Here is a 243,232-nt window from a genome sequence, read left to right as displayed (position 1 = left end):
TCTTCTGGTTAGCTCAAGTATATTATTTTTTAGGGCTTTTTTTTTTTTTTTTTTAGAAAAGAATCAACAGAACCAAAAGACAAAGGCTCTGAATCTGGATTAAAAGTCTCAAAAACCTCAGTGGATTCTTTGTTCTGATTGGACGGTTTAGTACAGAAAGTGCTGCCCACCTCGGCCCCGATTCTTCCCTTCTGCGTCTAGCAAATAGTCCGTAGGATCTATATAAACACTGCTGCCACACCTGCTGTGCATGTAAGGCTATAAGTTCTCCCATCAGCATGTGACCTGACTCACTGTTTACTTCCAAACTTCATGCCAAACTTCTTATTCCCAGAAATACAGGACAGGAGGGTTCACACGGTCGAGTGGAAAGGCCAGCTGGAAACCAAAACCACCGGGGGAATCATTCGGACCAAGGGCGACCCCTGCTGGCTGCTTCAAACAAGGCTACTGAAGGTTGTAACTGTGGACTCCATACCTGACTGCGACCACTGTCAGGATGGTTGAGTAGTATATTCAGGTACAAGTTACCTCTCAGTTATACTTGAGTAAATGTACTTGGCTACCACACACCTCTGTTGATCGATTAATGCACATGATTAACAAATCCAGGGGCCCAACGGGTCAGGGGGCCCCCATGCCAGTCTCCTTATGAGCTAGAAAAACGCAATGGACTCAGCTGAAAGTAGGAGTGACACAATCTTGCATTCTTTCTACAGTTTTTCTGGAGAACAAGGACTTACTTATACAGGGTTTTTCCAGAAGGAGCTGGATGAGCTTCTGTCTATAATCTAGGCAGGTTTTTATTCTCCTTTACTTTACTTTATTCATCTCAAGGATCAAGGACTGACTTCATGGTGTAGCATTGTGTGCTTTATTTTTTGTCAGTGCTTGTGCCTTGACAGTCCCCCTTTGGAAAAGGTTAAAAAAAAATGCATTTAAAAAAAAAAATAAAGAGGACTTTATACACATTGAAACGATTAAAGCAGTATGTTTGACAGTGGCATAACCCTGATTTAAGAAAAATATAACTGACATCACAGGGTCCTATAGCTTTTTTTATAATATGTGAAACTGCTGTGATAGAAGGATTTAGAAAGGGGTTAAGACGGTTTCGGTAATTTGGCCATGTTGATAGTTATCGTTGTAAAATCCTCAGTAGGGGGGGAGGGCCTTTAATGCATCTGTACCCGGGACCCTCAGTCTCATTATCCATCCATGGACAGTGTCGTTTTAGAAACACAAAAAGCATTTCTGCTTTCTCTTTTGCTGTTACATGATAATAAGTCGACATCAGTATCTCCCTGTAATTCTGACACTCTTACACCCAATAGCTTTAAAACCACCAGGTTACTATGAAGTTAGTCAGCTTCACTAGTTCTGGAGCTTTCAATTGCATCACATGATCTTCTTGAGCAAGATACACACGTTTTAGTAAACACCAGGAACCACACACAGCTGAACAGGAGACATAGAAGGAATAAATACTCAACAACTATTCATCAGTTTGGATTTACTTTTCAAATTTATTTTTTCAAATCTTTAGTATCGTATTTTTTAGTGTGTTGGCGCAATTATACATTTGTTTGGTGCATACAGCAAGTCAGGATTGGTAACAAGAGTGCATCTGTAATTCAATAGATAAACTTAGGATTTGGTTTGAATAAAGCTTATACATGCAGAGAAAGCAAACCTTTAGGTGCTGGGAAACATTTAGAAAAAGTCAGACAACTATTGTCAGCCAACACTAGACTCTGTCAAGGAGGTATTTCTTTTATTTCCACACAAGTCGGTTGTATTGCTATCCAACAAGGCACGTGAACATGTTAACAAACAATACTAAAAGCTTCTTCTTCTCCAAATGTTTCACATCAAACCTCACTTGGCTTGAATCACTCATTTATAACACAGACACAAACTGTACAAATACATCTCCCTCCTGGAAAAAAAAAAACATAACATTCATAATAATATCATATCAATCATACACAGAATCAGTATAAATCAACAGGGTCTTTGGCTAGTATAGTTTAAGTGCGGTAGCACGGTCCTGCCTCGGCATACTGCACCCGCCTCGCCGCCCAGAGCCAGTCAGAGAAAAAGTTCCGTCATTGAGTGAGGTGTGGGGAAAAAAGAACAAAACAACAAAAAAAATCTTGGAAACATTTTGGAGCTCCTCTCAAAAGTTTTCAAGAACACAACTTTTTCACCGTCAGTCTTTGGTCTCTCCGGTAGGCTTGAAGAAGAATTGGGGGTCGAAGGTCAGAGTTAGGTTTAGACAGAGAGATGTTAATGGTAGAACTGGTGTATAGGAGGCTTTTAACTTGAACTGGTGTGATGTTTTGATAAGGATGCATAAATATTTAACTGTTGTCATGTGATTTAAGTAAGATTGCTGCATGGCAATTTAAGTTTTTCGACCCCAAAGGGCTCAGAATTCTGTGAACAACTCTGAATACTTATATTATGCAGCATTAAAGGAATAGTTTGGCATTGTGGGAGACGAACTTCTGAACTTTTTGGCCGAGAGTTGGAGGAGAAGACTGATACCACTCCCATGACTTTTTGTTCAATATGAAGCTACAGCCAGGTTGTGATTAGCTAGGCTTAGCATAAAGACTAAAAGTGGGGAAACAGCTGGCCTGGCTCTTTTCAAAGGTAATAAAATCTTCTTACCAGCACCCCTAAAGCTCACTAATGAATATCTTGTTATTAAACATTATGGCTCTTACTGACCAAAAAAATATATAGCTAGCAGTTTTCCTCTCTGTGTAATAGGCATGCAGTTGTAAAAATGGAGCGATATATTCCATACTAACATAAGAAATATTGGCTTCTGGTCAGAAGGAGCCAACACACCAGTTCAGTCATAGAGTGACGGAAGCTAATCTTCTCTAAGACAGAACCACAGGCAGGTCAGGAAGGTGGCTACAGACGCAGACGAGATAATGGGAAGAGTGGAGAAAATGTAGCCAACTACAGAGAGAGATGCTGGGGCTTTCTACCGAGTCAGAGCCAGTTCTATGGTTCTGAACAAGGGACTCTACTGTGCAGGCATTTGCTGCTGGTACAACCTTCAGTCAGAGGATGACGGGTTTCTATCTACACTTAACTCGACTCATTCTTGGGTTGAGTGTCATGGTTTTCGTACATTGACATACGGCTCTTGAACTGAGTCATTAAGAATAAATTAGTCAAGGAGAAAAGGCACAAGCACCTGGTGTCGAGGCAAATGACTGCTGCATACTTTCATCTTTCTTTTCCCCATTCTCTTGCCTTTTCCTCACACACGTCCTCACTTACTTTTTTCATTTTTGCAGTGTTTCCAGAACATGCTGATGATTTAATGTAGTGAATCCCCCATGATCGGCTTTCTTCTTATTAAAACACTATACAAATAGAGATTTTTGAAATATATTCAGTAGTATAGCCAACTATTTATTGTGATTTCGTGAGCCAGTCTGACACTACCAGCCTTTTTGTGCCAAAGCATCACCATTTGACTGATAAGTTGTTCTTCCTCATCCCCGAGCCTCTCAACAGCTATCCTACATACTGTCAGCCTTGTTCTACACAACTTCCTGCTTCAATAACAAGCCATTCGCCCCAGTTAGAAAAGTAGGGTCAGCAAGACAATCGAGTCTTTTAGTCAAGCAGAAAAAGTAAACGGGGAAAAAAGAGGCGACAAGCAACAACTGACCCTGATTTTCATCAACAACAATTTTCTTCTCATTGTTGTCTCCAATTCTGACTCTTCCCTTACCGTTTTCTTGGTCATGTTCTCTAATAAAGCACAATAAAAGGTGCAAGAAAAATGCACCTAAATATCTGTTATTTCTTGGCCTCATATATAAAATCAGAATATTCAAACAGAGAACATATTAATCCCAAAAATATAATATATAAACATAAATATATCAATTAGTTTTGCTGGAATTTTTTATTTATTTTATTTTTTGTAATTTTTTTTTTCTTTCTTTTTTAAATTGGAAGCACATGCCACCCTTGTGGTGATAGCTGGCATCTGATTGGCTTAGGCAGAGCGGGGTCTGCAGTCGTGTGATTGGAGGATGGGAGAAGTCAGGAGTACATAGGTCCTGGTGTGTGTGTTTGTCCGTGTGAGTGTTTGTGGTCCGAGTGGCCATCATCTTGAGTTCAGTCTGGGAGCCGTCTGGAAGAGATCCAGAGGAGAAAAAGGTCATGCCAGAGGTCAACAGAGTGACTTGACTCTTTGGAGAGATGCAGAGAGTAACCTCACTACAACAACAACTTCAGTAAAAAACGGCATGAATCTAATTTCTCCAGGCACGTCTCATTCCAAATAACATGACACTGATGTCTCCACTAATAAGGCCCTTCGATTAGAATTCAATATCAACCAGACAGCTCTAACATGTAGGTTCCACCCCCGCAAAGTCAGTGAATAAGTTACTTATCAGACGTCTGACTCAAGAAATAAAGCCTCTGTGGAGTGGGAGGATTTTACCGTCATATTGTTGAAATATTTTGGTCAACAAAACTGTCAAAAGATATCAAAGCTGCATTAACTGATTTTTTAGCTACCCACTTGGGTGCTGTGCAATAAGCTGTTAACATTGAAAGCCCTGAAAATGTTTTTTTTCAATCAGCTGAGGTTTTGAGTGTTAAAATAATAAATAATAACTAATAATGTAGTTTTCCTGAACTTGAACTTGAGTCTTTGCTCATTTCGTAATGAATATTTAAATGGTATAGAGAAAATATTTAACATTTTTCACTATATCCTCAGGGGCTTTAAGATACTGTATTATAAACAAGTTCTTATGGCGAACGTGTTGCCAAACAGTTGCCTTTGCACACCCAGCTGACACAGAGCAACATTACACTTCATTCAGAGTTGTGTTTCTATCCACCTGATGAATCTAAGTCCTATAATCACTCTCCTTTTAGCTTTTTTTGCTCTCCACCAACTCCTGAAGGAAATATCTGGCTCTTTAGCTGCTAAATGCTCCACTATGTTCACTAGCTAGTTGCTAACTTGGCCTGTCTGCCATTTGATACTCGGCAGATAGTGTACAGTGGGTTTATTGAAAACAGCTGCCTGCTGCATCTGGAAACAAGTTTGGTAAGAGCAGAGTTTACAGGCTGTGAAACCAAAGCAAAGAGGTAAAAAGGGTTCAAAGGCTCTGCAGAACTGAGGGGAACCACAGAGCCATGGGTGATAATTTCTTGTGGGTTTGCCACTATTAGCGACCTCTTTCACATTTTACATCGTGATTCGATCCATCGTTAATATATAAATATTGATTGGCGCAGTTTTGAATATTATTTCAATGTATCTATTGAATGATGCCAACAAACATCCTCATTTATGGGTGTTAAATCAGCATCAAGATTTCAGGATTTAATGCTGAAACTGATGTTCTATCAGTTAGGATTGAATAAAATTAAATAAAATTAAATTGTTGTAATTTGAATGAAACTGAAGAGGATTAAGTTCACTCACCACAGACAAGTGTCCATTCTTAGCCTTGGCCACCAGTAGTTCTGATCCAGGTGTGAAGTCTATGATCCCCTCTTTCCCCTGACCCACTGTAAACTTTATGCTGGAGAAGCAACAGAGAAAGAGTTAGAGCATTTTATTGGTGTTCCTGCCTTTAACCACTTTCTACCTTCACAGAGTACAGTGTGTAGGAGTGCAGCTATATTTTTAAGGAGTATTACACCACTGCAGTTATTAGCATTATGTAATAAAAAAAAAAAAAAAAAAACAGGAAAAAAGCGTTAAGGCTCTAGTTAAAGCCCATCGTGGTAATGTAATACTTGTCATCCACTTCTAAAGTTTGGGTTCTGCTTCTCACCTGCCCTGGTTGATGTTGATGCTGTTGATTTTGTCGGCGCAGATTGCGATCTTGGTTAAGGTCTCAATCACATGGTCACTCTGCAGCACTACGTCGCCCTGATAGGAAAACCACGGAGCAAACACACGGTGAAAAACTCGCACATTCGTGCTGAACAAACCTAAGATCTGCTGAGATTTTGTAGTAGCAACGTTTGTGGTGAATTTATAACAAGTCCTTGGCTTCACCTTCTGTTTGTTGTCGTCACTGGGTACGTGCAGAACAAACAAGCCGTCGCTGAGAGAGCTGACTGAGATCCCTGCAGGGGAAGGACAGTTTAAGCTTTAAAAGTTTTTGCTATCGCTACATGGCCAACGTTAGCAGTAACAGCTGTTTACTTACCAGTCTTGAAGAAACGTTGCAAATTCAGCATTGAAAGGTTATTTTTATATGTTTTTATATGTTATCTTACTATGAGATTAAAAGAAAGCAGCTTATGGTGCTTATTAAACTCAGGTGCTTGTATTAAACATCTTTCTGTAAAGAATGAACCCAAAGATATATGGTTGTCTATATGTGAAAAACAACCCCTTATATGGAAATGGCATGACAATTTGAAAAACTGTCCTTGGGTGCTGTGGAGTGTCTTGTCTTTTTCTACAGATAAGTTGTTAAATAGGGAGAGTCAATCATGTCCAGAGTGAAATGTCGAGGGAGGCACATACCTGAGGAGTGACGGAGGTCTCAGCCAATAAGAAGATGGCCGTGTTATTTACTTTGTTTAAACTTAATATCTGCTGGACCAGAATAGTCACTCAGACTTGGCGAACTAATGTGAATGCTGTATGCTTGTCAGGGATATATAGTCTGGTCCAGAGCTCCGTAAGCAACCTCAATCTTTAAGACACTGCTGTATTTTAATAAATAGATGTGAATTTAACTTTTTGCGTCCTGCATACTTCACTAAACGAATGCCTGAGTCCTGATGTTTTGAAGGATGGACTCAACAGCATCAAACCTCATTCCTTTATGCGCTACTCCTTCATCCCCCAAGGCTGAACTGAGGGCAGACTGAACGCCACAGTGACTCACTATCTCAAAATGGTATAACGAGTTGGGAGGGGCCGGGGCTAGCTGCTTAGCGTGCTAACGTCAGAAGAAGAAAAGAAGTGATAGAAATAGAAGCAAAACCAGAGTTAACATTGGCGTTGCTTTCCACCGATGGAGACAGCTCTCTGCAAGTAAAGGGAAGTTTGATGCTGAACTCGGAACGTTTCTTCTAGACTGGTAAGTAAACAGCTGTAAATGCAAATGTTGGCTATGTAGCAATAGCAAAACTTACACATAGCAACTTTAGTGTGCCCAACACAATCAACGTCCAAAAAAACAAAAAAACAAAAAAAAACCCATAGCAAATGATGATTCAGGCAGTTGACCTCTGACCTTTCAGAGCTCCGTAATCGATGCGCTGCTTGAATTTGGCCTCCTCTACTATAACGGCACTGTTGCCGGTGAGCAGCAGCTGGCGGGGCCGAGCTTTGTAGCCTTTCCTGTCATACTTGGTGACTGGCACAGCATACTGGGAACAGAAGGATGATGGTTAAAACACTGTTGATGAAGAAACTCATAGACAGCAGTTAAACTGCCCTTTGGTAAAGAGTTTGCTCTACTAACCTTCATCTTCTCACTGCCCAGAGCCTGCAGCACCTTGGGGTTGATGTCCTCACCATCTGAACAAGAGGAAACATGCTGTTAAAATCTTTTTCATAGTGTGCAGCATAAAGCCTGTGAAGTCGATCAGTTTTGGTAGAAAAACGTCTGAGTCTTACTGAGTCTTGTGCTGACAAACAGTTTGGGCACGCTCTGTGGGTAGTTGTCCTTCTTGTCCTTGAAGATCTCACTGGCGATCATCTTCTGTTCCATCTGTTCACACAGAATTGATGCCAGTGAAGGAAATGAAGGAAGCAGCAAACATGAAACCTGACATTTAGATTACAAATAGCATGTCTTGACTGGTGATGGGATGATATTCACCTGGTGTTTCCACTCAGGACTGATCTTCTTGCAGTAGCTCCACACCATGTTCTGCATGCACATCTTACGCAATTGCTCTGATGCCTAAAGACACAGAGTTTTCACTACAGGTCACTTTTCAGTAGTGCTATATATGAATGGGGTCATAATACATAATATTACATATGTGATTAGTCACTGTAGCAAGTGTAGGTGTCCACTTGTTGAAATATAAGATTTCACGTTAATATGCATTATTTAACTTTTTCTGATTTCATCTGCTTACCACTGTGGACTGCTGGAGCAAATTGTGTTTTTTTTTTGTTTTTTTTGCCATAAAAAGTATCACAATAGATCTTGGACTTTAAAGACTAGAAACTCAAATCCTAATGTGACTTTGTAGTTTATTTTTTGTCACCACGATCTGTGTGGTGGTCACTGTCACCTCAATGAGAGCAGCTGGAGGTGTAGGCCAGCTTTTGTCCAGGACGTTCTTGGGCAGGTTCCTGTGCAGCTTCATGAGGAAGGAGTAGCGAACATAATCCAGGAAATACTCGTTCTCTGGACAGCGCTCCTTGTGGCGGTAGATGAAGCCCTTGATGAACCTGAGGGTGAAACAAGGTAAGGTATGAATAAAAGATTTGAAAGAGGAATTTAAAAGTGTTCACACAATCTGTCCTGGTCATAGCAATGTAAACCTGTTCATCTTCTGAATAAATCATGAGGTCTGAACAACAAATTGATGGTGGCATCTATTGGATTAATGCACTTGCTTTTTGAGTAAGGTGTATTTATCACACAGTGGGTATATTTTGCCATCTCTTGGTTTGTTTCTGTATGGTCTGTACCTGCGAATAGTATCAGCGGCCTGACGCCTGCGCTGCGCCCTCCTCCTGGCCAGGATTCCCCTCCACCATGCCTGGATGGCAATAGCTGCAAGGTACATTATATACATTATAACTCACAAACAAATACTACAACTACCTGGATTCTCTGCAGACATACTATAGTTGTTAAATAAAGTCAAAGCAAAAGAAAATGCAGAATGATCCCAGTGAACATGTGAGCAAGTAGAAGTTTCCTCACCTGAGGTTCTGAGCTTTTGGTATTTGGACTTCTGGCTGTAGCCTCTCCATCCTGCCTGTAGCTTGGTGGCTGTGGGGTGAGAAAGAGGGACGGGGGGAAACAGTTCAAATCTATGACACAACAGCTGTCGGAAATAAAAAGGCACAGGTAATCAGCCATGTCATGACTCACTGACTCTTACCAAGACTGTGTTTCCTGGTCTCTAGTGCATCCTCTGTGGCAAACAAGGTCTTTGGGAAACGGATGAAGATTTTGGATCTATAAAGAAGAAAACATATTCCATCAAACCAATTTTACCCAATTTAACAACTCAGAATCCTTATCAAACTTGGCTAAGTGCAGGGGTAAAAATAAGTATAAGTAAAAAAAAAAAAAAAAAGAAAAAAAACGTTTGATTATGTGACTCATATGAACATATACATGTTGGTATCTTTAACTGTATGTGTGTGTGATGCTGACCTGCCCAGTTTGTACTCCTCCGGCTTGTATCCCAGGTGTTTGACCAGTGCGGCCACTCCATCGGCCAGTTTGCCCTGCCAGTTAGGCCACGTGTCTGGACACAGGGACTTGTACCTCCACAGACACAAGTCAAACAGACAAACACAAGTAAATACAAGTTACAGTAAGTAAATACTGTTTTTCTTAGTTTTAAATGAAAGCAAACAGAATATCTTTTGGACTTTGGGTTTTGGACGGTTGGTCGGACAAAACAAGGAGTTGATGGAGTCACCTTAAGCTTCAGGAAATTTCAATGGGCATACTGTTTTCTGACATTTAATAGACCAAACGTTTTATTAAAAGTAATTGGGAAATTACTGATAATGAATTAATGGATTGTTCTATGTAGGCAAGTGTGCTTCATTTACCACTGGTTCTAACTGGTACTCTAAACTTTCTCACTTCAGTTTTGTGTATTTTTTGTGTGCTATCAAAAATGACCACGACTCTGGCTTTCAGGAGCTATTTGACATTTTTGTCTAGTGATAAATGTATTGTCTTCACAGTTGAGGTACTTTGGTATTCAGTGGATCGCTTTTGTGTTGAATAAAACACTGTGTTATGTCTTCTTGTGTATCCTTTGGCTACATACTGTACAGCTAATCTAAACAATATGACTAAATTAGGAATTGCTATTGGTTGTGTACTAAAAACACAAGAAAGCGTGGATACTGTGCACGTCATTATGTTTTTGACTGTAAGCCGTGGTAAGCCATGGCACATGTGGTATAAATAATGTGGTAAAGTTAAAGAAGTGTTGACTTGTGATTGTACCTTAGGGGTAGAAAAAAGAAAAGTATCTGTTCACCTCTGTAGAAAGACCTCGTAGCGTCGCCTGTAAGCAAAGCCAGCTCTCCTCACCCTCAGATTCTCCATCAGTCCCAGATACTTGACCTGGTGACGGATCAGCACCTCATCAAATCGACCTGGGGACAGGGAGGAGAGGGAGAGCAGGGTCAGATCAGTCTGAGAAAAATGTCACGTCGGTTGGACAAAATGAGCCAGAGAAAACCAGTAAATGCTAAGCAGCAGGAGTAGGAGTGACAAAGGACAGAGAGACAGTGTGAAATAAACAAAAGGCCAACTGTGAAGAGAAACAAAGGCCGGCCCGATATACTGACGACTACACGGAGAGTTACACTGCCGCCACTGATACAGCTGAAAACAAAGTGTTTTGGATGGAATTAGTGAAAGTACACGATTAACGTGGTAATGCTAAACTGCTTCTACTCTGTTTACAAGAACTGTTAGATAAAGCTGGCATCAAACCTTTGAAAACTAATAGTGTATGGAAGCAAACAATAGGAATAATAATTTGAATCATTGAAAAGCTAGCTGGGAAACTTAACGACTACTGAATACTTAAAGTTGCAATTTAAAAACAAACCATTCAGGTAGGTGTTATCATGTTGGGCAATCTCAAAAACCAAAGCAAATTCAGACAGAGAATTTCCAACAGACCATTCAAAGTGAAAGACTCAAAAACCAGGCTTTCAAAGTAAAGCATTTAAGTGCTATAAACTCAGTGGTATTCAAATTTCAACTCTTCAGCAAGTATTTAGCAGTGATTAAATTTAAATTAGGATATCAGATGCTTATACGATCATATATTATTTCTTTTCACGTAGATCTTAGTCCTGTCAAATTGTCCTGTAAGTACTGTGTAATACAAAATGTAGACCTAGAAATGTGTGGAAAAGTCAAGTCTGCCAGTGTCAATTGGGGGTTCATTTCACTGAACAACACTAATGTTAGCCCATATATTTTTAATGTGTGAAAATAAATGTCTTGTGATAAACTACTCAATAACAAAATGCTACTGGAGAAGAAACTTGAATAATCTAGGATGTCCAAAAAGTATAGAATCATGAGGATAAGCATTTAAATACATTTTTGTGCGTCATGCAACATACACTAATCGTAACAATGATCGAATGCTCTTGGGATGACCATGTTTTTGGCTTCTGAATTAAAGTATTTTGAGTTTGAAGTCCACATATGAATGTATATACTCTGTCATTTGTCACACCACAATAATTGATGGTATCTAAGCATTTCTGCTTTCCTATCCTGCACCATACTAAGCAAAAAACAAAAAACAAAACAAGACTGGACCTCATACCTGCTTGCTTGGAGTCATTGGGCTTGATGCAGCGGACGTACGACGGCTCCTTGGACATGAGGATCTCCATGAGTTTCGCCAGACTGGCTTTAAACTGGGTGGCTGCCTGGAATGGCAGACACAAACAGACAAGACAACAGAAAAAAACTGGTTAGGAAGGGATGGAGATGAAGGTAAGCAGATGGGAAAGGATGCTAGTCAGTAACTGAGGGAGAGACTTAATGGGGCATAGAAACTGAAGAGGTGAGCCGTGAATGCAAATGGAAGCCCGCAGACAGAGATGATGACCTAAGAAGAGCTACGTAAACAGAGGAGTGGCTGATGTGACACTGGCAGTCCGGCAGAGACTGAACACTGGGCCCAGTGTGGAGGACTGGGACTCTAACTTGCCAGCCTGTGACAGTACCCTGTTCAAGTGTGTGTCTGTTTGATTGTGTGTGAAGGGCATACAAGTGTCAGGGCATTCCTCAGTGAGTGGGAGGCCGGAGAGAATCCCCATCAGACCACCCACTCAACACTGGAGAGGGGAAACACACCACTGTTTGTTTAGCTGTGGGAAAGTATGATGGGATGCACCGGAGTATGATTCATAAGAGTGTGGAAAACAGGCAGAGAAAACCTCAGGACACGAAGAGGGCGCACACACGCAAACGATTAGGTATCTCACTGTGTCTGGGCGTTTCTTGTCACTCAGCTCCTCCCTGTCAAAACACTGGGTCAGGATCTTGTTCTCTGACATACACATAACCTGCAGACACACACAAAGGACATTTTGAACTCTAAATCAGGTCCACAGCTTTCCATCACCAGCATCACGCTATTGAGGTAAAATACTGTCTGCGGTAAATGTTTTCTGATGCTGCTTCCAGTCATATCAATCCTGCCAATTTGTTTCTCTTCCCGCTCCTAAACTCAGTCTCACCTCTTTTAAATTCCTGAAGAGCAGGTCGTTGTTCTTGTCCAAAAATCCTGAGGACGAGAAGATGAAATTTAACTTTCTTTGCATATGCTGACTTCCACTAACAGTGCATCATGATAACTTTTTACTGGCTAAGTCAATTTAAGTCTAATCTCATACTGGATATTTTACAGTATTTTGTGATTGATTTGGCTCAGTTTACACCACAGAGTTTCAATGTGCAAAGCTCTTACTGCTAATAGCTAAAATGATTTGCCATATTTCTGACCTTTAAACACAAAATGCTGTCCTTACATACAAAGTGAAAAACCTTAAATCACGTCCTCAGAATACACACACCTCATATTAGCACAAGTTGAAATGTTTGTTACTCACTGATTCAGATCACTAAATTACTGCAAGACGTATTTGCAAGTATGTCTTTATTTTAACATCGTTACCCTGGTGAGCAGCAATGCAAAATGCTTGCAGAATGATTACTTCACCACCACTGCTATATGGCAGGAAAGGAGTAAGAAAAAGTTCTGCAGGCATGTCCTGAAGTAACAAGGACCATCAGACACTGTGTTTACAGAAGCATGCACGCACACACACACACCATTGACATTGTAGTTGACTTCTCCAGCGTAATGCAGCAGTCTGAATTCGTCACGGCTCATTACCTTCCGGGTCTTTCCATCAGCCAACTTGTGACTGGAGGGAAACAGACACACACAGCATGGATGTATCAGTAAACAGACCGGACACATATTCAACTGTTCACAGTCTGGTACCACAAGCAAACAGCTAAAGATTCCAGTACCGTGAGAACAAACTGGATGTATTTGTGATATTGTAGGAGTTACAGACGACAAGAGTATCAAATCAGTCACTGAAACTAACGTGACAAAGTGTGGGTGTCCTCCCACAGTGTCCTCCAACTTCTCTAGGAAGGTGATGTCACTGGCATCTCCAGGCCTGAGACACTCCTCATCCTGAGAGAAAGAGCAGCAATCAGTCACGATTTCACATGAGGAAAAAACACACACACACACACACACACACACACACACACACACACACACACACACACACACACACACACACACACACACACACACACATACATATAAACTCATTAACAACGAACAGGCTATATCTTGTTTGTTTAATTATTTGTAAAAACATAATGCTGTGGTTTTATGGAATTATGTTCTCTATTTTTTCTTGGCAAGGTAATGAGACATCCCATAAGTTCCCAAAATGTTCAACTATTACTTTATATGACACTTTATCTTGCCATAAATTCTTTGGGTATTTTAATTTTTGGCTTAAATCCCCTTCCAAAATGAATTTAATAATTGAACTCTGCTGTTGTTTGAAAGGAAATCTTGTTTTCAAATCCTCTTAAACTATGAAGCCTCTGTAGCAGAGACAGAGAGCAGAGCGTCTCCTCACCAGAATGGAGATGATGCCTTTGAACTTCTCCTCCACCAGGTCACAGATTATCTTGTTGTTGAAGTACTGCACCGGCTCCCACTAAAAAGACAAAACCACCATTTTGGTTGGAATCATGAGAAAATAAACTGAAATTTTTTTAAAGCCTCGGCCAGCTGTTTTTCTCTATGTCAAAACTTTGGTATCCAAAAAACATCAGTCAAAACCTGATACAATTACATCTGTTGTAAGCTATTTCTTGACTGTAAAGTCAATCATCTGCAGAATTACAGGAATCCTGGCATGCATACACACTGCTCACCCACTTGTATGTGAACACACACGAGCACAGAGCTCCACAGGCCGAATGCGGCACTATCAGGTTATGTGAGGAGTAACTGCCAAATAATTTGCACAGAGATGACAGAGTGTGGCCCACAGTCCCGATGATAATGGGCTCTTTGAGAGATGAATCCAAGTTTCTCCCACAACCTGTTTGCTCTCTGACCAGTGCATGTATATTAGACTGAACACAAATGTCCCTTGTTCCAAAGAGGCAAAACAAAACAATATAAATGCAGTGAATATAGAAGAAGGCAGAGGCAAAAGGGAGCAATTGGGGAAAAAAAATCAAGAAAGATATCTTGAATTAGATTTCATCTTTCAGTGCAGCCCCGTTCTGACATGTAATCTCCTTAAGGGGTATCATTTAGGACTTTAACTGTGAATAAATAAATAAATAAATTCCGGATAGGGTAGCATTTTCTAAAACTATGTGCACTTACTGTGAATTACTTTGAGTAAATGCATCAGCAGGATGAACCATTATTCCAATCCCATCCATAAATCAAAGTGTCAGTGCAAAAGAGATGCATGTGCACAAGCTAAAGAGTTGACCAAACTCAATTTTTCACATTTTTTATCTATCAATGGAGGGGGTTGAGGGAGTGAGAAAGGAGGCACTGAGGTAGACAGGAAGGTGAGGTCTGACCGTGATGCCTTCAGCCTCGTACTCCTCCTGCTCGGACTTAAGGGTGAGCTCAATGAAGAGCTGCTGCAGCTTCTCGTTACAGTAGTTGATGCAGAACTGCTCAAAGCTGCAACACACAACAACAAAGCACCTGAGATCAGGGAAGAAATTAACAAGGCACAGGCTCATTAACATGTTGAACTGATCCTGGTTCGTTACTTCACATTGTTTTGGGAGTGCATGACTCCGAGTGGCAGGTCCCTAATTTTATCTTGAGGGTTATGGCCGGGTTATACTAGACAAGAACTTTCTTAAATAACTTGTTGTCCAGCTCTATAGTTACAGTTTAAATCTGACATCAGAGAGGTGCAGGGGAAGCATACTGGCACCTTAGTTGTGGTGGTCTTACCAAGTCATTACCATACTTTTTATCTGAACAATGAGTAAATCACATTTCAGTGTTTTTTTTTGTTTTTGTTATTTTTAAATCACTTGAAGGTTTACATGAATTTTACGGTAATGACCAAACTAATAATAATACTAACTGTACCTGTTGTGCTGGAAGACCTCAAAGCCATAGATGTCCAGCAGGCCAATGACAGAGTAATTCTTGTAGGAATCATCCTGTTAAAGAAACAGAACAAAACTCATCTTTAGATCTCTATGAAAGGGAACACTCTAGAATACGCGGAGCCTTAAAATATGAATTCTAAGATATTGAAATATACATATTAATATATGGAGGATATGTTATTCCAAATTCTGAGAAACTAAATTGTAATTCAATTAAACTTCACTGCAAGCTTTACAGACTGATTTTCTCCATGTGTATTTTGCAGATTTATTTGGTTTATGCTGAGTATATTAGAATAACCCTGACATGTAATAAATATCACAGATATTAATTCCCTAGGAAGAATTCATTATTAGTATTATTATGATCATTATTATTATTATTATCATTACATGATATAATGTTGAGTTATATATATTGAGTTATGTTGTAAATGGCCACAAGGTGGAGCTGTGCTGTAACAGAATAAGCAAGGGACAACATGCTCTGCCCTACAGTGTTGCTTTCTGTTTGATATCACTTGGACAGATATTGTATGGAATGAATGATATGGCTTCAAAGAAGTGAAATGAAGTGGAAACTTATCAGAAGTGAAACTGTCATGGAAAATTCCAGTGTGCACTCACATCAAGTCAAATTCACAGTAGTAAGTGAGTGTGTGTGTGTGTGTGTGTGTGTGTGTGTGTGTGTGTGTGTGTGTGTGTGTGTGTGTGTGTGTGTGTGTGTGTGTGTGTACCATGTATGCCAGTGAAGCGTTGATCTTATTAACCAGCCAGGTGAAGGTGCGTCCATACACTGCCTTGGACAAAGCATCCCGAGCTGACGATGCCTGCTCTAGATTCAGCGGGCTCATCAGCTGATGAAGAAAAACACACGTACAAGCACACGTCAAAGACAGCCAATAACACAGTTAACAGCAGGGACAGTTAAACAAGTTACTATATAATTACACTGCACCAGACATTACACAGAAAGGAAGGCTTTGTATACAAAGGCTTAGCACACACTGGCTCGACAATGACTGTGTGTTTCCAAACCTACCTCCTCTCCCTTGGCAATTATTTTCTTGTGTGTGAGTGCCTCCGTCAGCACTGCTCCATTCACTCCTAACAACTGGAAAAGCACAACAACATCAGCACACACCATTGCTCAACAAGTGACAAATAAATTATCTCCAACCATGTAAACAGACAGGCGTCATGCCACTCAGCAGCAGTGACGTCCCATGCAGGGCATCTCCTGATTATGTCTGACATTAGGGTATAACTGAAAGACTGAAGCAAGAATGAACGGGGGCTTTTTCCAGGGCAAAAAGTCATCTATGAGTACATACATATACCTGTAAAGTATGATCTAGTTTTTCTGAAGTCGTGTGCTGTGACTGTCTAATCGGATTTCCTCAACAGCATTTGTATGTGTGTGTGGATGAGGCTGGCTTACTTGTAGTGCTGTGAATTTCAAACTCAAGTCCTGAGATCATATTGATCAAACATCTCGGATTAGGTAAATCAGTCCTAACTGGCCAAAGATTCTCAGTGTGACACATCTTTGGCCAGTGAAGCTATTTTAGCTGACATACAGGAGAGCTCCAGAGGTGTGCCAACTTTTTAACAGGTGTCACAAGATGGCCCTAACAGTGAGTGAGAGATGTTTTGGAAACGCTTTATGAAAATAAATTCATTTAAAGATTATTTTGACAAAAATTGAACAATAAAAAGAGATTTGGACAGTGTGAGAGAAGATCCATTGTTCTCCATGGAGGTCTTCCTCCGTTATCATTGTTAGATGTGCAAGAAACAGTACAAAGACATTATTACACAGTGTGATTGGATAGGATTAACTTGGAATTTACCTAACTGCATCAAAAATACTATTCCAATTATTTTGATTTGTGTATACATTAACTTTTAAGCCATATTGTTGAAGGCTTGTCAGTGTTAACTTACAGCCCACTGTGCGAATGGAAATATGAGATTTAAGCTATGTAATAATTTTGGCAGAATATTTTTGCATATACAAAATTAGTTAAATTAGTTACCTATGTCAGTGATTAAAAACCAGGGGTACGTGTGTAACACCTTAACAGTGGATATCACTATTGAGGGTGCATGAAAACTAGTTAGCAAGTGAACTGTTTAGAGTTCTGAACAGTTGTAAAAAGTAATTGTAAACACAGTTGAAATAGATACCTAAAGATAATGGATAAATGGTTAAAATCCAATTTTATTTTGTCAATAGTGTTCAATTAAAAGGTACTTGAGTTCATCTGACGGGGCTGTTCCGGTACATCAGACAAAAAAAGGTTGGGAACCACTGACTTAGTTATTTGTCTATAGACATAGAGCCTATGACGCTATTTTCTGTGTTTCCAGTTTTACTCGCTCTAATATGTCATACTGCAGCTGTTAGAAAAATCACATTATGTCATCATCACTCCTAGTTTGTGGCTTTGAGTGTGCTAAAATAGCAACGTCACACTCAATCCTAAAAGGTGGTCCTTCTCCTCGCTCAAAGTCAGTGTAGGAAGCTTCATATAAAACACTTACTACCTACTATGAGATAGGTATGTCTTTTATTCTTAGTTGAAGGGTCAGCGCAATTCCTAGGAGGCACTCTGAGATGCTTGATAAATATGGGCCCGGGCCTTTGTCCTTTGAATCCCATTCCCCCCTGGCCTGTTAGGAGCGTTTATGAACCTGCTTGGTGTGGCACCTTACCCTGGCCAGGTACTTTATCTGTGTGTCAGAAATGATGCAGGCATTGCCCTCCTCCCCGCCGTACTGCACATTGCCCAGGTGGAGCACGCTGGCAATTATGTTCAACAACTCCTGCACATAGAAAACACAGAGAACAAGGTAATGGGATTAAGAAAATGGAACGAGAGGGTGGTGTTAAAGACAGAAGAGTATGGAGAGAAAAAGGAAGGAGAGATAGTCACAAAGGTGAGGGAAACAACAAAGGTACAAAGATGAGAGGCTGCAGCACAGTAAGATTTAAAAGGAGCTAGCGCAGAGGCTATCTTTATGAGCAACTTGGAAGATAAGCATGGCTATGATTACACTTAGTTTGAAGAATTGAACATTTTTCATACTAGAGCCACACACACACACACACACACACACACACACACACACACACACACACACACACACACACACACACACACACACACACACACACACACACACACACACACACACACACACACACACACACCTCCTCTTCACTGTGTACGCAGTGTGAGACCTAAAAACCTTTGAAAGCAAGCCCAGACTCATGAACATGTAGGACGACTCCCACGCTGAGCACAAATAAGTTCTCACCATATAATAACATCCACGCATACTTTGTTGTGGCTCTCTCTCTCTCTCACACTGACACACAAACACACACACAGTTCCAACAAACACTTTTAAATACAAACATCCACACTGCAAGAAAGAAACAGAAACAGCCTCATCCCCCTCAAGCACAATGAATACTTTACTGTTCATTGTGAAACCTAGCCATTAATACACATAGTCGGGGTCAAAATGTTTATTAAAGATTGTATGGGGTAAACTTCAACTTTTTTGTTTCAAGAATTTATTAAAAGTGAATGTAAGAAACGAAAATTCAATGACTTCCTTGCAATATGTATAAGCTTTGTGCAGTTGAGGGGAAAGGGTCATAGTTTCCGCCTGCTCCGTCTACGTCATGGAAACAGACTGTTGCTAATATAGAGTTTACACCTCCCACACTACAAGTTGACTACACAAACATGACTGGCATATTTTACACAGCTTGGACTTGGACCTTACCTCCACCTCGTCCTCGCTGAAGCCAATCACACTCAAGGCTTTCCTCACCACCTTCCAATCACTGCGATCATTGATGGAACTCACTTTGGGACAGTTACCCTATGGAAAACATACACAAAAAACACTGGTAAACAAGCTAAAGCACTCTGAACATGCTCTTTATTCACCAACTAGTTTGACTTTTTATTCCCTTGCAAAGTTCTGTACCTATGTTCACAAAATCAACAAATAAAGTAAATTGATGCTTCCACTTAAAGTAAACACCCATTTATATGTAATGTAAACACCTACTTACACGCGCACACATGTGAGATATTTTTGCTCAGTAGCTGTTGGTGCGTGCGTGTTCATCACCCTGGGCCTTGAGGCAGACTTCCCCCCTGAGGAGAGCTCCTCTCGCTGCACTGAGCGTCCCTGACTGAGAGCCTATTAAGCAGAACTCCCAGTGGGACACACCCAGTACAGACCAATGGCTTCTGACAGGGTAGAGAGAGCCAGCAATATTGGATGGGAGAAAGACATCCTGCATCTTCCATGCAGTATATACATGTGATTTATATTCATCTACAGGTTATTCTCTAGGGCCAAAGGTATTGTTGCATAAAAAAATAGTTGAGACTTAACTATGAATTGGCACTGTTGCAAGTTCCAATGAATAAATATAGATATAGATAGTTGTACTGTATATACACACATTTAAAACAAAACACTTCAACCACAACATTTACCAGATACTGATACCAGTTCCTCCCCATGCAATTAAAATAGTTCTATCAAGTAAATCTTAAACTTAAAGCAGGAACTTCTTTTTTTCATTTCTTTTTTTGCTTTTATTGCTTTTATTTGACAGAGGACAGTGGAGAGCTGACAGGAAATGAAGGATGAGACAAAGAATGGGAATGAAATGCAACAAAGTGAGAAATGAGTTTTACAATTTCCTAGAGCCCTACGTAACACCTTCAGATGTCTTGCTTTGTCCCACCAACAGTCCATAACGCAAAAATATTCAGTTTGTTTTCATGAAACAAGGACAAGCAGAAAATCCTCACTGTGGAGAAGCGGAAGCCATCAAATGTCTGCACACCGATTATCGAAATAGTATATAGCTGATCCATTTTCTGTTGATCAACTAATGTATTAATCGGCTACTCACTGCATGACATTACAGGGCAGTTTTGTGATAACCATGATAATACCATGATAATGTGATTTAATAATATATATATATTTTTTTTTAAACCTAACAGCGGCTGTTACAGATTCTTCACTTGATTTCTGGCTCTCCTAGTGTTCAGCTGGTTGCTTCTCTTGGCGAATTAAGTTTGTTCTGTTTGTGTGTGTTTAACTGTTAAATTCTTCTTTCACTGGTTTGTTGTTTGTGTTCGACATTTTTCCACTTGATCTTTTAGTCTTGCTTATTGCTGCTGTACGAGGTCATGGCAAGACATTCCAAATATCATCGCTATTATGATATAACACATTTTTTTTCGCATATAAATAATACCAATATGATCATAAACAAATTAATTTGTTTATGACTGTTAGCACTATTATTGAAAAATTTCACACCACCCAGCCCTAGTGAAAGATACATCACAATCTCTCATCACAATGCAGCTGCTGCTTGTTCAGCAGCTCGGCAATTCAATTATCCTCTGTGGTTGATCCTGATACTGAGGCCTGTAATCAAATAAATGCAGCTAAGAAATACTGAATGCTCACACTAAATAGACACACTGGTCGAACACTTTTACTGTGTTTGACACCACCTCATAGACACAGAAATGAAAGTCCTAGATGCTTACTTTGACTAGGTACTGGTACTGCTGAGGGTTCCTCTCCAGGCCCAGGCGTCTCAGCAGGTCTTCTTCCCCTCCTTCGATCAGCTGATAGAAAATGTGAAAGTTTCTCTCTCCGTGGTTCTGGTGGACCACACGGGACTTCTCCAGCAGGTAGTTGATGATGTGACCTCCCACGGGGGCACCCTGTCGACGGGACAAAGGCCAGGGAGGGGGACGGGTGGTGGAAGAGGAGGAGTGGGTAAGGCAGGGGTACTGAGGAGGTGTTGCAGGGTTTATATAACATGCAGGTTGGACAGAGGTTTTGTAGTCCACAACAAATTTTGTGTACCCACAAAAGAGATTTGGGGGGGAGGAGTGATGGGATTAATTATACTAAAGAAAATCAAATTTTGGTTCGATATATTCGATACAAAGACACATAGTTGTGGCAGAAAAAGTATATTTGCATTGTTAATAATACCATGCAGAACAACGGAGCCTGGATTTCCTTTTTTAAGTTTGTTTTTCAACAGGTTGAGGTTATAATATTTTTGGTTCTTGCACAACCTGTTTCCCATCTAAAAGAAGATTTGTTGGACAATGTTCACTCATGCTTAATGTAGCTGCCGGTGCATATCAGCCCATCCTGCTCACCTTGAAGTCAAACTGAATATCCATGTACTTGCCAAAGCGGCTTGAGTTGTCGTTACGCAACGTCTTGGCATTGCCAAAGGCCTGAAGAGAGGATAGAGAGGGATAAGGAGAGGAATGATGATTGATAGATTAAGAGGTACAGAGATAACAAGGGAACAGAGAGAAAAAGTGTGATGAAAACAGAATGGCAGACAACAAGATAACAGTGAAGTCACAAGTGTTAGAATCCCTGCAGTGTTTGTCTAGGACAGTAGCACAGATTACAGGGCATAGTCTACACACGCATGTAAACACATCTGGAAAGCATCTGGCTGAGACATGCCAGACATCAAAACAAGCACAAATTCTAAAACACTGGCTGTCAAACAAACACAGAAACAATCACCACTCTATTCGTTACAGTTCACCATAACTTTCCCCAAACTATTTTCCAGCTCTGTTTGTGAGCAAGAATTGTTCACGATGCTGTCATATGCGCCTATCTATATATGTATGTTTGCATGTCAACTGTGTTCAACCAATGTTAATGAAAGTTCATACCCATGTGACATACTGGGCCAGATTACCAAAACCATACATAAACTCAGTTTAAGTCTGATCATGGTCCAGTAAACTCAGGATAATTAAATAAAGTCTGTAATATCCCTCACAGTGGAGGTGAACAATACTGACTGTAATCTCCAGTTTCCCCCAACAGAGTCCAAGATTGTAATAGATATTGTATTTGAAGATAAATCAATAATAGTCACTGAAAACACTGGTTATTAACTGGATTGCCCTTGTCTTTTCCTGTGTGTGTCACCATACTCTTATTCTGACTTTGGTCAAGTGAAATCTCATAGTATTAAACAGGGTATCGAGTAAAAGCTGTTTATGCTGCTCTCAAAAATGTGATGTCTCAAAAATCCTGGGCATTAGAATGATTCATTTCTGCTCTAAAAAAAAAAAAGATAAAACATTATTCGTGATGGTATGACGTTCTTAAAATAACATTCTTGGCTTATCAACTCATCATTTCAGACAGGTTGATATCTTTTTTTTTTTTTTTTTTACATAAAGCAAATCATTGACATGTTTATCAAGAAACCAATACATCTATCGTGCCACAGGCATCAACACTACATCAACTTTCTTCTTCATTGTAATTCATCACTTAGCATCATGATAAGTCTGGCTGGACAAGAAATCCAGCATGTCGAAAAGTTCTCACTAAGTGTGGTTAAGACACTGAATTTCTTCAGATGAATGAGGTGCCTTGGCGTCTCACCTCCAGCACAGGGTTGGACTGCAGCAGGCGGTCTTTGATGGTCTGCACCTGCTCGCTGGCTGGACAGGTGACAGCATAGTACTGCAGGATCTTCTTGGACGCCTCAGTCTTCCCGGCTCCACTCTCCCCAGAGATCAGGATGCACTGGTCCTTCCTCTCCGTCCTCATGGAACGGTACGAGTTGTCTGCCACTGCATAGCTGGAGGAATTAATGGAGATACATGGTCAGGCAGATAGTCAGCAGGATGTTCGCAAGAGTTACAGAAAAATGGACAACAAAAGTGTTACTGAAGCAGCCCTTGGCCTGCAAACAGGAAAACACATTAAGATATTGATATAAGAACATTTCACGCTCAAAGTCTTACAGAGGAAAGGAAAACGATCACCATCTCTCCAAAACTATAGATGAAAAATAGTCATTTTGCTAACTCTGGAACATTTATAGAAATGTTTATTAATGTGCACTATCCCTGTTAATAAACCAGTAATGCAAGATATGATTATGAGTTTCAGTATGATACCCAAAAGTGAAGGCAAAACATCTCCGTTCCACCCCGGTAGCTGGCTGCAGTATAGGTCATAAACCCCGGCCCTTTCATGTTAGCGGATGGGACATGGGCTAAACTAGAACGTGCATGTCAAATAAATTTTTCCCAAAGATGGTTTCTGTAATTTTAGGTAGTTTCTTATCACACTGATGTATGTGCAAGTGTTGATTTTCTTGGTAAGTTTGGAGTTTCAACTGGTTATTTGATGCTATAAAAAGGATGTTTGACGTCATGACTGACAGCTGTGTGTGTGCTCACAGTTGAGTCGGGCGGGTGAATGGGCGGGACCTCGATACAGCGGCTCAACCCACCAATCACTATTGCGCAGACTCAGGCTCCTAATGACATCACCAGCGCAAGATGGCAGCGGCAGTATCCAGGATATTTTGGCTTAATTTTTGTACAGTGGGAGGAAGTGGAGATGCGTCATCCATCTTTATATACAGTCACTGATTCAGACCCTTCACTCACTACTTAGTTGAAGCACCTTTGGCTGTGATTACAGCCTTGAGTATTCTTGGACATAATGCAACAAGCTTTGCACATCTGGACTGGATCTGGATTTTCTGCCGTTCTTCTCTGCAGATCCTTTCAAGCTCTATCAGTTTGGATGGGGACTGTCGGTGGAAAGCCATTTTCAGGTCGCTCCAGAAATGTTTGAGTGGGTTCAAGTCAGGGCTCTGGCTGGGCCACTCAAGGACATTCACAGAGTAGTCCTGAAGCCACTCCTGTGTTGTCTCCACTGTGTGTTTTGGGTCACTGTCCTGTTGGAAGGTATATCTATCTTCGGCCCAGTCTGAGGTCCTGAGTGCTCTGAAGCCAGTTTTCATTCAGAATATCTCTGTAGTTTGCTTCATTCACAGCTTTCCCTTAACCCTGACCAGTCTTCCTGTCCCTGCCGCTGGATAAAAAAAAAAAACCCACAGCATGATGCTGCCACCACCACGCTTCACTGTTGGCGTGGTACTGGGCGGCTGATGAGCAGTGCCTGGTTTCCTCCAGACATGACGCTTAGAGTTGAGGCAAAACAGTTCAATCTTGATTTTATCAGAGCAGGGAATCTTGTTTCTCACAGTGAGTCCTTCATCATCAGTCATGGTGATGATTTTGTTTACAAAAAATAGCACTTTGAAGCTCTTGGAAAACTTGTGTCTGGAATGTAACATACATTAGCATCTCATAGTGTGTGTACATGGAAAGATAATCGACTACCAGTATGAATCATAATGTCCAGAGTGGAATGCAGCCTGTTCTACTGTAGTTAAAGTATCATATGTCAACCTTGTGCTGCTATGTTGTTTCAGCCTCTTCAGACAAATTTCTGAAATCAGACTAATTGGTGGAAGATAAAAACAGCAACTTGGCCATTGCTGCATTGTTTTGTATGTGTGTGTAGTCTATTGGTGTCATATTGGGGAGGGCTCAGGCTGGGGGTCAGGTTCAGGTCAGAGGAATTCCCTCTCATGGGAGGAAATATCTTGCGTGGTTCCATCGTTTACTTACTTTTCTTTCCATTTCTCCCTCCCGTTTTCTCTCTCCAGCCCTGTACCTCTCTTTGCCAAAGCACATCTTTCTTTCCACTTAGAGGAAAAGAAAACATTGGCCCTATACTCAAGTGCTGAAGTAAAGAAAAAAAAAAAGAACTACCAGTGGCAAGAGCAAAGAGAGAAAGAGTTAGTGAGAGATTCTGAAATGTTTCAATGACACCACTCTGAGTCTCTATAATACACTCAGTTGTTTTGTAGCTGACCTTTGTGGTCTAGGAGGATTTAAGGGAATTCCCGGACCATTCTTGGGGGGGGGGTTCGCAAAACCTCAACAAACTCCTTCTTTTAGGGTGGAGGAACAAAAACATGGAAACACTGAACATGCTGTCAACTATGAATGTTTCTCCTGTGGCAAGTTCTCCAAGATGCTTGGAACAACATACCTGAACAACATACCTGCCAAGTACCTTGATAAACTCTTCACAAGTATACCTAAAGGTTGATTTGATTTAGTGTTCCTCTGTTTACTGAACTTTGTATGAAGTTAATTGATGATAAAAAAAAAACTATTCATGGCATTATTTTTGAAAGGATCCTCACTTTAATTTTAGTGCCTAAATCCTTTGCACAGTACTGTAAGTAATCATGCATTTATGGACAGGCAACAAAAACAAGGAACATGACATATTGTTTTTAAAGATTCTATGTTCTGACAAAGGATTATGTGATAAGAACAGGTTTTTTCCATTTGGTTGTTGTGTCTTTCATAACTGTTAAATAAGTCATTTGACTTTAAGTGCCAGTTAAATGCTGAAAATGTAAAGTTAATGCGTGGCTGAGCTGCATACTGTGAGGTGTGTTTATGTACTTACATATGTGGTGAGACCTCATAGAAGTTGACCCCACGGTATCGCTCCATGTGGTTCTTAGTGTAGATCTCCAGGTCTTTGTATGGGTTAACTGACACCAGCACTGAACCAATGTAAGTCTGATGGAAAGGGAACATAGTCACATTACATGTCAAGGACTCATTTTACTGTACTGTTACAAGACATCAGGACTGGGATGGTCAATATAGTATCAACATCAGTGATAACTGCACACTGTCTTAGTGTATCATCATTTTACTTGTCCATATTAGCTGTGTAGGTGTGGGTGTGTTCGCACCAAGCATGATGTGACTAATTCAAACATTTTGCAGTGAGAACTGCTGACCAAATAACCACCTTTGTACTCTTCAATGTGAAATATAATACTGTTTTTGCGGTAAAATACAGCACAATGCTAATCAAGACTACAATGCATCAGCAAGAAAGGCTAATTATTGGACATCCATTCCATAGTGCTGGATATGGAAACAAGAAAAACTGCAGTAGAGAAATACAAAGGATACATCAGTACATATCTTGGTCACAATACTTTAATAACCATTTATTTTTATTATTTTTAGTGTTCATTATAGAAAATTCATACTGGCCAATTTATTAATATCTGTTCTCTTTATTCTCATATTAATGTGGACCTCAAAAATCCACTATAGACCAAGCTCTAATACATACACATGCTGTAAAACCCTCCTGATTACAGTCACTCACATAGATAAGGTTCTCTTTGAAGCGCTTGCGCAGGTTCTCTATGAAGGAGGCCTCGCTGGTGTAGTTCTCCAGCAGGACAAAGTCCTGCACACCCACCCGGTCTCTGGCTGTCAGGGCCGACTCCATCATAGCCCGCACCCCGTCACTAGCCACCACCTAGAGGAGGACAAAGAGGGAGTAGGTGGGTTTAGTGACTGATATTAAACTCAATCCCAGTGTGGTGTGACACTTCAGTCATACTCTGCCTGTCCCACCCAAGGATAAACTGGAGAAAGGAAGAAGGGAGGGACCAAAAAACACCAGACAGTCAACATCACGCACACATTTTCCATCCTCATTAGGGAAGAAGGAATGAGGGGACTGAAAGAAAACAGCAGTCAAATAAATAATCAGTGCTGCACCAACTAGGGGACAAATTTCTAGAAGAAAAGCAGTTTAATACCCCAATATAAGCCACGGAGGGGCAGGTATAGATACATATAGGTAAGTATCAGGTCGGAGTGGAATTCAATCTGTGATGCAGGGATGCCAGCATGAACAACTCCACACTGAATTGTGATCCCACAACAGATGATGAAATAATTGAAAAGAGCAGGATCAATTATGATGGTAATAGATTCTATTCTATTTTACATGTTGTTAAAAATCAAACATCAGTCTGTTAGTGTTTTAAGAGTTGAAGCTTATTTGACTTAATACAACGTGAAAATACCAAACTGCATGTCTACTAGTAAACCTTAAAACCACAACATGTAATGTTTGAAAGAAGAAATAACATCTTTCTCTTACAAATGAAAAGTTGAACACATACGCAATAAAACACACTTTCTCAATTCAGTATGCTTCAGTTTTTTTCCATTACAGCCTTACTTGGTCTGGTATGACCAGTAGGTTATGGTAGTTAATGTTAGCAAACTGTAAATAGATATCACTGTATAACTGATGATTTACTACTACTGTTTGACTGCCTTTGCAACTCTTCTCTGCTTGTGCTGCTGTTACACCATGTGTCAGCATTTACCCTTATCCCATAATTGTCACCTCTCATCTCTTTAATGAGCCATGGTTAATATTCTGTTTGTTTTTGGCATAAATTCTAAAATTGAAAATTTCAAGGTAATGAATGCAAGCAGGGATGAAAGTAAAAAAAATATAGTTATTATTCATTAATTTAATTGTTTTCTTGATTGATCAATTTATTCTACAAAATCTCAAAAAATCTCATTAAAAAAAGGTGAAAGTATGCCCATCACAATTCCTGTGGACTTAAGGTGAGGTCTTCAAATGTCTTGTTTTGTCTGACCAACAGTAAAAAACCCCAAGATGAACTGGAATGAATCTTTTTGCTTGAAAAATGACTGAAACAACTATCATATCCTGTTGATCAACCACTTGATTAAGTGACAAATTGTTTCAGTCCTAAATGTAAGTCCAATTCATTAGCTGTCAGCAGCTTTAGTCCAATAAACGGTTGCATCCTGGAAACAACCTTTTTTTTTAACCATTTTTATGCACAAATGAATTTCTAAAGGTTCATAAAGTCCTTCCTGTCCCTTAAGCTCTCATCACATCTTTTAGGACTCAAAACTCCCCCTCACAGCTTTCAACCTACAAAACAGCACATTTATACCAATGCCAAGACATACCGTTTGAAGTCTAAAAGCCGTTAGAAGACCTCACATTATTCCAAACACATACAACAAAACAAAGCAAAAAGTTCCTGTTTGTACATCGTCCAAAGTTTTCTTTAAAAAAAAAAAAATTAAATTATTTTCCACCTCTAAAAACTGAGAGGATGCCAAGCCAAGATGTGGAGGGAAAAAAAGTTATCACTTCAACCAAAGTACAACAAACCACACCCAGGTTGTACACATTTAAAATTATACACACGATAGCACGAATGTTGTATAGGAAGTGAAGTTAACTTGCAACACTTACATGTTTAAGCTTATTGATGCGTTTGTCCAGGAAGCCATTTTCTAAAATAGAGGCTTGTGTTTTACGCATAATATTGCGAATGTCACCCACATCCATGTTTAAGATGAACTGAGCTGGACAGAACTATAACCAACACAACTTTTGCTGGAAGGTAAAGGCAGGAACAGCCAGCACAGGGACAGACAACACACACACACACACACACACACACACACACACACACACACACACACACACACACACACACACACACACACACACACACACACACACAAAGCAGGTGTTGTTGTTGTGTTATGCAGTACAGTAGTCTTTGTCCCTCAGAGACCACAAAGATGAGATGGAGAAAAAAAAGAGAACAGAAATCTTGAGGGAGGAGAGAACATTATTATTAGTGCTCTGTTAGACAAGAAGAACAAATACATGGGAGAGATGTAAGAAGTGACGAAGAGAGAGGAGATGATGGATACCAGGTTATGACTCTGGTCCTCCCCCATTGCTCTATTAAAACTGAACTGGAAAGTTAACAGTACTCCCTGAAATTCCACACAGCAGCTCCCTCAACAACACAAAACAGAGCCCATTAAATCACCGCATCACCTGTCTTTTCACTGCAGAACAGAAAAACGCGTGCACAACATCTTGATTGGATTTCACACAAGTATGCATGAATACGTTTGATCCTGTGTTTCAAAGGAGAGTTGCAGTGTCCCATGGTGCTTCACACATGGGGAGAAAGCATGGGACACTGGAGTCGACCTATGTCTTTAGGTCCACAATACAAGATCAGGGAAACAGGACTGACTTCATATTAATCTCTTTAGAGGCCAAGGCTTTTACTGTTAAATGTATAAGACCCTACAATATAAAACTCCCACATTAAAGCGATTTTAAATAGAATATTCAGTGATTATCAGCATTGTTTTTTATTACACACTGATTATATTCACTGTAGGCTTCTTCAGCACCAGTTATACCACCTGTTTTGACTTTACTGATGTCTCCGTCTCAGACTACAATATATGCAGCTTCAAGGCAAATCACACATCAAGAAGAGTGACAAGTAGAGGGGAAAGGAGGCTGACACACTGACAGAAGTTAAAGGTGTGGATAACAATACACTCCAAGGTGAATAATTGCATTTAAAAAGTCTTAATCTTTAAAATTTTCATGAAATCAAACCATAATGACCTCTCTACAAGGTAGTTTTCATTGTTAGTGGTGGAGTCCACAATTCAATTACTGGATTCATATCACCTTCACACACCCAAAGGATTTACAGGAAAAATGCATGTAATCCAGTGTTACTATTTGTAATTTCTATCTTGTTGCTGTTATCTTCATCATATCGTATCTTATCAGCGCTGTATAAAGTTACTGCTATTGCAAACATGTCCTACTGCTGCTTCTTCACATATAATTCATTCAATGGGCGAAACAAAAGAGGTGGATTTTAGTGTCGGGTAGTCACAATGTATTTCTCAATGATGTTGGCGCGTTTCGGCTTTGTTTGTTTATTTATTTATTTATTGGTGATCAGGATTAGCCACAGTGAGCTCTTAGATGAAGACCTGTAGGTGACAGGCTGCACACCTCCAACTTCTCCACGGCATAACCAACTCCTCTCACTGTTCCCTGCTGTTGTGTGGAAAACTACTCACACCATCATCAATTGATAGTAATCACCCTTTTTGTTAAAATAACCTGAGTTTGTTGCCTTTGCAGATACATCAGTTGCTCTTCTGCTGTAATTCTGACAAATAAACTGCTCAACAAGTAGTGGTTCGCTGTAGTAGTAAACCACACTTACTGCGGGAACCATGGGTGTTGCCAAATCAACTTGGACTGAAATCTTAAAGATTACACCTTTAAGGGAAGGGAAGAGAAGAGCAAGAAGCTTTGAAATACTCTGCATCAGTGTGGCAGTGATACGAGTACTAGAGTTCATATGTGTGGAAACTCTATCCCATACATCCCTGTTCCTCTCACAGCTGGACGTCATAATCTCTGGTGACCTATTGTTTCACACATCTCCTCAGAAAGCAAAGAAACTGCAGCTGTGTGTGTGTGTGTGTGTGTGTGTGTGTGTGTGTGTGTGTGTGTGTGTGTGTGTGTGTGTGTGTGTGTGTGTGTGTGTGTGTGGACGCTGAGAGCTGAGTGTGACTAATATTCTTTGTTATCAGTCATTGCTGTGACATTTTTGTGCTGCACTTCTCACCCATCAATCAAACAGTATGGGTGGTATTTTGATCTCTTTACTTTGGATTTTTCTGATAATGAATATTTTCTGCACCTTTCTAGGCATTTCAGCTATTGCAGCTCATGCTAACTATCCAGTTCTATTTCTTGATCCAAACATGCTGCTGTTACTGCAGCTGGAAACATGTGAAACATATGACTTCCTGTGTAGCAGAGATTTTTTCCTGGGAAAGAGTTACCAGACAGCAGGTGTTTATACCAAACGTTAAGGAATTCATCATCTGGGAGCAGGTTAAATCACTGTTGGGAGTCGCAAGACTGACATTTATTTACATTAAGGTGTCGTGGTTTATTACAAAACCCTCCTAATATTATGGTGCCTGGGAGGAAAGAAACCAGAGCCTTATTTCCTCACCTCTTCCCTCCTCTTCCTTCTCTATACATTCTATCTCATTCACTTTTCCTCCTTGCTTCAGCCAATTGCCTTCTTTCTCCATTACTTCATTGTTTTCAAATACTGCTTTCACTGTTTGGCTGCCGCAAACTGGACCTACAGCCGGTCTCAGGAACACACCAAGTACGTGCCTACCCGGCTCCTACATGTCGTCATGTTTTCCGAATCCTGTACAGCAAACAAGTCATCTTGGAGCCAGGTTAGCAGGAGGAGACCTCGAAAGGTAGAATTCTCTGCTAAAATGTCCACGCCTACTAGTATTTGACTCAAATGAGTTGTGAGAGCAGGTACCAATAAATATGTTTTAAAAATGAACTGCAGCAAATTATTCATATCAGAGGTTAACAAGAGTGAGTGTCTGATTATTTTTTTTCCAAAGGCAGCTATGAGCCCAGTATATCAGTGCTCTGACCCCTCTTCTCCATCTATCTACCTCTCTCATCATTCATCAGCTCCAGCCTCTCAGCCCCTCATAGTATTATCAACAATGAAACAACACAGCCCTAGAGGGTATTTATAGAACATAAGGACTTTCTTTATGTCACAAAAAGTCTGACTACGGGGAACAATTAGAGCTGTGTATCATTTGGCAATGTTGGCCTGTTGGTCCACCACTCTGGTACAGAATGACATATCTCCACAACTAGAGGACTGGATTGGATACATTGCCATGAAATCATTTGGTGATCCGCTGACTTTTCAGTAAGTGCCATCATGTCAAAGTTTTCAGTTTGTACAATACTTTGGTTTATGACCAAATACCTGCAAAACTACTGACATTCCCATCAGCCTCAGCTGTACTTTGTCCTTAGATATAATTAATAAATGTTAGCGTGCTAACACTAAAACTAAAATGGTAAATGCGGTCAGTCTTACACCTGCTAAACATCAGTAAGTTAATATTGTCTAAGTATTGCTGTGCCAAAGTGAAGCCTCACAGAGCGACTAGCATTGTTGTAGACTCCTTACCTGAACGCAACTAAATTTGTTCATTTATTTAGCAAAAGAAGCTACACTTTTCAAAAACTTAAGCCTGAATAAAATACAGTCTAAACTTTTCAAAATTCTAATTTAAATCAGAAACTGTTCAAAGACTACGAACCTGACCAGGGATTGAATGCCTGCTATTTGGTACTTGACGGTTTTTGAAACTGTGCTATGGAAATATTTTGGTCAGTACTGAAATAGTATTGAGGTACTGAAAAGTATCAAGGCTCAGATTTTGGTGTGTCTGAACACTGAGATTAGAAATGTACTCAAAGAACTTCACAACACTTTTTCAGAATATAGATTGATGCAAGCAATGATCCAAGTACTATGTGGTATTCAACTGTACCTCATTTTAAACCATTGTTATCCTGAATCTCACTTCCTCTCCCTATGTTTTTTTGGTACCAATTCTTCACATTTTTATGTTTCTCAATCCTATTTGCTTTCTCCTCCTTTAAGCCCCTCTGTCCTCTGTGAAACGGCAGACTGAACAAGCAACCACATCTGAGAGAAGCAGAGAAAGGGGGAGAGAGCATAGGGATTTGATCATCCAGCCAGCCTGTGAACAATAGCAGCTCTCTCCTTGACCTTTACATCGCTCCGGGCAAACTCACAGCGCTCAGATGTCACACTGTTTATGTAAACCTCATCTAACCTGCTGCTTTCAATGCACCATACAGTGCACATGATGGGAGCACAGATGGTTAATGATGAGAATTTGAAGACATAACAGTCATCTAATCTGCATAACCAGGCCTGATAATTTTGACAGTTTTTCCACTTAAGTGCCCCATTTGTGTTGTACCAGTGCTGCTTTATCATCGCTGATACTACTGAGCACTTACTATATATTGGTAAATATCAAGTATCAATCTTATCTATTAGCTTTACTGAACTGTATGCGTACCCATCAACAAAGAGCATTAGTTTTTGATTAATGTCAAAAAAATCCTTGTGCAACCAACTTTTCTACATTCTAATTTTACAGTGTTTCTCCATGGCAACTGTAATTAAAAAGACAGTTGTGGATCCTGCAGATGTGTCATTCAACTCCACTTGGTTACACATATTTTTTTAGTATGTTGAACTCATAGTTCGTTACCATAGTGCAGGCAAATCTTCCTATATGCATTAAGTTTAACCTATTAAACTATTAAAATTAAAGCATTCGCTTTACCTCTAACATTTACAATAATTTAGAACTTAAACAATTACTCGAATAAAAAACTAATCAAAAATTTTAAAAAAGAAGTCACAATTTTATTAATCAATGGATTGTTTACACCATTTTTCATGAAAAGAAGTGGCTAGTGTTGGACAGAAAAAAAATATATAAATTTGTAGATGTCAAACTTTGAAAAGTTTTTCCAGAGCCACAGAAGACATAATACAACTGTTTTCACTAGTATAGTATGAGTACTAGTAAACTTTTTGTGTAAAACTTATGGTGTGCCTCCTTCAAGAGCAGCAAAAATCCAGACACTAAAGACACTAAGAACCAATACAAAGTCTAATTTCTGACATCAGATGGATATCAGGGTTCATAAAAATATTTTAACACTGTAAAATGTGATTATTTTCCTCCTTGTATGACACACTGCCACATACAACAGGCCGACATGTAGTTGCTCTCTCTCAGACTGGATGGGATTCAAAGAGCAAATAAACAAATCATTCCCTTGAGCGCTTAAACCAGCTGGATTTATATATTTGTGCATGTAAAAGATCCAGGTTAAATATGCAAAGAGGAGAAGTATAGCAGCCAGCCTTGTTAGATAACAAAAAACCCAACTTCTTCTGACGTCTGTTTCACATGATTTGTGAAAGTTCTATACTGATAATCAAATGTGAGGCATGTGAAGAAACAGTTAGCTACTCACAGAATGTTTTGCTCTTTTTCTACATTTTTCCACTATGAATCAGATATCTGGCACTGATTTCTCCTCTTCTCTCATCCATTCTGTACTAGATGGTAGACAGAAAGGGGCATGAATTGAAGAAATACTGATTCATTTTTGAGACATGAATGTTGCCCTTGTGAAAATATAGCAAGGCCATGACGATGCCAAGTGTGACATCAGAGGCCATGGAAGAGCGGATGGTGCCCTGTTGGCTTAAATGGAACCGCAAGTCAACCACAGGCTTTAATAAAAAAAGGGAAGTGGTCAGCAAATCATAACAAATTATTCCATAGGTCGCAATCAAAACCTGACTTTCATTGAAATTTGAGGATAATAAAATAGCAACCCACACTAAAAATATATCTAGTAGATATAGAGGTGTAGTAGAGGTGAGCTATACTGTCCTTTGTGAGTGCAGGTGAGATTGAAAACAGATGACATATCAACGCAAGATGATTTTCCCATTCTATACCTTTTCAAGATCCAAGCTTATTGATGTTTTGACTGTGATCTCCATGGAAACACTCTTCCAGGCCCAGAAGTGAGCATGGTCATTTCCATGCCAAGAGACAGTGGAATTGCTCTGCAGAGCAGTCAGACAGGTGGGACAAGCTAGCTGAGACTCCTACCGGCTGCATTAAGGAACCTGCCTACCCACCCACCAGGGTTAGATCCTTAGCAAGTCACTACTTTTATGCATTCCAATCAGCTCCAGGTGTGCCACTCTATAGCTTACCCTGTATAGTATAACATTTTTCTTACAACTACTATTTTGTGTCACTGACCACAACCATTAAGAAATAAAAGTCACAAACATATCCTTTTCTAGGACTGTAAAGCCTCTGGTGGTTCAAACATCAACTTCACCGACAGTAAAAAGAAGCTGATTTAAAAACCCACATTTTTGCATTATCCTAAATATACTGTTCTAACATCTAGAAGTACTGGTACAAAACCTTCCATATTAGTATAGGCAAGCTCCAACTAGAACAATAAGAGAGATTTCATCCATATTGGACAGGCAGCTGAGTTTCACCTTGGTTCCACTAAGCCAAGTAGTTTTTGCAGCAGGCTGGTTAATACTGAAACTCTAGTTAGCTCAACTATAAACTGACACGAATCCTTTACACTGTCACCTTTACTTTTTAACCTTCAAATCATATATTAATCATTATTTATGAGACATTTATGAGTTTGTCAGTCAGTCCAAAATAATTCAGCAACTCTGTAACTTACTCGATCCCAACGATACTCCGTAGAGAAAAAGCTTTGAGGTTTTTAAGCCCTTAGGTTTGTATTCCAGGTACAATAAACTGGTTTACTGAGCCATTCAGAAGCTTTTCATTTGTCATACTTTATCGCAACTTAGTCCTGATGCACTCTAGAAAGTGAGTAGAATGGAATGCCTGAAGAGACTGAGGCGAGCCCAACACAAACTACCTATTGAACTGAAGTCAGCTGCCCGGCAGGCAGTAATGACAGCTGTGTCAGGAATCTGTCAGTAAATCGTACTATCCTGGTAAATCTGTCAGTCCTCCTTCTTTCACACACATTGTTGTAGAAGCAGAGGAAGCAGATAAAATTGATCAGATCCTTATGGATGCATATGCATGTACCAAAATGTGGGGGCAGATAGTTCTATACAAGTTTAACTGTAGTTCCACTGAAGAATGAGATCCAGCTTATCTTATTCATTATCGGTATGAGAAAATACATTCAGGACCAAAAAGGATACATCATCATCAATGATGCTTCAACATAAACCTTTTTCATTAGCATGCTCCCTCTTACTCTCAGTGAATGGCAAAGAATGCTGCCCAGCCACACAACACCACCATGTGATTGCCTCGCCCTGGGGCGGTGCAAACACACAGACACACAAACGGTAATGAGGACACACCTACTCAGATATCAAATAGATCTAGCATCAGTATGACAAATGCTGAGTTAAGGTAATGAAGGACGCAATGATCAAGGAGAAAATTGATTAAAAAACAGTTAAGGTACACATGAGTGAGACATTTCAGGTGAAGAACAAACCTACAACACCGCAGGCTGCTCTGGCTCTCCCTTTCACCTGTGTGTCTTACCTGTGTCCTTGAAGTTCAAGAGCACACTGTCAAAGTTGTTATGCAATTCAAATGCCACTGTAGGTACTCATTACTAATAAAGCAGCTCTTAAATATTTCCTCTTCCAGTCCAATAAACTACATCCCCCACTTCAATAGCCTGGCCAAAAGCAAATCCATCTCAAGCGTAACCCCTACCTTTTGCCAACCTGTATGTGCAGATAAGCAGTTTTTTGACTTTAAGTCAAGAAGAAGATATAAGAGTTGACTTAAAGTCAAGAACTGCTTAAACCACAAATGTGTCCTGATTTCCCCAAGTTCTGACTGACTTTTTCTGCAAGACAAATGTGTGGTTGGGTGTCTTACCAAAGGTCTGTACTTCATGGCTACTGCCCTGCTCTCGAGTGATTTGGACAGGGTTTTTCGTTTCCACTAAGCCGATAGTCCAGCTATAAGAATATGGCTTCCAGCGCCGCGTCACGACCACTATTTAGCTGAGAGTTTGTTTTTAGAAGCTCTCCCCTCCGTCCTGAAAGCCAGCTGCCATAGCTTCTCCTCTTACTGCTGCTCAAACACGCTTAACACACACCTCTCTCCCTCTGTCTGCTTGCCACTAGTTCACCCACTTTTTTTCTTCTCCCACCCTCCCTCCCTCCCTCCAGAGGAAATAGTCCCCATGTTGGGTGACATATAACCCCCCCTTCTTTCTCTCTCTCTGCTTTTTTCCCTGTCGCCCTCTCCTCAATCCAACAGGCACTTAGGCTAAAAAAACTTACCATAGTTCCTCTTTTCTTGCTTTCCCTCTGCCTTTATAAGAAGGGAGAGGATAAAAGAGTTAACACATCTATCACACTCACACACACATGCACGCACGCATGTGCACACACACACACACACACACACACACACACATCCAGCCTCAACCCCCCCTGCAGAGCAAAAAAGGATGAGAAAGGAAAAATGTGTCCTGATGCCAAAGGTGTAAAGAGTATGTTATATGTGCATCCAATTCTGATTATGTGAAAAAGGGAAACTCTTAAGTCGTAAATGCAGCATGAGCCAATAAATAATCATCTATCTAGGCCAAAACAGTTTCCCTTTCCTTCCCTCGTCCATCTTTTCTCTTCCTTCACTCCCTGCTCCCCCTCTCTGAAATTTACAAGCTGAAGCAGAAACCAGAAGACAGGCTGCCAACAGTCCCACTCTCATAAATATGGCTCTTTATGCTTACGGCATCTAGCTCATACACATATCATGCATCCACCCCACATGTATACAATGATGCACGCATGCATGCACAAGGACTTACCATCATTAGTCCAATATCATTACAGAGAGTGTAATTACTCCAGACCAGTGCTGCACACACACATACACAGCTTCTCACTGCAGATCAAAGGCCTCAGCAGTCTAATGCATCTGCTTGTTAACACTAATAACAACTGGCATCTTACAGGCAATGGGCGTGTGTCTGTGAACAAAGAGGAAGACATGTTTTCCCTACAGTTGCTGGATTAATACTCAGACATTAATGAGGGCTTGTGTGAAGTGTGTGTTTAAAGGCAGAGTCACCTGTTAGTAAACTTCTAGCTTTCTAACAGCTATAAGTTTACAGAGTGACTGCCTACTTCAGGTTTAGTTGAGGTGAGAATGTCATTTGAACCCCGGCAGCCCCAAATTAAAATGAACAGTTTAACATTTTGGGTAATACATTTATTTGCTTTCTTCACGAGAGTTAGATGAGAAGATCAATACCATTCATAGCTGTCTCAAGTATATGAAGCTGAAGCTGGATACAATTAGCTCATCTTAGCATAAAGAGTAGAAACACAGGGGAAGAGCTAGCCTTGTTCTGTCCATAGGTTTGTAAAAATCTGCCAACCACCCTACCTTGATTGTTTAATTCGTACAAAAACCGAAAAATAAAAATGACAAGTTGAAGTTTTACGGGGGTTATGTGCTGGTCTAATTCTTGGCTGGGTGCACCGACTTCCTAACCACAAAATTTGATTTGTTTTTTTTTTTTTTTTTTATGTCAACCTTAGGACAGAGCCAGGCTTGCTGTTTCCCCCTATTTCCAGTCTTTATGCTATGGTAAGTTAACCATCTCTGGTTGTAGCTTGATATTTAACAGACGGACATGAGTGTGCTATAAATCTTCTCATCTAACTCTCTGCAAGAAAGCCAATATGCATTTTTCCACCATTTGTACTATCCCATTCATGTACCAGCACACATGCAAAGTCAGTCACATTCCTTTTTAGCAAGTTCAATATCTCTTTTCATTAAAATACTAAAGAGAGATAGAAACACTAAATAGGCTTATGGTAAAACATGAAACCAAAGGGCATATTTTGGACATAGTAGGGAATTCCGGTTTATGGTGGAAGAGGCTACAAGCTACAGTTTCAAAGAGCAGAGCAACAGCAGGAAAGCCAGGTTTTATAGGCCTCATTACGTGGACTTGTTCCTTCCTGTGGATCTAAGAGAATAGGCCCATAAATCTAATGAAATACTGGTTGCTGGTGCTCTATATTCCATGTCTCTAGGTCCATCTTTGCTATCTTCATCCTCTGCCTACACCAACCTATAGAAGACAGATTTTATACCAGTACTGTGTGTGTCCAGTAGGGTTTTTAATATGATCAGAGATGTAATGAAAAAGCGAGAGGGAACTGGTGGAGAAGTAGAGAGAAGCTGAAATCGAGGGAGAAAAGAAAAAGGAAATGAAAGAGACAGGGAATGACTTTAATTTCTCGTTTCAGAAATCTGAACAGCCGTCAGCCTCCTCATTATCTCCATTTCCGAAAGTCAGCTCTGAGGCTTACAGTGCTCAGGTTAAGTCTTGGCCAAGATCATTCTAGTCATACTTCTATTCACACTCCACGTGTTCCTCCATTTAGAAAAAGACTGTTCAAGGGTCTTTTCAATAAGGTAACTAGTCAACTTAGTAAAAGAACCCATTTATTATTACAGTTCTTCACAGCAGCAAAAACCACCAAGCAATGATAAATCATTAAAATTGGAGAGCTATAGCAGCAGAAAGGTTCAATATGCTCATTCACAGACAGAGAAGGTGTAACTTTCATCACTTGTTAAAGGTAAGTATAGGGACGATATAGAAGAACATACTCTTTCTCTTCCACACTGCCCTCTTCTGGCCACCCCTGACTAAATGAAACTCAATAAGGAGCTATCAGGTTTTTGTTGAGGCAGACATTAAAATGCCTGAAAATAACTCCATCTGCTTGAGTGGGCAAGAGAAAACACACACTTTCTACCAGGTTCAGCAGTGTCTGTGTCAGAACTTTGTACACCTCATTTGATGCCCCCCTTCTCTCACTTGTCCGTCTCTTTCTTCATTGCCAGTATAATCAGAGCTCTTGCTGCAGGAATCTGAGTAATGTTTTCCAGACCTCTCTCTCTCTCTGCCTTTCTGTGTGTGTCTCCCTATCTCACCACATTGTGAGAATACACTGGGCAGACAAGAAACAAGCAAAGATAAAGGAGAAGATAGAGAGTTAAAGTTGTTTAACACCCAATATACCAACTAGATTAATTTGTTTATTCATGTGTGTTAATGTGTCTGGCTGAAAGGGACTTTTGGCAAGTGAACAGACTGTAAAGGTGTGTGCCTTAGTGTGTGTTTCTGCAGGCTCATGCTGAGGCAGCATATTTGTGCTGAGTTGGAGGGAGGAGGGGCTGTATCTGACCAACAGTGTCTCCCTCAGCTGTCAGACTTTAACCCTTTCTTATCAACTTTCTTATCCAAAGTGCCACTTACAATTCCATTCATAGCTGGAATAGACATTGCATAGATTGGAATAGATTTGGAACGACATTCACCCGAAGTAAGATATATATTATATATATGTGTGTATACACACACACACACACACACACACACACACACACACACACACACACACACACACACACACACACACACACACACACACACACACACACACACAGTATATTTACACATTTATATATTTGATGGAATAACAGATCATCTGCCTAATGACTAACTGGCACACACACTAACTGAAGACACAATACAGCATATTCAATCGGTCCTTCTGTCCTTTATAACTCTGAGGCAATAGATGACATGATATAAAGCATTATGAGGGACATAAAGCCTTGGAAACAAAACAAACATTGTTTTATATAGGCCATTTGGCCATTGGTGGAGCTTTTTAACAACAGGCTATAATGCTAAATGCAACGTGGTGGCCAGCATTGCCAAAGCAGATGCATCAAATTTGTTATTTTATTTAAATAGGACAGTGTTTTGGACCAGGTCGAAGGTCACTGAAGGGATAATTACTCCAGTATTTACCAAATATTCTATGTGTGTGTTAGGCCTTTGAAAGAAGCCAAAAATGTGTATAAGCTCAATAGAGCCCCCTCCTTCCTATTGAAAGCACAGCCTCTCTGTCTCACACACACACACACACACACACACACACACACACACACACACACACACACACACACACACACACACACACAACTTTGGGGGGAAAACACCAAAATAAACATGTTGTTTTGATTGAGGCAAGGGGAAAAAGCTCAAATCCCACTGACCACTTTCAGGGAAATGCATCTGACCTTGACGCCGTGGGAAATTTGAAATGGGAACTTGACTTTCGCCTCCTGCTCTCTCTCCCTCTCCCCCTCCCTCTCGCTCTCCCCATCGCTCTCTCTCTCTCTCTCTCCCCCTCCCTCTCTCTCTCATTTGTCTGCTCCCTCCCCTTAAATTCCTCTTTCCTCTCTCACTTCCTCCAGAAAAGTTTGTTCAGAATGATCTTGGATATATATAGAAATTTTCCACTCTCCATCCATTGCCCATACAGTCTAGAAATAAGGCTTGGGAATGTGTCGTCATGTAATATCATGCCACACTAATCAGTCACATTTGTTAGGAGCTAATACCAAACTGCTCTGTACTGAACTGGTATCACTTGGCCTGTAGAAGGCTCATCTGCACTACTGTCCGTGCTTGTTTGAAGCTTTAGCCAGTACAGCTAAAGACTGTGTTATGTTGTAATGTTGTGTAACCCTATGCCAACATTCATTCATCATATTGGGGGAAACTACAATGCAATTCAACTAAAGGTTAACTAAATGTGATGTCTGCAGCAGCTGCTTCATGTAAACAAAAGACAACTATCACGTTGTGTTGCCCTCTGGGGTACTCAGAATGCAGCATACCACCACACAATTCGCATGCTACCAACTGATTCCCAAGCCACACAACAGCATTCTGGAAGTGTTAAATTCAATTAGGTCAAACTCTGTGCTCATACTAATAACTCTTTCACACCAAATACTGCCTGATTAAGTTGTGTTTTACGAAATCCCAGTGAATACAGATCTCCCCATTTCAACGTGTGCAACACACACTAATGCTAAATATGTTGTGAATATTAAATATGTTCTTTCTTCATCTACCAAACCATGGGTCTAACAATATCTAAAGATACTACAGAGGCATGAAGATCCACTTAAGAGGGGAATTTCTGACTAAATAAAAGTATAGTTTTCCAAACTACTATTAGGCCATTGTACATTAGGCAGATATTGATCTTTCAATAAACATTGGGGATGCAACAATCTGGTACTCAATGTCAATGTCATTATAAAATTCAGTATTTCCTCTATCAGTTACACTCATTCTGTTACGATGAGCCACTGACTCAGTTTTTAGTACCACAGCAAGTTCTGGCCAGAATCTGAGCAGTATACAGATTTTAATTTTTGGAAAAAGAGAACCCGATGATGCCTCTGAATCGAAGTTGGGAAAGGGAATGGGAATCAGGAGAGAGAATCATTATCGGTTGAACTGGTGCAATCCTAATAAACATCAACAGTCAATGTTGCATAACTCCAAGTTTCATCTACTTATTTAAAAAGGTACCCTATGGAGTTTTTGTCCACTAGTAGTGCCATAGAGGAGTGGTTTTACAAGTTGGTCTGCATTTTTTTTTTTTTACATCATACACACACACTACTCCAATGATCAAAAGTTGGTTAAAGTAATAGCAATAATATTGTAATGGGCCAACAAAAGTAGTGAGGAAGAGGACTGCAAGCACATAAAAATGAATGTAAACAATGTACAATTTCCATCCATCCATTAATCAGCTATACTGCTTGTCCTTTGAGGGTTGCCAAACCCAGCTGACATTGGGCGAGAGGCGGGGTACACCATGGACAGTTTGCCAATCTATCACAGGGCCGACATATAGAGACAAACAACCAGTCACACTCACATTCACACCTATGGGCAATTTAGAGTCACACAAAAAGGCCCCGGCCTAACCGGGTTTGAACCCTGAACATTCTTGCTGTGAGGTAACTGTGCTAACCACTGCACCACTTTGCCGCACCAGCGCACAATTCAAAATACTAAAAAAAAAAAACAAAAACAAAAAAACATGTGCAAATGTTTTATGAGTAAGGCAATGGACTCAACACATTTGTTAGCCCTCAAGGAAACACACGCTGTTTTGCTGAGTAAAGCTTATTGTAAACAGAACTTTTGTTTGTTTTGTGTTTTTTTAAACAAGAAAACTCCAAAGGGTACTTTGGGCTTGAGTAAAGACTTCTAGTGCCTCATTATCCTCATAAACATAAAATTGTACTTTAGAGGCTACTGATACTGATAAATGCTACGCTATGACATCAGTAATACAACATCGGACAGCCCTTGTTACTAAATAGCACTATAAACCAAAATCATCTTCGCCACCAGGAAGATTAGCCTGGGATTTAACGATAATGGCAAACTAGAAGATAGCAAAGTGTGTAAAAGTCTGCACAGCTTAAAATGAGACAAGATAATAATAAATAGATGTTTAGATTTTGTTTCATTGGTTAAGACTGCTGAGGAAACACAAACAGTCCTCTACAACAATATAATCTATCAGACATACATATGGTACACATATGATGACCGCACCCATCTCTATTATAGTATCCTGAAGAATGACTTTACATGTCATCTAAAACTTCAGTCCTTCAGTTCAGTACGCAATAGCTGGCTTTCAACCAAAAGCAATATGTCCACTACCTCAGGGCTGAGTTGTAAATTATGTTAGAGGAACACACCTAACTTGGGAGAATTTGGCTTCTTGGTCATGAAAGCTGTTATGTGATGAGAGACTGTCCAACGATCTACCAGGAACACCCTGTCCCTGGTAGATCTTTGGCTTAGGGGTCTTGACGTCAACACGTAAGCATATGAAATAAATACTCAATGATAGGAGCATTAACTCAAACCTAAGGGAAATAAGAAGTGGTATTAGCACTAAAGCTTAGTGGAAAGTAAGATTATGACTTGCAATCAAGTTAATCAGTTTTGTGCATCCTCTAAACGTTATAAAGCAACATGAGCACATTTTGACACATAATGAAAGAGTACTACCACTCTATTCTGCAATCTCCTCATGGCATGTCTTTCACTGGCCCTTTTTGTGTATTGTTACTTTCCAGCAGGCCTGGCTTTCTTCCTGACACTCCACAGGTTCTTTGACCATAACAAAACAGCTCTTGTAATCGTTACTAAAACAAGTCATTACAAGTCATTAGCTTTAACAATAAAAATTACATGCATTTCTGGCCTCTCTTTGCTGTGGAGTTCAACTGTCAATGCGAGCTGTGAGACAATAGCCAGAGGAGGATCACACCTTAACCCACTGGCCACAAACCAGAGATTTAAAAAAAAAAATTCAAAGTGACCCTTTGACCCATTAAATGCCTGCTTTAAGCCATTGTAAATCTGCAGCACCGATTAAAACATATTCACGCAAAAAACATCCTGACATTAGCCAGACTATCATTCCCTCACCTTCACTTTCCCTCTCTCCCAAACTATTCTTTCCCTTTTCTCACTCTTTCAATCCTCTTTTTCTTTCATACTCAAAAGTTTCAATTAAACATGCTGAATAATGGTGCGTAATATCAACTATATAAAATAAAGTCCTACATTGGCCTTCAATGGATATATCACCCAGTCCTTGAATGGGTACTTATCAATATTTTAAGAAAAAAAATTTCAACAAGGGAAGGAGGGATCTAAGATTTGCAAATGAAGCAAGAGACCAAAGAGGGTGAGACAAAAAAAGAGAAAAAAAATAAATGGCAGTGCAGGGCGGCTGTGATGTCAGAGCAAAAGAATGCAAGCCATGTGGGCGGCAAACAAGTCTGGAAACAGAGACGAGAGGAGAGAAGAGAGAGAAATACAATAAAAGAGAAGTATCAAAAAAGAGGATGAGAGGCAGGAAGTTGGTGACAGATGGTGAAAGTGTCACAGTAAGGAGATATTAAGATATTAAATAAGTGTGAATGTGTGTGTGTGTGTGTGTTTCTGACATAACATGCAGCCTGTTAGCTTATGGTGGCCCAGCACTATATTGACACAAGGGGGTTCCCAGGGGCCAAATACACTCACTCAAACTGTTCCTGTTTCTCTCAAACTACTTAGTGTGCCTCTCTCTTGCTGCCCTCACTGTTCTGGGTTAAGTGAATCACCACAGAGTGTGTGCATGTGTGTGTGTGCCCATGTGCATCAGACCACAGCAGAGTGAGATGTTTCCCCTTTGGACAGATGTGATACCAAGAGACAAAAAGGTTGAAGCAGCAGGCTTGAAATCAAGTTAATAAGAAGAAACTGAGTTGTAGTTTTTTCCACTTCACACACACACACACACACACACTGTATACACCAAATACAGAGACACTCCCTGTCCTTCACACACATACACATTCACTTTTCCACTGTGGCAGCACTTTGGTCATGAAGGCATTTCCTAAACAGTCTGTGTCTTCCATAAAGGCCTAATCCTAGGCTGAACTGAGAAAGCGGTTGAATCAGAGTGTGGACGACGATTTCTGTGTGGATGAATGGAGTTGGGCCGTATGTCCATTCAAGCATTACTGGAAGTCTGCAACTTACTGGTTCTTCTACATAATTGTTAGACTGATAATAAGCTCTGATATGAGGCGCCAACCAAAAAACAGTACTCTAAATGAACGCCCTATTTTAGATTGGGGGTTTTTACAGCTGGTGTTGTCAACATGGTGCCGTCACTGTATGAGGTCACCAACTGTGACACATAGCTACATACACAAAGGTAGAGAAGTGGTTCTATATAGTCATACAGCGACTTCAGAAAGTATTCACATCCCTTTCTTTTTTTGCACAATTTATTGTGTTGAAGATTTAGTTTTAAATGGATAAAATTGACATTTTTGCCTATCAATCTAAACTTTATTAAAAATTAAAAACTGAAACCTCACATTCTCACATTTACATTTAGTATTCAGACCCTGTGCTGTGACACTCCAAATTGTGGTCAGGTGCATCCTGTTTGCTTTAATCATCCTTGAGATGAGTCTAGAACATGACTAGAGTTCACCTTTGGCAAAATGAATTAAATTGGACAGAGTTTAGAAAGGCACACACCTGTGTTTATAATATAAGGTGCCACAATTCACAAGATTCTCTGGTCTGATGAGACAAAAACTATATCCTTTTGGCAGAACTCCAATCACTACATCTAGCAAACATTCTTTTGACAAGTCGAATATTGACAAAAGTGAATATTATAGAATGAAAATAAGTGAATATGACCCAATGAATATTTGGGTCAAATCCGTGCTCTTGTAGATACTACCACTAGGGGCACTTTTCAAATCCAACATATGAGATCTTTAAATTATTATTTACAGCAGCAGAGAAGATCACTATTAGCTATATCACTATAACACATGCTTGAAGAAAAATGTCCTGGTACAAAACAAAAAGTGTACAAAAAAGTTCAAAGACTGTGTTTGTTACAAACACATACAATGCAGTTAGTAGACAAAATGTATACTAGAGAAGTAAAAGGGAAAGGTACAGTAGGGTAACACACGGACACACACTCAACTCTTGGTAAACTTAAGGATATTTTACATCAATTACCTAATCTTTTTTCTAATTGTAACTCTAAACCCATGTCTAAACTATAAATTAACCCCTTGCAGAAAGTGGGGAATGACAAAATGTCTTTAATTCAAATGTTAATGAAAGGCCCTTACACAGATATAGAGATAAAAGAAACCACAGACACACACTCTACTCTCACACAGTCTACAGGCCTCTCTAGTCAACCGGGCAGGTGGAGACTTGCTGAGGGACAGAACTCAAAACACTGGGAACATTCTGCCTCTCCAACCTCCTTTCCCACCCTTTTCTACCTACAGTGCATGTCTTTCCTGCTACAGCTCTATTCTCTCACTTGTCCTTCACTGTCTCTTTGTCCATTAATCTCCACATGTACCTGTCTTTATCACTTATCACTTTTCCTTCCTCTACTCTGTAGGTGTTTTTCTTCTGTCCCTTTTCCACCTTTTTATGATTCTGTCTCTCCCACATCTATCCTCTCTTCTCCTCCCCTATGTACAGAGAGCCTCTTGGTCTTATTTTATCCACAGCAGGCCTTATATGGAGAGGAGCTTTGGCTGTAGGTTAAAACAATGGTGGCCTGCCTGCACGCTGCAGCCCAACCCATGATACAGACCACCACAATAGGCTCCGGGGCTAACACAGGCTTATTATACCGATGCCAATGACTAGTCTGAACTTTTAACGGCTGATATTTGGACTAATAATCAGTGCCTTTAAATTCAATTAGTTTAATAACCCAGCCATTAGGCCTTTACTGAAAATTAGTTATTGTACTGTCAGTCAGTGTATTCTGCCCTATATATGATGGAAGAGAGGACAGGATTTTACCAAATACAAATGTCTGTAATGAAACCTGACTCACCCTGCCTTATGAAAGAAACTCCTGACACCCCTAAAACATTTGACATAATCTGGCTATTAATGGAGTATTATTGTCTCATGATGGTCTTTTACAAGCTTTCTAATACCAATAAAAATGATCTTAAATGCAATCTGTTTCCTACAACTTCAAATCAAAAGCTGAGATACTTCCCTTAAAAAAGCAAATAAGCCCTTCATCCAAAACACTTGGAAGTATTTCCTCCACGTCTTCCACTGATTGACATATGGTAGCCCCGAGAGCTCAACGCTGTGTATGTGTTGTCAAATTAATGACCATTTTCTCTTCATCCGCTTGTGTTTTGTCTTTTTGCATGTGTTTTCTTAAGTTACATTACTTTGAGCTTTAACTGCCACCATGCTGACAACAAAATGCATCCACAGCTGTTTGGAATGCACAAAGTAAATAAGGAAGTATTTCATCAGAATTGACTGACTGTAAGAAACTTAGCCCTATCAACACATATCCAGGCCACAGTTATTCTGGGGCTTTATAACCGCTTGTACTAAGTTTCTAAATTTCCAAACAGTGAATTTCCTGTTTACTCCAAGCACTTCCTCTTTGTTGATTAGACATTAATAACAGCTGAGCTGCAAGACAAAACAAAACTAGACCATTACAATAAAGAGACACAGTTTTCTAAATAATTTACATTGCTTCCTTTCCCTTTCCCTACGTAATTTTGGAGCCATTTTTTATTTCTATCTATGCCACTAGTGGTTTCTTTTCATTCCTTCTAACCCAATTTTCTTTTTTTCTAGCTTTATGGGCATTAGTCTGTAGTTGAGATAACATTAAGCAGCTATGTTCCTTCAACCAGGAAGAAGGTGCGCGCACACACACACAAACAAGCACACACACACACACACACACACACACACACACACACACACACACACAAACAAGCACACAAACAAGCACACACACACACACACACACACAGAGTAAAGCCATAGGAAAGGGGCTGGATGGAACATACGGGGGGGGGGGGCTGGAAAGATGAAAAAATATGAAAAAGAAAGCTGTGACATGCCAGCATCCGCCTACATTAAACCTGACAAATGGATGGAATTTATATACGAACTGCTTGAACTTAGAGGAATTTCTGGAGAAAGTAACTTAACACCGACCCTCCCTCAACACAAGAAGATCGCTTAGCACTTTGATCAAACACATTTAATTGCAACATCTCTGGAATCTTCTCCATAGTGATTTATTACCAGGGTTTAAGCTCCCAAGACATAAACAACTGTTCTAAAAGAATGAACACATGCTTGCATGCTTTACTAAGAGGATTTCCAGTCACCAACCATACAACCTTTAGCTACATCCATACTCTAATTTTAACATAAATTTTACTGCTCATTTTTGTCTACAATTGTCCACATACACAGAGACACGTGTACACAGCTTCTAGTGAAACAAACACTGTGTCTGGACCAAACCAGAAAAAAAAAAAAAAAGACCCTGCAGTACACACACATTGTTCAGGATGTTGCAGGTCATTTGGTTACAGTCATCCAGCATTGAACAGACAGCGACACATCCGTCACAAAACACACATGCATACCATCCTACAAGCCATCGCCATGACGACCATATTCATATGGTCAATATTTATTGATGTTACTAAACACAGCACATTCAATTGTTGCTATTAATTGCAAAAATGGATATTCCCTCATGAATATGAAGTCAAAAAGTTGTGAAAGTTTGATTAACTATGTATAAATGCTGATGAATAAGCACACAAATTCAGTGAAATAACTTCTTAAGAATGTCCTCTGTGAGGTTCACAAGTGCCACACCCGCAACTATTTAATCCCACTAGGGACGGATCTAAATGAACAGTTGTTCCAGGAAAAAAGATTCCTTCACATTCTCTCTCTCTGTCTCTCACTCACACACACACACACACACACACACACACACACACACACACACACACACACACACACACACACACACACACACACACACACTTTTCTCCATCTCAACCACTTTTCATAGTTAGACTAGGCAGGGCCATTGGGGTATGTTAGATACTAAGCTTTGATTATTTGAGTTTGTGGAGGAGGTATGCAGCTGTGTTGAGGACAAAAATACATTAATTAAGAAACAACTGTGAAATCCTGGCTGACTGGGGGTTTAACATGCTGACCATGTAATTACATTGGAGTCTGGTCGACTAACAGAACTACTCTGACTAAGAAATTATTCAGGTGAGGATTTTGGAGATCCTGTAAAATGTCACAATGTGTGCAAGTCTGAATTTTTTTTTTTGTACCAGTAAACAAGTCTACAACCATGCTAGCAGCTCTGTGAGGCTATACTTAAGCACAGGTATGCTTTGAGCTAAAAGCTAAGGTCAGCATGCGAACTTGTTCACTATGACAACACTAACATGCTGATGTCAAGCAGGTATAATGTTTACAATGTTCACATCATAGTTAAGATTGGTAGCCTGCTAACATTTGCTAATTAGCACTGAACACAAAGTACAGCTGACACTGATGAGACTATTTTGTGGGCACTTATTCATAAACCAAAGTGTTGGACAAATTAAAATGTTTTATCTGGATAAGTGAAAACTTTGACCTGCTAGTGGCTCTTTAGGAAACATCAGGGAATCACCAAAATCATTAGGATTCACCTTCTGGGCACCATGGATGTACCAAATTCCATGGCAGTCCGACCAATAGTTATTGATATATTTTACTAAGAGCTTAAAAAAAAAAAAAAATCAACCTGCTCTAGAGCTAAAAGGTTGGGGATCACCAGATTCAGTAGGACTCCACCTCTGGGGACCATGAATCTCTGTACAAAATTTCATGGCAATCCATGAGACAGGTTTCCAGATATTTAAGTCTGGATCAAAGTGGAAAAGAGCCATGCCACTAGAATGGCTAAAATTTAATGCTGAAATGTAAAAACACTGTTTAAACTGAAATACATTTTAAACTGAAAAAAGTTTATCAACCATAGACACGTGAGAGCAAACTACACATACAGTACTTCCCAAAAGCAGTGTACCATGAAACTGCAAAATCAAGGCCTTTAACTTTTAATTTATGATTTAAACTCCTTAAGTGTATTAAATCTGTTTTGATCTTAAGATAAGGCAGTAGACTGTTTCCATTAAGACTTTCAAAACCTGAGGAAACCCTGTACACTCCCTACAGGGTTTGCCTGCCCAAACTGGACCTGCAGCCACGGAAAAGACTGCAAAACAGGTGACCATTAACCTGCTAACCCAGAGAGTAAAGCAACCTTGTTTGCAAAGGAGGGTAGTGCAACATAAAAATTGGCACTACAAGTCAGAGAGAGAGAGTGGTCTGATAAGGATTTCACATGGCAACAGGACAGTCTGTCCTTTACACTCTTTACTATCTGTGTCAACATTTTCATGTACTGCTCACTAGTCAAGCATGTTACGCTGCTTCACACCTAATACATGTTGGGATACACATCAGAATATTTTCATCTTCATAAGCAATGAGCAGGTGAAGACAAGGAATGAATGAATATTGCTTAGATATCAGTATCAAACATCAAAAACCCATATCAGTCAAAGCCGTATTTGTACCAGCCATTCGAATCTCATTCATCCACTATGTTTGCATCCCTTCAGACTCTATAGGCTGCTTTTTTCCTTTCCTTCTTTGTGCTAGTATCTGGTAATGCTTTCATGCCACATTTGGTTACTTTCTTCAACCTCACAACCCCAATCAAAGCTATTTACACACTCTTTCTGCCATTTCTCTCACACACACACTGCCTACTACTCAATCAATTCACACTTTTATTTCATGTCACTCTGCCTCCTCTCAATCGCTCTCCCTCTTTCCCTCTCCAGGTCCAAGGCCACACCTGCCTGTACTGTGCTGACATTATCAAAGCTCCATGGATAGACTTGGTTAAAGGTTAACAAAAGGTATTGAGTGAGAGAGGAAGCCTTCATAGTTTTAACCCAGGATCCCGGTGTTCGCTGTATTGTCACAGTCAAGGCTATGGAAACACACACACACGCACGCACGCATGCACGCACACACTCAGTTTTTTCCACTAAGCTACACTGCTCATTCAGAGAACTCCTATTGTATTGCAGGGGGGACTGTTTTGCAACAAATGTGCCCTTTTAAAAACTTGGTTCATCATCTTTCTGGAATAAGAACAATTTGAATCATAATGAAAATAAATGTTTTGCTAGTGGACTAAAGGCTTCGTCGCCCCAGCATTTAAAATGACAAAATCCATTCAATTCAATGCTAACAACGCTAACTAGTGTGCAAACTGACAGTTGGCAAGCTTGCTAGATCTGGGAGGTCTTCCCCCTTTTGACTTTTTATTCAGTGAAATGAAGCTCAATCCTGAGAACAAATTGGAGTTAACAGCTCAGTACAGAAAAAGTCCCTGACTAGCACTCGCATGTCCTCAGCTTGCTAGCATGGTATTGGTTAGCTCCCCAGATGCATCCTCGTTTCAGCAAACACTGAGATTTGCCTTTGATCTAATATCACAACAGAGTGGGTGTGTGTGTTTCATCACTGACTGTGTGGTTTGGAAGCAGTTGGAAAATCACAGGTTCATACGCAGGAGAGGAGATGACATAATTACAAGTAAGATATGGTAAAGGATCCAGAGGGCTCAGGTCAGTTTGTCATCATTACAAGGATGAGTGGAGAGGAAGGAGGGATGATCACACACACACACACACACACACACACACACACAATAACACTAGTACAAAATACTAATCAGAAAACGTTGGTGAAGGGCATGCTGGTTGTAAGTCATGAATAAGTATAAGTCATGCCTGGAAGGTGTTCCTCATATTTTGTCCACTAAGGGTATATTTACAGGTGTCATAGTTCAATTTAGGATGTCTTACACAGCTCATCTTGCACACTATTGGGGTAAAAAGAGAAGTCTGTAATCCCCTGACCACCTACCTTCTCCATGTGTGAGAGACAGGGCTGGAATACAAGGACTCACATTAATGGGTATTTAAAACAAACATCGTAGTCTATTATTGTACGTGGATTATTTTTGTAACTAACATGGGGCTAAGTGCTTGAGTAACATCAAGTAGGTTTCTGGAAAAACTACGGAGTGTTGCTCTAATTTCCCGGTAAAATAGCCAACATGTTACAACAGGATTAAACAAAGCCTTTCAACAGAATATCTCCAAAACAGACCCAAACCACACACAAAGACCCACACAGTTCCTCTCCTTCTGGCCTGGCAGTGTACACAGATGTGCAAGAGCAGATGAAATAGGATTACCAGTTATCTTGTATTATTTGGTTAATCTGAGAGAAGGTGTGCAGTTGACGGTGTGTGTGACAGTGTAGAACAGAACAGGATTAGGAAGAGAGCTGGTCAGCACTGCTGCAGGTAAACATGAATGAGCAGTTCCACATTCAACGCCAACTTCATCCTGTCAGACTAGAATGTGGGCAAAGCATGTCAAAGAAACGCATGAAATTCTAAGCCAGAGCCAATAAAATGAACATGAAAAAAATGCTGTACTATATTAACTTTTTCTGAAGACATTAGGATTTTTATTCAAGTCATTTGAGGACTTCCCATCTCCTGTAAGTCACACTGCATGTACAAAAATGGCAGTGAAGCTGGCGTGGATTTTGACTCATTTCCAGGGTGGTTTCCAGTCCCAAAGCAGTCAAGGCTGTAATACAGAGAAGAAGCAGGACTCAGTCACTAACATTTATTCCCAGCAGGGCGGGGCTGGCTCTACCACTGGGCTAGCTTTGGGATGTGGGAAAGACTTGCATGGAAAAGCGAAAGCAGCTGCCCACAGTAGCGGGCTAAAACTAACCAGGCAAACACATACTGTACATACATACCATCCAAGACTGTGAGTCATAAGCATACAGGTAACACATATTCTGACTCAGTGCCAGACACGTGCCCTCATTACTTCCATTCTACTAGATCCTCTTTTGCCTTACAAAGTGTTTTTTGGTATAACTTCCAACACACTCCGCATCTCTCTGCCATCTGAGGCACTTACAGCTGCAGTACGCAAGATCCTTATGGAAAAACACCTAAATTGCCAAGTGGTGCTGTAAGAGAGTAATGATCGGTACTCGAGAAGCCCTACATTAATTCTGATTAATATACACTTAAACTGCCACTTCAAACCCTTTCAGGTCTCAGGTCTACACCTTTGAATCACAGGAAAACATTCTTCAGCTCTTCTCACTCCCAATTCTTTCACTGTTCATACACAATTTACTTCAACTGCTTGCACTGCTTACACTTTAGCCAACTCTTCAACTAACATTGTCTTTTAATTTACCTAACTTACCTAACTTCAGATTTAAATTAACACTTCACTTTCATTTTAGTGCTTACACTTACGTGAAACTATAACTTCTTTCCGACAAATTTACAGAAGTCAATATTCAAAGCTGTACACCACTAATGTGCAACTTCTGTGATGCTGAATACTGCTATTCAGTGTCCACCAAAGATGTGAAAGTATAAGCTTTAGAAAGTTGCAAATAACCTGCAAATAAGCGTATTTCGTAAAATGTTTAAACCATCCCTATAACATCTAGAAATTACTTCCAATGCTGCAAGGTGAATGCACACTGGTAAATAAAGTGGCGAGTGAGCTGATTTAATCTAAACCCCCACTAGATCTCTGCTTAAGACAAACTTGCTCAAATGGTAAAACACACTATGTAATGTAATGTAATGTAATGTAAATACTACTTCTCATCCTATATCTGTATCTCTCTGTCTCCTACTGTCTGTCTGGAAAAGCCTAGAATTAATAACCATTCCCATCCAGTGTCTCCAACATCTCAATGTCTGACTCAACTTCCGTAATACTCAGTCTGTATCAGCAGTAGTCATCATCTAAACATCCGCCCACACATACTGCCAACATTACTAACTAAAGCTAATTTTATTCTATCAGTTTAATATTCACTTAACCTGATTTTTGATTTATCCCAGTCTCATTGCTTATTTTTCCAAAGCATATATCAGTTTAAAGACACTGATCTTTTGCTAAATATCAGATATTAGCCTGTTTGTGTCATTAACTTCAGCTGATGATTCCCCGTGACCGCAACTAAGGAAGAATTTAGTGTAGTACATCCAACGAATGGCTGAGAAAATCTTACAGTGTCAAATATAACTGCAATTTTCAACAGGTCTTACAAGAAACTGTACGTGAAAATTAGTTTTTTCTAGACCATAGTCTAGAAAACAATTGGGGGAAAAAAACAAACTCACTCTTGTTCTCCAACTAGATCTTGATAATTGTCAAATTTGACAATTTTGAATATCCGCTATCACCAGCCGTAGACATAAACTCTCAAGAACCCATGTTAGCCAAACCTTTTCATGTCCTAAGAAATGAGTACAAAGGTCATTAGTCCACTTTGAACTGGAAGCTGCTGCTGCATTACAACGTTATCAGTCCTATTCATGGCTTAGTCTAGTGTGATATCTGTGCTTAATGTTATCAGAGCAATGTGTCCGAAGTCCTGACAGTATCTAAATGCTTGGGTTCACACTGTAGTCACAGATGCCAGATCTTAAACTAGGCATGGCTGGCTTTATGTGTATGACATAGAACAGCTGTATAACCCATTAGTTAACTTATACATGGAGCTGCGCGAGTTAGTAGTTACTTGGTACATACTATATTACTAAGCCTTTTCTCCTATTCCTGCCTGCTCTCTCATGCCTTCCATTAAAAAGTAATATACATAGCATCTTAAAAGGAATACTTTGCCATTTTGGGAAATACAAATTCACTTTTTTGTAGGATACCACTCTCGTCTGTACACTAAATATAAGGCTACAGCCAGCAGGCAGTTAGGTTAGTTTACAATAAAGACTGGAATCTGGGAGAAACAACTGGCTTGGCTCTGTCCAAAGATAACAAAATCAAACTACCAGCATCTCTAAAGCTCAGTAATTAACATGTTATATCTTATTTATTTAAGCTGTCTAAAAAAGCTAAGCTAACCTGTAAATAAGCGTATGTCATAAAATGTTTAAACTAATGTTTTAACATCTATAAACAACTTCCAATGCTGCAACATCACTATGAAAAAGACAAACCAATAACTAGCCAAAAAGACTTGTAGCCTCTACCAGCAAAGCCCTGTGTTCTACCCAGTGGGACTGGTGCATTACATGTAGAGTGTGCTATTTTTCTAGTGCTGAAACTGAAGCTAAAGCTTAACTTTTCAGCTAAAGATAAAGTTTCCAGCATCTATAGCAATGGTGGATGATGAAGGGATGGTAAAATTCCCTTATTATTAAAAAGCTAAAAGCACACTCAAATCCAAACCCCCTACATGCAGGCGACCCAATCAACCAGGGGGAGACACTTGTGCAGTGACAAGGCCGTGGTCTCTCACTGGCTTCCCACCCATAAACCCTGCCAGTGTTTTGACCATTTCTTTCATTTGTATTTAGTGTAAACTTCCTTCAGTATGACGACTGTATCTCTAGCAGCCATGCCATTTGTTGATGTCCACAAGTTAATGGAAGCTTGTGGACAGGTTCACATTAAAATGTCATGAAAGTGGAAGTAAGTCCCCTGATGACCAGTTCCTATAATACAGTTCAAGTACGTAAGTGTGTGTGTGTAGACATACATGCATGTGTCTCTCCTTTTGCAGAGGTGATGTTGGAGGTCTGGCTAAAAGCCAAGCTGTCAGGTGTATCCTATGGGTTCCACCCAATGTGTAGCTGAGAGACTACATGACTGGGAAAACCTTCACCCTGTCAAAAACAGTTCCTATATCCAAACAAAATAGGAGCCATGGCTCTCATGGTAAGGTCCAGGAACAGCCAGGGTCCATGGGGAGGTTCTACACGTCCGCTAGCACAGTCAGTTTCACTATAATGTATTTTACTAGTTCACTACTTTAACATGTGTATACTCCTTGACTATGGAGTCGTAAAGATAGCAATCTGCCATGAAGGAATCTACTAGCTACCATAACAATGTGGGAAAAGTCAGATTGGTATTTGATCAGATAAATAGTCTAACAGTGAGGCAGGCGCAATAAATCAACTTTCCCCTCAATCTGTAAAACCTTAGAATCTCCTCAAATAAAATGAAAATGCGTGCAAAAGACGCTCATGAACCTTTGTGCTTGATCATTCTAACATAAAACACATACAAAACCATTTCGCAAGCCCTTAGGTATACAGAGCCAAAGTGAAAATGCCTCACCATATAAAAGCAGGCATACATTTAGGGTAAAAACTCATTCTAATCCACAATTACCCAACACCACTCTGACCACAACTCTGTCACAGCCACAAACCAGAAATACCATCAAAATCACAGCCCATCAAGATTAAAATAAGCCCGAAGCACAGCGCTGAGAAAAAAAATCTGCCTTATAGCATCTGCACCACAGCAGTCCAATGGAAACAGGAGCTAAATTAATCTCACCAGAGAGTATACAACACATGGATCTGCTTTGGAAAAAAGTATTGACATCACTACATTGATGTGTGTTTTGTGCCAAGTTGGGTAATGGTGCAGACTATGCATGCTGAATATTGTGTGCATTTAGTTTAAACAGCCACAGTTGTTGTTAAATTAGACCTACGCATTGTAGGTAAAAACTCCCATGCACCCCCATGTAACAAAGCTGTCTGGGCTACTCTGCAGCCCTGCTTCAAAGCCAGTCATCTCCAATAACAAGCTGTCATCTAAATGAGCTTAAATCAAACTTACAGCAGAGCGACAGGCAGCTGCGGGCAGCCAGCGAAAGCTGGGAGGTCCTGCCCTCCAGGTGACCTTGAAGGAGCAGGTCAGCTGCTCTAAGCTGCCTGACCCCTGAGGAATATCCTGCCTATGCTGGCTCATTTATTCACACTTCTCTGTTCTGGTTTCAATCTCCATGTGCATCTTCCTAATGTACAGTATGAGGCTATTTTCCGTATCCATCCCTGCCGCGTGGGTAATCTCCTTCACTCATTATCAGCAGATTATAAAACAAAAGGGACATTTTCTCAAAGGAGAAAAGCCACTGACCAGTTTAAACAGTGGTGAGGAAACAAGGACTAGAAATCATTACAATTTCCAATCACACACCTGCATATTTTGACAGTTTTCTTACCATCTTCCATTGAGCCATTGTTCATGTACATCTCTATTTGCACTGTACTGTGTATACTACCAGTTGATCAGATAATTTTTTTTGTCCTTTAATACCACATGTTCTTATGTTTTGGCATTAACAGGTTGCATTGAATGCCAGGTGCTTCCCCTGTGTTTACCTCATGTACAAACCACACACACACAGACAGGTGGACAGGTTTTGTTTACAAAGCCTTTGTCAACTGCAGGGAGACTTTCTCAGCCAGAGCCAGACAGCTGCATCCAGCCAGTTACTGGCAGAGTTACACGGGGTCTTTTAAAGTTGTAATAAGGGATGGGATGTAGTCAGTTTATATGCCTTTTCATTTGCAGAATCAGGTTTGCCAGCATTTTCAGAACATCTGACCATCTTGAATGAGGATTGGGTATGTCAGGAAGAACAGCCATCGTGTTAGTGGCTGATATGCCTATGATGGACATGGTTAACGATCGTACATCTACCACAACAACACTGATGTTGCACTTATGAACAACAAATGTTCCACTCCCTCCCCCAGGCATACATCTAGCAACTTTACAGCAGTTTTGTACTCAAAGGTGTGATAGGCTGTGAGATTAGCTATTTAGTGAACTGTCTTAATCTGTGTCTGTCTGGCGTCCATAAAAAGACTGGCCCCAACCCGAAGGATTTGCTGGTGTAGGCTACATGGCAACTCAGTACGTGGCTAACCGTTCACAGCACTGCATTCAATGGACCTCACTAAACCAATTCACAGGCGCCACAGGTCCTGAAAACTGACACGCTAAGGAGAGGAGGTTCAACCAAACTTCGTTCAAAAATATACCTAAAATTTGATTTCTGTTTCTTTGCTTACTGCCCAACAACCTAAACGGAACACATATTCAGAAATCCTAGCTAGCATCAATTCTTTAAGTGGGCACACACCCAATACGCGGAACACCTTATTTAAATGAAGGTTTGGACTTCTGGACTGAGATAAGTTTGTTCACAATAACGTCTACGTTATCCTACATTGTGGGAGTGGGAAACTATGGAGTAACGGTAGACAAGTCGAGTGTAAACGCTTTAATGTTGTCAAAGTTGTACAAAATTGGAAGGTTGAACAAGCAGAATTTATCAGTGGCTTTCACTGATTTGTTACAGGTCTTAACCGAGTGTTTTACCGCGTAAATCAGCTGCCAAACGGCTCTACTGCGTTAAATTGTCGTATTTGTGAATGGTATTTGGCAAAGCGTTCTCGCCATATGGCCCGCATAAAGGCTCCCAGCCCACTCACTCAAGCATGCTGTCATATCAAAAATTACAATGCAGAAACTTTCCAGATGCAACAACGGTAACAAATACGAAAGCCTTGCCGTTACAAGTAAACGAAAGTTAACAGTTAGCAACAGTACGGTAAAGCTAAAAGAACGCGCGGTAAGCGGGCAGCTGCTAAGTCAGGTGTTGGTCCTCACAGAAAAACCTACCTTAAAAACAGCCGAGGTCAAAAACGGCGAGGTAGTCTCTCTTCTTGGACTGAGCTCTTATCGCCCCGAGAGTCTAGTGGATATTTTTGGTTCAGTCCCTCCGCCGTGAGTGTGTCAGCCCAGACTGTCGGTGACTGGCGTCTGTCTTGACAGTGGGCAACCTACAGTATTTGCGTGCGAGTCCTGCGGGGTTTCTCCTGGCCGTCCCACCACTCCCAGTCCACACCAGCGCTCCCACTGCGAGCTCTGTTAAAACCGCGGCTTCTCGCAGACTGCAGCCTCAGCAGAGGACTTCGCCTCCTCTAGTGGTTCACCCGGTGCCAGGCACTTAGTCATATTAATATCTCGGCGGTGGAGTGATAGATAATGGTGTTCATAAGAAGAAACGCTGTCAGTGTGAGGTTTCACTGGGACTCGGTTCCCCTAAAACCCCTATGCGAGTGGTAATTTCCACCTTCCTTTTCTTTCACTGAAGGGCAGTACAGCCCTGTGTGAGCAGGAAGTTCACCAAGAACCACGTCCCACAGCTCCCGCATGGCTGATACGGTTTATTTCGTTCAAGCCATGCACCGTGTCGTCATTGTTTTCTCTGCAAACACCTCGCGGCAGGTAACGAGGCAGCCTCCTTATCTCCTTGTCTAATGGACAAAAAAAAAAAAAACCAACAACAACGCCTTGGCTATGTCACCTGGCACGATTCGCCAGGTTTCAAGGCCCCTTTCCTGTTGGGCTAAGGCGGAATAATATACGTGGGAGTTGGGAGAAAACAACAGTCTGGCCCCTGCATATCAAAGCAGACCTGTACTCAAATATATTTGGCCTGGCTGCGCTTGAGATAACCCTGGCCAAGTCAGTAAAAGCCGGGGGGGAGAACACGGCATCCATCAAGACTTTTTAAAGGAACAACCTATAAACTTTTGCAACTACATCTGACCGATCGGCTCCTGGCAGCGAACGGTGCTCAAACGCGCAAGGCATCAATGAAATAACCAGATATTTGAGCGGGGTACGGCGCCGTCGCCACGAACTCGCCCCTCTCTTCCACAAGGGCACGTAGTTCAGCGGCCACTTACAACGCAATTGCGAAAAAAAAGGAAGCGCCAATGTTGCATCAAGCTGCTCCCAGAACTAGCGGCGACCCGTTTCACAGAGTTCTCGTACCATCTACCGTTAAGAAAGGCGCCACTGCACCTTGGCTCGCACACCGCAGACTGCGCGGAGCTCCTCCCTGCGGCAGAGGAGCCCGGTCCCCTCCGCGTCAGGCCGCTCACCCGGTAACGTGGGGGCGAGGCGATAGACTGCGACTGGGGGGCTGGAAAAAGCGCCCATCATTAATGAATGAGCACGTTTAGAGTCCCCAAAGAAGAATCTGCACACCACCGGGGGGGTCACTGGAAGATTTGTGGAAAAGGTGTCACCCTTCCCCGCCTGCGAAACAGTTTCATCTTTCACCATGATTTGAGAAATCACGGTGACGGAAATAACGAGGCCATAAATTCAACCCCCCCTAATCCCAATGTTTTATTTATTTATTTTAATTTTTTCATATTTTGTTCATTCAGTTAACAGACAAATTATTTCTTTCCCTGTTATTTCTACTGAATTATTTGTTCTGTCTTTGTTTTTGTTGGCCTCAAAGAAATCACATTTAAGAGTGATGAGTCTAGAAATACCAGAATTATCCTATAAGATACCGAACATGTGCAGAATGCAAACGGACTGAATGCCCACATTTCCCAGAAATAAAATACTCAAGTCCGGACCTCAGTGGCATTCATGGCAGTGTGCATTTTTATGTGGGTCCGTCACATGACCAAGGTTTGGGAGTCCAGTATAAATTGTATACGGCATGTCAGGAACGACGGAAAGACAAATCCTCCACAACAGAGCGCCGGTCGTTTCAGACATGGTGGCAGAGTTGCGCGTCTGAAGGTGACCTCGGCCAGCTGCTCAGCTGCTCAGCTGGCTGTCAGTGCCAGAGCCGAGCTGTAATTTGTCTGCACTGCCGGAGGGGGGAGTGATCGATTCAACAGCTCACGACCAATGGCGTTCACAGACACACACACACACACACACACAGAGGTTGTATCCTGTTGACAAGGCGGTGCTAGACAGACAGACTGCACTGGACGATAGGCTCTTTCGACGCTGACCCCAACCACCCCCCCCCCAACCCTTTAGCTCTCCTGCTCCACTTCTGAGGGGGCCAAAACCAGGAAACGATTCCAAAACTTAACCATGCATACTTAATGTTTTCATTTGTTTCAGAGCCCGTGAAGTCCAGCTTTTTTTCCTTGCCTAACTTACCAGAACTTTTACAACATTTACAACATTTCTGCAAATACTGTAACATATAACCCAGGGCAAAGATCCACCGCAACTTGTCCGAAATGTATTACGATGCTAAAATGCCCATATGAACCATAGGAAGAACTGATGAGCCTGACACAGACCTTTTACACACATCCTGACATGCGGGGTGATTTGACCTTGGAGGAATGTGGGAAGGATGGAAAAAAAATGAAGCTGTTCACTGGAATGTCTTTTTCGCTTCCTCGCATCCAGGTTACAGCACATTCCACACCTCCCCAATCATCAGTGACCAGCAAGCAGCAGGTTGCATTAACCACACCACATTCCTCTTACTACATCCTGATCCAGTGTCAGCCCACGCTAAACTGCAGCAAATGGTACCTCATACCATGGAGGGATTGATTTTAAAAACCCACTCCTTTCATTTCTTAGATACTTTTTATAAGTATATTAGACAAGATTTCCACATTGAAAAATTTGTGTAATCCTAACTTTAAAGTGGTACTCCAGTGATTTAGTATTGCACTCTCATAAAGCTGGTGAACGCACAAGAGGAAGGTAAAAAAGAAAAACCGAGGCAGCAGAGACCCAGATATATTTCGACCTTTAGTGCCGAGTGTGGCTCAACCAACAGAACACTTTTCATGTGACCCTCTCTGCCTGGTAAATACGCATGTTTGTTGAATCCTTTTGAAAAAACTTCAGCATTCAGTCAATGCTAGTAATGTTGGAATTGCCTCGTATCTAGCTTTGGCAAAGTGGGGTGTGTCTGTGACCACGCTTATTACTTAAACCTGCTATAAATGGGGTTTATTGGGGGGGGGGGGGCACTTGGGGGCAGCAAGATCTAATCACTTCTCAAGTTATGGCGAAGTTGCTAGTGAACGGTTGCCTGTTTGCGCATCCAGCAGACACGGATCAACATTAGCACTCACTTGGAGTCGCGTTTCCGGCCACGCGATGAATGTTAAGTCCAACACTCAGTCCCCTTTTACCTCTGTTTGGGTCTCCACTAACCTGTTAGAAGTATCTGGCTATTTAGCTGCCAAATGCTCTGTCATTTACATGGGTTAGTCCTACTACCCATGTAATAACATGGTAATGACCACTGAATACTCATGGGCAAGAACGTCAACATGTTGACTGGCGTTGCGGCTGGTATGATCCCATCGCAAGGTGGTCTCTAGTTTAAAAACTTCAAATTCGTTTGTACCTGCGCTGAAAGTATCTTGCTGTCTGTGTTTGTTCAGTTATCAGTGTGAATAAGGAAGTTCACCACTGAACAACAACGTGGACCCATAAATTCATCATGCATAACCAAAGTATGTTTCAATGTAGACACCTTTAATGTGGGATTTATACTTTTAATTACTGTGAACCTTGTCCTCTTTAAGAAAGGGTTCTTGTCTGCTCTATTTAACACTTGTCAGCAGAATTCCTGTTATGTTATTCAGTGCTATGTCTGTGACAAATCTAGGTATGTTGCATGGATTCAGACTGCATGAATTCTATCCTAATCAATCGTACAAAAAGTGTTTATATCATGTTCCCTATTAGTAGAATTTCATAGAGGTAGCCCATGTTTACATGTATAATTAAATATAATGCTTCATATAATTCTGAGAGCACTGCTCGGAGCCCAATGAGGTTTAAACATATTTACTAACCACAGCGTTTTTGATTCATCAATGCAATTTACATGGTAGGCAAGTATAATCTGGAGCAATTTACACCTCTTAAAATATGTAAATGTTTCTCAACATCTTCCCTGTGGGTGCTAAACCCTATAACCTCACCTGTGCCAGAATTGATTTTTTTGCTCGCTGAGCTGCATCAAATTCCATTAAAATGAAGGATGAGTGGGAAAATCTGACTCCGGATCACAGTGTGTGAACTGACCTTGCAGTTGTGGCAGTAGTTTTCTCCATTTTTCCCAGGAGGAAAGATGATTTCCCCTGTTGGGATGAGTTGGATCGTCAGTTCCATCATCGTTCCCTTTTTCTCTTCGTTTCCTGTCCCTTTTTTAAAAAAGTGATTCTGTCTTGTTTTGGGCTTTCTCTTCCCTTTCCCACTTTGTCAGGAGAGACAGAGCAAAAATATTACACGTCTCCCCTCAGGTCCGTTCGCAAATCCTTAGCTGAGGCAGGGTGGAATGTGCCAAGAAGACCATCCCAAGAGATCCCTGAGAAATAAAAAGTTAGCAGTCAGAGAGACTTTTACTCTAATCAGATATACATGCAAGTAAACCATAAATTTCTCTCCTACATACATATGAAACGAGGAACCTTATCTTTCAAGTCGGAGCTCGTACCGGACAGAAAAATTTTACTTCCTGGCAAGAGGAAAAAAACACTGGAAAGCAGCGATTGGCGATTTTGAGCGTTGGCGCAGAAATTTGGAGTTGGGGTGTTACCTGTTGCAGAGCGGAGAGTCTCAGTGAGGCCAGCTTCCCCTTGCTGAAGCCAGAGGATGTTGCCTGGCTGGTTGAGGGATCATGGGGAGGATATGGAGCTCAGTCTGGCTCGAGATGGATGTCACATGCAGAGGATATGTGTCTTTTGTCCTACTGGAGTTTGCATGTGCGTATGAGAGAATCAAAAGTGTGGGCTCATAGGGAGTGGTAAACATATTTGTGTCTTGAATCAAAATATTATATCAAGCTGTGGTTTCTATGTAAAGTTTTTGCTTTTCTTCTTCCTCTCCCTCTGCTTCTTCTTCTTTTTTTTTTAACCGTCAGTGGTTCCAAACTTTTTTTTTTTTAATCTTAAGTACTCCCACAGCCCTGTCGGATGAACTCAGTTACCCGTTCATCAGCATCACCTGTCATGTTTATTTGAATGGATTTTAAAATGCATGTAATTTAAAACGATTCATTCTATAAAAGTGGATACTGTTACAGGTGTTTTTTTCATTCAGTTGAACCGTCCAGGTTAGGTTGTGTCGGTCGAGTTTATATTCATACCATTGCCACTTGGAGAGGCAGAAATTGAATGTTTCAAGCATTTTGAATTTTAGCTATGTGCACTACATTTATCTAAGTATTTCAACCATTAATCAATGACTTTTCACACTTCTTTATCTTTTCCCCCATCTATCCATTACCTTTAAGTGAGCTATCTGTCGTTCAACTGTTCTTTACTTATAGGTAATAATCTTTTATAATTTATCTAATATTATTACTTTCCATTTCAACCATTTACCCATTACTTTTCACATTACCTTTAGCTTTTTCACTATCAAGCCCAAGCCAGCTATCTATTTGAAATCTTTTTTCATTACTTTTAGCAAACACTTTAACAATTTATTTAATGTTATTATTTTAAAATACCTATTTCAGCTGTTTATCCATTACTTTTAGCTATTTCAACCATTTATCCACTACCTCAAGCTTTTTCACCATTTAGCCATTACCTTTAATTCAGCTGTTTATTCATTGCTTTTAGCTGTCTACTTTAGCCATTTATCCACTTGTGCTAAACATTTCACCACTTATCCAGTACTTTTAGCTAACTATTTGAATGGTTTAGCCATTGTTTTTAGCTAAATTTAGACTTCTTTGTGTGCTTATTAACTCGTTTTCACACATTCTCAATTAAAACAAATAGTGCTCAGGTGTTGCAACTGTCTCAAAATGTGGATATTGTTTAGTACGTAATTTCTATTTTTTTTTTTTTTTCAAAAGAGTTGAGCTATTCCACAATCATTTTCACATACCCCCCCCACACACACACACACACACACATACACACACACACATACACACACACACACAGGGCTGGTCTGAACAGGGTTTCCTCCTAGACCCAGCATCCTGCCTGAGACATCCCCCTCGACCCACCCAGTTGATTTAGTGTGAGTGTGTGAGAAGTATATGTATGTTGGTGTGCTTGACGGAACCCACTTCTGCTTCCCTTAGGATATACAAGCAAGAGACACGCGTATGCACCACACGCTTTCTAAAAAACAAATAAAGGACTTGTGCTCTCATAGCAGTGTGCTTCCTGTCCCCAAGGACTAGACTAACCAGGGCCTTGACCCTTAACATATAGAACACACTGACACAAACACATGAACACATACCATATTGACAGAAGGGCGGTTCCCAGGACAAAGGCGTAAAATGTGACACTGCAGCCGTACATTTCTGCCTTTGCGACAGAAAAACGTAAACAGCTTTACTCTGGCAAATAAACAGATTTCATTTGGATAACCTTCCTGACCCATCTGTTGACTCAGATCCCTCCCTGCATTTCTGTTTGCTAGATGTCAGCATACATCCAGTAACTTGTACACGTTATGTAACGTGGGTTATTTGAGCATTTTGTCATAACTCGTGGGATGAAATTTGGCTCAAACACGCAATAAGGGAGAAAAAGTACCTTTAGAACAGTGGCTCCCAGCCCAGGGGTTAGGGCTAACCTACAGGGGTCATGACATACATCTGAGGGACTGCAAGATGATTAAAAGGAAAGGAAAGCAGCAAAGCATATTTTTTTCAAAAGGAAATTGTTTATTTTCAAACTTGTTCCTCAGTTTTACTTTTTCTTAGAGTCACCTGATAATTTTAGCCCTTCAGGCTGCTGAAGACGATTAGAAAAAAACCAATCTTAGATTAAAGAATCTCTTTGTTGCTGAACTCACGACCCGTTAACAGACAGTGTGTAATGTGTAACGAGGAGTCCAAAGTAAACATAGCTTTGTGTTAATGGAGTGCGAGTCCAGAAAAGGTGAAAACCGCTGCTATGTGTGTGGTAAGACCTTAAAAGGTTATCTGTGCAGTGCCTACATTTATCATATTTTCTGTTGCCATGTTTTAGTTTTCAAGCACAGGCAGGAACAGGGAGGACTGATCAAGCTGTTGAACAACAAAAGAAAAGAAAAGAAATCCCGTCTGGTTCATCAGACTATTTGCTTTCACTTCCAACAAGCCTAAAATAATGAGTGTAATTGTAATGACAGTTTTTCCAGTACAGTTTCTGATTAAGCTCCCAGATGTAGCCAGCTGTGGTCACTGTGAGATCTGTGACGCAGCTGCAAAGCTTTCCCGATGAACTTTCTTCGCTTAAACTAGCCAAGATTTAAACTGGATTTGACCACATGAACATGATTCTGGAGGATTTTACAATGTTGTTTATACAGAACCTTTATTGTATTCAGATATAACTTGATATTATTATCTTTTTTGCGTGATTTTTATCAGTGCTCTGACCCGACAGTATGCTGCAGCTCTGCGGCGTTCATAGTGGTCTCACTGCTGCTCTCTTAGGCAGATTGTACTTCAGAAAGGGATTCACACTTGAAACTATCTTGTCTAAATAAATATTAAATGAGCAGCAGAATTTGAAAAAAAAAAAAAGATACATGCCTTGATCTTTCTTTTTTTTTTTTTTTTTTTTACAAATGAATGTCTATCTTTCAGTGTGAGTGTGACATAGGGTTAGTGTGTGTTGTCTTTTGTGTGGAGGAACCTTACAGGCTGCTGGTGAAAGAGGGGAAGTAGAAGTGACACACATCCCTTGACCTCTGACCCCAGCTGGAGGCATTCCTGACAGCCTGGCATCAACAGGAAACCTGTGGCCTTGACACACACACACACACACACACACACACACACACACACACACACACACACACACACACACACAAACACCCATACACACACTCCTCAGCCTTGGAGCAGACATGGCTCTGCCCAGTTCTATTTTAAATTAAACACATAGTTCGGAGATGAATGTGACTTCCAAGATGAGTGCACTATTTTTTCTTACTGCAGAATGAAAGTGAAATGAAACAAGGCAGTGACCAAGACCACAGACAATTTGTAGTGAAGTAATAAGCGGGGAATATTTTTACAGAAATCTACAGAAGTCCATTTCGAGTTTTCGAGAGTTCGCAAATACAACCGGAACTGAATACACAAATTCTTGTAGTTTCTTTAGCGTTGCACACATTCATGTTAACATAGTTAGTGGTTTATTTTATAGTTTATATATAGAAAAATAAATAGTGTCGAGCTGGTGCAAAGGAACAATCATAATTGTGAGGAATTTGAATCCTGACCAAGTTAGGCTTTGGTAGAGGAAGCTGTTCTACTGTAAATCCATGTCACACAATGGTTGTCAAAACACTTGTTTTCCCACTTTCCTGCGCAGATCATCACACCTGTTCAGACTGTGGAAACTACATTTCACTTTCGCTGTATGTCAGAGTTTACAGTAGTGGATGACAGGTCAAACGTCCCTTTTTTACTTGTAGTGCGGCACCACAAAGGACTCTTCTATTTACCTTTGCATGCATATGTGTGCGTGTATGTGTGTTTCCTTTAAAGGACTGAAGATGAGTCATGATGAGATGATGGGGGCAGTTTAAGACTCTGGGAACAACCTTACACAGTGTCCCTCACACACACACACACACACACACACACACACACACGCAAACACACACACTGATATGGGATTTTCAAGGCCAATACAGAAATGCTCTGGCTCACACTAACAACGGCTGTGGTAACAACAATAATAATCTAATAACAATGACCAGACAATTTAATTCCATAATAATCATAATTATTATCTTAATCTAAATCACCCTGTACGGGTGGGTGTAACAACTAGAAATAACTTTAAAATTAAATTAAATAATGTGGTTTGTCTTACATACCTCTGCTGCATCAAGCCAGTGTCCAAACCTCCCACAATTATTTACTAACAAGCTGTTTAATCTTTCTCTTTTTTAATTTCTTTGTTATTTTCTGGATTTAGTCACAGTGGCTGTATTTAGATATATATTTTTGGTTAAAATATTTAAGTTTTAATTTAAAATCGTGCAAATTTAAATTTGTTTTCATCATTTGAAACCAGGTATATGACATACAAAGTGAAGCCCACCTTGTGTTTGTACCCTTAAGGGCCACTTCTGCCTTTGGCAGCGGGGTACGTGGAAAGACTGTAGGGTAGCCTAGCTATTTTTGAAAAAAGAAAAAAAAAAAATTGAAATTATGATTTATTTTAAAAATATATATGCATATTGAGTCTGTTGTATCATCCGAGCATTGCCTGGAGAAGGCACGAAAACTAGTTAGGAAGTGAGCAAGGAAGTTAAACTGTTAGCGACAAGTAATGGATGAATGGGTAAAGCACTTGGCTAAAAGTGTCGTCACTTTTAGAGAGAAGCTATATGGCTGAAATAGCTAGTCAGCCGTAAGCACAGACGTGGCGATTGACAGCATGTGAAAAGTAGTAAGCAAGGGAGCAAGTGCAGTCAACAGTGGAGCAGCAGACAGGAAACATGAGGTGTGAGAGTGGGGAATGACATGCAACACAGGTCCCTGGCCGCAACTGAAGCATGGACGTTGCAGCCATCTGGGGCGCTCCAAACCGACCCCAACACTGACCAACAGTGATTTCTAGATACAGTATAAGATTTGTAATCATGGGTCCGTATATTGGTTTAACCCATGCACATTTCCTGGAATCAAACCTCTTTGCTAGAGAGCGAGAGTGAGAGGGAGAGATGGATTGTGGGAGCAAGATGCACAGATACACGCTAACAAACACACTTAAATGTAAAGTATTTCTGTACCCTGGACAAAGGGCACTTGGACACCGCAGGGTGATTTGAAGGGCGTGGGGCAGAACAGAGTGAGCTGCAGTTCACAGGTTCATCCTCCTGTATATTTGTGGCACAGTCCTGTAACCAGATCCACACATGGAGGCTCAGCCCAGACCAGATCAGACCAGGGCTGAGTAAATCTCACAAGTGTTGCCTGAAAATAACCCTGTCTATTTATAACTGCTGTCTCTGCAGCAGAAGAGGAAGTTCATAATATTTCATTGACGTTTGTTCCCCGGGTCCCACTCCGCGAGCAGTAATCTTGCTCCAACAACAGAACACCACTGCAGTTTCCAGCTTCCACAGGAAGGCAGAGGAAGCTAGAGGACGCCGATTAGGCGGGATATGTAGAGGAGGAGGCCACTAACTCTACAACCAGAACATACCATCTGGAGAGCAGTTTCATCACATATAATGAATGGAAAGTTAAGCTGCTGCACTTTGTTATGTTCCCTCGCAGCACATCAATTACCGTCCCCTGTGGAAGGTTGAAACTATTTTAGGGTGAGTGATGTAGTTTCAGTTTTAGATGGAACTTGCTGCCCTCTTGAGGTTTCATGTTACAATGGGCTGTTCTGTGGAGGAGGAACCATAAGGTGCCATGGTAACCTGTCTGTCAACCCGAAAGCCCAGGAGGGTCTATTAGCGTGACGGCTTTTTAGTTTTAAATCTCTGTCTGAGAACAGGTTCTGCCGCTTAACCTAACTGAGCAGAATGCCACTTAGCTTTAGACACCAATACCAAAGAACCCCCACAAAGGAGTTCTGTATTGCACTGAAGCTGCGTCGCACCGGGTTCTCTGAAGCACTGGTTCCCAACCTTTTTTGCGCACAGCCCTGTCAGATGGACTCAAGTTCCTCTTCACTGATAGAACCCGTCATGTTGCAAATGTGTTTATTTGAAAAAAAAAATATATATATATATTTGGATGTGACAATATTAATCACAGCCTATAAAAGTGGATTTTGTTAAGATAATTTTTTCAGATCAGGGCGGTTGGGTCAAGTTTCGATTGTACTGTTATACGTCGGACTGGCAGAAGCTGGACGTTTCAACCATTTCTCCATTACTTTTAGCTTTTTCATAATTAACCTAGTACTTTTAGCTAATATTTCAACTATTTGTCCATTACCTGAACATTTTAACCATTTATCCGCTACCTCTAGCTTTCTATCTAACTATTTGAGCAATGTATCTATTACTTTAGCCAACTATTTTAACCATTTATTCATTATTTTTAACCTTCGTTCACTACGTCAGCCATTTATGCATTACTTTTAGCAAACTTAAGACATCTGCCCGCTTGCTGACTTTTACTTTTGTCTCCTCATGCACTGTGAAGTGCAACAGATGTTACAACTGTCTCAATACTTTCTAATCAAATAGTAATTTAGACTTTTCAGATCAGTTAAACCACAACACAATCTTTCCTCTTACCCCCTGGCAACTACAGAGGTACCTCCCTGGGGGTTGGATATCACTGCTCTAAAGCACCATGTTTAAAGAGACCCTATATGAGGTTGTCAACAAAATGTTCCAAATCAGTAGTAACAGCAGAATCACCACAGGGGAAAAGTGTAGGGCTACGTGTGAAAAAGCAGGAAGAGCTTCTGGTCTGGCGTGAATGTGATGATACTGAGCAGGGAAACTGAATAGCTGAAAGTCAACTGGAAATGTTCTTTAGATGAACATGTGTGGCAGGGAGATAACGTTGTTGTACCTTGATGTCTGGTGGCAACCGTCACTATGAAGGCAGATCAAAGACTGGTCTTGCTAAAAGTGAGTGTAATTACTGTAATGAAACAACTTCTGAGATCATTAGCAGCCTCTAGTCAAGGCTAGATTACCAACTGGGCAAAGTGGTCAGCTGCCACGGGGACCCAGAAGCCCCGGTTTTACTGCGTGTCTTTTCTTTTCGGTCATTTGATTTCTTGCAAATTCTTTAAATACCAAAGTAGCCTGAACATACAGTATAAACTAAGACTTGTCATATAATCATGCGTCCCTATCTTGTAAAGGGGCCCTGTCTAAAAAGCTAGCCCTAAAACCTAAATCATTTGATTTTGAGTTGAAGTAAATTTGGGCTTCATAACATTACTACAAACCAAGTGACATAAAGGAAATCCTGGGCCAGGTATAGCCAGGTAGTATAGGAATGCTAGTTGGTTACTGGTTCTCTGGGCAAATGTAACAAAGCTGCTGTGTGCACTGTCCTCGGCGAGAACATTGCCACAGCAGGGGACCCATAGCCAATTTTCAATATAATTTGTGCTCCCAGTCATTTTGAGATTGGCCCCGTGTCTGGCAATGATTATGCCATGGTGCCACAATTTGGCAATGACATATTGTGACACCATGGCCATAACAGTTTTGGAACTGTTATGGCCTTAAACTGAAGACTGATGAACCACTAGAAATGTGTACCAACGGATTGAGCTAGGTTAGTCATATGGCATCCTATCTTTTAACTATCCCTCCTGAAGATATCCTGTCATCCACATTTGGATATCTGTCAGATGAAGGGACAGAAGATGGACCACATCCAGATCTCAGCCCACTGATATATAATCTCCAGGGTGACCCTTTCTACTACTTCATCATATAAACATCTCATTACGCACCAACATTGTGAAGTGATTTGTGGGAACTTCCTCATGTTGTGTGTGGCAGATTTGACCTGCAGAGGGTGCTAGACGAGCTGCTGCACAGCCATCAAGTAAGAGTAAAGTCCATACCCCTCTCATAGGTGTATGAGAAAAGAAATTCAGAGTAGTTTGTCCACATTATGTCTAATTACCTTGCCGTTTCATTGTCCCAGATTGCAGTCTCGCCTGTATGCAGGTATAATTTCACTATTAATTCATTCTCTTGGAGTGTGTATGATCACTGTAAATATAGGGATTTGATCTAATCTACCCTGGAAAGATGTAGGATACAGACTTTCACTCACTGCACTTTTACTTCCATTATCCCTATATTTTCATGAGGGTCCTCTTTTTATTTTCCTTCATCAGGCATTCATATTGTATATTACATATTTTTAATATATTGCAGACCTTCTGTTGTGTTTGTCAGACAAGGAGGGAAGGTTTTTACAGGTCTGACAAGGACAGAGACGAACTCGCACCTTCACCTTACGTTGAGCAAAAGTAGACACAGCAATCACAATGAATGGGTTTCAAACAAGTCCTACCATTCATGTTTAGACCAACGAAACTAAGACTCTAGAGCCATAAAAGCTTTAATGCTCTTTGTGTGGAAAACCAATAAATTAAACAGATAAAACAAAGTATTGGACAAACTGAAATTTTGACCTGATGATTGTGCTAAATTAAAAGTCAAGGGATCACCAAAGTTCACTGGGACCATTAACATCTGCACTAAATTTGAAAGAAACACATATAGTAGTCATTGAGACATTTCACTCAAACCCATAAATGTCAGTCTCGTGTTGGCGCTGGGGCAAAGTCAAGAGATCACCAAAGTTATTAGGATTCCTCCTCTGGGCATTCTGAATGTCTACCAAATTTCAGGGAAATTCATGCAAAAGTTGTTCATTCAGAACCATAAATGTCAACCTCATGGTAGCACTGAGGCAAGGTCGGGGGATCACCAATGGGGACCATGAATGTCTCTAAAAATTTCATGGCAGTCCATTTAATAGTTGTTGAAATATTTCAGTCTGGATCAAAGTGGTGGACTGACTGACAGACAAACATTCCCATCCCTAGAGTCTTGCTTGTATCTGAAAGGTCAGAGGGTCACCAAAAACACATTTCATCCCCCTGGGAGCACAAAAATACATAATGGAAAATATATAATGGAATCTAAAATTATGTAATGAAAGTTCACCGCTATACAGCAGAATGAAGAAATTTCTGCTATATAGTTTTAGGATGTCAGTGGAGAAAAGGAGAGGGCTCACCCTCTGGGGAGCAAGAATCTATTTAGAAAATTCAAGGCAACACGCACTTTTGATTTTAACAGATTTTGAAATTTCTTATGAAATTTTGGCCTGATAGTTTTGTTAGATATAAGGTAAGTGGAGTAAGGCACCGTGTCTCATCCTTTTCGGGAGCATGAGTATTCACAGCAAATATACCTTGTTATAGCCCCCAGAAATTTGGCCTGGGAAGAGTCTGACCTGACAGTGAGCTACATGAAAGGTCAGGGGGTCACCCAGATTAATCCTTATCAGATGTTTTGATAAGCATCTCCTTAGTAGGAGATGCAACCAGCCATTGGCATCTACAGCAGTTAAAATTGCAGAAAGGAAACTGCTCTGGCTGTTAGTGTGCTCTGCTAGACAAGCTCCTCCACTTTCACCTGTGGGTCTAATTTTAGGCTTGGCACTGAGCTCAGGCTGTTATTATGGGTGTAGAATAGGCGGTGACTGCTACAGAGGTTACAAGAAACTGAAACTGGGGAGGCAAAAGGTTAAGACCTCAGGGTTTGCACAGAATCAACCTGTATGAGCAACTGCTTGAAAAAAGTGTAAGAGCTTGAGGGGAATTTTAAGTACACACACACACACACACACACACACACACACACACACACACACACACACACACACACACACACACACACACACACACACGATTGTGACATATCTAAGTTACTAATCCATGATTCGTGTCTATGTTTTTCCTGCAACATGGAAACATCCGTGTGGAACTATTAGCGATATCTACTGTAAAGGTTGATCTCAGCTGCCTATCAAACTACTTTGCTTACATCACTACACTTCTGACCATCATTTCCATCAGCCACTTACACAGAAGCAGCTCAGAAGTGCCAAAGGCATCAGCTACACTGTCACAGCAGGACCACAGGCATTAAGATTGCATTTGTCTCTCAAACACTATAAATAGACCATATAAATTTATGATTATGCTCACAGTTGCCAACTCAGATTCCAGTAGCAACATCTGCTCTGTGTGGCAACACTGTGCAAGGCTTCATCTGGATTTGGTGTTTAGAAAAGCCAGTACTGACACTGAATTTTTGAATTGTGAAGAAACACCGGTGCACAAAGTATCCAACTCAATTTAAAAAAGGTTGCCATGCAAATGTTAACCTGCAGTACCTGAAACAAGCAGCAGGAAAAGCAGGATTCCCCAGGACAGTTTTAATTAATTCATTACCATGTTTGAACAAACAGTTCCATGGATATTTATTCACAGAAGACAAGCAGCAAGAATCGCTGTCTTCTATGGGCAAATGAAACAATAAAAGCAACGGGTCCATTTGTAATGTTTAATTTAGATTGTTTAATGTTAATTCCATGCTGTGTTTCAGTAAGAACAATACAGATTCCCTGTCTGTGGCTCCAGTCAGATATCCAGTAGTACAAATCAGCTCCAAGTTACACATAATGAAGCAAAACAAGAAAAGAAAAAGGAAAAGCAAAAGAAATAAAACCTCTGAACCTAGAGGAGCTGTATTAAAAAGTAGGGGAGAAGCAGCAGAAAGGATGTGTTACCTCATGCAAGCACTGACAATCTTGATTTTAGAGCTCTCTGTTGAGGAGCGGGGCCAAATTGAGACTTGTCTTTTACACTGAGAAATCTCCCAAGTTTTTTTTTTAAATTAAAACCACCAGCTAGCCGTAAGTCAGCCTTCAGAGATTCAGCATGTGTGCACAGTTACAGTATTTCAGCACAAAGTACAGTCCAAGGACAACTATAAAAACATGACGACAGAATCACTATGGTGTAAAAGTTAAGCACTTCTTTGCCCCACGTGGATATCGCAAATTTTGCCATCTTCCTCTGAAAACCTAAGTTAACAAAAAGGGCACTTGTAGTTTTCCAAATTGCCCATAAAAAAGGTAAAATGATTTGCATGACATTTCACTAAAAACAGAGATAAAATAGCTCCCATAACTAATAGTCAACATTATCAGTAATAAAAGTTAATTTCTGTCATTACATTAAGAAAAAAATCTCAATACATCCAGCAACTGATAAAAATATTGAGGAAAAAGCAAAAACAAACAAAAATACAATAATGAAAACAAAGATAACATCTCAGAACTGCTTGTACCAGGACAAAAAAAACAAAAACAATCCAGGGACTCTTTCATTATCTTTGTCTTTCTAACATTGTATTTCCTTTCTCAATTAAGTGGTATTTACTTGAATGATGTAAGGGCTAATATAAAAATAAAAAAGAAGAGAAAAATAAACCTGTTCACTCCGTGGCCCTGCTGGGTCATGGAGCTGCAGAGGTGGAAGAAAGGAAAAGGAGGGGAGAGGAGGAAAGGGAAGGTGACTCGCAGGAAGGGATGAGGATTCGGGGGGGGGGGAGACGAAGGTGGAGGGAAGAGGAGTGTGAGGAGGTGAGGGGAGGGTCTCAAGTTGTTGGCTGTTGGTGGCATAGTCTCACTGGGCCTCATCCTCAACGTCTTGCAGTGCCTCTTTGTTCTGTTCTTCACCTGGTGGAGAAAAAATACAGTTTAAAAAAAAAAATGAAGTTTAAAACAGTCATTGAGAGGCAGATGGCTCTTACATTTGGTACAAAGGCCAATGAACTCAGTCAGTGAAATTAGAAATCTTCCGTTTGGAAACTGGCCAAACAAGGCCAGGGCCATTACTTTCAAGTTTTACAAAAATGCTAAATTCTGCGATTAATATTAAAAAACAGGAAAAATGAAAATAAAGGGCTTTTAGCCAATTCTGCTTTTCATTTGTGTTTTTCCCATTTTGTCTTCAAATTCTATAGTATGGAAATAGTCCTTTCCAAGTGAAAGTCATTTAAAAGGTTTTACTTTCAGTTACAGTGTATAACTTTTTTAAATATATTTTTTAGTTGATATTTGCTCCAAAACATGTGTTAATGTGGAGAGGTGCTGTCAAACTCTTCGGTGAGCCAGACTCACTGAACAGCCTGGCAGCAGTGAAGAGGTATTCCCTTCTAAAGTTTGAGTAAGCCTCGCCCTTCTAACCTATGAGAGAAGGCAAAAGTCAGGGGTGGGAGCTCACAGCTGTCAATCAATGTGTGTATGCGCTTCTGGTCCACTACTCCCCTCGCAGCAAGGCTTCAAGCTACTATTAGCTTGCTGGAAGACGCGGCTATGGCTGACTCACGGGCTAGAAAGCTCCTGGCTCCTGCATTAGTTGAGACAGCGTAGACGATGAGGATGTAGGTGAAGGGCTGGGCGGAGCGTAATGGAGCAGGGAGACGCAGGGGTAGGATGAGTGGAGTGGTTTGCCCTTGAGTCTCTTGCTAGCACTAGCTTGATTTCAAGAACTTGCATATTAAGTCTTTAAGTAAAAGTACTTAGTACTAAGTATTATCAGCAAGCTGTACTTCAAGAATGAAAAATGAAAATACTCATTTTGCAGAATACATCTTGCTGATGGTGCTGCATTACAAACATACAGTACACATAGAAATTATATTATGGGATTATTGTTACTGATGCATTTATATGTAAATTGCCTTATACTGTTGAAGCTTTTATTCAAAAAGCTATTTTTTTTATAAAATGTTATAGAAATAAGTGCACGTATCTTGGAATGACAAGGAATAAGGCAGGTTTAGGTGCAACAGAACTATGAAAAATTAAACAAGTTGATTAGCACTGAAAACATGTTGAAAAATTCGTATAACACTGGCACCCTTTTCCTGTTTTGTAAGAAGATAAGGCTTTATAGACACAACTACAGCCTAAAATGACTGGGTGAGGGGATTTTGAGCACTATACAATGCATTGTACTTTAAAAACTTATATGTTTTGTATGAAAAATCTTAATCTGCAAAGTAACTAGTCACTATGATGTGCAAGGACCTTAAAACCGTACTCAAGCACAGTACTTGAGTAAATGTACTTGTTTATTTTCCACTGCTGCTGGTCAACAGTGTCTTCTTGCAGCAGGAAAACAAAACTTGCAGATGTGGGGTGAACATACACTAGAACCGAGGTGAAAAACTGTTTAAACTGACCTGCTCCTTTTTTGAAAATATGAACTTTTTCAGTGGAAATCTGTAAAAATCCTTAAATATCAACATGCTGAACCACAACGCAAGTTTCACGAGTGTTTAGCTAAGACTGAAATGTGGTATCAAATTGTGTATAACACTCATTCAAATATAGTGTGAATACTTAAAAGATGTCAAAAAGTGAAAGAAAAAAAAAAAAAAACCCCAAAGTGAACCGTGTTTAAAATTTATCACATCAGTTGAGCTTTTACACAAAAATTCACACATGCATATCCATCAGACAACTTAAACTCGTTCTTAATGGCTAAGGTCAAATACTTCAATACTAGCACCATTTCAAATGCATTAATCAGGGTATTTCCTAACCGAGGGCTGCATGTGTTAAAATCTTGGCTGAAGTGTAGAGGTTGCAAGCAGTCTAGCATGCCAATAACATGATCTACACCTCTGCTCCTTGGTGTACATACAGGTTTATCAGGCAACTAAGTGAACACTAACACTGGAGCTATCTAAACTCAAGAAAGCCCGTTTTCAACTGGCTGTAATGGGAAGATCAAAGATTACAGCTCATTACCAAAAGTTAATAAAGGTCTAACTGACAAAGCAACGGGTGAGTGGACTGAAGTATTAAACCATGAGTGAGTTAGTGTTGAGAGGAAAAAGGAAGAAGCCACACACACACCAAGGCTTGGGTGAGCAACACTTACAAAGTACAGTTAACATGGGAAATGAACAGTCAGGTTTGTTTCCTTTAGGACTCTACAGCAGAGGGAATGAGAAAAAGACAAGAGAGATGATGAGTCACTGAGAAATAAAAGGTGCTGGTGGACACTGCACCACAGCAAATGCAAACTACTGGAATGAACGGAGGAAGAGAAAGAGCCCTATTTGAAAGAATCAAATAGGGCTCAACGATTTATTGTTTTTATATCGAAATCATTTTTTGAAATTTGTATATTCCAAGAGGCACAATTTCATTTTATATAATGAACAGTATCTTAAGTTGTAGCTTTTAGTATTGACAGTTTATTGACAGTTTATCGTCTCCAGCAGATTTACTCAGCCGTAGTTTAATGTTTATTCAGTGAGTTGGTGAAAAAGTAAGAGAAATATTGGCTGTAGCCTGGTTAATAAGCTATGTGTAAGTTGATGACTGTACTATTTACAATTTTTCCAAAGATGGTTCTGGTTTCAGGTAGCTAGCAGTTAGAGTGGCTGTTTTCGATCGCAAATGACCGACAGCTGGTTGGCAGAGTTGTTAGAGTCTCAAGCACACCATGTCGTTTCAAACTTATAATCTTAAAAGCTCGAAATCAAGACCTCCAATATTCAGTATCTGTCCTGTCTATGATGCTAAGGTTAGCTAAAGCATCTATAGTATGTAACTGTCAACATTAGCATTAGGGGTTGATAGTTCAATATAAATATTGCCAGATTTGATTTACCAGCAGTTTGTAATTATTAACATAACTGGCCAACTATGTATCTGTTACCAATAAACAATGCCATTTTTAAATGTCACATACAGACGGTTGACAAATTCAAGAAAAAAACCTGTATAAATGAGTGGAGAAACATAAGGAATGCAGATGCTTCCACAAAGGTGCATTGCATGGTACAATTAAGCGGTTAACAAATCCCAGATGATTCTGATTGTTCATTGTTGGGGCACAAATGGCAGGAGCTTCAGTCACACAAACTGTTCAACTGGCTAGTGTTTCAATAGGAGCGGTGACTAAAGTGACATCTGCATTTAGATCTACGGGAAATTAGTAAATAGGATCAGAAATTGCTGTCGACAACGCACATTTGATGAACGTGATGCTCGTGCAGAGTTCCATATGATTTGAAAAACAGGAGTTTCCTTCCTCAGGTGACTGAGAAAGTCATTGCAGAACGTGATCAGACTGCGTCAGTGCCAACAGTCCGTCAACAATTAGATAGAGAGGTATATTTTGGTCGCCTCGTGGGGCATAAACCCCTCATTACAAAGATGAATGTACATTTGAGGGGTTCAGTGGTGCTAAAACCACAGGCACTAGTCTACAGAGATGTGGAAAAAAAGGGATATGGTCAGATGAGTCATCCATCACCATATTCTCAACACGTTGGCGAATGCATGTGTGATGTACACCAAGAGAACGGTACAGGCCTGAATATTTAACCCCTACATTGAGGGGATCCGGTGGCTCTGTTATGCTTCGGGGGGCATTTTGCTGGCATGGTTTGGGTCCACTGGTCCCCTTAGAGAGAAGGGTTGCTGCAAATCAATACAAAGTTGTACTGAGTGATCACCTTTATCCTACGATGAAACATTTCTATCCTGATGGGAATGGTCTCTTCAAGATGACAATACCCCCATGTATAGAGCACGAGGGGCCACTGAATGGTTTGACGAGTATGAAAATGATGTGAATCATACGCTATGGCCTTCACAGTCCCCAGATCTCAACCCAACTGAACCCTGATGGGAGATTTTGGACTGAAGGGTTAGACAGTGCTCTCCACCACCACCATCAAAAACCAAATAAGGGAATATCTTTTGGAAGAATGGTGACCATCCCTCCAGTAGAGTCTTAAGAGACTTGTAGAATCAATGCCAAGGTGAACCGAAGCTGTTCTGGTGTCTCGTGTTGGCCCAACACCTTACTGAGACATTTTATGCTTGTTTTTCCTTTAATTTGTCACCCGTCTGTATATCACTCACGTCATATCTTCATAAATGTGAGCTAAATTGGTCAATTTTTCTATAGACATGTTTTCTGTGAAAAAAAACAAAAAACCTTTTCTCCTGATTGACAGGAAAACCAAACAAACAAAACAAAAAAGTTGCATATTCTATCTGTGGTTTAATTTTAGAAAATCATTGCAATTCGAATTGCAATATTGGTAAGATAATCACAATTAGATATCCTCAAATCGTTCAGCCCTCGAATCCAATACTTCAAGGTGGAAAAGCGTGATCTTTGTTAGGTAGGATGATTGTGAATTTTTTGCTCTAGACGGCTGATTTCAGCTCAGCAACATGTAGAACAGTTAGACAGGATTCTGCACTCTGTACCTGGACATGCACGATACAGGTCCTGAAAGCTTGAGGTGATGTAAGTGTATTCAAACTTTTTAGCTTTTTAGTCATGCCTTCTCTTTTCACTGTCAGTAGCTTTCAACAACCAGATTCCCTTGTTATTTGATTTTTAATAATTGATTTTCCCCAGTTGTCAAAATGTTTATCTTAGATATAAAATAAACATTTGCCTTCAGTTGGATCACTGTGACATAGGGTCAGATATTGTGTGCCCCAACAATCTAAGTACTCATTCCTTCTTACACCCTCAGCAGGAGTAAACTTAGGCCCTGTCCACATCTGGCATTAAAATGCACCTTGGGTGATCCGATCACAAGCGGATAGCTCTAAGTACGTCAGTTTAAACTGGTATTACATTGCGTCCCAACACGCACCTTGAGTGACAACTTGTGATTGTATCTCACTTCCCCACTCTATATGCAAATAAACACATACATCAATTCCATTTGCAAAGACCAAATGTTTTGTTGTTTTTAACTGGTGGGAGGCAGCAATGCACTTCCTGTGACTAGTCTGTCTGAACTTAAAAGAGGAAGAAATCGAAACAGTATTGACTGGGTCTATTTCTTGGCGTGTTCCAGGCAAGCCAAATCGTCCAAGATTTTTGACGCACTCATATTATATCTCTATGGGCTTTTCGAAATTTTCAGATGTCGTGGACAAAGCCAGCTTATGTGATTTTCATGACTGGTATTTGTTTGCGAATTAGTACGTACACAGGACATTAGTTGCTAGACAGTCCTTCAGTGTGGCCCAGGACATATTTGCATACACACTGCTAAAAGAATGTGGCCAGATCCCCTCCGAATGTGGTCTGGGCGATTGGATCTCAGTGCTTTCTCAATGTGTCTTGGGTGCATTCACACCTTTTCTTAGAACTGTCCACTTGTGATCAGATCACCCAAGACACATGGTTATGCCAGGTATGAACGGGGCCTTATTTATATTTTATATAACCAAAGATAAACATAAAGTAAACAACTGGTACCACAGCCCAAAGGACATGTCAAAAGAAAGAAAGAAAGAAAGAAAGAAAGAAAGAAAGAAAGAAAGAATCCAATTACAGCCAATTACTCTTAACCAGTGGCACCAATTGTACTGGGGTCCTTGAAAATTTTCATTTTCTATTTGGACTATAGCTACAGTTATTTTACAGATGCAGGTCCAACTGTAAATTCATATACTTGTTAGCTACAATATGTTAACTCATACTGAAGTATTGTAATATCATGAAATCTGAGGACAACACTACCACAATAAGTTAGATGTATCACATGCTTTTCCATGTAATAAGCACAGTATTATATACCAGCAATGCATGTGTTTTGCATTGCCGCTGACTTGGCAATGCAAGTCAACGACAGATCATCCATCAGGCTGATCACAGGATTGACAAATGTTATAAATCCAGTGTAAAAGGTTTTAGGTGGGTAACAGGAGATGAGTGAGGTTTGAGTTAATTCATCAATCAGCATCTAGTCGTGGAAAAAGAGGTTAAACAGACAAAAACAGGTAGATGCACTGCCAATGCAGATAAAATGTTAGTGTATACAATATCCTACATATGTATTATGAATGGGCACCATGGTATGAGCCTCTTACCCTCTCCCTGCATATCTGAAGTCCATAGTGTCAGGTTGTCACGTAACAACTGCATGATAAGTGTGGAGTCCTTGTAGCTTTCTTCACTCAGTGTGTCCAGTTCTGCGATGGCGTCATCGAATGCAGCCTTTGCCAACCTGAGCAAACACATTCAGCACTTCTGTTGAAATCACCATATACCTAGAGATTTACATTTCTGAGCAATTCTAGTCAGTCAGTGTTGATTGTAGTGATATGCCAGATCTGAATAAATGTCAATGCCAAACAGAAAACCTGGCTTGAACTATATCAGAGGTTTTAATGACAATCAGGACTTTAATGTTCATTTATCAAGTTGAAATATGTACATCTGTGTCAGTGATTGTGTGTATTGTTTGCTTGCAAAAGGCTTCTGTTACATATTTATTCACGCGCGTATAAACAAAGCTGATGCTACACGGGAAATGGCTTAAAACAACATCTAGCAGATGAATACTGACTTGAGGAGGAAGTTAATGCTATTAACCATTTTGTGTTACATACTTTCACTTCATTTAGGTCAATCTGTAGAGGTTTGTTTGGACATGGGTTTTTTTTTTAGTTTTTTTTTTTTTAAATTAATCCTCGTCAAAAGAAGCCTAATTACATCCACTGTGATTTAATATGGTAGTATTATAAAACAGGAAATGTCAAAGGGGTGAATACTTTTCATTTAGAAAAAAAAAAGGGTTTAAAGTTTCAGCCTCAATAGTCAGAACAATAACCATGGTTTGGCAAAAGGCAAGACCTTCTAGTTCTGCATGGCAACTGAGCAGGATTAGTATGGGTATACTGAAAACAAGAGATGGTTCCTAGGCTGTTTGTTTGCAGGCTCCTACACTTTGGATCCTTTTTAAACCTCCTGTGATCACATTTTGATATGTACATAAAAGATGACTCTGCTTTACTATTGCTGATGAAACTAAAGATATACACTAGATACATCGCATTGAAGAAACAGTGACCTGCAAGCACGGTCAGGCGAGTTGAGGATCTCATAGTAGAAGACGGAGAAGTTGAGGGCAAGGCCAAGGCGAATGGGGTGCGTAGGAGGCAGCTCCGACATGGCTAGATCGGTAGCAGTTTTGTAGGCCACCAGGCTGTTCTCTGCTGCCTCCTTTCTGTCATTGCCAGTGGCAAACTCTGCCAGATACCTGTGGTAGTCACCCTTCCTGAAATTGGGGGGAAAAAAAATTGACTTTCAGTGGTGTACAACAATATTATAAACACATTTTTGCACCGTGATGTGTTCAACTCTCTTTAAACATCAAACATATTCTTGTCAAGTGTCCCATTTCTGAACTTGCCTGACATTGCCAGTGTTTTGACTTTTTTAAATTACCTGAGTTTTCCTTTCTGGAATATAGTTTTAAATATTTAGTAATCAACCACATAAATGTGTCAAATAAATAAGAAAGCCCAAAAACTTAAGTGTAATCATGATTCTGTGTAGGGACTAGAGAGGCTTAATTTATTCATCTATTAATTAAAATTCAGACCACAAAGCTCTTACATTTTGTTGTAGAAGACCTTAGACTCTCCCATGACAGCAGAGGGGAGTAGGTGCCTTTCCAGTGCATCCAGAATATCACCACAGATTGACTTCAGCTCCTTCTCAACCTGCCCCCAAACAAAAAAATTTTAAAAAAGGCAATTATTCAAGCAACAGCAAAAAAAAATAATAAATAAAAAATTTCCCAGTGAAGCCCTTCCTTAAGTCTAAATCATACTTTCTGCTTCTGTGTGGGTCCAAGGGTCCATGTGATGTAAATTTCACAGTCTGTCCATATCTGCAAGGGTCCACATGGACCTTTCTGATAGTCGAGTAGCTTGAATGTTTGATTTCTTACTAATCCAATTTACATGTTGCTGAATGCTCATTGGGTGATGTAGTAGTGAAAGAAGAAATGTGTGAACTACTGACAAAATGAAGGTGCAACGGCAGGTTAGCCCATCTCTGAATCCCATTAGGTCACTGACTGCAGTCCAACTGCCTCTCCCATCTCTCTGACACACTCTGGCCCAGAATAATATCAAGCTCTTATTTCCCTTCATAAAAGCTAGAGAGAGCGCAGCACTTGCCAACTATGACTCAGTTGCAGTCTGTCCAGTAGGTGCTCATAATGTGTATTATTAATATGAGCAAGTGATTTCACATTAGCTAAACAAATCTGAGTTGCTTGGAAATGAGACACACATATTTGGGACATGGTAAATCCATGTAATTGCTCCTGAAAGACACTGTCTAAATACAAATGCTGATCTTGTTTGTGGGAAGTGACATCCCAAGCCTTTGCTCAGTGCTTTACCGTTTGCCTGTATTCCCGGATCATCTTCAGTTTCTCTTCTCCGCCCTTGTTCTCTTCCCTCTGTTCGATACTGCTGATTATCCTCCAGGAGGCTCTCCGAGCCCCAATCACATTCTTATAGGCCACCGATAGTAGGTTCCTCTCCTCCACTGTTAGTTCTACGTTCATGCCTGCCACGTTCTTCATAGAAACCACCATCTCTGTTAATGAAACACATGTAACACCCTTTTAAGCACTGTGATATTTTATTTTATTTTTTTATTTCTTATCAACCTTGTATCTTGAGAGTACACCGAACAACTAGCTGTCACAATTTTCTCATCGTGTTAGCTGACTTAACTAAAGTCTAAAGGTGTGTCAGATTTCATGATTGACATATTTTAACCGTAGTCTTAACTCTATTAGTATGATGTGACATCAAGCCTCCAAGTGGCAAATATAAATTCAGAGGTATTTAAGGAACCACCGACAGTATGTTAATTAAATCTGCTTCACAAATCCATGAGTTTTTTTGGTTGGATAAAAATTTGCCCTCTGAATGAAGCATTCTGGCGTCAGAAAAATGTCATGCTCAGAGATAATAATCTGCAGTTCACAGAATGTGCGAGACAGGGTGTTAAGAATACAGGTGGCTTCCTTACCAGCACCAAACCTCCACCTATTCACCTATGCACCAATCCAGCAAACACACCCGCATTATCCATTTAATCCCTTCATTGATATTTGTATTTATCAGATTATAGTATGGTGGAACTTTATGCCATTAATGACAGCTGGCAGGGTATAAACTTCTTAAATGAACAACTAACTTTGTGGGTTAAAAGGTCAAAACGTGCAGAATGGATTTTCTATTTGTCTGAGACTGTGGTTGATGTAATTATGGGAGTATATGACTGTTCCTACGCTGATCTATGAAAGCTCTTTAGAATTCATCTATCAAAAACATGTCAAAATTTTATAACCTATTGCAGAATAACTATATGAATACGATTACATTCCCGCAAGGATAATATTTAGCCAGTCAACTGTAAATCACCCTGTACATACAGCCGGTCCAAATCCCGTGAATGAGTCATTGCACATTCCCTTAACGTTTCTGGGCAACGTATGACCGGTGGCAAAGGCAGCCGTCTAAAAACAGCCTCTACAAGGCCTGTAATGGTATGACAGTTTAACAGGAGCGTGCCAGAGAGGAAGAGGGAGTCATTTTCGCCAATCGATCCGTACACCCTGTTTTCAGGGGAACACCCCAAATGAACAGCTGCCCTCCCACTCCCACTGGCTGCTAACACACAGCGGGCTTCCAAGTAACTTACGCCTCAGTAATGTTAAAGTTGGTTGGCATCGGACACAGAATCGCCCAAAAAACGAGGTTCGCTAGTGTGGTTAGAAAGACAGCAACGTGACACTGCGTGTTGCTTACGGGAGCTAACCAAATCAGTAGCTCAAGTGTTAAGCTATAGAGCTAGCATGGTGCAGGGGAGGCAACTACTGACAGCTCACGCTCCAGTAATCCGCCATTTTGTTGTAGCCTCTTCGCTAACGTTAGCCACTGTCAGTCACATCCGTACGATTTCCCTAAAACACAGAGACTTACAGGCATTGGCTGCTGCTTTAATACCACATTAGTTTATCCCAGGAATGAGCCCCCTGTCATGTCAATGAATAGTATGCTGAATGGCGGCGGTCGTAGCCACATTAGCTCTCTTGTTAGCTATGGCTAACACTGAGCTACCTTGTTGAAACACTGCACCGATTACATTAGCTAGCTCGGAGAAAAAAAATCCCAACGGCGAACATGTCCCAGTCCAAGCCAGACCAGAAAGTGTGGCTTACCGTCATATCGCTCTGCCTGCTCGGCAAGTTTTGCCTGATAAACTAGGTCCTCTCGCTCTCCCATTGTTTATCGAGATGCAGGTAGAGTAGCGAACTAATCGAAGTGACAAATATTTAGTGAAAAACAAGGTGGCGTGCCAGGTCTAGCTGTGGTTCCTAGAAACCAACTGGGTCGATGAGTGGTGTTCCGCCCCACCGGCAGCGCTGCGCTGATGGAGTAAAGATGGCGACCAGCCTCATCCGGGTACTGCGCATACGCACGTGAATCACCAGCTCTGATACGTCCTTTAGTAATTTTTTATTTTTTTGTAAAGAGATAATAGTAAGCAGAATTGCTATACAATTGTTTAAACAGTAACTAACACTAAATCCACTTTATTTAGTTTGCCAATTACATGTTCATTCACTCATTACGTATAATCTCAGTCTAAAGCAACAGCAGTTGTCTTTTCCAGGGGAAAAAAAAGGATAATTCGGTCTGCTAGACCAAAAACATCTGCCCAAATCTGTGACGTTGCCTTGTACTCCACGCCCCCAAAGTACAAGGCAACGTCATGTGACTGTTTGTGGTGCTAAAAGTGTTGAAAAAACAACAGCTGAAAAATTTAACAGCAATGTGTCTTTCCTCCACAGACTACTAGGACAACGTTTCTGGAAAGATGCATTGCTAGTGAGGTATCTGAACGTCATTCTCTTCTGCTTTGAGAGGGTCAAACATATTGGGGTTCTTAGCTTTCAGTTGTTGATGTCTGAATTCTCAACACATGGCTAATGAGAAAATATATAGTTTTCGTGATATGGAGGAACTGACCCAATCTATATTAATATATATAGTTAACTCGACATTTCCAAATAGGTTTTGAGTGTGTTATGACAGAACAGCATAAAAAAGGGGCAATAAATCACCACGTGCCACGCAGGTGGTAAGTTCTGTCAGGTGGTCTTGAAGCAAATACTCTACATTGTATGCTACACTGTATCCCTATAATTACTATCTGGAAAATATACCAACAGGCTGACATAGTTACTTTTCCAATGTGTTTTAATTAATAACTGATAAATTTCTCATATTTCTGTCATGTCAGATATAATTCCTTTTTCTTTTTTTCTTTTTTACTAGAAACATTAACCCTTTAGCAAAAGCCAAGAGGATTGGGAAAATAGATACGTTAGAACAAATAATGTTTTTGCTGCCAATTACTTGCTTATTACCTTTAAATGAGTATTAGAAATAAGCAAAAGCCAAGTAATTTCAGCAGTTTCTATATAATTTACATATGTAATTAACAGTTTTAATTATAGTAGTAATGTATTTTTATTGTATGTTTACAAAGTCATTTTGTTTGTGGTTCTCAATATCAAATAATGTAGTTAGAAAAATATATAACATTTCTTTTACTGACAATAGAAATAAACCAGCAGTGAGCGCAAACAGGTGGAGCTAGCGTAGCAGTTTTCTTGCAATCTGCCCTATATGTGCTATGTATAAGGGAGTCCACATTGGCTTTAGAAGGCTGATAGATGTACTGTTAAAACTTGTTTGGATACATTCCTACTGTACACTGACACTACAGTTACCCAACTTCATACAGTGATACTAAAAATATCTCATGCTAGTATGAATGGCAACGATTCCTGTAGCTAGGCAACTGCCATGTGCACAGCATGAATGAAAAGGGTTTTCGGTCATGAATTGTACAGTTAAAACAGTCACATAAATACGTTTCACTTCTTGAATGTATTTTTCAAGTGGTAGCTGTTATGAAGTGCCCAGTAAGGGATTCCTGAATCAGCACCACATACTTTTCACGGGCATACAAAAAACCCAGTACTTTAAAATCATTTGTCATGGGTTTGACTTTATTTACTAGTATATTAACACATTACATGCTACAGAAAATAAAAAGGTAATTTCAATTGTCTTGAAAGAATATAGTGTTATAATAAAATGGCACATTTTGATATTAACACAATTTCCACTGGCATTTTGACACCCCTTCCTTTTTATGAAAGGAAATGAATGACTTCATGCAGGGCTACTAAAAAAATACTTCTTGGTGGTTTCATCGGCAACACAATTTATAAGATAATGATTTATGTAGCTAAGCACTTGCCATGTGCAGTGAGAGTGACAAAGAAGCTTTATTTGATCGCAACTACACAGATAAAACTGGACTGTGTCAAAAACTGGCAGTAAACACAAATGTTACTTTACTAGACCAGATTTTTCCAAGAAGATAGCCAAATATTTTTAAACAGCAAATATCTTAACATGGGTTTGGGATATGGCCAACTTGAAAGTAAAATGTGAAAGCAGGACTGAGCTTGTCAGGCAAAGCTATAAGGTCAGGGAAACTAATGTGTGGGAACAATCAAGGATAATTGAAAACCATAAAAAGGAGAGCGTATGATCAATGCAAACTCAGAGTGAAAGCAGTTAAGTGCATTCTGTTTAAAATCAAATTTCATCTCCTTTAATCTCATAAACTCTGGCAGAATATGCTTTCTGGAAGTATCCCATCTTTTTAAATGTTGTTACAGTGCCACCTAAAGGTGGCATGGTGTGCTGGCCAGAAATACTGTACCATGACATCTGAGAGGAACCCTTAACATGGAAGGGACAGCAGGTTCTCACAGATCAAATTAAAAGTGGACCAGGTTAACTCTGGCAAAAATTCAAGCTGTATAGCCAGCCTGCTTCAATCCAAACCAGTCTGCTTTATGATAAATGTGGGCAATGATTGTCAGGTGTCAACAAGTACATTGAATCAATCTCAAGAGAAAACAACCCCTTTGGGAAAAAAAAGGCAATCTGTACTACAACATAATTTGCCTGGTCTCCTGGTGATACAGAAATGGCAGAGGGTAGAGATAAACCAGTAAAAGAAAAAGTCCATGTTTGCGTGTGCATCATAAATGGACAAGGCTTTAAATAAAAGAGGGGGGATTAAGCGAGGAAGCACAAAGGAAACACAGGCTGATAAGCCCCAGGATTAAAAGAACAAAATAGTGCAAGGTGGCAGCAAGATTATTAATAGGATAAAAACAAAGGGCAGGTACCAAATAACACCACTTTTTCTTTTCTTGGACACATTTGTCAAGATCTGAACACAGAGCAGTCTGTTTTGCTAAGGTATATTCAGTGAACTGAATGGAGAGCACTAATATGAGAAGACGTTACTAACTAACATGATGGACAGCCTACATTCACTCCGTTCAACTTCATTCATGTACATCGCAGAATTAGAACTCATGGTACTGTGACAGCTGGGGGCCAACAGATGTGCCCCCCCCCCACCCCCCCAAGTCAGTTTATCCATTTTGCATCAGAAACCTATCATTCCCTCCCAACATGCAGCAGTATAAAGTGTACATCGAAACCGTTTCCCCCCAGACAAACCCAGCTATGAAGAAAACTACGAAGATACCAAAAAAAACCTCAATATTTTAGCATGTAATGATAATCACATAGTACATCATTTCATAACAATATGTTCTTTTTTCTTACAAAAGACTACTTGGTGATACTTGGTTGTAGGTGATGGGTGGATGGGGGCTGAGGTGAGCCAAGCTGGGAGGTGTGGAGAGTTTGAATGTAGTGTTGCATTTATCTCCACCTCAACAACAGAAGTTTCTCAGGTTCACTGCTGGGGCCTGCTCTACGGTTATAACGACATGAAGTAGATATTAGCTGCTGGTCTCAACTCAGTTTTGTTTTCTCCATTTGATATTTGGTGTGGGGGTTGGATGCTGGACTGGTCCTTGACCTGCTCCTTGAGAACTGTACACCTCCAGTTGACTTAGCTTTTTCAGTTTTTTCTGAGACAAGAGATTCCTCTGTTAATCTTCCCGGTGATAAAATGCTGCAGATGTACAGGCATTTGAGTTTTGCTGCTCTTGTCCCTTCCAGTCTTGGGTTGACCCAAAATAATGCTGCATTCATGTCCAGCAAGAACAAAGTAGATACATACTTTTAAACTAGAAAAATACCCTTTACTTCAACTAAGGTAGGCTGGTAACACGTCAGAGAATATCGTTCTGTCCAGTTTTCAGGACATATCTTTTAGGTGTTGTAAACTCCTACAAATTCATTCAACATTAGACAGGACCCCTATTTCTTTCATTTCCTGAATGAAGATATCACCACCAAGGAGATATCACTCGGGTAAGGGCAAGTTTAGAAAAAAATCCCACTAGCATGAAAGGTTTGAGAGAATAACTGTATGTTGTGTGATGCGACATTGCAAGTTTGATTTGCTGTGCTCAAATTCGTCACTCACTACAAGCATGCAATGTGAAACAAGCAGATCAGGATTAAAGGAATAGAAGGACATTTTGGGAAATACGGTTATTTGCTTTCTTGCTGACAGTAAAATGGGAAGATTGATATCACCCTCTTGTCTGTATGACAAGAGGGTGGGGGGGGGCTAGCCTGGCTCTGTCCAAAGGTAACAAAATCTGCCTAGTTTCAGCAAGTGTCAACAACAATAATTTGATGATTATTTCTCGGCTGGGTAGAGTGACTTCCCAGAGTGGGAGTGCAACTGGTCTCAGCCCCCCCCTCCCCAAAAAAAAATAAAGGTACATAGCCCCTTTAAACCTGTGAATTGTCTCAGTACACTTTGGGTTTTTGTATGGATTAAACAAACAAGATCTAACTTGTTAATTGGTTAGCCTTAGAGGTGGATTTTGTTATCTTTGCACAGAGCCAGGCTTTAGCACGCCATTTCCCCATGCTTCCAGGCTTTATGTGAAGCTAGGTTAATCGGCTGTGGGAGGAAAATGTAATTGAGCTTCTCTTCTAACTCTTGGTAAGAAAGCGAATAAGCATATTTCCCAAAAATACTGAACTATTCCTTTAAACAGTTTGTAATTAAAAAAAACAATAACGTGCCGTAACATCTTAAAACAAGACAAAACATATGAATCAACTATGTTGTTACTCTTCAACTTGTTACTGTATTCCCATCTGACATGAATGCAGCACGAGTGATCCTACGGCGGCGTAAACATCGTGACGGATGAGGATGAAAAACGACACAGTGCTGAGCAGTTATCTACTGGCTCCGACACAGGAAGAGGAAGTGGCTGAACTCTGTGGCGACGAGTCTCCTGAGGAGTGAGTGTTGATAAGGTGTCCACGACAGGGACATGACGAGTCAAGGATCTTGAGGGTGTTGCCATATCCGCAGAACAGGAGACTCAAGAGTATCTTCTGTTTCCACTGTAGAGTATATGACCCATTCTGAAGTCAGTCAGTTAGTCAGTCAGAGCAGGGAGTGGAGGACGGCAGGCATGATTATTCAGAGGGGTAGAAATGGAGGGTGTGCATTACAAGGGTCCAACAAGGGTCTGTTTGTTTTGTTCTCAGTGATTCTTTGAAAACGTACTTGGTGCAGGTAAACGCTGGAGCAGACGTGAGGGAGGAGAGAGCAGGTGAGTGTGTGGAATAGGAAGGAAAGGAGGGAGAAGGGGTGAGGAAGGGTCTAATACTAGTGTCCAGGTTGCGGCCCAGCTTTCTACTCTCAGCTGAGTTCGTCCTCGGCATTGTGCTGGTCCAGCAGTTTGACGTGTGTGAAGGGAAAGTGGCCACGTTTGCCTTTACATTCCCCCTCCCACTGGCCGTTCACGTTAATTTTGGTCACCTTCACCATATCGCCCACCTGGGGAGGGAGGGGAGAGAGAAAAGGCGTGAGAGTGCAGAAATGTATACAGCAGAAATAAAACTAATTAACATGTAGATAATCTACTGTCCTCTCAAATCCACTGTTTTTAGGTTGAGCTGAAAGAATTAATTGATAAATCCACTGACAGAAAAATAATCAGCAATTAATAATTTCAGTTATTTACCAAGGACAAATGCCAAGATTCCAACTGTTCCAGCACCACAAATGTGCAGATTAGTTGTTTTTGTTGGTTTAATATTATTTTAAATGCAATACAGCTGCAACTAACAAATGTTTTCGTCATCGTTTAATCAGCCAATTATATTCCTGATCAATCCTTTCATAAAAAAAAAAAAGGGGGAAAAAAAAACATTCACAATTTCTCAGAGCCACGTTCATGTCTCCAGTTTGCATGTTTTGTCTAACAGTCAAAAATGCAAAGATACTCATTTTAGTGGCATATATGAAAAAGAAAAGCAGCAAATCCTCTCATCTGAGATGTGGAAACCAAAGAATATTTGGCATTTTTTCTTGAAAAAGAACTGAACTTTTAATTGATTGCCAAATTAGTTGTTTATTAATTTTTGGTTGGATGACTAAACCGTTAATGGAATTGCTGGAGTGCTGAATTGAGAAACAGTGGTCACCCTGAGTGCTGGAAATTTGTGCTAGGCATTTCTCAATATTTTTTCTGAGATTTTATAGCCTAAACAATTATTGGAAAATTACTCAAAATGGATTAGTTGATGTGAAAATAATCCTTAGTTGATTTCCACTGTCAAGAGGAAGCATGTATGGTTATTTGACCTGCACAGGGAGAGGAGTGACTGTTCCTGTGTCACTGAACCCGAGCAAACAAGGACTAACAGTCAGTTCCAAAGTTCAAATCTATGTGAGGGATGACTGACAGTCAGGGGTTAAAGCTTTGTGGGCACGCTCAAAGCTCAGACTCTGACACTCTTCCCGGGCTCATATCATCAGTTTAATAACCTGTTACCAACTTCTCACAATCTTCCTTGTGTTACATGTAAAGGCTGGCAGCATTTGCACTACATATATTGTCCTAGATAAGATAGCTTTAATTGTTAGTACCCCTTTTCCGTCTAAGGCAGCCACACAGTGCACACCTAAAATAAAATAAGTAAATCAATTACGATATGTTCGACAGCTGAAAAGCTCTGCTTTTTTTTCAGTGGTTTCCTGTTTTGTTTTTTGTTTTTTAATTTAGCACAGAATAGTGTCCTAAATTGTGTTGCATCACATGTAGGGCTGCAACTAGCAATTATTTTGTTATCTTTGTTAACAATTATTTTCATAATATTTCATATTCTTCAGTAATATGCCGATTCCATTCAAACATTCGGTTGTTCTATAAAATCTGAGAAAACAGTGGAAAATGCCCAAAGTATCATTAAATTTGCCTGAGGTTATGTAATCACCCGTGTCTGTCTGTTTGTTTGTTATTTGTAAGCAGGATTACGCAAAAAATACCAAATCGATTTGCACCAAACTGGGTGGAGGAATGGGTCATGGGCCAGGGAAGAACCCATTCAATTTTGGGGCAGATTCGGATAATTTGCTATGAATTTGAATTTTTTCCTCTGGAGCCTGGTGTATGTTTTTTGACATTGGCCTTGGCGGAGGTCTGCACTCTACTGAGCGCATTTTCTAGTTTTCAACGTGCTTGTTTTGTCTGACCAACAGTTTCTAAATTTGTACACTGTGCTGGATGATATTTGTTGTTAACGAACGGGAGTTTTTCGAGAACAAACTACACGTAAGGGTCAACTATAGATGACATTGAAATTAAGTTTGGAGTATCCATAACCTTTAAGAGATGGAAGAGATTTTAGTGTACTGTGTAGAAAAAAAGACAGTTTGAAGGTTAAAAGAGTAGAATTAACTGATTTCTATTCAAAATGTAGATTTAACTTAAACCAGGTAAAAAGGTTCAAAAACTGCATTTGCTTAAGAATATTCTGAAAAATATGGTTTGAATATTGAATGCTTTGTAGCTGCATTTGTCTAGTAAATTCCTGTATACACAAACTATATATGGTATTTTAAAAAGATGAAGATAATGTTGTTCTGTATGCTTATCTATCTATGGTGATCAGTCACAAGACTGAACAATGGACTATATACAAGGAAACTGCAAATAACCTCCAACACCACAATGATGAAGGCAAGACAGCCAGAAACACTGAGATGAGTAAAGCATTCTTTACTGGAAGAGAGGTGTACGATGTGCTTTAACTTTAATGGCAGACCAAGAGACCAAAACCCAAAGGTATTTTGAATATTTTGAACCTGAAACCCCACAATTTGTTTGTTTTTTTTTCTTGAAAAATAATGAGTAGAGTAACTATTTTGATAATAATTCAATTGTTTCACATCTAATTCTATGCGATCCAAACAGTGACACAAATGCAATATAACAGTATTAACTCAACATGACACTGCTTGCATGCCTTGCTGCTGCTTGTGGATTTCATTAATTAGAAATGCTGTCTGCTGTTTATTTGTGTGTTCTGCGGGTCACTCGTCCCTAACATTGTTGCATTACGAAACAGTTCTAGTGTTGTAATTTGGTGATTTTTTTTTTTTTGTGGTTACATGTCAACCTGGAGTACAATGAGCTATGGATTAGTAATGGCTAAAGCTTTATGCAGCAGATACAAATTCATTAAAAAAAAGTTTCTAATGGCCCTTATGTCGCTCCCGAGGATTGGGATTTCATTTAGGATTTTTTTTTTTTTTTTTTTTTAAACAGAGGGGCTTAAATGTGTACATAGTGAAAAGTATGCAGACCCTGTCATCATTATGTAACAAGCCACAGACATTTGACACATACTGATCACAATTGTTTGTTGATGTACTAAATCACAAAATCTTAATATAGTATATGTAGGGGAAGACAAAATACCACAAACACTATGATGCAATCCAGTAAAGCATAACAAGCTCTGGCCTCACAATCACCACACAGTTGATCCAACACCAATTTGGCTCAGATTCTACAATAAAGTCAACACTAAAAGCCTCACAGTGTTAGTTTTCATGCTCAAAGATTCATCACTTAGTCAATCAACAGAGAATTAATCTGAAAACTATTTTACAACCAAAAATGCCAAATATTACCTATTTCCAGCTTTTAAAATGTGAGGATTTGCTGCTGTTCTGTTTTATATCATTGTAAGTTGAATAACTTGAATAGTTGAGTAATTAAAAGCAATTTGAAGATATAACCTTCAAATTATGTTATTTTTCACAATTTTATAGACCAAACAATTGATTGTTAATCGCAGACGTAGTTTATTCCAGGGTTATTGAGGTGGACTGATTAAATTTGCAGAGGTGTTTCTGTTATTATTTTCACTGCCTTTATCTCAAACTATATACACGGACTTCAAGCTACAGTTTGGAAGTAGAGTTTAAATCCAATTTTATAATGGCCTGTAACCACTGCTACAACTTTATGAGGCTGAAAAGTTTTGTGTCACAGAATTTAGAAAACAGTAATAGAATAAATACATATATGACCACATGAAAGTGATTACATGCACACACGACTGTAAGTTAGTTTCAGTTGCTTAAGATAAAGAGAGATCTACACAATCAGTGGGTCTTCTGAAGCCGACACAAGGAAACTTGAGCTAATTATTAACTGTTCAGTACCACCTTGCTGAGTAACTGCTGGCCAAGTAAAGTGGAGAAAACAAGCTGCCTAACATAGGTCAAAGCCAGAAAAGTCAATCGCAGGTGGGAGTGGTAGAAACCAACTCACACAAAGGATCTACCTGGCATATGTAACTAAGAAAACTTCGAAACAGCAGCAGACTATTGGTTTGAATCCATAATAAGAAATGGACATCACAGATTAGAAAAGTCAAAGATGGGATCTGTAGTGGTATCTTTAGCACTACTGTCCAGCAGGGCAGGAGGGACAAGAGCACGCTCCAACTGCCCTGTCCTCTAGTCCCACTCCTGCCTCAGCTGGACTCCTGGCTTCACAGAGGCTAAAGGAAATGGTCCTGTTCCCAAACACAAACTATTTCCTTCCCCAAACGACCTGCTCCGTGGGAGCCTTGCTCTTGCTTCCGGACAGTGTAACAGTCCAGCTACCATGAGCAGGGAGCAGAGCTTAATGGACGTTTTCATATTTGGGTACTCTGTCATTTTTTTTTACTATTAGGTTAAAATCTAATGAAAAGATTAAGTGCCCTGAACTCAAGTTAATTAACACTACAGACAGTCTTTATACTGGCCAAACTGTACTGTCATTGGACTGATCACTATAGAGGAGATATTAAATGACTAGATTATCTAGAAAACTACATAGGGGGCTGTCTGAGCGCTTTCTGACCTCGATTCCTGCTCAACAAATAAAGAGGAAGAAATAATCAAAAGCACAATAGAAAGAAAGCCAAAGAATGTGAGCTCAGACCTGATAAGCTTACAGGGCTGGTCCTACATCCTTCTTTGCTAAATGTCTCCTTTCCTCCAGCAAATGTTAAAAGGATGCATTTAGTCAAGGAAAAACATCACACATGTCCATATTTACCTCTAAGGCCAGGGCAGTCTTGTCGTAGGCATTGGGCACCCTCTTCTGTATGGCCCTGGCATAGACAGGTCCATTCTGGAGATTTGGGAGAGGGGTGGGCTGGGCGTACTGGCTGGGGTCTCCCAGTAGCGGAGTGCCCGACTGAGCCGCAGAGCCGTCAGAGTTCCCTAGCATCCCCATCCCTCCTGCTGGTCCCCCAGGCACGCCAGGCCCTGCCACCGAACTTGGAGATGCCGGTCGGTACTTCTCCACGTAGGGCACTGGGATCATCCCTGCACGGCCTTCAGAGTTCTGGGCATTCCACCACTGCTCCTCGGGCTTCTCGAGAACTCTGAGAATATCACCCTTCCTAAATGGGAGATCCTCCTCATCGTTGCCGGGGAAATCAAAAAGTGCTCGGACATACTCGTCTTCCAGGCGTGGCGGGGGGCCTCCGCCGGGGCCAACACTGATGAAGGAGGTGTGTTTGGACTTGTTGATAGGTTCTATTAAGGTGGTGGTGTCCAAGTAGTGGATTTTATAGAATTCTAGCAAAGCTGGGAGAGCGTCGAACTCCTGGTCACCAATACGGAACTTCGGATGGACCAAACCTTGTGAAAATAAGGGAGGATGGAAGAGAGTCAGAAAGACTAATGTCATTACTTATCCAAAAAAACCACCCACGTTCAAATCTGGCAGATCTATTTATTTCTTTAACTAAGCATGATGGTGGCGAATTCCAGAATGTTATTTTGCATTTCTTTCCCATTACATATTTGTTTTGTTCCCTCCAAGGAAAAGTCTTAGTATTTTTGAAAGGGCATGTGGAAATACAACAAATATCTTGCTGCTGTTCCCACACAGCAAAAACCCAGCAGAGGCAGGAGACAACGTCTGGTCAGAGTCTATTAAAACCTGCCAATATGGCAGACTTTTGAACATTTACAACTCCTCCAGAGTCAGCTGGTAATTTAGACTCATTTTTAATGGTGCAGAACTCCCCTCACTACAGTCTGCTCTTTGAAAACTCACACCGCCCACCACAGCGTATTTTAGTGACAGAAAGGTGCATCTCTAGTATTTACTGAAACAACGTGTTGTATAATATCTACTGTGTTGCCTGCCTGAGCATTCACGGTGACAGGTAGGTTTGCCTTTTAACAAGCCTACATTAACATTGGCACGTGTTTGTGTGTGTCTGGCCTGCTGTATTCTCCACACAAGAGAGTGAAAAGAGACTATTGCGCATTGCCTTTGGTGCAAGTCATGCAAGAACGGTCACATCAACATCTCCACATATCGAGCCCCTCCAAGCCCCACACTCTTGGCTTACCTGGACCGGATTGTCGGTTGTTGCTGATGCTGTTAATTATGTAATGTGAGACTTTGGAGTTCTCTGATACCGAGAGCACGTAGTCGCCGGGGCTGGTGATGGAGTCCCGGACCAGAAACACGCCGTGCCTCTGCCCCTGCAACAGAGACACAGCCTCCTGCCTGCTCAACCGACCCCAGTACCAACTGCCACGGTCCTCCGCGTCAAAATTTCCAGCCATGATAACCACTCCAAAGCCGAGGCTTCACCGGGCCTTCCCTGCTCTCCCTCCCGTTATCCACAAGCAAAGCCTTCAACTCATACAAAAACTTTAGCGCCTAGAGCACGTTTAGTAAACAGGCGACATCCGCAGTTAGCCGTTTGGGCATCAATTCGCCGATACAGAAACTCAACCACGATATAAAAATGACTCTTATTTGGTTTATGACCAGAAGTCAGCTCTATTAATCATACAATACGCTTTAGCAGCAGAATTTCAGCTATAACACAGCGGCCGATAACAACTAACTTCAAAAACTGAAATGGCGGATACGGGAAAACAAAAAAAGACCCCTCTCACCGGATGTGACGTAGTAATTATGTGCGCCAGACGCAAAAGTGTCAAGTTGTAAAACAGTAACATAAAACTTCCGTTCCAAGCGACACAATATAATAATACTAATAATACAAGCCTAGAATTATCAGATCAAGTCTAAATATGTCAATCTCATTTGTCAAATCTTGTAATATAACGTTGGTGTTGTTTATCATCCAAAAAATAGGTGTAATCTTTCTTTTTGCAAACTGACAAATTTGCAAGGTTCTATTTTGGCGATAAAGTCGGCGAACAGCTTTTCCTGTTCGGGCTAGCTCTTTTTGACTTGACGGCCCTGTCCTTCTTCATGTCAGTGGGTTGTTGTGAAATCTAAAAACTGCTTCGTTATTGCGCCAGATCATCTGCCGTGCTGTAATTACACTGCGGGCACATGCACCTCAGCTTCTGATCCCAAAAGCATTTTGAAGCTCTCCAAAATATATCTAGCACATTTAACCCAGTGAATAATGGGTTGGTTGCACTTTGTAAAACTGGCCATTAGATGTCGGCCAAAGACTATTAAAAAAAAATCCTTAAAATTTTCAATATCAGCGTTGTCATACATAACTATATTGGTTTGATACCCAGCATCAGAACCTTAACGCGCAATAAATAATCGAACAAATAAAGAATGGACATTTTTAAAATATGAAAAATACAGGAGTTATTCTAGTTACACACAGAAAGCAAGGCACTACTTCACTGAACCAAAACTATGAACACAATGTATTGACCGCATTTATGCTATGTTCACTATATACATCTCTTGATACCACCTTCCACTAAGGGAACCCTTTATAAAGGATTTATAAGTAACTAATGCCTTTGTCAATGTTAATAAATCATTAACATCATTAATGTCTTATAAATCAGTTATAAGCTGTTAATTGGCGCAATGGTCTCCAGGTTGTGGGTGCTGGTGATCTTCCTCTCCCATCCCAGTTGCTTTGTCTTTTTTAGCTCTTAAATCCATCGTGAGGCCCCATGCAATGGATTATTTGCAGCAGGGCATCCGGATCAAAATGTATTCACTAACTTAAAGAAATATTTCAGTAATCTTTTGGAGAATATATTTTCTTTGCTTTCCTGCCAAGTGTTAGAGGAGAAGATAGATACCGGTTTCATGTCTGTGTGTGAGGTATGGTAGTAGAGCTGGTGCGTGATTAGCCTAGCTTAGCATTAATACTGAAACCACCTTTAAAGTTCATTAATAAACACACTGTATCTAGTTTGTTTTTATGATTTGGTAACCATCATTGGCTTTTAACACAAGCATTTTTAGTTACAGATGATTTTACTAGTATTGACTTATTAGTGACTTGAATATTAATGACTCACCAGCAAGAGAGATTTATCACAACCTAGATACTCAAAGTTGTTCTTATTAATGCTTTGGTTTGTTACAACTTATAAACCTGCCTAATCAGAAAGGACACACTTTATATGTATGGAGAAATGTCTGAGTGTTGCCTGAAAATATTAGTGGAAGTTTGGATCAGTGCAATGTTCCTAAATTTGGGGTCTGGAAGTCTGTAATTCATCATGTGTAAGGGGTGTAAGTGAATCACTGATAAACAGACAGGCGAGGTAAACTATGGAAAATGAAAAGCTCCACTGCAATAATACTAATATTACTGGACCATTTGAAAGAATGGTGTACATGTAGGACTTTTACATTGCGAGATGCAGTACAAAATCAAATGAGTTGAAAAAAAAACAGTAAAAAGCAGAGATAACTCTTTTTAAAACTTAATACTACTACAGCGTGATGGTAGGTGTAGTGGTGGTGGATGCTCCTCCACATTGAGGTCTGTATGGTTTGTGCTGCTCTCTTGGACCCCACACTGGATGTAGCTGACACCTACAATCTGAACATTTGCTGTGGATAACAGATCTGGAGCAGTCATCACATTCAAACACAAAAGTAAAACAAGGCAGGGTATTTTTTCATATCATAGAATTTATTGGTTAGATCCATGGCATAACAGAGAATGTAAAGCTTTACAATTTCACCAGTATATGAATCCACAGAGCATTCGTTTTGTTGTATTATCTCAATAAAGTGGCATGAAAGAAAAAGATCCATGGGAGTTTTTGGAACAGGGGAGTGAGAGAGGAAGATAGTGTATAGAGAATAATTCAGACGTATACTGAAGAGAGAGAAATAGGTACAGAAGAGGAACTCGTGGAGAGAGAAAAGATCCAAGACTACAGACACTCATGCCTTCAGACTCACATACCCTGTTTCTTTTTACATCTCACAATGTACCATCAGAGTTCTTGAGCAAGACACACACAGCATCGTCACATCCTCTGGTCATTTAAAGCATTCATAGCCCCTCTTGCTATTTGAGTCCAAGGTGAACACCCACGGCGCTCACCCATCTCTCGTCTCACTGTAACACATGAAAGGACTAGTCATGCTGCCATTGGTGACGAGCAGAGAGAGCACTCCGGGAGCGAGATCATCACCGAGCTATAGACATGTGACTAGAATCTATTAACACAGAATTGCGGTGGATGAAGTAAAGCTGAGTGATATGGGAGATTTTGGTCAAAATTCTCATCTCCTACCAACAGAAGGGTTGAAGCCAGTTTGCAAATTCTTTATGTATATTTATATTCAAGCATTTTACAGACAATAAATTCAAAAAGAACTACAAGTTATTCAGTGTTGCTAACACACTTTATTCTTGTCAGTATGGAAACAGTATTTTATCCCTAAAATGAGTTCTTGAAACCTCGTGAATGATTTTAAAAAAGCATGTTCATTCATACTTGTGTGGAATCAGATCAAAATGCTGCATGAGTTCAGGTCGAATACTTCCACAAGACAAACAGCTTAAGATCAAACTGCACTGAATCTTTTACATCAAAGGCTAGCAATGGACCAAAGGTATCAAATCTAAAGCCTACATCTATGTTAATATATGAGCCTAATTCCAGTTGTGATCTCTTTGCTTTGATTTGCAGTGACCTTAATATTAAAGCAGTCAAGTACCTGGCTTCAGCCCATTAAAAACATGTACGCCTATCTCCGATCTCCACTGCCCAACTCTCTCTCTGCAGTCAGGAGTCCTGTTACAGTAGCATGCAGAAAGCCACAGCAAGCCTGAGAATAGAGTCTACAGCCTTCCACAAGAGTCATTGGTGTCGCAGGGTCAGACCGCATCGAGTCAGTCTAACCCTGAGAATAGGGTCCAGATCTCTAACTGTATACTGTCCATAAAACCAGTGATTCACACTGACCAATACTAGACGGTACACAAACGTTTACAGTACAATCTGGACTCGCTGCACAATGATCAGTATTTGATGTCCTTCCACACAACGGCTTCGAATATTGATAATCAGCGCGGTTCCCAAGGACCAATCTTCTTCCTCCTGCAGGCTAGTGTCGATGAGGCACCAAGGAGCCGCTTGCTGTATGGAAAGCTTTCAAGTGGCATGTGTATATGACCCACATATTGTCAGGTAGTCGCCTCTGAGCACATCAGCAAAGTAAGTTATCACGATACCTTCACTGACAAACAGATACTGTACAAGGTGGGTTAAAAGACTTGGCTGCACAGACTTAAATGCTTTACATGGACTTGTAGGGTTGGAATGCTTTTTTTATATTATTTTATAAATATTTAAAAATGTATAATAAATTTAAGGTTGATTTCTTTATGCAGAGTTGTTTTCCAAAACAGTCTGAGCATACTTATTTAAAATGTATTAATTTACTTTCAGTTGGTTGGTTGCCTTTTTTTTTTGTGCCATTTTGCTCAGTATGAATGGTATCCTTTATTTTGATAATGGCATAACTCCAATCAAGTGATTTATATTGATCAAGCTCTTCTCTAAAAATTCTTCATTTATATGTTTATTTTTAGATAACACACAAAGGTTGTAGAGATTATTTTGGTAACACTTTATAATACAGCCTGTAATTTACAGTGTAATTTATTTGTATCAATCAGGTACCAATAAAATACTTACTGGTTCTTACTGGCACTTAAATGTAGGTACATTGGAGGAAAACAAGACTATGTGGAACAAGGGAATAATGATGGGGAATTTTAGAGGAAAGGGGAAATATATCATATTCTAGGTATTTTTGTAAATTCTGGGAACATACAGGGTACAGTACTGGGAACAACACCGATGTTTGGGAACAATGGTGTTAACAAGCCTGTTTTCACTGTGTAATTAAAGAGTAAAAAGGGGAGAAGCCACACATTATATTACAGCCTGTGTACCTGGTTCTTCCTGTGTAATGTAAAATACATGTTGACGTTTCACTTATTAACAAATGTTAATAAACATTATTTTACAGTATGAAAAGAGGAGAGGCTGGACCCACGCTCGAGCGATTTACTCTCATGTCCTCTACTTCATTGTATTTTTTGGAATGAGGACAGGGCAAGAAATGCAGGCATGTTCATCCAGCACTGCAGCACGTCATAACAGGTAGGCTGGACTAGAAAACAAACATACCTGTAAACAACCCAGCAACCTTTTGCAAATGCACAGCTATGGAAGGCATCTATAGTCATCTGGGGAGGAAAAACTATAACACAATAAAGTCATGCAATAATAAAACATATAGATGAAGGTGGATCGAACATAGGTAATCTTTAGAAAGGAACACAGCAAGAACCAGGTATGTGGCTGTGATATCAAGCTCCAACCGTTACCCCCTTTTTACTCTTTAACTACACAATAAGGAAAATGTTATTACCCCAATTTTCCCCAAATGTCAGTTGTGTTTCCAGTACTGTACCCTGTAGGCACCCAGTATTTCCAAAAACACTTAACGTTTTAATTTATTTCTTCTTTCTTCTAAAATGCCCAGTTGTTGCTCTTTTTCCCAATAGTCTGGTTTTCTTCCACTGCACCTACATTTAAGTACCAGTAGGAACCAGTAAGTATTTTATTGGCACCCGATTCATACAGTGAAATTACACTGTAAATCACGGGGTGTATTATAAACTGTTACCATTATTTCTTGCTCATCAGAATGTGGTTTCAATAAAATCTTTGTACTAAGAGAGATAATAGTTGTGCATGTGATACTGTGGGAAACTGGCTGTCATTCAGTACAATGAATACCTCTGCTACTGCAAAGCAATTGTCAAAATAAGTAACAACTACAATATTTTAAAGGGATACTCCAATGTTTTAGCATTATTTAGTATGGAGAGATAGATAGAAAAAAGGATGCACAAAATTGAAGCAGCAGAGTCCGAGATGTCCTGACTTTTAAGGCCTCAGCATACTCTGTCAGAACTGCTTGTCACACGGTCGAACCCCCTCCTTGGAATTGGGGGTCGGTCTATGTCCGACCATTTCTATAACCTTCAGAACCCAACAATAAGACTTTCACACCCACTTCATGCCATTATTGGCTAGCTGTGTGGAGGTGTAGAGGTAAACAGGGTTTGAACTTGTCTATCAAGTTTTCTTTCTTCATTCTTTACTGTCTTTTCTGTCACTTTTCATATGAACAACCAAGTGCAACACTTTAAACGTCTTTAGCAGCAGTTTTGGTTTCCCCCAACAATGGCGGAAAGTTCTGCAGAGAATCTCTTAAGAGTTTTTCCACGTGACTTACCATCTACGATGTCGCCACTGCTGTTCTCTCTGCCACGGCTTAACATCAACAACATGGTAACCTGCTCGAGAGTCGCTATGGCTTCTGGTTACGCCTTCCAGTGGGGCCGTTCGCAGCTGCTGTGAAAACGTTCGCCTTTCCGACGTGGTCAGACAACGCATCATACAACTACTTCTGTTTCATTCCGCCCAGTTTGTAGCTCAGGCTTTCTGTTAACTGAAGCCTCAAGTTTGATATGAAGACCCTGATGACATCATCAGGGATATTTCTCAGACTCGGGAAAACTCCTCCAGAGCAACAGCAGACATTATACAAGTGTTTCCATAGGCTGAGTAGTACAACAAGCAAGACTGAACTTCATATGTAAAATCAGTGGAGTGCCCCTTTAAAATATACACTAACATCTGTACATAGAATAAAAAACAGTAATAGCTCTGTTTTTACATGATATTCATCACGTTTTTGGCATTGTTGTATCCCATGAATTATACTGCCTTGTGTTTCTGTTATTTTGTACAACCCCTACAGTCAGGCATTATTCCATACAGCCAGTGATCCAAGGGACCTCCATTATGGAGTCAGCTGAGGTTGCTGGGAGATTTGTGACGTAAATGCGAGCCCTCAGTACATCAAAAAAAGCCTTAATTTTTAATGGCACAAATGGCTCCAAGGGTGAATGTATTAGTGCATGGGACAGCTGTCCAGGGAAAAGTATACTGTATATATGCACTTATTCATTTTTTACTGCTTTAGGATGAGGTTTTCTTCTTCAGGAGTTAATGTTCTCTGTCTCAACAAAATCCTCCTTTCCATAGCAGTAAAACCTTTCCAATCAGCGCCTTGAAATTATTTCATTATAACAAATTAAGAGTCTGGTTCAGCTTTTTCACAGGTTCGAAGCATTACTCATGTACACACATATTACTTGGACTATCCCAGACCACAAAAATAATATGAATCCTTGAATTGAGAGATATTCCCCTTTGAATAGCGGATCTACAATCTAAACAACAACCCCAGGACAGATAAAAACAATATATATTTATACATATACTGTACATCCAAAAATACGGTTTGTTTATTAAAGCTTTGCAGGGATTATAAGTGACACATGGAGGGAAAGCCCCAGGTGGATGAGAGCTACATACTGCATAAGGATATCTGCGGCCTATACTGTATATAAATAAAGCACTGTAAGCATGTGATGCACACTAGTTTACAGTACTGTGGAGTGACACATGACCTGGATTATGAGAAAAAGGCTACTAAATATTTCAACTTGATACCCCGGGACTTTGGGACACATGGCAAAAAGACCACCAAGCCGTCTTCCCTCCATTACAGGGCACCTTGTACTGTCGTCACTCAGTTTTTGTACAATCATCAAGGCCTTTATTGTGTTGATTTCTTTATACGTTGTTTACTGCTATTGGTTTCAGCTGACTAATTTCATCTTCAGCGCACTTGTCCTCCCCTAAAGGACTGTGCATCTGTTCACTTCTTAAGTTAACAACTGATTTCCACAAATCTGTTGGCTTGACTTTTGATTCCTGTCTGTCATCTCATCCATCTGGCCAGCCATCGACGTGTGGGAGGGAGATACTTCATACATTTCCAATGGTTTTTGGCAAAAACATTTTTCAAAAGGTTCAAGGGCCCTGACTACTTTATATGAGTCTCTGTTTCTGTATTTTCTGGTCTCTTTTGAGCTCTCAACACTTTTAACCAGTATTGGGATGTATTACAGGCACATGTAGGTATTACCAGGGTTACCAGGAGGACAGACCTGAATAAAGAATAACATTCTATACATAAAAGCCTCATGTGATATAATTAATCAGTTTATTCTATGTATAAGCATCCTTAGTCTATTTGTACTTGAAACAGCAGACAGTTACGATAAAACAGACATCCTGTTGGGGATTGTCTTCTCATGTTACAGTCACCAAGAGTCACCTGGGTACAGCTGTCACCCTGCCAGTATCTGAATGCTGCGGTGGCTGGTCACAAATCAGATCATTGGAGGGAGTATCGATTGGCACGTTCATATGGATCACATCCTTTCAACACTGCAGCCTGTTTGACTTTGAGCGCGCTCAGTTAGCCTCTGCAGGAGTCTCCTCTCGCGTCCTTCCACAAAAGACTTGATAAAGGAGGGGAAATATGAGCAGAGTGGAGCAGGGAGCAGCAATCAGGTCAAGTGGTCTGATTGGTCGGTCAAGTCATCCTCCTCCACTCTCACTGGCTCAATTGCTCCAGAGGAGTGTTGTGACTGGCTAGAGTAGGACAGACGGGAGGAGCGGCTCTGCGTGTCGTCCTCATCCTCTGCCATCACCGCCCTCCTCCCTGGCTGCTGCTGTTTCCTCTCTGCCTCCTTCTCCCCACCCTCCTCCCCCTCTCTCCTCCCCCTTCTCCTCCCCACTTTCCTCTGCTCCTCCACGGTCCACATGCTCTCCTCCTCGTCCTCCTTTCCCTGCACCTCCCTGTCAAAGTCCAGCAGCTCCTCCATCATTTCCTCTATCTCCATCTCTCCGTCCAGCTCCTCCTCCACCTCAGACCGGAGCTCGCCCATGCTCTCAGTCCGGTTCGTGTCATCTGTCTCGTCCTCTTCCTCAAGCCCCCTCAGCCTCTCAGGGGGGTCACTGGCCTGACTCTCTCCGAATTCCAGGATGGTGGGCAGGTTGCCCTGCTTGGGGCAGCGCTTCCTCAGGCTGACCAGGAAGGGCTGTGGCAGGGAGAAGATGTCCACGTTGTTGCCAAGGTCAATCCATGTCACACTAGGGAAACTTCCTGGATCCTAGGGTACAAAATATCAATATACTGTATTAAAATTATCATCACCATCATCTCATCTCATGCTAATTAAATCTCCAAAAACAAATGAGATCAGACTGTCCACATCTACCAGCCTTTACACACACTTGCAATGCAGAAAGAGGATCCTCCATCCATGACAAATGGAGCTAAAATCCTCAGTGTTTCTGCCGACCAGTAGCTAACATAGCTGATAGTTCCAAACATTTGGCTGCTGGATGCTGGTTGCAAGACAGTTCAGACTCCATGAAAGCAACTTGCAAATCCCCAACTTCTCTAAGCAAATTGAAAGTCAGTGGCCTAGGGCTCGAGGGCACCAACCTCGAAACACAAGGTCCTGAATTTGAGGCCGGCAGGAGACATTTGCTGCATATCTTCCCCATCTCTCTCCCCTCTCCTCCTTCCATCTATCTACTGCCAAGTCTACAATAAAGGCATAAAAATACTTAAAAAAAAGAAAAGTAGAGAAAGAAATGATGGTCTCAATAGTTTAACTTATTACGTGTAGACTTTTTAAAACTCATTCTTGGCTTTTTTTTGGCACTACAACCAGGTAGCGCTACAGAAAGATTTGAAAATAAAACTTTTAGAGTCTTTCCACTGCATGAACCTTTCTAGGGAACCAATAACATTTTTAGGAATTTAGGAACTTTACCTACATTTTGACCGGAGGCACCAGAGGTAAAATTTTGCATCTTTCCAGGTGCCAAAAAAGCCTTTGCTCTGGGGGTAGAGCTTTAGAAAGGAGATTACTTTAGACTTCAGATTCATGTGTAACATCCGTTTAGGCATCAGAGTCACAGAGAATTAACTATAAAGAAAAACATGACAACTCTGAGTTATTTTCTCGTGTGAAAATGTTGTCCCAAACACTTCCGTCAGACTAATTTGGCTAATTTTCATGGTTCTTCAGATGCCGTGGAAACATAGATGTGCAAATGTTAGTTTAGTCCCTGACTTTAGTTCCTGTGGCTCATCAGTACCTAGAACTGTTCGGTAGAAAATGGCTAATAGTGACTTTAATTTTACTTATTTAACTGTTCTGTACTATGAAAATATAGATTCATAAATAAGATATTAAGGCCAAAGAGAATATATTTGGGGACAGGTAGTGGTTTGTCCCAGATCAGCACCCCCCTGGGATCCCTTTTTTTGTGCTAAATTTGGGTTTTGTGGCTCCTTTGGCTTCCAGGATCTGTGCTATCTGTGGATAAAAAAGTCTGCGGATTCTAACAAAGACAAATGGTGGGATGAGTTAAAAGTTGATGGCAAAAAACTGTTCTCTGAAATTGTTCTCCAAAATGTTTTTCCTCTTTAGTGTGGACAAAGATATAGCCCAGTGAGACAGGTGACAACATTCTTTTTAACAGAAAGAAAGGGGTCTTATTTTTTTTACAGTAATTACACTAAAGTAGTGCATTACTATATGGTAATTACATTTGACAAATTTGTAAAAAAAAAAAAATCCAAACGATAAAGACTTTCCAACCTTCAGGGCATCCGTCAGCTCCTTCAGAATAGCTCTGGTCAGCCTGTTTCCGTTCATTGCCAGGGTCTCCAGGTGTGGCATGGTGGCCAGCGTGGGTAGGAGCAGGAGGAAGGCCTCGTCCGTCAGCTCGGTGAAGCCCAGCTCCAAGCTGACCACTGTGGACGCATTACGCTGTAGGTGTGCACCCAGACGCTCCATGTCTCGAGCCGTTAGAGGGATACCGGACAGATCCAACGCCCCGCTGGATGGAGGGGCTGACAGCACCGCCTTCAGACTGGAGAACGATGCATGAAGAAATATTAGTGCCAGTGTGTTTTTTAGGTCCAGCAGTGAGATTGTTGGTTTGTAGCTAATATTATGTTTAACTTGATAAATTGTTTTTCCCCATTTTTAGATAATTCTCTGTACTGTTCATTCATTTACTAATAAATGCCAAGAGCTCATTACCTTAAATTTTCATAGTTTTTCATAGCATTATTATACTGCACGTGAAACTCTTTGGGTGGTTACTCATTCCATATCTGAAGCTGCACATAATAATTCTATTCAATAACCTCACACATTTACACTCTAAACAACCTCCAAATAATCATAATAAACCTGCAACCTCACACTAACAGCGTGGCAATGTAATGTTTCTATTTTCACACTTGTGCCTGGATTGGCCGCAGATTATTCACAATGCCTTAAACAATAGGTTGCTTCACTAACTATAACAGACCTCGCTGTTTCTCTCTTTGAATACTTGTCCTGATGTGTGCAGCCAGTTGCAAGCAGACCCACTAAATGTTACACCCTGACCCACACAGACACTAGTTCCAGCTGGTAATAATGTAAATTATGGGGGACAATAAATGCTGTATTTTGTAAATGATTTTTACTGCTGGTTAGTTGTGTTATCGGGATGTAGAATCACGTGTGACATGGAAATCAGTTACACATTCATTATTTGAGCACTGAGTAGAAGTTATGACCAATTTAACCAGTTATAAAGGGATCTCTCACCCTCTACTAAAAATAAGCCCAGTGGGGCGCCTGCATTGGCGGAGAATTGAGTGAGCCGAGCACAAAGGGCTGATCTGGGGTCTGGTCCATAAAACAGAAAAACTGAGATCAGAAGTTTAGTTTTTCCACCTTACAAATGGAAACAAATCTTGTAATACACACGGGACATGAGGGCCAACGCCAATTATCAGCCACAAATAACATACACACGCACACAAGGTGGGATGCCTCATTTAGGACAAAGGTTTACTGAGAAACAAGCAACTGTGGTACAGACTTGTGGGATTCAACTATCATCATCAGTTGACAGCTGAATATTATTTATTTATTCACATACCAGAGAGACTCCAGTGGAATCTAGGCCAGAGCAGCCCAAAGCAAAGCAGTGAACATGGGTCAAACTTCGCCATACAAAAAAAAAGTTTTACTCACTTTCCCCAAGGGTCACACAGATTCATCTGTCCCTATGTTATGTATTTGGTTTGAATTCCGGGGGAACAGCATGAAACAGCCTGTCAAACTCCCATTCTACCAACACCAATTACTTTTTCACAGCAGACATTTTGAGTTGTCATAACAGGAAAAGCACCAAGTATTACTAACAGGATCGACGACAGCTCTGTTTTATTCACGTGTCCCAGGATGCCATGACAGTGTGACAGTGAGCCAGGGTGCACAATATCATGAGCCTGAATTCAGAAATGAACTGAAATAAATGGAATTTATCACATCATTAATCTTATTATTTACACCTTTGCCTTTTCTGCTGTATAACTGCAGTATTTTGTTGGTCTTTCTGAATGAAGGGCAGGTTAATGGGGGGCTGCCTTTGGCTTCTCCTCTGCCTTCCTGTTGCCAGACCTAATCCTGTCCACGTAGACCTTGTTTTACCCACTTGTTGAGTCTGCCTCTGGGTCTACTAGACTGGTTACCAGAGACCAGTGATGGAGAAAGTATTGAAATATTTTACTCAGTACCGCACATCTCCACTAAAAGTAAAGGTATGGAAGAATTAGTACCAAGATATATTTAAAGTATCGAAAGTAAAAGTACTCATTATGCAGCAGACTGACCCTGTCAGTGTTACATCAAATTTCTGTTTCCCTGTGACTCTAACAGAATGAAAACAATAAAAAGAGATGCATGTGCTGTCCAGCTGCATTTCTTAGCCCCTGGCCTTGACATGACCGATAGCGTGTTAACAGTCTGGATACTGTAGCTCTCATCTGGTTTATGCCCCTTTCACATTGCTTTTGTGTTTGTGTATTATGGTCGTTCCTTTCTGCGATGGGATTTGAAGAAGTCTTTCATGAACCACGTAGTCTGTGATCTCATGTGATCTCAACATGTTGCTGCAGTTTCTTTTTCAGTTATTCACATCTCCAGTTTAAATGTGACTAAAACAAGACTCAGGTAGAGGTTTTCTACATCACTTTTAAGGTCAGGGCGGGAACTTTAGCTACAAAAAAAAAAGCAGAAGAAAAAGCAGTAAGAAGGTTTTTTCCCCTCCAGTCCCTTCCCCCCGCATCATTGTCACCACGACTACCTTAACACACTTCCTGTGGGAAAAATAGAAATTTAAGGGCAAACAGGCTGTTCTCTGGAACATCAGGATGAGCTTCCACTTGAAAATTAGCAACATGAAAAACAGGTGAAAACACAAAGCGAACACAGCATATGACCATGTCTGGTACAAGGTTAAACCTGCACTAATTTGAGTTTTGCTCACCTGAAGGAAGCAGAACAAGCTGAAAAAAAGTTTTTAATCATTATGCCCTTATAAAGGTGATGAGGCTAACGTGTTGGCAAACACTGGGTTATTTAAATATCTAGCAACGCAGAGCAACATTAGCGATCTTTCAGAGTTGTGTTTCTGGCCACATGTAGAATATAAGTTCAATATTCACTCTCCTTTTATATCTGTTTGCTCCCCACCAACTCCTGACGGAAATGTTCAGCTCCCTACCTGCTCAAACTCACCATACACCATCCTAGTGCTGTACAAACCACATGTCTATTAATCCGCTGTTGAAAATAGTCCCCAACAAATGCAGTTTGCTCCAATGAGCAATGCTTACTAAACATTGTTACACTATTCTATGTTATAGGAGATTATTGAGCCATTAAAAAAAATGTTAGCTATAATTATCAAATGAAACCATACTGTATATTTGTGAGGTCAGAGATTCACTAACGGGCTGAGGCTAAGATATTGTGGCAAAATGTTGCTAATGTTTTGATTAATCAGAGCTTCATCGGCATAAAGCAGCACTAACAAACATAAAATTATACATACACAGTTCAAAATGATGGCAATCTTTAATGGGGACCAAATGTGAAAGCCATTGGCTATGGCAAGGGGAAAGGCTTGGGAGCTTGGTCCCACAGTCAGGGTAGGGATGTCAGATATTGTTGAGAGATGGACTAAACACATCGTTGGCTCTGGTCCTTTCATGGAATTTGTTGATAAGAGAAATGTTAAAATAACACCAGCCCTGCACTTTCAGTTAACTTTGGTACAGTACATCAAAGGGCAACATTTATATGACATTTAATATTGTACATAGTCCTTTACAAATATAATAAGGAGTATCGCTCTCCCATAAGATTACAGAAAGCGGGTCTTGTAAAGTAATGTACATTTTTTGACCACCTGTTTCTCATATGGCTTATATTTACTATTAAAAACTTTCCGACAAGTAACTTCTTGCAAATAAATGAAAATGATCTGAAAAAAGCGCCTTGAGGCTGATGAGGCTACCCCTCCGTGTCTGGGTAAGTGGTCTAAAACCGCTTCCCACAGAGGCCCTGGAGGGTTGTGCACCAACCCAACCCTATGCAGCGGGCCATTTCCTCCTCTCTAAGAGAAAGTGTGCTAATTAGTTAACACAGCTGGTACAGCGATGCCCTCGGCTCTCTGTTACACGCTGTTTGAGACCACTGATCTTATCGTTACAGCTCATATTCTCCTCCCGTGCTTGGCTGCTCCTCCCCTCTCCCGGCCCAGCTCCTTCTGTCTGGACTAAGTGTTTTTCTGCTTTCAAAAGGAAACAAGTGGCTTTATATGATTCCAGAAAATCGAGTTATACACATCTCAACCTGCAGACGGTCTCCGTCTGATGTGTTATCAGCATGGAGAAATGTCTGGGGACCTTCCCCTACGTCACCCTTCCCCCTTGCTTTACCCAGGCAAGCCACCATTTCCAACAGCACCCCGCACTGCGCATTGTAAAGCAATAAACAAAAAGAGGCAGGGCTAGAAGTGCGCAAATAAAAACCAGATGAGATGCTGAGAGAGCTCACGATGCGTTTTGGCTTCAGACCAGAATCCCACGCTACAGAGAGAGACACGCACCCGCTTCGAGTGGAGGTCATCCACCCCTGTCTGGACAACAACCAGCCAGATGGTGGGATAGGGCTGGGTATGTCATCTGTGACATACATGGATATAAACTGACTTTTTACACTTACATTATATTGTTAGTTTGCAAATGATGCATCAGGGGTTCAACAATGAGTTACTGTTGCTAATCCTTGCCCGGCTTTACTATCACAGCCCATCTGCAGTGACAAAAAGGACAGATGTAATACTCAAAATTGTTAGTAAGTTTTGAAACAGGTGGTCAGTGGTTTCAGACGGAGGCAGAAAATAACAGGCTTCTCATTTCTAGCTGCTAACGGTTGATTTTGCCTAAATAACAGACATCATTGGCACATTTTATCAGCTGAAGCTAGTTAGCTTATTAAGCTAACAATCAGGCTGACCTGACACCCTAAATAATTTGTGACATGTTTTTAAAACTATGTAAAAGCGTCTTGAAGATAGACTTGATGCGGCTGTGGAAGTATTATTTTGAATACTCACTTAAGTAAAAGTCACACGTAAGCAGTACTCTAATGTTGTAGTTGGTCAAGGTGGAGCTAGCTACTTTTAATCGCTTTATATTCTTCTGTAATGTAAGATCAGACTGTTATTCCTCTCTAACATAACACTCTTTGGCTGCTTAGCTTACATACTTGTGTTATTTTCAACAGTATGTTTTCACTTTTAATGTTATAAGAGAAAAAGCTTTAAGGAGGAATTTGGGAAACAACTGGCAGTAACAGAAGGCGTAAGTAGATTATTTGGCTTAATCTCCTCTTGTACCTCTGTGTGAAATCATTATTTACCCTGTGGTCACTTTCTTCCTTTTCCCTCTTTCTTAGGCCTGAACAGAACATGGTCTGGTATGGTCTAAGAGAGTATAACACTGATCTGTTATAATAGGAGGAACATGGACCAGAAATTTCCCGCAATCGATTTGGAAGCAAAATGGATCATACAGGCCCAACCTTCCCACGCTGATAGTGTGATTAGCTACGTGCCATTAATTATCACATTGATGGAACAATAGCTTGAGAGTCATAACCTACTCCTCCAATTATCCCCGGAAATGTAGACTGTATCAAGATGATGTGGGGGCTTCGTCAAAGCCTGGGTTTCATATCTCTCTGAAATTGCCACTTTTGTCTTAGCTCATCTTCAGTGCGTCACCAAAAGGTTAAACTGTATTTCACCTCCATGCTCGTATCATCCTCCCTGTGTCTGTCCCTTTCTGACTGTATCTCTCTATATTATCCGTTGCCCATGGTCTTCTCCTCTCTGCTTGATGTCTTCCTTGGAAAAATCTGAAACCACCCACTCTTGCAAAAGACTCATAAGGTGAATCCAGGTGAAAGTGACTAATTTACACCAGTGACATTTCATCCTCTTCAGGAATTATGAAATGTATATATAAGATTTAATTCTTAGAATATGGTGTTAAAACATGGTACATTCCATGTAGGGCTTCAAACTCTGTTCTTATTTCTCCTCCAGAGGAGATGTATATGTTTTCATCTCCTCCAGAGATCATTTATTAGCCAGTCAGCTTGTGTGTGTGCAGACTAAAGATGGCAGGTCTCCTTTTGGCTCCTCTCCTGTTATGTGACATTGGAGGTGAGAAAACGTCCTCTTCTCCTTCACCTCCTGTGCATGAGGTTTACAAAGTCAGCTCAGAGGGCTAAGCAGTTAGGTTTACGTCTGTCTGACTGTGTTACTGTTAATCCACAACGGACGAGAAGGAGCAACATTTCATCTTGGGTGCTTGACAATTCGTTGTCTTAATGGACAGCTGGGACATATTTAAAGATACATCACTGACTCCACAGCAGTCAACTCGCTCAGTATTTAATCATATGCCGTCAGGTGTTGCATTTATGCACAGTCAGATTCCAAGCCATCGCTACAGCATCTGATTACGCCAATTAGGCCGACTTCAACCACAGAGGAAGAGCTCAGTAAACCTGCTGGAAAATCCTCCAAACACATTGTTCTCCTTGACACTGGCTCGACTCTGCTTCTCTAGCTGCTACAGCATCTCCTGCTTTAACATCAACATCATGTGCATTGTTCCATCTTGTCCAGGTGACCCACATGAGTACCTTTCTGATGTATTTTTCCAAGTGGAAAAGGCAAGTAGGTGACTCATATGAAGCTTTTATTGGTTTAGTTCCTTTGAACGAAGACATTCTGAGCCAGTGCAAGACTTCCCTATTGTGACATATTTTATTTGAATGTTTGGTTAGGCACCTCTTAAATATGATTATAAAAATACGACATTAATTTATTTTTTATTACTCTTAGGGCTGATCCGCAACATAATCAGCAGCTCTTTCGCTTTTCCATCTTTGATCCTGACAAAATCAATATTTTGAATAGTAACATTGACGCACGTGACTAATGTGACAGGGCTGCTCAACTCTATAGCTCTACGGAACTTTTTAGCCCCTTTTAGCCCATTGTTGTGGTTTTAGGGCACATTTTGTGTGTGGTCCAGTCTCCCCACTATCAGTAACCCCTGTAATCTGCCACTACTGGTAAAAAAGCTCTGAAAAACAGGCAGCTCTTTTCAATGAAAAAAAAACAAAAAAAAACTCTGTGAAACCCTGTGCCCTCCGAGCACCAAACAGCGGACAGACAAAGTTAGCAACTACCTGGTGAACACAGTAGAGCGTTTAGCAGCCAAAGCTCTTCTTGAGCCTTTCAGCATATTATCACTGAGGGTAGCAACAAGAGACTGTGTAAGTATCTAGCAAAGGAAACTAACCTAGCCTCCCCTAAAATAACCGTTAACAGTTCTAATGCTACAATAAATCACAGAAGAAATTCATAGAATCGAATTAAAATCTAAAGTCTTGTACTTGATCATTTTAAATGTATGTGTGCAGCTCTGCCCTGGTGTCAGTAATGCCTGACTGATCGGGACTTGTGAAGGGTGTTTATATTCATCAAGGCTGATGGGCTGCTGTCAGGTGTTGTTATGTGCGCCTATGCGTAATTATTGTGTCTGCACCAACGACCGGCTGAAGCGCACCTCCTGACAGCGCATTCAGTTCAGCAGCCTCTCTCTCATCACATCAACATCCTCCCATAGTGATTTTTCCATGCGGTGACAAACAAATTATGAAACAAATAGTTCCCACTAAGTAGACCTACTGAACTTCTTTCCCAGTTTCTCTCTCTGGCTCTCTCTTTCTCTCTCTCCCCCTCCTGAAGTGGTCCGTGGTTCCGACCGGTTTTTATGACGGCTGCATCGCCTCCAGGTCCGACCTGATCATGGAATAACCTTCTGCTGTTTTTCCAGCTATACGGTCCCATCAATCGTCACTGAAAATTACTGAAACGATGAATCGGTTATTGAAAAATAGTTGCCGGGTTTCAGTCGATTGACTGAATAATCGTTTATCAAATTGAATAATCGTTGCAGCTCTAACCAGTAAACTATAAAGATTAGTATATAGAATATTCTGTATACCATTAGTATGTAGTATGGAATTGGGGCATGTGACTGTGTAACTGTCAGCTTGTTTTGATGTTTTTCTGTCAAAATACACAACATATACTGAGAACAATTGAGAGTGTCTCTGTACAAAGTGTCTTTATCTGAGTTAGGCAGCAGTGGAGCTCAGTGGGTACTACCATTATTCACACAGCTACAAGAGGTCACTGGTCCACTGGGAATAAACATGAGTCACACTCAGACACAAACAGATGACGGTGTTTTATTGTGGAGGAGGCTGGGCTGGAGATGGAAATGGAAAACCATCACTCCTATCTTATCTGATTCAAATGTACTTATGTATTCATATTCAGACATGCCAGCGCATTCAAAGTATGAGTGGTGTGGGACTATGTCACCATACAGCAGTCAGCTTTAGCCTACATCATAGACAGACGGCAAAGGTTATATTTGAATTTCTTTGCTTCACCACAATACTTCTCTATGACTGTGCCACATTATGCAAGAAGAATTACTTTTTTTTAATAAAAAAGTATATGTGAAGATAAGTCTATGTGTTGTAGATGAGAGTGGACTGTTCACAGCTTTAGGGCTTTTTGAGCTTTTTGATATGCGTTGAAGTTAGAAGTGCTGGGATGAAAGAGGTTAAAAGACGTGCACCCCTACACCACCTGAACGCACAAATTCAAAAATTTACGTTTTTGTCTTCGCAGCCCTGTGACAGCAGATCATTCAAATTTATCAGAACCATAATCTGCCTGAATCACCTTCTCTACTGAGTCTTTTATCATCTACTCACACAGCATCACCGGTGGTTCTGTCCTAATCTCATATATTTTTAGAAATGGGTTTTTCACTGTTTTTCCTGTTCTCCACTGTGTGCTGTGAACACACAGTTATTGTGAAGCCGGCAACGGCCTCAGGGTAACAGAGCTGTTCAGCAAGGGGAGGCAGAAGTTTACAATTTGGGACCTGGGATGAAGGGCAGACAGAATGATTCAGAGGACGAATCAAGGGAAAGAGAAAACAGACTTGGACTAAAATGAGAAAAGAGAGAAAGAAAATGAATCCGAGTGCTTTAGAAGTGTTCAAATCAATTTTGAAATTTCATTATCCCCACATTTTGAGTTATAGCCTGTATTAATACTTGAAGACTAAAGTTAACAGGTTTTTTTTTTTTTTGGTCAACTGTGAGCATGAGAGCAGCTCCAATTCAAAACTGACTTTCCATGTTTTTTCAAAGGATTGAAATAAGGTCAAATAAAGGTGACTGAAAACAGCGTTTTGAGATAAAGGGAAAAGTCCTCAATAAAATGGAGGATAAATATTAATTTTGGTGTCTCTTTTATGCACAATAATACAGGTCTACTCGTTGTGGACACTGGTCAAGCAGCAAGCCAACATATTAAACACCATAGGACACAAATCAACGGGGAATTTATGGACGTAAGCAGGGAGTAACACTGACAACAATAGCATAGCATAGAAGACAAAAAGGTGGCCAAAGCTGTGGCCCTGCTTGAAAAATAAATGCACTCTAAAACTTTTGTGCTGTACTTTTTTTATCCCCAAGGATAACATTTTAAACACAGAGAAACAGGCATGATTTCTAGATATTTTCAAGGCAACACTGGAGTTTGACAATAGAAAATTATGCAGCTTTCCAAATATTACTAGGAAAAAGAAGGAGCAAGGGCTTAGGCTATTTCTACAGCTGGAGCATAAGAGAAAAAAACCACTGTAGGCACAGGAGCAGACAACTGACCAAAGTTGACTGAGAGGTGGGTAAGGAAGAAAGACAGAAAGCCCCAAGTAAAATAGACATTCTCAATGCTGTTACAAAAGCTTAAAATGAAAGTGACACGATTTCAAGATTATGAATACTGGCACAAAATACCCAGGAGACATTCTGATGCTGTAACAGCATCGGCAAATATATCACAGCAACAGCTAATGTCCCTAAAGCCATCAACAATTACTACATACATCATAACATGTTACTTGTTTCTTAGTCCGTGGCCATAAATGCTATAGAGCCCACTGGGCTCAACTGATCAAGAATTTTGAAACTGATTAAATGGGACAAAATTATCTTTATATATTTCTAATTTAACTGGCAGCTGGATGTTTTTAACAGATCAGTGTTTAAAAATGTATATGTTCACACTGTTTGGGCCAGATGAAAGCCAAAGGCTTATGCCTACGTTAGACAGGGAAAATGAATTAAAGAGGCTATAATCAATATTTTTGTATTAACAATTGATCAAATGCTACTTGTATGTGAAAGGTGCCGCTCGTAGTAATGAACCGACAAAAAATAAACAGCCAATTCTGCAGTTTCTCTCAGCTCTGCAGAGCATTTTAGCAACTTTAAGATCATTGTTTTGGTTTTAAGGCCTACAACTTTAGTGTTTTGATTCAGTCTCACCACCAGACATAGCAGGCAGCTGTTTTGCAGTTGTAAAAAAAAACCAAAACAAAAAAACAAACAAACTCCTGTCCACGGTCAAGATGTTTTAGCTGCTCTTCATTATAAGTAGGTCTACGGAAAGCTTCCAAAACCTCGCAAGCTTTCATCAACAAATAATACTGTAAAACATCAAACTTCCTGCACAGCAGGAGCTTTCTTCAACAGGTGATCAGTGTACAGCCAGTTGTGTGAGGTTCACAACAACTGGCAAATCGATGACTTCCTACAGACAGGAAAGTGGGTTAGAAACTGGCAATGCCACATTTCCAATAATTGCTTTTGCTGCTTCTCTGTCCAACAGGGGTTTCTGTCAAATCATGCAAGTCCTTAATATTTCAATCATATTGCTGAAAAGTGGCTTACGGATATCAGAATATATCCTTAAGCGGTGGGTCAACGCTCAACCTCTCTCTCTCTGCTGGCTGTCAGAGCACAGGTAGGAGTTAGCCAGTAAATCTGTCGGTGTGGCAGCGACAGACGGCCCAGTTAGCAGGCGGCAGACATGACAAAAAGCTTGCAGACTGGTACAGAGGCAGACAGACAAACAGACAGAACAAGATTTAGGACTGTGTGCGTGTGTGTGTGTGTGTGTGTGTGTGTGTGTGTGTGTGTGTGTGTGTGTGTGTGTGTGTGTGTGTGTGTGTGTGTGTAGGCTTATAGCTGTGTGTCATAAGTTTCCATGGAAAACAATGTTGCGGTCAAGTAAAACCTCAGCAAAACCTCAACGAGCCATTTTGGAAAAGTCACACAAATGCAAGACTCAGAGGAGTCAGGCAGGCAGACAGACAGAAACAGGTCCAGAGCCAAACGATCAACAGGCAGCCATTTACTTGTTGATTGTAAGTCAGCATCTTGCCTGGCGCTGCCTTTTGGCTTGCTGGTCCTAAAGGCACTGGATGTTGTACTGGACCTCCTTCAGCTCCTGTATTCATTTCAGTCAGTATGAGCATCGTGTGCAAAAGTGAAGGGCAAGATTGGCTTAAGAGACTTCTCCACTGCCCTCCAGTAATTTTACATTGATGGGCCAATATGTTGTGGAGTAGAATGCTTCTCAAGTATTATCAGTGTTTAACTTCACTGCTGTAATCTGCACTAATCAGTATTTTTTATTTACAATGTATCGGATAACTACGTGTAATGTGAACAGTGTTGATCAAAATGATCACCAGCTCTCAGTCTCTCAACGAGCGGCTCCAGCCACAGCAGGCTGCTATTTTCAGTTATGAAGCTCCGATACACCCAGCCTGCCCAGCAGCTACCTGTGCATCAAACAGCAGATAAACAAAGTGAGTGATCAGCCGGTGAACACTGTGGAGCATTTAGCAGCTAAAGACCCAAACTACTTCCTCCAGGAACTGGTGGGGACCAAAACAGAGCTAAAAGGAGAGTGAATACAGGACTTATATTCATCAGGTAACCAGAAACACAACTCGAAATGAATGCTAATGTTGCTCTGTTCTCTTATGCAAATAGGCAAGTTTTTACTAACACATTCGTCATATCAACCTCATTAGGTCATAATATTGAATGCCAGTGTTGTGTTTGCAGCTTGTTCTGCTGCTTTCAAGTTGCCAAAAAAAAAAAAAAAAAAAAAACGAGAGATGCAGCTTTAACTAATAGTAGCTGATTTAGTAGTTAATGTTGTTTGGAATTCAAACTAGATACAATTGCCTGCATTTTTAACAGTTATAACCAACCCTGGGTTTTATTTTTGTAGCCTTCACAATTATTTCTATTGGTTATGACTGCCTTGTAAAAAAAATTTGGAAACACACTGACATATTCTGATGGGGAAAGTAAAACAAGCAGTCAGATGTCCATTCAGGTTGTAAATAAGCCAACAGTATAGTAGCCAGACTACTTAAAACACTTTACTTGAAGGTAAAAAGCAAACCAAATTGAAGAACTATAGACTGAAGTTCAATCACTAAGTCTGTACGCCCGTTTTCTATTCCACAAAAATTTGGGTAAACTGGGGTTTTGTTTACAACCTGTTCCTTGTCCCCCTGGACTTTTTTGTAGTGATGTTCTCAGGTGTCAGCAACTGACTTGGTAAGCACAATGCTGTTGTTACCGATAGGAATGATGGCTGAAACTACAAAAATAACATCCAAGTTGTACATATAATTACTGCATTAAGTCACTATCTAATGATGAGACTTGAGGATAATGTTGTTGTGTCCTCAACACCTGTTGAGTTTTTCTTGTTTCCATCTGCTTCTCTGTCTCCTGGCTCGTTCTTCCCAAGCAGAGTTTGACTTCATTCAAACACAGCTGGACGGCAAACAATGCAAATTTCTTGCCTCGACCTCATGTTGCTAAAAGTAACCCTGCCCTAAGAATATATGCTGTCACATTGTTTACCTCACAGTTTTCTCTGCAGGGGTGCCAGACCTCGGTTGTAAAGCAGAGAAGAGACCAGGTCTAGGGGCTTCTTCAGACATTCAGTTGTGCAGCTACCTCATTTCAAACCACTAAGAGGACTTGTTGTAGACTGAAAGGAACTGTTGTTAAGCAACCAGACAGGGAACAGTAAGTCTTGTTAATCTTTTTTTTTTTTTTATGATTCCCAATCACAACTAGTCTTGTTGAATAGACAATAACAAACTGACGGCCAGTTTATTTACAGTTTTATATAGAGTATGGTCCTTCCTAAACAGCAACAATGTCCATTTGCAATGCTGAATTTAATTTTTTTTTTTTTTTTTTTAAATTTTTAGATTTTGATTACTTTGATCCAAAAAAAAAGAAAGTTCAGTTGTGATCCAGAGCCAGAGCTGCCAGGCCCAGCTGGATCTGGTCACACACTCCTCTTTGTCCAGTACACTTTCAGTGATGTAAGACCTGAACCTGGGAGTCTAAAAGCAAACCAAGAGCTTTTTTGAGTCTCCTTATCCAGAGGGGGCCAGTTATTCTGAAGTGCTGTTTATTTTGCAGAAGAGGGAAATATTTCCCATGGAAGATCACCAACTTTTTCTGCTTTTGCAAGTATTTCCCTGCTTATATAAAAAAAAATCTACTCTTTAAAGATCAGGAGTTATTTGCATGAAAGTAAGTGTTGAGTGGTAACTTTTCCACTCCTCCGAGCAAGTTGATGCAGCAAGGAACACACAGAGAGAGACGACTGTAGACAGTGCACTCAGTTTTATTACGCAGTTTGCAAAGTGCGGAGATCCCTCCGTTACAGCATAGAGCATATGCATTCAAAGTGGTAACAAGAGAGATCTGACTCGTTATCTTTTAGTGGTGTCTTAAGTACTGTCTTCGCTGGATCCTCCCCCTGCCCACTTCCTGGATCTCATCACAGTCTGTTGTCTACCATACTTGCGCTACCTTCTACTTGTCACCTGTTTTCATCGTCTCTGAGACGAGTGCCCGTAAACCTCTCATGCCCGACGTATATATCTATTACGTCATAGGATGATTAATATCGCGTGTCCTACAATCCACTATAAGCTTTTGGCACTTTACATTGGGTATCCCCACATAAGTTAGAAAGTATTTAGTCATTTCCCCCTTTGTGTTTATCTTTATTCTTAATCAAACAGCTAAACACAATAATCAGGGTACTAATAATTTAGATTGGACTAAACTAGAGGGCTAAATGGCAGCTTGTTTCAGGCCTTTAGGGAAGAAACCTTTTTATTTTACCGAGAAATCTGCACAAATATGAGATGTATTTATTTATTTATTTTTTAATTTTGAGCAGATGGAAACTGAGTACCACCTGGCGCATACATGCACTCAGAGGCTGTGTTTTAAATAAATGCCCCTTTGCTGTTGTAACAGGTTAAAAAGGTTTTAGTTATTTTGCATTACCTTACTCTGTGCAAACTGCAACAAAATGTTACAAAATGTGTGATTAAGATTTAAAATATCAATATCTCAGAGTGGTAAACCTACTAGAGAGGCAAGGGGGCAAGATACTCAATCATAAAATACTGACTTTAGGAGTTACAGTGGCAATGACAGACCTACTGTGAGAAGACGATTGTTACTTTCTGTCTTTAGGAGTTTTATTTCTTCAGTGGGTGAGCATTTCTATATGTATCATAGGTGAACTGTCCCTTTAACTGTGGGCACCTGAGATGCACAAAGCTAAAAGGAGCAGACCAACAAATGTGCTACATGTTAAACACACACGTTTAACATGAAGCACATACCCACAGGTTAAAAAAAAAAAAAAAACTGGTAAAGGAGACACAATTTTGTGAATTTTCTGTTGCTACAGTCAATGGTGACTTTAAGAAATCTGTAGCATATAAAGTCTAGAGCATCATTTTTAGCACACACACACACACACACACACACACACACACACACACACACACACTTAGAAAGAGAGAGACGTATTTTTCATTACCGTCAGGATTTATGCTATTCATGAAGGATACAGTCACATGTGTTGGAAGGTTAAAGATAACAAAAGACCAATTTACACTCACAGTAAGAAAGAGACTCTTAAGACCTTTATAATAGTGACATATTTGGTGAGCCAATATCTGTTTCAATTGCTCTGGTCTTAATTAACAATCTCTCTTTAACCTGTCTTCCATTTACATCTCAGTGTTATTACTATTAAAAGGCATGGATGCAAATTCATCAGGGGTGATAAAAAGTGACAAAAGGGTGGGGGTTGGGGGAGTTGATTTGCTACATAGAATTAATTTGCTTTTTGCTCTTGGCTCTTTACAGCTATTGCAACTGCTGCAATAAAAAGACAGGGCTTCGATATGACGTTTATCGATTGATTTCACAGCCGGGGCTAGCCGGTTAGCATGCTAACTTCAGTAAAAGAAAACAAGTGATAGAAATAGAAGCAAGTTAAAGCAGTGAACATGGGTCACATTTAGTGAGTAAAGGAATGAAGTATGATGCTGAAGTCGCAACGTTTCTTTAGACCGGTAATTAACATTATTTTACTTTTAAAGCCCCACCCCCCCAATTTTAAAAAAATGATTGGATCTACATGTATTACTGAAATCTCAAATGACCTATTTTGGATTTTATTTTTAAATAGTGTCAATTTCATTCAGAAAACTATGACTGGAAATGTTCGTCAATGACCTTTTTTTCCACGACTAAGACGAGACGATGACGAGATGGCATTAAAAAGTAACTGTGACTATATCAACATGCAATATCGTTGAGAGACTAAAAAAAAGACAAGACTAAAATGTAGTTCAGAAAATAAAAACTTTACCAAAAGCTCAATATATTTTGGTTGGGGAAAAAAGGAGGCGACAAAATCGGTGTTTTTTTACAAACAATTATACAATCTAACCGTCCTTCTTCAATGGCTGCGCTGCACATTTCTCTTCCTGCATGCTTTAATCATCTTTTTAGTGCCAATAGTGCCAGACTGGACCTAGCTATGATCAGATAACATACAGAGAAGGGAAAAGAACATGACACATACATAGTACACACTCACTTGACAGCAACAAATGTCAACCCATTTTGTTGCTGTCAAGCGAGTGTGTAGTATTGTCCGGAGAAAAGCCCTGCAGCCCCAAAAACCACTAGGAGAAAAACCAATAACCTGAAGAGACGCACCACACAGAAATGGTGTAAAATGATCTATTAACACCACACAACAACAGGACATTGCTGTGTTGCTTGCAGAGGGGGATTTATGCTTATTGAAAGCCAGTAGCACAGTCAGCCACGTTGGCCAGCCTTTTGCTTTAGACAAGTTTGCTTGATTTGGTGTAATAAACATGCTATCTATGTTAAAGCGCACACAACTTAATTGCCATACACATTTCAGGTCTTGTCAATTTTGATAAACTAAATGTAGTCTATTTGCAACATCTACTGGTTATTAAAATGCACAGCCTTTAATGCAGAATGTTTTGGGCTTGAATAAAATCTGTTGGGCTGTAGTTAGCCGTCTAGTATTTAGCTTGCTTTGTGTGCAAAGAGGTTTCTCAATACTTTTTTGACAAAATGATTTAAATGGTAGTATGCAACCAATTATAAACACTGACTGTATAACTCAATCTGATACAACACTATCAACAAGGCCTACAGAATTACAGAATACAATCAACACCTTTCTGGCACAGTCCTGATAAAACCGAACATTTAAAGGGTAGGATTTACTGCAGGGCTGTTGTACAAGGTTCTTTTTGATTGTGAAGGATTTTCTTTTATCTGGTTCCTTTCTGTTTGACTCATATTGCATGAGTTAGATTGCGTTGGATTTACTAATGTTGCATCTTTTCCTGATTTAACTGTTAAAATCCGTTGGATGAATTCTTATTTGAAATCATGCAATTAATTTCAAAATAAAACAGGAAATAATAATAATACAAGACTCCAAGCATGTAGTGCACACAAGGGGCAGCTCTTGATACTCATGCTCGATATTCTGAATATTAAGATACTGCACTGTAAAAAGTCCAATATTTATATCATTATCTTTGAGTTTTTCTCACTTTTCTATAAACTTTACATCTAATTTTAAATAAAATATACATTACTAACTTAAATCAAACCAGAACCACGGAGATATTTGAAATATCCAATATAATGGAAAATTTAGAGGAACTGAGCACTTAAAATAGTATCTTATCTCACATCAGTGAAGATTTAACATCTCTGACCAAAATAACCTGACCACATTTGGTTTATTATTTGTCCAGTTCACTTTGCTTTCTCTGCTTTATAGTGTTCTTTTTGATTCGGTAGTTAATTTGTTCTAGGTCGTTTGACAGATTTCGGGGAATAAAAATCTTTGTAGAGCTTAGTCTACCCTACACCGGATAAGTGAGTACAGAGTGGATGTATCTTTGTCTGGTGTGGTTTTGCAGAATATTCAAAACGGCGGAAAAACCAACACAGCAGAAATTCATTACACTACACATTACAAGGGGAGTTTTGGGAATAAAGTATTCACTTTGCTCCTCAGTAAATTAACTCATGGTTCCGGACGATATTTTAACAGACATGGACAATCAGGAGAACAACGCCCAAAGCCTCCCCACGGGGCCGTTGGAGAGTTGAAGGTGGAGCAAAGATACCGCATAAGGCAAATCTGAGTCAAAACTCATACTCCTTCTTGGGGTCATAACCCAGAAAAATCTGACCACACAGACATAAACGCTCATATTTTTAGATTTAGTGTGACTTACACTTCCAGAGGGTATCATTACCTCTGATGTCCATCACAAATAAATGTCATTAAATCATAGAAGAATATGGTTATCATACAAAAAAACCCATATAAAATCACATACAAATATAAACCAAAAAACATTATATTGCTACACGAATATGTTGGCCCTAGCATGTTTCCATCTAAAAGATTAGCAAAAGATTTTTGACTGTGGCTGAGGCAATTAGCACGAAGACCTGTGTTTTTGCGTGGGTGTGTGCCTGTGTGTGTATGTGTGTGTGTGTGGGGAGGGTGTTAATGGTGTGTGTTCCATGCAAAAGGATGATTCAATCTCATCTCTTGCCCTGAGACTCAGAGTAAATGGGGCCTGTCCCTCCTCTGGCTAATCACTCTGACTAGAGTTCATGACAGCCTGAAGTGCTGACTGCAACGCTGCCTTGATGAAATCCCATCCACCAGCACAGAATTACTTAAGACAATTACCAAGCTCATTTTCATTTTCAACTCACGCTATCATTTAATTCCATTATAGGTGAGCCATTGCTTTAATGGCATTTTTTGGAGCTAACCATTTGATAGAACATAAACAACCTGTCATTTTTATTGACTGTGAAGGCACCGACGCACACACATACACCCAAACAGACTTGGCAGGTGTTCAACCTTATGGCCCATATTGAATTGTTATTTTTCCCTCTCTGCACTTGTGTATTTGCAAACTGTTCTGCAGGGGAGTTGACACTGGGTGTTCATAACAACTAATCCTCCATTCACACAGCGGTGGGGAATCCTCTCTCCAAATGTGTCCTGCTATAATGTCACTTTTCTACCATCTGCTCCCACCAGGATGTATTTTATAGCAGATGTTTTTGAGTTGGATTTAGGTTGTGCGGCGTCACACAGGGATCAGGTTTACAGCAAAAACAGGTCCTGGGAATAAAAAAAGTCTTTTTATATTATCAGAATGAAATTGAATACAATTATTATGGACAAACACGTTATATTGTAACTTTTCTAAAATTATTTTGATATCAATATATTTGTACAGCCTATTTCATTTTTCATTAAAATGCCCCATTAAATAATTTGTAAATATGAGAGGGGCAACAGATCAAGAGAGACATTTACTTAGATTTGTTATTATGTACTTCCCCTTCTATCATAGCATCCAGTAGGTCAGTGAGCACAACACAGCCTTCTCTGAAACACAAGGTGACCAGGAGAACGTTTTTTAGAGCAAAATTAGTGGCCTTCAATTCACTCCAAACACGACATTAAAGCTGCAATGATTATTTTGATTAACTGATTTCACAGGAAATGAAATGGCAAATATTTTGATACTAATTTGATTTTGATCTGGCTGCTTTTTCTTACATTATAGGAAACTGAATTGATATATCATAGACCGTGTCATATGTATCATAAACAATGAATCTGTCAATCCAGAAAATAATCGGCAGATTAATTAATACTGAAAACAACGGTTAGCTGCAGCCCCACATAAACAGCATAACTGAACTGTTCTGCAGCCAAATGATTGCCTTTCTAATATACTGTATGTCATCATCTCCATTTTCTGCACTGTCTTTGATCTGTGTCAACAAGTTTTCTGAGCACATTTGCAAATGCAGCACACTTAAACAGTCTAATAAAATGCTCACAGAAAAGCTGGTTTTGTTTGGTGTTCCTTGCATACCTGTGGATGCAATACAAACATTTACAAGTGTGAGTTTTTAGGAGGTTTCTGCTTCTGGATTTGGCTATAAATAACTGTCTCTCTAGCAAAGTTACATCATATTCGCCTTTGGTAAAACTCTGTTTTCTTGACTAGTTCTGTCAAGGCTGACATGACACCACTACTCAACCGACACACGCAGGGTGAGAAGAGAATGTGTTCATCGTGATTTCGGGGTTATTCGTTTACACTTTTAATGCTCCATTTGTTCGCTAATGTTCCATGTAACAATAATATACACCAATCCAATTAAAAAACACCATTAAATACTGTGCACCAGAGAGCAGAGAAAATACGTTTCCCACGAGTCAAACCATCATCAAGTGAAACATTTTTATGCAACATCCATTAATTGACACTTGAGGATAATCTACGTATGTTATGCTTTACCCCAAGAAATACATTACAATTATGAACAGGCAGTTGCTTTTAAAATACTGCTTCATCACGACTGCAAATTGATGGCAATGTTTTGAATGTATGAAACATTTCATTTTGAGAACAGCTTTCAAAAATCTGAAGATATTATTTGATGACTGTACTTTATAGAACTGGAGAAGCTTATAGATAAGTTGTTTATAGTTGCTTTTGATGCTGATTTGCATATTGTGTAAACACTACTGTATACTGTATACCAAATCCATCCAAATCTCCATTTTAACTTGGCTGCAGACCCTCAAAATGAGGTTTCTACATAATGCAGGTGCAAAGAGGAAGAGCGGAGAGAAAGCTAACTGCGGCTGTGCAAAGTCAACAGAAATTCCAGCCACAGCTCACAGCTAAAACTTTAAATGCAGACTCGTCAAGCAACGTTCAGACTTTTGATTGGTGTTCAAAGTCACACTGAAAACCAAACAAAATAATTAATAAAAATACAATTTACGCAATAATGCATATGGTAAAGATGGGAACCATTTGACAGTGAGAGAGGAACAAAAATGCAAAGAGAGCGAGCGGAGGTGACACAGAAGGAAGTGACTGCATCTCCAACTGTGTGCATCAGTGAGAGTGAGAAAATAAAGAGAACGAGACATCGTGGATTTTTTCATTGCATCCAAAGGGGCAGCAGATGATGACACATTGGTGACACACTGAGATGTTAACAAAAACAGAGAAACATGCTATATCACACACACACACACACACACACACACACACACACACACACACACACACACACACACACACACACACACACACACACACACACACACACTCACCAGGCCTGAGGTTTCCTCTTGAGCAAGCCCTGTCTCCTCCACTGAGAGTGGGGGCTGAGATGGTAGGTCAGCTGACGACAAACCTTCTCCATCGCCCCGAGAGAGTCGCCCTCCTATTGGACGCACACAAATAGAAACACACAAACCATCAGCTCAATTGCAGAGGACTGTCAAGGGGATGAGAAAAAGCCTTTTGGTGGCCATATTGAAGGGATTCAACACAACAGTACCATTGGCGAGAACAGCTTGCCACTCATCTGAACAGAGTAGACATGGCTCATTTCTGTGTCGGCCTGAATAGTGATTTCCTGCTCTTGGCCTACATCTGACTGATCTCATGTTGGACTTGTTAGCTCGGCAACCAAAGTAGCTTTTTATATATACATCTGATTAGCACATGTGGTAGCATGTCTAGATGTGTCCTGTTTTCAGACCATACGCTAATTCTAAATATGGTTTGAGTCTGCGGTACGTTCTGAAAAATGATCATATTAAGTGTACCCAACAGGACAAACAAGTAAAATAAAACAGCTTTTTCTTTGCTACAGAAAAGCAAGGAATTGTGTTGCACTGGCACCAGCTGTAAAACTGACTAAAAAAATTACTACAGTAAAATTCAGCATCCTCCCAAAGGAATTTTTGGTTAAGTTTTCAAGCTCGAAAGACAGTGAACATTCACAAGGTGGCGCTGTTTCCAGCTTTTTTCATTGAAAAAGCTCTGATAAACTCCCTGTTTATCAGAGTGGGTTTATCACTCTGATAAACGCCACCTCCCCATCACCACCTTTCATTTAGGACATTAGTTGTGACCAGCTAGGCAAGCAGTTTACTATTTGACAAAGACATACTGTATACATACATACAGACATTCAGTAGCACTGGAAATGCAACATAGAGAAATGTGAAGCACTAGATGCAAAGACCACTGTTTATGTCATTTCGACATGTCATTTTAGATGTGTTTGTGAGCGAGCATGTGCCCTGACACTGGTACAAATAAACAGAATGGAGCCATAATGAATGAAATCTATCCCATCTGTGTTTGACAAGTGATACATTACACGAGTTGTGTTTAATTTTTCTATTGTGTTTGAGGTTTGTAGTATAAGTATATATAGTATATTTTAAGTACAGAATTAAGAAAATCTTCAGAAATTAATGCAAATTAACCAGTTTTGTATAATCAGAATATTTATTAAAATGTCCAAGGTTATTGAACAAAAAAAAATGCTTTCATATAGTGAAATAATAAATACAGACATAAAATGTACGCTTGACACAATTATTGGCATCCCTTTGATGAATTTAAAATTACTTCCTCAAACCAAATAAAAAACATGTAAGACCTCTGCTTAATTTTCAGCGTTCACATGACCTGAATTAACCAATGAATGGTGGTTTTACTGCATAAAAAGAAGCTGATTGTTTTCACGTTTCTTTTTCACAATCGTGAAGAAAAGGAAGCTGTCTGAGAACATCAGAAATGCTCCAAAGGCTACAAGGGAATCGCCAAAGATCCTCAACAGTGGGTGATGTTATCAAGAAGTTTCACAGTCAGAAAACTGTTAAGACATTTTCAGGACATTGGACTAAGGAGAAACTCAAACAGAGAAGTCTGCAAAGGCTTATGCAGACTGTGGAAAAACACAGCGCAAGACATCTGAAGAGCTTCAGGCTGACCTGGACCAATCTGGAGTGGTGGTTTCAGCTCGTAGTATACGCAACACACTGAACCATGTAGGGCTACATGGGCAAAGGCCGAGGAGGACGCCACTATTGAAAGGAAGCCATAAAAAGGCAAGACCAATGTTTGCAAAAACCGTCATAGATAAGCCACAGTCTTTCTGGGATAATGTTCTATGGACAGATGAAACCAAAGTAGAGCTCTGTGGGAATGCAGCGCATCAGTTTGTTTACAGGCGACGAAATGAAGCCCATAAGGAAAAGAACACCCTACCTGCAGTAAAACATGGTGGAGGTTCTATCATGCTGTGGGGCTGCTGTAACGGTCTCTGGTACTGGTGGCATTGAATGTATCGTGGGAATGATGAAATCAGAAGATTGCCAAGGCATTTTAGACATCCAGCACACACCCAGCAGCACAAAAGAATGGTTGAAAAGGAAAATATGAACTGTGTTAAAATGGCCAGCAATGAGTCCTGACGCAGAGCAATGGAAGAGTGGCAGAAACCACCAGCAGACAGGTGCAAGAAGCTTCTAGATGGCTACAAGAAATGTCTAGAGGTTTTCATTGTTGCCAGTGGTTCTGCAAGTAAATATAAGTGAAGGGTATCAATAATTGTGTCTGAGGTACATTTTGTGTTTGTATTATTTCACTATAATGCCAGTTTTGTTTTTTTTATTTTCTTTTGTTCAGTAACCTTGGACATTTTATTAAATATTCTAATTATACCATATTGGTTAATTTTCATTTATTTCTGAAGTTATTCTAAATTCTGTATTTAAAATTCATTGGTGCCAATAATTTCAACCAGGTCTGTATTTATTTTGTATACAGGAATATACCTGTCACAGTTATATGGTTTTGACATTGTCAGATAAAAGCTTTCCAGTAAATAGAGCTGTAAACACTGAGCAGTAGGAATGGGAGGAGAAATGTCATGTTGGACATAATCACAGAATAAGACAGAGCAGTGAAGTGAACAGACAGAAGAAAGACACAAGGATATAATTAAAGGATTTGAGGACCAGTGGAGCAGAGAATTAGCAAACAAACCTTCTGTCAGTGTCAAGTTTCTGATACGACAGGATGCACATATAAACAATAACTCACTGTGAGGCAGGGAAATTCAATGCTACATGATGCATTGATAAGCTGTGTCCATAATTGCTCCTTATTTGCTACGTAGTGCACTACATTACATTCACTTTTTTACATTTGAGTGCCTGAACTGTACATTTACGCAAAATATAGTGAACTCAAACATCATACAATGGAAGGAAAACTGTAATGTACAAAGCATTTACACGACTTTCGCACAATGAAATGAGTCACCTCAGCACCTCAGATGACGGGCGTGTAAACTACAGTCATGTGAAACTACATCTTTTGTTAGTGACAAGAAATAATGATGATTCATTAATGTCCGAAATCTCAATTTACTACTCCGTATAGAGAACCCTACCGAGCTTTCATCATGTAGGGAAGAGTGAACAAGGAGGCAATTTCAGACACAGCTACCAGGTTACTGGTGCACCACTTCATCACTACCCATCTGCCTCAATGTCAACACAACCCTCCCCTGTACCATAACTACATCTGTGTGAGATGGAGGCTTCCACCCTTATTGAAATGCATTTATTCAGGTGGTGAGTCAGGTTTGCAGGTCCCCAGTATCCAGATCGAAAACAGATGGTGAGGGGAAGAAGCGATATCAACAAAGACATTCAGTGTTCCTTAAACTGTGTGGTATCATACTACGTGTTGTTCAGGTCAGTGTGTGTGCCTGTTTGTGTGCGAGTGTGCTTGTGTGTGTGTGTGTGTGTGTGTGTGTGTGTGTGTGTGTGTGTGTGTGTGTGTGTGTGTGTGTGTGTGTGTGTGTGTGTGTGTGTGTGTGTGTGTGTGTGTGTGTGTGCGTGTAAGTGTGTATTTTGGGCTTCCTTCGTAAAATACTGAAGGGCAGAAGCTGGATAGTAAAGCAGAAAAACAGTTTTCTAGCAGACAATATTTGTAAAAGCCATCAAATTGATACCCAGAGGGAAGTTCTTCCACTTCCTTGGCTGCCAAATGAATTTTTAATTTTTCAAATGAAATGAAATGATAACGATTCCCGTAGAGACACTTTGAAAATGTTCTTGTAAATGTGTGTATGTGGTCATATGTTGCAAAAAAGTTGAGGACAAACTATTTATGATGTAAATTCACATTTTTATATTCATAGTGAAATAACTCATTATCATAATTTTTCAAATTTTCAATTTTCTTGTCTTAGTACATTAATCCATATTTTTATATTATCAACAGATGAAATGTATAATGTGAAAGGTGTATGTAAACCTTATCCAAATATTTCTGCACACTGTTCATATTTAACACATTTAACAGAACTTTATCTCTCTTGTACATTCAGGTTTATCTATTTACTTTTGTGTATTTTTATATTTTTGGCTGGACTGCAACAGCAGGGCCAGTCCTATGAACGTGAATGTCAATCGCTGGCTGAATGACTGATTAATGAAATTACACCACTGGTCAGCTGGCCAAGTGTTGGAGTTCCCCATTGGTCAGAGCTCTTTCAAAATGAACTGGCGTGAACATCATCAGGCAGTGTTACAGGCAGTGTTGCCAACTTAGAGTCTTTGCCAGGAGATTTACCAACTTTTCACACCCCTTTAGCGACTTTTTCCCCCCCGAAAAAAACACTTCACTACAAAACTAGCAACATTTTGGACAAATCCCAGCTACTTTCTATAGCTGGGAAGAGAGTCTCCAGTGTTGCCCCGTCAGAGTGAGGTCAGGCTTTCCCTCTGCAGGCACACCTCTCTATGCGTCTAATTCAACTGACCGCGTGACAACTGACATAGACGTGAATGAGCTCCTAAAGCTCTCTCTGAGAGATCATTTTACAAGTAAATATAGCCAGAATTACAGCACAGCTATTGTCTGTAATTTATGTGTGTGGTGATTTTGTCAGAAGACGTCACAGTTATAAAATCAGGATTTTAGCAGTGCAGAGCAGCAGCTTGTTAATGGCTTGGAAGTGACTGCTGGTTAACATTTAGTGTTAATGGTCTGCGTTTCTGTCACTATTTCATACTTGTTCCGTTTTCTGACAACAGAAAGAGAAAAACATGCAAATGAGAACAGCTTCAGTGGGAATTCATAGTGTATATATGAGCACAGAGAGTAGGAGAGAAGCAAACAGGTAAAGGGCTGAACCTTGCTGACACTAGCAGGGATTAAAGCTCTCCATCGATACAACGGATTTCTGTCAATTGAATTCTAGAGACCATGTATGAGATAAATGTAGATCCAAAGTGAAAAAAAAAAAGCGAGGGGAGGGGGGTGTAACACTGTGAGCCTGGTGGCTGTAGGAAACCGTGAGATGTAGAACGTAGGTTATCTGAAAGGTAAATTACAGAGACAATTAATGACCCAAACGAAAACAGGGTAAGGGCGTGTACAAGCACATTTTCTTTTCAGCTGCCTCAACCTTACAAAAAAAAGCTAGACAGTGGTTACACGCAGTGGTGTACCAAAGCTAGGTGGCCCCATACGCTCACAAGATGCGTACATGTGATGGCACTCCTCATAGGTGCACATAAATGTAAAACAAGACAATGATTATCTCGTTTCAAACTCTCAACTCTGGACTCATGCAAGATGGAAAGCAATGGATTGACGCTAAGTATTGATTAAACACTGAATTTAAAATATTGATTGATTGATTAGCTGGGCATATATGGGTAAAATGGATGTACATCTCTCAGCAAATAACCATCAAGTATTCAGCCAAGCCATAATATAAATATTTTTTTATATTTGAAAATGTATAAAAGGAAATCTGGGGGAGACAGTTTGAATGGGTTTGATGCAGCTGATAAAATTAACAACAGTATTTTGCATTTTTTTTTTTTCCTACAATTTCTTATTTATGTTAATGTTAGCATTCGCTTATTTTAAGATTGTATAGAAAACATTAGATTCAATAAATATTGTTTGTTTATACATCATTGTGTTCTGTATAGGTCTACTAATTCTCAGACTGACAGATGGAGCAAACAGGAGGGAGGATTGTAGTGGGAGCACTGGGGTGTCAGGTTTGACTGCGTGGCAATGGCAAATGGTTTACATGGCTCACAGATCAGGTAGGCGGGCCCCTTAAGCAGAATGTTTCTTAAGGCCCCAGGGAGCTCAGGACCATCTCTGGGCATATCGGGACAAAGCTGCCGCATTTGTGGGCAGGTGGACCGTCATTAAATCCATAAAGTATTTGCCGGCCCTGTTAGTCTCTTTAACCGGCCCTCTCATTGAGGTGCACACGAGAGTGTACTGCGTGTGTGTTCCGGGACTGGGCTAACTGGCTGATGACAACCAAGTTAGTTAATGCGCGTTAACATTCTAGACTGATGCAAAAGTAGTGCGCAGCAGTGGGTATATGTAATATGTGTTCAGAACATTTTATTGTTTGCTTTAATCCCTGCACTAGGTACAATGCAAATATGAAATGATGAGGTCATGAATATGCTGATTAGCCTACTACATCATCTAGCGACAAACAGTGACTTATGCAGCAGGCTTCATCTACTTTGTATTGAAAGTAGTTGTTTACAGTGGTTCCACAGCAGTTTTCAACTACGTCTCCAATCTCGTTTGTTGACCATACATGGTCCAGCCATATACCAGGTTATGACCTAGGATTGTTATATTAACACATGATGGTGAATTTACTTTCCTACTCTGATGTAATATCCTGTCATCCCATAATATCTCTCTGCCTTTTGACAGTTCCAGCTTTCTTTTAAGAGCTGAGGAAGTCCTGTGACTCCTGGTCTGATGAAAACCTTTTAGAAGACTCTGGATGAACTCAAATATGAATGCTAAAGCTAAAAGCTACAAATACAATGCCCTAGTTGTACAACCGCTGACTTTTTGGAGTTGCAAGGTTTTCATTACACAGAGATATTAAATTCTGCTACATATATGATCACACATTTTTAAATTTGTAGTTTGCACCAGACGCATTTTAAAGTTCAATTCCTAACCAATAACTCGTTTGACAATATTTTATTTTTTAGACAAAACTCTAAATCACTGTGGTTCTTGTTCATCCGTGTAGTCTTAGTTGAGATGTATTGATGTTGTGCTTTGTACTGACACTCTTGGTAATGTACAGTAAGAGTGGTCTTACCATGTCTGTAAAGCTACATAAATTGAATTGTGCTGAAATAAATGAGAGAAAGCTCAGGTCAATCAGAACAGCAACAGTATCTGGCTGGAGCCTCATGGCTTCACCGTGGCCTTTTCTACATTTCCCTGCAGTCTGTTCTCAATCTCTCATCCCCTCCCTTTTTTCCCTTTCTCTATCACTCTCAGTTTCTCCTCTGCTTGTTTTTTTGGTCTTCTTGTCTTCGTTCTCGGTTTTTCTGCTTCCCTGTCTTTTCCTCCCCCTCCTCTCCCTCGTTACATTATTGATACAGAACACATCTATGAATCTTTCCATTCTCAAGAGAGCTGATGACCTCTCTCTTTCCCTTCGTCTCCATCTCTCTATCTTATTTATCTGTCTGCTTCATCTCTACTCCTTCCCCTCAGGCTATCTTGCCGATAAAGTTCGTTTGCACAGTACAAATGGAACCATTACTTTAGTCCTGTATTTCTCTGCATGCAGAGGGTCTCCGGTAAATTACTGCTAAATTGTTCCTCCATTCTGCAGATGAATTGTTGGGGTAATTCAGTTTTATTACGGTACAGGGGATGACCTGGCAGACAGCTGATTGGGGGTCATGGCCAGATCTCAGTTCTCAGTAAGGGAAGACTTTATGTGTGCTATGGGGGCTTCGTTATCACACAGGACAGGGATGTCCTCAGTGTTTTAGGGTAACGTTGCGGTTAGGGTGGTAGTTATATTTTATATATAGATGATTTTTTAAAGGCGAATTCACTCAATGACTGCAGGCCAATCAAATTACAGAGAAAAGATTCCCCCACTAAATATCTCTATCTATTACTGTACTAAGGCTTACACATTCACAGGGGAAAATAATTTTTACAAGTAATATAATTGAACAGTTGTGAAAAATCTAAATATCACATTTTTACAGTTCTTTTAACTCACTGGTTAAAAAGGATTTGGAGTGGTTACAATGGGGGAAACTTGGTCTGTGTAAATTTCTCACCAAGGCCCTGATGCTGCACTGTGACATGGTGTAATATAACACTTGAAGAAAGCAAAATAAAACTTAACCCAAACAAAAACTACAAAGAAATGTTAAAATACTGTAAACTGAACCAGCTCATTTATACAAATAGCAACACTATAATCACACTAGCAACAAATGCAAGCAGCTAACCATGCTACTCATAATATTAAGTATTACACTAAATAAGATTAATACTTTGGCTTATTTTGAAAAAAAAAAAACATAGTGAGGACAGGAATGGACAGTTAAGAAGTTATTATACTGTAGGAGTGGTTGGAGATAAGCCACGAAACTGGGTCACCACTGGAATTCATGGTGCCAGTTGGTGTCCTCTAAGAAGTGATGCAAACTTTTCAGAGCCGTCTTTTCAGTTCCATGAGCAGTGAGTTCTAGCAATGTGTTTTAGTTGGTTCAGTGTCTTCATGTACCCGCATGTGAGTGATTAATCTCTGAACATTAAATAATAAACGACTGCATTAAGACTAATGTTGAAATTACATCAGAAAAAAACTAAGACACAACTGAAATTACCTTGGTGTTTGATTAAAGATTAAAAACAAACGCAAAAAAAATCTGACTGAAGCTAATATGCTTTTGTCACAAGAGACCAAAAGTATTTCAAAATCAAATGCAAAAAGCAGGATTTCTGTCAGTGCTCATGAATATTCAAATCTGATCACAAGGACTCAACTGAACCAGATTTCAACAAAACAATATGTCTTTTTCATCAATATCGTCTTTGTCAGTGTGAGGTGGTGTTTCATCTTTAAGATAGACTCCCTGTCAATAAGTCACATCATCCTCCTGATGACATATTGATGGTTCAGTCAGTGGAGTATGCAAAGAAATTTTACTATATATAGTTACTTCTATAGTTTTGCCATCAGTTAATGTCAAACTGTAAGTGCCATTTTTGTCCACTGTACCTAAAATACTATCAAATATGATGAAACACTGAATTTTCATAAATCTATGAAATTACTTGGACAAGAAAATGTTCAAAGTTCAAGCCTAAATTAAAAAAAGGAAGTTTTGGTAAGTGGTCTTCATAAAACACATTTGTTTGAGACTAATGTTAACCAGAGAGACAGGACCACTTTTGTCCACTCTCCTCTCTTTCAAACTGCAGGTGCCATATGTTATCCTTTGACACGTACCTCAGTTCACTTAGCACTTTGAGATGACAGGACAGTCTCTGATAGCTTGATGTGAAAGATAAAAGACACAGTGATGGAGAGGCTCTGTGTGTGTGTGTGTGTGTGTGCGTGTGTGTGTGTGCAGCCCCTGTCAAGGTGTCTGTCAACAAAGCAGCAGTGATTTATGATTAATCGAAAACTTACCAGTATTCCTCATTAAACACACACACACACACACACACACACACACACACACACACACACACACACACACACACACACACACACACACACACACACACACACTGTACTTGTTCCTCTATCTTTGTGAGGACACTCATTGACATAATGAATCCCCTAGCCGCTTACCCTAACCTCAACCATCACAACTAAATGCCTAACCCCAACCCTGACCCTTACTTAAACCTGATTCTAACCTGAGCCCTAAAACCAAGTCTTAACCCTAAAACAGCCCTTTGAAGTTGCAAGGACAGGCCAAAATGTCCACAAAGGTAGAAGTACAGGTACACACACACAAAGTGCTAAGTCTTCTTTTATACTGTAAAAGCATGGCCTGTGGTGATCCAGTTCAATTTAAATTTGCATCTGGTCATCTGTTCATCCAAAGCCTTCAAATCTCCTGCAGTAAATAACATCGCTCTCCTAGAATAGAAATTTCACTGGGTCCATCTCCACCACTGAAGCGGAATGTCAATTTCAGTTTTGAGGTTGGAGAAGAAGACTGAACGAAAACGGACCACAATTTGAGACTGTCACAGATTTACAAACGTAAGGATGTACAGAGTGGACTGCAACGGACTGTGAGACTCCTTTCACATTGATAGATTAGCAAATGTAAATAAATACATTACGTTACAAAAAGGTGTTGATAACTTATCATCCATCCATGTACTGTTAGTCATTATATATCTAATTAATATAAACACATTCGATAATTGTATTAGTCTTGCATGAAAAGCAAGCTTATGGAAATACAAACCTAGATTTACTACTGACAACATACTGACTATAACGTCATGTGCTATGAGCCATTCTGTGTTTGTCAGACAGCACAACCTAACGTTATTTCACCTTCAGCAATAACATACTTGTCCATTACCAATCATCTCTTCGATGATGATTTCTGTTGTAGGTACCTGATGTAGTTTATTCACTTAATCTTAATAAATGATGAATGATGAGATTATGCTGATATTTCAATATTGTACCACAGAATTCAGTTGTTTTCTTTAAATCACTAAAAATGGCCAGTGTTGATTCTATGGAAACAACTCTGTGACTGCAGTTTTTGTGTCAATTCTACAACTTCCATCAAAGTACCTCAATGTTGGGCAGACATTAGTGCCCATAGATTCCATCGATTCAACTCTAAGTCCGGAAGAGGGAGAAAAATAGGAAATGATAATTACAAATCCATTCCCTCATTTTATTAATCCGTTTGCACAGATTTCAATGTTTTTTTCTCTTAAACAATATGACCCCTGGGGCGGGCGCCCTACTATCACCAGACAAGAATGTCAAACCAATTTTTTTTTTTCGTCCCGTGCAGATGTTTTAAAATTCTTTATGGGATGCAAACTATGGTCTGAAACTGTGGCCATCAACCACCCAAGCTTGCACTTTCTTACTTTCTGCAAAGTGCAGAATCGTCGAATATGGACATAATTGGACATTGGACATATGGACATTGTTGGGGTATTGGTCTGTGGCTGGTTAATTAAGCCCTGTGACGAATGCTTTTCAGCCACATGACTTTCACAGGGATGAAGGCATTTCTGATGAAGGACACAGGCTTACAATGCATTGGTCATGGGTTCACTTACATTTACAAAGACCCAAATACACGAATCTCTTTTTATCTGATTTGTAATGCACATTAAATCTCTGAATTTCCCTCACTACTAGACTCCTTTTTGATCAAAAAACACCCAACTCCACCAATACTGAAAAATATAAAAGGCGTGTTCAGACTATTACTATCTATTCTGTAACAATAAATTTGAATTTCAGTGGCTGTATATGATATTTACAAATAAAATAAATACATAATCGATAATAAAATGAATGAAGGCTATAATTCAAATCAGAGACCATATATCTGAACGGTCAGTATCAGCAGGGTTAAACACATACACATACAGACATAGATACCGTTTCTCAGGCCGAGTAAAGCTGAGTAGTGAGCTGTTGGATTCACAGCAGAAGCAGAGTGGAGACACAGACAGATGGATGGATCACACAACATAAGCGAGAAACAGAGATGACTTAAAAGCCTAAACTCCAAGAACTAACCATGTTAGCGCTGATTTGTCTTTTGACCCTTTCCTATAGGCCTTAAACGTAGTTTCAACAGGTGTGGTCACGCAGGTTATGCTTTTAGTATCTCTTGTGTAATGTAAGCGTTTCAGTGGTTTTAAGTTTATTTCGAACTCGATGTTCCTGTTCTTTCTTTCATCTAACAGACAGTAGCCTCAGAGTTTACTGATCTGCTCTCCTTTAGTCTTGCATAGCAAGACCATTCCCCACAGCGCTGTGCTGTCAGTGCTGGAGAGCGGTCTGGCTGCACCCGCCCTGGCTTGTTTGTATTTCTTTAAAGCAATCAAATTTCTCTTGGGTGGTGCTGTGCCCAGGATGCAGCAACCGTGCCGCTGCAAAATAGTGTCGGGGGGGGGGTTGTTCTGGTGGAACATTTGCGCGCGGGGAGGTGATCACTGTCATTAAAATGGCTGATTCCCCCTGCAAAAGAAAACGCCACAAAAAGCAATAAAAGACATATTTTGACTGTGATTGGATGACGCAATTCTTCATCAAAACTTGTCATTTTCAGCAGACTTATACCCGCAGCATGCATCCGGTGAGTCAGACTAGCTCTACTACAGCTCTAGCAGAGCTGTATTTGCAAAATGCAAACCACAACTTTCTTTCTGGTTCTTCTAGACTTTACATCTGAACCACAGGGTGGTTTTTATTGTGAGGCAGCAACAGGAAATGCACTATTACCTAAACTGTGTATGAAATCACTCTCTAGCTACTATATACACACAGTGATTACTTTGTTAGGTATAATAGGTTCTACCTTTACGAAGGTTATAATGTTCAGTTTTTGCTGACGTTGTTGAAAATGTGTCAATTCAATTATATGTTTTTTTTACTGAGGTCATACTCAAAGTTGGCGTTTTACTGGACAACGCCATATTGGGAGTTGTTTCTATTCTCTAGTCCTTCCCATTTATCTACATGACGGGGGCAGACTAGTAGAAACACTTCTGAAAACAAAGCAGCTCAGTATGGTGTCAGGGCTAAAACATAAACTCGTATAATTAACGCCTCTATGAGTCTGATTCAATTGGTTGCATTGTTTTAGATGTGCGAATAACTGCAGCGTGACACTACAGCCTCTCAGTGATGATGCAAAGCGATGACGATTAGTAGGTGTCCAAAATCTCAAATTGCTCCTCACTATAGAGTAAGCTTCCGAGTGTCTGTCTTCTAGGGAGCAGTGAATGAGTGAACGAGGAGGTGATTTCAGACATCACAGGATTAAGTGCTGTTGCATGAAAGCCAGTGTCCCTCCTGACGGCCACAAGCCAAAAAACACTGGTGTCACCATAAAGTTGCAAAAAAACTTTGCTGGTGTGTTGCTGGAGTTTTGACTTCTCTGAAAGCCAATTTCCCCCCGAGAAAATTGAAAAAAACAGCTGATGAATTGTTAGGAATGATGAAAAGAAAAATACTTCGGTAAGTAAAAATGATCGCTGTTTGGGGAGAACTGTGGCCAGGTGGTTAATATGCAAAACGTAACAACCCAAACATTCCCACCACCCAGTTCAATGTCATACCCCCCACCCTCTCCCTGCATTTCCTGTTTCTAGCCCTTTACTGTCACTTTCAGAATAAATGCCAACTGCCAAAATAAACAAACAAAAATCTAAAAAAGAAAAAAGGATGATCATTCAAAATTGTGAGATAGGAAATACAAATTTTGACTTTGTGTCTCAAAAGTTTGGAAGACAGGAATAATGAGCACCAGGAACACAACGTCGGCGGCCTTCCTACACTGAAAAGCAAGGCCGATGTAAAAATGGTAACTGCTCTGGCCAAACACAAGTGAAGTGCAGGAAATGTGATGGAGTGAAAAGCTGTGCTTCTCACCAGAAAAGAACTGCCTGGTTGAGTTTCATGAGTGAGCGAAGGATGCATATCAGCAGGGGACATTTCTAACATGTCCAGTGAGGACATGCAGCCTATGTTTCGTTAAACAGGAAATGCATTTTAGGCCTAAATACACTTAAAATTAAAGGTCATTGATTTTTTTTCAATTAATATCCTTATTAAGTCCCATAGAGTGACTTACCATCTCTTAACTGAACCCGTTTTCAGTCCCTTTGTTTAGTTGTGGAAAGGTGTCATTAATCCTGCAGCAGTTTGGCTGTGTGTTAATATTAATCAGATACAAGGAGGGTGGAGTTCATTCAATCAATTCTCTGTTCTCTGGACAGAAAAACTGACTGAAACATAAGAGACTGAGGAGGACAGCTGTGTACAGTCACAGTTGCATTCCGTCACAGTGTTTGTTGATCTGATCTTTTCATATGCACTTTAGTGACAAAAACAGTTGCAGACTGTACCAGCATGACTGACAACACAACAACAACATCAATATCCATAACCACAGCTGTTTAAAACAACACTGTGGCAGATGGAAGTGAAGCAAACAGCGCAGGAGAAGTGCGACAAAAAACACTCAGCGAATGTTGTGGTGGGGAAAACATGTTCCCACTGCCCAAATGCAGTGTTATCGGCTGCCTGGTGGCACAGCAGGTTATGTGTGGTGGGTGTGAGGTTTCCCTGAGAGTACTTTTGGTACTTTTATTCCAGAAATTTCCTCTGTGGAGATATGTTGTCAACCCTTCTGTCTTTATGGCTTTGCATTCCTCAGGGCTACAGTGATGAATAAGATGTAGGGATGAAAAGAAGAGTTACATAACTCTAGTAACTTAAACCCACTTTTTTCACTCAGTAATTTGTGCGTACAATCACTTGTTTTGAGTCTAAAGTGTGACTCAAGAAAAAAGTGAATAATTCTGTACTCTAGAGCAAAAAAAGAAAAATCCATCATAAATCTGTGATATTACCTGATACTCCACACAAGGCGCACAGCAATGTGTAGTTAGCTCTGCTCTCGGTTGGGCAGTTTTCACAAGCCATCCAAAGCAAATTAAGTATTTGAATCTTAAGTTCAGCTCTATTCAATAGTTTTACATCAATAAAGAATCCAATGACTTTGTATAATGCAAAAGACGAAGGCCAGACGTAGTGACGAACCCACAGAAAATTTGTGCAGTTTGCCTTGGTTCTATAGAGCGTCGCTTTCATCTCTTTTTTTCGTTTGTTTGTTTTATGGCCCACAACTACACTGTTGCTCTGATTAACCCACTGTTAACCTGCCCAGCACCAGACAGCAGACAGACAAAGTTAGTGGCTAGCTAATGAACACAGTTGAACAAAGGGGAGGGAATGTTGGACTTATGGTACATTCTTATGGTGGCCAGAAACACGACTTGTAAAGAACGCTAATGTTGCTCTGTGCCCACTGGATGTCAACTTAAGGGTGATACTAAGTCAATATAATGTACAGCTTGTTTATCTGCCCCTCAGGGGCCAAATATATTTATGATGCAAGTTTAAATGAATACAAGTAAATGATTTCAATCATAAAATATGATTGAAATCATTTACTTGTAATGTCGTTATTTAACAGGTGGCCAGAAAAAATTAAATACATTGAAAAGTAATAATCATTTGCAGTTCTGCATGTTTCACAAAATAAACCTAGGCCTAGCCAATTCTTGTGTCAAGAAAAAAAAATCAAATAGAAAAGTCAAGTAGACTGATCTGACAACAGACTGAAGTCTGACTGGTTGAAATTTGATCATATCTATAAGAGACTTCAATTAGATTTCTCCGCATTGAGAGAAGAAAATAATTCTTCATAAGAAGCTGTAATATTGTTATTTAAAAGAAAATAATCATTTGTCACACTTAAATATTTATTACAAGGAAATTGCCAAGCTACATGTTACGACTTAACGTCACCAGTGACAGCACTGCAAATATTCAATGACTCTAAATGTCCCAAGTATGTAGAGCAAAATGTGTACTAATTTAAAGATGATTTTTGGAAATCGACATATGACATTCACAGATGTTGCATTAACATTTTATGTCCATGAAAAGAAAAGGAGCAGAGCCTGAACTATTTCTCACAGTAAGAAAGTAAAAGAGAAGAGAGATCAAATGTGTCAGACAGGCTGGACGGAGCAGAACAAGGGAAATAACACCTCTCTCTCTGCCTCCTTCTGTACTTTCTCGTTCTTGTTGCTTTTCTCTCTGCACATAACAACACCCCCGCCGGTGTTTCTTTTATTCCTGCTCCTTCCAGCCTCCCTCTGTTCACTGATCATGAACCGTGCAGCGAACCCTCACCTTCAGTTTTCTCTGCAGCATCGACATGTGTGAAGAGAGTCGCAGAACGCGGCTTGCACATCGATAACAAGTATTTCTCAGCTCCCACTTTTTTTCAGTGAATACAATATTGTTCCAAAAATGAAAACTCTTTATACAGTTTTATTTTTAGTCAGCAAAAGATAAAGACACCTTAGTCTAGTTTTCATCTGTAAAATCTTAGTCTCACTTGATCGTTCAGAAACTGATTAACTCACCTATTCACTAAAAAAACACTGTTCACTTCCCGGATTTAGCTTGAGATGAGCAGCTGAAACATCAGAAAACATTAACACAGTTCTATTCCTTTAGCAACACATCAAGAGGAAGATTTATGGTGGACCGGTCCTTGACATTAATTCTGCACGTATTCCTACCCACAGCAACATGAAAGAGAGCCGACTGTAAATCACTTTAGCCACTGATAATGTTATGCTAACATTAGCCTACATTTTTACAAATGTCGGCGTGCTAGCCTGCATATTTTCGGGGCTTGTCCCGGGTGGTTTTTTTTTTTCTTGCCAGTCCTTGTTTAATTTTCAGTGGGACTGAAGCTGAATTTCGTTCAGAAATGTTGTCACTGCTTTCCTCCGAAAGAGCCACGTTTGCTAACATCACCGGCAGAGATAACATTCTTCGCTCGTCCTTCCCCCCCCTGCATTATTCATCCAGCATGGCTGCTGTCACGCTTCCTTTCCCTCCCTACCTCACTGACATACTAGACAACATGAATGAACAAACACAAGGAGCTGTAGTTCCCTCAAGGACACCCACAGCCAGACAACCACTTACAGCACTTCTGTAGCCTAAAAGTGTCTGACAAAATGAGTCAGGAGATCATCTGATAGCTGCAACGCAATGAATCACATCAGTCCGTGAGTGTGTGTGTCCGTGTTTCGTGTAATCGGCAATATTATATTAATATAAGTATTCTTCATTTTAGATGATTTTTATGTGTGTGTGTGAGAGAGTGTGTCCTACCGTCTTGGGGCAGTGGACATATCGTGCCAGGCTGATAATCAGGTCATGTGTGATAGGGTCAACCAGGTTTCTAAAGCTGGCGTAGCGGTACAGCACGTCATCCAGGGATGTTGACTCCATGCCCAGGTCCTACACAAACACACACACACACACACACGCACACATTAAATAAGACCGTCTTATCCTCACTTACAGAACTGTACATACAGTACTTATGTAAGCAACACTCATATAGGCAAGGCAATCTATTTATATGCCAAATTTCATACACATGGGAGAACTCAATGGGCTTTCATTAAAGTGAAAAGGCAGAAAAAAGACCCCATAAAACACAGGAGAGCACAAAAACCATTCAACAGACACGATAATATAGTGGTTATGGATAACTACGTACATATTTTTTCCTTTACAAGTAATCATAAAATTGTACACATTCATTCATGCAAGGAATATATTCATACACATAAATCTCCTCTGTTTAGGAGCAAGGCAGAATTTGAAAGGCTTTTATATTTTTCATGCTGCTTTGTAAACTCGCTGACCTCCTAAAGCATTAAATTAAAGCCTGTTGAACGGCTTCCTGCTGTCTAACTGCCTGCTTGCCGATGAAGGAAAATGAAAATTTGTCACATCTCAAGCTCTATCAAAGCCGACGAAGCATAAACCTGTTGGCAGAGCTTCACGCATGAACAGCAGTCCTGTTAAATCTTTAAAAAGCAACATGGATGACAACTCCACTTGAAATAAAATACACAGACACAGGAGAGGATTAGACCAGAGCAGTTCAATTTAAATAGCAGCAGTTAAATATTTTGAGGACTGAGCAATACAGCCTTACACCATTTACTTGAGCTCAAGTAATTGACGACATTAATATTTATTTTTATAGGCATCCAAAAAACTTCCTTTTGTTTTGAAACCAGATTAAAAATCTAATTAGAAATCATGAAAAGCTGCAACATTCCTTCACTATATGACAGAGCTGGACATTACACATGATGTCAGTTTTGCTGTTCTCAGAGGTTTAATAGCAACGGAAGAAAAATGTATAGTTTGTCCTGAGTCTGGGAGTAAGCAAAAGGTCACAGGCTCCCTTGGTAGCATGAATGTGCTAATTTCATGGCAATCTACCAAGTGAATTATGAGAAATCCTGACATTTTGTCCCTCGCTCATGCAATATGCAAAATGGAAAGTGTTAATCCTCTGGGGGCCATGAATGAGGTAAGTAAGAGCCTGGGCAATCTGCCCCAATAAATATCCACATTTCTAAAATAAATGTGGAAAATTTTGCTTGACGGTGGCACTACAGAAAAAGTTGGTGTCACCAAAATAATTAGTTAATTTTAGCCAGTGGTGGGAATCTGTGGATGGCAATGTCTAACAAGTAATGGATTGGCCAAAAGTTTTGTACAGATTTTCAGGAATTTCCGGAGGATAGATTTTTCTAGATTTTAAAATGAATCAATTAGACCATAACTTTTTTTTGTCTATAAGAACTGAATCAGAATCTCGCCAATTATATTCATTTTGGGTAAAAAAGTCTCAACACAAGGTACATATTACTTGTTGCTACTGCTGCATTAAGACTATATCATTTAGACCATAGTTACGAGCAACCACATAACAGCAACTGTTCACGTCAGCCTCTGACTTGCAATTCAGACTTGAAGATATTAGAAGTTTAACCCTAACCCTAACCATAAGAAACTTCTAATATCTTCAAGTCTGAATATATCTCTCGTTTGCAAAAAGAACCACAAAGTGCCAAAAATAGAAGAAACAACTCTTCCATCACTGGCACTTATTTTAAATAAAATACAGTATTAACTCAAACAAAAACAATTTAACTTTTTAAAAGACACTGTTCGACCCTGGGGACACATTTTAGGAACCTTAAATCACTGCAATAGCTGTTTTTCATTTTGTAGCAGGTTAGCACACACAACAGAAAAGCCACTGCTTAGTCCTTTGTGAGGGGAGACATGGCCAAGTGCTAAAAACTCCACACCACTTTCACAAGATTCCAATGAACAAAATGCACCCAAGCTTTATTCCAACAAATGTGTTGTCGAGGAGAAAAAGTCCAAAAACCTGAGTAGTTTTGTTAGCAAATGCTTGATTGGTTTATTGGTTGAGACCAGAGTAACTGTATGTCTGTAATCAAAAGGGTGAATAACTGTAACCACCTTGCAATTGTATGCCTCTGATAACTAGTCAAGTTGTAGGAAATAAGCTCACAATCTCCCTTTTTATTTCTGAGTTATGGAGTTAATAATGGCTAGAAAAGTGTTTTTGCAGAAAATTGTGATGTCACAGTGAAGTTGACCTTTGACCTTTTGGAGATATAATGTCATCACTTCATCATTTCATCCTATTAGAAATGTGTTTTCACCTGTTTTGTGAGGTCACAGTGACCTTGGTCTTTGATCACCGATAACTAATCAGTTCATCCTTGAGTCCAAGTTAAAGTTTGTGCCAAATTTGAAGAAATTCCCTCAAGTCGTTCCTGAGATATCGCGTTCACTAGTATGGGACAGACGTACATACGTACGGACAGATGGATGGACAGGCGCAGAGTCATAAAAATGTGGGTGTCTGGTAAGAGATTAACTGTCTTAAAAGGAGCTATCCACGGTTTGTTTGAATCTGGTTTCACTTGAAACACAATTAAAAAAAGCCAATATAATATATTTATCTAACTGCAAGGTTAGCACTGGATGAGCAACACAGAGACAAGTAAGTTTGACCTTGTGTTGAGATTTCTTTTTCTTTGTTTTTGGTTTTCAAGGTCCAGAATGAATCTTCTAGCTTAATTATACCACTTTTATAAACTATAGTGTGAGGCATGCTTTCTCCATTTATTTATTTTGTGAAGAATTATATATTACTTCCCTATTCATCACTGGTTCAATCTTGGGGAAATGCAAGTCAACATGGCATTCAAGCATTTTTAGGTATTGTTCACAGTTCATTATTCACAGTTTAGTTGTAATATCTTAGACGGTCATCTCTGTGAAGTCAATGTTTGTAGTGGTGTTGTGTACTGGGCAGCCTTACACTGAGAGGTGTTTACGGGTATACATACTGCGTAACAGAATATTAATTCAGATGATATGTGCTGTCTGCACTGGCACAACACTCTGTGTACACAACATGTAATCAGTCTCCTTTTCTAGCTATACCACTATTCTTGTTGTCAATGCCACTGGGCTTGAATCACTTTCCGGGTGAATGTGCATATATGTTGTGTGTGTGTGTAAATGCATTTTAGTCTATAAGGTAAGTGCATGATCATAGTGTCTGTAGATATGTGTTTGTTTGTTTGGGTTTGTCTGTGCAGACAATTCATAGCCACTTAGGTGGCAACAGGGCCAACCATATTCAGAGAGAGGAAGAGAAAAAGAGAGATAGAAAGAGAGGGAGAGAGAGAGAGACAGAGAGAGAGAGAGAGAGAGAGATGCTCGGTCTCCTACAGATAGGTATGACTCACTCAGGTTTTCATGCTGCCTATTGTTCTGCGTAGGAGGGGCAGTAAATTATGACAGCAACTTGACTGAATGACACACACACACACACACACACACACACACACACTGATCAGCTGCTGTATTTTCAAATGAGAGCGATATTAATAGCAACATAGCAGATGAGAGAAACCTATGATCAACAGGTGTATGTTATGGTGTCACCACCAGGACACACAGACTCACACAGTTTCCAGTTGAGATCACACAACTGAAATTATTTCTGCTTCTAAAAAAAAAAACTTTTAAATTACTTATTACAAAAGTGCTGTGACATTCCTTGCTTTAATCACCCTAGAGATGTGTTTAGAACTTGACTGGAGTCCACCTGTGGAAAAATGAATTGATTGGGCATAGTTTAGAAACATAGTTTAGAAAGACACACACCTGTGTATATAATATAAGGTCCCACAATTACACTGCATGTCAGGATGAAAACCAAGCCATTAAGTCCAGGGAACTCTATGTAGACCTCAAATTGTAGTGAGGCATAGATCAGGGCAAAGGTGTAAAACCATGTTTAAAGCTTTGAGTGTTATCAGGGGCACAGTGGCCTCAATAGTTGTGAAAGGGAAGAAGTTTGAAACCACCAGGACTATTCTAGAGTTGGCCATCGACCAAACTGAGTAACCGGGCAAGATTGGCCTTTGTCAGGGAGGTGATCAAGACCCCAACGACTCTAAAAGAGCTTCAGAAGTCCTCTGCAGAGATGGGAGAACCTGTTGGAAGGACAACCATCTCAACTCTCCATCAATCGCACTCCATTAATCAGGCCTTTATGGTTGTGTGGCTAGACGGGAGTTACTTTAAGTAAAAGGCATATAACAGCCTTTAAAGGACATCTAAAGGACTCTGAGAGCACGAGTAAAAAGATTCTCTGGTCTGATGAGACAAAAATTGAACTCTCTGAGCAGAAATACAATCACTATGTCTGGCAAACACCAGATTGATGGACAAAAATGGCAATTTTACCCATTTACAATTAAATCTACAAAAGAATAAAGTGTGCATAAAGTGAAGGGGCGTGAATACTTTCTGAAGCCACTGTATGTGTAAGGAGCCATTGCCACTTGTGGTCAGTAGACAGCAAAACAGTATAACCTCTGGATAAAAACTGTATGCAAGCTATGGAAGCTACAGTTAGCCTACCATTCCAGCATTAGCAACCTTACGGCACATCTTGAAAATACGCACCCAAGTAATGTCCCTCCTTGTATTGGTTTGCCCTCTTATGGACATAATGTGCAAAAATAGATATTTGGATGTTTTGAACCTGTGTGGTTTTTTAGATGGTATAGTCAAATGTCATTTTTGTCCTCATAATAAAGACTGGAGGCAGTGGAAAACAGCTAGCCTAGCTCTTTCTGAAGATTTAAAAAAAAAAAAAAAGAGACTACCAGCACTTCTATAACTTATTAATAACACATCTTGTTTGTTTATTCTGAACACAAATTGAAGAGTAAAAACCGAAACGATGGACTTGCCCGTGCTTTTACCCTCTGCTTCCAGTCTTTATGCTAAGATTAAGCTAACTGGCTGTTGGCTCTAGCATAATTTCTAGTGTACAGACATGAGAGTGGTGTCAATCTGCTCATCTCATTCTCAGCAAAAGCGTAAAAACCTAATTTCCCAAAACTTCTGACTATTTATTTAAATAACCAATGACAACTTGCATTTGCATTTTTTAGAAGCACATTAATTAATTTCCAGAATGGTAATATGTACAGTAGAAAGGGAAACACTTAACATTAGTATGCTTTTTGCTAAATTTTAATGCCTCAAAAAAAAAAAAAAAAAAAGACACTAGTACCAATAATCCAAGGCAATACTGATTATTTCTGTGCGTGTGTTTGAGGGTGAGTCAACAGAAACACACAATGTGTCTTTCCTCATAGTATGATAAGGAGATGAGGCATTATGCAAATACATCCACCCTGAATGGAAATTAATCTTCCAGCTCGCTCTTATCTGAACCCAAAAATGGTAAGGTTTGGGAAGCAACAATTAACATATCCACAACAGAGCGCTGACACTTGGTGAGAAGGTCTGCAACAGTAAAAAGTATACGTTTGTGGAACAAATTGAAACAATAGCAAGCAAGAGATAAGTCAAATTTTTTCTGAGAACTACGTAAATGGTATTCACCCTCCAAAAAAGCCATACATTATTAACAGTGGCCCCATATGAGAAGGGCAAAATAAAAACGCATAGTCTACTTCCTTGAACTCTGAAGGGATAGTGGGTTGAGTGCATACACACACACGCACACATATCCATTTAAGCTATAAGGGAAATAGTGTGGGCTTTTCTTCCATTAGAAAGCACCACCCACACTAATTAGAGCCAGTCAATATCACAGCATTAGTCTGAACCCAGCTGAACAAGAACAAAGATGGAGCTGGACACAGAAACAGCAAACACAACGGCTCAAGCGAAGGCCCTTTGGTAAACAAGAGGAAATGGCAAGGAGGACCCATATATGAAGGTGATATTGACCTTTAATAAAGATCACATACCGACCAGACAGTGTCATCAACCTCTGATATATTATTAATATTAATATTAATATGGAGGTTATTTGATCTTACATGAATAAGAATTATTATTATTATTGTTAATATTTTTATATTAAAGGCCTGAGAGAAACTGCTCCAGAAGCAAGCAAGCTTAAAAGTAAAGGTCCTTGAACTATAGCTTTTTTTTTTTTTTTAGGTACATTTCATTTTCATTTTTCATTTTTCAGATTGTTTCATTTAAAAGCCCTGTGCCGCTGCACAGGTGTTGTCAGTTATTCTGGCTGATTAGACCTCTTCTCAGGTTGAAGCTGGGCGGAGCCATGCTGGGACACCATACAACATGTGGCCTGCTAATCATGGACAAATTAGGACAGCTGGATATTGCGTGGCAAAAACCATTCAATTTAATGTAACTTGCTCACTCGGAACATATGTCCAGAAAATTTCCCAGCAGACATAGGATGAAAGGGACAGGTGTAATTAATAACATAAATGGTCGTGGTATTGTGCATGTTGCCTCGCTGTCATGACTTACTGGGACGTTTAGATGTAACTGGGCCATCACGGATGTTTTTAGGTCCACCTGTTGTTTTGCTCTGCTGTGACAAGCAAAAGATATCTGCTGTTAAAAAGCTCACCTACCATGACCCTGGCATGTGCATAAACAATCTGGAACAAAAAAAAAAAACTTTGTAGGCTCTGAGTTTTAAGTTTTTTGGGTTAAGCTGTTCAAAGTGTCTTGTCCAAATTTTACAGATGTGACATGTAATGGTAGTCTACAGGGAGAAGGCCTTTTTTTCTGCAGTACTGTGGTGGCTCTGGGGCAACGAGCCTGACAGTCCTTCTCTTAATATGTAAAAGGAGAGTGAGAGAGATGCCAGTTAAGAGCAGAATGCACATGCCCACAGTCCTGGGAAGAGCTTCAATCAGGCAAACTGAAAGCACCTGAGCAGGTATATCATGATCATTATGACATATCCTAAACATATAATTAATGTGAGGAAGCAAGGAGGCCAAAAGGCCAGACGACACAAATCACTTAAAGCAAAGGGTTAATACTGTCTAAGAAGTTTTAACAATGTGTATGAAACGTATGATTTAGAAAGATTCAAAGACAGTGCGGCTTCTTTAGCTCATAATAAAACTTAGCCTGATCTCTCAACATGTAGCAACAGAAAGTTGCAGCGCTGAGATAAAGTCATATGCTGTATTGATGCCACGTCAACAGGATGGGAAGAATGGGAAAACCTTTACTTTCTCCAACCTGGGAGCATTCGCTCATATCCCAAGATGGTTACTCCTGTTACTAGCCAAGTTACACAACACTAATTCTTTTTTAATAATTTTACATTTTTTGGCAGTTCGTTAACCACTAAAACAGAATATATAATATATATATTATATATTATATATATATATATATATATATTTTTATATATATATATATTTATACAAAACCCAACCTACCAGCATCTCTAAAATTCACCAGTTAACATGTTATATCTCATTTGTAATCAGTGGCAAAGTTACTGTGTTACCAAGAAACAGATCCAGAACCTAACTTCCTGTTAAACCACAACTGTCATTTTTACCATTCAGCTTTGGATGGATTAAATAAATGAGATATGATGTTGGCTATATATATATACACACACACACACACACACACACACACATCTACTTAGGGCATAGTCAAGCTAGCTGTTTCTCCAACCTTCTAGTCTTCATGTAGTGTGCAGTTTTGAGCTTGAAAACACACAAAGGCAAAGAAAATGGGCGCCATGCAAGGACCACTAATATCAACAGATTTGCTCTGATGTGGCATTTGCAAGGATGTAAGGCTGTTTGTGGCATTCACCAATTTTCAAGATTCATGAGTCATGTAGAGATAGACGGCTTTGCTCCATGGGAACAAACAGCTGCCACTGTAACTGTCGGATTCAAAGGTGTAACGTCACCTCTGTATGCTAAAACATTATCCCATCTAATATCTCACTGACTGTCACACGACCACCTCCTAAATCTCACAGACGCGCCCCTGCTCATGAACAGGTTGTCAGGTTCACATGAGCGATTTATGACAAGTTTGGTGAATCCAACATTTGTAAAAGCAAGCCTCACAGAAAAAAGTAACAGAGGTTTAGGACAAGAATATGAAAATGTTCTTTCATGAGTGCAATGGTTTCAACAACAGTTGCTGACTAATGGCAGCTTCGGTCTTAAATATTCATGGCGACCACAACAAAATAGCCTGTCATTATTTCACAAAGCACTGGTCACATACCATAGCATGAGTTAGGGATCTCGTGTAGCCGTTTACAGCAAACTAGAGACTGCTGAGGGGAACCACTGAGGATGATTCTAGAGCCGAGGGAGGTTTCCAAAGACACTGTTGGTTTTAGTTTAGTGATCAGCTATGAGACAGACCGGGGGGAAGTGGTTAAGAGATGTTAGCATTGGTTTCAAGTGAATTGGAGAGCAGTGATTAAGAACGTCGCTTTCCAATTAGCTGTTAACAGAGCTCCTTCGTGATTAATCAGTGCCTGTTTAGTCTGAACTCACCGGCCATCACCATGGTTTCCGGGCAACCAAGAGGAGAACCTGGTAACCAGCGAAGAGTGACGCTCCTATCTTTCACAAACAAGCTGTCTTTTCCGTTTCTCCTCCATTTCTTTCCCTTCTCTGTGTCATTTCCTCTTTTTTTCATACGAAGTCCTCTCTTCTAATGTCTCTGTAATTACTCACCACCTCTTCCTCTCTCTTTTTCGTCCTCTTCTCACTCATTTTTCACCTCTCTGCTCTCTTTATCCTCAGTAATTGTCTTCATCCAATTCATCATGTGACCTGGCCGTCCTGTACTGTTCTGCCAGAGCACAAACTCTCCTGAATATGAAGGCAAATTTGACTGATGTTTATGTCATTGGAGCTTGTCCAGTTCTTTCCTGATGACCCAACATGCAAACCTGTTATCATCTACGCTGTGCTAGTACCTTTGGGAGAATGGGGCATATGATGTAACACATGCTGTTTTCCTTCCTTCTCAGTGCATCCTCCAGCCTCCTCCATCTATGCCTCCATCTCTTTGCTGATAAAAAAATAAAAGATTCATATTCATCCTTCAATCTGAAAGAAAAAAAAAAACAGTGTATCTACACATTGTTAACTTTGACCCTGTTGAATGGCATCATGCTTGTGGACGACTCCTTTTCCCTAATCCCAGCTCCACAAAAAGCAGTGGGAAAAAATCCTTCTGAGGTCGGAGGAGCTTGACCTCAGCCTGCTGCCTGATGGATCAAAGCTAAAACATTTGGACAAGTGTTAACACCATCATACCTTCTGTATTCTACTGATGCTGTAGCACAGGCAATACTGCTCGGTGTTTATATGCCACTGTCCATTTCATCGTATGAAGAATGGACATGCTGATGAGACAAGGAAATATCTTCAGTTTGTAAACGGCTGGGTTGCTTTCTTTTCAAGGCTGCTGTATGAGAAACGCCATCCGAGCGGCGACTTAAAGTTGACGTTTTGTAATATTGGCTGACAACACTAACACTGCCGTGTTTGCAAGTTATTTTGGGTTCTGGTGTTTTTTTTTACTTAGCGGGTTCCACTTCAGATGATGTAGATTTACAGATTTTCATGTTTGCATGCATTCAACTTCATACCATTGAAACCTGTCTGCATATGCTAGCGAGAGATGCTGCAACAGCTCGGTCCATCTGATGCAGCGCTTCCAGCCAGTCGTCCCGAATTCCTCGCCGGTGCAAACATTGACTGAACATTAGAGGACATCGCTGTAAATGCGTGTGGGAATATTGCCATATTATAAGTGCAAGATTTGTGGGAATCAATGAAATTATGCGCAGTACATTCAATCCTGCACTGAAGTTCAAGCCCTGCGATAGAATGGCCAGCACTTGATGATTGTTAACTCTACCAGCAGAGAACAGTGTCTGGACACAACCACAGCATTCGTGCGCCTATGCTTGCAGAATAAAAACACTCAGTCCACCGCCCCAAGCCCAACCAGACAGCAATGATTTCCTGTCATTTCCGTGGTGAGGTAGCCCATCCACTTTGATGGCCATGTCCAGAATGTTGCTGTGTAGCCATGTTTCAAGGAAAACACAGACATAGCAGATTTTCCCTTCTTGCTCGATAGTCCAACGACTCACTCTGCCAATCACCAGAAGTTCCCGGTGACTGTAGCTGAGTTTTGCTGCATAAATAGTGCTCCTTTTTTTTTTTTTTTACAGTTGAACACTTATAAAATGCCGAAGCACTGCAAAATTTAGTACACGAGAGGCCGCTGCGTCTCCATGCGCCAGCAAGGCAACCACAGGTTTTTTTAGGTGTATTTTTGAACTCTGAAGAGAGTCAGACTAGCTGTTCCCCCCGATTCCAGTCTTTATGCTAAAATAGACTAACACCTACCAGCTCCAGCTTTGAGTAGACGGAGAGACACAAGAATGGTACTGATCTTCTTATCTCACTCTTGGAAACAAAGTGATAAACTGTATTTCTCAAAATGTTATACTATTTTTGTTAAAAAGTTTAGTTGAAAGCTCACAGAGTTGGAACAATAGATTACCGGACCAATTAAAGTTTTTGCTATCGCTACGTGGCCAACGTTAGCGTTAACAGCCGTTTTCTTACCACTGGAATAAAACGTTCCGAGTTCAGCATCAAACTTCCCTTTACTCGCCAAGAGCTGTCTCCAGCGGTGGAAAGCAACGCCAATGTTAACTCTTGTTTTGCTTCTATTACTATCACTTCTTTTCTTCTACTGAAGTTGGCACGCTAGCCAGCTAACCCCGGCCCGTTTAGCTCTTACTCGTTCGCTGAACTTAGGTAGAGCTCCTTAGAGCATGGTTCTAGTCACTTGCAGGTCCAAAGATTGTCCTCTAGAAATCTAGGTTAAAACTAGGCTAGATTTGATTGAAAAGATGGCAAGGTTGCATTTAACTGTTCAACAGCATTTTAATAACGATATTTCAGTGTGTGGTTGGGACCTGCTTCTCAACAAAATATAGTCGTTGAAATGGTATCGAAATAATGGTTATATGTAACTGAGGCAGCAACTAAAAATGATTTTCATTATCTGCTCTATAAAATTTCAGACAATCGTCAGTCTCCCAGAGCTCAAGGTGACATATTGAAAACACTTTTCCAACCAAGTCAACTTAAAATGATCAATGTTTTAGCCTATAGATCTTTTTCCCTGGAAACCACACAGAATCGGTGCTCAGCGGGAAGGACTCTAATCGCACTGCCGTGTTGCTGCGTCTTCACTTTCAGACTGGAAACGGTGGTTCTCCTCTGGGGTATCATGGCGTAATGACCCTGTGACAGAGATGGTAATCCTTCGGTCTTAACGATGATTGAAATGATGGAAGGAGAGGTGTCCTTCATCGCAACGCCTGTTTGCTTTGCTCCACTGTTTGCCATTGCCTCATGGATTACCAACCTAAATGGCTCTGATCAGAGAACGGTAAATAGTCACAGTAAGGAACTGATGGAAATCTCCCAAGTCCAAACAATAAACTGTGAACGTAGTGTGTGTGTGTGTGTGTGTGTGTAAGCTGGAGGCGCCGTTCCCCCTGGTTGAGTCATAGCGGTATAAACAGTGAACACTGGCAGCATATGGATCCTGTGAATTGCTGTCTATAGAGATGAGCTTTATAAACCTCTTTCTCTCTCCAATATCTAGCTTATCTTTTTTTCCTTCTTATCACAACGCTAAACATATTCAGATGAACTTTTCATAATTTCACCACTGTTCCACTCAGTTCCTCCCTTTCTTTATAGTTATGCAAATCCACCAATTCAACAATTGGCATTTTCATTTTCCTGCTTCCCTTTTGTTTCCCACCAAACCAGATTCTTTCAGTCTTTCAGCTATTACGTTTTTCCTCCTCTCTGTAGCAGCAGCACCAGCAGCAGCAGCAGCAGCCAGCCAAGCTGAAATACAGCGAGAGGCTATAAATGGTAGAAATCTCCACACTGTACAAGTGCAGTGGAGCCAGGCTGAGCACCACACGTCCAGCCAGCAAGGGGGTCTCGTGTTCAGTCATACAGTTAGAGAGGCGGTCAATTTCATCAGACATGTGGGCAGTCAATCGGTGACTCAGTTTATTCAGTGTGTCAACAGTCAGTCCGTCTGAGCCTGGCTTCTATTTCAGCATCTGTGGTGATATCAACTGAGGAAGAAACAGCACACTTACAGAGAAAAGAAAGAATAGAGGAAGGACACAGAAAAGAAAGCAAGCATATCAGGGATGCTGTGGTCTTGCCCTGTCCAGACATTTGAACCTGGGAACCTCCAAAGCTTTTTCTCACTTTCCGACTCTCATTCACACACAAACACACACACACACACAGCAGCTACCTGTCGGAGCGTCCTGAGCATCTCTGTGGCCTCGTCCTGTTTGCCCTGCTTGGCCATCAGCATCATCTCCTGGATCATGCCAATGCGGCGCTGGTATGGTGGTGGCGTCCCACCACGGCTCAGCCGGTCCCCTGACTTAAGCATGAGGGATGCCAAGATGTCTCCCCGCTCCTTGGTGGGTGTCCGCTTCCAGCTGTGCTGAGGGCTGGCTCCTCCAGGCTCCTGGCCTTTGGTTTGCTTGGCACCCATGGCGCTGTGTTTATGTTAACTGTGATAACAACACGGCTGGTCCCACCAAGCAGTAATGCAGAGGCAATTTGATTATGATGATGTTTGAGATGTTCTGCGCGTTAAAATGTCTGCAGCTGATCACATCTTCTGGGCTTAGATGTGAAGCCCTGTGAGCAAACCAAACTGCTGTTAAAAAAAAATCATTTCACTCAGTTACACATGAGAGTGAATGTTCCACGAGTACAAAATAATGCTCCAAAACATTAACAAGTAGCTGCAGTAGTTTTCTGCTCTTGGGAACTTGTTAATCCCGGAGAGGGAAGCTCAAGTCGGGAACAGGTCAGAGGATGCTGCCTGCAGCATGGCCGAACAACACGGAGACCGCAAAGTCAGGATGCAGGATACCTACAGTCCGGACCGTGGCCCGCCGCAGCCTCCTATCCCGAACACAACTTCAACAAAAATGTTTACCTTCGGCAGCGGCGTTATGTTCTCGGCTGTTTTCCTTCAAAACACAGTCCTCTGCCCTGGACCCGAGGAGGTGGTGGAGGAGGAAGCGGATCGGGGGAAGTGGTGCATGAAGCAGGGCATGGCAATGTTTACGTCCCCTGTAGATCACCGATGACTGTCTCTTTCTCGCTCTGCCCCGTCCTTCCTCGGCCGCTGCAAGTCATGCGCTATCCCCAAACAAAACAAGCATCCGTCCTTCTCCAAGGTGGATTTTCTATCCGCTCGGGAGCAGGGAACGGCGGCGTCGGTGTGCGGGTCCACGGGCTGTGCAGAGGCTGCGGATCCGCGGCTTGACAGGAGGGGAAGGACTGAGGTGTCCCCTTGCTGGGACCGAATTATGTATTGCGCCCTCCGTCCAACTGCATGGGGGCGCGCAGCGAGTGCACGTGAACACAACCCCCCTCCCGCCCTACACGGTGATGGAGAGAGGGAGGGAAGATCCGGGAGGGCACCGGGCACCGAGCACCGTTAAGTTTGAGGTTTCTCAGCTGAGGGCGCCCTGTCTTCTCTAGCAAGGCGATGTACCCGTTTTCATCAAAAACGTGTCAGGTGTCCTGCTGCGTTGCTCATTGGCAGAGCTGTATGTATCTTGTGTCAAGTTGTCCCGTCATACCTTTTAAAACCCTCCATGGTCTTCCAGTAAAATCGGCAGAGAGCCGATCGTCAAAGCATCCGTTTGTTTCAATTTCTTGTCATTTCGGCTTGTTGATTCACCTTCCTGGCCAGCGTATTTTGGCGGAAGTGGACCAGAAAACCACTTAAAAGCTGACCGCATAAGTAAACAGTCGCTGTTTTGTGCCCTGGATTCTGCTGCTTAAAACAGTAGGAGCAAGAAACTAATTTGTAAATGGCCTTGAGTGTATTTATCTGTCGATAAGCAAGACAATGTTATTTTTTAAACCGAGAGATTTTCCTAGTTATTAGTGATGTAGCTGTACCAGTGAGCAGGGAAAGGCCTGCACTGACCTCTGGTGGTGGCTGCGTGGAATTCATGCATCCACACAGTCACATTAATGTGGTCCTTATAACAATCTAAACCTACACTGGGGTCTAAAAGTGGTCTCTGTCTGTTATATAAAATGCCCCCCCCCCCCATTTTATATAAGCAGCATCTGAATAATACGAGAAAAACAGTATATGAAGACTTTCAATGCATATAAACTTTAAATGCTTGATTAAAATATAATAAACAATCCAGCCTGGTTCGATTAAATAAAGGTTCTACAAGAGAATCTTTTTCTAGTTCTCTCCAACAACAGAAAACACCAGTATCTTGCTTTGCAGGAGCACGTTTAAGACATACTAGATTACAAACTTAGACAATAAATCAAGATATATTTTTCAAAAGGTATATTTATTTGCTTTGCCTTTAATTACATCTCTATTTACAGTAATATTTCAACCATCATAGTTGTTTCAAATCAGTTATCAAAACAAAAATGTCATTTTATGTTCCCACTTTACCAGTGAGAAATTTTAGGCTCATTACTTTCCTTGTCACAGAGCTTGCAAAATCAAACAGTCGGCCTTAACAAAAGACATCCAGCTTATGTGTACAGGCTGAAGACTTCATTCTGGTTTTTACAAGGAGCAGACTGCAGAGAGGAAGATACACACGTGTCACACACACACACACACACACACACACACACTTCTCTCCTGTTAGCCACAACACTGGCTCCCAACTGCTTGGTTTAATTACTATATGGTGTGCTGCATTTGCTATTCAAAGGTAACTAAGACCTGACCCTCCCCTACTTTCAAGGAAAGGAAGGACTCACTTTTGGTTGTGAACACATACACTACTTATAAAGAAAGTATTCAGCCCTCCTTTACTTTAGATTGATCTTTCACACCACTGAATCAGTGAATATAATTAATGCATTGATCAAGAAAATATGACTTTAATGACCAAGAGAAACCAGATCTCTGTAAAAATGATCGTAATTAAGCGTCCCACTATAATACTGAATGGCCGTAATTCTAGGTTTCCAACTTGTACCCAACGTGGGGCTTAATAATACGCAAGTGCCTGAAAAATAAACAAACATGGACGCCTTACATCAGGTTATGCCCAACGGTCAATGTAATTTTTTAATAGTGTTATATTGTCAATGTACAGTATTTTGAACCCTCACAAACCGAGTTTGTCATTATACAACGATTTTGAGTTGTCCTATGATGTGAACACTCAAGTTGCAAACATGGGAACTTTTCCATCTCTGCCATCCTTCCCATATGACATGAACGCAGCATAAAGTCTGGTGGTGGCCGCATGGAGATGCTACTTTACAGATGGTCCGGGTGGCTTCAAAACACCACCACAAATCTTGTGAAGTGGGTACATTTAATCCAGAATGTGTAGGATGACAGCTGCTATCTGACAGAGTTTAAGGAGTTTTACACTAACGAATGGGGGAAAATTTCAGTACTGAGGTGCGCAAAGCTCAGAGAAACCTCTTTACAGACTCAAGGCTGTTACTACTGCTAAAAGGTGGCGAAACTGAACACTGACATTGAAAATTACTGTTTTTTTTTTTTTTAACTTATATTCATTTGAAGAGATCTGAATTCACTTTGATATTTAAGAGTCTTTTTCTGTTGATCAGTGTCAAACAGATCCTAATTCCATCCACTGTGCTTCTGTGTTGTAAGACGAAAATACTTCTGCAATGTAACCAGCTCAGACTTCAATCAGATTTCCCTCTCATAAGTGTCCCACAGAGGCCAGACATTACTAGTGTGTGACAGGATAGTTTTATGCTTAAAAAAACTGTTGGCAGGAAAACGGGTTCAGGATAAAAGTCTTATGTTTTCAGAAATCCCAACAGGAAGATCATTATGGAAGGAGGTATTTTTTAATGTGTAGTTTCAGTGATGGCTTTCTGGTTGAATTGAAGTAACCAACTGAGGCCCCTGTTAAGTTCAGCTGGAGATGCTGCTCTTTTCATGAATCCAGAGCTCAATGGGAAATTCTCCAACTATAAAAACAACCTAGTCAATATTTCAGCTGCTTGGTGCAGAGCATGCCCAGCTCTGCTTGGCAACATTAACTCCCCTCACTGCCTCCCCGTTCTCTTCCACAAGCCCGGCATGCCTCTTCAAACACAACATGGAGTGAGGGCGCATTGGTTTTTCTACCCTATAAGATTTAATCAATGACATACTGCTGTTGGGTGCACTCTGACAGAAAAAAAGGCCAGGTTGCCCTGCTTTTAGAAGATGATCTAGAAAATGCTATATTTTCCTTTTGCATAACCTGACACACTATTCTTATGCTGAAGGCTGAGGCAAAGACAGAGGAGGACAATTCTAGACAACCCAGGCACATCCAGGACTGACTGCATGTCCGGGCCTCACAGATGGGAGTTGACTACTCGCAGTTAGAATGTGTAGCCAGCGGGGGGTGCTTTGTCATCTTTGTTGCTCTCCAGGGAGAAAGGAGGAATGCGAACATCAAAGTGGGAGCCGTCAGTCCTTTCAATACGAAACGTCCCCCTAAACAAAAATACAGAAAAGATGAGTGGATATTGTGCACATAGGAGGTACAAAAATGAACTGACCAGCAGTTCCAGTAAATCAAAAGGTTAACCATTTGGAACATGCATAAAATAGTAGAATATGTAGCATACTGTATGTGAGGTGTATGCAACAGTAAACTGATGTACGAAGGAGCAAACTCACCACATATGACCACTGGGGGCCTGTAGAGACACATGGCTGCTGTACTGAAAGGCTGGCTGCTCTTTAGACAACACCGGCTCCTGTGATGCCACACACACAAAAGAATATGGGGTTAAGTTCCTCCAAATTTTATATTTAAAGTGACAAGAGACTGAATAGTTAGTTAACTGCTGTAATCCTTGTGTTTGTGACTGTCCCATTTAGAGTATGCTGCAGTACAGCATCTACAGTGCTTCACCAGGTAACAACAGAGCTGGCCTACAGTCAGGTAATACAATAAACGTCTTAAGTTTTTAGTATTTACTTTAAAGTTGTGAAATTAAAAGGTCAAAGTGTTTAAAAAAAATTTACTTGGTCAAAAAGGTGAATTGACACTATCCCCAGACAATCTTGGATATTGTGTGCATGCATGTGTTGGTATGCTGACCCTGCCTACGACTCCTCGTCCTCGGACCGTCTCCAGGGTTCCCGACAGGCTGAAGATCCTCCAGTGCCTCTCTCTCAGCTGAACCACCTCATTGCCCATGTTCTCCAGACGGATACAGTATCGCCACTGTCATAGGACAACACACACGAATATGTTAATACTCAGACTCTGCTGGAACAGGCAGGGTTAACTGTCTCAATGAAGTCTATCAGCTGCTAGCTGTGATTGTCCTATTGGACCATTCCACATGATATTCCCCACAGATAAAACTATGCTACTCACCCAGTAAACATGGGAGTTCTGGGCCTCCTGAGAACAAGAAAGTATGTCCATTAGTGTATGAAAGGACTACAGAGATGCCTTGGAGTACATAATCAAAACAAATAAAAGTTAAAAGAGGCCTAAAGGCCAGTGTCTTAACTGGCAGACCCAAATACTACCAATGCAATGTAGACAAGCTTTGAGCATGCGTGGCTCAGGACGTGCTTAAAGATGATAGAATAGAAACTCCTTATTTTTTTAAGTATTATTCATTTACCCTCATGCCCATGTAGAAGGGGATGACGGTGACTCGGATGCTCTCTGTGGTCTCCCTGTGGACGTCTGAGAGCTCTAGCCAGGGGTGGTTTTTCTCCTGCCATGCCTTCAGGGTGTCTCTGGCGGTGAATGGAGGAGCTACAGAGGAGGACGAAACACACAAATATTTAGTGAAAACACTGTATTCTCTCTCTCCTACATTGTCACTGTCTAGTGAATGGAGCCTATAGCAGCTGAACCAAAGGTGAAACTACATATGAGTTTTTGTTTGTTTTGTTTTTTTGTTGTTATATGAATCCGATGTCTACATGATGTCATCTTTAGAGAAATGTATTATTTAGTACTTAAAAAAACAACATACCAATTGTGAGATATAGATCTATATAATATAGATCTATATAGATATATATCTATCTATATCTAGACACACCCACCCACACACAGTAAGTGAAACCTGACTATGCAAAGTTAGGTGCATAAGTATTTGGACAATGACACAATTATCGCAATTTTGCCTCTGTACACAACCACAGTGCACTTGAAACGAAGCCATAAAGATGTGAGTGTAGACTTTCAGCTTTAATTCAAGGGGTTTAACAAAAATATCGCATTAATCGTTTAGGATTTACAGCCATTTTATACATAGTCCCTTGGACAAACCAACATGATTATAAATATAGGCCCCTATATTGAAGTCTGGAACCCATGGACATCACCAAATGCTGAGTTTCCTCCCTTGAGATGCTTTGACAGGCCTTTACTCCAGCCGCCTTCAGTTGGTGCTTGTTTGTGGGTCTTTCTGCCCTCAGCTTTGTCTTCAGTAAGTGAAACGCACGCTCAGTTGGGTTAAGGTCAGGGGCCTGACTTGGCCATTGTTGAATATTCCATTTCTCTGCCTTGAGAAGCTCTTGGGTTGCTTTCATAGGATGTTTTGGTTCATTATCCATCTGTACTGTGAGGCACCATCCTGTCAGTTTTGCAGCATTTGCTGTATAGCCCTACACACTTCAGAATTCACCTTGCTACTTCTAATAGCAGTCACATCATCAATAAACACCAGTGACCCAGTTCCACTGGCAGCCATACATGTCCATGCCACAACACTACCTCCACCATGTTTGACAGATGATATGGTTTGCTTTGGATGAAGAGCTGTTCCTTTCCTTCTCAATACTCTTCTCTTCCCATCATTCTGGTACAAGTTAATCTTGGTTTCATCTGTCCAAAGAATCTTGTTCCAGCACTGGGCAGGCTTTTTTAGATGTTTTTTGGCAAAGTCTAATCTGGCCTTTCTGTTCTTGAGTGCTACCAGTGTGTTGCACCTTGTGGTAAACGCTCTGTATTTACATTCATGACGGCGTCTCTTGATTGTGGCCTCTGACAATGATAGGCCTACCTCCTTGAGAATGTTCTTGACCTAGCTATTTGTATTGAAAGGTTTTTTCTTCATCAAGGAAAGAATTTCTCTGATCACCCACTTTAGTTGTCTTCCATGGTCTTCCAAGGTCTTCCAAGGTCTTTTGATATGGCTGAGCTCGCCAGTGCATTTCTTCTTTTTAAGAATCAACCAACTTATTGCTTTGGCCGATCCTTAAGTTTCTACCATCTGACTGCTAGGTTTGTTTTGTTTTTTCAGCCTATTGATAGCCTCCTTCATTTGCAGCTACACCTCTCTGGACAACATATTGAGAGTTCCCATGAACAGCCACCAAACACTCGCGATCAACTCCAGACCTTTTATCTGCTTAATTTGTCATGAAATAACAGACGACACCTGGCCATGAAACTGATTGTCAGTCAACTATCTAATTACTTTTGAGCCTCAGAAAATGATGGACTATGTATAAAAATGGCTGTAAATCTTAAATGGTTAATGCAATATTTTTGTTAAACCCCTTGAAATAAAGCTGAAATTGCACACTTCAATCACATTTTGATGGCTTTGTTTGAAATCCACTGTGGTTGTGTACAGAGGCAAAATTACAAAAATTGTGTTCCTGTCCAAATACTTATGTGCTTAACTGTATATACGCAGTCACTGAAGTGAACCAATGGGCACTAGAAAAAGTTTGTATGAAGACTGGTGTTGGACGCTGAAGAGGAAACTCTGGAAGAGTGTTTACATTTGGCAGGGTTGTACATGAGGAAGCGCTCAAACAACTCATGCTGGATGGGGACCTGCTCTGTAGAGTTATAGGGCAGGATGTCTTCATGGCTCACATAGTCCAGACCTGAAGGAAAGACACAGTCACATGGGGATGAGACAGAGAACAATTACAACCATCTCAAATGGGGAGATTTATATTCTATGGGAACTAAACTACTGACAAGCAACAAACTCAGCTCTACTTTATGAGGTGAATGTTGAATGTAATGCTTAGAATCTGAAGCTGTTTTCACACGTGCACTGCAACCCTGAACGTATCTAGACATTACCCGGGGAGCTGTATGTGTGAACACAAATGTCTGAATCAGTTGAACCGGCCATTAAATGGACTTTAGCCTGTCAGCTCCCTAGTACAAAGTTTGTGTAATGTCTGATTGAGCTGATGTGTGAATAGAGCCGGTCATTGTCCGGAGAATTCACAGCAAGGGGATGGGCGTGTTGATGACATTTCTATCCTGCACGCTCTACCCAGGCGCCACTCCTCGCCTAAACCAAATTGAGTATTTCCAGTAAGTGAGAACACATGTGACACGGACAGTCTGTTGTGTGCTACATGTGCGAAAAGGCATCTCCGGACATTGTCCGGAATTCATATGAGAAAATGGCTTGAATGTTCATTTATAATGAAAGCTTTATTAGAAATAACACAGACAACAGTTGGAAAAGGGATATAATAGACAATCCAATGGTATTGTGCAGCCAACATGTCAGTGCTTTATCAGTGAAGTCTGTGCATCCTGACTAGTCTGTGTATGGTTGCGTACCTGGGATGGCATACAGGGCTCTGCTGTCATCATGGTTGGCCAGAAACGTCACTGCCTCTGTCTGAGACCTCTGAGACTGCCAAACACAACACACACCAACAGTCACACAGCTTCTAACTCAGACATTAATGGACAGCCACAGCTAGATTCTACCACAGTGGTGGCTTAGTCACCCTTTAACATTTCCACTTATTGCACTGTACATGAAGACAATCAAAATGTACCTATACAGAATGTGTGCAAGTGTCATCAACACAAATGTAAGATATTTCACAAACTCACAGCCTCTAATGCCAGTATGAATTAACTCTAAGAACAGTTATATATTTTTACCAATTGTCTGTTTGACTGTGAGTGTAACTTGGGGATAGGTAACATCAAGATTTTTGCAATAGTGGTACTGCTTAACAGTAGTAATACTTAAAAATCCCCTATCCATACTCTTCCTACATTTTAACAGGATCAAAATGTGTCTATATAAAGGCATAAAGGGACATATGTGTGCACATGTGCACACATATGTCCCTTTATGCCTTTATACATTTATTTTAATTTTAATTTTTGGCAAAAATAATCATGGCATACTATGAACTGTTACCTTGGAAAGACTGAGAATTAGTATGTGAGATCTAGACTGGTGACTGGTTGTCAAACTTACAAGTGGTTGGTAGAGGAAAAACAACCGGCCTTCTCTCGACAGAGACTCGTGTTGAGAGCAGTGACTCAAAATTAGAGCTAGAATGATGAATGACTAGGCCAATATATAGCATTAGCTTATTGCAGATATATCAGTATCGGGGTATAAGTACAGAAATGGCAGATTTGTCGGAGGTATTTTAGAAACAGTGTCTCCATTACTTAGTTTGTCGACCAAAGAGTAGTGTGAAGTTGATTTTTACACTGAAAATGTAAAAAGTAATGTAATGTAAATTAATTGTTTATATTTAAAAAAAAAAAAAATACTATTGGCTAATATATTGTTAACAGATTTTGTAAACTTTCAAATGCTAGTGTTCATATTAGTGTTCCATGATGAAATTAATGATTCAAATGCTTTTTCATCCTCTCATAAACAAAATGATCTGGCATTTAAAAATATGCAGCAAATATAATGAATAATGAAAAAAAAAAAAAATTACTGAAATCATCTGAACTTGCCTGCCCATCTGGACTCCCTCTAAAAGATCTCTAGGGGCAATATAGATGTCTCTGAAATGTAAGGTAGTAGTAGTAGTAGTTGGTGGTCATAAAGGAAAAATATACAGTAGCTTACTATGTGAGGGCAATCCCTGGTGTCAATCAAGACTTGGTAGTAGGTGTGAGTCTTCCCCTTCACCTCCTTGGAACCATGGGCTCCTGGGGGCTCAGGTTTGCTGAAGGAAGAAAGTCAGTCAGAGACAATTGGATCAAAGTTTTTAAAAAAGTGTCACCCATAAGGCCTGTTGGTGCAGTCTGCAACCAGAAATGGAGTTTTACCTGTCAGACATGGGAGGGGTGATGTCTCTGTCATAGAGTCGTGCATGCCAGGGAAACAAGACGATGCCTCTGTAGCCAAACACACTGTGGAGAAACAGCTGAGGAGAGCACAATAACAAGGAGCAAAGGGATAAGTCAATGTGAGATTATACATGTGGGAGGTTTAATAAAGAATAATTTAGATGGGATTACAGTCATTCGACAGGATCACGCAGATGTAAACAAAGTTACTGATTTATCAAATCTTAAAAACAGACCACATAGTGCAATCAGAGGAGAGTACAGTGATATTCAAAAACAAGTCTAAAATGGACCTAAACGATTTGCTTTAGAATGTGTGTGTGTGTGTGTGTGTGTGTGTGTGTGTGTGTGTGTGTGTGTGTGTGTGTCTTACTTGTCCCGTTTCATATTTGCCGTGCTGCTTCACAGCCTCAAACACTCCCACTGTCTCCAAAATCTTCCCTTCAGGCCTGTTCCTGCCAAAACACAACACCATTACACACTGGACTCTGCATGTATGTGTAAAAAAAAAAAGCCATCAAAAGAAAAGCATATGACACCAAACTAAAATATAGGTCTGTATGCTGTACAAACGTGGTAACTGAGATCAAAACAAAATCATATATGGACAAACACAAACAACTGGTAAGTTCCAGAGGAGTCTCAACAGGAAATCTCACAGTTTTGAAGAGAAACAGCTTCAGGGTTTTCCCTCCTATAGAGACGATATACATCCATCCCTGTTGGAGGGAAAATCCTGCTGCCTCCTTTTAGTCTCTCTCTTCCCTTCAATCCTAATCTCAATCACAACTTTGACAAGATTGAATAAAACATCTCCGCTTGTCAGCTGTCAATAAACAGAAATACCATTTGACCTAATCTCTATGTCCTCGTCTTTAGCCTTGCAACAACAGAAACACACACACGCACTCATGCACACACAGACTTACAGTACATATTACCAGTGACAACAACAGCTGGTCACTTCAAATAAATAACATGCATACTTCTGTGCTCCCTGCAAAGCTAATCTTCACAACAGAGATGAAGAGTGGGGGATTAATGAGGTGGATATATGGACAGGGGGATTTAATATTTCACAGTAGGTTGGTATCAGGTTATTTTCATATCATGGGTGTATTGGACAAAATTAATCACCAAGTAACCTGATTTTAGTATTGGAAATATGGTTAAAAAACAAAAAGACCTTAGCTCAGGGCAATTACCTCTAGTTAAAATGAGGAATGCTCTCATGCTACACAGCAGTTAAAGCTTAAGGGCGATTATTTTAATTTCCTGCTTGGGCAAAAAACAGGGGAAAACGTAGATTTTCTTTGCCAAACATAAAATATCACTACAGTTAACGTTCGAGAAATGACATTTAACTATATTAGCAAGGTAATTAGTAGGGCAGCAACTAATGAATTATTTTGTCTATAAAATGTCTATGAAATGGAAAACAGCAAAAAAAAAAAAAGCAAATCACAATTAATCAAGGTCAAAAGTTACATGTTGAAATAACTGTTTTGTTTGATCAGCAGTCCACAACCTAAAGAAATTCAGTTTATTATAATACAGACGGCATAACCACCCCCGATTTTCACCGGGAGTCTGTCCCTCCCGCCGCCGCAGTAAATAATGGACAAATCCTGGAAGGCTATTGATGTAGCGCTTTTCTCCTCATGAAACTAACACAACTAACACCTGCAATTGTCCAACCAATGAGAATTTGGTCGGACGAGAGCGTATCTACCAACAAATCGATCAGTCGACTGGGAGACTACCTTGTCATTTGTTGTTTTGTACAGTTGTTTGCTCATTTGCTTTTCTTGTTGTACTGTATTTTTATCTATACTTCTTTGATTGTCTTTCTGCTGCTGCTAACACCCAAATTTCCTTCCCTGAGGATCAATAAAGTGTTATCCAATCTTATCTAATATTATGTTTAACAACATGAATGTGATAATTTTAAGATTATAAAATCCTGTATACCAAGTTTTCTCTTCAGAATTGTAAGCATGTTAAAAGTAAAATTTCCAGGTTATTTCTCGATGTTGATAAAATGGAAGATATCTTCTGTCAAATATCTTAAAGGCTGAAAGATCAAGCCCGTTTCCTTCTTGGATTTCCGCATTATTGCATTTTATATGAAAAGATTCAAACATTTCCAACACTCCTTTAATGCAGCATTATATCTACTGCATGTTTATTCATAGGATGTCAAGTAACCCTGTCTGCTCCCCTGAGGTTGTGCTGTGTATCATTGCTATAGCCCATAATAAAGACTGTTTTGAACTTAAACAGAAATTATGAGTGCTTTTTTGATGCAGCCAATCTCCCCGCTAAAGCAAATGCGCTACCATATAAATGAGACTTCATAAAAAGTATGAATCACAATTACAATTTTGATACAAATATTGTCCATTCCTAACATAGGTGCACTTTGATTCAAGTCTGCCTTGTTCAGTATCTGAAACAATTAACTCAATGCCACTAATTCAACCACCACTGCATGTAAGAGAAGCATTATAAATATGAAACCTCTCTTTACAACTTTAAGACTTGGCCTAAATCCATCTACGAGTGCTCCATCTATGAGTGTTTGAATGTAACGTCTTACATTCAAAACTTTGTTCATGTTTTGTGAATTCAATCCATCCTAAACCTTACAATCCACTGAGATTCAGTTGATTTTTTTTAAAACAGCTTTTGTTGGTGAAAAGGGCACAATTACTACCATTTGAATGGTAAATAACATCAAAACCAGTAGTTATAATGTACATTAAGGAGATCTGAGCATTAGTAAAAAATTATTTCTTGGTGACAGTGTAATGACAGAAAGTACAGACCTCTTGCAATACTTCACACACCCTACGTTTCACTTTTGTACATTTATTAAGCTAAAAAATACTTTCCTTATGTCCCAGTTATGTTAGAGAAAGCACTGTAAAGATGTATAAAATATTCTAAAAACCCAGGAATGTATTGATGTTTTCACAACACTACACATAAACTCCAGCACCTGGCCATAGTAGAACCTTAGTCCAGTTTTAACATGGGCTTTACTGTTGTTTCTACCTCTGCTACAATCTGAGAAATGTCAATACACTGTGTGGCCACACAGAATCAGATCTAAATATAGCAAATCCATTGCAAACCCTGGAACTTGCTTGAGCCAACAGCTATCTCTGGTCAACAAGCTAGCCCTGCCAATATACAGAGGAACTATCTATTTCACATCACCCTTTTTCTTCTGCCCTGGAGGAGTGAATGCAGGTCATTATGCGACTGATCTGTCATCACGTTGTTACATAAACTAAAGTTAGAGATAGAAGATAGATAGATAGAATAGAATCACTGCTGCTTTCCAACCACTGTGGGGGCACTCACCCACCTGTACACCCACCTTAACATCCCCTCACAAAAGGCTACACTCAGCTCTCTTGAGGTACACTCTTCATCTCTTTCTTTCTGTTATGTTCTGATTTCTATCAGCACCCATTCCTGGTTGATCAGATGAAGGCAGCTACAAAAATAAGACCCACTTCTTTGCACTGGGTGGCCCATAGCCAAATTCCTTTTATTCCATCACAAGTCACTGCTGCTGGTCTGAACGCCAAGCAGAAAAGCTGGCCATGTCTGGGGTAATTTACTATAATGTCACCAGTAGTGTACACAGTGAACATTTCTGTGCCCATGTTACTAATGATAGCACTAAGTCTGTAAGCTCTGACAACATGTCCAGGCTGACAGAGGCAAAAAAACTGCTTGGTCATGGTTTGACAAAGGGGTTTCATTTATGCAGCAGCATCAGTCAGAATTATATGAACAAAAACAGGAGTTTGTGTTCATAGTGGAAATGTTGGCTATAGCAGAAACCTGAGATCTGTACTTGGAACAATCAGTAATAAAAGTGATGAAAGTTATATCACTATGATTTAAACAAAAGATACTGAAAACCAACAGGTGAGTTCAATTGATGTTACTGAGTTGATGCTGAGAAGCTTAAGCCAATCATTATCAAAACTTAGTGCCATATGAGGACAGAGAGCAGAGACATTTTATGGAACTGCAGCTGCTCAGGCAACTGCTGTGATTTCACTTTAACAAACACAGAAATATGTCATTTATTGAAGGCTAAATTCTGTAAATCTGAGTGATAGGCATATTTTTGTAGCATTAATGGAAATGTTAAAGTTCCTTTGGTTGTCACAACAAACTAGGGCTATAATGAGTAACGCAAAAATACCACTATTGAACAGTAAGAGATAAAACATAAAAAATACTGCTGGTAATTTATTAGCCTATACTATAGCTATGTCTTATAAAAGTAATTATTAGAAACATTCGATGAAAAACCTTTTACTTGTAAATTGACTGCCTTTAATCTACTTTTAACACAGCTTCTGTTTCTTTGTTGAACCATTTCCCTTTGATAATAAGTTCAAGTTTGTGTCCATTTTAAGCATGCTCTGCATTTCTTAGATTTAGTTTTGGGCTTCAGGACCTCCTTTGAAATGCACAAAAAAGGCACAATGTTGCATTTCAAAGGTGGTCCTGAAGCGCAAAACTAAATTTAAAGCTGTTATAAGCCATAGCTACAATATAGGCTAATAAATCATTAAAAGAGCAGTATTTTTATGTATCATCTCATACTGTTCAAGAGTAGTATTTTTGCATAACTCATTAAAGACTTAGTTTATTATGATCAACATAGGAACTTTAAAATTTCAATTTATCACTATGCTTTATGAAGCTCACTGCTAAAACACAATATCCGATTTAAGTATGCAGATTAATGGCTCTCTTGTGTGTCTTGTTTGATGACAGTGCCACTCTGATATGCTGCGTTCGTTAACATGGTTGCACCAGTTCAAACAAAATTCACTTTGATTAAGTAATATGAGTATTTTGCAATTTGATGGTGGACAATATATAACAGCACATATGCTACCCTTAAAAAGGAACGACAGAGGATGTACTACTAACATATGTAGACTTTTACTAAGTACTAACAGGGTGATGTTATACAGTAGAAGTGCTATGTAAACAGTAACTGCTCCAACATTCAATCTTAAATCCTACAACATTTATTAGGTAACGTAAACTAAGAACATGCCTTCAATTAACAACACATTCATTCTGACACTGTCGGACACATATACCGATACTTTACAGATTGTTGCATCGGTTTAAGGGTATCAATTAATACTACCAATCCTAATCTGTCAAATCATTAAAAAAAAAAAAGATCTTCCATTATGAGTGTTAACTTCTTCTAACTGTGATTTAACTGGTATTGAATCAGCAGGTTGGAGGCAGTCAGGTGTTGCTCAATCCATGTTGGCTGGTTACCTTGCTAGCTAGTAAGAATCAGAGGACGACTGTCCTGTTCTCATTTTCTGCTGTTAAATGTCAGTTCATATTTACACACCAAGCTCATGATGCAGGCACCAACTCAAGGCCTCTGTCAACTCAACAACAACGTGTCCAGTGTCTTGACGGTGCCATCTTGAAGAGCTCGTAGTTAGCTAAAGTCTATAGCATGTTAGCATTGACAGAGGAGGACACTGGCTAAGTCGCTTACCGTGACGACATGAACCTCCTCTGTTGAACACCGCCGGAAAGTCCGCAGCCTCGACATTGTAACCGCGGTCTGTACGCCTCAAAGCCGCTACTGCTGTCTGCGACACTCAGTATCCTGTGTGCGTGTTTCTTATTGTATTTACTGACAGTGCTTAGCAAGCCTCGGCGTAACGCAGAGGCCGCCATCTTTCCTACCCTGCACGTTCACACACACGCATGCACAGCAGGACACCGATGCTGCTTTCAGCGGAACGCTGAAGAGTCGCACTTACGAGAACTACAGGCTTAACAAACGATAACTTCCATTTTTGTGTTGTTTTTCTTCTGAAGTACCGGTGGATGGCAACACTCTCCGTTAAAATGTCTGTAAATTTTGTAATAGCAAGGGATGATTGAAAGCTTTGTGAAATTTTAGCCAACTTCTGTTATTATTATCTTGCAGTGAAGTTTACATTTATCCAGTTAAAAAGTGAAGGGCTACAACTCATATCACAAAAATATCTGGTTAATGTAAGTTTTTAATGACATAAATCCCAAAGTTAGATGCGAATAATAATAATTTAGAGGTTAAGATAAAAACTTAAGCGTAAAAGTTAAAATTCTCCTTTTATATAGGTAGTAGAAGATAATTAAGAATTTATGTGTTACGAGGACATAAAGTGAAACAACAGTCTCTAATAGTAATTTTGTTTAAATTTTAGTTTTGTTTTCACCGAGACACTATATTGAATTTCAGGCCTGCTAAAATTCTGAACTCTTGGATTTATGATCTCACGAAGGACCCATGAAGGTATCAAAAGAGCTCACGTGTACTGTAGCGAGCAACAATTAAGTGGACTTCGTAATAAAACGTCATTGTCCATTTGTCGAATAAGCGTGAACGTTTTTCAAAGATTATTAAAATATTAAATTTTGAAAAAAATGCGCAATTTAAAAATAAAGTCATACAGTTGGTCATGTGAGCCAATACGTCATCGTGTCACAAGGTAAATAACATGGCTGCTTGCATGGTTTTATATTCTTACCCCCAGCTGTTGTTAGCTCAATTTTAATGTATACTACCGTAAAACAGGTACAGATATGATATTTTGCTCCTTTTCTTGGTAGCATACGTTCGCTGGCAGGTCTTGCTTCACACCGTACAAGCCTGGAAATAGAGGTGTTTAGATAGCTGCGTCGCATAAAATCCGACTTCCCAGACAGAGTAGTCTCGACTAAAGCCATGGCCTCATCATTTGTCGTCGGGGATCAGTTCAGAAATAAGGTGACAGAGTTAGTGGAAAAGACAGGCTCACCTCTGCCACAACGCCTGAGAGAAGAAGTGGAGGAGATCCTTATGAAGCCAGGACCAGCAACCCTGTCCTTCAGTACAGCAAGAAAACTCAAGAAATACCTTCAGGACAAAGGTAATGGGAAATCTTTGACATGTCTATATACGGTGACAGATGACACTGTTTGCTGACTGCATCAGCTTTATGAATACTAATATGATAGATGATGAAATTATTGTGCAAACTAGAGACATTGGTCCATTTAGGGGCAGTTTCGTTTTACTCTTTTCTTGACTCGATAGCTGTCATATAACAATATTTCCCAAAATTACTAAAACATTTGACCCTGTTGAAGGTAGGTGAAGTGTTTATGATTAAAGCAAATTCAAAGGAAAGCATTAAATGCAAGTTTGAAGCAAGTGAGGCGTCTCAAATTGTTATGCAGCCTCGTAGACCAGAATTTAATCATTTAAACTGTTTTACAATATTTAAGTAGCCATGATAGTAATACATAATGTTGCTATGTCAGATTTTCTAGGGCATCCTTTCTTCCTGCATGAGTTGTTGGAAGACAGCTCACTGCACCTACCTGAGGTTGTGAAGCCTCCCAGAGTAAGTGAAGCCATGCACGTGTTTGTCATGTTATGTTTTATCTCTGCCACCCTGTAAAACATCCCTTTGTGTTATGCTGCATTCACAGCAATGTGGGGAGCAAGGCAGAAACAAGCTTCTTACCTGCTTACCTGCTTCTTACCTGCATTCACTGCAGTTCTGAGGTGATAAGACATGAATGTCACCGACAAGAAAATATGTGAATACAAATGTAATGATTCGTTATAATTATTATCATTGAATAAGTCACATTTGGTCACAGCGCTTAAGTTTCCAAGCCGCGACTCTACTTTCTTGATTTTTTTAATTTGTGGTTTACACTTGAAATGTTTGGTTTGCTGTGAAATAAGAATTGATTTGTATTCATAATTGTATCGTGTTATCCAGGAAGCACATTGCATCTTGGTGGCCTCTAGCAAATCTGAATGAGAAAATATGTACAGGTTGTCTTTAGTCACTGTCAAGTACAAGTTCCAACAGTTACTCCCATAGAATGTGAGTGCAGTATAATCCTGGTTAAGTAAGTGAGAGGGAAAGGGAGAGAACTTTGTTTGAAACTAAACCAACATCATCAGGACCACCGCTGGAAACAGGTAACATTAAGTCAGATGTTTTCTCTCTAACTTCAGAACCCTGAGCTGGTCGCACGTCTGGAGAGGATCAAAACCAAACTGGCCAATGAGGAATACAATAGGATCACACGTAATGTCAACACTCAGGTAAAAGCTCTTATATGCTAAAATTAAATGTATCTTTGTGGACAAGTGTTTCAGGGGCAAGATGTGTTAGAGATTGTATAGTAGAAATCCTGTATATCACGACATGTAGAGATCTTATCACTTACTTGACTGTACTGTAAAATCATACATTGTCTAGTCGTTTTAATCATGGCGTGACCCACTGTTTCACTTTAAATTACACGTTAGCACATTGCTTGAGCTAATGAAACAGTGAGGTTTTTTTTCGAGATCACATCAGCATGAAGACATGCAGAGGTCCATAGTAAGATCCATCCATGGCGACATGTGATATTTCATGTGAACAGTTCAGATCTTTGGGGCAGGCTAGTTTTCCTATCAGACACAAGAAAGTATTGCACATATTTTACTATGTAATGAATATCTTTCTTTGTCGCCAGGAAATCAACCGGAATGGGACATTAGCAGATTTTGGGCGGCAAGGTTTGTTACGTGTCAAAATTTCATATCACCTGAATTGATTTTGTGTCCACGGCTTACTACATTATCAGAATTCCCATAAACAGAAGCTGAATTGTGTCGCATCATATTGACTGTCAACTTATTTTCCCCTCTCTTTCTGCAGTGCGATCAGTCAAAGCAGTGGTGGTGACTGTATTCAATTTCCTGGTAACAGTAGTTGCTGCTTTTGCCTGTTCGTACATGGGCAGTCAGTACCTGTTCACAGAGACTACAGCGGTAAGAGAACATTTAATTTTACAGTACGTACACTGAGTTCCCACTTTATTAGGTACACCCAGCTAAATCCTGAGCAATCCAATACAGCAGCCATTTAATTTCGCTCACCTGTATAATAATTGTCATACTCGTTTTTGTGGACATTGTATCCTAGAGGTGTTGATTCAGTCTATGGGTTGCAGTACACTGACGGCTGTTCATATTGTTTGCTGTGTAACTGGACACATCCCCACACGAGAAACACCATACAACATAAGTAAACCAGTTCAACACAACCAAATATTTTGGTGATTGATGAGCTCACACCACAGGCTGTAAAAGCCAAGTCTGTTGGATGAGTTCATGTTTACATCATATTTGCGGTCACCACAAACTAGCAATGATTCACCCCAGTGTTTTAAAAAATGTTAAATGTTAAGTTGAGTTTGGGTTACCTAACTTTTTTTTGTGTCTGACACTTGTTTTCCAGCGAGTGATATCAGCTGTGATTGCTGCATCTGTAGTCGGTCTTGCTGAGCTATATGTCCTGGTCCGGACCATGGAGGGAGAACTAGGGGAACCATAGCAGCTATGCACAACAAATGAGGGAAACTGTAATCTTTGTAAGCAAAACCGGAAAACTTTAGCAGCCCACAAAGCAGAAGTTTGCTAACCACATCAAGCCTACTGATTCTGAACAGACATCTTACTTTGCAATGAAAATTTTGTGGACTTTGGGCCTTTTATTTGTAAGAAAAATTGGTGGAATAATTTGAAAGTTACTGAGAATTTACAAATTAATGGCATTGGTACCACTAAATGGAAGGTGGAACATTATCAGAAAGCGAATTGGTTTAAAATGACTGAAAATCTTTTCTTTGACTTACTTTGATACTACTGCTTAAGCTTACATTCCACCTGTCCAGACTTTTATATATGAGTCATATTTCTTATTTATTTAAAATAATTTTGTATTTCATATTTTTTCCTGAAACTACAACCTCTAGTTTTTTTCCCCCTCCTCTTTCACCTTGGCACTGCCCTATAAAATGATTGATTTTCTCCATTCTGTTCTCAGATGTAATCATATTTTTGTGTTCAATAAAATCGTCGGTGCTGACTGAAGCTAATCCATTAAGTTGTTAGCTCCAGTTAGCATTAAGTTCCCTTCTGGAGTACATCTTCCTTTCCTTCACTCTGTGCATGTTTATTCGGGAGATATGGGAATGCTACTGTGAGAACACTCCAACACTAGGACTTGATAAGACAGAATGTCGGAATTTGATCTTACTAAAATATTATCACACTGCAAGTTACTGTGGTTTAGACTGTGACCTAAAATACATAATAGTATAATAAGTATAGATGTGTAAAATCACTGAAAATTTAAAGTATAAGGCTAGTGTTTTTCTATTTTTTTTTTTTATTCTAAACAAATTGCATGAAAACAACACCCGTAGTCCGTCTAACAATCCTTCCCTACCCTGTCTGTGCCACTCAACCCCAAACCCATTGGTTCTTACAGAAGACGTAAATCCTTAAAAAATATACATGGATATATAGTTTGATTTCTTCAAACAGCAAAAAGGAATTTCCCAAAATAGCTGGGAACAGTAGATTTTAGGAAACGTAACTCAAACAGGTGTAGATAGTGGATTTGTTGGGGACTACTTTCAGCCGTGGATTAATACACATTTGGTGACCTTGTGAGTATTTCCGGAAGCAGGACAATGTTTGTCGGACTGAGCCAAAGTAAACTACAGTGTGTGTGTTTATGGTCATGAAGGTCACCCAGTGCAACAGTGGGACTGATTGATGTGTTTCAGTCGTTTCTAGACACACTATCCTTAGTGCCTCCAGGTATGGCAATGATGGACAACCGGTCCACCACTTTGGTGTAGACTAAAAAGTCTTGACAGCTATGGGATGGACTGCCATTAAAATTAGATACAGACATCCATGGTCCCCACAGATTGAAATGTAATAACTTTGGTGATCCCTTAACGGGGAACTCCACCAATTCTACACATCAAGGTCTGTTTACAGGTAATTGGGAAGTACTGTTGCATATGTGAAAAAGTTGTATAAAGTTTTTTGTGGCTCCAGAGGGAGCTGTGTTAAATCTGATAAGTTGCCTCAAGTGATATCACTTGAGTCAGCATCAGTTGGCTCTGAAGACTACAAGTTTGAAAATGAGAAAAATCTGGGGGGCGTGGAATTAGATAACATACCAGAATCTGCCACTGAACTGTTGGGTAGTCGAGTTGTATTGTGGGAAATGTAGGCACCAGGTTTTCACAACAAAAAAGAATGCGTGTAATTAAAATAAATGACAATGTGTTTCTACCGCATTGATTTTTATCCTGTTATTTAACTGTCCATAGTGACTTTGACAGTGTTACAGGAGCGCAATGATATGTCACTGGAGTGCTCTTAATTTTCCATATAACACTATCATCAGGTTGAATTTTTAATTCGCCCAAAATGTATGACCAGAGACCTGCAATACTAAAGACATTCCCATGAAGCTCAGATGCACTTTGTGTTCAGTGTTAATTAGGTAAGGTTCGTATTTCAAAAGCTATAATGATGAACAGAAATAGTGGTAGCCAGTTACTTTATACCAAACTAAATGCTGTTGGTTTTTTAACATGAAAGTTCATTCTTGACCTTGGGAAGAGTAGTTTGACAAAAATCTCTATCCACTGATGAAGACCACAAGAGGAAATCGAGAGCTCTGTAAAAAGCTGGTAAGTGGACCTCGGGATAAGTTATTTTTCAAGTTGTTTTTGTTTTATTTTGCTGGTTGCCCTTGATTTGACTCTTCTAAATAGCCCTTCAGCAGTGGCATCAGCCAGTAATACTATTTTATTACCCATCTCCACCTGACAGATGTGGTATTAATTGTCTGCCAATCTGTGCTTACTGTATCTGGTTTGAAGTGAGCCAACTATAGAGCCAACCCATAGATAAAAAACAAACAGTCATTGTACCCCAGGAATACAGAAGCCCTGATAAAAGACTTAACATCCTCAGAGCAATAAAACCTTATTTCTTATCTCTAAACAATTCCAGTACAACACAGGCAATCTCTTTTCTCTGATCCCTTCTCCAGATATGAATTTATATTTTTTGTAAACTATCCCATCCTCTTGTCAAGTCCTGTCATATCAGTGGAAGGATTAAAAGATGTAACTACATCTGGAATACAAAATAAAAGTATCTCCCTAAGATCTGAGATTTGACACCCGGATTAAAGGTTTATTGAAAGATTATTTGGTATTAAAGATGATTATGATATGCAGAGATATCTGTCCAGCACTGGACGAACAGTGGGCCCTACTGTCTGTCATATTTGCCCCTGTATTATGCCGCTCATGTAATATTTCAAAACTTAAATCCAGGCCGAATTACAGTGCCTGTAAGCTGATAGACCCTGAGCTCTGGCTTTAATTTAGTTCTTATTTTTCATTTTTTTTTCCTTCCCTCTGTCCATCTAACCCTCCTGATATTTACAGTACAAAGATATGAAAAAATATATTTTGACTTGGAAAATAATTATTCCTGTCATGGTATCTTACCACAAGGAATCATTTTAATCAGGATGTTTTGAAAGATAATACTCGCGTGGTCGTAGCATTAAACATGCCACAGTTCAGCTTAGAGCAGGAAAACAGGAGCTGGCATCTGTGAGAAGAATCCATGTCATGAACTACAGTGTTTCCATGCAGGGCGCAAGTTTGAGGGTGATATGATGTCTTCTATTAGATATTTATTTACTGACAAATGAGTACCATGAGACTCCATACATTCTGATAGGAACAAGTCCTGAGCTATATATGCGTGGCGATTATTTGTGGAGCATAAAACAAAACACATAACTGTCTGAAATCGTTAGCTATAAGTAGCCTGATTGATGAATGGTAAAAATAGAAAGCTAAAACTAATGAATATGAGATTGAAATATACAACAACTACCGAACAACAACAAAGTTAACTTAGCTAAAAGTAATGGATAAATGGTTGAAATGTCCAGCTTCTGCCACTCCACGAATTGTAGACTTGACGAGATCAACTTAAATACTAAGAGTTCAGCTGAATGAAAAGAACAGCTTTGAAACAAGTCAGACGGTGTTGAGGAAGCGGTTCTGACAGAGCTTCGCGGGCTACATCAGACCGAAAAGGTTGGGAACCACTGAACAAATGCATCCCTTGTTTCTTAAAGTAATAATTCTGTGTACAGTTGCTTTTGCTCATGAAACGGAGATGGGTATCGCATTTTCTGTCCTTGCATTAGAGACGCTGTACATTTGTATGGCTATGTTATTCTCTCTTATTCCTTATTTCCGGCCTATTCTTGGCAAAATGATGCGTGTACCATCAGAAATGGATCGTTATTGGTTGAAGAAATATCTAATGCTATAAAAACCAAGAATGTGTGGTTTCAGGAACAATTAGCAGAGGAGATTGAACTAGGGGCTGGGATGAAATAAATCAATTTATTCCCTACAATATGCAACACATTACAGAAAACATAAAAAAACAAGGACAAGAAGGAACCAACATCAACATAACAACTCTACACATATATATTGTATATTACAGGTTTGTTTGATGTAAAATCAAATCTGGTAACACACAGGAGAGTCTGAGATGGAGAAAATGTTGTAAAGGGAAATACAAGGGAATGTGACAGAAATGGGCGCTGTCCAGTTTTAACAGCTAATGCTCCACACCCTGGGTCATCAGAATTCGAGAAAGTTGGTGACAATAGCAGCGTTGTAGATCAGGTCTGAGATGTACCCCATTGAGGTCTGTGGTGCCATTTGTGGGTGGTGATGATGGTGGTGGTGGTGTCCTTGGCCCTGAGTTACCTCCCAGTACACCGGCTGAGGGTGAGAAGGGACTACCTGGTCCACAGCAGCTTGACCTCCATATCCAGTGCTGCCTCCGTACATAGCCTGATGAGCCCCAGATGGAACCAAGCTCTGGGGCTTGAAGTTCCTGAAAGCCTGATACGAGCGGGATGAGGCAGCGTGGTGAGACTGCCTGGTGATGGGCTGGGAAAACGAACTAGGAAGAAAACCAGGGAGTGCTGCTCCCAAGTGCTGCTGCCGGTGGTGCTCCTCCTCCCAGAGACGAGACTCTGAGGGGCCCAGTGTGGGCTGCTGGTGGAGAGAAGAGGAGGATGGTGGCGATGATACAGGGTTGCTGTAGATTTGGATCCAGTCGGAGCAAATTGGCGGACCATCCTCAGAGTGGTGGTTCTGCTCTTGCCTGAATATGTCTTGCAGGGTGCTCGTTGTGGGGAAGGTGGAGGTCATGGGTCCAGGAGAGTGCTCTGCAGCCCCTCTACCCCCCAGCACATGCTTGGAGGGCTTGGGGAGTCTGCCAGTCTTGATACTTCTGGCTCTTCTGTTTTGGAACCACACCTGTGGAAAATGGCTTTTAATGTCTGGGTCTTGAATTATAGGCTACTTCACTTTTGGTACTTCACCAGCCCCCCCCCCTCCGCAGAATCACCCATTCAAATGTAATGCCTGGGTCAGATCATTCTTACGACTTTGTACACACCAAAAATAGCTAAAACGTAGTTTTTTAAACCAGCGATAAGGCCAGTTCGGGGCTGAGGGGAAAAACAGAGAACAGCTGCCTGCTAGGGCCACGACAATGGGAGAGGTGAGTGAATCAGAAGAGTAAAGTAAAACCGAAACGCTGAGTAAACCAGAGCAGTACTGCGGAGCTGACAAGTCAACGTGGGCTCATCACATCGAGCAATTAACACACAGCTGGTTCTCTACTCCATTGTTAAAATAGACATATTGGCGTTTTTCTTCTACTGCGATAGCTTGACGAGCAACATCTACTAAATTACAGCACTGAACTATGGTAGGATGCCGGGCTGTCATATTTTTGATATTCTCAAAACACAGCTTTCCGGCTCGGGGGAGTTTTTGAGCTAAACAGAGACCCCCCGAGCAGCAGACTCACCTGTATCTTGCTCTCGGGCAGGTGTGTGTGCGCGGCCAGCCTCTCCCTCAGGGTGATGTCCGGGTAGGGAGTCACAGCGAAGGCCTGCTCCAGCTCCGACAGCTGCGCTCGGCTGAAGATGGTCCTCTTCCTCTTCCTCTGACCCTCCGTCAAGCCAACGGCTCTGTCCGGCTCCGGGGAGGACACGGCGCCCTCACCCCGGACATCTTGGAATAAAAGCAGAGCAGGAAGACAAACGTTCAAAATAAAATGACGCGAAATGGCCCGTATTAACGTAACATTAAAATAAATAAGGAGGGGGAGGAGAAAAAGGGAGTATCGATTGGTTTAAGATGTTTAAAAAAAAAGAACATTTACATTCAGGTCATTGGTGGAGACGCGCCACACTGTGCCATTAAAATGAAATCACAAACTTGGTTTGTTGACCAAAACTATACTGTCAAAACCTTTACTTTTTAAATTTTACAAATACATCTAGAGGCAATTTGGATTGATTCTACATTTTCAGGTAATCATTTTTGCTCACAGTCACCTAGTATGGAAGAGGTTCGATCTGTGGGCTCACAAAACACGCACTTGTTTTGAACTTTTTTATTCTATATAGATGACACTTCTGTCGGATTCATCTCTGCTGTTATTTTTCTTAGCTGACCTCGTTTTTGTCGAAGTTCCTTCAAAAAAACGATTATTATTTTTACTATTTTATTTATCATTTATTATTATTTTCTTTCAGAAGACTTTCATGGCCGGTGGTTAACTTGCATCTGCTGTGGTTTCATGAGCGAAACTGACTACATGAAGCACACAGTTAAATTTATCAAGGACATCAATATGAAAGAAAAAAGCTACTAAACTTATTTTAGCATTATTATCCACATCATATTCAACTCACCTTTACAGTGATCCTGTTCTCCAAATAACGCTTTAAAATCCATCATGTCTTTCTGCTGGTTCTGCATGAATAGAGAGAAGTCCGAGTCCATGAACAGAGCCATAACCCCAAACACACGCCCGCGCGTGCGCGCACACACACACACACACACACACACACACACAAACACACATCAACGGCTCGGCCTTCACTGATGCTGACAGCTGAGGAGGAGTTTCTACCTATTATACCCAGATCAGATGGGACACCTCCCACACCCACCACGCTGCAAATCCAGGTGTTTTTCACCTCTGCTTCTAATCCCCAGACACTGAGAGAGCCGAGCACAACCGTTTTCATGATCTTCAAGTGCTCTTCCTTTAAAGACTTTTGAGGAAATGGCGTTGTGCTTGCTAGTCTCAGAATAAAAATAACAAAAAATCCATTCATATTTTTATTTACATAATGAATTAATACATGATATTCATTCAGTCATTGATTCATGTTGATGGCAGGGTCTTACTTCAAACCTTAGACTATGTGAAAACATGCCAAATTTTATTTGATTTTGAGATTATTTTAAAAATGTCATAAAATGGAGCAAATACTGAATTAACTACAGGAATAAGAATATTACTTCTAATCACCCATGTGTTATAAAAGATGTGGCTTCCATGTTTGCTAAGCCAAATGCTCCGATGACAAAGCGAAAGTTATCCTTTTTTCAAACTCTGTCAGACTCACAAAATATTTTTAGCCTACTACTCTTAGACATACTGGACGCTGAATTTTCCAAGAAGACTGGGTCATAAGACTATTTAATCCCCTGGATTTGTCTCATTGTTTCTTTTTTCTCTTGTTTGATACCCAGTAAGGAGCACAGTTTCTACATTTAGGTGTCAAACGCCACAATTTATTGATTTGATTTCCCAGAACCCAATCCTCATCTGGCTAACACAATATCAAAGCACATGTGGATGTTGATATCACTCAGCAATCAGTTCCGTTTTTCCTGTATTTTTTTTTTGTTTAAAAAAACTCTGCTGTGTGTGTTGTTTTTTTATTAAGTCATAACCAAGTGTCTGTCACAAACAGTTTTAGTTCTTTACTGACATTTGTGAAACATACATCCATTCCATTGGTGCAATGTTAAAAGGCTAATATTGACACTAAATTTGTGGTGATTATAAAGATTTACACATCACAGCAACATTTCAACTCTTTGTCCAATATATCTCAACTACACATACAAATTAAAAAAACAAAAAAACGGAAACAAACTAACTACTGCTAACTACTGTTGACAAACCAGCACTGACATTTGTGTGTCATTAGTGTTAACAGCTTGGGACTGTACTCCCACATACAGTCTTCTCCCCGTGAGACAGTGTCCAGGCTGTGAGCACTTTTCCTGCAGCTTTTGAAGGGATGTTCACCAATCCACCACCAGGGAGCAGCACAGTATTTTCAAAGTCCTACCAAGCCAACTCTGAATCTCCATTCAGCTCAAAGTTGGGTACAGAGAGAGAAGAACCTACTGCTGCCGAACACCTGACAGCGAGGAGGAGGCTGAAAAAGCTAAGTCTAACAGGAGAACAGGAGATAATTAGATCCCCGATGTTTGAGCTTCACTCAAACTTGCGCAGATGGTTGTAGAGGGACTGGACGTAGGTGAAAACACACATGGGGTCTGGTTTACGACCCATGATCATCATGTCGTCCACCTCAATCAGCCGATCACAGCCTGCCTTCACTCTGGAGACACAGACAGAGACACACAAGTCAGAAGGGAAGGCTTTAAGCTGCATGGATATGTTTCAACAAGAATTCAACCAAAATTGGATTTTAGCATTTTTGAAATAATGTCATAATTTCATTGCTGTCAGGCTGAAAAAATCTCAGATAGAGTATTTATGGATGAATGGAGCATACATTCACGTCTACTTGTGTAGAAATGGATCAAAATGTGTCAAATGAATCAATTTATGGTTGCTTGGTCTATAAAATATCAGGAAATGTCAGGAAAATCACATTGTTCTAAAGTCCAAGATGACATATTAAAATCGCTATTTTTTTTCTGACCAGCTATGCAAAATCCAAAGATATTACCATGATACAAAGCAGAGAAAAGCAGCAATTCCTCACATTTGAGAAGCTGGAAGCAGAGAATGTTTGGCATTTTTACTTGAAAAATGACTTAACGGTTGCTGAATATCTGTTGATTGACTTAAAGTTTCAGCTCTACATCATATGAGAGGTGACACTCAATGACTGGACGGTGTCAACAGAAGGTTTACAGAACAGCCAGTATCCACCAGAGACATCCATCAAACCCTTCCACCGCCACCTTCTGCCTCTGACATTGTGTCTTGGATGCTTCTGATGAAAAAACACATATTTCCCTTACATTCTAACAAACATGTTCTGAGGTGTTAAAGAAGGATACTGTGCTTGTAAGAATTTATTTACAATTATTGTCCTATAAGTCTCTGCTCTGTGATCTCTTTAAGGGATCAATGTCTGATCTATAGCATGCAGCCTGTAGGTGCCGTATCTGTCTGGGGAAACAAGAAGCCATGCTCTGTGAAGCTATGCAGTCAGGCAAAAGGAATGCACACCTTTCACCAAACACAGAAAAGGAAAAAAAAACACGATGAACTAGACAGCATAGGCAGGACTATTGCCACATAAGATGTGTGTATGGTGTTGTCTCATGTAAAATAGTAACTTCATAGAGGACTATAAAATGAAAGCAACAGAGAAAACAAATTAAGAAACTTTCATTTTCAGTATCAGTAAAGTAAAGATTTCATTCTTGATGCAGTTAAGGCCCATAAATCCTTTAAGGCTGATTCAGCAAATGTCAGAAACCACAACTAACACTCCGCAAAAAAATGGCTGTTTGTGCTGTCTCATTATGAGAGCAATGAGAAGTTGAAAGAATAGTTTGACATTTTGGGAAACACACTTATTTACTGTCTTGCTGAGAGTTAGATGAGAAGATCGATACCACTCTCGTGCCTGCTACAGACAGCAGGCAGTTAGCTTACTGGAGAACAAAGACAGGAAAACGGAGGGGAAACAGCTAGCCTGGCTCTTTCCACAATTTTAAAACCTCCACCAAACAGCACCGCTAAAGCTCACTAAGTAACATGTACCATCTTAGGCGTTTAATCTGTACAAAGTGGGAAAACAGTGCATTGCAATAAATTTGCAGGGGGTTATGTGCAGGACTATTTCCTGGTTGGAAGCAGTTGCCACAAAGTTACTGCTTCCAGCTGGATTGTGAAGTGGTTAGCCTTAGGAAAAAGACTGGAAGCAGGGGGCTGGCTCTCTTCATAGTTCAAAAATATGACTACCAGCACCTATAAAGCACACCAATGAGCATGCTGTATCGCTTTTCTTTTTTATTTTAACCTGTACACAAACAGAAATACAAAAACGACAATTTGTGGTTTTATGTGGAGTTATGTGCTGGAACTATTTCCTGATCAATTACAGTTTATTTGTGCAGGCAGTTTGTCTGTGCAGTGTCTCTAGCTACATTGCAGGTTGTCAGATAGGTGATAGATGAGCACAGGTTTTATTAGAAGTCTATGTACAGGCATGATGGAACCAAACCTGGCAATCTAACTGAGACAATCACTCCAGGTAACTGCGCACAGTCACTGTACCAGTTGTTTGCCAACAACGAGTTCCAGCTACCGCAAATGGTTGTTTTTACATTTCTGTATGTGTGCGGATTGAACAAAAGAGATACAGTGTGTCAGTTATTCAGGTGTTGGGACATGTATTTTTTCCCTTGGACAAAAACAGGCCAGCTGTTTCCATTTGCTTCCAGTTTTTATGCTAAGTTAAACTAACTAGCTCCACACTTAATGCACAGACATGGGAGTTGTATAACTCTTCTTGCCTTACTCTCGGAAAAAAAGCAAATATGTGTATTTCGCAAAATAATAGAATAGTGACCATGTTCACCAACTTAGATTAGCCTGTTAGCATGCTAACATTTGCTAATTAGCACTAAACACAAAGTACAACTGAAGCTGATGGAAATGACGTTAGTTTTGCGGGTATTTGATAACTTAACAAAAGTATTGGACAAAATTAAATTTTGTTTTGACGATGGTGCTAGATGAGAATTCCCTTAATCACAATTCATCCATTTCATGCAGGTTAGCATATTATATATATATATATCCATTCAATACAACAAAAATGTCAGCAGAGTCAGTAAGATTCATCCTGTGGGGACCGTGAATGCCTGCACTATTTAAGCATGGACCAAAGTGGCTAGCATTGCTAAAGCAACCATGTCACTTTTATTTTTGTCAGGTTGTGAAAACCCTGAAACAGCATTGTCTCACATGTGATTAACATGTCTCAACTTGATCAATTCTACAAATATATGTAATTAATTAAACTGCATCATATCCATGATATCAGAAAAATGGACAACTTCTGAAAATTTAAGTTTTGATATTGCCATCACTCACTCTGCAGTTCCAAAGGCTAGCTCAAAGTTGTGTTTGCGGTTGGCGGGCGACAGAGAGGTGTAGTCAAACTCAGTGGGGAAGAAGGAGTGGACTAGAGCACAGAAGGCCATCCCATCACTCCAGCTGGACGAGAAGTTCTGGATGTCGATGTTCTACAGAGACAAAGAAAAAGATTTAGTCACGATGTGGCAAGTGTGCATGTGTGTTTCAGTGAGTGTGTTACTCTCATTTCAGACCTCTGTATGCACAAAGAAAAAACAGTAAGAGCTGAAAGACAGAAAGAGGTAAAAGAACATGACTTGTAAAACTGACTGGCAGCTTGTTGAAGCTTCATAAAGCCTTCTCTCCATTCACTGTCTAGCCCAACATTTTGATGGATAAAACAGACTTTCCTCTCCTCCCCTGCTTTTAGTCTATTAGGTGTTTTTGAAATCATGTCATTTCAAGGCTGCCCTTTATGATGGAGTTTGCCTTGAATGAAATGCAACATGTCAAAAAATTGGATGAACATCTCTCTCTCGTGTGTGCGTGAATGTTTGGTTCCAGTTAATAAGAGTCTTGGCTTTGTCAGGCTCTTACTATAATCAGAGCCACATGGAGCAGTTGAATAAGAGAGTAATACTCCGGAGTTACGGCGTAATTTTTTGTACTAACGGTGTACCATAACAGTATGTACCAATACTTATGCAGAGGTACTGGGGAAGGGGTTGATAATTTCGGGATCTTACAAAGAACTTATACTGAGTTATACTGAGCTGTAGAGAATCAAGACAGCAGAATTGATTAGCCTTTTTCACAGAAGACATGTTGATGTGTATATAATAAAATGAATCATGGCTCACTGTCAAATTGTCATTACTTACTGGGACACTTGAATACAACTTGTTAATGTCATTAGGAAAACCTGTGCTTTTCCTACTATAACTAGTTAAAATGTCTGCTGTGAAAAAATCTTAGCCTTTTTTAAAGTAGGTCATTGAAAAGGTCGTGACTCTCTCACTTTACAATGAACCAACAGGTCTGCATATATAAAAGTCATTAAAACCTTGTTCCACTAAAATAATTCATCAAGTTAGGTATGCATCAGCTTTCACAGAGGTCCATAGTTATCTCCAATTTTTGACTGTACCGCAACAGCGGGGGCCAGTCCTATACACACAAATGTCGCTGACTGACTTTATGATGAAGTTACACTATTGTTCAGCTGGCCAAGTGTTGGAGTTTCCCCATTGCCCGTTGCTCTGTCAAAATGAATTGGCGCAATCAGTTTCTAATATGTCATTAGAGGGCACTTAAGGACAGTGTTGCCAATTTAGCACCTTTGTCGCTAGATTTACCAACTTTTCACATCCCTTTAATGACTTTTCTTCACAAAAGCACCTTGTAACAAATAGAGCAATTTTTTGGAAAAACCTTAGACAATTTCCGTAGGAGAGAGTCACAGTATTGCCCTGCTGAAATGTTTTGTTCTGAAATGCTTTGTTCTACTGCGGTGTCAGGTGGTGGAGGACTGCTATCCTGAAGCCTCCAAATAGGGGCCATAATTGTTAAAGGGAATGTGAATTTCCTTGACTGATTGACATGTCATTAATTTGAGAAAAGATTTGGGCTGGATATCCACTTTGCTCCATTTCTCTAAGACATAAAATTTACAGATTTTGTCTTTTCCATGAGATCTGTATAAACCATGTCATGGTATACAGTATATTAACCTCGTGAGGGCCCCAAGGCAAAAGTTTACAGACGGACCCAAATTGATCACCCCCACATCCTGCCCTCCATGCATGTTCACATAACTGGTGCCTCAAAATTCCCATCGAGAACAGAGCACACAGCAGACTACACATACTGTAGCAGCTCATTATTTGCCCTCACACTCAGAAACCAACCAGCGCTCCGATACTGGACCAACACTGTCAGGCTCCAGGTTTCCTGTGTGTTAGTTTAACTGTGATAACTTGATCAAACACTAATTTATTTACTTATTATTACAAACTAAAATAATAAAGATATTGAAACTAGTTTATGGCACAGGGCTTCTCTTAAAGAAAATAAAGACCACAACATTAGGTATAAATCCACGGCCCACTCAGGTTGATGGCTCTGGAGCAATTGGCTATTTTTCCGAATTGGTAATCCACCCTGGAATGCAAAACAAAATGATACTTTAAACCATGATACAAGTGAAGTGCAGTGATTTCAAGTACAACTGTCTAACTCATTTTGTCTAGAATTAAAGAATTGAGGTGACTATCTCACTCCTACATGAATTCATAACGTGCCGAGGGACTCCCACAAGCTTGAAATAGACATATAAATAACTCTACTTTGTTGTTCTAACTCATAGTTTGTGAAATGCTTTGCGGTCCCACTGTACCATGTAATTAACTAGAGTGATGGTTGAACTGGAATTTTTAAAAAAAATCCATTCTCCAAACCAACAGCTTCCACATCCTGCACACATCATTCATATGGAGGAGTGTTCTGACTGGTTTGATCAGGAAAAATGACAAATTAAGCAAATTATTTGTAGGAGCAATTATTTTTCTAGATGATAATTCAGACACAAATTTAAATAAAAAACATTCAAGTTTTTATTCTGCATAGTTATTGCTATCACATTAAAGCAGAACACCTTATACCAATACATGAATACAGATAGCCCCATAAAACCAAATGTCAGAGCAGACCAGACTGACTGAGGATGGTGTCAGATGTGGAAAATTCTGCATAGTTAGACATGGATTTGATTTCAGGTCTTCTGCAGGCTGATTGGATTGCAAAGGTGAGATGTGACTGTAAAAACAGATGTGCACAAGATGGGGTTCAAGGATTCAGTGGTTGCTATGTTTGTTTCCAGGTGCGTCATTAACGTGTGATCGTTATCTAACTATAAACAAAACCTCCAACGGTTTCACTTGACGATTTCTACAAATAAACGCCTCTGCTGAGGACTTCTCCATCCTGACTAAAGACTCAAAGAAACTGACCAAAGCCACACAATGAACTTCCATTATGGAAAATGTGAGATTTGAACACTTTGAAAGTCTGTGTTGTTTTCTATGTGTTTTACCGTCGAGACTGTTGGAACCTTCTAAGTTCACTGATACAAACAGGCTCAGACATGAACGGGCCCATGCCCCTTTAGAACTCAGCAGTATAGAAATATACACTAGATCAAAAACATGGACAATGTCCCACATATATATATATGTATATATATATAACTTTATTGAATAAAATATAATAAGACGATTTGAAGATGAGCTGATATGGATACTTAATTAGTTCCTCTGTAATGGATGAAAGAGATTTCAGTTTTTCTCATCAGAAGATAATTCTGTCTAACCAGCTAAACGACATTAGTTGCACGGAAATATCCAAATATAATTTCCTCAAACATTAGAGCCCATATTTTTCAGCAAAAATAGCGTCAAAAACATACATTTCGGATTCAAGTCACAGTCAAAGTCCAGACAGATCTCTGTACAGAAATCTAATTTCTAGGAGAGAGGGTTGAAAAGACATAAACTGTACATCTCTGAACAAATTATTGGAAAAAAAAAAGCAAAATATTTGTCATACAAATGAATACATATGGATGATTGAAAAATTAAAAAAATTGGTTAAAAAAAGAAAAGAAAAAAGCAAAAAGCAAAAAGCAAAGTCATTTCAGAGAAAATACATAGAAACCTAACCTACTGTACATCATTTACTGTGAGCCATAATGTGGCAAGAAATGAACCAGCTGGAGATAGCTTCTGTTTTTTATTGTTACTGTTTATGCTGAAGTCAGTGGTTGAAATGATGTTGCAACTTTCTTTTTCTGAACTGAACATACTATTTGACTGTAAGTGCAGATGATGTGGTCTAGAGTCTAACATTAAGCTGCATCCAAGACAAAATCCTGACTGTGATTGTACCTCATTGCATCAGTTAAACGTTTCTGTTCTGTGTCGACCACAAAGTTTTCTATTCAACAAGCCAAACCTTATTTCAACCACTTGTGAGTTTAATCATCTAAGACACAGTGAGCTGACCTGCTGGACACTATAACATTACAGTAAACCACAGTTTACACCACTGTAACAGACAGTACATTGGATCATTTTCACATTAGTCAAAAGGCAGCATGTGGCATTTCCTTTTCAATTTGTTCCCCGTGAATTCCCTCTCCCCACACAGATCACACTGCGGTGTGAAGAAGTGCTTAGCAGTTATGAAGCTATGCTGCTTATGAGTGCAGTGATGTTAAAACAGTGAGGAACACTGTGACCTGTAGGCGTATTAATAAACACTGAAACCCTGACTCATTGCGTTAAGAGTTTAGTGCACTGAAACTCAGATGTGATAAATGGCCCACAGCAAATGTAATATTTACATTACAATATTTGAGGCGATTCACCGCAGTTGACTTAATATTTCAAGGAACACTGCAACTCCTGTCTGTACGTAGGCTACTGATCGCTCTAACTGCAATGACACAACTACAGTTATTGCACTGAACCACAAACGGTGCAAAAACACACGCCGTCGTTATATTTGTTGTTTTTATGATAATAGTAAGAGAGGGGGCGTTCAGTATGGTGAATAGGGATGCTTTAATAATAAATTTGACAGGACAGAAAAACAAGAAACATTTTGTTTCTCCAGGGGGAAATGCTGTTTGGATTTTTATTCATAATAAAAATGTCCCGACAGCTCTGATGTTGCTGGAGTCAACCAACCCAACTGACTCATCCTGAGGATTGCTGCTATGTTCCAGATGATTCTACTATTTCAATCCGGGATCTGTGTGCAACGTTATATGTGTCTGATACGGAAGTTTCTTGAAAGTCAATGACCGTTCATTTCTGACTGATCCGGTGCAGCATCAGGAGATTTAAATTATTAATGAAATTACCAGTGCTGTGCCACGTGCATAAAATGACCACAGTACCATTCCCAATTTGTAGATGCACGTGTCGATCCTGCCGCTGTATGACGACTACAAGTATTTCACAAACTCAGAGTCTTACATACAAATCGTTTGAGAAGTTGTCTTTTACAAGTATTTTATTCGGTGACAGATGCAGATTATTGTAATGTAAAAGAACCGCAACTCAACTCACGACAGCTGATCTGTGATTTTGGAGATGTCTGTGTGAGTGCGCCACCGTCAAATAAAACCAAGCAAATTGACTTTTCCGCTCTCTGTTTTGTTTATGGTTAATGTCAGTCTGAGATGTGGAGAAGAGCCAGTGTTAAACAATGCCCCGTGTGTGGAGATAGTCTTGAAAGCTACATATCTAAACTTTCAATCAAGGAACGGTTTAGTGGTTTCCCCTACTGGCGTGTGATTTGTTTGTGCGTGAGACAGAGCCTCCCTGACATGTAAAGAATAAGAGAACAACAGGACTGAGGACACTGTCAGTTGTAGACATTTCTTCATAGGTAGACATGGCTTTGATCTCAGTTCTTTTGCATGCTGACTGGATCACAGAGGTGGATGTGACTGTGAAAACAGATGTGCACAAGATGGAGGTCAAGGATTCAATGGTTGCCATGTTTGTCTCCAGGTGCGTCATTTATACATGATCATCATTTAAACACAAACAAAACCTCCAACGATTTCCTCTAACTCAATGCTCACCAAAGACTCAGAGAAACCGACCAGAGCGACGCGACCAACTTCCGTCATGGAAAATGTGAGAGTTGAACACTTTGAGATTCTATGGCGTTTTCTGTGTATTTTGCTATTGAGACATTCAGGACCGTCAAGGTTCACTCATTTTTTACCAGTTAGCTCTGCCATGAACACACCCCCACCCCGGGTGTCACATGGTGCAGAAAAATGTATTGAAGTGGAAATAAGGACTAATAAATGAAAAGAGAAAGAATCACAAACGCATGAATGTTATAAACAATGTAGCAGAAGGTGGTTACTACTGTAATGATGCACACTGTCAGTACTGGACTATACCTGCTCATATTGATCTATTTACTAAAGGAAGACCAGAAATGTGCATAGAGAATTAAAATCACTGCCTTACTGACAATAATGTCATCCTTTTATATATGTAATCAAATAACGTCTATCACTCAGCTCCCAGCTGGGATACATAGTACACAGTGATATGTGTTTCTGCAAGTACAAATCTGAAGCACTTGAACTTGATCAATAATTTCAAACACATATGTGATGTTATAATGTCATACAGGATATGGCAAAATGTTTTAATTCCTTCACTATTTCAATTTTGTGAGTACATGTTGCATATTCTTAAAGTAATATTTATATTCAGGTTACCAGCAAATCTGAGGCCAAGGGATATTCTAGCAGAGAAAAACTGTCCACACTGCAGAGAGTTTGCCAGGAACAGGGGTTAAAAGGGGCCCAGTGGCTGCTCTTTGCCCTGGGAGGTTAATCTGGCCTTCATGAACTCCATGGGTTGAATTTGCTCATAATAACAGTCTATCATGCTTGTGAAAAGAAATGTCATTTTTGGGGGAATTTTTTTTTTTTTTTTGCAGGAAATTCACAAATGAAACTCACTTTGTTCATTGACAAATGATGGGTTTACTGTACTTGGAAAGCACCATTCTGACATGAGTGTGTGTTGTTGCAGTGTGACGTGCCCATCCACGTGCAAACCAACAGCAGAGGAAGGAGAATCTCTGCATGTCGGACAGAGAGTGCAAGAAAGCCTGGAGCCTACAGACAGCACAGACGAGCAGGTTAGACATTTCTTTCACATATTTGAATAAATAGTATTTATTCTTCACAGTGTAATCCTAGAGCTAGAGAATTGGACAGCTTTCTCAGCATGGATAAGGGGGGGGTAGGGAGGACAATAATCAAGAGAACCAGAACCGGGTAGCTTTATTTCTCCCACACTGGACCCTTGTTGTTTTCTATTACAGGTCACCTTGTAACTTTGGGTAACCTATTTCTAAATAAAGATTTTCAGCCAGGTTTATGTGATGGGACTTGTCTTTCTCAGGAAGTCTCCAGCAACATTCAAAAATGAGAGGATCAGCGTTGCGTTTTGTTAAAGACAACAACTATAGTTCAGTGCTCGCAAACAGAGCATCCCCAGCAAAATGTAAGTGTGCCAGGGAAGGAAATGATCATACAAAGAACAGCTGATGGTAAGACTGAGATTCATGTACAAAGGAGTTTTTCCCTGACAGCCAGAAGTTTAGAACTCTTTTTTTTTTACTTTTGCTCTGATTTTAACTTTCAATTGACTGATGACCTGTGCAACCACGAAGTGGTGAACTACAGAAAAGGAACTAAACTACACGTGAGAGGCATAATAACAACTTCACAGTTTTTAATCTGTTATGTTTTGCATCACTTCAGGCAAATCCTGTTGCCATATCAAGACCTAAGTGGAAGAGCAGGACCCAGGGATACACTAAGTATAGTGAATATAACCTTTTAGATAAAACGCAGAAACATAACAGTAATGATAGCATACCTAGGCTGATTAATTAAAGCCGCCTTACTGCTTAAATGTACACCATCTTCTTCTCACAGGCTTCTCCATATTTTGAGAAGAACATTTTAACACTTGTGAAGGAAGAGTGCACAGCCTTCAACATGAGCCTACATAAGCTGGAAAACTGAACTGTGGTGCTGAGCTTCATCTACCAGAAAGATCTCTTTGTCCTACCACTAGGCTTTGCACTCAAGGTAGCGTGGATCAGGCTGATATACAGCAGTATGTGATGTTTGGTAGTGTCTTAGTGTTAAATTGTCAAGCCCATAGAAGTCAGTAAGTGACGACAGGGACATTATACAACTGTGTAACAGAACATTTTAGAATAATATCTGAGGTGTAAACTCTTTTCTGGAAAGGATAGACGTCAAATGTTAGAAGGTCTGGCAACATTCTGAATGTAAATAATCCTTCAATTGACTCTGGTCTTAATTAGATTTTTTAATTGAAGCTTGTGAAGCTTGATGATTTATGGTATTTTAATACCACACATTTTCTTTGTGGATTTGTCCAGGCCCTATTGGACTTCACAGACTTCAACATCGACCAGGGACAACCGTGACAACAATTCTGACTTCTACGACACAGAAATATTCCCGTCACTGTCTCCATACAGGGGGTTTCTTCATGCTCTTGTCCTCACACCTGATCTCTACCTGAGTTTAGCGCATGCCAACAAGCCCAGCCTTTAATTGTACGTAATGCCCAAAGGGAGTCTCTCTTTTTATGGAAATAACTGACATGATTAACTGATGTCTGCTCTCCTTATTGTGCATATTCTGAACATGAGGATGGTTATGAACCTACAACCTACAAGCTTTCTGGGAGTTTCTGTATGACAAAAGACATCTGTCAATCTCAGTTCCCCCAGTTTCTCCCCAAGCAGATTAATGGAGGTCTGAAGGATCCAGAGACACTCCACCTGGGGCTGTCATGCCTTACATTTCCAGCCACGCTCCCTTAAGAAGACTGCACCTAGATTACTCCATGATTTGTACTTGTTCTGTAACTTTTGCACTATTAAATAAAGTCCATCAATCTCTGTGTCATCATCAGAGCCATCATATGAGTCCATAAGAATTAGCATAAATTAGGTATCTTAATATCTGAGATCTTGGTGAATTTGTTTAATCTTAAATACTACGGTTCTAATCTTCTATCCTTTTTATTTAAGTTTGCCAGCAGATATCTTTAGTTTGGTACAACGTTACAATAAGTCACCCTTTATAAAGGGTTTATAAGCATTATTTGATGGCTTCTAAATATTCATTTTCCTCTCACTTTTTGAAAAGTCATCAGGTTTGCAACTAGAAATGACAGTAAGTCAATATTAAAGGGTCACAACTTTTTCTCACTGTCTAATAAGCCATTAAGTGTGCAGATATAAATGTCAGTAAGTCATTAATAAAGGGTCATGGCTTTCTCTATTTCTAATAATCCATCATTAAAAGTTGTCAGCTGCAATCATAAATGTTAACAAAACCATCAATGCGGGATTCTCATTGTAAACCATTAATTTTGCCATTGTAAATGTTAATAAGTTGTCAATAGATGGATATTTGTGACAGATGTTCCACAGCCCTTTTCTAGAAGTTAAGGTATGGATAGTCCCTTGGAGGGGTCTTCCTGATTAATTGAATATGACACAAAAGTGTCATGATGGAGGACAATTTTCCACAGCCTGGCAACCTGGTATTAATGGCTTATAAATAACACCCTCGTGAATCACTTAATCACTTTCTTACTGAGAGTTAGACAGTAAGATTGATACCACTCTCATGACAGTGTAGTAAGTACAGAGCTGGCGCCAGGAGGCAATTAGCTTAGCTCAGCATAAAGACTGGAAGCAGGGGGGAATAGCTAGCCCGACTCTGTCCAAAGGTAATCCATCTACCAGCACATCAAAAGCTCACTAACTGACAAGTATCTTTTTCCTTTAACCTTTACAAAGAGAAAAATGTAAAAAACTACAATTTGTGTTTTTATGGGGAGTTATATGGTGTAACTGTTTCTTGGCAATGTGATATTTATTGTGCTTTAGAGATGCTGATAGACATTTTTTTAAATTTGCAAAGAGCCGGGTTGCAGTTTCCCCCTGCTTCTGGTCTTCATGCTAAGCTAGGCTAGAAACAGCTTCAGTTCCTTAATGCACAGATGTGAGATTTACATCTATCTTCTCATCGAACTATTGGAAAGAAAGCAAATAAGTGTAGGCCTATCTCACATATTTCTTTAAATAAATCAATCAATACTTACAAAATACTTAATCATTTCTGTATTCTATGAAAATGAACTACAAAGATTTGGTCAACATAGGAAGTCCATCACTTTGACCATAAACTTCTTTTTAAATCTTTGACTTACCTATTTTTGTCGGAGTGACATAATAATAACACTGCAGTTGAAAGCCTACCAGAAAGTCAAACCAACAGCTGGAAAACATCTTGAAAAGGATCCAATGAATTTATTAGCTTCTTGCATTAACTTGGCTGCTGCTGTTGTAATGCTAACTATAAAGCCCAGCTTCAAACTTTCACATGGGACATGAACACACTGTCATTTTCCCACCACATTACAATACAACAATAACATGACTTTGACAATGATAGAACCAGACAAGCTTGGTTACCTATCTCAAGCAAGTCTGCCATTTAATTTTCATGCTACGGTGAAATGAACAGTGACTATCTGGCACAAAGTAAACACATTCTAAAGGGTGCTGGAAAATAGTGAGCAGTACCATAATATTTATGCAACTTCTAGCAAATGGGCTAAAACATTTCATAAGCTTGAACTTATCTGGAGCCTGGTAGCAACTTATAATATATGGACCAAATGTTAGAAAATATAGCTCAACATAGATTCAGACTATACAACCTTGAAATGTATGCAGTGTAATGTAATAAATGACAGAGTTGTGTCTGCAAGATACAAATAGGTATTTTACCTGGTAGCCTATCGTCTTGGATCGGCACCACTCAAGAAGGATCTGTTTGATGCTGCTGGCACTGGATACTCCAAAACTCTGAGACCGCTTCAGTTTGGGCTTAGAGTCCACTGGTTTGGGACGGCTGTACAGAAAGAGTTGGAAAGGAGGCAACAAAGATGCGTAAGCCAGTTGTATCTTCCATTGTTCCCATGTTACCAAAATATAGCATTAAATTGCATTTACCTTTTACTTGCTTCAGAGTCCAGTCTTTCAAAGATAGAGCGACGAGCCTGAGCACCAATATTACGAGGCAGAGTCTGTGACCTCACTAGTTCCCGCCTCCTCTCTCCTATCTGCCCAAAGGACTTGTCACTTTTTATATCACCATCTCTGCAGGATGGGAGCACAGAAGGGTAAGACTAACAAAACATATTTGACCTGTCCAAAAAGATGTCCTTCCCCATTCACTTTAAACTCACCCATCATGCTGCTGTAGCCCTGAGTAAGTAACAGACTTAGCAGGGGCTGAATTTACCTTCTCTGCAAAACACAAACATTCAGAGTAAATATTATCCACAATATTGCAGTCTTAAACAGGATATCAGGATATATGTCTGAAAGCATGGCTCACCCTGAAGGCAGGGGGATCCCAGGGCTCTGATAGGTGTGGGGGTCCATGTCTTGACAGAAGATACTAACACCAACAAAGACAAAGGAAACTGTAAGTTAACAGACCTTCCAAAAGAACTTCAGTATGTTGCATTCATTCATTTAATAGGAAACTACCAGCTACCTGATTGAATTGGAGACTCCTCTATTGGTTGGGGCTGGCTGATGGTAGAGGTTGATTGACTAGGAGGTGAGGCCTCAGAAACAGGAGAGGACCGAGAACCAACGGGACTGCTGGGAGAGTCGGGAGAGCCTTTTATGTCTGCTGTCTTGGTTGTAGCGGTGATGGGGAGATGGGGCATCCGCATGGTGACAGGGGCTGTGTACTCGTGTGGGAAGTCACTGGGTGGAGAGATCTTTCCGTGTACCAACACTGAATGTTCTTGTTTGATACAAAGATTTGGAATGATCATGTTAATGGAAATTCTTAAAGCTGCACTAATCAATATTTTTACATCAACAATGGACCAAATCACTACACAATTTGTATTGAAAAGGAATTGCTCATGGTAACAAATCCAAAGAAAATTGTCGTCAACTCAGTTTCTCAGTTTCCCTCTCAGGAGCGTTTTTGCCATTTTTAGCTCATTTTTTTGGTTTTTTTAGCCCAAAAACTCCTCTTTCATTAAACTCAGTAATTTCCAGCAGCAGCAGCAGCAGGGTAGATATATTCAGGCAGAAAAAGTCTGATAAAGTGTAAACTACCCAGCAAAAAAGAAAAAAATGGCAGCCATGGCTAGTGTTAAATTTGAGGGTCTAACAAAGTCTTTCAAAATCCACACCATAAGTTTTTAACACAGGCTTTCTGTTAAAGATTTACAGTCTCTGAGGCCAGGCTAACCTAACCATAATCCCTGATGATATCATCAGGGTTATTTTCTCAGACTTGACAACAAGCTCCTCCAGAGTCACAGAAGATATTATACAATTGTTTTTGCAGGCTGAGTGGTACTCCTCATGAGTAAATTGATCTCCAAGTGTAAAATCAGTGGACTACCTCTTTAAAAAAAAAACCTTTTAGGCTGCTGTGACTGCTAAAAACTTTGAAACAAGTTGAAAACAATTTAGCATCTTTATACAAACTGTAAAATGTGCACTGCCATGATGTGACACACTTATAATGCGGTTACCTGTTGTAGCAGCATGCCCATTCTCCAGCCCAGCATGTGTTGGGGCAGGGTCCACTTCTATTGGCTCTTCTCGCTCAATGCTCTGAAACACACATAGAGTCATAGTTAACAACAAACTAAGAGCCTTCATTGTTTTTGAAGGAGCATGAAGTCAAATTTGACCTTCACTGGAGACCAGTCGGAGGGCTGTTAGTAGATGTTTTTCTCTAAAACATGTACAAGCTGAAGTGAAAACTGTATTTGTTGCGCTTTTAATTTAATCTGAGTGGTGTTTTGATATGTTTTAACACTAACATGTTCTGTTTGGATTAGAGACAGATTCGAGTAATCATGTCCCTCTGGTTTGAACTGAAAAATCCAGATGTCCGTTGCTTGTTGAGTCATTGTTGGACCATTTCACTCTTTTAGGATTTTATAACATATGGGCTTTTTTGACACGACTTCAGGCAAAACAAAACAAACCAACAAAGTTGAACTTTTGACGGCTTGGACTTCAGGGAAGTGTTGTAGGTGTGAGAGGCACCAGGGTGCTCTGTTCTTTGTGCCTGTCTCCCCTCCTGTGATAAGACCTGGGAAGCTTTTTTTAAAATCAGACACTGCGGCCACTGACATGCTCAGTGATGGGAAAGCTGCCAAAATCTGTCCAGTGATCTGGCGGTATGACTACTAAAATGACTGAGATCAAGTTTTAATGTCAAACATCATCAACATCTGAAGTTCAGTGTCTGTGTGACCCCGTCCCTTTCCTGTCTCTATGATCAGTGCAGATCCTCAGCGGCAGCTCTCTTTCCTCTCTCCAAACACAATCAGCCACATGGAAACAGCTAATCGCCATCCAGAGCAGATATTTATATCTCAAACTCTTGACCGCATGGTGCTGCTGACCCACATAGGTTGTGGGTCAGGCTGTCACTTTCCATGTGGCCCTGTCAGAAAGATGGAGCTTAGTGTTGATAGTCAGCCCCTTTGGCACAGAACAACACTACTCAGGTCAACAGTGCAACACTGATAGCTGTGCACATTTTCTGAAGGTCACATGTCACATTGTGTCCGTGTTGGTCTAGCAGACCCTGAAACAGGCTTTCAGGAAACATAATGCACTTTCACGCAGCCATGTAGGAGATCCTCTGCTCTCTGGCAACACATAATAAATGAACAGCTGGTTGTATTTCAAGCTGTCACAGAGGAACTAAATAGACAGGGCTGATTTCTGTGCTGTGTTTGCCTGAGAACATGTTTTCACCACTGATGCATCTGATGCATCAATTATGTGTTTAGATAAAGTCAGCATGTTTAGAAGCAAAACTGCAGCATCAGGGGATGTGATTATACAGAAAAACAACCTGAGCTGCTAAACGCTCCACTATTCACAAGCCAGTTACTTGCTCTGTCTCCTGTTTGGTGCTGGGCAGGCAGTGTGCAGTGGATTTGGAAATTATACTGATAGTCACAGTGAGAGTGAACCAAACAGTAAAGCTGTGGGCAATAAAACCAAAACAATGAGCGTAAAGATGCTAAAATACTCCATGAAGTTAAGGTGAACTGCAGAGTCTGATAATAATTTTCTGTGGGTTCATCACTACAAGTGACTCCTTTATAGTTATTTTATATATTGATGATATAAGAATGTAGATTACAGCAGTTTGAAGTATTTTTGAAACACGCTTTACATAATTAACAGAGTATTGTTGAGAGCTGACAGTAAGTGAGGGGAGAGACAGAGGAGGGGGGTGACAAATTGTAACTAGAAAATGCACTCAGTAGAGTGCATACCTCCGCCAAGGCCAAACGCTAGCCCCAGACTTCAGAGAGACAAAAAAAGAATCAAATCATGGTAAATGATTCGGATCTGTCCCAATTGTCCTTCCCTGGCCCATGCCCCAGCCCTCCCCCAAGTTTGGTGCAAAGGGGTTCAGTAGGTTTTGCGTAATCCTGCTGATAAATAAACAAACAAACAAACAGACATGAGTGACTACATAACCTCCTTGGCGGAGGTAATGATTGCTTGGCGAACCAAACTGCTACATAGCCCATATAAAGTGATTTAGCATCATTCAAAGTCTTTTTATAGTCACATCATGAAAACGGTTAATTCGCCCAATTTACAAATAAAAAACAAACAAGCAAAAACAAACAAACAAACAAAAATTGTGACTTCCTTTTAGTGTATTTAGTCATTTTAAGTCGTTTTATTCGGTTCTATTTGACACATCTGTCTCTGAGATTTCTCCCTCTTACCCACAGCAATGGAGGTAAATGAACGTTGATGGTGCATTTAAAAATTAGATATTAAAAACTGCAATTACAGCATTTCTTTCCAGAAGGAATGTCCTGGTTACCTTTCATAATCTAAACTGGATCTGCTTTCTGCTGAAGAAAAAGTCCCAATAAAAAATGCAGTGTGTTGTATGGATTACTCTTAGTAACAGGGACAATGTTTCAGAAAAGAAATGTTGCCATTTGATTATTGAATCTAAATTTCAATGCTGGGAGCACCACAAATACTTTTCCATTTACCTCCACTGTTTTGGGTTGGAGGCAAAATTTCAGACATGGATATCTCAAAATCTCAATTTTCTTCCTGCAAAAAGATAAAGTCTCTAGCAAGGCTGAAACCTAAAACTGTGACTATATCTATCCATATCTCTCTCTCTCTCTCTCACACACACACACACACACACACACACACACACACACACACACACACACACACACACACACACACACACACACACACACACACACACACACACACAACCACAAAGGACAATATGCTGTTCTTTGCTGCGAGATAGCATGCTGGGCTTACTTGAGGAAATGGCTGAGAGTGTGTAAATTTGTGTGTGTTTGGCTGAGGTCACCATATAGGAATGCTGCTGGGGTGTGTGTGTTAAAACAAGGCAAGGAGAGACAGCGAGAATGGTGCGTGATTTCGGGGGGTTGTCATTTCAAAAAGGGGCGATGGCACACCTGGAAGAGAATGAGGGAAAAAACAAGGACTTATGGAGAAAATATCTTTATGTATGAAAAGGTGAGGGAGGCATGTATATTGCATGATGGGAAATGGCATGTAGGGTAGTGAGTCGGAAACAGCTGGCTATCCAGCAAGAGGAGGGAGAAAATTGCAGAATGTCTGGCTTTGGGGAGGGGAGATTCCCTGGCTTAAGTACTCGGATCATCAGACGTCCACTGTGGGTCAGAGGGGGAAACATGATAGTGGAGCTGCTGAGGTTCCTGTAAACTCTCTGGTATCTCAAGGCCTTATTTGCTGGCAGAACAAACTGGTGCACACTTAACATGGCACGGTACCAACAAGGGACCTTAGAACACGATACACCCATGATACACATTTGTGCACGCATTTCGCTTAAACAAGCATGCATGAACAAACACAAACTTATATCTGTTGGATTCACTCTGCACTTGATGTACTGATATTTTATTTTGAGGATTATCACCTTCTATTTAAATCTAGATGTCAGCTACACAGCGTCTCCAATCTGCGAAGAAGCTCTGCATTAAAGTCTGCTTCCCCCTGCCTTAAAGTGATGCTGAACTTTGGGAGAACCTTGAGCTGCTTCGTCGCTTGACCACAGTTCAAACATTGTATTTCTTCATCTGTGTTTTATCGATATATCCACTTTCTTCCTGTTTGTTTATGTGCCAAATGTGTGATTTTTTGGATTATTTCATCATGAGAGAGAAAGAAAAAGAAAACATTATTATTTCCCTGTTTGTTTGCACTCAAGGTGCATTGGACCCACTGATAGAGACGAGATTAGCAATCTTCGGCATTGTGTCATAGCCAGGAAGCTATCAAGTGCAATGTTCTACCAGAGGTCAATATTGCTGCAAGCAGATACACAGTAAATATTTAAACACTAAGTAGGTGTGGATACATACTGTAAGCCCACACCAGCACTGAAAACCTTGGTAAATATACAGCTGCGCTAAGTGACTCAATGCCCATCTGCTATCTCCATCAGTCCAGCTTTTTCGGCGACAAGCGTTATATTACTGTTTTTATCCAACTTTTAATGTGCTTTGGGTATTTTATTCTTTGAGCTTTGAGCTGAATGCTCACAGTACTGCTAGCATGGCTAAAGACTCTTAATCTTTTTATCATATTGTGAATTTTGCTGATTTGGATTGACACTGGATAAATGTTTAGTGGATAGGTCATCTAAAAACGCAGTGGTATTTTTGTCCAGTGACAGTCCCAGAAAGTAGACCAGTGACAAGAGTCAAAGTCTAGATGAAACAGCATGTCTTTGTAAATTAGGAATCAATTTTAAAGATATCATGACCTCCACTTATCAGCTGATGGCACCTTCACCAACCCAGTTGCTGTACACTACAAGTCACGTTTCACTTTATTGGCAAACACGTGTGTATTCAAGTGTTTGCATCCCGCTGATAAGTGGCTAAAAGTAGGAACCATCATGCCACTAAAATAGACTAGGCTGAGCTGTAAGCATCCCTGGATGGACATACAGTACAAGAGGTGCATTTACATTTATCGTCATCGTAATTGGTCCCTGATGTCTCAAAAGTAAATTACACAGCGCTGAGGCTGAGAGGGGATTGAGATGCTTAGTCTGTTCTGTTGCTAGCAGCTGTCACCCTGTCACTGTGCTACATGGAAGCGGAACAAGCCTTAAAAGTTCAGATGCACAAACACACACACAAACACACTGTGTATATATGCAAAGTCTTTCTCCGATAACAGTCTCAAAATAGAGTGAGGGAACTTTAAGCAGACAAAAGCTCCCTTGTCTTCCTTCGAGTCTGTCATTGCATCATGTGTGGGGAATTATAAAACGTTTGAACTAAGTGAAATTAGTGAAACTGAGCAGAAAATGTGGAAAAGCCTCAGTATGAGAGCAGAGACACCGGGGGAGGAAGAAAGAAGAAGATAAAGATGAAGAAAAAGAAGGAAAAGAAGGAGTTTTATAACTGTAATTGTTTTTGCCATCCTTACGGGGCATCTCACCCTGTCCTTCCTGTGTGGTCACATTGAGGTCAACGCTGGACAAAATGTCCCATCCCCACCGAGTCCCAGCAGATTCTGCTACATTGCTACAATGCTGGCAACATGACTACTGGCAAGAAATACTCTGCACCATCAGGGAAAGGAAAATCAGAACTTGACCTAAACAGCTATTACGTAACTGCCCATCTGGAGTAAAGTGGATGTAGAAGTAATGGCAGAACCTCTGCACCAGCCCAAACCCCACAACACACTAAGAAGATGCCTTTTAGCTCCAGAGGGTGTGTAGTTTAACGAAAGTGAGACATAGGGCTGCCCATTCGTATTGGTATTGTGTTGTATGGTATTGTCTTTTTATACTCTGTCAAGAGTTAGCTTCAAGCTAACATTGGTAACAATGTCTCAAATGACAACACTTATGTTCCCTAACAAATCCACTCTAAAAAGTGTTTGTCCTGACACAGTGCCGAGGCTGATATATTAGCCTGAATCCTATAAGACAGGACTGTTTCCATACTAAATATTTGCAAATCCCACAATATAGGCAGGTAATTTACAAGCCCTGGGAAACCTATCTGTTCAAACAGCAGGAGGTATGAAGGTGCTGGGGGAGCACCATGTCCTGTGTTTAGTCAGAGGGCATTGTTTAACTGTCAGAGGCATCTTCATCACTGACACTTTAATAAAGACTTTGTAGGGGTGGGGATGGGACGAGTCGGCTGCTGGAGGGCAAGTATTTGATGAAGGCTCTCTGTAGTCTGCTGGGAAACATATAGTGCACTTTGAAAAAGTATCCAGGCAGGGACGCTATGTTGTGTTGGCTCTGTGCGCCAACACATTAGAAATTAATATGAAATTAAACAGTGACAATGAGATTGCTCAGATTTAAATTGAGGGAGTTAACATGCAGTCTTTACGCTAAGATGGGTATCAGCAGCTGGTATCTAGATCAATATTTAATGCACAGATATGAGAGTGGTATCAATCTTCTCATCTAACAAGCAAGAAAGCAGACAATTTTGTTTTATATTTGGTGTCAAATTCTTTGCAATCCTTTTCATGCCTATAATGTCTGCCACTGCCGTATTGCAGACATTTTCACTTCCTGCTTCTTTTTGGAGTCTTTTCATACAATACTAATGTGAACATCCTGAAACTCCCTTAAAATGTAATTGTTTATTTTTGTTTACTTATTTATATTTCAATGAAGATTCAACTGGTGTGACTTTAGGATTGGGTAACCAAAAGTCTTTCTGTTAAGTTTTCTTTCATCACTCCATCTCATAGGCTGCAGTCAGTCCCTCGCACTCTGTTGACATATCTCTCTCTCTCTCTCTCTCTTTCTGTTAGGGTGACATTTCAGCTCCACAGAGCCTTTGGGTGGTGCAGGACTCGAACACTAGAACAACGAAGACAGGCTGGCAGCCTTCCAATAATTGCCAGTGTGTGTGTGTGTGTGTGTGTGTGTGTGTATGTGTGTCACACAAAGATACACTCACCATTATGGGTACCTAACTTTAGTACTCATCTTAATTTGCAAAATAAATGCAAGAACACATAGATTGCCATCAAGACACACCTGATTTCACAGTGAAGCCTTTGTGCTCATCGCATTAACATGGCTGAATGAGTGAAGTGACAGGTCAGCCTTAAAATATACTACATGTTATGAACTATTACAAAGCTTGTAAACGACATCATTGTCAGCTGCGGTAAATGACAGTGAAAGCCAATGACCTTGCATTTTACTATGACATCAATCAAAAAGCACAGAACACAATGCAACCAGCAGTGCATGTGCAAATGTAACATATGAAGCAAGAAGCATGTGCCTGTGTACACGCAGCTACTGTCAAGCTATCAAAGCTCTCCTCAGTTATCAGAGGGAACACTTAGTGACAGAGGACTCCCGCTCTGTAATTTCCTCCCAGTAGACTATAGAAGAAATCCTCTCCGAGGAAGGAAGACACACTCAAACCACCTGTTTTTCAAATACGTTCACGCAGACTGCAATTTCTCTGCGAGAAAAATCGCAGCGAACACCGCTTTGGGTTAAGAGTGGAAAATATGCACAGCCTTTGAACTGAGAAGATATAAAAACCTAATTGCAGGTGAGAGCCACTGAAGAGGGAAAGGTTTTTTTTCATAAACACAGTATGTCTGAATGTAAGTTACAGTCTTCCCTGACGACAAGGCAATATTTCACATGTGCTTCTCTGCTGACAGCATCTTAAAATCAAGGGTTAATTCATGCTTGTCATCCTTTTGACGTCTGTAACGGTCTGTGGTTACCATTTTTAAAAAGGCATCATACTCTCTGTTTACGGTGAGAGATACAGACCAGCTTCTACTTCACTGATGGCAGGGACAATGTATGGTGATGTCAGTCGGTCAGTCTGTCTCCTTTGGTCTAGAGCAGCAACAATTACTGAACAAACTGACATGAAATTTACTTAGAGGCTGAAGACTTTCTATTTTGGACACTTTATGAGCTTTCCTGTCATGCTAAAATTGTTAGTTATGCAAGCAAACAACATACAGTACGTAATGTTCTGTTTGGGATCCTGGAAACAGTGGGCCCTTTTTTTAACAGCTCAAACATACTTAACATTGTTTTATCACCTTGATACTTCATGAATTTTTCTTAACTGCTGATAAACATGGGTTTGAACTGATAACATGTGTCAGAAGTCTGCTACAGAAAATGACACGTTACCTTTGTGGAGCAGGCAATTCAGCCGTAAAACCGTCAGAAATTCAGTGGATTTCATTTGCTCTGTATCTGTTTCTTGTACCTGCCCAAATCTCAGACAAGGGAGTTCAACCCCTCTGGGGTCTATATGAGCCCATAACCATAACTAATGTCACCATATAGGATAACAAACTGCCATGTCTTTGTCTGCCAGTGACTTTTTGGCAAACAAAGAAATACATATATTCAGTATCAGTTCATGCATAGCACATACAACATATAAAACTTGAAATATTTCCTTATTTGGGGATTTTTCCCATCAGCCTTTACTTGTCTGCTGTTGGTTCAGTCACTGTTAAAGATATATACGAATCATGGAAGAAGAGCAGTATAGTCTTAGTTTTTCTTTCGGGCCACGTATCTGTCACAAATAGGCCCTGCTATCTTTGGGTAGCAGATCATTTTCACTCTTGTACTCCCTCCTCTATAATGTTCAGCTCTAACATATGGCAACAATAGAGAGCGACTCCCCTGTCTTCCCTGTCTACCTGTCCTCCTCCATCTTCCTCTCCTCCCTCATTCCTGGCTGTGAGGGAAAGGAGGGCAGAACGTTGTGGGGGAGTCTGACACGCTGACCTCTGGTGGAGGTCAAGAGGTCAGCAAACAAAGACAATCCAACCCATATCGCCTCTAGCTTAATTCTTATTTCTAACAAGCGGCTGACTAAGCTGGATAGGTGGTGTGAGTGTAAGTTTAGAGAAAAAGGTGAAAGAGCAGGCTGCTCCACTAGTTAGGAAATACGTCAAGGTTGGACGAATCTGCACCTCATAAGTGAAATCCAATGCCAACGCTCAGTGCCAGTGCAGAAGGGTGCGTGCCTTTTCTTTACAGAGGCACATAGTAAGGTTGGAGGTCAGGGTGGTGGATCAGCATTTAGTGAGTCTGACTTTTCATGCAGGAAAGAGTTTGCCTCCCACAGACAGTTACAGTTAAAATTCCCCATAACCACAAACTTTCCCTTAAATTAAACATTCTGTAGTTAGCCATGTGAAGCAGTTGTTGAAAGGAAGAATGTGAAAGACAGTAACACTGGACGTAATCTAAAATTGATGCCATGTGATAGGTTTGTTTATCTTGATTAGGATTGGTCAGTCCTGTGATTGTATTGGCATTTTATGAACCACAAATGTCTGGTTCCATCAGAGTGGCTCAACTCCATTTAATTAATTAGCATTGATCAATAATACGCTTATTGTCTATGGAAAAATCTTTAACAAAACTAAAGACACTTTTAAAAACATGAATATGCAATTAGGCCAGGCATCATAATAATAATAATGATCACTGATATTCTGTGATGGACTGGTGACGTGTCCAGGATGTAGCTGCCTCTCAAAGCATGCTGGGATGATCTACATTCCCCTTTGGCCTTTAACAGGATACATGGGTACAAAAAACATGATAAAAAAATGGTATGGTAAAATAATATGCGCTATTCTGATGGAGGAGCCTACAAAACTCCAAAACTGGTCCCAGTCTCATTAGAAGTGGGAGCGAAAGTGATACATTGAGGTTAGAAGATCGAGCCAAGCACCATCTAAGCAGAGCCACCCAGTGTTACCAGCCTCACTGCTTCCCAGCTTCATGTCAGGGAAAGCAAAGATTGAACTTCAACCAAAATTCTTTCCTGCAGAATCTTCGTCCTAATCTCATGAATTACCAGACGTCAGCTGGACAAAACATTACTATTATCACCATCTCCATAACCTAGATTACCCAGTCTGCCCACATCATGGCCTGTACCGTGATTATTGGCCCTGAGGCCAGTCTACCTGCAGAAAAACACCCACATAAAAACTACACAGCCAGAAGATCTCATCACCCTGAGATTTTAGATTCACACTTTTACAGAGGAGGGGCAAGCTTTAGCTCCTTTGCATTCAGAATCCAAAGTTAGCTTTAGTTAACCATCTTGTTTGCAGACTATTGTGAGTATCAGAACTTTCTACTTATTCTGTTCTGAAGAATGTAGCTAATTTTTTATTTAGATCTGGTGGAATGTGATTGACAAGGCAGTAGTAGTTATTTAAGGTAGATTAGTTATCATAAATGGCCCTGTGACAGACTGGCAACCTGTCCACGGCATACTCCGCCTCTTGCCCAATGGCCCTAGTCCCCCAACCCCCCCAGTTGAGTATTCAGTGGGAATACGCAACTGGCCTTCTGCTCACATCCAACACGACTTATAATTTGAATTTCTTCCTCACAGTGACTGACAGGCAGATAAATTAACTATAGGTCATGTTCCTACTTCTCCTGAGCCCCCAAATGCCCAAAGTAGCCGTTATATCTGGGTCACCCTCCTGTGGTGGGAGACTTAATGTCTGACAAAACCTGAAAACTTCAGGAACCCCCGCTCTCTCACCCCCGTGACCACGCAGAGTGTCACCCAATCTCTAAAACCAATTTTCCTCAAAATTCCCTCTGGGCAGTATTCCAAAACACTGGAACTGAGTGCCGGGGGATCGAGCTGACGCAGCTAAAGAGGCGACCTCAAAATCTACTCCTGAGGTTGACTTCCAGTAAGGCTTACTGGTTTCTAGAGGGCAACGAGGTTGAGGAGGGTGAGCTATCCCACCAGCCAGTCACTTATTAACCTGTTTCCACAGAGATGATGACGGGAACACGGCCTATTGTCTGGAAGTCATTAAGAGAACCAGGGGTAGCCAGGGAGTGGCCGCATACCTCTGTTAAACCCCCAGCATGTGTACGCACACACACACACACACGCACGCACACACACACGCACGTACTCTAACACACACACATGCGCGCACACACACAAAAACATACTTACTCTCTCTTCATCTGTGCTGTTTTCAGTTTTATTCTTTTCTTCTATATCAGTCCACACCTATTTTAACTTCTTACTAATAGCATGCCTTGATCAGTAGAAGTTTTTCCAAACCAGCATTCAAAGCAGCCTCAATAAGTAGTTTACATTGCCAAACCACTCATGCAAATTAATTACAGGGACACACACAGACAAACAAGAGCATAGAGATGATTTTGTGGCAAATGACTTCAAAACATGTTAAAGTTATGATTTATGATTCAAAAGACAGTACATATATTTGGCATTTTTAAAAAATATCATATGTGTTTGTGTAAGTGTGTTTGTGATCACAAGAGCATACTTGAAACTCTGTTTTCTGTCTCGTTCACAGCTGTATTAATAGCCACACAGGGGGTTGGGGGCTGGGGTGTGTGTGCGTGTGTGTGTGGGGGGGGGTGCCAGGAATCCAGCCTTAAAATGCAGAGGAGCTTTTGAAGGGAGAGACTGGGGGAGGGGTAGAAGAGTGAGGAAGGGGCCACAGAGGCAAAGAGGAGTGCACAGACGGATGGATGGGTTCTGGTAGAATCTGGGTACACGGAGAGCAGAAGTTGTACGTCACACTTATCAGAGACAGACAGAGCTGGCTCAGCTCGGGGAGTCTCAGCAGATTCCTTTTCATTGAGATAAACAACGCTACACTACACTCCCTACTCCGCAGTGCAACCCTATGTTCGGCTGAGCCTCCACACGGACTCAAACACACGTTCTCCCATCCATTCATCTGCAGAAGTGAATGTGATCAGTTGGAGCTACATACATACTTAAAAACACCTGCATGCTGCTTCTCCTTTTTCTGTGCCAGTGAACTATTAAAGACAGAGCAGAATTTGAAAATTTAAGTAATGAAACAAGCAAAGTATGTTAAATGACTTCGTTCAAAAGCGGTAAAAACAGGCAATAATAAAGCCTTAAAACATTTTTTACTACTCAACACGATGAGGCATAATATTTCGACATAATATAATTGTTTGAATGCTTTCCATTATAACCAGAAAGTTTTCATTATTACTCTGCTGATACAGCACATTCAGGCAGACACTGTTTACTGCCGCAGCTCCCTCCACCACCTCAGTCTCCACCTTATTTGTTGTATTTTTGGTATTGTTGATTTAACGAGCATTTAATGCTCAGAATTAGTTATCGCAGCAGAATCCTCGCTGCTGCTCGACTTCTTTGAGAGCTTCCCCCCTTTTTCCATCAAATCGGCCTGGATGACTGACTCTAAAAGAAAGTGTGGTGAGGTTGTGCGTTACCAAATCGGAGCAAAAAAAGAGAAATCAAATAAAAACAAATAAAAGCTCCTTCTGGCTAATACCTTAAATGATAGCTCCTACTTGTACTGTCAGTTTGACAAGCGGTTACGTTTGCACCAATCTTTTGTCTTTTATCTCTGCTCTTGGTGAGGTATCTAACAGAGTTCAAATTTGTCTGAAAGCTGGTGATCTGGATTTGGCATTTCTGCCGTTATACATTTTTTTTTTTTTTTTTAACTCAGACCCTTTATGTTAGAGGTGAGAAAGTTCAGCATCAAGTCTGCCTCTAAAAAGATTTACTTCACAACTGAACTAAATTTGTGCTCTAAAGCAGGATTTATACTTCTGCTTTTCGGGGCTATGCCCTACCAACGGCAGCTATGCCTGCAGGCTCCGAGCTGACGCTGTAGATGACATGTACCTTCTCAAAACAGGAACTACATATCAGGGCTATGGAGATACCACACAAGAACTGGTCAGTTTGGGCTGCCTGTGTTTTCTCCTACATGCTTCTGATGCCAGTGGAGATTGCTGATAGCGAGGACAACATGAAGCAATCTGGAAAAGGAATCAGTTTTCTTATCGTTTTCAGTAACACACATTGAGCAAAGCAATTTGCACGACATAACTTCTGCTCATCATGGCTGCCATTCTCTGTCAAAGTGAATGAAACAACGTAAATACAGTAATGGCCTGGAAAAGTCCAATAGTCAGGAATGAAACAAGGCCGACCTTCCCATCATCATACAGTAAATGAACTAATGTAAACACAGATACTGTGGCGAAGATAATTATAACACAATAAATTTGTGTTTTTAATTAATTGGCATTGCGGTGGTGCTATCAGTGAGTGAAATCTGATGCGGAACCATAAATCAAAAGCAACACTGTAGGTATTTAAGGCAGGACTCTTGTTAATCTTTTGCATCAAGCATAAATTGGGCTTAAGTTAGTGCTACATTCTACACAGTGAGGCTTACCAGCTCACCCTGATGTAATTTAGATTCAATTATTGTAATAGGAAGTTAACACTGCAACATGGCAAAATCCCTTCCAAATACACTCAGCACACAATGACATCATATTATATATATTAAAAAAAAATCACATTACAGACTGCAGAAATATGACCTTAGCCAAACATAGAGTGTGTGTGTACATGCATACAGTTTGTACAGAACATGAATGTCACCGGATACAGTACAGCAAGCACACATTAGCTTTTTCACCTTTTCCATGGCTTATTGCTCAAAAGGGATCTGTGCATGTGAATGTGTGTACCAGCAGCCAGTAATCACACTCTAATTCAGTTTGGACTGGGATCAGTACATCTAAGTGCTCTAAATGTACAATCTATCCATCAGCCTATTCTCAGACTGTGACTAAACTAAAACACTGCAGGCTAAAAGCTGCAGTGGTCTGCTGCTTGTGTGTATGTGAGTGTGTGTGTGTGTGTGTGTGTGTGTGTGTGTGTGTGTGTGTCTGCAGATAAGAAACAGATAGCATCAAGGTTGAGTTGTGTAATGTTAGGCAGAGATGGAGCCAGTGGGTGCACGGGTAGGGATGGAGGGAGACAGAGTATCTGGAGGAGTGTAACCTGAAGGAATTTATACCAACACAATTCAAAGAGCAGACCATCAAATAGCAGCGTAAATTCTCGGCACTCAGACAAAGAGACATGATTCCAGTTTTGAATCAATACATTATTACTGTCAAATGAACTTTAATAGCTTGGTATAATTACTGTAAAAATGAGACGAGCCTGGAGACAATGTGCAGCTTCTGTCTCGTAGCAGCGGCATTGAGAGTGCACATGTTCCACAAAATTAAAACCACATTTCCACTAAATCCTGTTGCTTCTTGCAAGAATCCATCGAAAGTGATCCATTCTCCACTGGCCACTGCCACAAAACACAGTGTGGTGACAGTTGTACCACACTGTTGACAGGCGGAATGCCTCAAAATGTGCATAGTAATCATTTATAGATATTAAATCCCTGCATGTAGCACCATAAGTGAAAAGTCATGGAACGTCTATACAGCCTGTCCTTTGAGCCCATATAAGAAACATATATCCAAACTCAACTTTTCCATCTCCAGAAATCAGCTCTTACATAACGTGATGCAAGTGCCATATTTGGCCATAAATCAAGGGCACCCGGTCTGTAGGCGTTCACAGAGAACAGTAGATGACCCTCTGACCTGACTGTGACAATCTGACCTGTTCATCTGCTAAAGAACTCACACACACGCACAGCGCTAGAGGAATGCACGGCGTCTGATGCTCTGCATGGGTGGAGGCTTGAGTGGTCCAGGTGTGGTTTAGGAAGATATTTGCGCGTAAGAACGAAAATGAAAGTTTGGCTTTTATGAACGAAAATCTGAGCCAGAGACAGAAAGAGATTGACAAAGATGAACAAATATTATCAGTAAATTATATTAATTATGTATTTATCAGATATTTTTCTTTTATTAAAAATTGAATTTGATCCAGTCAACCCCTGATTGATGCAGTTTAACTCCTTATTTTATAATTGATCAGTACTACATTTGTTGTCCATGGATTTACACGTATTGCGCCCCCATAATGATCCATAATACAGATTAAAAAGACGAGAAAAAAGTGCTTGATATTTCCTGATTTGTATTCCCTAGACTGGGTCAAGCTCCAAAAACAGTGGATCCTACGTTTCCCATTATGCAACTCAATAGGGTTTTTATTTGACTGGCCGTGTCTGGTAAATGCCCAACGCCACTTCTACCTCAGCCCTTCTGTTATAAAATCGTAGTCTCCTTACACAAGCTGGGATGACCCTGATGATATCACCATGACATCATCAGGGTCTGTTTCTCATAGGTCCATTTACTATCTTTTTCTGGAGCTTTCAACCACAAAATTGTACTTGTGACAACTTTGTTTATAACACCTGCTATCACGTGACCAAAATTCCATACTTTTGTCACATGATTGCAATTGGGTCTCCGTCTCCATGACAACTGCACAAATCCGATCTGCTGATGAAGACAGTGAGATGTGGTTGAAAGCCTTGGACAAAGCTAGCAAGTGGACCTTGAGTTATGTTTTTTTTAAAGTTGTTTTTTGTTTGTTTGTTTTGTTGTTTTGTTTTGCTTCTTTTGGGCAAACTACTATTTCTGCTGTTACGAATGAACATCTAGCTCAGTGTCTAAATTTTAATTAATCTAAACTGATCAACTTTGTCATATCCGCACAAAATACTGGCAGATTTAATTAAAAAAATTATCATTCTCTAGAAGGGAAATAAGAATGGCAGGTAAGAGACAGGGAAAAGAAAAGGAATAAGCGAAAAAAAGAGTCAGGGAGGAGGAAGAGAGGTGGGTTGATTCTGTAATCCTTCCCCACTCAATGTACTCCCAGTGAAGCACAAGAACACACACAATGGCCCATTGAGATGCCTGCTTTGGCAAAGTAAATGGCAACAGCAATGTTGTCTGCAGACATACAGTATGTGTGTGTGTTGGTGTGTGTGAGATGGGAAAATGTGAAGGGGGGTGGGGAAACAATGGAGGAAGAGGAGACATTGTTGAGGAGGCTTAGGTCTTTGTCCTAATCCTAATCTTGACTAATTCCTGTTACCCAGAACCATCAGAGGATAGAAAAGAGCTACACAGCCTCCTCTTTACAAACCTCAACAACCTTCCAGATGGAAACACACACACATATACAGACACTGTCACACACACAGCTGGGTTTCCATTCAAGTATTTTTATGTGAATTCCGATGTACTGAATCAGAAAAGTGGAACAGAGGCAGCAATTTATGACAGAGCTTCTCAAATATTGCAAAGACATTAATCATAATCTTAACAAGGCAGAATGAGAAGAATATCAAAAATAAAAATGGAAGCCTATACATACAGTATACTTCAACTCAGCTGATGAAAAAAAGCACCAAATCTTCAAAGAACAGAGGGAAGAACTGACAGAGACTGTTATGCATAATTCATACAGATACGTGCTGCAGGTTTGTTTTCAGCATGAACGAGATCGGGCTGACATGCTGTAGGTGTGTTTTGGAGGTGAGTGCATGCGTGCAGGTGTGTGTGTGTGTGTGTGTGTGTGTGTGTGTGTGTGTGTGTGTGTGTGTGTGTGTGTGTGTGTGTGTGTGTGTGTGTGTGTGTGTGTGTGTCAGGCTGGAAGACAGACACGCCTATACACATCTCTGGCACAGATAACTTCAGCTTGGATTCAAGCCATTGAGAATGGTTGCAGTGAGTGTGTGTGTGTGTGTGTGTGTGTGTGTGTGTGTGTGTGTAAACTGTCAATCATGCCTGTCTGAACAGCCAACTTTATTTATTGTACTGTGTCTGTCTCTGACCCAATGGTGAAGGATGTGGCAGGAGGAGTGAGCTATAATTCAAGCAGCAGTGTGTCGAGATCTGACCACGTGGACAAAAATCCCATGAAGCTGATGACCATGATGAGAGCAGAGAGCACAGTCTACCTTTGTGCTCTGATATGCTATTTCACAGTACTTTCTGCATCTCACTCTTGATTTGATCTGTGTGTCTCTGCAGCAGTGTGTGTTTGGCTGAAAGTGGGGGATCTCCCATAGCAGACACAGGCAAACAAAGGTGCCCTTGTGTTTTTAGCTATGACCACATGATTTCGCAGAAGATAACATACCCCTGTTGTATCCAGCCACATACAGTAGTTTGGTAATTACAGATGCAGTAGGAATAGCTATTTGCATAACGTATGCATGTCCGTGTATGTTTTTAAAATTTTTGTGAGTCTGCATTTTAGATATCTGTATGATTATGTGTTCTAATACCTAACAATTATTTTCATATTGGAAATACACAGAAAACCTGCGCATATATGGCGCTAAATTTCGAGATAATAGGTATTGTCATCTGTGAGTGCAGACGGCATCATTTTGAAAAACTGGGACATAAAAAGCTTTCTGACGTCAGTTCCAGTTTCTAGAATTGCTTCATAATATCATATAATGAAAATATCGACCCGACCACCTCCTGTCTGTTGCAGGCCACCAAATACACACTTGTTATGCTTAAAGGATGTGTGAAAGGACATACACTCTCCAAGTACTTTATTAAGAACATCTCCACACTTAATCATGCAATTATCCAATCAGCCAATCATGTGGCAGCACTGCATAAAATCCTGCAGATAAAGTTCAGGACCTTCAGCTAATGTTCACATCAGACATCAGAATGGGGAAAAAATGTGATCTCAGTGACTTTGACTATGGCATGATTGTTGGTGCCAGACGGGCTGGTTTGAGGATTTCTGACACTGCTGATCTCCTGTGATTTCCACACACAGCAGTCTCTAGAGTTTTTACTCAGAATGATGCCAAAGACAAAACATGTCCTGTGAGCGGCAGATCTGCTGATGGAAACGCCTTGTTGATTAGTGAGGTCGGAGGAGAATGGCCAGACTGGTTGGAGCTGACATAAAGACTACGGTAACTCAGATAACCACTCTTAACAACTGTGGTGAGCAGAGAAGAATCTCAGAATGCACAGCTTGTCAAACATTGAGGCGGATGGGCTACAACAGCAGAAGACCACGTCAGGTTCCACTCCTGTCAGCCAAGAACAGAAATCTGAGGCTGCAGTGGGCACAGGCTCATCAACACTGGACAGCTGAAGACTTGAAAAACGTAGCCTGGTCTGATGAATCTGTATTTCTGCTCACTCACACTGATGGTAGGGTCAGAATTTAGCGTTAACAGAATGAATCCATGGACCCATCCTGCCTTGTGTCAACAGTCCAAGCTGGTGGTGGTGGTGTAATGGTGTGGGGAATGTTTTCTTGGCTCATTTTGGGCCCATTAATACCAATCACTCATCATTTAAATGCCACAGCCTATCTGAGTATTGTCGCTAACCATGTGCTTCCCTTTATGGCCACAACTTACCATCCACTTACCATCTTCTAATGGCTACTACCAGCATGATAAATCTGACAAATCTGCTGACAAATCTGCATAAATGATGTGTTGATATAATGTTAACATTTGTGATCTGTTAGCAAAAACTCTTTCTGCTGAATAGGAAGTAATGAGTTTCAAAAAAAGGGGGGATAGAATGAGGTTTAACTAGAACTAAACCAATAAATCGGCCAGACTAATATATCTTATATCATACTAAGTAAAAAAAAAAATTGAATTATAGAAATACCAAATTAGGTTTGAGGTAAATTGGGTAAATTGGGCAACGTTACATACTTTGTCCACTAGAGAGCACTGACAAGTTTATTTTTAAGGGGCAAGTATACGCTATCATAACTGCTTGTTGAATGGAGGGATAGCTACAGAAACCCCCTTCCCCCACACCTTTCCAGCATCAGATTAGGGGGTTCTGTGTCTAAACCATTTCTGCAAGTTTCCGAAAATTGAACAATCCAACATTCACACCCACTTCACACTTGGTCGGCTGTGTGGAGGTGAGAAAGGAGGCAAGAATTGAACTTCTCTTTCAGCTCTCTTTTTTCATCCTTGATATAACCATGTCTGTCACTATGCATGTGAAGAACCGAGTTCAACACTATGAATGTCCTCCAAGAGAGACGTACCCATTATCTCCTATTTTTAAATATATCACCTATGATGAGCCTTTTTTTTCACCTCATTATTTGTGTGCATTCAGAACAGCTATATAAACTTTTTTTTTTTTTTTAGTAAGTAGTTTTTTTGAGCATACCCTGGCCCTTACACCATAAAATGCCCTGCTTAGTATGTATCTTGCTCACACACAAGAAAGAACACAAAAAGAAATCTAAGGGATTCTTATGTTAAGAAAAATTACTATTGGACCCATATATCATATCATCCGTGTCAGGCAGTTCTGACGGCACAGATACACTTCAGTTTTAATCAGTACAGCTGTCTACACCAGGTATGTAAAGTCACAATTTACACAGATAACTGCGGCCTTTAACGTAAATTTTCCTTTGACTTCCTGGCGTAACTACACTGTACACTGAACACAGTCAGTGTAGACACTGATGGAGGAGTGCAACTGCTGCTAACATGCTGCTTTTGTTATGCAACTGATGTATACAAGATGTTATAACCCAAAGCTGTACAAGTATAAATGAAAACTGACACATAAATGTTTCTGAATGACGGACAGAAGGAGAAGCATATTCCAGATTCCAGCCTTGAAATGGAAGCACTGTATTTAGCCTATTTAGTCTTAAATGATCCTGTTTTGAAGAAACTGAGCACACAGATGGAAAGTGGAAGATTGGATTGTGCTGCAGGAGTGCTTTGAGAAGTTTCTGCAGAACAATGCAAGCATGCTTAATAAGTTTTCACAAACAATACAAGGAACTTAACTTCAGTCTTGCCATTGCAAGATCCCAAATTCCTGAACGGCTGAGTTACAACGGAGAAACATGCTTAAACACATGTATACCAAATCAACTAGAAATGGAAAGACAAAATAGAAAAAAAAATCTTGATTGTCCTCAGCTGTAATTTTCTAAATATTTACACAAAGGAAATTTTAACATGAGACAGAATTTCCTTTCTGCTCTGAGTAACCAATACGTTTTTCAAGGCCAGGAAAACTTCTCGCTCATCTTCAACTAGCTGAGTGATGCAGCAACCAAAGGATGGACATAAGCCAGGAGACTCTCTTTTTGGTTACATCAGAAGCAAGACAAGCAAAGGGAGAAAACAAATTAAACTACACAATGAAGTGAAAAGGGACAGTTACTCGACGGACTCCAAGATGAGTGTAGCTCAACAGCACATACTTCCAAGAGCAGCATCCCAAGGTGACACTAAAAATGTATTCCTGATAATAACTCAGAAACCGCTAAGCAATGCAAACCTGACACGGGGTGTCTTGTCACCATTCATGCACAGATGAAAATGATGCAACGCTGATATGACATGAAACCAGTTGTGATACAACTTTAGTATCAAGAAAAATGTCAGCTTTCTAGGAACTGAGGGAACAGACATGTTTTCAGCTTGACCCATCATTTTTGAATATATCCAGTAGCATTTAGAAAGAATTTCACAAGACCAGTGGTTGGAATTTTCTCAAAACCAAAAGCATGGACAAGAATTCCCTCAAACCGCAATCATTCAGGGAGAGCTAACTCAGTGTAAATCCCCAAATCTGGACCCACGAGATTTGCACAGGATGATAACAATAATGACTAGCCAGAGCCTACATTTCCCAACACTGATTTCACATATTTGACTCAGGTCTGAAAACCACACGACCAAACTAACATCACCTCCCAGGAGCCTGCTCAACTCATGTTACTCTACCTCATAATTCCTTAAGCATCCTGTTGGAGGGCTATTGTGCAAAGAAGTGACATAGATAGTGCTTTGTATGACACATCCACAATGCCACAATGCAAACAGATTCAGTGAAGCTCACATTCTGCATCTTTACAACAGCGGCGCTTTCCCAAACTGGAAATTACATAGCAATTACTGGATTGCCTTTTTTGTTATTGTATATAAAACTTCCATCCATGTTACAGAGTATCTCGCACTGGAGAGTGAGGTGGTGGGTCAGTACAAATATGTCAAGAGTTTCTACGTGCAACAGCCCAGGAGGACATGAAAAACAGATTTTCTTGACTGAGATTCTGTGATTCTTGAGATTTAGGAGTTCTTGACATGTAAAGCAGTGATTTCCAAGCAGGGATACTTGGGAGTACATGAAAACATTGCAGCTGAACTAATTTGAAAAGTAGAAAATACAATTTCCATATATTATTATTATATATTATTACTGTATAAATACAATATCCAAATGTTGAGTCAAACAATGACTGAACTTTACGTGTTGCAAGTGAGAGTGCATGAAAACAAGAGCGCAAGAATAAACAGTTCACTGAGTTAAAAGTAATGCAAACATAACGATATCTAAACGTAAGGAATAAACTATTCAAAAGTTAAATGTAATGACAATTGATACAGTTAGCCAAACATAATAGAGAGCAAAAAGTAGTGGATAAATGTTTAAAATAGTTAACTAAAAGGAATGAAAAGCTGAAAGTAGTGGATATATTGTTTACCTAGAAAGCTAAAGGTAATGGGTAGTGGTTGAAATAGTTAGCTAAAGGAAAAGGATAAATGAAATAGCTACATGGCTAAAAAGCTGAAATAGATAAGTAATAAAGAAATGGTTGAGATGTCCAACCTCTGCTACGCCAAGCAGTGCTACTACAAATTGAAGCTCAAGTTAGTATGGAACCAAACCAACTCGATTGCTGGCAGTTCTCTTGTATGAAAAATGGTTGGAACCATCTTCACTTTTATATAATCAGTAGTGTTAAATAACATTCATTTTAAAATCTGTGCTTATGAACACACAGCTGCAACATGACGAGTGGTGTCAATGAAGGTACCCTTGAGTACATCAGAAAAACAAGGTTGGGAACCACTGTTGTAAAAGGACTCTGGATGAAAGCATTAACCATCCCCTCTTCACGAACATGCAGTACTCACGTTAGTCTTGCTGGACACAGCAAATGTGGCTCGGCTGGAGAAGCGGGTGGTGGAGGGGCTACTGCTGGAAACTGGGCCTGTCACCATGGAGGAAACTCTAGAGCCAGCAGGAGGACTGCTGGAGCTGGGGGAGGATGAGGAGGTGGCAGGGGGGGATGCAGGACCTGACTGACTGCTGAGACTGCTGTAGGTCTGGGTTTGGCTCCCCAGGGTGCAGGGCTGGATGTGGAGGTGAGTCTGGCTCTGACTGTGAGCCTGAGCCTGACCCTTCCCGTAGACCACCTCTTTTATCTCCTCATGGTTCTCCTGAATGTCATTAAGGTGATTCTTGTGATTCTGACTGTGATTGTGGTTGTTGCTCATTGAGTTGCTTCTGTCACACATCATCCCCCTCAGGAGCTCCACCTGTTCGGTAAGAGCTTCCAGCTGACTCCTAAGCTGCTGGTTCTCCTGCTGGAGCTGAGCCACCGCTCGTCCGAGAGGCCCACTCAGGTTGGCTGTCTGCTCCAGGCGACGCTCCATGCCCAGCTTAAAAGCACTGACATCCATGTGGATCTCCCTAATGGCATCCCGGAGAGTGTTCTCGTAACGGGCTAGAGCTGCACACACGGTTTCCCCCTCTGGAGACGAAGACCGGGGATGACACAAGTCTCCCATCTCAGCGAGGGTTGGGGCTTCCATCGGTACCGCTGTGGCCACTGGTGACCCTCTGTGGACGGGCCAGATGCCCTCTCAGTCTGATAAGTCTGTAAGTGAGATCCTCTGGACACTGGGGAATGTGTAGCTTCAGTCGGTGTGCTGAGGGTTTGGCTGGAGGGGGTGGGGACTGATGGACAAGGGTTGGGAGGTGAAAGTTTGCAGGGGGGCCAAAGGTCTGGTCTGTTTTATCCTCTCCTTTAGCTCTGTCCTGGGACATCCCAGGCTGCTTCTCCTTCAGTAAGCGTTGCTTTTCTGGTACAGATGTCTCATTTTGTCTTCTGTATGAAAGCACAAAAGGGACAAAAGGGACAAGACTTGACCTTTAGCTTGTGAGCAGCTGTCAAAATCTTAAAAGAACCCTCAAAGTTTAAGTTGTAGGTCATGTCCTGTACAAAAATGCAGCTACATTAGGAAAAAAACTAAGATACAAGATAACAATAAACTCATGGCTTGCGCTAGATAATTTGATTCAGAGTCTACAAAAAAATCTAAAACATCACATCAACTGTTCTGTTTTTTAAGGAGTCAGAAGGACAGAAAGAAAGCATACATTTCTTTAAGCCGGTTATGTTTCATAACTGCCATAAAACACAGCAGTGAGGTAATCTTTACTCACAGCTGCAACAGACCTACCTCAGCCTTGCTCTCAGTGTAGCTCACTAGAGTTCCCTCAGCGCTGGACAGCTGTCTGTGTATGTGTGTGAGAGTGTGTGTGCGCGTGTGTGTGTATGTGTGAGCTCTGCTCTACGCCGCCGGCTCTCTGGTGTGTTTAAACTCTCAGGTTGATCACTCCTCTCTTTTGGCCCAAAGGAGGGAGGAGAAGGGGAGGGATAAAGGAGGAGGGTGGTGTTAGTGGTGGAGTGGAGAAACAACATGGAAGAGTAGTAAATGTGAAGGACGGGGGGGCAACCGGGTAGCTTTTACATCCTTGCACTGTGTAAACTATTGGACAAAGTCCCCTCCCCTCCTCTTCTCATTCCTACTCTAATTCTTGCTGCACCGCTTCCTCCTCCTCTCCTTTCTATCAAAGGTATGTCTTTTCCTGCTAAGTCAGTGTCGTACGTTTCTTTTTTCCTCAGCGCTTGTCAGCACCATTTTTAACTGGAATACAGGACATGAAAAAGACCCCTTAAAGTGTGGTTTGTTTTTCCCACACAGCAAAAAGAAGTAGATATCCTGATATAAGAAAATAATGGATGAGGCGAAGGTAAAGCTCTGCTGCGTGTATCAATGGGTCTTGAAGTCTATCATCTGACTGTACCATTGCACATATATCATGGCCACCTACAGAAGAATACAAAAATTAAAAAAAAAAAAAAAGAAAGCTCCATTAATGAATATTTTTATATTAACGATGGGTTAGATACCTTTGTCAAATCTGAAAGGTGTCGCACATGGAGACTCAGCCACAGACAATTGTAACCTGACGCTGCAGTTCCCCTCGGCACCACTGAGCGTCTGTGTCTTCCAGTTCGCAGTTTTACTGATTGGGTTCAATGTTACGCTGTCATCAACCTTGTTTTCGCGACGTTTAATCTTTTGCTCTCACGTTAGCCATGAAGCTCATTGAGGAGATAATAAGTCAGTTTTGTGTTACAGCTTGTTCTCCTGCCTCCCAATGGCCAAAAACTCCATTAACGCAACTTTAAAATTTCTTTTGCCGGAATAGAGATTTGATTTGATGTTGCTGTCTTTAATTGTTGTAAAGTTCAACCGTTAACTTAGCACACAGCATCAGTATTGTTGCTATGGTTACTTTTAGTCTATTATAGCTTAATCTATATTGATCACTGATTTAGAAAGGTGATTGGTTGTTGAGGTGCTCTAATGTATGTTTTTACTTTACATCCCCCAGCCCGTCAGGTATTTTCGACGGACACGGTGTAAAGAGTATTGAAATAACGTTCCTTGATATTTTAATGTACCTAAATTAATTAAATGATTGTTTAACAGCTGGAACATGGAATACATGACCTTTCACACGAGAGACAATACAAAGTAGAGCGGCGCTCAGAGAGCACAGGCCTCTGCCAAGTCCAATGTCCAAAAACATATACAAGACTTCAGAGTAAAAAGATTCGAATTCATTGTGAATTATCCAGATCTGCCCCCAAAATTTAAAAAGTTCAGTACTTTTTGCGTAATCCTGCTGACAAATGACACCAACAGACAAACAAACAGACACAGGTGAAAACATAACCTCCTTGGTGGAGGTAAAAAAGAAAAGTAAAAAATAAATGAGCAAAAATGGGGTAGACTTCCGTAGCCCTTGTCACTGAACAGGTTTGTGTACCTGTAGAGAGCCTGCCAGTATTCTGTTGCCATAATCAGGAGGTATTAACAAGAATGAACAGATAAGTAGTCGTGCAGATGGTTCCATTAAAGTGATTTTCTCTAAACCAGTTTGCATGTGTATGGACAGTTTGACTGCTTCCAGTTAAGTAAAATGAATCCATGTGCCAGCAGACTAACAAATGTTATTACATTGCACCCTGAACTAGTTTCCACCACATAAGGATCTATTTCTACCCTCTGAGGCTGAAGAGGAACGACTCAATACAGACTAAAGGGTTAAAAATTAAAATACTGGAAAAACTACTTTGTCGGCTCATCTGCAAAACCCAACTGTAATTTTTCACCTTTTTGTTCGTACAACTGATTCTTTGATGATATCGCTTTGCGAGATGTATTCCCATGTTGGTGAGATTCCTGATGAAAAGAGCATCATGTATCTCATACTCAATCTAATTTTACCTGCAGAGCGGTCAGAGGTGTTCAATTCTCCCTCTACATCTGTTTCAGTCATTTAGTCCTCACAGCAAAGGCAAACACACATTTGACCTTTTTTCTTCCGTCTGCTGAGCCCTCTGTGTCTCGCTGGTCTCCATCTGTAATTCTTTCTCTCTCTCCATCAATATCTTTCCATCCCCTCGCTCCATCCCCTCGCTTTTGTTGAGATTAACACTGCAACAAGTCAAGGGGCAACATTTTCTCGGTGTTGTACTCTGTGATGTAGTGTTGGATAAAAATATAAGCTGTGATCATCTTGTGGAAAACAGCCACATGTAGATAGGTTACATGGCTTTTGTTTTCATACAGTATGATATATCAGTTTGATACTACTTACTATACATGTATACCACAGATGTACATCGTGAGCATAAATGCCCATAGAGACAGTTGTGTTCTTTTGTCATTTTGTGTTTGATGGCAGCAGCAGACAGAAAGACAACCTGGCTGCTGAGGACTGCCACCCTCCCCCTTGTAAGTGGACCCCAACAGAGCAAACATTCCACACTAGATAGCAATTGTGTGTGTTTGTGTGTGTGTCTGTGTGTGTGTGTGTGTGTGTGTGTGTGTGTGTGTGTGTGTGTGTGTGTGTGTGTGTGTGTGTGTGTGTGTGTATGCGCCCATGCAACTGACAGATTCATGCAAATACTTCAACATTGCACCCTCCTGCTTACTGTCAACAGTTTCTGTGTGTGTGTGTGTGTGTGTGTGTGTGTGTGTGTGTGTGTGTTTGTGTGTGTGTGTGTGTGTGTGTGGAGTGTGTGTGTGAGAGAGCAGCAGAGAGAGCTTGGAAATGAAGATGGGGCTTGGTGACATTTACTGGAAGATTGTTCCCCCAACTCTCCGTCTCTCTCCCTTGCACACACACACACACATGCACACACATGCACATGCACACACACAACACACACACACACACACACACACACACACAATGAGTCTGGAGGGGGGGCTGCCAGAGACATGCGGAATACCACCGTAGTAGGGTCAGAGAGGGGTGTTGCAGGAGACATTCATCTGTCATCTTCTAAAAACGGTTTCTTAGTGCTTTTTCTTCTTGTCTTCCATTTACTTATTACAAAAAACTAAATGTATTTTTTCTTCTATATTGACACTGATTTGTTTCTGTGTAGCGGCAACATTACAAGGCCCAACTTCCTGCTTCCTCCTAATTTTTTTTTTAATAAAGCTGATCACAGTGACAACTTAATAGATATACTGAAATATGGATCCTTTAATTCAGGGTGTCATCGCAGCAGCCCAGAAATCACTGCTAACTTTGTTTGACAGGTACAACACCTGACTTGCATTCAGATCATCTAACATAATTCAGTCATCTGCCAACATAAACAGAAAGATGCTTCGAAGAGAACACCTTTACTGTGTGATTTTGAGCCTCCAAACAAAAATCAAGACATTACAGAGAGCCGGTCTCGCGTTTGAACAAGCCCCTGAGCCATTTGTCTGTAAAGGTCATGACAGCAGACAAGGTAACCGCTTTCAGCTATGGAATCTGTTACACTGACAGCTGTATCTAAATCTCTACAACTGCATTTCAAGTTTTATCAAACTTTACTTTATTTCTGTGTGAATACAAAATAATAAATAAATGACAAATTGATGACAGTGCTCTCAAGAAGTCGGAACAAAATGTTTATTTAATATCTCTGTGTATTAAATCTTGTGTTGCTCTCATGATGCTTTCACAATAATGTGAGCGCATTCAATTCTGACTTGAGCCTTGTGCTATACTATGTCCGCCTCCTCCTTTGGGGACAAACATCTAACCATGTCTGTCTAAACTTTCATTAGCATTCTCGTGCATCTCACGCACGCTACAGCGAGTTAATATTGGAGTCATATTCATCGGGTAGACAGAAACCAGACTCCAGATGGATGCTAATGTTGCCTCTTCTCTGCAGGATGAGTAATCAGACAGCTGTTAGCTAATGCGTTCATCATGTCAGCTTTGCAAGGTGATGTGTCAGTGTTGTTTATCAATTGTTTCATTGGCCCCCAGTGGTTCAAAAACTCAATTAATGATGCTATGAGAAATCAATACTTTTTCAGCGCCTGTGTTTGTTGAGCAAAATCGTATTTCTTCTTGTTTTATCATTAAATCAATCAATAAATTATAGTCTTAAAATTGAATTAAGCTCGATTACAGCAAAATGAAACTATTCCTCAATTTGCTTTGGGCACCTTAAAAGTCCCTGTGGCCCCCATGTGGGTCCTTAGACCCCACTTGAGAACCGGTGCTTTCCAGCAACAGTGAGTCAGCAGGTAATGTGGTATGGCCTGCGTGAAACAGAGTGGTATGAAATGAAATACTTCAGCTGTCATCACAACAATAGCTCTCTCCCTCTCTCTCTCTCTGTGCAAAGCCTCCCACAGTCCAAGCTGAGCTTTTTCATTGTTTTGACAATGACCACATATGTTTTACTTCTCTGACTGGCTCCCTCTCTGAGAAGCTGAGGTTGGAAACGTCCATTGTGATTACTGAAGAGGAGAGGAGAGGTCACATGCTTTCATTTTCTTCTCGTCTGCTCTTCAACCATAAAAACTCTGTTGATACTGCAGAGACATTTGCAAACACACATCTCCCTCTGAGCAGGGAGGCTGCCTCAACTGATTAAGTGGGGGTTTGGTCACCTAGCAGGCTGGAAGACATTTGGGGTTTGCGATATATAGCACACTCGTGGATTAAAATACATCACAGTTGTCAAAGCCCAAACATCTGCAAAAAGTACAGAGCAAGAGGAGAAGAAATCAATTACTTATTTCCTTCCTGATACCTTTGGATTTTTTTAAAAATAATTTCAACACAGATCTGAAGGTTCTAATGACTATAGAACCGACCTGTGAGCAGAAAATCACCAATTAAAACCCAAAACCAGATGGGGGAAATACACCAGCAAATGAAGGACACTCTCACATGTCTCAGAAACTACTTCCAAAGTGCTCATTGGCAAGGCACTGAAGCAGAAACTACTTGTCCTGGCCAGACCCTTGGTGTGAAGCTCAGTTTTACCCGCTGGGTCATTCTTGAACGGTAAAGTAAAAGTGATAAAATTCAGGTTATTACATAAATGATCATGTTTATGACCTCAATCATAATCAGCTCTACGTTTAAAGCTGCGGCAGTGAAGATTTTATATTAACAATGGAATTAATGACCATGTGTAACTTGAAACAGGTTTCTCAAAGTGACAAAGCCACTATCACCCAACTCAGCAGATTCCCTCAGCTTAATCTGGATGTTGTAACATTTTTCAGCCACTTTTTTTTTTTTTTTTGGTTTTTACGGCGTGCAACTTGAAATGTTTCGGCTCAGTCTCGCCACTCTCAGCACCCTTAGTTTGAGTTACAGTGCGAAAAGCTCTGATAAACCTATCGTATTCTATCTGTCCAGCACCAAATAGCAAACAGACAAAGTTACTGGCTAATTAGTGAAGCACATGTTGCATTTATCAGCTAAAGAGTTAGATATTTCCCTCAGGAATTGGTGGAGACAAAAACAGTGCTAGAAAATCAGTTCTTGTCCGACAAACAAAACCACTGAAGCAGAGCTCTCTTCCACAGGGGGTGTTCTGACTTCTTTCATATTCGCTGAGTTTATTTAGAATAACAACAATTACTTTGTATCCTTCGGCTGTGTACAAAGTTGAACATCATATAAACACTGATTTGGGCATTTAGCATGTTAGATTATTAGAAATCAATGCTAAAATCAGGCAGGCTTTGTTGTTTTTGTTATCAAATTTGCTTGCTAATTTCATAACTGTTTAATAATTGTCACATCTTATAATAGGCAAATCTCCCTTGACAGAGCAACATGAGCTGACTGGCCTCTCGCCATATGGCCTCTATGCAGAGCCGAAGCCCTGATGCCATATCCGGGCTAGCCTGTGTTCAGCTAGCTTCCGTAACTTGGCGCAATCTCTCCTTAAGCATTTCTGTCAACTTCCATTCTGAAAACATGAAGTGTATTCCGAGGGGTTTACTGTCCATATTCTAAACCAAACCGGCATCCACTACAGGACTTCCTAATGGAAGTTGAAACCTTCACGATGTTAACGAAGTTAACCAATTTGTTAGCATACGAAAAAATACGGCTCCCATTAAAAATGAAAATGATTCCACAACTTTATCAAGTATCGTGATCTACATTTTTCTCCGCGTGAGTCAAGAGAATCAAAATTCAATGACATTTATGACACTATATTAATTTATTTGCTGCCAAACCTAGACTTAGTCAAATTGGTAATTAGTACAAGTCTGAACAAAACTGAAAAGTACATGTTGTGCTTGGCTTCTGGACACCTTCTGCAGGGTTTAATCGAAAACTTACACAACAAGATATGGTAAGTCGTCCTATTCTATTGCCTGCTCATACTGTCACCGTACTCTGATAGTAATACTCTCCCACAGCCACCACGAGAGAGGTTTCATTGGTCTGTGTCTGACTGTTGTTGAACACTGTGACAGTAAAACAAAACTGAAAGAACACAGATGTAATCGGGCCAAACGCAGATCTCTGGTTGTGATACTTGCCTTCAGGTACATTAAATGTTTTGAATAAGTCAAAACAAGGACAGACAAGCACTGGTTGAATAGATGATACATTCTGATGTGATGAAGGTTCTTACACTGCTGTGGCCTAAACAGGAAAACATGATGACTACATGATACAGTTCATAAAATGTCAACATATGAAGACAAAACAAATCCAATACACCTTTTTGTATTCACAGGAAAATGGGATTATCAAATATACTGTTTATCTGTTTATGATTCAACACACAATATCCTCTGATAAAAACATGCTTGAAAGAAAGGTATAACAATTGTCTTTTATTTTAAAAATTCCACAACTACTCTTGCACCAGCACCAGTGTTGTAAATGTCAATATATTGTGTACACTTGGTACATTTTGAGTTGTCATTGCACTGATTTACCGTACAACAGGCTGCTTTGGGTGTCATATTAGATTTTTAAATTTACATCAGGAAACATGGAGATGCCAGATGCAAGTCTTGACTCAAATCTGTTTTTTAGCAGGAAGGAAGAACTCACCAACATGGTTTCTGTCCCCTTCTGGCTTTTCAGGAAGGTTACAAGTGGTTTTAATTTCAACACATTTTTTGGCTTCAGTTTACAGCTGGAAACATGAAAGAAGATTTGAGTGCTGCTCTTAGCTGAACGATGTTTAATAGAGGGTCATTAGGAAATACGTTGTTTATAATTAAGTTGTTAATTATAGGTATGTTAGTATGAACCTGGGGAAACTGTATAGCTAAAGATGCCAACCTCACCCATATGCCTTCTGGTCTGCTTTAACGCCTCCTCTGTTATCATCCACATTACTCTATACAGTAACTAAGGGGGTGAGAGTACGTACAGACAAAGACACACACACACACACACACACACACACGCACACACACACACACACACACACACACACACACACACACACACACACACACACACACACACACAAACACACACACACACACACACACACACACACACACACACACACACACACACATATATACGCAATCAAATACACAAACACTTTCAATACTGTCCCTGCATCAGCATTATCCCAGTATCACCATAATCTATCAAATTCTCTCTCACACACACACACACACACACACACACACACACACACACACACACACACACACACACACACACTGACTGCTGCTTACAGACTATAAACATTAACAAGAGGGCTCTGAGTTCACCCACAGAGAACAGTGTACGTCACCACCGCTTTAAACAGAACACAAATATGTCTGCACTCCCTCAAACTCCCATAAACACACACACACACACACACACATACACACAACATATGCTAACATTATATGCAGAAAGCAGAGCTGTATCCTAGCAAACTGCCAAAGTGATCTTTGTCTAAACATGAAAATCAATCAGGGGTACATGTGGGTTATTTTAAAATGATACTACTACAGATAATCCACACATATTCCGTTGAAGAAGGTGTCTGTTTCATTCTTAGATCTGGCTTGTTTATTCAGTGATTAGACTTACAGCTTCATGGTGTTCAGGTCATATAGTGAACTTTACCATGGTTTATACATTTCTGGGATAATTTTAATTATGTGACTTCCGAATGAGCATTTACCTATGGACTATACTAAGTATTTTAGGTAGTATGGTGGCCCCTAAGGAGAAATGAGATTATCAAAAATTTTGTGAATGAAACCTTATTTGAAAGCAGTTTGCTGAAGGTTGACAGAAATTCTCATTCTTTGTCTTGGCTAAAACTAGACTAAAATGTTACGGTTTTCTTTGACTAAGACGAGATTAAAATGTCTGAGGGAACCAAACGTTCTGAGAAAACCATGACCTGAAAGACGTTACTGGACGTTACTGCAGGAACTGCAGAGTTTAAGTGGGGGTTTATCGCTACGAGTGACACCTGTTGTAGTACACAGTCATTTGATCTGTTGTTAACATAAAAAATATTGATTAGTGCAGCTTTAAGTTGAATTTCACCTCTAATGAAGTAATTACAATTGTTGTATTAAACTTTTACTTCAGTAAAGGATCAGAATACTTCCTCCACTGGAAGAAATCTTTATGCTACACGTTATCTTATCATTTCCTAGCTCCAGCTCTGTACTTTACATACAAATATGAGATTGGTATTGATCTTGTCATGTAACGCTAAGCAATTAAGCGTATTTCCCAAGATATACCCAAATATTCCTTCATTAAAAAAGAGTTCAAAGTTTTGCTAGAAACCACTCACCATGTTTTACATGTTGTATGAGTCTGCAGGTTGACAGACTGGCTACCTGCTGGCTTTGATCCCAGTCTGCTGACACACAGCGCTGTTCCTGCCTGTCCATGTGTTAACGTTCATCACTTTGCACCCAAACACATGCCTAAAAACATCATCCACTTTAACTCGCCCCGCCTTGCCCCCTCCAAGACGTCAGAGTTTCCACGGGAACCTGTCGTGTCTAAACAGGGCCTCAGGGACGACAGCCAAGCAATGATGTCATTGACATTTCAAAGCAAAATTTTAACTAACTGCATGTGGAGCTGAGAGAGGGACAGCAAAAGAGAAAGACATGTATTGTTTTTGTGTGCAATTAGTATAAATTAGTTTTGATCATGGTTATACTGAATCCTATTAAGTGTGGCAAAGTAGACTCAATGCTTGTTAGGCCACCCACTATTTTGAATTGAATTGACTGAACTGAATAAATATGAAGATAATGTCAGCATACAGTCCCTTTATACCTCAAACACAGTGACTATAACAGTGAGCTGTGTTGCTTTTAAGTAGTGTTTTTTTAAAATCACCTTTCCAAATTCAAAAACACAACAGTAATAGTGTAAGGAATCAACATTTACTCAGTAGCCAGATGCTTTTATCCAAAATGACTTGCAAATGAGGCAACGAAGGGTTCAGTGTCTTGCCCAAGGAAAATTACAGGAGGAGCCGGATATCGAACCGCAAATCCTGTGACCAGTGGACAACTTGCTCTACCACCTGAGCCACGGCCGCCCCATTAAACTGATCAAACTGAACTATTTACTCCAACTTAAGCTGCAAACGTTAGCATGCCCGGATAACTAGCTTACGACCTGCAGTAACCTTGCATTATTTTCAGAGGCAATCCACTATGTATCCATCATGGGTATATTTAAAACTCATTAGCAAGACCTGTTTTAAAAAAAATCAGCTGGAAACATTAAAAAGTCCGGTGGAGACCGACTCATGGAATATTAGCATTAGCTTGCACTAGTTAGCTACAGCTGATAAAATCTGTTAAAGTCATTTTTGTAGCCAACAGTTCCTGGTCATCAGCTAAAATAAGATGTCTGCTTTTCTCTTCCTCATTTTTTTACCACTGTCAATTTGAGTAAAAGTCATATGACAGCCCTCTTGGAGTTAGCCCAACAACATTTAAAGGACTCTGAGAGCACGAGGAAACAAATTCTCTGGTCTGATGACACAAAAAATTTAACCCTTTTGGGTCTACTACAAACAATATGTCTGACGAACACCAGGCACTGCTCATCACCTGGCCAATACCATCCCTGCAGGGACCAACATGGTGTTGGCAGCATCATGCTATGGGGGGGGGGCTTCTCAGTGGAAGAGACAGGGACACTGGTCCAGATTAAGGGATGGAGGAATGCAGCCAAATACAGAGAAGAAAACTGCTCCATCAGTTGCCCAGACGTTCCCGAGACTAGGATAATGGTTCAGCTTTCAGCATGACAAAGACCCGAAGCATACAGCCAAGACAAATCTGGAGTGGCTTCAGGACAAGACTTTGACTGTCCTTGGGTGACCCAGCCAAAGCCCAGACTTACACCCCATAGCACATCTGTGGAGAGACCTGAAGATGGCAGTCCACAGACACTTCCCATCCAGTCTGATGGAGCTGAGAGGATCTGCCAGGTAGAATGTGATAAACCCAATTCCAGGTGTGCAAAGCTTTTAGAGACTAACCCAAGAAGACTGGAGGCTGTAACTACCAAGGAAGACTCTACAAAGTAGTAAGTAAAGTGTCTGAATACTTTTGTAAATGAGAGATATCAGTTTTTGATTTTTAATAAATTTTCTAAAATTTCAACAGGTTTTCACATTGTCATGACAGGTTATGGAGTGTAGATTGATGGGCAGAAACGGCAATTTTATCCATTTACAATTAAATCTACACAATAAAGTGTGGAAAAAGTGAAAGGGCCTGAATACTTTCTGCAGACTGTAGATGGGCGAGAATGAGGGGAAGAAAGAGTGAGAGATGTGGTGTGAGAGTCTCTGGTGGGGAGGAAGGAGGGTGGTTGACAAAGCACAGACGATGGGAGGCGGAGGAGTGATGATAGAAATTTGAGATGTGAGCTGATCCAGGGAGAGCACTGGGGAGGATAAGGTGTGTCTGATATACATTTTGGGAGGGTTAAAGAGTGCAGCAGGATGAGGTGGGAGGAGGGGATTTGTGTACCCCGGGTATCGGGCATATCAAACAACCACGCAGGGTCACTTATGGAAACTGTCAGAGTCAACATTTGGTTTATTTTCACAGCAACGTCCATCTTTGGCCTTCAAAAGCACAAAGAAACTTTTATTGACTGTTAAAATTTTATTGTTTTAACAAGAAATGTGGATGAAATTACCGAACATGAACTATGAAACGTTTCTATCACCACCGTGTCTGGATCATCCTGTACATGTGAGCGAAGCCAGCAATTAAATGTTTTATGTTGCAAATATTTCTCAGGACCTCACAGATGTTTTTTCTCATCAGATTGCAAGTGGTCTCTGAGTCACACTTTGAATACAACTAGTGTACAGATGTAATGGGAAAGAAGGGAGGAAGGTGTGGGACAGAAAGAAACAGGACTTTAACAAGGGGGAGGAGTGAGGGTGTGAGGAGTAATAGAGCAAGATTTGGAAAGAGACGTGGGGCCATGTTCTGCAAACTCAGGCAAAGCTCCTGAGATCACTGGCTTTAGTAATTACAACCCTGCATCCTCTGCTGTACCTCTGAAGAGCTTTACTTTCAATAACTTTTCAAAGTTATTTCAACCCTCAGCACTCAGGCTTTACCTGGAAGACACACTGGGGAGGATTTTTGGATCAAACATGTGCTTTAATTCTTCAAGCTTAAGTCACAAACAGGGTTGAAAGAGATTACAGCATTCCATCATTTTTACCATACTTGTGTTTGTCTATCTTGTATTATGTGCTTCTGTGTATGTTTTAATCAGTGCCTGACAATGCAGTATAATGGTGTCCTGTATGATGTTTTTTTGTTCTTTTACTAACATTACTATTCTCTTCTTTTTTTTTATTACTGCTCTGCATTCTTCTAAATGATTTCAATAAGTTTTGTTATTTTAATCTTATACTCTTCTATTATTGTTTAGGGTGACTTTGTAACATCAACATATCCAGGGACCTGGAGATGAAAAATAGCCTTTTGGCTAACTCATTAGAAAAAAAGCATGAAAAGCAACTCAGAAAAAGCATGAACCACAAGCTCATGATCATGTAAAATTCTAAAGCTGACTGCAAGATCCATGAGTTTGAGGACTTGTCAGGTGCACAGCAGTTTACAATACTGTAAGACAGGATTTTACAACTCTGGAAAGTTATCACAGTGACAATCATTATACGACAATAGTGAGGTTAACAGTAGAACTACTGCAAAGTAATCTACCAGGAATGTGGTATTTGATTTGCCAGCACAGTGCCTTGCAGGAATAACGTCCGGCCTCATTGAAATGAATGAGAAGTTGTGTTAGTTCATGCAGGGCTGAAGTTGGTCCGAACACGGCTTCAGTGTGAACAGTTTTCACAGGAACAATTTTCTACCAAAGAAATGGTTCCTGTGAAAACTGCTGCCAGCACGTTCTGTGGATTCTCCAGGACACTAGGTCTGAAAAGAGCTGTTGCCAATGAATTTTTTAAATGTCATTTTTTAGAGCTGTGTGCAAAGTCCTATTGCCTCCACTGTATTGGGGGTGGAGGCGGAAGTCTCAGAGAGGGATAACTCAAAACCTGTTCAAATAAAACCAAAACTATCTTTATTTTTTAGACAGCACAACTCAAAAGCCTGTGGTAGCTTATTTTACAAGCAAAAGCACAAAGAGATACTGGGCTTATCTACTGCGGTTCATAGTTTAAAGCAAGGGCCTGGGGGCCACCAGTGTGCAATGTTGCCCAATACAGCTTTAAAGTATTCAAACGGAAGCTGTCCAAACTGAGAACAAACCTTGTCTGTGCTTCAGTGACATTTAACAGGTGTTCCCTACCAGGAATTGTGGAAAAAACTGGATGTCATGTACTTCTAGTATTTTTGTCACATTGGAAAAATGGATAGAGTGCAGCTGATTTATATTCAGTGGCATCTTTCCTGTAACAAGGAAGTCTACCTTTTTACCCAAGCTCATACGCTCACACTCAGCGGCTGATGCACTCTCCAGAGAGGAGAACGATATCGCGGACAGTGAGCAGACAGAGGGAGACACACAGTGAATGGGTCTGGACAGGGTGTCCTCTGTGGGACGGCGTTAGGATTAGATAGGTATGGAAGTGGACATGCCCCTAATGTCAACAGTGGAGAGGATACTGAGAGCTGCCGAGGGGATGTGACCTCAAGAACTGGATGGGGCTATGGGAAGTTAAGTATGTATGGATAAAAAAGAAGTGACACTATAACACACACACACAAACAAAGAGAGATAAGTTGAATAGTTTGTTGGATCGTCTTTGCACTTTGCATTTTTCGTACAACGTGATGTCCTTACATGGGACATGCAAGAAAATCCCCCAAAATTATGATCAATTTTTAGTGTGCAAAGTCGCTACACACCTGCTACAATGCAGTCATTGACCAAAGCAGGAATAAACACACACACACACACACATATATACATATACACACACTGTGAGACAGTCATTCATTTCTTCCCCTGGAGCCAAACTCTTCAATCAGTGAACAACTTTGAACGCACACTGATTACTGATGACTGATCCTTAACCAAGAGCGGGTGTATGTGTGTATTTATGTGTAAGTCCAAGGTGATGTCATATACCCAGACTCAGCCAAAAACATCTCAGTCACATCCATCAATTGTTCTTTCACTGCAATCTACACACACGAACACATACACGCGCGCGCACATGCTGTTATGCTGTATCAAACCACACAGCATTACCAGATCAGCCCTTCAACTGGCAGCAAGGCCCTGATTCAGCATTACATCACCCTTTCCCCATCCAGGCCCCCGAGCCAAACACACACACACACACACACACAATCAACCACACACACTCACGTATACATGAAGAGAGCTAATTATCAGCGTTATTAGAGAACATGCATCAAGCCAAGTTCTTTTTCCTAAAAGCTAAAGTTTGGAAAGACAGTAGCAGAGTGACATGTAATCTTGTGTCAAGGACGCAACAGCCACATCGGTCAGGGTTTTATCGATAGCTGATTTAAAGGCTGAGACCAATTGTTTGTATTTTATTTTAGAAATAAAAAACAGAAATTCTAAAAACATAACTTCTATGAATATAGCATGTTCATATGGGAACATGTAAAATATAAAAATAAATATATGTTTTTGTACAGGAAATGAATGGTTGCATGTAATGGAAACAAGTGTAACAAAAACACACAAGTGATGTCAGTGTGCACTATGGAAAAAGATGCTTTCAGCATGTGTTCAGTAAGCACGTGTTTTGAATTGAAATGTAGGTTTTGGCATGTGAAACTTTGATGTCAGTATTCAGTTTGTACATTCTGCCATTTTAAGGTCCACCTAGCCCCAAAGTTCTATTTTTTGTCAGGATGAGAGGATCAAACCCATAGGGAGATGCTAAAACTCTGACAAGAATGAACTTTGAGGCTTAGTTTTTAAGCCAACGTGGCAAACAAAACAGAGCGATCAGAAAAAAAACGCTCCTTTCTGGTCTACATGTCAGCTGTCAGTTCGGTGCCTGAGTGATGCAACCCACCCCCATCCAGCCCAAAGTTTGTCCAGCTTTAGGTCCCTTCAGTGACCTTTTCACAGTCCCACTCTGGGTCATATCCATCCATTTTCAGTTGAAGGTTCAATCCTCTTCAGGTCTGAACCACCACCAGTGTTTAGATTCCATCGGGGGATATTCAAATGCTCCTCGTGGTATTAAAACTGTAGTGGAAATTAACAATTTAAGGATGGGATCTACTTGTATGGGTGTTTATATGCATAAAATAAAGTGAATAATCTCTCACAGTGTTGTGACATGGTAGGCACTGTGAACTAAGCAGTGATGGGAAAAAAGGGAGGGGGAAACATTCTCGAGTGTATGCAGATTAAGGCTAAATTCACCGTGAGCCTCATGTCTGTTTATTAACAACACATTTCAGTCGTCAGAGCGTATCAGGCAGAATTCATACAGACGAACACCACCACGCAAACCCCGCATTAGTAGATTTTTTTTTTTCTAAGTAGTTTTTCGATCCAATGCACCTGTCACTAAGACTTTATGGTGTGCTGCTTGACACAAAGTAACCTAGGTTTTTGGAGAAAGTCTTCGGTTGATTATTTACACAACGCTTGCTAAGAAGCAGGTAAGTTAAATAAAATCCACGGCTTTGCATGTTATCCCCCTGTCTCTCTCCCCACATTTCCTGTCTGCCTCTCAAGTGAATATTCTCAGAAAAAAACGTATCGTCAAAAGGATGACGTGTGCATTTGTAGTATTTAGGTGTCTACCAGTATACACCGATCAGCCACAACATCAAAACCAGTGACTGGGTTTAATGTTGTGGCTGATCACGGTAAATGTCCAGTTAGAATCCATTCACTCCACTGTTCCCATGGTGTAGCATCAGTCTGTTTAACAATACTGTATGTAATCAGCATGTCCATCATGTCAACGGTGGATGACACTAATAGCCTGATGTGTGATTTTTTTCATCCTCAGATTAAAATACCTATAATATATCTAATAGTAAACTAATGTGTAACCACTGTATGACACAATGTCAGAACATGAGTTATGAAACGATTCATAACAAAGTTTCTATAACATTTCTCTGTCGTGATACATTAATATTTTGTCTCATCTTAAGCTGCCACACATGCAGCGGCTGCTCTTTATCTCTCTCTCTCTCTGTCTGTACACTTTATTCCCATGTTCACCGAAACTCCTCAGGCCGGGCTGAAGCTGTAAAACACTCAGCGTCTCAAAGAAAACACACCTTTACTGCCCACTACCTGCTTATTAGCGAGACAGTCAAAACGTAAAAATGATGAAGTGACATTTCCTTCAGCTAGAGTGTAGAATATTTCCCAGGCGACAGGCTGAACATGTGAGGTATAGACACCGGCAAGTGGTTGTTACTTTGTGTAACACTCTTTTTCTGCAGAATACTGATTTTAAAATGTTTTACGACACTCGTACTGGCATCTTACACTACTACACACTACATACACAACTCTTCCACTTTATCTAAATGTTTTGTCAGGGCTGAACATAAAAACTCTGTGGATGTTTTCATGAGCTGGAAATCCAGCCGGACGCCACACACACACACAGACAAGATAACACGTAGCATTGCGTCACATAACTCTGACTCTCTGTGAGGAGTGATGCAGTCCAGTGACTCATTGTGGGATGTGGGAACGCTGGAAGTTTGCTTCTGCATCAACCCTTCACTGACCTGCTGATTTATACCTCAACTCAGTGAGTAAGAGGTCAGGAGAACATATGCATATGTGGAAAAGGTCAGAGTTTTAAAGTCTGTTGTGTAATCATGTAAAATTATTTTGTGGGGCTGTTTGCAGCGTCCTCTACTGTTTTCTTCGACATTTTTTGAGCTTGTATAAGTTAATCATACAAATAAATGTCGGCCCCCTTTTTATTCTCCAACCATTTATGTAAGTTGTTAAATTCACTCTTGGGAAATGAAAAATGGGTTATTCCAACTTTTGGAAGATATTCAAATTCAGACCCACATTTGCTTTGCTCCGCTTAGGCAGCTCGGTGTTTATCCAAAAACACAGTATTGAGATGTGTTACATCAAACGTGGAAGCAATGTGACGTTGTTTTCAGACCAAAACACTGCCCAGTAGTTCATAAAGCTCTGAGACAGCTCTGAAAAGTTATCACAGTGACAATCATTTTATCCCCTGTTGTGACAATTGCCAGATTAATAGGAGAATTACCTAATTGGTGGCCCTATAAAGTGCCTGACCACAATGTACATGCTGCCCTCCTACTGCATATTTTAGATGTAAGGACACACTGTATTGCCAATGAGCTGGTACTGTAATTATCTTGCCCTGCCTTAAAGCAATGCAGGGGGCTGCATTGGTGGTAATGGTACTGGTTCGTGGTACTGGTGTGGGAGACACAAAGGACGATTCAGGAAGTCCAGTTGGAGTAAAAAATGGATTCATGCGTCTAAAGGCTTTTCAGAAACCAAAACCCTGCACAATGGCTTGTAATATGCAGATAGGATTTTACAACTTTTTTTAACTCTTTCAGTAGGATGATCAAATGGATGTTCAGCAGGTAAACAAAACATAGCAGTGACAGATCAGAAAATGCTCTTATGGATCTTTTTTGTGAAAGTCAAATGGGCTGTTATGCTAGGCGCAAGGACTTACTGTAAATTCTGTAAAGTAGCTATTGCCAGTTAGCTGATAGTATCATATGAAAATGGTTTTCATAAAGAAAACAAAAATACGTAATTATCATGAATTAATCTTCATATCTGCCATGTTGCATTGAAGCAGCTCTTATTTAATGAAATGACCTGTATAGTCGTGCTTAGGTTTATATAAAGTCTTAAATAATTACATGGTTTAGCAGTGATGTGTATGGAAGTGCAGTTGAAGACCTGACTCTTGAATGTTGACTATCAGGTATTTACGTAGCACCAGTGGTCTGCTATTAGAAGTCAAACAGGGTGAACATGATTTTGACGTCCCAAGACGTCCCCAGTACATGATATTTGAGGGTTTCAAAAAAGTTTCTCAAACAAAATCAAACAGAAACCACATCCAGCTGAAGGGTAGAAGGATATAAAATTAGATAAACGGGAAAGAACAGAGGAGACTTAAAAATGAGCGGAAGAGGGGGAGGAATGAAACAAACATGAAACAAACAGAAAACACTAATTTACTGTGTTTTGACAATAAGTTGTGTCATTTCTAATCAACCAAAATGCAAGGGTTGCAAAAGAAAACCTACACACAGTCTCTGTCTGTCTGTTCCTTCTTCTAGCAGTACAAATGAGGTCATCCAGGATGAGTTTTATCAGGGCCCTAGAGAGCCAATAAATCAGGAGCGTGCTGCCGTTGCGCTGTGCGCGCGTGTGTGTGTATATTTGTGTGTGTGTCTGTGTGTGTGTGAGTGTGTGTAACACCGACATAGACATGCAGAGAGAGAACGTAACGATTGTATTTCCCTGAACGTCCCTTCTTGCTTTTTAACAGTCTGGGAATCTGTCCTGCTGACCTTTCCCGTGTTACACTGTTGGGGAACTGCTCTGAATATGACATCTAACCACACATGCGTGCGCATGCGCACACACACACACACACACACACACACACACACACACACACACACACACACACACATATACACACACATACACACACATCTGGCCTCCTCATTACAAATTAAAATTGAGCCTAATCCTGGTGTCAGCAGGGTTTACGGTGTGGTTGGAACATGCAGTATCACCACAAAGTATTTTTTCTCCTCTGAACCTCCGACCCTTTGGTTACTTAGATCATCTCTCAGTATGGATCCATCCTGAATACCACCTAATCATTAAAGCACCAATGGATTCCAATTAAGCAATAGTTGGGTGTATAAATCATAGTGTACAACATGTGGATACATTCTGTTTGGAAAAAGAGAAAACCATCTTTCAACCTCGTCTTTTTCTAGAAATCCGTCTTCCTGCTAACAAGGCTGCTTTGACCATTTAAAAAAAGAAATGTTGGACCTAAGGGGGTTTCCATACAAACTCTTGTAAAAAAAAAAAAAGCAGTATATATTTATGTCAGTGCTCAGTTATTTACACATATAGATGTGCTATGTGTTAAAGAAGATGGTCTTTTTGTCCATAATTAGCAGAGTCCTGAGATATAGTCGATGCTGCTCAGCTGGACAGGAGACAGTCCTGATTTGATATTCCTGATATACAGCACATTCAGCAGCAGAGCTACTCACTGGCGTCTGCCACTGTCAGCTCAGCTGCAATTCACAGTACGTTACTTGATTACGATAATGAGAATATTAAAAGACAGCAAAAGCCAGAGAAAGAATCCTAATCCGATAAATAATAGGCTGCAGAGCTTTTAACCTCATGTGCAATGCTCGTATTGGTTAGTTTTGTAATAGAACTTGCCAACTTGGGCTAGCAACTGGCTGAACATTCAACTGAACTGTAGACAGTCTGCATCAGTGCTGAACATGGCTGTATGAATGGTGATGCATTCGCTTACCGTTACACTTACAGGAGGGCCACTGAGCAGTGATGTGTTCACTTACCGACAGACTTGCTGAAGTGCATTTGAACTTTGAGGCAACAGCTTAGTTTAGGACAAGAAGTGAAGGAACTGCTTAGTCACTGGCTACGCATCTTTGAACTGAAATGACAAGGTGATTTTAATCAGCAAAGTGATTTGTAATTTCCACCTCGAGTGGGTCTATCAGAGCTTTTCAGCTGCTTGCTGGTGCTGGATAGGACACCAGCGAAAGCGGTGATATTGAACCAAAACAGTAAAGTTGGGAGCTTTAAAACCAAAACAATGACCTGAAAGAGGTCTAAAAGCTTCATAAAGCTGAAGGGAACTCCAGAGTGCGTTGATAATTCTCTGTGGATTCATCACTGCAAGATACTCTCACTTCCAGTAATTGATCCATTGTTCGTATAAAAACACTGGTCATAGAAGCATCAAATGTCCTACGTAAAATCTGAGCTCATACAGTAAAACCCTCTCTTTGAAGTTGTCAGGATGGCATCTTGTGACAGTATCAAAAGAAATGCTGAGGCTATCCCTTCAGTTTTTCACAGATGCACGTTTTCCGTTTCAGTAGGCCAGTAGACAATGGGCCTTCCTCTGATCTTAGCAAGTTCAGCTCCATGAGGAGTACGACTCAACATGTGAAAGCAGTGACATGAAAACAGAAAGCACTAAAATGTGTTCTGTGGAAAGGAGCTTTGTCAAGTCTGAAAAAATAATCCTGGTAACGTCATCAGGATTATCTTGGTTCGGGCTTGGAGACTACAGTTTTAACAGAAAGGACATGTTATACAATGGTGGGATGGAGTTTGACAGTCGTCTGCATTTGTTAGACATCTTTAAAGCAGATAAATGAAAGTGAAATTCAATATGCAGTTATCCTGTAACTGTCTCTTCAGTAAAAGCTGCAGGGTCTCACTTTAAAGTGCGGGTAGATGTGTTTTATTTCTTTGAGGAACACACGCACACACAAACACAGGTGCATGCAAATGTAATTCATTTCCACTTGACATCAGAAAGATCTAATGTCCCTTCGGAGGGTGAGAGCTACATTGAAAGTCCATGGGCATAACAGGCAGCTCAGATTTCAGTTTTCAAATGTTCCTGACCAATATAAGGAGCAACCTGTTACTGTTTTGACATCAACAAACAACACTTTACAAAGCAGAGTGTGGTAGCCATGGATCCTCTTCATCACCTGACTTATTGCTTTTCCCCTCAGTGGGTGCCAGCTCCTTTCAACTATCCATGACACTGTGAAACCCAGTCCTATCCTAAGAGTGTTTACACAATGTGTCTGCAAGTGTGTGTGTGTGTGTGTGTGTGTGTGTGTGTGTGTGTGTGTACGTGGTTAACACCAACTCACCCGTTGGAAGTAACCATTACAGAGGTATGGCACAAAAGGAAGACATTTAAAACTCCACTGAGGAGTGTATACAAGGGGTAGTGAGATGGTGTAAACAGGCGCACACACAAACATCATCACACACATGCCAGTCCATGAAGGCCACTATCAATTACAGTAATTCCCCATTAGTTTCCATGTAAACAAAAAAACAGAGGGAGAAATAAAAGTTAAAAATACTCATCGTGTCATTAATGTCAAAGTAATTCTTTCTCAATCACATCCCACTTTGTTACTCAATAAGTCGCCAATTTCTTAGCTCTGTATTGTCATCACATACATTTAACTGCTTTGTGCTTATGATAGCACTACACAAAGACATGCACAATCTTTTTTGGCAACAGTTTCCCAAAAACACAACCAAGTAATCCCCCTGTTAACTGATTGGGTTCTTTTCTTCGAACATTTTCACGATGCTCGCTGCATAGCTATGCAGTGACTACACCTCGTTTTACGATCTGACTTAAATGTTGTTTTTGCTTCACTGCATAAATCATATTTCACTCTCTCTCTTATGCAACTGTGATGTTTCGACATGAAAACCCAGTGTGTCCATAGCTGCTGGCTGATACGAGCACGTTGTCAGCCAGGCCAGAAACTGCATGCATGAGCTCATCGCCTCCAAGCTGCTGCATGTATTTTTTTTTTATTACTTGGTGAGCCTTCATGCAACCTGACCTCACCTGGCAGGGTAGAATTTTGAGTTAGACATAAATTGAGTGAGTCAAGGTCTGTCAGCAAGAACAGTGATGGAAATTAGCTGCTTTGCTTTTCCAATCATCCGTTGTGTTGGAAATCCGTCTGGTTTTATTCCTGATCGCTCACAAGAACTCAGGAGAGGAAAGCCAGACGGTTGGACTGTCGTTAGAGCTGTTTATTATTCAGAGATCACAGGAGCGCCGCGCTGTTAACACCGAGCTGGACGGCGAGAGAGAGAAACAGAAGATTGAACAGCAAGGAAGAAATAAAAGTGAAGTGTTTGTGTTGAGGAGGAACAAGGAAACGGGAGATGGGAGAGAAGAGAGGAGAGCTGAAGCCACAGAGAGATTAAAGCTCAAACAGAGAGACCAACACACACGCACTCTCATAACACACTAAGACAGTGCA

The 243,232-nt window shown here is 40.3% G+C and overlaps 8 protein-coding genes across 16 annotated transcripts; 1 reads left to right on the top strand and 7 right to left on the bottom strand.

Annotated features, from left to right (window-relative positions):
- Nucleotides 1-1,502: 1,502 nt before the first annotated feature.
- LOC120791535 (unconventional myosin-Ic-like) lies at nt 1,503-63,380 on the bottom strand. Of its 4 annotated transcripts, none has more exons than XM_040129972.1 (33): nt 63,267-63,380; nt 62,753-63,035; nt 26,550-26,705; nt 25,827-25,942; nt 22,920-23,118; nt 21,653-21,733; nt 21,023-21,202; nt 19,218-19,316; nt 18,135-18,245; nt 16,459-16,530; nt 16,154-16,273; nt 15,394-15,467; nt 14,865-14,970; nt 13,895-13,975; nt 13,340-13,431; nt 13,056-13,150; nt 12,461-12,507; nt 12,206-12,286; nt 11,539-11,644; nt 10,225-10,342; nt 9,378-9,491; nt 9,100-9,176; nt 8,919-8,987; nt 8,681-8,765; nt 8,278-8,437; nt 7,854-7,937; nt 7,649-7,742; nt 7,494-7,549; nt 7,263-7,398; nt 6,068-6,138; nt 5,841-5,938; nt 5,486-5,585; nt 1,503-4,171 (listed from the first exon to the last, which is right to left on the bottom strand). In XM_040129972.1, the coding sequence occupies exons 2-33, from the start codon at nt 62,840-62,842 to the stop codon at nt 4,145-4,147; spliced, it is 3,195 nt and encodes a 1,064-aa protein (XP_039985906.1). In that variant the 5' UTR covers nt 62,843-63,035; nt 63,267-63,380; the 3' UTR covers nt 1,503-4,144. The 4 variants fall into 4 exon arrangements, with proteins under 4 accessions (XP_039985906.1, XP_039985905.1, XP_039985908.1 ...); XM_040129971.1 differs by lacking the exon at nt 63,267-63,380 and adding an exon at nt 63,123-63,236; XM_040129974.1 differs by lacking the exons at nt 62,753-63,035; nt 63,267-63,380 and adding an exon at nt 58,541-59,137.
- A 10,332-nt stretch (nt 63,381-73,712) lies between these two features.
- ywhae1 (tyrosine 3-monooxygenase/tryptophan 5-monooxygenase activation protein, epsilon polypeptide 1) lies at nt 73,713-85,534 on the bottom strand. 2 transcript variants are annotated; one of them, XM_040130645.1, is made up of 7 exons: nt 85,265-85,534; nt 83,429-83,628; nt 82,633-82,739; nt 82,085-82,291; nt 81,102-81,238; nt 77,122-77,173; nt 73,713-74,906 (listed from the first exon to the last, which is right to left on the bottom strand). In XM_040130645.1, the coding sequence occupies exons 1-6, from the start codon at nt 85,326-85,328 to the stop codon at nt 77,166-77,168; spliced, it is 723 nt and encodes a 240-aa protein (XP_039986579.1). In that variant the 5' UTR covers nt 85,329-85,534; the 3' UTR covers nt 73,713-74,906; nt 77,122-77,165. The 2 variants fall into 2 exon arrangements, with proteins under 2 accessions (XP_039986579.1, XP_039986577.1); XM_040130643.1 differs by lacking the exon at nt 77,122-77,173.
- A 4,290-nt stretch (nt 85,535-89,824) lies between these two features.
- On the bottom strand, nt 89,825-97,375 carry crk (v-crk avian sarcoma virus CT10 oncogene homolog). The gene is made up of 3 exons (XM_040130642.1): nt 96,807-97,375; nt 95,495-96,084; nt 89,825-90,927 (listed from the first exon to the last, which is right to left on the bottom strand). The coding sequence occupies exons 1-3, from the start codon at nt 97,024-97,026 to the stop codon at nt 90,790-90,792; spliced, it is 948 nt and encodes a 315-aa protein (XP_039986576.1). The 5' UTR covers nt 97,027-97,375; the 3' UTR covers nt 89,825-90,789.
- Nucleotides 97,376-104,035: 6,660 nt separating this feature from the next.
- Nucleotides 104,036-158,077, bottom strand: lrrc75a (leucine rich repeat containing 75A). Of its 3 annotated transcripts, none has more exons than XM_040130640.1 (6): nt 157,314-158,077; nt 156,612-157,028; nt 144,180-144,308; nt 127,654-127,766; nt 107,283-107,556; nt 104,036-105,776 (listed from the first exon to the last, which is right to left on the bottom strand). In XM_040130640.1, the coding sequence occupies exons 2-6, from the start codon at nt 156,858-156,860 to the stop codon at nt 105,171-105,173; spliced, it is 1,371 nt and encodes a 456-aa protein (XP_039986574.1). In that variant the 5' UTR covers nt 156,861-157,028; nt 157,314-158,077; the 3' UTR covers nt 104,036-105,170. The 3 variants fall into 3 exon arrangements, with proteins under 3 accessions (XP_039986574.1, XP_039986575.1, XP_039986573.1); XM_040130641.1 differs by having other exon boundaries at nt 156,612-157,009; XM_040130639.1 differs by having other exon boundaries at nt 156,612-158,077.
- A 610-nt stretch (nt 158,078-158,687) lies between these two features.
- On the bottom strand, nt 158,688-172,269 carry poldip2 (polymerase (DNA-directed), delta interacting protein 2). Of its 2 annotated transcripts, none has more exons than XM_040130769.1 (11): nt 171,995-172,269; nt 166,802-166,883; nt 166,408-166,505; nt 166,205-166,304; nt 164,932-165,007; nt 164,124-164,231; nt 162,002-162,138; nt 161,746-161,772; nt 161,464-161,589; nt 161,037-161,116; nt 158,688-160,850 (listed from the first exon to the last, which is right to left on the bottom strand). In XM_040130769.1, the coding sequence occupies exons 1-11, from the start codon at nt 172,177-172,179 to the stop codon at nt 160,736-160,738; spliced, it is 1,134 nt and encodes a 377-aa protein (XP_039986703.1). In that variant the 5' UTR covers nt 172,180-172,269; the 3' UTR covers nt 158,688-160,735. The 2 variants fall into 2 exon arrangements, with proteins under 2 accessions (XP_039986703.1, XP_039986704.1); XM_040130770.1 differs by having other exon boundaries at nt 166,802-166,877.
- On the top strand, nt 172,209-176,459 carry tmem199 (transmembrane protein 199). 2 transcript variants are annotated; one of them, XM_040130772.1, is made up of 6 exons: nt 172,209-173,399; nt 173,803-173,876; nt 174,506-174,595; nt 175,015-175,057; nt 175,200-175,312; nt 175,782-176,459. In XM_040130772.1, exons 1-6 carry the CDS (start codon nt 173,216-173,218, stop codon nt 175,875-175,877), a joined length of 600 nt encoding a protein of 199 aa, XP_039986706.1. In that variant the 5' UTR covers nt 172,209-173,215; the 3' UTR covers nt 175,878-176,459. The 2 variants fall into 2 exon arrangements, with proteins under 2 accessions (XP_039986706.1, XP_039986705.1); XM_040130771.1 differs by having other exon boundaries at nt 173,794-173,876.
- A 3,317-nt stretch (nt 176,460-179,776) lies between these two features.
- Nucleotides 179,777-182,277, bottom strand: sebox (SEBOX homeobox). The gene is made up of 3 exons (XM_040131210.1): nt 182,175-182,277; nt 181,283-181,527; nt 179,777-180,723 (listed from the first exon to the last, which is right to left on the bottom strand). Exons 1-3 carry the CDS (start codon nt 182,275-182,277, stop codon nt 180,037-180,039), a joined length of 1,035 nt encoding a protein of 344 aa, XP_039987144.1. The 3' UTR covers nt 179,777-180,036.
- Nucleotides 182,278-183,224: 947 nt separating this feature from the next.
- Nucleotides 183,225-221,656, bottom strand: smtnl (smoothelin, like). The gene is made up of 10 exons (XM_040131585.1): nt 221,516-221,656; nt 220,184-221,160; nt 198,862-198,943; nt 197,856-198,113; nt 197,694-197,756; nt 197,542-197,602; nt 197,306-197,452; nt 197,081-197,204; nt 186,650-186,801; nt 183,225-183,908 (listed from the first exon to the last, which is right to left on the bottom strand). Exons 2-10 carry the CDS (start codon nt 220,862-220,864, stop codon nt 183,782-183,784), a joined length of 1,695 nt encoding a protein of 564 aa, XP_039987519.1. The 5' UTR covers nt 220,865-221,160; nt 221,516-221,656; the 3' UTR covers nt 183,225-183,781.
- Nucleotides 221,657-243,232: the final 21,576 nt, after the last annotated feature.

Source organism: Xiphias gladius, chromosome 7, assembly GCF_016859285.1.
Source record: "Xiphias gladius isolate SHS-SW01 ecotype Sanya breed wild chromosome 7, ASM1685928v1, whole genome shotgun sequence".
Lineage (NCBI taxonomy): Eukaryota > Metazoa > Chordata > Actinopteri > Istiophoriformes > Xiphiidae > Xiphias > Xiphias gladius.
This window is presented reverse-complemented; position numbering and strand designations above follow the sequence as displayed.

Coding starts and splice junctions, on each gene's coding strand:
- LOC120791535 (XM_040129972.1), bottom strand. CDS start 62,842: ATGATGGAACTGACGATCCAACTCATCCCAACAGGGGAAATCATCTTT. Junction 21,203..21,652: donor ATATTCAGTTTGACTTCAAG/GTGAGCAGGATG, acceptor TCCCGTCGACAG/GGTGCCCCCGTGGGAGGTCA. Junction 13,151..13,339: donor GGACACCCACACTTTGTCAC/GTTAGTTTCAGT, acceptor GTTTCCCTCCAG/TCACAAGTTGGCTGATGGAA.
- ywhae1 (XM_040130643.1), bottom strand. CDS start 85,328: ATGGGAGAGCGAGAGGACCTAGTTTATCAGGCAAAACTTGCCGAGCAG. Junction 83,629..85,264: donor GCAGGCAGAGCGATATGACG/GTAAGCCACACT, acceptor TTTCATTAACAG/AGATGGTGGTTTCTATGAAG. Junction 82,740..83,428: donor TCCGGGAATACAGGCAAACG/GTAAAGCACTGA, acceptor GTTTGGGGGCAG/GTTGAGAAGGAGCTGAAGTC.
- crk (XM_040130642.1), bottom strand. CDS start 97,026: ATGGCTGGAAATTTTGACGCGGAGGACCGTGGCAGTTGGTACTGGGGT. Junction 96,085..96,806: donor CAACCGACAATCCGGTCCAG/GTAAGCCAAGAG, acceptor TATTTTCACAAG/GTTTGGTCCATCCGAAGTTC. Junction 90,928..95,494: donor AGACTGCCCTGGCCTTAGAG/GTAAATATGGAC, acceptor CTCCCTCCCCAG/GTGGGCGATATGGTGAAGGT.
- lrrc75a (XM_040130639.1), bottom strand. CDS start 156,860: ATGGGTGCCAAGCAAACCAAAGGCCAGGAGCCTGGAGGAGCCAGCCCT. Junction 127,767..144,179: donor ATGTCCACTGCCCCAAGACG/GTAGGACACACT, acceptor TGCGTCCAATAG/GAGGGCGACTCTCTCGGGGC. Junction 105,777..107,282: donor AGCTGACGGATGCCCTGAAG/GTTGGAAAGTCT, acceptor TTTGTACCCTAG/GATCCAGGAAGTTTCCCTAG.
- poldip2 (XM_040130769.1), bottom strand. CDS start 172,179: ATGGCGGCCTCTGCGTTACGCCGAGGCTTGCTAAGCACTGTCAGTAAA. Junction 161,773..162,001: donor CCTTCTACATGGGCATGAGG/GTAAATGAATAA, acceptor TCTTGTTCTCAG/GAGGCCCAGAACTCCCATGT. Junction 161,590..161,745: donor AGAACTCCCATGTTTACTGG/GTGAGTAGCATA, acceptor GTCCTATGACAG/TGGCGATACTGTATCCGTCT.
- tmem199 (XM_040130771.1), top strand. CDS start 173,216: ATGGCCTCATCATTTGTCGTCGGGGATCAGTTCAGAAATAAGGTGACA. Junction 173,400..173,793: donor GAAATACCTTCAGGACAAAG/GTAATGGGAAAT, acceptor TTGCTATGTCAG/ATTTTCTAGGGCATCCTTTC. Junction 175,058..175,199: donor AGCAGATTTTGGGCGGCAAG/GTTTGTTACGTG, acceptor CTCTTTCTGCAG/TGCGATCAGTCAAAGCAGTG.
- sebox (XM_040131210.1), bottom strand. CDS start 182,277: ATGGCTCTGTTCATGGACTCGGACTTCTCTCTATTCATGCAGAACCAG. Junction 181,528..182,174: donor AGAACAGGATCACTGTAAAG/GTGAGTTGAATA, acceptor CGCGTCATTTTA/TTTTGAACGTTTGTCTTCCT. Junction 180,724..181,282: donor TGCCCGAGAGCAAGATACAG/GTGAGTCTGCTG, acceptor CATTTTCCACAG/GTGTGGTTCCAAAACAGAAG.
- smtnl (XM_040131585.1), bottom strand. CDS start 220,864: ATGGAAGCCCCAACCCTCGCTGAGATGGGAGACTTGTGTCATCCCCGG. Junction 197,757..197,855: donor GGAGTCTCCAATTCAATCAG/GTAGCTGGTAGT, acceptor TGTTGGTGTTAG/TATCTTCTGTCAAGACATGG. Junction 197,205..197,305: donor GACTCTGAAGCAAGTAAAAG/GTAAATGCAATT, acceptor CTTTCTGTACAG/CCGTCCCAAACCAGTGGACT.